This window comes from Neopelma chrysocephalum, unplaced genomic scaffold (genome assembly GCF_003984885.1).
Source record: "Neopelma chrysocephalum unplaced genomic scaffold, ASM398488v2 Primary Assembly neopelma1_44, whole genome shotgun sequence".
NCBI lineage: Eukaryota > Metazoa > Chordata > Aves > Passeriformes > Pipridae > Neopelma > Neopelma chrysocephalum.
In genome coordinates this window covers 22,814,670-23,103,027 of record NW_020897703.1, presented here as the reverse complement: position 1 = coordinate 23,103,027, position 288,358 = coordinate 22,814,670, and the positions used below count along the sequence as shown (strand labels likewise).

Here is a 288,358-nt window from a genome sequence, read left to right as displayed (position 1 = left end):
TGCTGGTGAAGCAGGGGCATTCCTGCAGCCTCATTTCAGGCAGGCTTCTTGTTTAGCTTGATGTTACCTGTTTCTTAATGTGCTTGAAAATCCGCATTTCCTTTGGTCTCAGATTCTGCCATTCCAGGCATTTTTATTTTCAGTTTTCTGTTACACAAAATGTTTGCAGGTTTTAATGTGGTTGACATGTACCTTGACAGGGCTAAACACGCATCAGTGAAAATCCTTTCGGGAGTCAGTTTATTATTTTAAAAATGTTTTAAAGTGGCTTGCTGGGTTGCTAGCAGTGAGGTTAAGCAGTTATTTGTCAAAACAACACCTTAAGGTTTTTAAAAACCAACAGAACTATAACCTATGTGACTGCCATCCCTATGGCAGATGAACTGTGTCCAGCAAAAATATACCTGACATGAAATAGTTGCTTTGGCTGTGTTATCTCCAGCTCAAAGAAGTGAGAATAAAAATACAGATTACTTTCTCACTAAATTCAAAGAACTGCACATTCATTGCTCTAGGAAGGAAAACATTTCTTATTCTACCAGCATGAAGCTTTTGTCTGTGCTGCAAACATTACTAATGTTGCCCATGTCACTGCTCGTTTAAGGGTAATCAAAAGGGTTTGGGTCTTTTTATGTAATTCTTAATTCTCAAATAACATTTGTAGATTCTTTCACCAATATTTTTCTGTAATGTTATTGAGCCCCTTGTTGATCCTTTTGAACAAAACCCTGCCTGTTACTGCAACCTTCACCTTGAACTGATGGGAAAATGCCATCATGACCTGACTGTGCTTTAATTAGTGTCTAATTCTCAGCAGTAACCCTGGCAAGCATGGTCACCATTTGTCCTGGGATCAGACAAGTTTTTTCTTGATAGAACTGTTATACACAATCTCTATGGCCTCTGCTCCTCTCTGCTTTTGTCAAACCTGTTCTTCAGTTCCCCACATTTGTCCCACAGTCTGCAGAGCGCGTAATCTCTGTCAAACTGCAGGCAATATTTGGCGATATAGATCAATAGGGCATTTTATAGTTCATGAGGCTGCAATAGTTTTTACCTGTAAGCCAAAGCTGCTTTCCCTGTTGCAGCATGTTGACATTGCTACTATTATAACACAGAAGCCACTTGTCTCCACTTTTGCTGCTGCTCAAAGGGGACTGAACCAATGGGTCTCATTTTTCTGTGTCTGGATAAATCTTAGTTTTATGTTCCTGTGTGGTACTGGATGGCTGATGCTTTGTGAGCTGTCTTCAACTCTTTCTCAAGATTTGCCTACTCAGACTGCTGGACACTTTTGCAGACTAGATTTCAGTTTCCTTTCTGGATGCACAATTTCCCCGCATCACTCGTCACCTCAAGACGCTTCATGTTTTTCTTTGTCTCTTGCAGTGGGCATGTTATGCAGATGATAACATGTAGATTATCCTGGTTGCAATCAAACTGTGTCCCATCCCTGTGAACCATGAACTGCATCAATGGCTTATTATGATAGGTCCTCTGTATTTTGTTACAACCCTGTAGGACCCTTTGCTGCTGAAAATGGCTGGTAGCATAATCAGCAACTGTGTAGGGCTGTGGGCACCACGCTCTGGGACAAATTCAGCACCTATTTGCAGAAGATTGGGGACCTTCATAGTGGGGATGCAGGACCCAGGGAACACACCACCTCTGAGGAACACTTATTCCTATGCTTTGTAAATACAGTAGAGTTAGGTTTCTCTTCCTTTTTCTGAGACATGCTAAATATACACACTTCTGGCTGTTGTTTTGCTCAGCTGGTGTGCAGCAATTCCTCTGTAGTTCTGGTATACATCTCTGGTGGCTTTCAATTAAAGAAAATTAACTAAAACCAGGAGAGGCAGAGAAGCATGCCTGGGACAATCAGAACAACAAAAGGGTACAAGGAAGGTGAAGGAGCATGACTTATTTGTACATTGTGGCTGTGTTGAACAAAGTAAATTTGGAAGGGATGGGGATGGACGTGACTGTCCATCCCCTTAGTTTAACCTCTGAAAGAGACTTTCCTACAGTTGACAGAAATAGTGGGGGCCTGGACTGAATGATCCAGTGGGCCCCTAATTTCTAACTTCAGTTATTGATGTTCTTGTAAACATGCATGCAGATAAGAGTCTTCCTTGAAAAAAGTCCTGGTAGCAGGACTTCTGCCAGGCTTTGGATTAGTTTCTGGAGATTAGGGTTTCTGGAAATGCCTGGCATGACATTTCAGTTGAGTCACTACCCCTGGAGGTATTTAAAAGCCATGCAGATGTGGCGATTAGGGACATGGTTTAGTGGTGGACTTGGCAGTGCTGGTAAATGGTTGGACTCGACGACCTTAAAGGTCTTTTCCAACCTAAATGACTACGATTCTGATTCAGCACGTCAGTGCTGTTTCCTGCCTGCTGCATGGTGCAGCCAACCCCGCCGTGTGGCTGCGAGAGGGTACTGCTGTGTCCCCTAAACCAGCATGTTGTCACTCCTGCATCTTCCTCATCTTCACTGGTGTGTGGCTACTTGTCGGAAGCTGTCTAAAGTAACAAGTGACTGAAGATTTTGCGTGTCCAACTAGAGATATGTCATTGGGCAACCTCATTTTTATCTTATGGGTATTTTAAAGTAGCAATATACAAATCCACGTGTCACCTGTGGAAAAGTCCCTGCGACTTAGCAGTAGGAGAGACCACATGCACTTAAGTGCAACATGAGGGGAAGCTGCATCGCTGTGCTGCCTGATCCCCTCAACTGGCACTTCCCTCCACCTCCAGCTTTTTGTGGGAGGTAGTTAATGCCAAGGTGAACTGAGGACACATTTCAACCGCTCATACTTTTATATGTGGGTTATCTGAGATGCAGTTTATATGTGTGAAGGTATAGTAAGCCCAGACTGATGGCAATCAGTGTTATTGGCAAATAGTATCTACTTATTGTCACTGTCAGGATTAGTGTACAATTAGAAGGACTTTTATAGCCACCCAGAGTAGTGTGTCAAGGATCATTTCCCCTTGAGTTTCCTTGCAAGAGACTGATTGCTGATAGAAAGGACATAAATTTCAACCTGTTTGAGCTGGTTGTAGCTAGTTTTCCATAAAACACATTACAGTTTTGAAACCAAGGAATGCTTTTTAGAATGGATGGTGAGAAGGGAATGGCATCCATTCAAACCAACATAGCTGAAGAAATTCTATTTTTCATTACAAACATAATGCACACATATGTGCAAATCCATACATACAGGTAGTACTTTCATTTACATAACTCTGTAAATAATCTTGACTCATTTTTCAACAGTCAAATACTTACACAAATATCAATCACATTTTAGAGCTGTTTTGATAATTTGTTCAGTTTTATATCAATTTCTGCTCTTTTAGTGACAAGATAGAAATTATTCACGCAGAGATATGGTAACTGAGAGTTTATTGCTGTAATTATTCTGTCTTGCTTTTTGAAGATAAGGCATGCAGTGTGCAGATGAGGACACTGTCTAGAAAATATTATCTTCTATCCTTTATCGCAGTGCCTGTTTTACAATAGGCTGCCAATCATTTTTTAAAAAGTTCTATCTATATTTGAAAATCAATATATTCAACAATATACAATCCCTATTAGAGCATTGAATTCCTCTGTGAAACATAGATTTCCTCTGTCCTAGTTTTAAGTTTTTAAACACCCATGAACAGAATTTCATATGTGCCCCATTTAAAGAGATTCTAAGTTGTTCTGAGAAAACATAAATTGGCTATAGAGCTGGCCAGTCATTTTTTCAGACAACTCCACGATTTACACACATGTGCTCACACTCATACAGGCTTCTCCTTACATGGGCTGCATAAGACGACATAAGTTTCCCCAGCAAAGTGGTTTGAAGTTTGAGTTCTCAGCTTTGCCCTATCATTTCTGCATGCTGACAGTAATTTTTACACTGAGGGACAATTACAAATCTAGCTGAAGGTTGGTGTTTCTACGGAGTGTCTGAAATAGCAATGAACTCCCTTGTTCTTGCAGGAGCTTCCAGAAAAACCTCCCCTGTAATATGATCAGATCATCTTGTTTGGATTAGCAAGTTGTCAGTCGGGTTGTTGCTCCTGCTTGTCTTTAATTTCTGATCTAGCTACAAGCTGTGAGTTACTTGATTTGGTTCTTATGGCAGACTCACGGAAAAACTGCAATGCCTTTAGGATCACATACTGTGTGGCTGATAGTGAAAAAGCATGTCCAGTTTAGAAGTCTGCTTTTTATGAACTCCTCAGTGATGATACAAAGCAAAAACTTGAAATCCCTGCCAGGGCAGTCTGAGAAATACAGATTTTATGAGATACTTAAGGAATTTGCAAACATTTTTGAGGGCAGAAACAACAGTTGTTTCAAATATATTTATCTCTGACCTAGAAAAATTGTTCTTGTGGTTTTGTGATCTAATGTGGCTTGTGCTATAGACATCCAGAGTGATTTTAATAACCAATTCGTTACCAGTAGTCCAATTCTACTGACCAAAGACATCTTTAACAGGCATGTGAGCTCTCAGAATGCACTTCAATTACATTACACAAACAAGATACTACCATGTATGAAAGATCCACACGACTTGTATTTTTACCTTAGTTAAAATTTAACCAAAACATAATCTCTTGTGCATGGCTGTGTGAGAGACTGAATCATGTGCAGCAGCACAGATATAGTGGCAGTATAATAAAATTAAGTGGTTGTAAAGGATTGAAGATTGAAAAAGGCACTTTTTATAAATGTGGGGATATTAACCTCTGCAGTACTAGTAATTATATTTTATTATGCTGTGTTATATTTTATTTTATCTTACTGTGCTCTTTGTAGTGCTTTTGTCATGGCCAAAGCAATAGGTGTGTATTTGAAGTGTAGTTTTAAAGCATCAATAGGGCTTTTGGAAGTTGGCTGCATTTCAGTGGTGGTGAAGTGTTGAGTATCTGACTGAAATTTCAGTAGAGTTGTAGCTTTTAGTTCTCTCATTCATTTGTCTGTTCTGCTGTATTTCATCAGGTATAGGTGAGACTGACACTGGCATAGTTCCTTCACCTCTAAAGCTTTTTAAAGAAATTTAAAAAAAATATGAATGGGCACAGAAAAGTGCCCCAAAAGGGATACTGGAAGAAGCCTCTTTTTACAGTAAGAGATGTAAGAAACTCTCTCTGTCTTTTGAACTCACATCAGGGCAGGCTGACTTTATCACCCTGAGCAGCAGCAGAAGCGAGAGCAGCATGCCATTTCTCTGGAAAGAGCAGCAACATGAAGAGTTGCTGAAGAGGGATGCTGGAACTTAAAAATAAAGGAAAACTTTTAATGGGAAGGTGAATAACCAAACTACTATGGGATGGCATTGTTTATCTGCCTCTTGATAACTGCTGAAAGGTGTTTTAGTCATACCAAGGGACTGATTTAAGCAGAAGAAACCATTTCAATAAATAGAAAGAGAACTGGCAAGCAACATGGTTCCTTTGGTTTTAATTCCTCTGAATTATCAGTGTAGTAGTGTTTGCAGCCATGCCATTTGTGAAGTTCATTATACCTCACCCCAGTGTTTGCTGCAAAAAGATCCAAGTACATACTAGGACAGATACTTGAAGTTTGATGCTTGATGATGCTTGGTGATAATTCCTTTCTGCTACATTCAGCAGGTTTTATGCGACTTTATTCTTCATAATATCTGAGCATTTCCCTCCATGGTGGTCTCTTTAATCCCTTCTGGGACAGTAGATGCACATGTGTGTTTTATGATATTTTCCCTTCTTTTGGAGAGGGATGTGCCTTGCAGTGCAGATGGGGATTCATGACAGAGAGATCCACGCTGAACTTTCTATGAGACATCAGCCCAGCACAAATGTTGGGCTGAATCCTTATCAAAATCTGAGTCTTTGGGTAATAGTGTTACAGATGGACAGTATTTTGTGCTCCACCTCTTGGCAAACACACTCACTCATCTATTTGGTAAAATATCCACTTATGTGCTGGCTGGAAAAAGTTATAGTGGAAAACCTTTTGCTTAATACCCAGAACATGGGGAGGAAACAAGAACATGTAAAAAGTATTTTGGAAGCATTTGGATGAGTGGTGTATGAGTGGACATTAATTAATTCATTATAATGGGGAGTGTGTATTATTCCAAAGTGTTGCAAGTGGAAACAAAATCCAAGTTTACATCATTCTTGGGTATGCCTGGGATGACAAGATAATTTCTTGTTGTATAGAAATGGCACATGCTACTCACTTTCCCAGGCATGCCAAGCAAGATTGTCTGAAACTGAACTTGAGGTGAGGAAGTGAAACAGCTCAGTCCTGAGGTGGAATATAGGGAATGTGTACTACTGATGTTCTCAGTGGACATTAACACCTACCAACACAGATCTGTGCTAACACAGGTTTCACCCCTGTGAATACACATGGATATGGATGAGGTGTGCAGTATTGGGGTCTGCCCTCTGCAAGAGGCTAAGAGCTGCAAAGCTATGTTTTTTCCAAGGTCCTGCCTCTCTGCTCTGATTTCCAAACCCTTCACTGGACTCTTGGGTAGAAGAAAGTTTCACTGACAATGGATCAGGCTCAGAAAATCAGAAAACTAAATACTTGATGAACTGTATTTAGAGAAGCATTTGCAGAAAAGGTGTAAATAATTAATTTATATTGGTAGATAAAACCCATGGAAGGCAAGTAGATATGCCCAGAGCACTCAGAGTGCTCAGATAACTGCCAGTGCTGAATCTGCAGGCCACATGGATGAATATAGCCATCCTGCTGGAAAGCAGTGAGAGCACAGGGCTGGGAAACACAGTGAGGAACGTGTGCACCCCTAATGCCATCTGTCCCTGAGAACACTGTCATGTCTGGTCTCCTCACTCCCTTCCTCCCTCCCAGCAACTGCTGTGTGCATACAGAACCCATCTCTCCCTGTGACAAACTGTAGAAAACCCCAGCACTCCTTTGGTCTTCAATAAATGCTTCTCTTAAACCCTTGAAACTATCTCACATAACTCTGGGCATCCCAGCCCATGAACTTGAGGAGCAGGGTTTCCTTATAAAAATTACATCAGCTTCCTTTCTGGAACTTTGGGATTTATATAGGATGCCTCCATGGCTACAAGGGTCTTGTGTTCTCAGCTGACTGTAGCACAAGTTGGTGAGGAGCACTAATGTCAGCAAATGTAGCAATGTTCACCAGCGCGTGATTCCCTTTGCAGCGTGTCTGCCCTCTCCTCTTCATGCTCTGTTCTCTGTGCCCGTGTTCTCACGAATGTTTCTGGTTCCTATCATGGGGTGGAAAACCTTCCCTTGGCAAAAAGGTCCTCCCTTGACCATTTTCCTTCATCTCAGTTGTTTGTTCCCAGATGAATTATTGATCTGGTGCTGGTAGCCTTGAGCATTGTTTCCAAACACCAGAGACAGAAGCTGCTTGGAAAAGCAATGATGAAACCAGAATGATAATTGCTGTTAGTTATGAAGCATTCTTGCAGTCTCAACCAGGCAGGGACCAGTGGGTGGCCAAGGCATGGCTGAGGAACAGAACTGGTCTCAAAACTGAGAAGTTTGCTCGTTTAAAGGTGAGTCAGGCATCTGTGTGGTTCAGATAAATTATTGGCAACAGATATCAGTCCATAGACCTGTGTTTTCTTCAGCATGAGAGAAATAGGGTGGTTTCTGAGCTTGGAGGTTGGAGCCTGCCTGAAAATGGTCCCTCTTGACCATTCCAAGAGGGACCACATCAGTCACTCCATCCCTCCTTCCCTCGCTCCCCCTGTTTTGGCTCTCTGTGACCCTGCTTTTCAGCAGCCTCTGCAGCAATTCCCCTTCTGAAATTTATTAGAGGAACAAATTGCTAATACTGGAAATGACCTGTTCACCTCCAGATGCCTTCAAGCAGGCTGTTTCAGGGAATTTCATGTATTTTTTTCAATAATGATGTAAGTTGGCAATGGAGAGCTTTCTTTGCAGGACATATCATTAAATAGCCCACGCGCTGTGCTGGCCGTTACACGTGTGCCCTTATGCCCTCCATTGGAACCAGTAAAAGGTGTGTCATGAGGCACATTATTCCTTCAGATGAATCAATTCACTAACCTATTTTTTAACAGCAGCATTAGGTTTCTCTGTTCCTTGTAACCCTGAAGCGCTGGGTGGATGCTGTCTGTGGCTGGGTGATGTCTCTGAAGCTGAAATGACCCAATGACCAGCTAAATAGATTTTTGTCTCCAAAAAATGTGTGCAAGAAGCTGCCTTCCCAGCATGCACATGGACTGCTCCCATGGACTGCTCGGAAGGTGTTGCATTAGAGTCTTTCCCTAATGACCTGTGGGATCTGTGAGTTGTGCATTAGGCTAATCTTTCCAGGAATTTGACTTGAAAGCTTACCACATTTCTGAGTACAGGACATGACCATGCAAACGAACAGTTGGGTGTCTGAGCTCCTATTTGACTGTATTTATTCTAGATATTTATTGGTTCTTGCTCTTGAGGGGCTTTTCAAAGTCCCGTGTAACGTCAGATGTGCCAAACACTGTGAAAAAACCAACTCATCAATCTTGATGGATTTTTGTTTGTCACTTATAGGTTAGGGCTGGAGACTTCATCCCTTTTATAAGCATACTGTGTTCTTTTAAACACATATGCAAGGACATTGAGGCATAAGGATTGCATTTGCTTTGCATTGACCCATGCCTGCAAGTGAACCAGTTGTATAAAACACAGAACGATTCTTTATTTTCCTGCTTCCCATGATGGTAGGACTCCCACAACCTGCTGAGCCTGGCTGGCACTAAATCCCTGAAGCTTGGGGCTGACGTGCTAACAGGGGGAACAGCCTTCTGCTGCAGAAGGACAGCCCATCTCCTGCTGAGTCTTGCTGTGGCTGCTGCATCACCTGGACCCCATCGTCTCCTCTCCGTCTGTTTCTGCCATTCCAGCCCATCAGTCTACTGCAGCCATCAACATAGACATTCCAGGGGAAGTTGCGCAACTGTCCCTGCTTAATAATTTACTGGGACATTCTGGCAGCTAAATTTCTTAATTTATTTCTAGATTTTGAGAGGGGAGACACTTGTTGGACAGGGCAGGCTGAAACGCACGCAGAGATCTGGCGCTCAGGCATGCTCTGCCCTGTGTACATAAACTGAGCAGTGCAACGCTGGCCAGAATTGAAAACAGGGTTTCCAGTGGTGAAGTGAGCAAACCAGCTGTTACTTATAAGGAGCTCTGGCTTTGCTGTCTGAAGGTCCTGGCTGGGAGCTGCTCCGTGCAGGGTGTTGGATGCGTCATCACGAGGAGATTGGCCTTCCAATGGGCACAGCAAAGGCAGTGGGGGTGACTCACAGCCAGAGTCAGGATTTGGACATGTGGAGAGTCAGATTGTCACTGCAAGAACCAAATCCCTGTCACAGTGGAAGGATTTCTGGAGGAACACCAGGGCTGGGGTGGTGTAGGGAGATGTGCAGTCACAGAGTTGGGGGTGCAGATGGGGTTGTCTCCCTCTAACGTGGATTTGTGGGTCTTGCACTGCGCTCAGAGCTCTCTTTTTGGCAAGTGCTAAGCTGGTCTCAGCTCTCTCCTGGCTGGAGGTGGCTGATGGGGAGATGACCCTTCTCCTGCTTTCATCCCCCACCTGGGGCTGCATCTTACTTTTCAGCCAGGGCATGTCTTGGTTTGGGTCAGTGTTTCAGCCACACTGATTGATTTCAGAGATTTTCGTATTTGAAGCACTGAAACAGGGTGACTTGATCAGCAGAGAGGCAGTCTGAGTCCCTACCCCTTTTGCATGGGGCCTCCTATGTCCTCCCTAAGCTCCCCTGTCTGATTCACTATCACCCTTTGAAGGGGATATTTTGGAAGGCGTGAGTGATAGCAGCTATGATAGACAGGTTTTCAGATGTCTTTCATCTCCAGCTTGCAAGGTCCTGCAAAGCCACAAGAATGTCAGAGCAGAGGAGAGGGGAATCTGTGTTCCCATCTCTTCCATCCTGTGCTCTTACCCAGGGGAGCAGGAGAGGTGCAGCAAGGTTTATTTTCACCCAAAATATACCAAGTAAGGAATTAGTCTAGCAAACAATCTCATGCTTCACAGAGAAATACTTGAGCTGGTTTTGCTGTTGGCTACAGCCGTGCTGCACCATGGCTTCCCAGTGAAGTCACTGAGCCCAGCTGGGTGTGACTGAGGGTGGTGCTCACATTGTCTGGGTTAAATGTCAGCAAGGAACAGCAACAGTTGAACAAGATGGATTTCTAAGCATTTCCCCTATTCTGGTCACACACAGCCCTCATTCTTGGACAGTTGAGTCAAAAAGACAAGAGCAAAGTTATTTTAGATGGAAAAGTACCTAAATGTTTTGTTCTTTGTGTATAGAAATAAACAGAAGTGAATTCCAGGTCTTGTAAATGTCAACACCCAGTTTTCTGTGTATATAGCCCAGCTGCTAGGAAAACCTAATGAGTTCCTACTCTGCTTTGAGTTTAGGGGATAAACAGGATCCATTGCTCATCCCACAGGGTTCCTGACCATGCTTCTCAGATGTCCAGTCAAGTTTTGGGTGTTACCTGTGCCTGGCTGACCCAAAGGTCTGCCGGGAGTGGACTCCATTGGCCCACCAGACCCTGGACCTTGTGGGACTCCTTGGTCACTTTGGTGCAGAGTTGGCTCTCTTTGTTGGGGACAGATATCTCCTTCTCTGGTCACCACCAGCCTATCACCATTTGTTGCATTGCTATTTTCTTCCACCTTGGCAGCAGATGTGATTCTGCCTTCCTTCATGTTGGGCAAAATCAGCTGGGCCAGCTCAGAGCTGCTGCTGAACCTGTTTGATCCAAGCCAGTGGTCACAGTGTTCTCTAGCAGATGGACCATAACATGCTCTGGGAAGCGTAAGCCACTCCTCTCTGAAGGGATCATCTATCTGTTTAATCTGGTGGAAATGGTGTGCCCTGAGCTGGCTGGTCTTGCACTGGAACAGCTTAAGGAGCACCCATGTGCTCCAGGTAAACTCTGGCAGCACTAACAGTGAGCTAGGCAGTGAAGATGGGCAGATGGACAGCAAATGTTCATGGCTGCTCCTGCTGGACTCAATGGGGATGTTTCCTCTCGGATTTGAGAGGGAACATGCATGCAGGTTAGCTACTTCTGCTTAACTCCGTAATCGGCTACAGTTAATGAGAAAATGCTATTCAAACTCAGGTCTTGAACCTGCAGGTGTAGTCAGACTGTGCAACAAAACTCCTGTGTTGGGTGTCCAAAGTTTCTCACCTACCATGTCCACTAGTGTGATTACAATAGGTGATAGGAGAATTTTGAGAAAAATCCATGGTTCTAAGCCTTCCCAGGGACTGTGACTCTGACATTGGGACAGATGTGAAATATCAGACCTTTCTTTCCTCTGATACCAGTTTGTCAAGGTCACGTGTAAGGCACTGACTCTCCAGTGGTGGTGTAGAGAGACCCAACCCGTGCTCCGAGGGGAGCTGCAGTCAGAGAAAGGTCTGCTGTAAGAGCAGGCCTCTAAGCAGTTAAAGACTGGCATTGAATGTTTTGTTAATGTTGGTCTTCCAAGAACCCTATTACAAAACCTGCCACAGGACTGCTTCTGCAACTGTGTGCCAGACAGCAACTTGTGTCCAGGACAGGGCCTCGTGAACTGCTGTCTAGGAAACTCTTCTGCACAAGGCAAAACCTTGGTTTTCTGTGCCTACTCTTCTGTTTTATTTGTGAAACCTGTTCTGAAATATTGTTCTTAACTATATACTAATTTGAATTAGCCTCTTCCTTGCTATCCTTTTCATGGTGGTCAGTTAAGACTTGATTTTTCAATCCTTCACTGAAAATTTGTTACTGGGACCAATATATCCAAGTCAGTAGCAAAGGGGAGATTTCTATTTTGGTCTTAACCTGTCCTATTAGTAAGCATAGATACAGTTCCATTTTTAGAAAAGTATGTGAAACTGGACTTGGTTAATGTTCTTTCTACATAAAGTTGAACTCTTCTGTGTACCTGTATTTATAAACTGGAAGTATATCAGCAGTGGGAAAGGAAATGGACAACTTTTGCTGTCGCCATGGCCTGGCGTGGTTATAGGCACACAACTTGCACATATAGAGAAAACTGCAAAGCTACAATTTCCCAAGGTGTGAGGTGATGTTGGTAAGCTTGCTTAATCTTGCAGCTGTCATATCTGTTGGCTACCATGCACGGACAGCAAAGCCAGCTCTGTGCAGGACGACACTGTGCCCAGTACATGCATTGCTTGGAGCTCTTCTGCTCCCTTCTGGCGAAGTCTTGAAATCCAAACCAGAGAAGATTTTCTCCACATCTTAGTTGAATATTAGGATTCCTCTCAGCAGCTCTGTGGTCAACACAATCCTTGATGTTGGTGGAATAGGAAACAGGAGGTGGAGATGAATGTGCCCCATCATCAAGTAAGCAGAAACATTCATGGGTACCATTTCTCTTCCCTTTTCAGGGGGGAACCCACAGAACTTCATGGTAACCAGTTTCTTCAAAAGACTTTTGAGGTCCTCAGAGAACATGTGCTCAAGAGTCACAGTTACTACAGTAACTTACTGATTTCTTTTCCTCTGCTTGGGGCTTACTTTTCTGCTGCTTCCTTTTCCTGCTTACTGTATTCCTAATGTTGAAACTCAGGGACTTCCTTACCAATCTACAGCCCAGACCTCACAGCAAGGGCACAGAACTCTCCTGTTTTCTTCAGTGTAGCTGATTTTGGTATAGAGACAGGTTCTGTCTCACAAGAGTGAAGAACTTTTCAAGCAGCAAAGTACTGCCCACTGCACCTCAGCACCTTGATGCTTGTCTGAAAGTCAGTGTGCTTATTCTGAACCAAAATTAAATATACCGTTGAATTAAATGAAAGAGAATTTATAACCATGACTGAATTGAATTAGAATCCTCTAATCTTTGGCAAAGCGTGGCTTACCACAATCAGATTCAGGGTCACTTCCTTGTGTGGCCAATGCCATTGTCTCACTGGTGTCTGGACCTCGAGGTGTGGCTTGCCAAGCAGACTGTAGCTGGTGCCACGGGTTCACATTGCAATGTTGCTCTGGGGATACAATGAGCTAATCCTACACACCTGGCTCTGGCTGCAGTTCCCAGGGTGAAAAAAATCAGCTTTATTTGTAATCACAGTTCTAACACACACAACTGACAATGCTAAACACAAGGCAGTTAAAAAAGAAGCACAGTGTTTATTACCTAACATGTTTTTAAACCCCCATAATGTCTAACCCGAACATACTGCTCTTAGAGGGTGTAACTCATGTCTTTAACCACTGAGATTTGACAATAGCAGGTAAATTAGCAGGTTGCAATACAGGAAACCTCTCTTAGAATGTCACTCTGCCAATCCTGTTGCAGGGTTGAACCTGAGATAGGTGTATTTTCTAAGAACTTACATACACTGTGGACCAGCAATAGTTAGATATGTTCAAATCCAGTGGAGCTTTGCTGGCTAAGCAAAGTGTTCCTGTGTAAAAAGCAAGAGGGTAAAAAAGCCTTTTGTTTGGATGAGTTGTATTACTCAGGCTAAACTGTCCCAGCATGAGGGCTTTTGTAAGCTGTCTGCACTTGTTTCTTCATGCTGATATAGTTACATTGGAGAAATTTTTAGAATAGACTAGTCTTATCTTACTACAGACAGTCATCTCTCCAGGTGTCCATGGTATGGAATATAAATGGGTTATTAATCATCACCAACCAGCTACTGTTAAATTTTTCTCAAAATTAAAATACCATCCTATTGGTTTTCTACCATTTTCCTGGCTATCAAATGGCTACTGCTTGGCTTAAGTGACTCTTTTCTACCAAAACATATAACCCATGTCAACATTTTAATTATTTTTATTATGTTGAAAGTGCTCTCCCATCTTTTTCTCCTCTTTGTCTTCCTTCTCAGCCTTCTGCTAGCATTCCTTTTTTTATCTAACCTCCCACAGACTACTACTTTTAAAGGTATGGAAGCTGGATCACCACTAGGAAAAGCTGCTGAGTTTTAATGCTGTTGTTATAGCCATTTGCACTTCTTTTCCATTATTACTTTTCTCTGTCTACCTGTACCAGGTGTGGGAGTCTCAGGCTTGCCTTTCAGACCTTGTTTGCTTTTTTTCCCCCCCTTCAATACATAGCCTTCTATGTCCTACTCACCTGTGTCCTATCAAATACTTATAAGTATTCTCAGTGTCCTCCAGCTGTGCTCATGCACTTATAGGGAGCCTGTGTCCAGCAGAGCTCAATGGCAGACTTTCAAAGGAGACCATAAGAAACAGAGAACAAAACCACTTTTTTTCTCTCCAAGGTCTACATCTGTAATAAATACTAATGTAAAGAACCGGTAGACTAGTAACAGCCAAGGGGGAAGGTGTGTGTGCGCACAGAAGGAGTTAATTCATAAGTACTAGTTAGTATACCTATAGGTTTTCAATTCATAGGTACTTGTTAGTATACCTATAGATTTTCACACTTCAAAGTGATATTGAATTATAAAAATCTCTGTTTATGTCCTTGCCTAGTTTCTCCTTTTTTTTGCTATTCATCTTTATAGATTGTAAACTCTGAGGAAGAGAATTCATACTTTTGCATAACACCTAGCAATCTTGATGAGGTACTAGGACACAGGTATTTAATAATGGTGTTATTATTAAATAAAAGTGAGTGTGCTGCTTGTGACTCCAGGGTCTCATTTATCCACAGCTCCATGCAATTTCTTGATAAAATCTCTTTGGAAGCTGAGGAAACTGGAGCGTCTTGGACTTGGAGCATGACATGAAGAACGTGCAAACCTTAGAGGCTCTACTGACAGTAAGTTAAGAAATAAACTATGATTTTGATTTTTTGGGCTTCATACTGTGCAGCTGGGTTCTTGTAAGAACTGGCACTCTTATTCACATGACATGCCTCAAGCCTTATGAATTCTGGCTAAGGTAGCACAGCATAGATTATCTTGTGGTATAGATCCATGGGCTTCCACAGTCAGAACTGGAAGCTGACAGTCTTAAGGTTTATCTTTCCCTCATACTATGGAATTGCTAAACTTTGGCAACTCTAATTCTAAGTGTGGTTCATCACTGACTTTGTTAATTTTATTCCTGGTTTTCCTATTGTCTTTAACTAAGAGGCGACAGGTGGAGATATGGGTGACTTGGTCTGACCCAGGGAGGTTCAGCAGCTGACTTGCCAGGAGCACACAGCAATTAGCAATCCCTCAGAATTAATGAGCCCAGATCCCTGCAGGATCTTGAGTCTTGCTGAAGGTCTGGGCAGAGATGTCTCACTGTAGGGACTCATTACATTCAGGTAAGGTTTGTAGCCAATTGTCTTCTTTATGCATTGGACTATGCTGTCTTTTAGTCCTGAGAAAGAACAAGAAGGGAGTTAATGTACAAGGGTTTTTCCATGTTGTCTAGATTCTGGTGCATCCTATCCAAAATTTTAATGGAAAGCTTTCTTCTCCATTCCTATGGGCCAGATACTCAGCTGGTGTGAACGCAAATGCCGTGGCTGCTGTGTTCTTTGACGCAAGGTTAGGGCTTAGCTCATGGTGGTGTTGTGTCTGGAAATATTTTTATCCTTTAGAGATATTTGCCCCCTCTCCCCCTCTGTCTCCTCAAGGATTCTGTCTTCTCAACTAATGTACTCCTCTGTCTGGAACATATGGGGAAAGTATTTTCTTCCATTCCTTCACCACTCAAAAATGGTCAAATCAATTTGGCTAAAATTAAAACCTTTTGGATTGAATCTTAGCCTAGAAAACTTCATCTCTCAAAGGAATCCTTAAAGAAAGTTGTGAGCAATTTCCAAAAAAGATGGAGTTGGCTTGGAAAACAAAGCTGGGGCAGAAACCAATTGGAAAAGCCCTTTGGTAGCCATTACACCCATTTCTTCTAGTGTGCAAATCTCACTTTGATTGTCACATGAGCAGAAATGGTGGCTGTTGACTTCTGCAGCTCTATACAGTCAGCAGGATAATCAATTCCAGTGACCAATGTATGCCCTTCACCACCTTGTTTTTCATCTGTGTAGGTCTTTGTGTTTCTGCTTTTGGCTGGAAATTTAAATGACCAAGTATTTGGTATCAGACCTTGCAGACTTTAGAAGGTCAAATAGCTTTTCAAGTTTTGGATTGTTTAACCCAATCCCTTGAGATTCACCCAAAATTATATAAAAAGCTGCGTCTTTGTGGATGAAATAGTAACGGGCCCACTGGTGAAGGAACAAGAAGACTAATTTCTTCCAGTAAAACTTAGGTAGTTTTGTTCTAATTAAGTGAATACTGTCCTGATTACTGTCCTTCCAAATTAGGAATAATTTTCTTCTTTGATTTTCTTGGATATTAAATTGAATCAGAGAAAGCTCTGTACTTGGATGTGTACCAGTTACAGTAGTGAGTGAATCACTGGTAGTTTGATGATTCCAGTATGGGAAAGTGCTAGCATGTGGTTGCAACCAGGTGAAGAACATTATCTGATTTAGGGTGGATGATTATGACTTCTTATTCAGAGTGATTCATCCCACGAGAGAACCCGTCCAAGGAATAAGTTGTTCACACCAAACGAACTTTCAAGCCCTGTAGCACATCTGGCATCAGTGTTATTATACACATATTTCTAGCACTTTACATCAAGAAAACAGGACTTACAACTTGCATGAAATGTGTGCTTTACCATAGCATTAGTTTCTTAGTGGCACTGGTACCTTTGCTCTAGCACTATGCACTAGCACAGGTAGGACTGAAGTCTGGTTGAGTCTGATTTCTTATGTGCCTTCAAAGCCTGTACAACAAATCCACAGTCATTATGATTAGAACAATTCTTTGTAGCATATCCAGCAGACACTTATCATCTTTGCCCTTTCTAGCACTTGGAACATGTTAATTTATACTATGGCCCAATTTTTACCATCATATCCTGTAGCACATAATGCAGTGTTAGGCATGGTATCATTAGAAAACAAGAAATAGAAAAAGAGCTTTTAGGTAAATCCTGGTTGTTCCTCTAAATCCCATTGTTACACAATACACATATCTTGAGGGTTGGCTTTTACAGAGAAAAAGAGACTCTCTGTATACTTACCCGTTTAGCACCCATCCCCTGCTTTGCACTCTGTATGTCACTTGGTGTATTGGTGAAAATGTCACTATCACAGCTGCTGGATACTCTGAATCATGTTTTTGCTGCTGAAGAACCACTGTCCTTACACTGAATATCAGTGTCTTGAAAATAAAACCCCTCTAGCTGAACTGGGGGATATTTTGAATGCCTGTAGAAGACTGAAGGATATAGACAAAACAGGACCTGGAATCTGTAGTCCCTCTCTCATCTCTGAGAAGTGCCCTGGGGGATGTCTGAGCTCTCTGCTTGGCAGTGTGTGCCTTAAGGCCATCCTCATTTGCTGCATAACCAGCCAGTGACCCATGCCTCAGGCATCATCCAGGACATGCATGATCTCATCCACCCAGGCACACACAGCAGCTGACTGTGCCCCCAGGCAAAGCCAACTGGGCTTTCTAAAGACAAGCACAGGCGAGCAAGTGGGAGCCTGTACTGCTCAAACCTGCTCTTTCAAACCAGGATAGGCACAACCTCTCTTTCTCAGATTTTCCCAGGATAGGCACAACCTCTCTTTCTCAGATTTTCTCGTCTGTCAATCAGGAACTGTGATACTGACCTTCTTTACTAGATACTTTGGCATATACTGAAAGGCTTTTTTCCTTTTGTCATGCTTCCTAGCCATGCAGAAAAATCCCTTTGCTTCCTCTCCTGAGCTGCCAGCAAAGAAAATACTGTCGGGGAGGACAAAGTTGATCTCTGTCTATCCAAAAGCTTGCAATCTTAGTAGAAAGTAGTCATTATGGATAGATAAATATTTTGGGGTCAACATGGGATAGCTGTTGTAGATGAAGTAATGCACCTCCGAAGCATATGGCCATACACTTCCTGACCCAGTGTCACCCAAGAACATTGCTAAGTGCTGTATATGAAGACTTATATATTCATGCACATTTAAATATTTACGCTAAAATTGAAAAAGAAATTCTTCCTTATAGTAAGCCTTAGTGATTCTTGGATATTTGTTCTCATAATGCCTGTTAATACTGAATTTCTGTTACAAACATTACACAAAAAGCAATGCTACAAGAAGTTTAGCACAGCAGACTGATAAGGACAAAAGCTCCTAACTTCAATGTAAACACACTACAGAGCAACACAAAGATGTCCCTGAGGACACAGACCTGAACAGAAGCTGGATGCCAAAAGGATTAATAAAGGTCTGGTGCTTATGTTGTAGTTGCCTTGTGTCCATGCTTGTGTTAAATAATCCTTGATTGTGCTTGTTGGTATTAAGTTCCTCTAGCTGTCTTGCATTTAAAACAATTCCTAAAATTCCGTCAAAACCTTCCAGCAGATTTTTTTCTGTTATCAACCATTTCCTGAACTTTTGAACTTGCTTCCCTAGTTTAGCTTTTCATTGGCTGACACTTTTAATTCTGGGGAAGAAAGTGCAGAACCTGGGTTAGCTTTTTATTTACAAGAAAGCCAAAAAAAATGTTATTGGTTTATCGTAATTTAGGAAAAAGGCAGGACATTTTTAGGAAGCTGGAGCTAAAGGAGAGAAAACTGCATCACCAAGGAGTGATGTAGGTGACATAACATCAACTTGAGTTGAACTGGAGGAGCTGACCATGATCCAAAATGGGACTGGTTCAAGCCACTGTGTCAACTGCTGTTGGACCTGGTGGGGTTCAGGAAGAGAGGGAGCAGAATTAGGCTGTCAGCTCTCTGGAGTGTGTCAGAGTTGTCTCTTACATGAAAGTTGAGGAACAGTTCCTGCTAAGGATCATGGAATGGGAACGTTGTCCTGAAATGTCCATTGAGTTGAATCCTGGTTGCTCTAAGACCAAACCCCGCCCGGACCCAGTCCATGAACTTGAGCACCGGGTGGAGATGGGAGGAGACAGCTCTGTGTTCAGGGTCCTCACTGGGTTTGCTGTGTGCAAAGGTGGGGGAAAAAGCAAAATACTGCCAGTCCTCTCCTTTGCTTAATGCAAAATGCCAGGAGCAAGAGATGGACTTCTATCCTTAAGCTGGCAGATGGGTATGGAAGGTACAGCAGGCTTGTTCTTCAGCTCAGTTTGCACGGCACTTGGATGACAACATACTTCCAGGGAAAACCCAAACTAAGTTTCCTGCAGGTGAGGACTTTTCTTTGTGCATGAATCCCAGACGTGGGAACACGAGATGATCTGCCTGGATTTTCCCTGATCTGCCTGGATTTTCCCTGCGTGACCCATTGAAGCTAGATGGATGCCTCATGATTGAGGGTTAAGCTATCTGCATGTAGGCTTAAAGGGGTATTTAGTTCCATGTTTGGCTCAGCAAATCTGAAAATAAGTAGTTACTTGGGATTTAATTTCAGAATGATATTTAGGTTCCTAAATAGGAATTAGGATACACTGTTAAGAGTTAGGACCTTGAACAGTTTCAAGATCACATTGTGAATCTGTGATGCAACTGTGTAATGAAAATAGGAAGTTTCTCTACCCCATTGAGCAATTTGATAGGATCAACCATATTAAGAATTTAAATACATTGAGGGAAAGAGATAACACAGTAGAAGACTTCTCCTGACTCAACCAAAAGCATCCAATCAGTTTCTCCCTCCCAACCTCTCTTTACTTGGTGTACCCAGATGGCCACATAGTATGTGCACTGTGAAAGGCTGAGCCACAGCCTCCCTTTGCTGATCTCGGCAAGGTCTGGCTTGATTGCTCTGTTTGTTCTGGATTTCCTCAGGCACAGCCAGTGTGCACAGCTCTGCTTTTGACCACAGCCGTGAATTGAAATCATGTGGAATGTTTCACTTGCTGAGCCACCTCCAAATCCCAAACTTCAGACAATGCTCTGGCTGGAAATCTCATCTTTGTACACGGGTTGTGCTAGTTGAGAGCACATATAGGACAGGGAGGCTATTGCCAAGCATGATGCAGTCCCAAGGAATATACTGAACTTGGTTAGATAAATGGATAGTATTACTTGACCTCACTAGTTAACACCAGTTGAGGACTTGGTCTTTGTGCTTCAATGAAACTGCAGTCAGCTTAGAATGTGGAGCCTTCCCTTGACAATTTGGTGTTTTCCTAGTTTTTCACAGGTTTCCTTCCAACACTGGATACTTTTTACAATACCCTGAGGAGTAGCAGCTCTACACTGCAACATGATTTTCCTGTCCCCATATTTCACTGGAGGGAGTGGTTTTCCTCAGTCCCTCCAACACAAAATAGTCTGTACTATTCACAGAGGTGCTAAACCAGGAGGGACAAGGGAATTGGGGGATTCTCGTGACCCGTTCCTAGCCTGTGAGCTAAGGCCATTGCCCCCTCAGCAGCACTCCACCCAAACCCTCATCCCTGTCCTCCACAGGAGTCATATGGAAAGTCACAGAGAAAAGCAGAAGGGATGCATTAGAAACATTATTTTAGGGGAACAAGGGACATAGCAAACTGTCCCCACACCAGTACTCCTCATGTGATGTCAGTGTTGGAACATGCAGTTATGGGAAGGCCAGCAGCTAATGTGCCAGCTGGGGGCAGAGCAGTGCCAGGCAATGGCAAGGCCCTGCTCCCCTGATTGTTTATTTAGTTCATGGGAGCTGCTTAGAAAGACAGAGGTTGTCTCCTACTCCGCATTTGCTCTGTGCCTACTGCAGGGCTTAGTGTGGGGTGGCTATTTTGGAGATACCATTCAGTGGACTAAAATTAGGGATTAGGAGTGGGAGTCCACATCCAAGGTTACTTGCCATTTTACAGCTGTAAGATTGACTTCAATAAACAGGTCAGTACTGTGCCAACAGGTCCTCATAGACAAGGTTATGGGTTGTTTCTTATGGGAATCATAGGGGGGGGGGAAAGCAACTTGCCTACCGTACACTAACAAAGATTTTATGTTGAGTCTGAAGCCATCTTCTTCTTGTCCATCTTTTTAACTTTTAGATAAATTGACTGAGGTATTCATGTAAACTTTAAAAACTTCAGGGCTTTTATACTGCATGTGGCTGGCTGAGTCAACAGAATGTCTCTTCTCTTTGAAGGTGTGTGGGAACAAGATCAGTCTGTGATCTGCAGGGTTTTTGGAGGTAGCCGAGCTAGCCTGGAGCAGATGGGTACATCCACGTCTCTTAGAAAAACATCTTGCAGAGATCTTGCTCAGGTGCCCGGAGTGGCATGAGAAGCATAGTTAATTATATGGGGTTCAATTAAGGATGTCCTATCTGCGTAACATGTCAATTAGGGATGTGTGGTGTTCCCAGACTGGGAAAGACTCACTGCTCTACTGACAACAGTTCTTGCATGAAAACGGGTTTGGCATATACTGACAGCTGTGTGTGTTTATTAGTCCTGAGAGAGATCTCCTGAGTGTTTGGGATTCAGAGCTGGAATTTGCTAAGGCCTGGAGTTGTTTAGCTACAATGAAGGGGTGGAAAGGAAATTTGCACCTTTTGGCCCTAATTATTGCAATGTTCTTTGCAAACTTCCTAATGAATTTCAGTGAAAACTCTCATACTCAGAATGAGCAGATCATTCATACTCTGATGATACTCTGCTTCCTTGGGCTTTTGGACCAGGCATTTGAGTCAAGGAAGGCTCCTGCTGTCTTTATGTGCTTTGTTTAAAACTCAGATCCTCTGAAAACAGCAAGCTTAACGTTGAACCTTTGACTGCTAAACGTGGTATTTACATTTGCTCACATCCACAGAAAACTGCACATGCCTGCACTTACTCAGACAAAGAAAGACCTGAAAATCCCCATTCCATTCAAAGGACAGATTTGCCTTCCATTCCTCTGCCAGGAATTCTTAGTCAAATCCTATGGAAAATAGTCCTATCTGAGTAGTAAATCTCAGATGTTTCTGCATGTTTATTCTCTATTTCCATCTCATTGGCCCAAGTTCATTTTTAACCTTTGATTAGGGCAGCTATGCAGTGGAGGCAGGCTGGGTGGGGTATGGGTTTTTTTCCCCTTCCTAACTATTCTTTTTTTTTTTTTTTTTAAGCAAAAGAGAAGGGCAGGTGGTGATAGAAAGATTGGCTTTGCCTAACAGTGCAAACAAGTGATCCCTCCTTCTTCCTCTCCCCTATGAAAGGTTAGACTGGAACCAACTGACCTGGTGCTGCCTCAGCCAGCTCCAGAGGGATGATAACAGCCAGGGGTAAAAACAAATGAAATACTTGCATGGTTGTAGTTTTCAACAAAGCTCTACAACTGTTTGTGTCAAATCAAGACCAGCCTGTTCCCCATGCAGTACTTGCTCTTTGAGCTCTTCAGTGCATAGGTTGAATATCTGGCACACATTCAACTCTAGGTGGGCTCCTGAAATGCGACCCGAATTGAATTCAGTGCAGTAACTAGACCTAGGTAACTGCCATGGAATGATGCCTTTAAAATTCCTGCAGTTTGCAATTTGGGCCATGGGCTGGGGGCCTGAATCTGCCTTTAAATCGGCTCCTTAGTGCCTCTGGGTATGAAGAATTTAAATTATTCCCTACCTAGAACATAGTGGTCTTGGCAAAATATAGGATCAACAGACATAAAGATGGTCAGTGCCACTTGTCTGCACTATCCAACCTTAGGAGTTTATAGGGACTCTTTATAAACAACAATAATCTTTCTGTAAGATCTACAGGAATGAAGTACTTTCCTATTCTGTGACCACAGCTGCACGAAGAAAAAACTTTTTACTGTAAATCAATCACTTTGATGTTGTGCATTTTCCAGTGAAAGTCTGCACAGGGCATGTCTGCTCTCCATTCTGATTCAGAGACAGCATTTGAGGAGCAGGATCTGGTTTCTAATTCCAAATTTGCATGCCATCACTTCAGTCAGATTTATGACTCCAATACCCTAAAAGCCATTGATACATAACTTGAACCCCAAACTATATTTAGTCAGAAGACAAATGCCCTAGAATCAACCTGGTTCTCACTCCAAGGTGCACAAGTCCATGAGACCTGATTAGACACATCTGCAGATTCTGAGGAAATTGGTGGATGAAGTGGCTAAGACAATCTTCATCCTATTTGAGATGTCATGGCAGTCTTGTGAAGTTCCCACTGACTCAAAAACGGAATATATAACCCCCATTTTTAAAAAGGAAAACAAGGAAGACCCAGCGAACTACAGGCAAGTCAGTCTCACCTCTGTTTCTGGAAAGATCATGGAGCAGATACACCAGGAAACTAGGCACATGGAAATTAAGGAGGCAATTGGTGACAACCAACATGGCTTCACTAAGGGCAAATCAGCCCTGAAGATTTGGTGGTCTCAAACAACAGAGTTATTGAGTTGCTGGATAAGGAAAGAGCAACTGACACCATCTACCTGGACTCGTGCAAAGTATCTGACACTGTCCCACACAACATCCTTGTCTCTAAACTGAAGAGACATGGATCTGATAGATGGACCACTCAGTGGATAGGGAATTGACTGAATGGTTGCACTCAAAAAATTGCAGTCAATGGCTCAGTGTCCAAGCAGAAAGCAGGGATGAGTGGCATCTTAAATTAAAACAGGGCAGGTTTAGGTTAGATATTAGGAAGAAATTCTTCACTATGAGGGTGGTGAGGCACTGGAACAGGTTGCCCAGAGAAGCGGTAGATGCCCTATCCCTTGGAAGTGTTCAGGACCAGGTTGGATGGGGCTTTGAGCCACCTGATCAAGTGGAAGGGGTCCCTGTCCATGGCAGAGGAGTTGGACTAGGTGATCATTCAGGTCCCTTCCAACCCAAAACATTCTATAATTCTTTCTAGGAGGAAATTTATTACTTCCTCATGTAGGTCCTGTCCCCTTTTTAACTTAGACCAGGAAAGAAGGAGCTGGGAGCTGCCACCAGCACAGCTAATGTTTCTGGGAGACTCCTTGGGAACATGAGAGGGCAGGTAACAGGCATAGGGATGGTGAAGCACACTGGATGCAATTTGTACTAAACCTGACTCTTGCCTCAAGTTTCGGCTTTGCACTACCTCCTGTAAGAGCTGTTGGAAGAGCTGATTTGGAGACAGGGTGTCAGGTAGAGTCTTCCAGTCCTAGGTGCAGGTTTTGACCTCTGCCAGGTTATAACTCTGTGCCACCTAACCACAGGCATTCACTTTCCTGGCAATGTATTTACATTAATCAATACTGCTACCTGCTGCAGAGGATCTGGGGGTCTTCACTACCTGCCTTACACCAGTGGGGATGTGACATACATAATGAGATCAGTATCTCCTGCCTTCACCCTGCCAACTGTCCTTGCCTGGAGCAGCCACACACTCCCTGGAGATGCTAGGGAACAGGGCAACGGCAAACGGCACATTTAGGAAAAAGCTGCAAAACTGCATTAGCAGACCAAGCATGTCTTTCAGAGGTTATCAGACAGAGTTTGGGAACAATGTTGCATTAAACTTCCCACCAGTTTAAGGTCAAAAAAGCAACAGTGTATTCTGATTTGTTGGATAGCTCCAAGGCGTTGACTTGCTATTTACAAATGTTTGGTGCATTCAAGAGATATTTCACCGATGCCATCTGTGCAATGAACTGCATATCATATGGTCAGGCAGAATTTATGAGCCCTTTTGGAGCATGCCAGCATCCTAGGCCTGGCAGCTGTGTTTAACACTGCTCTGGTGGCCTCCAAATGCAGACAATAGGACAAGCCCAGCAAGACTTCTTTGGTGATATAATATACATAACATCAAGTGAGAACTGCTGATAACAAGCAGTTATCCTGGTTGGTGCTAGTGTGGTGCATCACGATGAGGCTTAGGTTGGAGCTTGGTATGATGCTGAGCTGGAAAAAGAGGTAGCATGAAAATATGGAAATTCTGCCAGTCAGTAGACACTATGGAAGAAATGCCATGTACAAGCAGAGCTTTATTTGCAAGGCATGATGCTGTCACCAGGAACTTCAGTGCAGCCATGACTACTAAAGTGGTAAAGTCTTCCTGTGGAGTGGACCATTCTTTAACTCAGTTGATGAGCTAAAAATAAAGTTTAGGACTTATTACCTAACTAATTGTTTCTGACAGCATTTCTCTATATCTTCCTTAACCTCCTGGATGGAAATGTATGTATTGATTACTATGAATTTTCAGATTTCCTTCTAAATACAAATTAAAGTCAGGACCTTTGAAATGATGAAGGCAAGTGTACCTACGTTATCCTTTACTTGCACCTGCATTTCCCTGTTGGGCTCCATTTATCTCCCCTCATGATAATGCAGTGTCTGGGAGAGGGTTGGCCAGACACGTTCATTCTGTCCATAACTTGCTGGTGTCCAGCTCTCGTTTGCTTGGATTGTCAATATGACTTCCAGATGTTGCAACAGACCAAGTAAACTGCATTTCTTAGCCAGCTCATTCTGTAGGCAGACAAGACAAGATGGAGAGAGTTTTTGCAATAGGATTTTTTTCTAATGCTGACAGAGGAATCCTGTGGGCTGTAAAAATGTGTGGAAATCTCATTCCTAGTAAATTTTCTGAAGCTGCTGGAGGTCGGTTGCTAAAGGAAATATGCACAGGTTCTTCTTTTAGTTCACTCATTTCTGCTGCTTTGAATACAGGTATAGTTTCCTTGGCAGATGACAGAAGCTTTGCATGTGGCACTGCTGAAAAGGAGCCTTTTTTGCTTGCCACACATGTACAGGAAATACATAGCTTTCTGGGATTTATTAAAAGCACTGTTTTTAATAGCTTATCTAGTGTGACTGATGGGAAGGAAAACCTCTCTAGTCACACAGAAGAAGATTCCAAACTGTCTGTGTTTGAGGGAAATAGAAGATTTATATAGTAGTTAACGTGGAGCTGTTTCAGCAACCATTGTGAAAAACAGTGATGAACTGCAGTCAAGATTCAGAAGTCATCAAGCAAGTCTGCCCTAGTGTTCAAGGGATGGCCATCAAATAATGTAAGAAGCAATGAAAGTCAGGAGAAAAATCTTCTGGGGGAGAAGTTCACAGCTGGGGAAATAAAAATTCCCCAGATGCCCATATGACTGTGGGACAGAGGTGCTGCAGAAGACCATTAGAGCATGGATCTTGTCCTTAGAGCAACTGGGATATTACAGTGACACAAATATTTTAAATTCAATTTCATGTAACCTAAGTCTAAAGATAAATTTGTGGGGTAATCTCAGGGAGGTGAATACATTTCCATATATAGTTAAGTGGCCAGTTCACCCTCTGATGTAAATAAGCATATATCCATTATCTCAATGGTAATGGATGTATTCCAATATAGTGACCTGGCACATAAGATTTAGAAATGTATAAAGTCTGTTTTCAACTCAAGAATGGCACCCATGTAATTCAACTGGCCTTATTTGGCTCTGCTGGCATTAACCCCATTAAGTACTTTACATTTCATCTGTAAACAGCTTTTGGTCCTTCGTCAGTTCCTTTCCCATACATGGATTTTTTCATGTACCCTTCACATCATTAAAACAATGATGCAAACAAGAATCAGAAGAAACAGAGAAGCCAGGGACTGAATAAAGCATAACTGCTGCAACCATTTTACTTACCCATGTCTTTGGGGAATGCTGATCTGCACCAAAAATAATAAATATCACATAAATATTTGCACTCACATAAAAAGAGAATGTGTTTTTAATATTGAAGGAGCTATAACACATATGTGTCAGATTCTCAGCTGGAGTAACTGAGCACAGCTACACAGTTTTACACCAGCTGAAGATCTGCCCAGATGTTTGCAGATGGGTGGATGGAGAAATCTTCCAGCTACATGTTATTTAGATTGACAGCTACTTCCCAAGCTCAATAGTTCTTCAAAGATGCAGAAGTATCTTGTAAACAATCCAGATATAAATGTCAAATCCCCATTATTTTCCATGGATCCCAGGAAGTAGAAAGGATTGTAGGCTCATTCGGGAATCTTGCGGATGAAGGCCACATGAACACTGTGAACCTACTGAAATGTCTACACCCAAGTCTGAAAATTGGTTCTGAGGAGGATCCACAGGCAGGTATGGGTCAGGCATAGAGTTTTTCTGGAGACATGCATTTTTGTTGTGCCATAGTAAATGCTGGAAGGTAACATGCAGAGGGGTAGGGAGGCAGAGCAAGGTCAGAACGGAGACTGTCTGACTTGTCTAACTGGGCTGAGGGTTGGGAAGGGCAGGGCAGAACCATCACCATGGGGAAAAGGAAAGAGAGAAAAACATTCTGTGCTTGGCCGTATCCTCTGGGGAGCCTCCCCTAGGCTTAAAGGCAAGGCCTCCACAGCCTCCCTGAATGGGAAATTGCCTACAACCCTGGGAAATACAAAGGGCAAATGGAAAGAGTTAGAACATGCCATTGCTGCTCTGTGGAACTGTTTACTGAGAAAAGTTTGAGATTGTGCTAAGATACTGAGGTGACAGAAGTGTGAGATCAGATAAAAGATGAAGCCTCGACTCTCACAGCTTCAGCATTTTCAATGTCCCCTTGTCAGCTACAGCTGAATGAGGACAGCACATGTCCCTTGCTGGATGGTGTCCTGTGGAAGTACCACCACATCTCCACATCTGCTTGCCCTGCTTTTACCCAGGTCACTTGCATTGTAGTGAGTACTGTTTTCTCTGGACAGTGCCCTGCTTTAGGAAATGCCACTCATGGTGCCTTTCCCCTTTAACAAGATCACATTCGTGACATCAGGTGCCTCACTGCTTCAGCTCTTGCTTGTTGGATGTCTTCTGTGCTTTTCAGGGTGAATAATGTGTTCTGGGACCTGTGCGAAACGACAAGGTTTTCCTTGCTTGTAGAGAATAGGAAGAGGGATGTTGCAGTTTGTGAAGTTGTAGCTTGGATGCCTGAGAAGACTTTTAGTGTTCCAAAAGCCCTGACAGAGTGAAAACAAGTGATGTCTTTGAGCTGAGGGAGCACAGATCCTTGCAAGCTTTGACTTGCCACTTCAGCTTGTTTTGGGTCAAAATTTGGGGTGCCCAGTACCACATCTGGTGGGAGAAAGTACCTAATGAATACAACAAAAGTCATCACATTCTGATCCCATTTAACTGGTATTTCCAGGGAATATAGCTGTCCTCTATGGATTCCAAAGGCTTCTGCACATGATGAATCATAAGGTTATGCATAGAGATGGCATAGCTGATTTTATGTGGTGCACCCAATAACCATGCGCTTGCTGGAGGACTTCTCCTTGGCTTGTAATCTTCACCTCTTGACCTCTTTTCAAGCAGCAGTTAAACTATAACTGAATTGCTTTGCAGGTTGGTACAAATGGAGCCTGAGGCACTCTTTGCATTTTTGTCAATTAAAACAGAGAGTAGAAGCACTTTGGACAGTGGACCAAATCTCGGAGAGACGTGGTGTGATCAGAAAAGCAGCTCTACTGGCTTGACATATGTACTCCACCTGTGGATCTCATGTATTAGAGATAAGGAATACAGTTTATTTCTGACTTTGCTCCATAGGAACTGGGGTGGCATTCCAGAGCTTTTCACATTGAATAGCTTTTGCCTCAAAAGTGGTCAGGTACTGGTTTGTACTTCCACATTTCCACAGCAGTGATCCCAGTGAGGACACTGCCTGTGATGGAGGACTCCTAGGTTCTAGCACAATATGTAGAATAAAAACATGAATATTTGCATTAAGATGCTGCACATACGGCCTGACCGAGCAGTTGAAAAAGAGAAGGATAGAAAAACACAGGAAGAGTGATTTCCAGCTGCAGTGTGTAGCTCTGGGTTCCCTATGTTACTCTCCCACAAATCCAGCCAATCTCCATTTTTTGTTTGTTTGTAAGACAGACTTAATTACAAAAAAAGAAAGAAACAAAAGGCTTTATTGTGCACTGACTCCCTATGATGTCTTTTTCTTAGTTGGAAAGAAGCTGTGGTAATGTGACAATATAGGTTTGCACTGCTTAACGTAATTTCTTCTTCTTGTAATTTTTTTTCCATGGGTACAATCGCAGAGCTTCTGAAAATACTGTGGCACTGAGGTATACTTTGGCTTTCACTTTTTAATTACACCTCTTCATGCAAAGAGCTAAGCCCATTAGTATCTGCCCCTCCTTGTTCTGCACACCTCTTGAAATAAACTTGTTCAAACGATGTGGCAAAACATTGTGCATTCCTCTGAATGCTGAAGACCTGTTCGAGAGGGGCCACTTTTGTCCTCATATATTGTGTGGCTGGAGGGAAGTTTTTTGAGGTCTTGGCTCATTTCAATTAACACACTCATCTTGGCAAGCCTTTGTCTTTGTGATGGAGAGGCAGTGTGAGAAAACAATATTAGCATTTGCAGAATGGCTTTGCTGCTTGTGAACCATGTGACTATAATGCAAGTGCAAGAGGTTCCCCTCCCTGGGCTTCCCAGCTGGATCCTGACTCCAGCACCCCCACCGCTCTCTGTGGTGGAGGGCCCACCGAGGACTATGAACTTCCCACTACAGATGGAGTGACTGCAGTCACACAGGTAGGCCTGGGTGCAAGAAGCACCTAAGCCTGCCCTTTCTTTTTCTTTTCTTTTCTTTTCTCTTCCTTTTTTTAATGTGAATATTGTGACTAGCAAAAATCACATGGATAAATAACTTCATATATGTTAAGAGAGATGGTAGAAAATTCAAGCAGCTTATGAAGAATTGGTGGGGAAGGATTCTGCTCTGCTCAGAAATAGCATCTGCTTTTGTGCTCCTTATTGAAATAACATTTCTTGCTGGAATGCTGGCAGCTCAGCTCAGGCCCCAGCTTTTCCCTTACTTCTGCATTACTGTCTGCTGTGATGTTACCATGGGAAAGACTGCCCAGCTGTTGGTAACAGTCAGAATGTCCTGAAGGGTTTTGGAAAACATCTGTGCTTTTCTTTGCTCAAACTTCTAAAATGGTTGTGCAGCACTGGCACGAGTGTTACACAGATGTCGTTCTGCAGCCAGCCTGGATCAGTGGTTGATGTATAGACAGAGATGTATGCATCTAATGTGCTGTATGCATTCGTTTACCCTGCTGGTGTGCAGTCACCTCCAGGGATCTGGGATTGCAACTGTTAAATGCTGCACAGCGGCGTTAGGTAGTGTGCAGAACAGGAGAAGTAAATAGAGCCCTCCTGAAGTTTGTATGAGCACACAGTAAACAACTGCTGTCAGTCACAGAATATCCTGATTTGGAAAGGACCAACAAGGATCATCAAGTCCTGTCACTTAGATCCTGCTCTGTGATTCTTGCTGAATCTCTTTGAATTTACTGGTGGGTCCTTCCTCTTGGAAGCAGTCTCTAATCCCTTTTTCGGTTGGAGCAGGATTGTTTGTCTCTGTCTGACTGTTTGTTCTCCTTTAGACTCTGAGGAGAAAAAGCACTTTATTACTCAGCCCCTTAGGCCATCTCCTTTCTTCTTCTGGGTATTTTCAGTGCTTGAGTTTTTCCTGCATTCCCAGGCCTGTCCCACCACCCTACATTTCCAATAGGTGATTTTTGGCCTGTGTGTGCTCCTCCCCCCTTTCTGACATTTGTATCTGGGTGAAGAACCATCTGATCCGATGTGCCAGATGCAGCTGATGGGAGACTCGAACTTCAGCAGTGTGTGATGACCAGGGAGAGGAGAGGAGGTGCAGAGCCTTACTGGCATATGGCTCTGTGTCCTTTTATCTTTGCAGTCACTCCAAGCTACAAGCTGAACATGCATTTGGGAGCAGGGACATGTTTGGGCCAAACTTCTCCTGTAGTTTAAAATACCCTGAACTCTTAAGGGCGGGTAAAAGAACAACGTTATTGGCAGCTTGGTCTTAGGCAGTAGGCACTGTAAGTCTGGTTGGGCTTGTTTGGAAGTGGGAATTATGTCTGGCTTTGGGAATATTCATGAAAGTTTGCAATACTTAGTGTGATTTTAGTGATCTGGAAGTCTGCTGATTATGCTGATTAATTGAGTTGATTAAGGAGTTAGAGACCACTGACTCATATGGGCTCCTTCTATCACTCAATACTGGTTACATATATTTGTATGACAGTTTTTCCTTACATGGATTTTTCCTGAACAAACACTGAAATCAGTGAACACATCCAGCTCAGTGTATCAAAAGTGAAGTGAAGATTCTTGATTTCTCTGTCTCTCACTTTTTCCATCTGTAAAGCGGTTGCAAAGGTGCTTCCTTTGAGATTCCAATTTTCCAGCTTAAAATGGAGAAGGAAAGACATTCCTGAAAGAGCTCTCCAACAGTGTTTTTTGAGCAGCTGAGCATGCATGATGGGCCAGGGGGAATATGGATACTGCTTTCTATCTGGGAGCATCTACTGCAAGTGGGTGCATTAGAGTAAGCGTGGATGATTACAGGAGAGTTCCATTCTTACACTCAGAGGGGTATAGAAGTCATGGCTCATTGCTGGGCACGTGACCTCATTTTAGTGTTTATTGTGATGAATGCTTTACACTCAGATAGTATTTGTGGCAGATCATCTCCAGCCTCAACCTCTTCCTGCAGGTGGAAGTTGGAGGTGCATTATGAGCTTAGCCTGCAGCCCTCAAAACTTGAGGCACCTCCTGAGAAGTGACAGAGGGAAATTTTAGTCTTTGCTTATAAAAAGGTTTCTTATATTGCCTTACGTATTTCCTGTCTTATATTTATAATTCTCTATACTAGGCTTGCTTTCCTTCTTGTGTTAGGCTCTCTTTCATTATATTGTATTATTCAACCATCCACATCAGGCCCTGCTTTTGCCTAAAGCCTTCCCGGATGTAAACCATCACTAGGCTAGCCATTATTTCAGTTATACATTAATTCAAAGCTATAGTAGGACTCCATTACTTGCCTGTAACAGATTACTTATAAATAGTAAAATATTTAGTGGTTTTGATTTTGTTACTGCAAAAAAGCTCCAATGACTTGAAGTCAGACTGTACTAACAATCCAGGACTGGGGACCAAAAGAAGTTAAAAAACAGTTAAAAGGAACTGATTTATCCTCATCCCTGAGGATGTGGACCTATCTTAAATACAATTCTATCTTCAGTGAAAGAGTTTAAGTGGCAAATTCTGCTTTCTTCTGTTTGTGCTGATTTCAGGTCAACTACGCAAACATCAAGGATGAATTAAAATAGGAAACCCTGCCAACTTCTCTGGGGATCAGCCACATGCTTTTGTGAAAAAGAATAAGCCTTTTGCAGTTTTTCATGAAAAAAGCAGCATAGTACCACCACTGGGAGTTTGTCACACCTTGAGACCCCTTGTGAAACTGCAGTTTACCTTAGCAAGTCACAGCTCCCAACTAGTAAAACTGTCATATTGTTCCCATTTCCCAGTTCCTTATTTATAATGTAAACACACATCCTTTTGGGAACCTGACCTTTTTCAGTGTTTGTGCTTGATTATAATTGAACTATTTGCATAGGAGACCAATTTTCATTCTCTACTCTTGTGGCGAGTACACCATGTTTTCTATTAAAGGAGTCAGTTTTCTGATTACTAAGGAAACTAAGAAGGTTTACAGACAATAATGTCATAAAACATGCAAAGTTCTTAAAAGTACAGCCTATTCTTTCATTCTATGGCCAGACCAGGATGTTAGAGGAGTCTTTCTCCAGTCTCCCAATCCCTGCTTGCTTGTTTGCCAAAGAGATCAAAGTTCCCAGGCTCAAAGTTCTCCTTTGCCTCTTGAAGCTGCAGTATGAAAGGTCTTGATGTCCCTCAGGCTCCAGTCTTGCAAACTTAACAGGGGTTCAGGAGTTAAGCACTGGACTTTTTGCATCATCTTGGTCAATTGTAGCAAAATGTTGCTGGGACGTGTGGGTTTGTTCTGCTGGTTTGACACAAATGGAGAAATCATGCGAAGGCTGCGCTTGAGTCAGCAGTGATGCATGGGCTCTTCCAGATCTTGTGCCAGCTCTGGGGGTGATCTGTACCAGCTGAGTTGGCAAAAGGGATAAGCTAAATATCAGGAGAAACCTGCCTGCAGAGCCTCTGTGTCAAGGTTTGCAGCACTGGGTGATTTAGCCTCTATGACAAGGGCATAGGAAGAGGTAGTGGTGGCCTGGGATGACCTCCCATGGCACACAGAGTAAATTAGGCTGGAAAGTCTCCGGTCCAACTCCCTGCTCTAATCAAGGCTCACTTTGATCTTATGTCAGGTTGCTTGGGGCCTTGCAGGGTTTGTAGGGCTTGTAGGTGGGCACAGTGCAGCAGGCCGGGCAGGTGGGTTTGCAAGGATAGGTGGGAGCACCCCGTTCCTCTACTGACCCCATGCCATATGTGCCCTGCCTCATAAGGCTGAGAGGCTGCTTGGTTACTGTGCACTGCTCCTACAGGGGCTGGATGCCTACAGCTTGTGTAGGTGGGCAAGGCACCATGAGACACCCACTCTGACAGCCCAGAAGCTTCTGGGTTGTTTTCCTTCAAGAATTATTTTTTTTAATCTATATTTCTTGGGGAGTGGGATCTGACCTGGGGTGTGAAGGGACTGCATGTCCCAGAGCAGATGATACTGGCATACAACAGGGTAGAAGTCTCAAAGGATGGGCTTTGTAGGACATTGTGCTGCCCTTACCCAGGACACAGATGTCTCATCCACCAAACCCTGTGGAGGGCTCAGGTGCCTCTACCCACCTCATCCTACTACTCAGCCTCATGGTGGGGCAGCCAGCTCTGAGCTGCTCGTGCATCTTGCCTTGTTAAAGTCTGTTTTGCAGCCTACAATGTCGCATGCCACCAAGTCATCTGGGGACAATGTCACCCAGGCCAGAACTCAGAGGGTGTTGTGCTTTGATCTTCTTTTCCCCCCAAATGCAAGAAACCACAAAGACTTCAACTCCCTCAGAAATTGCCACGAGATGAAAATTCTGTGGAAGAACAATAGCTGCAACATGGTTAGAACATGCTTTTATTTTTGTTCCTACGTGTTTCATGCACTGTTAGGCTGTGGTTACGCTTGTGGAGAAAACAGCTAGTTTCCTAGTGTTACTGTGTGGCAGAAGCACTCCAGAGATGTGAAAGCGAGAAGGAGCCCTTGCAGTCATATGTTGGCTCCCATGTGCCCTGAGCCAAAAACTCCTCCTGATTCGGCTGCCCTGAGCCCATAAATTAGATGATAATTGGAATAGACTGGACCCTGCCTGCAGAACAGCTTCATCCAAACTTCCCAGGGTATGTAGGGCTGCTGATAGTTCAGGGTGGGATCCAGCCCTCCGCTGAGACTCTTAGGATGGTGTGATAGCTCAGCTTAGTGTACATGTAACTGCATTGCAGTTTTTGCAGAAGCAGTGAGTTAAATCTAAGGGCATGCATACAGCTTATCTTTAAATGGGTTTCTTTTAAAAATCTTTGAACTATGCCCGTGTCAGATGTTGGGGTGTCAGCCAGGCCTGCTCCAGGAAGAGAGTTTGCCACCCCTGAAAAATCCCACAGGAGGACACAAATCTGATCCGTTGAGGATGTCAAATCCACCTGTTCCCTGTAGATATTTTGTTCTGTTGGTTGATTGTCACTCTCACAGTTAAAAATTAAGCTAAGGAGGGTTATGAGTGAGCTTATTACACTTAAATTATTGCTTTATTTCTTCTATAAAATTCCTCCCAACCTGGGGCACTGGTGTGTTGAGCATGTGGTAAGGGGATGAATGAATCCGTTACAAGGTCAACCTGGCCTTGCTGACCCTGGCACACTTCCATCAGCCTCTTTCTTCACTCCTTTCTGTGACCCAACACCATCAAAGAGTACTTTACATCTATAAAACTTAGGTTAATTGTAATCACTTATTTTGCCAGGGAGTTTTATAATCTAGCAAGGCAACAAAAAAAGCACCTCTGGAGCACCCACTAGGCCTGGCACCAGAGCTCTTTGTTCAGGGGGCTCAGAGTTGGCAAACCCCAACTATGCCCTGGGAGGGAGCCCCAGGAGACCCCAAATTCCCTAGGTAAACTGTGGGTCTACCTTTTTGTTACAAGCAGAAGGGCATTGTTAGCTATCTCGGAAAGCTTTTGCAGGAGGTATTAGAATGACAGGTATCCTGGGGGGCTGCAAGGGGAAGGGAGGGAGTAGGGACTGAGATTCTTCAGAGTCCATTTGCTTGGCAATTGCCTAAGTTGCCTGGAAAACGGTGTCTCCATGAGTGATGTAGGCAAGGCTGCACATGAAGCCTGTAGTGGTAGTGGGGCCAGGAGCTGGACATCACATCCCAACCTCAGAGCATCTGTCTCCTCTGCAAAAACCAGCAGGCTCTGACCCCTCTCAGCCTGCATTTGAAACAAACATTTCCCTTTCTTGATTTGTTACAAGGAGGGGGAGCTACAAAAGGCCACACTGACCTGAGACTTCCCAGCTCCTCTTAAGAAAGCGAATATTTCTCCCCGCTAGCAGCAGCCGGAGCTGTAGCAGGTCCTACTCGCGATCGAGCAGCTCCACCTGCTGTCGGTGGGCTCATCCCGGAGCGGGGCTGCGGGCGCTGACGGCGGTTTTCCTCACTGGAACAAGGATTAGTCTTAGATTTGCTTGCTTACCACAAGGGGCTTAAGGATTTGTGGATAAAGATTCCTATTTTTGTTCCGCGTTAGGCAAAAAAGTTTGAACTCTGATCTAGCTGAAGGAAAAACCCAACTCTTACTTCCACCCCACCCAGATCCCTCCCAGGCCCATGGTAGCTTTTGGTGTCATCAGCAGTTTGGTGGCTCTGAGGTATACTGGAGGTGAGGAGGTCCAGGGCACCCTTAGAGCCCACAGAGACCTGGTTGCTGCTCTGGGAATTTGCCTGGGATCCAGGGATGCAGCGGTTGGTCCGTCCTGGCTAGGAAGCCCACCTGACTTTAGTGGGTCAGCCCACCTGACCCCTTTTCTTCATGTATGGCCTCAAAAGGGGGCAGCTGGTGGCAGGGAGTGGTGTAGAGGCTGAAATCAGACCTTCTTTTCTCCCATTCTTGTAGTTTTTAGTTAAATAAGCAAATCCCATGATTTTCAGGGTGATTGGAGTTATAATTTGGGAATAACACGAGATCACTATTTTCTTCTGGGAAAAGGCCAAAAGTCTTTGTTGCAAGTGGAAAATGTTGTGGATTTACTTTTTTCTTAAATTTCATCTTCTTTCAAGCCCTTCTCCCCCCAGATTTTCAGATAAGTTCCCCTCTGGACAGTAGAAAAATTTCAGTAGTCTGTTTAATTCCCAATCTTTATGTTTCATAACTTGAAAAGGTAATGTTGTAAAGATTACAAAAATATCTTTAAAAAATTAAACCACTCCATGCTCAGATCCAGATTTTGCAGTTATTATAACTTCTTAAAATACAGAGGGGTGTCCATGCACCCTTTTAACTGATGCTGAATAACTTCCTCTACACCAGTGATAAGAAACCTTTAGACATCTGGACTCTTTTTGTTTCTATTTCCTGTCACTAAAATGGGGTTAATACGCTCTAATCTCAAGAAAGTTTTGTCAGGATAAAAAAAAAAAAGAGAAGCCCAAAAACTATGTGGAGCTGCTGAGTTACCTCAGTAAAGGTACCCAGACCATTTGTTTTTGCAAGCAGTTAAAAAGCAGTATGCTGAACAGCTATCACAATTTTCTTTGGACAACTAATGAAAAGTACTTTGCTGCTTTGTTGAGAGCAACCTGAGCAGAAGATATGCATACCAATGGGTAGCCTGCCACTCCCCTAGCTAATGTTTTTCCCTGCACCTCAAAAGCTTGCCTTCCTCCCCAGCTGTGTTTTTATCTCGGCTGCTCCAGATGTTGAGCGTAACATCTATACACTACTCCTCTCCACTCTCTGCAGGCTGCTACTAAGGAGCACCCCCACCAACTCTCTGGCTGGGAGGTGACATGAATATAAAGGTCCTGGCCTCTGCTGAGAGACCAAGGCAAGGACAAAGCTCTAAAATCTTTCCAGCACCCAAAGCATCTGTCAGTTCTGCCAGAGGTTAAGCCAAGTGCTAATCCTGTAGGAGCTTTGAAGGTGTAAAAAAAGCCCCCAAACATAAAGCTGCTCAGAAACTTGAGGAACGTGGGAGTTGTCTTTTGGGCAATTGGGCATTGAGGAGCAGCACTGCACTGGAGTCTGCTGAGTATTCCGACTTGGCTTCATCTACTCATGTTGAACAAATGCCAAAACTCTTCAGCCAGAGAGTCAGGGAGAGGAAAGGCCCTTACAGCTCTGTTCTGCACACAGACTTAATGACCAGGCTTTCCTCCATCCTATCCATCAGACACATCAGGGCAATTAGCTAGTTGGTTACTTATACGGCCAAACAGCAGACCTTGTCTCCTGAGTAATTCCAGGCTAATCTCCACCACTATGGAAGAAGTCTCTAGAGGTTCTGTATAGCTCTTTCACCTTTTGAGGACCTTGATATGTGATATTGTTCTATTTTTCTTGTTGTAAAGTTAGTTGTCTTGCGGATAGTAACACCAGGTAATACAGGTACCAAAAAGGGAGCTTTTTCTAGAGCTCTTGCTACCCATGAAGAGTTCCTCATCTCTCTTGATGGGAAGCTGAGCAACAAGTCTTCTCAGCAACCCACCTGCTGAGACTGAGGAGCATCACAGATCTTAGTCCCTGAAAACCTCTTCTCTGCTCGTTCACCTGCCTCTTAATCTCTGTCTCTATTTAGTCTGATGCTCTGTTATTTGTGGAGGCAAAAAAGCTGTAAAATATGAAATCAGAGGTCCAGTCAGAAAATGAAATACTGCTTTAACTCCAGAGTGATTTGGTGCAAAAGTCTGAAAAGTAAGAGGGGTTCTAGTTGTGCCCCAGCCTCTGTGAGTCACAGAGAGCAAGTTATTTAGGGTGGGTTTAGGTGGCTCTAGCCTAGCTGGGTGTTCAGAGGTGCTGAGTGTGCCCGGAATGGGGGTGTTGAGATGTGCCTGGGTTTCCACCGAATCCTGCCTGTGTTTTTTTGGGGTGACTACATCTGCAGAGATGGGGACAAACTCACCAGTCAGGTTTGGGTTCATCACTGCAGCCTTACCAGCATGACAGTGATAGTGGGAAAAACAGGGCTGGAAGGAGTTGTTTTTGTCATTGTTCCAAACTTACCAGTTAATTTTTTTAAGCTCTGAAATCAAACTGAAAGCTTAAGAGTTTCCTCAAAGCTGTGTGTCTGTGGAAATGCCACTGGGCAGCCCCTTGGAGCCACTTTGCACGGCACCATTCTCTGGCCTTGCACCCTCGGCAGGTCCTTGGTGTTTTGTGTCAAGAAATGATTTGATTAATGAAGTAATACCTCCGCAGAAATCTGTTCAAAGGCAACCTTTCTGCTGGCAAATGTCTCCAAAGACCATGGAAAGGAGCTGATTTTGGTAGCCGGAAAAACAGCAACATCTGCCCTGACATCTGCAGCAGGAATGATGTTGGGACTGGGTGCTCCTCACAGCTACAGTTACTGAGTGGTGGTGTAGCATCAATCCCTGTGGTCTTGCTGCTGTTTACCCAGCGTGGTGGGCACAGAGGGAGCTGAGCACCATGTTTTGGCAGGAATGGGCAGTTTTAACAGCTGCTGAAGGCTCCAGCCTAGTACAACCCACACGGAGGAAACCCTCCTCATTTTAGATTGTGAGGGGGGTCAGGTGCCAGATGGGCATCCATGAGATCCATGAGGCTACGGTGCCCATGAAGGCATCCAGCTCTGCCCATCACTGGCGGGCAGGGCATGAAGTTCACATTCACACACCAGTGAGGAAGAGTTAAAAACTTCTTAACAGGAATACCAGCATGAAATGACAAGTGCTGCAGATTCATCGTGATGGGTCAGAGCATCAGGTAAGCATGCACAAACACAACAGGGATGAAGCAAGCTGGGTACCTCTGGAGCCATATCTCTGCAGTTTGGTGATACAGATCTAAGGCTAAGGCAGCTTTTTTTTTTTTTTTGCAGCCAGACAACTTGCCTTCTCAGCTCATCAGCTGAAGGATTTTGTGGGTCACCATGGACTCTCTGCATGGCCCACACCATGAGGTCCTGGGTCACAGTAGCACAGGTGTGCTGGTCCCAGGGACAGGAGGATGTGGTGGGTAACATCGCTGGGACCTGCTCCCTGAAACTAGGTCACCTCCTGTGACAGCAGAAGTAACTCTCAGCACAGATGGCAGGTGGGGCCTAGGAATGACCTTGCCTTTTGGTCATTTTCTCATGCACAGGCTTAGCTGGTGTATTGCACTGCAGGCAGTTGTTTGATGACGTGCAGCCGGTACCTCTACAGCCATGGAGATGGCTGGAACAGCCACTTTTGCAGGGTTGGGCAGAGGATATGGAACTAACAGGGGTGGTCTATGATTCTCCTTGCTCTCTTGGGCTTTTGGGGTGTGTTCAGACATTGTCACCTCCTGTGGTAGAGGTGCCAGCCTTGTGTCATAGTGTCACCCTCTCTGGAGCAAAGAGGTGTCCTGCCACAGCTCACCCCAGAAAGATAGCAGGTCCCTTTCCCTTCTCCTGCTCCTCTCTCTCTTCCTGTCATGCATCCTGTTCTTGAGAAGGGCATCCCTTAGGAAATGATGGGTTGATACAGTCTGCTCCACCTCTCAGTCATCAAGTTCAGACCAGCACTCTGAAGGAAAGAAAAAGCAAACCATCACTTATTGCACAGAGGCAGCTGGAAATGCTGCAAAGGCTGTTTAAAACTCATGTGTAGTTATTGCTGGGAAAAGCTCAGATAATAGAGGTAATGTAGGTAGCTTATCTCATCTGGCTTTAGTGAACTGTTTAAAATGCCTTAACTGAGCTTAAAAGTAGTGCTGTTTTCTCTCCTTTGAAAGTGCACTTAATATATGTTACAGTTGTTTGAGGACTTTGCTGATTGACTTTAGGTAAATATAAGCACTGCCTTGTATTACACTGTTATGCCACATAAGCACCTTGCATAATTATCTTAGCCCCAACATAATTTTAATTATGTTAGAATTAGTGCAAAGAATTTTATCTGAGACTCATGCAAATATTTTGTGCTCTCAATACTTTGATGTGCCTAGAAAGAGATTAATGTTTGCTTTGATAATTAGTCTGTTGCATGTGGCCAAAAATTCATTACAAATACAGTTAATTAAGTTGTCAACAAACCTTTGGTCTCCAGCTGGTGAGAATAATTCAATAATTTTGTTCAGCTTGACAGGGGATTTTTGTTTTATTGCTATCAACCCCAGCTGTCCTTAGGGGCCCATGGCATAGTGGCATTTTCCAGAAGGCCATACAGAGCCAGACATGGTGCACGTGGTGCTGTCCCAGGGCTGTAGTACAAAGGAAAGAAAATGAAACTCCACCTGAACATGAGGAAGAACTTCTTCACTCTGTGGGTGACTGAGCACTGGAACAGGTTGCCCAGAGAGGTTGCAGGGTCTCCCTTACTGGAGATATTTGAGAACCATCTGGACGCAAACCTGTGCCACGTGCTCTAGGATGAGCTTGCTTTAGCAGGGAGGTTGGCCCAGATGACCCACCGCAGTCCCTTCCAACCTTACCCATTTTGTGATTCTGTGGGGTGCCACTCCAAGATATGGCTTCATGGGTCTGTGCAGCAGAGGACAGAGGGGAACAGGGGCTCCCATCCTGGGACTGGGGAAGGAAAACACACTAACACTTAACCCCGAGAAGTTGTCTTGGGGTCCTGCTGGGAGAAGAGGAGCCCTAGAGTCAGTCCTGCTACTCAGAGCTTGTAAAAATGGTGTGGAAAGCCCGCCTGGTGTCTGGAGGGGTGATGTGGAGCACACCTACTGACTGTTCATATTGTGGGTCCAGATAGGGGCCAAATGCCTACATATCCTCTGTGGATACAGCTTGTGTCATAGGAAATCAAGATCTTTCCCCCAGATCTCCTTCCTCTGTTGCAGGAACTCCTCAGGTGCACTGTAGCCTGGCAGGATCTCTCTGCACCCCTGGAGCCCCCTGCCCCGGTGCCGTGACCATGCTACAGTGGGAGTACAGACCTCTCTGGTAACAAAGACCTCTTAGTACTGTGATCACACTTCAGGCTGGTGCGTCAGCCCCCATCCTTTGTGTCTGAAAGCTGCAGCTGCCAGACTTGTACTCAGGTAGGTGACAGAGAGCCCAAGGAGGAGTGTGGGTTTGGGGCATCACTCAAGGACCAAACACTGAGTACCTCCAAGTGACTCATTTCCATTTCAAAGAGCCCATTTGTTTTATCTGGCAATTAGCTTGCACCCTCTGTAGAAAATGACTCCATAAATACCACCAAGCTCCTAGCCAATCTCTCCTTTTAAATATATTTTAAGTGCATGATTAATACACTTTCCCAGCCCCTGTCTGGGACTGTGCGGGGAGGTCAAGGAGCAGGTAAATGAAAGAAAATGGCTTCACTCGGCATTGACTGGGCTATTAATCACTGCCCATTTTCTATAAATCATGGCAGATGGCAGGAACAGGCAGGTACTCATGGGAAATGACACACTGTGCATGACGGGAATCATGGATCGCAGCAGACACCGGGAACAGAAGAGGTTGTTCCTCGCCCTGCTGTCCCCAGCAGAGGGAGGCCAGCAGCACTGCACCTGTGACTCACCTCCATGTGACAGATCTGCCCTGTAAGAATGGATGTAGAAGTTTGCAGGAGCCCTAGAAAATTCCCTGCATTGCAGCTGGGCTGGTTGGGCCCGTCTGGGGATGGTTCTGTTTCTCATCACGCAGAGAGGCAGCAGAGGGGAGGGTTTGCAGCATGTGGGGAGTGAGCGTTGGGGAGGATGAGCCCCGAGTACTAGCATCCTTTAGCCACCGTGGTGAGGGATACTTTTAATCACAGCCACAATTAAAAATTATACTCCTGCCACTGAATGCTCAATGGTTGCTTTGCCTCAAAGCAGATGCTGATGGGAAACATGTGGGAGGAACTTTGATAAAATGAAGAGGACAGATACATCACAAAATGACAGTGTATTTGGCAGCAGCATTCTTCTAGCCATTTTCTATGGTGTAGCATTGGTGGATCCCCTTTGCATGCCTGGGAAATGTGAACTCTTCACCTCTGGAGGGGGTGACCTTTTTCTAATACTGCCCCACAATGCTGTGGGAGTTGTGGTCCCAAACACTGTGTTTGAGGTGAGTCTATAGCAACAGCTTTGGGTGGTGGAGAGCAGCTACTTTTTTTAGGACACACAACACTGTATATATAGATGAATGAAAAGAATATTTTAATGGAGGCTGTATGAAAAATAAGGCAAATACAATTTATGGGCTCCCTTCTCCTGCATGTTCCCAGTCCCAGTGGAAGCAGTTGGAATAATCTACTGTTGCACTTAGTATTTCTTTCACAGGGAATGGAATTTTTCCTGTTACCTCTCTTTTCCATCAGAGAGGCAGAGGGATGTATTTCTCCCTCCTTTGATGCAAGGAGAGCTTATGTTGAGCTAGTCAGTTTTGCTTTCCCATACCCTTGCATTCCCCTGCTGACCCCAGCCAGACCTGCAGCTGGACACTGTTCATGTTGCTTGGCAAGGAGAGCAGCATCGCTGCCCACAGCACCTTCTGCACAGCTCTCACCTCCAGCCCTCATACACAGCAGCAACATCTCCTTTTTTTGCTGGCAAAATAGTTGGAAGAGCAAACTAGGCCAGTGCAGCGCAGCTCTAACTGGGACTCCCATTTAAGCCACCACCAGCAGGGAGAAAATGGTCCAGAGCAGGGAAAAACAGGATCATCTGTGCCAGGTCAGAGTCTATTCTGTCAGCAGGGAAAAGGATGGACAAAGCTAGGGGATGGACATTGTAAAGGGGTTTAAGACTTGTGAAGGACAGCTTCATGTGTGTCCATTCATATGAAGGTTAATACGGAGAAAAACTGCACGGTGGGTAGTTGAGCGTGCTAAGGTGAGTGTGTGCTGGTGGGCTCGCAGTTTGGGCATGGGGGTGAGGGAGCGTGGGTGTCACAGGGACCTGCAGGTTGGCAGATACAGAAAGTGAGCTGGGAAGAAGACAATCCTGAAAGCATGTGACCAGCAAAGGAAGAAACAGCCTCAAAGAAGCCAAAAGGACCCATAAAGAGAGGGATTTGGAGATGTGAAGTGGAAAACATGAGAGTTCTGGAGAGGAGAGATTAATGTGTCATAGTCAAGAAAGCTTCGCATTATAAAGCTCAGGAAGGGTGTTGGAGAGGATGGCATGGGAACTTCAAACACCAGCTGGGTGGCCTTGGTGCTTGCTGAAGTCATCTTCCCCAGCCCAGGAGCTGCTTAGGGATGTCGTGTGGCTCCTTCTGCTCCCACCAGCACAGCTGGATTGGGTGAGGAGGAGGGCTGATTGCCTCCACAGACAGCTGCATGCAGATGTTTTCCACTGAGGGAAGAGCAGCAAGGAGGGCACACTTTGAAAGGAAAGGGAAAAATTGTAGCAGGACCTAGAGAAAAACTGTTGCTGAAGGAAACCTTGCTCTCAGGGGCTGTCTGCAGCAACGCAGGGTGAAACCCCTCTTTTTGGCATTGGGGTTCTTTCTTCCACTCAATTTTATTTAAACCGGATGTTTCTTACCCCAAACAAGCCCTGTTCAGCTGCACCAGGCTCCCCAGCCACTCCTCATCCCCGCTGCCCTGGCTGTGACTGGGCTGGAAAATCTGTGAGGAGACTTGGGGGAGGGCTGGGTCCCCCACCCCTTCCTGATCCCCTCCCCAGCTCCCCCGCAGGCCTCACGGGAGCCTAATATTTGTGCATGTGTGTTTTAACACGGCATATGGTCTTCATTACATGCAGACTTCTCGCTTCCATAATTATACCATGATGGGAGTTCCTGTCAAAGCCATAAAGCAAATTCTCTTCCCCTGCCGTGTCCCTCCACCCCCATCAGCCCTCCCCATAAAACTTGCAAGGGTCTCCAGTTTGCAAGGAGAACCCTCCCTTGGCGGCTGCACCATTAACCCTTTGCCTCCTCCCATTCGGCAGCTGTTGGAGGAAAGCCGAGCTTTCCCCGTTGGCGCTCGCTTACCAGAAAAGGGGAAGGTCGTATCCAGATTTTGGCAATGTGAGAAAGAGCATAGAGAGCCAGCAATGCCTAAACCATGCTGGGGAAGTGGGGAGGAAAGCAGCAGCCTAACCCAGTGCCCTTCTTGCCTGTTTCCTCACCATCCATGAAGTGTGCCAAACCCAACCACCATCGAAATACAAGTCCCTCTGGGTAGCGCATGGCAGCTGTTTAACAACACACTGCAACACTACCCTACAGTTTAGGACAGGAAATGAAGGCGGCTGTATCTGCAGGGGGAATTTAAGTGCACAGACTGCAATTACCTGCACCAGAGTTTGGCCAGAGCCCCGCTCCTTCGAGCATTGCCACAGAGCCGGATGCTGATGGCTGGTGCTCAGGTGCTGTGGGGTCAGCACAGCTCTGGAGGCTGTGGACAGCTTGGGACCTTGTAGGTCATGCCCAAACCTTGTCTGGGGTGGATGGAGGAAGGGATACATGAAGAATTTGTGCACAAGTGGAAAATTCAGTTTTATTTGTGCGTATGTGGGTGCTGCATTGAGAGGAATTGAGATGCTGCAAATTTAGGTGCCCTTTTTCTTGGTGATTGACTGGAAAATTGGCTTGGATAGTCCCTAATTGCGGTAGAAAAAGTTAATACTGGAGGGGGTAAATTTCACAAACATGCCTTTCTGACCCCTAAGCCATGATGCTGCTAAGTGTGAGGAAGGGATCCACTACCCCAGTGCCGCTCTGGTCCTTGGGGCTGTTGGGATGTCCCCAGTGTGTATGGGCTGCAAAGGGCTTGCTCAGGATCACATCAGAGATCCTGCTCAGCACTGTGCTCACCATGGCGGGAAAAATTTGGTTTCCCACTAGGTGGTAGAGAAGAGCTTGGCTGAAAGTCCTCCCGCTTCTCACAGCTAAGCCCGAGGGAAGGGGGGGTCTTATAAAGCCGAAGACCTCTTTTAAAGCCAAAACCTAGCAGATCCAAATGCAGGAGTGAGGCTGCTGCAGAGGGCTGGGGGAGAGCTGGGGAGCAGACAGGGTGCTGAGCAGGGTATGGGTGCCAGCCACCCAGCAAGCACTGAGTCCTGCTCATCACCAGCCGCTGTCACTGCTGCACCAGGCACTGGTGGCACATTTGTTTTGACATCTGTGGGTATTTTATGATCCTTTACTGATCGGTCTTAGAAAATATGGTTTGAAATGGACTGAGTCTAATAAAAAGAAAGAGGGGCGGGGGAAGTGCTCATATTGATTGCAAGGGATCACCCATCATGGAGCTGGTGAGCTTCACCCACGAGTCTGCACTGCCTGCATACTTGTGATAGCACTTCTAGTGTTTTCCACTGATGTTAACTCCCTGTATCTCCCCTTTTTGTCCCTGCCACAAGTCAAATGTGTCTGCATTAATAGCATTTCTAGCCAGGCACATGAGTTATTCCAAGGTAGGATTCGTATCCAGTCTGGACAGAGAGATGGACAGGTTTGCAGGAGGAGCCTTGCCACCTCAAGGAAGTGGTTTCCAATTGAGACCTCCAGCATTCCCAGTGACAGCCCAGGGCTGGGATTCATAGCAGCCCCAGGTGACTGGTGTGCCTGGGCTCCTTCAACACACTCTGGAAGATCAGAGGAGTGGCAGAGGCTTGAAGAGGTCATGCTTGAAGGCAGGATCAAATACACGTGGCTCCTGCTAGACAGGTATTTATTCATCTGACCAGTTCTTAAAGGGCTCTAATGGGGAAGGTTATGCAGCTTCTCCACAGTCTGCATTTCCATTATCCTTACAGAGATTTTCTTGCTGTCTAACCTGAGTCTTTTTTTTTTCTGCACTCGATGCCCCTGACTTCTTGTGCAATATACCCTGTGCAGGAAAAGTGTTTTTCCTTTGGACTACAGTTTATTGCAGATCTGAAGCCCACTCCTACACCTGTACTCAGATATTAGTGTTTCCTGATCTGTCCTCTATCCCTTGCACTCATTTTCTCTGTGCCCTTCCCCATTATCCAAATCTTCCTTCGGACTCAGCGGGTCCAGGCAAAGTGGCAGATGCAATAATGGGTCAGCACCCAGGACCCTTGACTCCTGCTAGACCAAAGACTGGCTTGAATTTTCAGTACCTGCTTGCTTTAGTTTGAGCTTTCCAGGCTCCTTTGTGGGAGTTCAGAGCTGGACCCCCAGGGAGAAGCTGAGGCAGGGAGCAACACACCAGCCTCAGCATCCCACGCTCTCCCCTGCCTCTGGTGTATCACATTTCACCTCAGGAATTTTTTGCCCTATCTAAAATAATAGTTCAAAGGAGGAACAGTGACAGGTGCTGCAGACTTGGGGTGTGTCAGGATCCCATCTCTCAAATGTCCTGCCTGGATTTATACTTGCACACTTCTTTAATTCAGAGGAGGGTGGAAGCAGTGACTCTGTTTCTTTGAAATATCTGAAGTCTAAATGGACAAGCTACCTTGATGGCATTTAAGTGGGGGCTCTCTAGCTCTTCTGGGCAAACTGGATGAATGGAAGCTGTGCAGCTGAGCAGTGGGGGCTGTTCTCATCTTGGAATGCACACTAGTCTTGATTGGGATGGGGTGTGATGAAAGATCTAACCCAGCTGAGAGAAAGTACCAGTGATGCATTTGAATCTAAAGGTACCTGCAAAAACTTTACAAGGTTCCTGCAGCCTTGAGGTGTTTTCATGGCATGAGGATGCAGAGGCAGTGTGTCTTGAGCTGAGATGTCCAGGATGAGTGCTTAAATAGAAATATTTCAGTTTTCTTCAGATAGGTTCATGATAATGGTAGACATTTAGAGCCCAGGAGATGGTGGACTTGAATTTTAGGCTTTTATTCTTTTGTCAGTTGAAGGAAGCCTGAATACACAGTATTAACTTCCCTGGAGAGAAAGGTCCCCTTTCATGAATATGATTCTCATGGGTCCAGAAGGAAAATAAACACGCAGCAAGATGCTGCAGACTGAACTGAAGGGCATTCAGTTCCCAACTGGCTCCACGCTTCTTGAATAGTGGCTGCCTCGTGTGAAAAGGAAAGGTTCTGGAAGCCCCACTGTCCTGTGAGACCACAGTTCCCATGTGATGTGACCTTGGCCAGCGCATACTGTGCCAAAACACACTGTTAGAGTGAGAATTCCTTCAGGACAGATAGAGCTACAAGTCTTCAGGTTTGAAGCATGATGAAGTGAAAGGAAGGAGGGTTGTGTTCTTCAGGAACAGGACTACATAGCAAAGGGGTCTCTAACCCTGCAGATTTGTGCCAAGGTTTTTATGAGGTGCCTGCTGGGTTTTGGGGTCTCAATGTGAGCTATCCTGGAGCCACAAGAGACAGGCAGAGGAGGGATAGATTTGACACTTGGTAGCTGAGCCCTTTTAGACTATGTGGCTCCAGGCTTTGCATTTGGGTCAAAGAGCAGGGAAGTCTGCATCCACCAGCCTCTGCCCATGAGGAGATCACTGAGTGATTGGCAGTAAAGGGTCCTCGGAGAATTCAGTAGGTTTTACTTCTTCTTCACCACAGTTTTCACATTAGTGTTCAAACCTCCTATTCCTGAGAGCATTCCTATATGGTCACACACTGAGCAGTCCCCTCTGGAGCACAGAGAGAGTTGCACTTATTCTGCTTTAATTTGAACCTCCAAATCTGTCCTGGACAGGAACAACATGGAATAAACAAACCTTGCGTTGAAACACACTCCTCCACAATGCTACACTGACCTAACTGGCTTTTCCTTTGGAGAATCTTGACGTACTTTGTTCTTTAATATATTAATCTCCACAAGGTCCCAGGGAAGCCAGGAAATGCTGTTACTTCTCTCTCCCTCATTTTTATGGATAGGGAACTGGGATCCTAAGTATCCCACGATCAAATAAATGCCTTCCAAACTGCTTGTTTTGTACCTTTTCAGAAAACCCAGAAGCCAAGCACAGAGAAATATGTGTGTTATGGAGGTGGATTAGGCCAGAATTGATTGGAGTGAAAGGCTTGTGTTGGACCGAGGGTTTTTTCCCTGCAAGAGGTCTGAGGCTCTCACTGGGCATTGCTCACCTCCCAGCATGGACCAGAGCCAGTGTCCCCCGAAAATGGAAATTAGCAGTTGGGTGATTTTACGGTGTCCCTCTCCTCTTGGTGTGTTACCAGCTAGAGCAGCGGTTTTGAGATGCCTGCTATATGGCCCCGAAGCAGTCAGGCAGACTTCTAACCCTGCCTGCTCTGACACAGCAGGACTTCTTTTCCCTCTTTTAAATTTTTTGAAGTGACGAGCTTTCCAGGCAGTGTCCATGTTGGTGGGAAGGAGGTGAGATGGGACCCTATATCACTGTGAGTGCTACTGGACCCCCCAAAGGGCCGAGAGCTTGGAAAGCATCCACACAGTCACACACTTCCCTGAACTATCTGTGTTTCATGAGCCTCCAGCTCATGAATCTTGGAAGGAAAGACCTTCTCATGAGATTTGTGGTGCTTCCAGTCCCAGCTAGAAATACCACAAGAAAAGCGTCTCTTGGGGGGATCCCGGCTCTAACCAGGAATTGCAGAGTGATGTGAGAGTGAGAAAAAATCCAGATGTGGCCGCTATCTGCTTTATTTTACTCTGGGAAACCAAGTTCTCCTTTGTGGAGTACGGTTTTGTCAGGCATCATTCTCAAGCATATCTGGCCTTTGTGTTTGCCAGCTATAATTAAGTTAGACCCACATATCAGAGCTCTGTGTGTGTGCGTGTCTCTGTGTCCGCGTGCCTGTGTCTGTGGAGACAGCTTCCAAGAGATCACTTTCAGTTATTTTTCTGCTAACAGACCGAATGGAGCTTCTCACTCCCACATGCAGAGAGAGCTCTGGCTCAGAAAGCTGCCTTGGGAGAAGCACTGGCTTTTCCACTGCTGGGCCAGCATTACATTTTTGAATTACTTTACCAAGAAGTGCTTAAACATTTGAGTTTTTCAAAGTGAAGCAGTTTCTCCATCACCAAACCTTTGTTCCCTTGCACAGTTCAGGAGATTTCTTTGCAGTGTTACCTTGTTTGCAGTCCTAGGCCAGCCTGGGAAACACAGCATAGTTCAATGCTGAGGAAGTATCTCTTTCCTTTTAAAAGAGACTAGCTGGTGCGAGTGACAGCTACCCAGGGGGTAGGGGATATCTGCTGGATTTTGGAGGAGTTGTTTATGGCATCAGGCTCTGGAGGAGTATTTTCAGGGAAGGAAAACATTCTGAACTTACCAGGTTAAGTGGAAGCCTGAAGAAGAGTTTGGGAAGTGTGTTGTGACCTCAAGTGGTGTTGGTGTTTGTAGTGCTCCTCTGTGAGCGTTACTCTTCTTGGTTGCTGGTCTGCAGGATAACTGTGACGTGCAGGCTCTTGTGGTGCCAGGGAGCAGGAGGACATTATACCCATGAGCAGCCAAATCTTTATTAAACCTCAAAAAAACCATTAATCTCACCCAAATATTTGCTATTTGTAATGTTTAGGTACGGGGTAGATACCTGCAGGTGTTTGGCAACTCACACTTACAATTAAAACTAATAATAACAGGAACAACAAAGTGGAGCTGCTGAACATAGCTCCCCCACCCCTCACACACTATTTTTGAGGGCATCCAGTTGCCCCCAAATCAAAAGTACTATTCCCCAGCAGAAGTTTTACAGCATTTGTTCATCACATACAGAGCTGACAAGTACCTCTAATTCTCTCGTTACCAATGCACTAATGAACATCTGCTAGTCTTTCTTGCAGGTTCAAGGACTTGGGCAGGGGGTAGACTAGGGACTGAATTTCTCTGTGTCTGAGTAAGGTTAAAAATGGATTTTACATGATGGCAGTGCTTTAGTCTGGGGTTCCTCATGCTTCTCAGATAATGGCTTCCAAAGTCCAAACCCTTTGGTTTACAGCTGTTTCTGCTAAGTGGGGCTTTGAATGAAGAAGTGAATGTGTCTTGAACTATCAGAAAAACAAGAGTTGAAAATAATTTTTAATTTATAAGTTAGTTAAGCTATTCAAAGTAGTCTTTGCTGTTGCTGGAGAGCTGGAAAGCTTCTGGCAACCATGCAAGATCTTGCTTTGCTACCTCTTGCTAGTGGAAATGTAAAAATTGCCCAGTAATATATACCATCAAACCAACCATTAGGTTCCACAATGAATATCTCTGAGAGACAGCTAATTATCTCTCCAAAACCTAGGAATATTTGCTATGGAGAAGTCTCAAATAGCAAGATCTCTCCTGTACAACAACAATTGCTCTAGAGTCTCTGCAATGTCACTTTAGTCCTACCACTATTGTGTTGCTGGATATTATGCACAAGGAGAAAAGTCAGCTTTGACTTAACCCCTTAGATTAACAGCAGGTACGGATTGGGGTGGCATTTAACTTACCTCAGTCTTCTAGAAAGTGATTGTGTGTGTTTAATGATTTCTGTTTTCCTTTACACCACACTTTTTAATTCTCTCATTCTGTGCATTGTCACCCATTACCACCCAGCATGTTGTTTCCCAGTGTGAAGCTGGGATGTGGAAATGTCTGGAAATAAGAAATCCAGCTCAAAGGATCGTGTGCTACATGGTAGCTATTGCTCAGCCACGCAAGGAAACCTAAGAGCTCTGAAAAATAAGAAAGATATACATGAAAGCTGATGCATTTAGCCACTGGGGCATCTCCTTTAGGAGGTCACCATCAGCACTTTTCTTGGAGACTGGAGCCGTCTGTAGGTGGTTGGTTACAGGTGCCTGTGTGCTGCAGGGCACTGGTGTCAGTACAAACTGCTGTGCAGCACACAAATCACTTATGATGAAAATTAAATACCCAAAAAAGAAATTCCACTACCAATGGTGTGAGCAAATCATGCACAAATGACTAATAAATAGCACCGCAATTTCTCCTTAAGCTGTGATTTATCTGTCTGGAGACTTATTAAAGAAATGTTCCTGCTGTTCACACAGTTTTTTATCATAGCACTGCCTTTTGACGCTCTCAAGTGTCAGAAACCTCTTTCCTTGCTGTTGCAGTCCCAGCAAAAGCCCCACATATGACCCCTCCACTGTGCAATGCCTCTGAGCAACTGCACCATAACCCAGCACCCTGGCCTTGCTCTCCCCCAGCCTCACACTGTTGCTCTGTGCAGGGCCAGGAGTTGGACTTGATGATCCTCATGGATCCTTTCCAACTCAATATATTCTATGATTCTTTGATTCCCTTTTCCAGGGTCATTGCATCGCTGCTGGCAGAGCAGCTTATCCAAATGCCCCCTTCTTCCCCCAGGCAAAACCCACCCAAGTCTCTTTGGATCAGCAACATATGGAACGTAAGTGGGTCAGGCTGTTTTGGGCAGAGCTGTGGGAGCAATGGCTGCTGCTGCCCCCATGTCCATCAAGGGCTTTCTCTGCAATCTGCAATGCACTCGGAATCACTGAGCTAAGGCCAGACAGAGGAAAATCTCAAATATTTTGAAAAAAAATATTTTTTCTTTCTTTTAGCTAAAATGTGCACTTTGCACAGCTGGCTCATGAATTCTAGTGTATTTGGGGTCAGCAAATACTTTGAGGTGCCAGTGTCTTGCTGACATTATCAGATGATGGGACGACAAACATCTACGTGTCTTTTTGATGTGTGCGAGATGACAGAAGCAGCTAAAACTGTTCGGAGTCCCCAAGCACTTCTGCCATCAAAATGTAGACACAGGCAGTGCAGGACAGTCAGGGGTTTGTGCTGGATCTTTTCTTGCTGCTGTCTAGGAAAAAAAAATCTTTATCTGCAAGTGAAGTTGATCTTCACTCTGAAAATAGTTCAACCTGGAGAATATATAGTGTTATGTGATGTGTAAAATTGGGGTATGATGTAATTTAGAGGTTCCTGCACTCTTTATGAGATGCACATCCATTGCACGTAACCCACTTTTAATAACTAAAACAGTGGAATATTCAGAAAATCTCAGTGTTCAGAGTAGGAAATGGGAGGGAGAGAAAGGACTTGGGGTAGCAGCTTTCATTCGCTTTCCAGTAGCAGGACAGGGGATATTTGCACTCGTGTATGTGTCATCCCCTATTGGTCAGAACTGCTTCCAACTTTGAGACCCCTGCACAGCACCAGTTGAATGAACAAGTCCAGCTACTCATCTCCCTCCTCTCTCCCTATGGCTGAAGGACCATCTCAGGAACCTGCCACATCAGTTGGCTTCCCACCAGATGTTCCCAGGTCTGCACACAGGAACTGCTCTGCACATTGAACTGTCACATTTCTGACTACTGTGACCTTGTAATGGCAATGCTAGGAACAGACAGATCCAGCTGAAATGAAGTTTATTTAATGAAAAAATTCATGCAGGGGATACTCTTAAATAAAGCCAGCAAACCCTCTAGATCAGCTCTATTTATTTTTTTTTATATTGCTTCAAAATCATGACTCCCTCTGTTAGGATCTTCAGGAGTATCATCACCCTTCCAGCATCAGTTGGGCAGGAGGAAACTGTCGTCTGGGCTGTGATCAGTGCTCTGGCTGCCCAGCCATGGTCATCAGCTCCCAGTCCCTGTGGGGTCCTGCCCTGTGGCACAGCACACACACTCATACACAGACAAATACACACAACTGAGAAAGGTTGAAAGTTTCCTGCTTAGTGTTTGCTGTCAGAAAGCACTGCTCTGCTAAAATTGAGCTACCCCATGGGAGTGTGTCAATTTGGACAAACTTATGTTTAGGGAAAAAAAATCAGAGTAACTCATTTCAATAAACTCACAGCAGTCAGCAGTCAGCTGTCAGAATGGGACATTTCAAATTTTCAGTCTAAAATGACTTCTCTTTGGCACCACTGTGCATTAATGTATACCAGAGTACAAATTCTTACATGAAATAATGGCAAATGAATTATAAAACAGAATAGTACTATACAAATCTGGACTGGAATAAAAACATGGAATACTCAAAATATGAAATATACGCTAAATATATACATAGTCAATGGAAAACCTATAAAAGAAATAATCCAAAAATGCAAACAAATATTTCAATTGACCTGAAAGGAAGTGTTTCCACAATACCGTTTTGTAAGAGATTTTTAATGAACTCCAATTTTACCTTTCCTATTCAGCTTTTAGTCCTGTGTCAGAAATCCTAGTTGGAGGTAAACACAGGGCAATAGATGCATGAATGCTTGTATAAACATACACAGATATAACTTCTCACTCTTTTGTTCTATTTGTCTCTTTCCTTCTTTTTCCCCCAGCATCTGTCCCCTTCTGAAAACTGAAGATGTGTTTACTTCCTATGACAGAGTTAATTACAAAGCAATCAATTGATCCAGTTATTCATGAGGGATTTGGTCATCTCATGGATGAATGGACTTCAAGTTCCTTTTTTATTTTTTTTATGGCTTCATGTCACAGCCAGGGCAATCACAGTGGTAGCATCCACTCAGCAAAACTCGCAGATAAAGCTAAGATATATTATGGGCTTTCTGGAGCCCATATTTTATTAAAATGTCCTTCTCTGCAAAACTAAAGATCAAGGCAAAGAGAGCTCTGTCCTCCAAGGCTACCTCAGTCATTTGTCTTTGCTGGAGATGGGGAGGGTGTCTCCTGTCCATGTCTGGGCCAGAGTCTGGTCTGGCTGCACAAGGGACATGGGTGTTTGATCGAGTCATCTGACACACTTTTACAATTTTTCTCCACAGCTCTGGATCGCATCAAGCCCTGCCCATTGCAGGACACTGCTGTTTGCCCAGAGAGGTGGGGAAGTTTAACCTCTTTCCATTTTTTTGCATTGAGGGGGCTCTGGCAATCCACAGTTCTTGTGTTGGTCCTTGTGGATGTTGGTTTAATTTGACCTGCATTTGACCAACATCGCTGCATGTGGGTGCTTGGGAAGTATGCGTGTGTGGAGGAGGCATATGCAGCTGTGAGGTTTTGAAACTTTTTTGCAAGGCTTGAGAGACACAAGTTGCTTCTTTTTTTGGCCTGAGAAGAGGAAACATTACCTTACTGTAAACAAAGGTTAAGTAAGGATGACCAGATCCTGCATCCAGCAGTGACTCCCCTGCATTCCCACAGGTCAAGGGCAGGGTGTCTATTTGAAGGTGGATGTTTCCTAATGCACAGTCGTTGGTAACCTAAAACAGGTTTATGACAGAGCCAAGATCAGGCATTAATGCAATAGACTGGTAATTCAATCACTTTATAGAAGTTGATCTGTCCTTTTTATTACAATTATTGTCAGCCCGGGTGTTTCGTTCCATCACTGAAAATAAACATCATTTATCATACTTGTAAAGATTAGCCCCTGACAGCTCCAGCTCTGCTTTGCATAAATGTGTATTAATGTCGGCTCTGTCTGAAGTGGAGAAAGAAGTCTATATTTCACAAGAATGATTAGACAGTGTCACCCCTGCTTTAACTAATGTCTTATCATGACGGATAATCAAACTGTGGAAAAAACAACAAAAAAAGGCAATTTATTGCATATGCATTTTTTGCTTTATTGGGCTGAGAAATAGCAATAGTTTTGCTACTGCAATATTGAGGATCGTAATATCCAGGCTCTGGGCTGGTGATGCCTCTCTGGGTTTCAAGAGGCAGGTGGTGTCGCAGCTCATCAGCAGAGCTGGGACCTCCAACCTCTCTGCAAGGCTGCCTTGAGTCTTTCTGTTTGAAGACCCAGCAGTCTACAACTTTGCCAGACTTTCAACAGTCTGTGCCTTGGGCTGAATTAGGCTTGGAAAGTTTCAAGCTAAAATGATAATGACATTTCTAAAAGTGAGGTTAAGGGAAAATATGATGTCCAGGCTAAAATATTCTCACAGACATTTTCCAGAGAGTCTCTAGGGCTCCTGGGCTTTGGAGCAAGACCTCAACAGTTGGCATGCGCCTACCCTTAGGTCAGGGCTGGGTTTTTGCAGGTCCCATCAAAATGCACCTACATTAATTGCAGAAGAAAAATAAATTTGTTTGTCAGTGTGTACTTTGCAGATGTTAGAGCTCAATAGCCAAACTCTGCGTCTCCATGAGGTCAGTGAGTGCTCAAGCCCCCAGCCAAATGTGCATGTACCAACTCCCCAGCCAGACTGAGACTGCATCCCTGGGCTGAGGGGGTAAATAGAACTTGTAGTTCTGCTGGTGGCAGTGTGTTTGGGGTCTCAGCTGAGAGCATGGAAGGAACCCTGTTCCAGGGACTGTGTGTCCTCGCAGTCACCATGGAGTACACCTCTCTGGCATCCAGAAGAATGAAGAACAGCTAAAGACATGAGCTGAAGTCTTGCTCTTTGCCATTTAAGCCAGGATAATGCCAAGAATGTTGCCGTGTCTCCTATCTCTGTGAGAGAAATGCACATGGGCATCGATCTCTGTCACACACTGACTGCAAGTGCAGAAAAAAACCTCTGCAACTTCTGTGCAAGAACATCAGAGCTGAAGCAAAGTCCTTCTCATCAGTATCAGGGTTGAACGCAGCCAAACCAAATCCCATGTGCATTTTTCAGGTGCCATGTTTGATGAGCTGAAGTTTGGGTAGTGCACTGAAAAGTTCATGATTTCTGGGCATTACACAGGTTTTGTGTATGCCCCAGGCTGTGGAGTAAGGGTGTTTGTGTGAGAGTATCTGCTTTCATTCTTGCTGGTTTTAAAAAGCTATTTCCAAAGTTTATGCCTTCATGAGGTGAAAAAAAAAAGCACCCAACAACTTGGAGACATGGATCCCCAAAAGAAAATGTCAAATTAAACCTTTGATTTATAATCTTATAATTTTTAATATTATAAGGCCATCTTATTTTGGAAGGCCTGTGCTTGAGATCAGTGTTAATTGAAGATGACACCTTAAAATAAGCCCACTGTGGAGATATCTCATTAAATCAGATCCTAAAGGAGCAATAATACATTAAGTATCATACATGAAAATAAATAAACCTCTTCCCTGCATAACTAACAGCTACCTCTGCTATTAAAGTTAAAGCACTTAAAACACTGGAACTATACTGAGTGCTTATAATGCTATTTCCTCCTCTTTTTTTTTTTTTTTTTCTAATGGCAGCCCTAGTTTATTCCCTTTCAGACTATAGTTACCTTCAGTTTCACCTCCTCTCTTCTGATTTGGTGCTGATGGTGATCTTTACTCTGGAATAAAATTGAAAAAAAAAAAAAAAAGCAAAAGTAGGTGAAGGAGCCAGTTGGTGGTGGTGGAGGGAAGGAGTGGGTAAGGATGACATTGGGACCATTAGTGATTGAAGCAACACTGATTTTAGCCAGTGGTATTAGCAACTGGCACTTTTTAAAGTGCTAAAAGCTTTGGACACAGATTACCATGCACATATTTCAATTTCCTTTAAATCCAGGGAGATTTCCTCTTAGACCACATCCTCTCTCTCTGACTCTCCTTTTTTTTTTTTTTTTTTTAATTCAGCTAGATTGTGCTTGATGGGGACTGTTAACTCAATGCAGCATATTATATATTACTTCAATAAATCACCGACAGCCGAAGCATTCAATATCATGCAGAGCAGTAATCAGGGCAAGTCTTAATCACACTTTAAATGGTTTGGATTTATGCTCTGTTTTCCACGGGCTACTGCCACTGCTGGAAAGGCATAGAGACACAGCTCCATGGTGGCCTGCCAGGACCAGGTCCAGCCAGTGCCAAGAGCTGGGAGCACAGCAAGGGTGCAGGGTTTATGCCAGGGGTGCAGTGCATGGGCCAACGAGGATGAACAGCCTTGGGGTTATTCCTGGAGCTATTTGTACCTATGCAATGGTCTCTTTAGATTGTCTGGGGATTTGGGGGTAAAAAGGCATCACTATGACAATGTAAACAGCTGCTTTAATTGCATCAGGGTTGTACAGATATGTGGCAAGTCCTGTTTTTTTTCAACAAAAAAAATGTATATTAACATAGAATTTATTTTAAAAGAAATCATCAGATAAGAGAAAAACCAGCTGCTGTACTCCTTTGCCTTTTGCATTTTATCCAGGAGATTAGAATCGACTTCTGGATTTTTGTCAGGGAGTGGGAGAAGTAAAGAGGAAAGGCGGCTTAAAAAAACCTAAACAAACCACAAAACCCCTAAATATAATTTTTAAACACATTGATTTATGATCGGTGACCCACCAAGACTTTCTATGACAGCAAAACTTTCCAGCCAGGGGCTGTGGGTGCGAGGTGCATGTGTGGGTCTCACGGAGGCAGGTGCCAAGTGTCAGCCCACTGGCAGCCGCCGGCAGAGGATGAGAACCTTCCTTCGCAGCGCTGTCACACACCTGACCTTCACCTTCACCCTTGCAATGATATACAGATGTGCAGTGATGTCATCTGCCTTGACCACAGGGAGAAAAACAGGAGAAACCATAGTAGAGAACAATATCCCTTTTTGAGGGGAAGTTAATCATTTGGGTTAACTCCATGGCCTGGAGCACAGCAGCAGACGTGAGCGCACTGACTGGGTATCGGCACTCGCCAGGGATGGGGACAACATGCTGGCAGGCAGGAGGTTAACATGCTTGTGAACCACATCTGGTGGGAGAGCCCTGGGCACTGTGTCTGGCTTTCCCAGCTCAGAATTACTTTGCGGGCCCCTTCAGCTGGAGAGAATGAGTCTCCCTTCCACCCCGGCGTTAAAAGTAGTCACACTGCCTGCACCATAAATTACTGTTCTAGCAGTGGAAATTTGAACAAGACCCAAGCGGAGCTGAGACACAGCAGCTGAGATGGTTAAACAATAGTCCTACACACAGGAAACTCTCCCATAATGTTGGATTTAAGTTCCAAGGAGCTTTGGTATCTGACTGTTGGGTTCATCCCCTCCACCCCTTGTTTTGTTTTTCATTCAGTTCCATGTTGTTCATGTCTCTTAATAGGGCATCCTTCATTATCATTATCCCTAATAGTGGTTTATTGTATTAGTTACAGTTAATTTAAATGTTACCGAAGCATTGAAAACAGATTGCAGATGTTTTGAAACAGATGTTATTTTAATGTTAAAACAAAATCATGAATATTTATGGGTCATTATTGCCTGGGTTGAATTAAGCTCTTTAAATAGTAATGTATGGGCTTAACATCTCTTGAAGGAAATGCTCCAAAAAAGGTGAATGGAAAAACACTGTCATATAAAGATTTATAAATCATTTTTTCTGGCAATACTGAGTTTTTCCTTTATGAACAGTCAGAATCAATTACGGTTATATTACTAAACCAGGTCCTGTTCTTTAGCTCAAAAACACCTTTTCAGGTCTCTATTTCCTAGAGAAGGGGCCCACCAGCTCCCTGCAAGCAGACCTAAAGTTGTAGGAATATTTTGAGCTGGAGTCATCAGTTTTATAGGAAAATAAGGTGAAGATGATGCAAGCACACTAGTTACTGGTGTCCATCTTTCTTACAGAAACACAAAGAGGGTTTGTTAATGCCACATGCAGGCTGTCTCTTCTTAAGTCATATTTCTTTCTTTATGGAGATGGAGTTAGTCTTCAAGGCAGCAGCTCAAAATGGCCTTTCATTCATTACAAAGTTATTTAGTTACGGGTAGGTAACTCTGAATGACATTTCTACATCTTGCACTTTATTAGTTGATCCTTGCTGCTAAATGACATGGAGAGATAGCAGACTATGGTAGGGGAGTTCAGTGTGTTTTGGCCAATTTTAGGGTCCAACCTTCTGGAGTTGAAAATTTGCCTTTGAGATGATGAACTCAAGGGGAGTTGATGACGATCAACTCAAGGGGAGGGGGGATAAGAAAATACAGAAATTTAAAAATAATAAGACTGTAAACACGGGGATGATTCCCTGCTCAACAGAGAGACAAGCAAACACTTCTGCCTTAAATGAATCATGTCCTATTTAGAAGAGGAACAGTCCAAGCGTTAGTTTGTCAGCACTGACTCTGAGGATGATGCTGGGATTGGAATGGTGTAGGCAAGGGGACATACAGCCACCACCCCTCTTACTGCACTTTGCTTGTATCCACTGGGACAATGTGCTCTAACCTGCAGCATTAAGCCTTTGTCCTTTTTTTTTTTTTTTTTCCTCCAAATTTATCCTTGGAGGAAAGCCTGAGTTCCCCTGAAGCTGGCAGAACTCCTTGTCTACAGGCACAAAACCCCAGAGCAGATGGGCACATATTTTGGCTAACCACAGTGGCAGTTGTTGAGCATTAAGGTCTGTAATCTCATCCAGGAACATCTGAACAGTCCCCTTGTCCCTCAGCCGAGGGGAGCCAGCATCACCTGCACTGCTTGGGCTGACACCCATGAGTGACACAGCACTGCTGCCACAGCGCATGGCAGGCTTTTGCCCCATTGTTTTGATCTCCAGGAATCGGCCAAGAAAGTTTTCTGTTGTGGTCTTATCGCTTGATTTTAAAAGCCATAGTGAGAAATTACATGCGTCCAAGTGAAAAGGTGTTCCTTCAACAGCTTGCACTTGCACTTCCACTTCTTTCATGTCCTGAGGATCATGAAAAGTCTGGTACAGTACATTATATTCGGTAGACTGCCAGAAAGGAGTTCATTTAGTTTGATGACAGATTAATACTGATTCACAAATTAATTTTGTCTCTTTGTATATCAAGGGTGTCCGCAACTTATTTAATTTGTAATAAATATAATTATAGAAATGAATGAGCTATCAAGATTTTTAAAGTATGATCCATCAATGTTGGCATGACTTGTAATCCTGGTCATTATAAATAAAATGGGTCTTTTGCAATATGGAATGCAATTTTCCCTGTAGTTTGTCTCATTATTTTCTGACATGTGGGTTAATATTAAATTACAATGCCTTAATTTTCAAATCAGGGCTCAATTTGTAAATAAGAGGTTAATAAATAACCTTTCCAGCTGGAGGCCTTATTGTGACTTCATTAAAATAAACTTTTAAATGAGATTAAGCCTCAACGGTACCCACATTGTCTCATCCCGTACATTGCAAAACAAAAAAAGAATCTCCTACGGCTGCCAAAAAACCCTATCCAAAGAGTCATTGTGCCTGCAATATATTCATATGATCTTTTAAATGTCCCATATTACTGGGGTACACCCTGACTTGCTTCATCTCCTGCTTCCTGACACATGGAGCACATACCAAGCTGTCCTTCATTGTTTGTGACCTTGAGCACACTGTGAAGGCTTTCCCTTGCAGGTGGATGGAGCCTGTTGTCATGAGTTGTGCTGTATGTCTTAGTGGTCCTTCAGTAGATGCAACTTGTCATTTCTAAGGCACTAAGTTCAGACCTGCTCCTGCTTCTTTGACTGCTTTCTGTTGCACTTCATGTGAGGTTTAGATAGGATATTAGGAAAAAATTTCTTCACTGAAAGGGTGGTCAAGCATTGGAATAGGCTTCCCGGGGAAGTGGTGGAATCGCCATCCCTGGAAGTATTCAAATAATATGTAGATGTCGTGCTTAGGGACATGGTTTAGTGGTGGACTTGGCCATGTTAGTTTAATGTTTGGACTTTATGATCTTCGAGGTCTTCTCCAATATAGATGAAGCTATGATTTTATGGTGATCATGACTGTCTCTCTCATCACAACTTCCAGTGAAAAAGAGAAGACTTTTCTCAATAGCTGCCACATTCTTCACAAGAATTTCATGTTCTGACCTGGACTTCTGCAGTCATAGAGACGGAAGGAAAGCTCTGACTTCTCCATTGAAAGCACTCACCTCTAACTGGTGTTGTTTTAGCCCTGAACCTAAATTAAGTTGGTTTGTTGTTTTCTCACTGCTGGTTGTCCAGCTTGGACAAAGGCTATTTCCCTTGTCAAGGGGAAGTTTCCCCGGAAAGAAAAGTAACATTATATGTTACTTTTGTTTATATGTTTATACAAAACAAACACTCAACATCAAAACAAGGGAAAACCCAAAAAAACCCAGGCCACTCTTGAAGGAAGCAGCAGTTTTTTTTATGAGGCAGAGGTTGAACTAAGGCTGCTTCTAAGAGCAAACAGGTTATTTTGAACAGAAAATTTCCAGACTTGAGCACTGAGAAATTATTTTCAACAGAGATCAGTGTCTTTGTGTCGCTTTGACCAGACAAGACCCACATCTTTCACCACTGGTCCATAATGAGTAGCTTCCCTCCTCCCTTGCAGGGTGTCACAAATATCAGCCCTACCAGTGCAGTGAGAGCAGCCCATGCCAGTGTCGTTGGTACTGGGCCAGGGCAAGTTTCCTTCTAAAAAGTGGCATGTACTGCCCAGAGAAAAAGCCCTGAAGCCCCAGGAATATGGGGCAATAGAGATCAAAGGGGCCACATTTTGGTCTCCTCTCTCTATGCCAGATCAGCATCCCTGTGCCTTCCTCATCCTGCTGCCTGTCTACAGGAGCATTCTGGACCATATACAACTGGGCACACCTAGGTAAGGAGCAACATGGACCCATCTTGCTGCTCCACTAAGCTACTGTGTTCATCTGTCTCCAGCAAAAACTGCTCAGAGAGCAGAAGGAGATAAATCCTTCCTTGAGATATTTCTCAGCCAAGGTTTCAGCCTTTGGCTTGGTTCTGACCATGAGTGCTATTGTTTTGTGATTTCTTTAGCTGTGAGAAATGGTAGGCTCAAAATTTGATGTCTCAAGGAAAAACAAACCACCACCAAAAAAACCTTACCATTCAGGTCTGCCCTCAAGACCTTCTCTGGCTTAATTCTATGGGCCAGGTGCAATAAATGCTCCTAGCAGAACACTATGTAATGGCAAACCCCCTGGAGGGGAGCTGGTGCTGCTGACAGGGCAGATGTTTTGTCAGATGAAAGGGATGCAGCAGCACAAGGAGCAGAGGTGAAAGGCACAGGGAGAGTGAGCAGAACCCCTCTGCAGATGTAGCCACAAAATGCAGGAGGAGCTTGACTGGCCACCCTGGAGAAGATGGGAAGGGATGACTGTTTGCCAAGGGAGGACCCCAGGGTAACATTCCTGTTGGTAGAATGTCTCAGAGGTTGGACCTCTATTCCCATCCTTCTACTCACTTTTCTCCTTCGTAACATCGTTAAAATATGATTTTTCTGCATGTCATCTATTTTTCCATTCTTCGCACAGCCCAAGCATCCTCCTTGGGTCCTCACATGTGACAGAATAGCCCTGCGGTAATATAGCTAATAAAGCAAATAATTCTGCCTCACTGGCACTATCTATGCCGGAGAAGAATCTTCTTTGGGTTTCGTCATGATACCCAGTTTTGTTCATTTGAGGCTTTTTTTTTTCAAATTTGAGTAGTTTTCATTTAATGTAATAGAGAACACTGATGCATGTGCACAAGACCAACTTCACTATTGTAATCCCCTGATGGTTATACAGTTATTTTTCTTCAAAAAATGGTAATGTCTTTTCTCAGTAGTAGTAAAGGTGTTTGAAATATCTTAAAATAAATAAACTTTCTCCTCTCTATCGATGGGGTTTATTCTGAGGGGAGAAAATACCCTCTTTGTTCACCAGTTGTGCTCCCAAATGAGCCATTTGTATGCCTTGCTGAATCTGTTGAAACATCTGTGGACCAGTGCTTTGCCTGAAGGACCTTGTGTCAGCACTGAAATAAGGGCTGGGAAAGATGTTTTACCTCAGCTAATCTAATTGCAACACAGTACAATGCTTGGTGTGTTACCCAGAATAATTTTAAACATCACTAACAATGTGGGTTTTCCTGTTATAAGCAGAGACAATGCTAAACTAAAAGGCTCTCAACCCCTTACTTTATTTTACACCTTTGTCTTTTGTGAGATTTGCCCAATTCCAAAGTCTTACAAGTGGAACAACTTTGCAGAAAGAGCAGGGGTGGAAAACAGCTCCTTGTGGCTCCTTGGAGACTTAACCTTCCTGATACTGATTCATCCATGATGAAACCAGCCCAGCTCTTTGCATACTAAATTTTTCTTTTTTTTTTTTTTTAAAATGTAAATGACAGTTAAAACATTTTTAAAGAAATGCACAGATAATAGTTTAACTGAAAATCCTTTTGATGTCACTTTTTACAAGACTACTTGAGAAGTCATGTCTCAGCCCCATGCTCTTGTAAATTCAAGGTTTAGATTTGGAAGGTTTTTAGGATAAAGTTGTTGATGTACTATAAGTATGTGTTAAATTTTGGAAAAGCTTTTGAATGGGCTCAGATTTTAAATTTCCCTTGTAATTTGGGGAATTACAGACCATTTTTTTGTAAGTGTCCAATGACCACAAAGCTGGCTCTCGTCTCTAAGAAAAGCCTTCTCAAATACTTTGGTGTCATTGGTGCTTTCAACACATAGACCACTGCTCATCTGTTAAAAATGCTCCCACTTATTTCCAGTTAATGATGGAAATGCTGGGATTTATTTTTTTTTTCCAATTAAGTAGAAACCTTCACCTGGCTCAGCCCCAGTTTTTATTCCCTGAAAACATTTTTCATATTCTCTGACAAATCTCCTGACATTGCTAAGACTAGCAATCATTTCCTGAGAGCTCCTCAAGCAAGGTGAGACCTGTTTGTTTCTTGGATGGCTGCTTACGAAAGAAATTCACTGGCCTGCAGGAATTGATTAGGATCACCATTTGGAGCACCCTTCTCAGCCAGTGCTGGTGCTACAGGGGGTTCAGCCTCTTGGACTGCAGAGCAAAACCCATTTTCTCACCCCTCCCTAAGATCTCCCAGATACGGCAACACCGCCCACTTTCAGTGTGCCTGGAGTGATGTTTAATCCTCTGTGCATTTCATCGAATTTCACTTATCGTCATTATTGATGAGTGACACAGAGGTTAAATGATTCACATCAAGACATTCTGCTCAAAAAAAAAAAAAAATCCGTCAGTTTTCAGTCAGTGGAGACACTGCTCAGATGCCAATCAGATGGGGAGGTGCAGCAGCCAGGTACCTTCTCAGAGGGCTGCTTTGCCAGTTGGGAAATGGGCCCAATAAAGCCACCTGGAGATTACCAAGTTCTTGCTGTACAGTAACAGTGGGCAGAAAGGGAGAAGCACGTTTGTTTCTTGCAGCTTGGCTGAGCCACAGAGCCTGGGAGTGCCTTTGCTCCCAGGTCTGCAGCCAAGGGCAGGATGCTGGTGCTGCCAAAGGGTGGGGCAGCCCACCTACAGACTCTAGGCCCCGGGCTGCTTCGCCTTTCCAAGCTTTCTGCGAATCCGTCCCAGCTGTGTTCCTCGGTTGCTGTCACTGCCACGGTCGTTTCCATCTGAGCAGGTGGCTGAAGCCCCCCAAGTGCTGCGTGACTGCTGTGCCACCATCACACTGCTCTTTCAGGTGATGGTTGCTTGCACGACTGCTCAACCAAGCAGCGGGCAAAAGAGGTAACAAAGTTAAAAATGCTGCATTTGTTCCAGAAGCTGTGAAGCTCTACAGATCTACTCTTCAAAAACAGATCTCTCTTATACCCTCATAAGCTTCACTTCGTTTTGTTTTTGTCATGGCCAGTAACTGTCGAGGACCAAGAATGGGAATGGGAACGATTCCGGAAATGGAAAAATATGTACAGCGATTGAACGGACTTTATGATTCGGACTTTATAGTTGTTGTGCATGTACACATTGTGTGTTTCCCCAGAATTTGTATCTTCTGGGCACGTCCCAGCCCGCTCACCTCCCTGCTCCTCGGTCTTCTCTGACGATTGGCTGGAGAAGCTGCAGCAGGAGACAGTCCCCATTCGCCCTTTCCTCCCCTGGTCCCTCCTGCGCTCCTCCCCCTTTTGCCCGTGGCCCTATCCTGGTTTGTCCCCCCGCCTGTCTGTCTCCTGCTCCGCCCTATGTTCTGGCCCTTTCCCTCCGGATAAAAACCCCGCGTGCGCGCTGGAATAAACATTCTACCTGCACCCCACCTTTGTGTCTCAGATCTGTGCTGTGTCGCGGCCCCGTTCCCCTCCCCCCTTTCGGACGGCGGCAAGTAACTCCTCACGGCCCCTGGAACTCCCAGATGGGAGACACGCTGGGAGACATAAAGCCGTGAAGAAAATTAGCCCTGCTCTGTCCAAAGTTTTGCTTCCTTCCCTGCTACTCTCCTCATTTCATTTGATCTATTTTAACCACTACTACCACACTGTAGCACGAACATTGGTGCTTTGGCCAACATCCAGCTGTGAAATGTGTGCTCTTCTGCATGATTCACTCTGCAGGTGTCAGGAAAGCTGTTCCTCATGCTCCTGAGTCAAAAAATGCAACTGTCTGTCTGTAAAAGCCTGGCAGAGAGGACGTTTGTATGGGCAGAGCACTCTGGGGTCCTTCTCAAAGAGGAACAGAAAAGATACAGTGACAGGGGAGAGAGAAGGCACTTGTGAAGGTCGTCTTTATCTATATGATTTCTGTACAGTGAATGAAGAGAGAAAGGGAGAGAGTCCTTTAGAAGATGCTCAGAGGATCAGACCAAGCTGCTTCTTCAAAGTCCTTCCTTAAACATCCTTTCTCTACGAAGACTAGCTTGGGCTGTACTTAATAAGAGTTAAGGCTAGACAGAGCAATATAGACCAAAGACTTAATGTAGCCCCATTCCCTGTTTCTTGGTGTAAGAGCTGCCTTTCATGCTGTGTTGTCATGCCTGTTGCTCCTTGCTGATACCACCCTACAAATCATGGTAAAGGCGTGATGCCAAAACAGCCTCTGACAGACGGAATAGCCACAGAATTTGCTTTTTGGTAAGCAACTGATACATGGAGGGATGTTTCCAGCAAGTCCACTGTACCTGAATGCAGCAGCTCTTTCAAAGTTGACAGCAGGCATGCCACCATGCCCCCTACATATCTGCCTGACAGGTCAGTGCAGGAAAAATGGAAATAGGGAGGGAAAAGGACCTGTGTAATGAATCAGAGGTGCTGGTACAATTGGAGGAAGCTACAGTAGTCACAAACCTTCAGCATATGTGAAAACATTGCTTTGTTCTTTTTTTAATTTTATTTTTACACCAAACATATTTAATATAGCCATTTCAAGTTTTACATGAAGCATAAATCAAATAGAAATAAGTGTATTGGCCACAACATAGGTTGTTTTGTAGCTTCTAAATTTCTTAAGTGTTAGGTCATTTTACTTACAAGTTAAATAGCTGTCTGCAAGAGGCCTTGCTTGGTCATAAATTGTCCTTCCAATATTATAAAACACACCATTTATTTACAACACGTAGGCTCTTCCAAGTAGATCCAACAGCTCGTAAAGAACAAGAGCTCCTATGTCATCCCTACTGAGACCACTGCAATAAAGAGCTGTCGGAATGACTCCGTATTCAGTAAGTGCAATCAGATCCAGCAACAGTAGCTTTTATGGGCTTTTTCTCCCCTCCAGGAAAACCTGAGATATTAGTGCAATATTAAAGAGCTGTGATGGCTTTACCCAGACTGGGATCTTACTCCTCCTATGCTCCCACTGGTTTTGGGAGTGGAGTGAAGTTAACACCCACCAAAGAAGGTCAGAATCAGACCTGGTAGGACGGTTTGCTTTCATAAGGGATATGATTGATTAAAAAGAAGGTTAATTGAATATTACGCAGCTGCCACAGAAGTATAAACTCCAAGCTCTGGCTTCTAAACATTTGTTGCAGAAGGGTTATTACCTGCTTACAATTGGAGCAATGAGCCTTTCGATCCTTGTTTATTCCAGAATGGTGAAGCAGCAAAAATGCACATGCTGGTACATGACCTCAGGTCGGCTCCTCGGAAATCTTAGCCCAGTTTAAGTAATAAATATGTTCTCACAAAGGCAGAGGTGTGCCCTGATTGAACTCTAAAGTGAAACACCAGCTAAAAGCAGCATTTGATTTAGATTAGAAAACCCACTTAAAGTGTTTGAAGTAGAAAAGCAGTAGGAGCTGATCTGAGTCTCCAAAGCCTTTTGCCAACAGAAAAGCTCAGAACAATTTCCTTTTAATAATATTAATGCATTTTTTTATTGTGATTTCTGTAATTTTTGGACAGTACAGAGGGGCGTGGTATTTATCCAGTGAATTTACAGACTAACAGGATCACTAACACATTCAATGACTCGACCTCAGATCATGCTGAGGGTGACTAGATCTGCATAAGAGATTCACAGCAGCATGGGATTCACCTCACCCACCGGAGAAGGTAAATAAGCTGGCTACTGGGGGTCTCTCTGTAATCAATGAGGAGAGTGACACGTCTTCCAAAGGAAAGTCACCGTATCCTACATGTCTAAACCAGAAAAGATTAATTTCCCAAGAGGGATATGCCAATCTCTTGCTGTGGACCATGAAGGAACCCTCATAATAGGGTAAGGATTCGTCCCAAATGTACCTGATTCTTGCATCCAGCTCAGCAGGGATCCTGCACAGAGGAAAAGGAGTGCATCCCTTTCAGTTGCTTCTGCATGAAACTGCTTGTTCATTTGCATCAAGTGTGATTCACTGCACAGCTGCTTTGCCCAACAACTGACTTCCATTCCAAAGTGACTGCTGTGCCCATAAGGATCACCTGTGAACAGTCTCCTCAACCTCCCTTTAAGCTCTAGCCCAGTCCACACCAACCCACCCGTACAAAATCAAGTTGCAAATCAGTCTCTTGAGCAGCTGAGCTAGCTCTTGCTGCAGCCAAATTAAATCTTTCTCATCAGTGCGCTGGATGAGGCTCTAACTGGATCCCGACTGATGTATCTGTTGCTCACCATATCACTGCTTCCCATCACATACATAATGCACAGATTAATTTCTCCTTTCTCCAAACCCAGTATTCAATTTGTCACTGTCATGGCCCATCACAGTTCTGCTGATCTGTCCTATTTCTGTCTCCTTTTGGACACTGACCAAGACAGTCAACAAGCCATTTTTACTGTAAATCTTCTAGTTGCCAAATTTCTGCAGTCCTTGCTCTGAACTCCTCTCCTGTGCTGTCCCTGCTACACTGATATTTTCCTTCAAATCACCTCTACCAAGAGGCCAGTGAAAAGCACCTGGGCAGCAGGAATGTGCTGGCAACACACCCTGGCCTTGCTGCCTCTCTTCCTGCCACCTCAATCTCATTGTTGACTGGAAGCTCTTCAAGGCAAGACCATTGCACATCTGTGCTGTGACACACCAGGCCTGTCCAGTTGCTCACCAGCTGTTTCTAAGCAACCACCAGAGTCCAACTGACTGTGTTGGTGTGGCAATGACAGATCAAGACCAACCACCATTACCAATAAAAAGAAATAACAGCAGACACAATGAATTATGAAAAAAAATTACTTTTTAATGTACAAAAGGTTTATATACAGGTTCAGCATGTTACCTCCATTCTTATGATGTAGAAAACAGCTAAAAATGTTCTTAAGATATAAATTTGACAGAACAATTCACCTACAGTACTTTTAGTAATGATGTCTTCTATACATAATATATACAGTGCTGGAATGGTTATTATAATACTTTTTCTGTAAATGAAGGAAGACCACCACTGGAAAGTCCAAAAAATCTCAAGTCATTGGAGATTTGGTTTTACTTTTGTATTTGAACTTTTGCTAATGAGATATCTGTGAGGAGGGACTCAGTAGCCACCGTTGCCCTATACAGCTGTTAAAAAAATCAAATTAGCAGTTGAAGGACACACGAAAGCCTGATCCATCTCAGCATAAGGGATGCCCAGTTGTACTCCAAGCATCCAGGACAACACACAGTGTCCTAAAACATTTACTGCCCTCTTTCCATAAATGCAAAGGCAAGGGCAAGGTCAGTAACTGCAGGAGAATATATACAGCAGACTATAAAATAATCCCTTTAAACACAACTTTCATAGGAGACACAAATAAACAGCCAGGCACCTTGCTTTGCTTCCCTGTCCTCATGCACCCTGGACATCAGCAGCAGTCACTGAGGGGTGAAGGGCGGTGGTGAGAGCATCCTGTGTGTACCCTCTGCATTTGGGTTGAGGAGGGGTGAGAATGCAGGATGCTGAGAAGTATCTCCCTGCACCAGCCATACCCAGGGCTACCAATCCACCACTGCCAAGCATGGCTGCCAGATACACTGCTGTGTATCTGATAACGCAAAGTTTGCCTGGAGGTGGCACGTGGCATTGTCATGTCAGCCCCTGGTCACGGTGGGAAGAGTGATCCTGACATCCATTTGTGCAAAAGAAAAGACACCAGAAAGCACCTTTATGTGGCTGTCCTGGTCCTGTGCAGGGGACGGAATCAGATGCAAGTGAGAACATCACACTGATGTGATGGGGAGATGGGAAAGAAAGAGTGAAGCTCTGCAGCTGCTCGCCCAGTCAAACTGTAAGAACCTTGGGGGGATGTTACAATTGTTCCCTGCCCTTCAACATATGGGATACAAAGTATTTGAGGCTATGAGAGCAGGAAGAGAAACGTTGTCCTTGTCCAATGCAGTCAGAAGTTAAACAAGGCCTCCTCCCAAGTACATGCACCCCATTGCTTCTACCCTTTTGTCTAATGACAGTAAAAATAAATAATGCAACTAAGATTAACTTCAGTGCCAGGTGAGACCATCCTGGAAACAGCTGATGATTATTACAAGCAGTTATATTTTGGTGGAGGATTTGGCTTTAGGAGGCCTTGCTCCTCCCATCTCTTCCCCAAGGACACTTCCAAGAGATTCTCACTGACCAAGCTACTATTCTGACTCAAAGACCTGTTTTGAGACTATCCAGATGTATGTCTACACTGTAGGCTGCAGGTGCAGTCTACTAGTCAAATGAACAACCCAGGTTGACCATGGTGTATTTTTTGGATACAGCAGCTCTTTTCATGCTGTAGAACATGTTAATATAGCACTGGGTGCATGCCAACAAGCCTGCTTGTGGGGAAGGGTGTATTAGCTCATGCTTGGCTCCACATCAGTGCAGCCACGTGCCTGTTGTGTGCATGGAGCCCAGGTAGAGCCCTGCACTGAGTACATCACACAGACGAACCCTGACCAGATAAATCAGCTCCCCCAGTGCCGCCACATTGGGCTGACACAATCACAAAATTCTCTCCATCACCATCACTTGTTTATGTGAGCGCCTCAGCATGCAAAACCCAACAGAGAACGAAGCTGTTGCAAAGCTGCACAGGGATACAGTGATGTGTGCTCCAGGACATTAAAGATGCATGTGGGGCCCTCGCAGAAAGTCACTGTGCTCAGAAGGTGTAAAAGTTATGCATGTGTGTCAGTCCGCATGCCAGAGCCTTCCTGCCACGGGGGATTATTTCCCAGTGATTGCTGTTCCCAGGCCTTTGCTCCACTCTGCACATGATATAAACCACGTTGTAAACACATCTGATCAAAGTGTGCATTCACCTTTTATGTGTCTCATCAATGTGTCTTTCCAATGTTTTCTCAGAAACACCACTATGTTTTTATAAATGTACATTTTATATACGCTTCTGGCAATACACTATATTTGATTTTTAAAGGAAGAGAGGCCTTGGCTACTTAACAAGAAAGCATGGTAAGGCACTTTGCTGAGAAGCCGTTTGGAATCGTCGCTCTTTGCAAGGTACAAAGGCATTTATGGTATAAAACAATACTGCTGGCAGAGGGCTTGTTTGGAGACGTAACTAAACCCTACTCTCATCAGAGCAGAATACATAGTATGGCTTTTATTCTAATCAAAACTGCAATCTCCCATTTCTTTCTGGGGCAGGTTGAAAATGGAATTTTTTTGCAAATGTAACTAATGGAAAACGATGGGGAGAGCTATTTACAGGGCTTCTGGGAAGGGAGGGTTTCATTTCTAACCATCCTCATGCTGTTTCCTAGCTTGGTGGTGATACCATTCAGTGCTCTGGGAAACCAAGTCAAAAAAATATACTAGAGGTGCACCCCTGTGGTGCTGAACTGCCTAGATATAGTTTACATAATTCTGTACAAAGACTTTTTAAAATTTTTGTTTTGAATCCCTTTAATGCATTTAGTACTTATAAAAAAACCCTACTCTATTGAAACAGATTATTTTTGAAAAGCACATTCATAAAACTGTTTCACGCAGAGCTCCTTGGATAGCACTAAGGCCTTGTGCTTCACTGTTATGACATCATGTTTAGAAATTTACTCTCTTCCGCCAGCGTGGTTAGCATGGAGCTCATATCACCTATTGCCATATTGCTTATCCCTGCAGGTATGCTGGGCAGTGTCAGAGAGTTTCGTGGAGTCGTCAGGCGAGAGGAGTTCTGGGAGAGGTTCTGCAGGATGCTGGGGCTCAGGGTTCCCGACATCAGGCTCGAATGGTCCCCATCATCCATGATGGCATCAAAATCTATCTGGGGCGGCTCAAGACCTTGAGAGTCCACTGTGCTGGACACCTGGTTTGCACCCGGGGAAGGCAGAGCAGCTGGCTTGCTGTTCAGTGTGCACTGCTGCTGCCTGACCCGGCAGTCTGCGTGATTATCGAAGCTGCTGTTCTGTTCATACATGTGGATTTGACCGTAATAGTACATCAAATTGTTCTCCCTCGTGCCCTCAGCGCACTGCTGGGCAGGTGCTAGCAACATGTCACTGGTTCTCTTATGCATGGCCTCTGTTGTCTCCTGGCCTGGGCTGGTGGTGTTTGTAGGATGGGGAGTTCTCATGTACCCCAGCTGCTGGACAGTGCGGAGGCCTCGGGGTCTGCTGCCTGGGTTCGGCTCGGGTGGAGGACGAGGCTGCATCATACCAGGTGGATACGCCTGAGCAGCTGAACCCATCATGCTCTGCTGAGGCTCAAAGTTGGGCTGATTGGAGGCCATGATGGGCTGATGGAAGGTCTCTTGAGCCATGGGGAAGTTCAGGTGGCTTGGCTGAGATGAGTAATTCTGCTGACTTGGTTCATGCATGACCTGTCCCAGCACTGGGCGCTCACTGTTGCTCCTGACCATCAAAGAAGGGTCGGTCGTCATGTCCATTTGCTGAGGGTGAAGGTGGGGTCCAGACTTTGCTGCCATGTTGCTACAATTAGGAGAGATCTGATTTGGGTTGCCACTGATTGCACTGGGACTCAGCATCTGATGAGGTTGGTTATACCCTGTGTGCAAGCCCATATCAGGGTTCATACCGGGGCCTAGGCTCATCGGCTGCTGCCGCAGCTGCATACAGTTTAGCCTCTGCCCATCCATGCTCACATTTCTTTGCATAAAGCTCTGCTGTGTTACATTCATACCGTTGTCTGGCAGCTGCATTTGCTGCTGGTTGTAGTTCTGGTACTGACCAAAGTTCTGCTTCTGCTGCACCACTGCTAAGTTCCCTTGTGAAAACTGCTGCTTCGACTGATTGGACATGATATCAACAGTACCTGAGCTGACTTCATTCCACTGGACAGGCATGTTATTTTTATTCATGTCTGAGGAAGTATCAAAACTCATGGAACACTCTCCCATCATGGGTCCCAAGTGGCTCATGCTTGCCTCAGCCACTGCCATCCTGCGCTGGCTGGGCAAAGCTGGAGGCTGCAGCTTCCCACTTCCCTGGAAGTTCTGCATCTCATTGCTGTACCCCATGGAAGTGCTCTCGGCCGCTGTCCCATTGCTCTGGGATTTGATGTACTGTACCACATCATCCGGCAGCACAATGTCATCATCTCCAATGGGTGCCTCTGTCTCTCCGGACATGGCTTCCATGGCGATGTTTTCACTGATGCTCAGTGGTCGGGGTGAGTAGGTGTGCCGGGGTAGGCTCCCATCTGAGCGCCCGTAGCTCTGGAGACCAAAATTCCTCCTGTCTGTGGGGTGTGGAGGATGGAAGGGGTTCACGCTGTTGGTGCTGTTGAAGCGGTGAACTCGCGGGAGGGCCTGGGGGTCTCCGGCAGGTCTCCTCACTGGGTCGCTTGCCCGTCTCATGCAGTTGCCCTGCACCTCGTGGGGAAATGCTGGAGCTGATGGGTAGCCATAGGTGTTACCATCACTGCAATGCCTGGGGCCTGGTGGGAGGCGGATGGAGGGCAAGGTGGGGTCTGGTCCATCCATAAGTGAGATCCTGTTCTTCAGTGTCATCCTCTCCATGTTCGGCAGGGGGGTCGGAGGAGGGCCCCCTGTGGCAGCAGCATACTTGGCTTTCAGCCTGTAGTGCTGAGCTGGTGTGAGGTTCAGCAGACCTGGCATCCCGCTGCACTGGCTCGCCTCGCTCGACCGGCGGGAGGCGTCTGTCGAAATCGGGTCATAGGAGTCGGCAGAGCTGGTGTTATTGGGACGGTGCCCGAGGTGCGAAGCCTCACTGGAACGGCGGCTGGAGAAGTACGGGGAGATCCCTGATGACCTGCGGCTGACAGTGTAGGCAGAGCTGACGGTGCTTGTTGTACTGTCACGGCGCTCGTTGAGCTGGTTCAGCATTGTAACCTCATTGACAGACAGCTCCATTATTCTGGGATTAGGCAGCGTAGCAGAAGAACCACCACTGTTTTCTAGAACAGAGCCTGAGAGAAAGGTTGCAGGGAAGGAAAAGGTTTAGTTAGCTGAGAAGTTTCACTTGGTAGTGTTCCTGGTGACAGAAAACAGACCCACAAAGCCACCCCCAAATATTTCATGGGAGTGATAGTGAATTTCATTGCTGCTAGTGAATTCAAAGCTTCATCTTCAGCTCTATGTCCATGCAAAAAGAGCAAGAAGGCTGTGGAGAGAAGTTAAGAAGTCCCTGCTGGACAGTCTTTGTAACGTGTATGCCCCAATACTCAGTTGTTGAGGGAATGTCTCCACATGGGCTTCTCTCAGTATGAAAAAAGTAGGACTGCTGTGAACAGTGCCACAGGGACAGCATGTAGCCACAACCACAGCTGCTCTCTGGGACAGATGCACAGCCAGGGATAGGAGGCCGAGAGCCCAAAAGTTCACATTCAAAGTCTCTTCCAAGAGGAACCCGAAAAGCTCCAATATACTAAGCTGTGAGGTCTATTATAACCCAGACACTATGACTTGGGACTTCCTGGCAAAGTTAAGAGGAGGACTGTAGGGATCATAGAGATACTTTTACCAGGAATTGTCAGCCAGTGGGAAACTGGCATATGAAGATGGAGGCAATAGCCAGGATTTCTCGAAGTCACAAAAGGCCTGTCAGAGCAAGATTAGGGAAGGAGGTCTTCTCTGGATTGCTGCTGTGCTCCACTGGTCTCCCAGGAGGCACATTAGCCCTTGGGGGACTGTTATTGCTGACAGAAATGCAAGCAGTCTTGCGGCTGTCACTGGGACAATGAGAACAGCTGTGTCTGGGTCCTGGGCAAGCCCACAAACAAGGACACCAACACCTCTGCCTCCCTTCACAGCTCTGTAGAACTGAGCATCTGGGTTTCTGTTGCACATGACCAGATGGCTGTGTTTACACTCAAGCTGTCCATTTTACCTGACATCTTTATCTAGCAAGGGCTGACTCAGAGGCAACAAAATATGATCCTCATTCCTCCAGGGCAGACTCTTGGTTATGAAACCAGAGTCAAACTCTCGAGTGTTCCTAAAGGACATGTTCCAGGCACAGGGCTTACCGTTTCCTGAGATGGGAGGCAGCTTGGTGTTTCTGGCTTGTGGAGCTGGGCTCACCCATGAGCAGGAATCCTTAACTGTCTTGAGTTTCTCTTTCTTGAGCTGTTCAAGTCGTTGCATTGTCGTCATGTGTTTCCTTAGCTGCAGGCTGACTGCTGAATTACCAGAAGAGACCGTTGAGTCCACAACAGGAGCGTTGTCATCCAACGCCGTCAGATCTCCCAGACTTCCCCCGCTGTGTATGTTCATTTCTACTCCACTGTCATTGTTGTTGGTGCTGTCAAGGGGTGACGGCTCACTGCTGCATGACGACTGGCCACCAGGACTGGACTGACACATCTTGGGGAAGGAAAAGAGGAGAAAAAGTTGGGTAGGTGAAAACATGGATGGAAAGAAATCAGGAGCCCAACATTCCCAGTGTTAGTCCTGGGGCCTAGGAAAGCTCCTGTCCCAGGCTCTCCCCTCTCTTGTTACCCTTCCCTGCTGTAGGATCTCAGCTCTACAAGAAGGCAGGCACCCCTTCCCTGTGAGAGGAGGTCAGGACAGCACCCCACAGCTGGAAAAACTATGGTGGGTTCAACTGGAAGGTGAAGAGAAACCAAATGCTCTTCCTCCAAAAGAGTAAGGATGGATGTTTCTCGAAGAAAAGCAGCATGTTACCTGGTTGTGTAAGGTATATTGCAGCAAACCCTGGCTTATCTAACATGGGAACAAGGCCTAGGTATTTCAGACACCACGTATTTCTGTCTTTAAAACACCCTAACATATAATCAGGTTAGCTGACAAACTTCCCAGCCAGATAAAAACCTGGTTCACTGTTTGCAAACTCCCACTTGCAGATAAGGCAGATAAGCACCATAAATATTTATTTTATTTACATTAGGAATTGCTTTCACATTGAGTAGTTTCTTTGCAGCAGACACTATACAGTCTGAACTTGCTCTGAGGTAGCTACTGCTCCTACCAAACAGGATGCCTGGCTCTCTGCTCCAGGCCCATGCTCCAGCAAAAAATGGGAGTGCTGAAAAGGCAATGTACTCTGCCCTAGGCCAAGGTGGGAATGCAGGGTGCTGCAGTGTTGTACTTTGCTCCATAGCAGACCCCACAGGCAGGTTGACTGGCTCTGATTGCCCATCAATCCAGATGGTAGATTGCAATCCCAGGATTTAATGGCAAGTTGTGATGATCGGAAAAGGCTGGCAAAGGGGATTGTTGGGCACCATGTCCTCCCCCTTTCTGTACTAAAACAAATATCAGCTATCCCTCCCCATTGCCCTGCATGCCTCCACCTCCACCCTGGAGGGGTTAAACGGAGACAGGAGATCTACAGGAGACCATGCTTTATACAGCTATTTTAATACAAAGGATATCTTTGCTCACCTTAGTATCGACTGTCCTTAGGAAGGTAGAGTAAGGAAGGGTAAGTGGGAATAAAGAACAGGTTGTTAGGACAAAGACATCATTAACAAAAAAGGCCATGTTAGTAAAAGGAGGAAGATGGAAATGCAGAATACAGTACAAATGGCCAACATTTCCCCCACTCCGATACCCCATCTTCCCTGCCTTCCCTCTTTGGGGGCCCAGATAAAAATCCCTAGAAGAGACTTTTCACCTGTTTCCATGGGTTTGGGGTGAGACCCAAAGATGGGTCAAAACAAGGGGCCTGGGAGTGATGGGAACCAGTGAGGCATCTCACCCCTCCCACCACCCCGACCTTAACCAGGAAACAGGAGTTGGATGTGGGCCCACCAGATCAGACACCACCTGTTAGATGTGCACAAGTGAAGTATCCAGTGCTGGGTAGGGACAGTGAAAAGAAACATCTGACCCATAGCCCTGCTGCCAGCAAGATGGCTTGGCTGGAACCCTGGGAGCACAGAGCATTAGGAAAACAACCCCATACTTTCAGGAGAAACAGGGTGGGGACCTGTCATTGTGTTCGTGTTTTCATAGGAGAAAACCATCAAAACATACAGAAGAAGAGTATTGGAGAGAGGTCATTCTGTCCAGTGGTTCTCACACTCAGCTTTTGTAATGTAATAGAGTCTCATCACAGTAAACTGTTTCTTTAGTCAATTAGAGACACTTTGGATGTGAAAATACTCAATTTTTTCCTAACTGAAAAAATGCTGCTCATTAGTAATTTGTTCAACAACACATCCCCTAACTCTTTTGAGAAAATCTTTGTGGCTCCAGGGCATGTTTTTTTTCATAGCAATAACAATCTTTTAGCCTGGATTCAAATCAAGAAAAAATATATTTTGGAGCTCAAAGTCTTTTCAGCTCTAGTGAGAAGTCTGGAGAATATAGGAACACTCCTCTGCAGGTGAAGGTCTTTTCTGCTGTATCCAGCCCATACCCTGTCCCACTCTGAGCTGGTGCAGCAGATCAGAACTTTGGGTTCAAAGGTGAAAAGAAACATCAAAAGTGGTTTCTGTGTTGCAACACTCCATCTCCTTCACCAGGTTTGGGCTACCTGTATGGGATGGAAGAGGCTTGAATGTGTTTGAACTCAACACTTTACACAGTAGTGGAGCTGCTGTAATGGCCAGAAGGCTGATAAATGGTCTTTGGTTCAGCTGGTGGCCACTCTTGGGGCTGTAAAGCATGATTACAGTTGGCTGAAAGCCTGTACTATGTGGGCCACAGTGTTGCTCCCATGTCTATTCCTACTTTATCTCCCCTGCCCCATCATCCCACTACAATCTTCTGTGGCAGCTGGGAGCCATGTACTGACCTTGTGTACTCCTGAGCAATCTGCTCTAGCCAACCCTGACTGATCAGGAAGGTTGGACCACATGATCTCAAGATCCCTGCCAACTCCAGCGATTTTGTGCTTCTGTGTATAGTGGACAGAACCAAGGAATTGAACTTGCTTTAAGATACCCAACAAAAACAAAACAACTACTTTTATCCCTACTGGCTTCTCAAGACAGCCTACAACAGAGTTGAGCCAGCAAAACTGCTGTGCAGCAGCAGCAGCCTGGAAAGAAAAACAGTGAAGGGTATAGGGAGGAGGAGAAAAGAGACTGCTTAAACCAGGACCTCTGCTTCAAGAAGTGTTCAGATAGATGATCAATCTGTGCCCTAATGGCTGTTGCTCAATTTAAACTGGTGAGGTAGGTAGAGCTCATTTGACCACAACACTTGAGTTTTATCCACTTTCACAGCACAGGAAGGCCAAGCTCAGCACTGGGCATCATACGGCCCCCATGACTACGAGGGCAGGAATTTGTGACGCTGGGTAGGAAGGTGCAAAATGTACTGGACTGTGCCCTGACCTGCAGCTTCATTTCTGGACTTGAACAGGAATGGTGAAGGGCACCTACCCAGAGACATAAATGGCATACAAATGCTTCATGCCCCCATTGCACCAGAGAGATTTGGGACCATGTCATTTCTGCCAAGAGCAACTGCTCTTACCACAGAATTCTCCGTTTTTATTGTTTTGACTTGTAAGCAATCCTCCATGCTCCTCGTGGTGCTGTTGGCCTCAGGGCTCTCCTCTGACACCTTGCTGCTCTGCTTGGCGCTCGCCTCATTGTCCCCATTTTCCTTGAGCGGAGGTGGCCTTGGGTGAACATCGTTGCGTTGCTTCTTTGTGACATGAGCGTCAGGTCCGTGCACTGTCTTGACGTGTTTCCTGAGGGAACTGGGGTCCGTGTACCGCTTCGTGCAGCCAGGGATCTTACAGACGTAGGGTTTCTGTCAATACAAGCAAATCTTGGGTTATATTTAGAATAAGCCCAAATATTCCAGGTACAGTGTATGGGCCAAGAAAATACAATGAGCATAGCAGCAGGCAGCAGCAAAATGTGGAGCATCTGCTCCACAGGATTCTCTAAGACTGCGATATTGAAGATGTGATATATGGGCTGCTGCTGATCCACACAGACTTGGCCAGCTATTTCATGTTGGCTAAACTTCTTGTTTTCATGTTCTGGATTAAAGGACAGCTAAGAAATCATGAAATATTTTCCCTAATATTACTTTCCTATGTATGTATTTGCTTGGGTGGCCACAGGAATGTTTCCTGATTAAGGATGGGAGGGAGGTGATGTAGGGGAGTAGGTATAACACATTCTCTCTGCTAAGGTGGGGTCTACACCAAGAAAATGTCTGAAACCTTTTTTTCTGGCTGATGGAATTCCAGTGAATCCAAGCCAGACTGGATTCATCCTACTCAATCTATCATACCACTCCAGCACCTGTCACCTTGAAATCTGTTATTGTGCAAAACAAACCACAGGCATGCAATGTTTTTTTCAGACGATAGCACTCTAGTCCTGAATTCATGAATCATTGATTGCCACAGGAAAACAAGGATGAAGCCATCCTTCTGAAAACAGAAGTCAGCAAACAGATACTTTTCTTCTTTTAACTTTTTTCATTTTATTGAATTTCCAATTCCGAAGTGTATTAGCGCTGCAGTTGTTTGAGCTGGTGCTGCTGCGCTGGAAGCTCTGAATTCATCACAAGTTCTGCTTTCAGCCTCACAACTACTCTACGTATTTTTCTGCCAATGCACTGGGATAGGTCCATGAGAAAAACCAAACAGATGTTGTTTGAAGGCTACTCAAAATGACCATTCCTATTCTTTTTTTTAAAATCTGTTTTGTAATTTTGTCCAGGAACTTCAGTGAAAAAATACAAAGGAGCATATATTCTTTGCAGAAAACCAGTGCAATCACTTGAAAAACACTAAAAACCTGTTTTTTATTCAAAAGCATGCGTCCTGACTGATCTTGGCACATCTCTCAAACCAGCTAAATCTTCATCACACCCCACTGAGGTAAATATTTATTATATTTTAAAGCTGGATAAGCCAAAGCACAAAAAGTAAAGTAGTTTGCTTAAAAATCTCATGCAACCTTTTAGACAAGCAGTATAGAAATATTATTGCTGCTATTAAACTATATTCCAAAGAACACAACCCCCACTACACGCGCTAAAAATAATCCCTGTACATAAACAGCTCAAAAATCTTTTAGGCTCAATAGTTCTGATTTTTCAGACCCCAAAAATTAGGGTAATGTAATCACTATTGCTTGGACAGCAGACACTCCACCTAAGGGGATTCAATCATGCTCTTCGTCAGGCCATACATCCTGCAACTGAACTGAGCACAACTGCTGTTTCGTTGGCATGTCTTCATCTGTCCCCTGGGTTATCCAGATTCTGACACCTAATGCAGTGTATGCCCTAGTGAAGTCAACAGTTTAGACCTCTCAGATGCCTCCCTCCTACTCCCATGCACATACAAGGTAATACTCATTAGGGTGGGAGAACTGGAGAATTCCCCAAGCACTAGGTAGAACTGAATTTCTGCATTTTACCCCTGTTCAGCTTGAGTTGCAGAAAATGTCATTCTGAGCCTTTGGCTGGCCATAAACTCATGCCACTCTTTCGTGTATGCACTGGAGAGTGGTCATGGGATGAAAGCCCTTTTCTCAAGAGTAACTTTGAAGGTATCCCCTGAAGGAACTCAAATAGTGACTGAAAATTTAAAATTAAATAGTGTCTATGACATTTCAACAATCAAACAAAAGCCAGTGTGGTAATATATCCCCAGCCTTGAACTTCAGGATGTTTGGACTACACACCTACATCCTGTCACACAATGACAGTGACAAATACAGGGAATGTGGAACTTCCCCCTTAGAGGAGACTTCGATGACTAATCTGAAACTGTGGTGTATTCCAAGTAAACACTGCAAGCAAAGGAAAATATTTAGAAGGTAGCTAGCTAGGAACCACAATAGAGTTACCAATGGGTAATGGGAAATAGTCACAGCCACAAACTTCTGCTTTGCGTTTGTGTGGTTTTGTGAGCCAAGGTCTCAGTGCAGTTTGCTAACCCAGTGGTCATGGCCACAGCTGGATGCAGGACACTCGCCTGGGCCTGCTGCCCAATGTGATGAGCTTTGCCATGAGGGATTCCATCTGTTGCAAAGGATCATGTTATATGTTCCTCAAAAAGAGGGTGTCAAATATATGGCTCAGAGAGCTATTATATGCAGCCTACAGATCTCCCACAAGTCTTGGGGCATGTCTGTACTGCATCAAGGAGGGCTGAACAGCAGTTCAGGAGGGAGCATGATCGCAAAATGTAAGATCGTGCAGTGACATGTAGTTCCCGTGGTAAGGTCAGCTGGTCTGGTACAAATCCTCCACTAGTGGCTGTGCTGTTTCTGCACCTGAGAAGGCTATGGCATCCTCCAGGGGAAGCAACAGCAGAGGATAAAATCCCTATCTGTTACCTGAGTCTTAAATTTGTGTTGTTGAAAGCAACAACACTTGTTGTGCCAAGTGTCAGCATATTAGATCAGGGTCCGCAATAGACATGAAGTTGGATACTCCTGCCCTATGGCCTCCCCTTCTTGCACAAGGGGAACCCAAAAGAACAGACTTTTAAGCATGTCCAAGCTCTGCTCAGATGCAGTGAGGAGTCATCCCAGATCCAGTGCAGCTCCTAATCTGGATCACTTGGAAACTGAACCCACTGGAGAAATTACATTTAATAACACAGCCAAAATGAAAATTCATTATCAGGCTCAACAGACAGGAAACTCTGCCCTGCCTAGGAAGGATCCTGGTAAAGCTCTAGGGACCTGAGCTCAAGTGATCTATGGCCTCACATATCGCTTCGGTGTGCACAAACTGGGCTGTATGAGTCTGTACCCAGCACTCTTGATCCATTCACATGAGAATCTTTAGGAATTGAAGAGAGATGCTAATCTCTTTTAAGGGCAGGAAAAAATGCTGCAGAAATGTGAATCTTCAGGGGCTTGATTCAGTTTATGGGCAAGAATACGAAGAACAGCTTAACACTGTAGAGTTCAGAGCTACAATGAAAGCAACAATGAAAGGGACACTGGATCCAGCACTGGAGAAAGGCAGAGAAAGCATCCAGGACTGGAGAATGAGCAACTTCCAATACTTGAAATGTGAGATTAAACCACAGCTGCCTACCTTTCCAGGGAAGAATTCTTAACATAGAGCAAATGATGTTGTAGTCAAACACCATTTACTGGGAATGCAGGTTGCTGAGCAGACGAAAGGTTGCATGTCTTTTGGTCCCTCCTGGCCTCAAGGTCAGTGTAGCCTTAAAACAACGCCAACTACACAGTGTAAGTGTGGATATGGGTTAATTTTAACCTGTGTCCTGCTGGGGAAGTGGCTTACTGGTGGAGGACAATCCTGATGGTTCATACCCAAACCAATTCAAACAACACCGGGACCCTGGTCATTCACTGGGTCTATCTCAGCATCACACAGCATGGAAGAGCATTCTAGACTTTTGAGTCCTTATTCTGATGCCAACAGAATCTCTGAAACCCACAGCACTTTGGTTATCACTGACTGATAAGCCAGAGATAAAAATACTCCCAACAAGCCCTTTGTAGACACAGCATCACTTCAAAAAGCTGTCAACCGTGGCAACTGCATTCCATTCTCCAATAGTCTATATTTAACTGTTGCAAATTAGGCTATAGACTGAATTCTTCATGGCTGAAAACACTATTAGAACTTTAGAGTGTTGTTTTTTCTTCCCCTGTCAGCTAATTAGTGGTAATATAAATTTCAGTCGTCGGCTGTGGTTGATTGCAACAGACCATCACATGCGTTACAATAAAGGCAATTTCCTCTGCTCCGCAACTACTAATAGTGGGTCTTAATTATCCAAGGTTAACAAAGCATTGCATTGTGCTCTATCATTGTACATCAAACAATGGAGGGAGTATTATTTCCAGAGCATCAGGATCCAAGGTAGCTGTTATATTACTACAAGTCTGCTCCACAGTAATATTAAACACCACATGCACAACTGTACAATACTATCTATGCTATTAAAAATTATAGATTTGGAAAATGCTTGTTTTAATATCCAAAGTCGATTAAAAAGTTTGCATACTTCGACATCTGTTTATGATTTCAAACATGGTTTCATAAATATAAAGCTAATGTGGTCTGGCTCTCCAGCAAAATAAATCCCATTAAAAAATAAGAAAAACCTCTCATTACAGTAGGTTTCTTTTTACATGAGTCCAGTGTGTAAAGTGTATGTTTATTGTCAGCAAAATTTAAAAAAAGCCCTCCGTTGAGCTGCGGTGAGCCCAGGCTTACCTCATTGGAATGCGTCCTGTTCTGGTGCTTGGCTCTGTCTGAGGCATTGGAAAAGGCTTTATTGCAGCCTTCATGTTCACAGACATAGGGTTTTTCTCCAGTGTGGGACCTCAGGTGTGTCTTTAAGTTCTCCAGGCGGGAATAGGCTTTGGAGCAGCCCTCAAACTAAAATAAAAAAAACACAAGAGGAGTGATTAATTAACCAGAAAAATTTGATTTTCCCCCTGCCTAAACCCTTCTCATCTGTTTCTCATTCTTTCTTTTTTTCCTTCCCTTTAAAGGGCTTGTGTTTTAGGGAACAACATCCACTTTGTTGGGAGAATTTGCTTCCCTAGGCAGGCTGAGAGTTTCAGCAGTGAGTCATATTTAAGGTGCTGCTCCTTGTTGGGTACCCACCTGACATTTCAACAAGAGACTCTTTTTTCCAGCAGGGTTAAACACCCCTCCACTCCTCCCAGAGCTCTCTTAGCCCCTCCTGCCACCCCTCTGCAGCTAACATACTGAGAAACAGAGGCCCCCTCCTTCCCACCTAGGGAACTGACAGCTACTCGACAGTTTGACCAGCCTTGCAACTTCACTAGCACCAGCACTGGAAAGGGCAGACCGTTCCCTAACACAAAAGCAGAAATCTAGCAAGCTTTGAAGTTTCCCAAATTACAGCTTGGGTCTACTCTTGGAGGATGCTGTGGTCAGGCTGTCTGACATTACCAGTTTAAAAAACAAGACTCAGTCTTGAAGACAGATGGATTTTTGGATGACAAAACAGGCCAGGAACCTTCCTCCTGGAAGGAAACCAGCTGCCCACACAACGAGAAAGAGCAGCTTGGGAGACGTGGTGAGGTTACGGGTGATGTAAGTCCTGCCACCCTCCACTCTGGCTGGGTTGGAGGCTCCTCCCTCCCTCCCTGCACCTGCCCTGTCCCAGAACGGGAGGATTTCACCTCAAACCAAGTTCAATCCAGATGTGACAGAACTTCACATTGCTCTGAGTCTTGGCCAGTGAAGAAACTGGTGCTATACCAGGACAGGTCATGCTCAGTGTCTGATTTCCCATGGGCAACTGAGTGGTCCTACATGTTCGGAGGTCTGGAAAATGGCAACTGCATGCAATAGCAACAGTACCTGTCTCCTTGTGCTCCACATGTACAGGACTTGCCTGCACTGCAGGGAGTGAGGCAAACATGCAGCCCATGACACCCAGGAAGCATGTGGCCACAGGCTGATCCCATATAACTTTGTTGTGCTGGAACATAAGTATTATTACTTAACCTTCCCTTTAAGGTCTAGCATAGGGACAGTGGACATAAGGCAAACTTGCTCTGCTCTTGAGATATCCAGACCTCTTCAAGGACAGTAGGAACATCCTGCAAGAGCTGATTCCTTCCACAGCTTTGTCAGGGTAGGATGATCCAGTTCCTCTTCCCTAGACAACTTTCATTAGCCCATTTGTCCCATAGAACGTGCCACAACTTTGAGGTAGCACAGTATATCCCTTTCTTCTCTTGCCCTGTGCAAACAATCCTTTGTAACTCAAGTCGCTTACAGTTATTGAAATATATCATTCCTCTTGCTGGAAAACAAAGGGAACTCAGCATGAAGCAACTCATGTGTCCATTCTGGTTTTGCTGGATACTGACACAAAAATGCAGTTATAAAGAGCAAAAGTTCTAAGGCCACATTTTCAAATAAGAGTTTCTCAGCAAAGCAGCCTGTGCATGTTCAAAGCAGTTGTTCCCACTCTTACGTGTGGATTTGATTATGTCAGTGGGAGTTCTGGCTGTCATCTGTTGAAATAATCCTTGACCAAATCCCAGGCTGCAATTGGGCTCATCTGTAGCTTTATGTACACCACAAACTTCTTGTCTGGAACAAACGACACTTTGAAAAATCACTGCCAGACTTGGATAAGGAATGCTCTGCCACAGAGGGGCACCGTCTGCAGAGCTGCCATGTATCCCAGGCATTTGGAAAGAGGTGGTACTCCAGGGAGAGTTGCTGCGACATATTGCACATGGAGGGACTGTAGTTCTTCAGGAGGCAGAGGATGACTTGAGACCCAAATACACACAGCCTTGCCACTGTTTCAGTGTGACACAACTGAAGCTTGAAAGAAGGATTGTGCAGCAGTGTTTTTTCCTGCTCCATCACAGCACTGAAGAGGATGCAGGTCACTGATGCTGTTTGTCTTCCAAGTCCCTCTACCTGCAAGGACGGGGCTAGATTCTCCCTTAGTCCTCACTCTGTAGTGCACTAACAATCAATACTTCTTGATACTTTTAAGGAAGATTGGTAAAGCACTAGACTGGGCAAAGTGCTTTAGAAGATTAAAACAAAGGACATGGCCCTGTGCCCCAGGGGAGCTTATGCTCTAAATTAAATGAACACAGGGCTGGGAGATTGATAAAGGAGTCATGCAGCAAGCAAATCATACATATCCTGATATTTGTAGCAGGAGCTGGGGCACAGCCAGGGAGGGAACAGGGCTGGAAGTAGCTAATGGAGCAGAAGAGCAGGAAGATACAGGAGGAGAGCTTAGACATCTGGTGAGCAGAAAGAGACTCATCCCTGAGACTCTGGGGAGAGGAACAGTGTAATGTTGACAGCAGAGGAGGTATGAAAAGCTGGCAGGAGGAGAAGGCAGAGAGCAGAGGATATCAAAAGACATGGATCACCTTCAGGAGGAAAATGGTCTCAAACATATGAGGAGGAAGATTGTAAACACCTCTCCTTTCCCACCAGCTGACCGCAGCCACTAAACTTCATACCTTGCTTCCCTCTTGTGCCCCCCATCAGGCATCCTGGGCTGCCCTACTTCAGCCAGCAGTGGGGTGGGAGGCTCCAGCTGTGAGGGCAGATATGGGCTTTAATGTCTTGAGGTTGAGCAGGACTAGAGCCCAGCTCTCCCATGTATCCACAGGGCTGAGATACAAAATAGTACCCCAGGCTCTTCCTCAGGCAGTGTTTAACACTAGACAGTGCTGCTGGTATGCAGAAAATCTGGGGACTGGGCTCCTCCTGGGATTTAAGCACAGAGAGTTGACTTCACCTCTGGATTAAGAGAGAAGAAGCAGGAGGTGTTGGCCTAGATCCCCAGGCTGGAAGGAGGCTTGTGTGTATGCCTGGGTATGTGGGTGAGGGAAACTCGCAGTCCCAGAAGCAGTAGTGGGTGATATCAAGTTAGATATGACCAAGGCTAGGTGGTTCCCCACAGTGTGGCATTACTGGATTTTTTTCCTTGATGTAGGCAACTAAGTTGTCTGGATTTCCACCTTAAGTGACTTGTCCTGAGTTGCTTTAGATCTCTCTGGTAGGTCTGAAACCATTTTTTCCAAGGAAATGCAGTTTTGCCCATTAGCATCTCGACCATACTCCTTGACCTCTTGTCCTGTCCCGAGGGCCTAACCTGCAAGTAGCTGTAACCCAGGACTGGCTCTGAGCCGGGTGCCAGTGGGTACCCTGCTAGAGCCCTACTTGAAGCCATGCCTGTGTCTGCACACACATTTCTGTGACCACCAAAGTCCCGCATCCCATTTGCCAAGTGAGATGCACCATATGTCCCTGCCAGCTCACCGTGCACTTGTGTGGCTTCTCTCCTGTGTGCCTTCGCATGTGCACCACCAACATATACTGAGCCTTGAAGGGCTTCTGCTCCCGTGTGCAGTCCTGCCAGCGGCAGACAAACTCCTTCTTCTCCCCATGGATGTGATCATTGTTGATATGCTGGTAGGAGAGAAAAGAAAAGCAGGTCACGCCTGGAAGAGCTGATGCCAGCGAAGCACACACAGTGCTCCAAAAGCCAGATGTTCCCTACCCAGTGCTTGTGGTCAGGCATTGCACCTGGGTGCCAGGTGCACAGATAACACCAGGGACACAGGATCCAACACCGTGGTCTGGTGTGTCCTGCAGAAGGTGCATAGCACTCAGCACACTGGTTCCAAAGCAGCTATAAATGGGAGGTTTGCAAATGCAATGGGGACCCACAGTGCCAGGGAAAGAGGAGCCCTCTCAGTGTCCCCCTCAGCTGCTTGATGTCACCGTTGAGGGAGATGACAGAGTAAGTTTTGTCTCTGCTGAACCCTGCTGTGCTGCATTTATGCAGCTGGGACACTTTCCTAGGGAGCTGCTGGAGGGTGGTGGACAGGAGGAGACAACCCTCGCTTGGGTTTAGTGATCTTAAAGGTCTTTTCCAACCTGAATGATTCTATGTTTCTAAGCCTACTTGCACACTAGCCCATACGCCGGCCCCAAGACATCCACCTGCTGTCCAGCGCTGGTGGCTGGCAGGAAATGACAGCATCTGCGAGCTATGTGCCAGCAAAAGCTCGGCTGCATCAATTACTGCTAATTACTCTGGTCCATGAAATCCTGTGCTGGGGTGTTGAAAAGCCAGACCCAGAATGGTGCCTTCGTCCACCCTGGGAGGAAGAGTCGCTTTTTCCCAGCTCAGGGCAGATGAAGCTCTGCTGAAAATAAGCAGAGCCAGAGACCAGTCTGTCGGCAGCGCTGTTCCCGCGGCGGCCTTGTCTCTCTGAATGGGGTCTCACTGCCAAAAATAATGCCTGTCCTCGCTCCTGTGTTTTCAGTAGACATTCACTGACAGGAAATCCTAAAATAAACCACTTTGGGTTTGGGTTTTGGCTTTTTTTGTGCTGAGATTTTTTCCAGCCCCCGCCTTTGTCCCCCCGGCCAAGGCCAGGCACACATTTTGCAGCTTGGGATGAGATTTTCTCGGGGTGGTGAGGCAATGTGAGGACACAAAAGTACATTAAAACAGAATCATCAGCCTTCTCAGTCCCAGCCAAATCCAGCCTCAGCGTTCTGTGTGTTGTGATCCAATCCTGGGGTCAGGGACCTTCTGCTTGGGGTCCCAGTTCTACTCAGGGACAAGAGGAGGTGTGTGGGGCTCAGCTGGTCTCTCGGGCACTACTGGTAAAAACTGAGAGCCAAAACTGCATGCTGGGAGAGTCGGGGGAGGCTGCATTTGGGAGAGGTTTCGTATGAGTTTGGAGTTCTGCTGCCTATGGTTCTGGTTTTATTACATAGCATCGGTGTGAGATTTTAGCCTCAGATTGTGGAAAACTGGTGAACCTCCCAGGAGACCCATGGACATGCTAAACCATGCCCAGACTAGACTGGGAAGATATGTCTCCAGGCTCTGTTTGTGTGGGAGTCTGACTTGCAACTAAGACTACACAAGGCAGTGCTAGTAGTGAGAGAGAGCACAAGCTTGCCCATTTGGACTTGCTTGGGCCAGACGAAGAACATTTATGGAAAGGGAACTGTAGCCCCCATTCAGGACTATTCACTCACTGTCTGGGCAACATCTGCTTCCCATCACGTGGTGGAGGAGCAGTTGCACAACTCAACCCACTTCAGCTACAGCTCCATGGTCCCCACCTGGCTGGAGGTTTGCCTGGGCTTCTCTCAAACTTCTCTCAAATTGAGTGTGACCTTTGAGGTTGGGAGCAGCAGTAGTGCTTGCAAAAATATATCCTCACTCCTGCAGCTCCCTGTTGACACTCACTTCTCCCACAAGCACACTGTGCTCTGTCTGTGGGCAACAGACCCTGCTCGGCCAGGTACTTTGCTCTGCACACAAACTAGAGTTTTTCCATGCATGATGAGATGCCACCTTCTCAGAAGTTGGCCCACAACATCTGTATTTCATTTCCATGTGTATTTTGGGCATCCCAAATCCACAACCCCACATTGCTAGTAATCATAGTACAGAAGCCTCCATTTTTATAACTGTCCAAATTTAGGATCTTGGATATTTCACTGAATGTTTTTCTTTGGTTTGTTTTCTGGAAACAAATTTTTGCTGAGCTGCCTGGTGCTCTGCACTTTGCTCTGGGCAGAGTCAGTTCTTCTTACAAAAACTGCTGGACAAATGTGAGCTCAGCCCATCTGACAGGGCTGCTGTGGTTTAACCCCAGAAAAGCAACACCCCATGGCATGCAATGTGCAACCCATTAAGCACCTTATCACTCATTTGGCCTTGAAAACCATTTCCAAATCTTCCTATACTCAAGGACTTGTTGCACTGAACCAGTGACTTCTGGTAGAGGTGGGCAGGCACTAGTCTTAGATGGAAGAAGAGCACGTGCCCAAAATTATAATTTAGAGTGTGGTCCTTCTGGGCTAAGATAATGTTTGTCTGCAGAACTTGGGCAAATGGTACTGATGCCTACTTGGTGGCATCTAAACATACGTAAAAAGAAGATATATAAAAAAGGGTGAGAGCAGACACAAGCCCTCAGGAAGAGGGCTACATGTGAGTTGCACATCGGTGGCCCCTGGCAGACTGGGAGCCTGGCTAAGACAAGCAGCAAAAGGCTGAAGGAAAAGGAGAAGGTAGCAGCTCCTGTTGCAAAATTTGCCCAATCCAACACTTAGCTGCAAGCAACAGGCCTAGGGTTGCTAGGTTGGTGAATTCCCTGCAGATATGGGCTGGCTTCATAAAAAGGGCTCACACCAGAGAGCCAAAATAACGACTGGCAGGGTGCTGAGCTGAGGGCAGGATGGGGCTTAGACGAAGGTAATGTCTGATTTCACAGGCACGTGCTCTGAGTATGAGGGATTTGTTGACCCCAGAAGCCAAAGAAAACTGAACGGTGGATTCCCAGATGAAGCAAAGCATACAAAAGGTTCTTGGAATTAATTAGAACTGAAAATCTGATTAATGATTTGGTTTGGGGATCCTTCAGAGAGCAGTTTTGACACTGGTTTGGGGACACCACTGTGATTATGGAAGCACTCTTTCCCAAGTTTTAGAAAATCAACCCACTTTCTGTATTTCAGACTCTGATGGAGACATTGAAACCTGTCTCCAAACTCTAGAGTGCTCTATTTTTGTGTGAGGGATGAGCTGAGTAGGTCAACAGCCTTTAAATGATATGGCCCCACAGGTCATGTCACAGCAGCATAAAAGCCTTTCATGGTCTGGACTAGGACTGGGAACAGCACAGACAATCCCTGACCCAGTGCTGGAGTAGCTACATGGGAAAGCTCAGTGAATATGGCCAGTGAAGAGGGAAAGGCTCAGCCCCCTTCCCCATTTTCTGATCAGGCCCTTCTGCACAGAGCCTTCTGTCGTTGGGCCATACACAAGGGAGACTGAAACTGCAGCCTCAGCAGCTGAGAAGGGAGCAATATCACATAATCTATGAGAGGCTTCTTTCAGCTGAACTCTTCGGGGAGCAGCGACCTGCTTTGGCAGTGTTTACACACCGTATCTCTGATTTGCACCTTTAGTAGCTCCCAGGGTGAGCTCTGGCTGTACAGCAGCTAGTGATAAAATATGAGGACAAGTGCACAGAAACCCAAATTTATCGCTGGGGTTTCCTCCCAACCATTACTCACATGGACGAGCTGCTCTTGAGTGTCATATTCCTTCGTGCACCCTTCCCAGTGACAGTTAGTCTCATAAATCACCTCAGGCTCCTGTTTACATTCATCCTTATCTAGATCTTCTTTCAGGTCTGTCAGATGCTCCTGCAACACACAACAGTGCATTGTATAAGTGAACTTCTTTCATCTTAATTCCTCCATTACTCATAGATTACAGGGCAGGTATCAACTGATCACAAAACCATGCTCATTTTGGCTACATAACATCCATGATTACCGTGAAATAAAGAGTTACAGAGTTTTGGTAGAAGTGGATCGGAGTTAATGACATGACATGAAACATCCCGAAGCCATCACCACAGCAATGCCTGGCTTCAGCCACGTTGTGGGTAGTCTCAGGAAAGGCTGGAGAAAGGAAAAAGCTGGCTCTTGACCTTTGGTTGTGTTCTTTGCTGGAGCAAAACTTCTGATCTGGGCAAAGTGGAGAAACATGAGCATGAAGAAACCACAGAGGACTCAGAGCCTAGTGGTTACCACACTCACCTGACATGGGCTGGGGAGAGGGTTTCTGTTTTCTGCATCTTTTAGTAGATGAGAAAATGATACCTAATCCTTACCCAAAGATTTATGCCTGCAGGATGCTCCACAGGGACAAAGTGATGAGCTCTCAAAGCACTTCTCTGAGAGTGAAATTTGGGAAGCTTGAGCAAAATCCAGTGAAGGCTGGGGTTGCAGAACAGAGCTCCAGGAACTCTGGACTCATAAATGAGTTTCTTTAATGCTGAGCACGCTGTGAGCTCTCTCCTTAACTTCTCTGTCTAGCCAGCTCCTCAGTGCTAAATGAAGCACAGAAGATTTTTGTTATGGCCGCTTTGAGGATTAAAGCATGGGCAACTACACAACAGTGTAACACACAACATAATTAGTACAATTCAGAGTAAGGACAACTGTCAGCTCTGCATGCATCAGACACTTGCACTAGAGACAAGGGAATCAGCAGCCAATATTGGGTTGGAATTTAGCAAGACAAAACCCTGCATGTTTTGTCCTCCTTCATTCTCTTTCCTACTTCCCAATTACTACTATTGCCTAGAACAAAACATTCCACCTGCAGGACAGATTTACACAGGAGCATCTGGGATGACGGACCACAGCAGACACTGTTCCTCATGATCTGATTCTCCAGTTGGACCCATACGTGTGCAGACACAGCCAGACCCATCTCAAACTGTCTCTGGACTGCCCAAACAAATCTATCTGGCTGCCATCTCCTTCCCCACCAACACCTTCCAAATGCCTCCTGGGGAGCTGCAGTGATTAATGACTTAATGGCATTATATGGTTTGGAAAGTGAGACATACTGTACCAAAGTTCAACAATTTTCATTAACTAGCTCATGACTTACATGCCAGCTATGACTTTTCAATTCAAAAGTTTAGATACAGAGAGGAAGAGATTTGTTTTAATTAGCTCTTAATTTAAAAAAAGAAGTATTGCAAGGTGGCTTTTGGGACAGGAAACTGTAGTAATTTACAGACAGACTTCTGGAGATTCAAACTATATGAGAGCCCATAGTAACAGTTTGAGAAAGTTCAAATAGCAGCTTCTTTTTCCTGCAATTCCTATTTGGTTGAGTTGTGAGCATTATTTTTGTTGAAACATTTGTCTTCATGCAAAGCGTGGTCCCTAGAAAACTGTAATTTTCTACTAAAAATCTTATTTTGCCAAAATTTTATACTTTCTGTTGGAAAAATGGAATTGAAACAATTTTATTTGTTGAAGAGGACTGACTTGTTTTATTTCTGGCTAGTTCAATGCTAATCTGAATCTTGTACTGGAGTTCTTGCGGCATTGTAAGAGCTCAGTAACTCAGGTCACTCATGCCTGGTGCTCTACTGTGTCCCACAAATCTTGTCTGGATTGCATTTTTTTAGAGCACAAGCCATTATTGGAGATACTGTCTGGCCAAGGATTTTGAACACCCAAACCACAACTCACATGAGGCGTTTCCAATGCAGCATTTCCAAAACAAAACATACACATACATGCTTTTTTTTAGGAAGGATGAGCTTTATAGTTGGCAAAAAATGAATCAGTCAATACCTAATTGACTGTTAAACAACTTTTCAGCACAGTCTCCTGCAGAAAAGGAATTCCCAAATTTAATGAATTGCTGTTGCTTAGACCAAAGAGGAGACACCCACTACATTCAGCTTTTTAACCTGTCCTCCTTGCCAAGAATGGGCTGTCTCTTACATGGTACTTTCTAGTGATTTCCCAGTCAATACTGAAATGCTGCAAGACGTGGAGCCTACATTTCCCCTGGGGTATTACTTTACATATTGCCTCATTAGGAACTATTAGATGATCAGCATGCATTTTCCTACTCTTAATTTCACCTTGCTATTCCAATCAAATCTCCTTTCACCACTTTAAACTCTCCCACTTCTTTCAGTGCTAATTTCAGTGCCTATAAGACCCAGTGGATTAAACTCTGGGGCAGGGCTGCAGGGGTGAGCCAGGCTGCCACTATCCAAGCACTCCCTGAGGCTGGGTGCACATCGCTTTGCACTGGAGCAGAGAACAGAGGATGACAGCCATTGAGCCAGCAGATGTCTGTCCCACAGCTCCTCTGCTACACATGCTTTGACAAAGCAGGTAATAGCTTTCAAACACTTTTTCATTTGCTGCAAGAAATAAACACGTTGCCCTAGTAGCCCGGGTGGTGGCCAGATTGGTTTTTTGGGGCTTGTGATTTTGCAGCAGTGTGTAGATGCACTCCTAAACTCAAAGCTCCAGAGAGGTGCCTCTTCGCCCTAATCGTGCTGACTACAGCATGTTTATCTTTCCCTGATATGCTATCTTCATCAATTTTACCAGCCCCCTGATGACTGCACACGTTGCTGTCCCCATGCATCATGCTGAGACCTGCTCCTGAACCAGGGCAGAAGGAGAAATTTGTCATCAACTCTTCCACTCGCTTGACAATAACACGGTCTAATATTTCATGAAAATGAAGTGCCCAGAGCACTCCTGATAGTTTACAGTTGTGATAAAGAACGGTCAGATGGATACTGTCAGCCATTAAACAGTTTGCAATCACAGAGCTCCAGAAAGAAAGCAAAGGCCTTTGGGCCCTTCTTGGTGTCAAATGTTGTGTCACCAGTGTAAAGGATGTTTCTAGGAGCAATTCCTTGTTGAATCAAGAAGTTGTCCTTTTTTTGCAAGCCTTCTACCTACATGCAAGCTTCCCTCATAATCTGTGTTTGCTCTGAGACACTAACACTGCTTGCTTTGCAGCACAGAAAACTCAAGATGTGATTTTTAAATTATCACACTTGGTATATTTCCTCTCTTCTTTTTTTTTCTATCCAAGTACAGCAACAGCAAGCTGAGTCCCAGGCACCCATCGAATATTTACTCAATCACTGCAGCTCTGCCCTGTACCTTTCTGGGCTTCACGATCCAGGAGACACTCGCTTGCCTGGCAGGCTTTGCTGCCTTGCTTCCAGCTGCAGCATAAGGTGCCAAGAGTATCATTCCCAAAGACAAGACCCAGCTGTCTCAGCCACACAACATGTCTCGCACCAGGGAGGTTACCTGTGTGTTTGGGGACACTGGGGGCAAGCCCTCGACTTCAGTCTTGACTTTGCTGCGCTTGTTAATTACTGGATTGACGGTGCTGCTCACGGCTGACTCGCTGCTTTGCTTGCTCTAGGAAAGAAAACCAGGCAAGATATGGCACTGGGGTTTGGGATGAGAGACAGGCAGCAGCATGAACTTCAGGAGTGGCAGGGCACAACAGGGTATTGGCCTGTTGCCCTGGGTTTCATATGAAAACCAGCCTGTGTGCATTTGTGCAAGGCAGAGGGATGGAAGAGAGGGAAGAAGAGTCAAGGGCAGCCCCATTTTCTGCTCACCAGTGAGCTTGGCCTCACCACTGCTGCACTGTTTCAGAACAATCCAATCCATGTGAAAGCCACCCAAGCCTTATACAACCTCCACCCAAGCCACAATTTTATTTCTCAGTGTGATGAAATGATTTGTTGAGAAAATGAATTCCGGGGGGGAGCAGGGGGCTCTGGTTATGTATGAGGGCTCTGGCATGCTGAGTGCATGAAAGACTATGTGTGTATTTTGCTAAGCTCTTAAAAAATGAGAACAACTTCAGGAGAAAAAACATCCCATTGTATGTGCATAAAATTGGAACATTAATATTTTCAATACTCTTGCTAATTGCTCAAGATTGGTCCTGCAAATTATTAAACAGAGGCAGAACTCCTGCCAGCCATATTATTTTGGTAGCCAGTTTGTAAGAAGAAAACAAAACCAATCAATCAAATAACCTGCAATAACAAACAGAATTTGCAGTGCAGGAACCATGAGAAACCCTAAAACAATAAACCAGTCTGAAAAGTTCAGAATGATACAACTAAAACAACAATTTGAAATGGGTGTGAAATAAGGTGAAATAAGTCTCTGGGGAGAAAAGCGACTGCAATTTAAACTTTGAAGGAATGTAAGTGGAAAAGAAAAATCATTAAGAATGTGTTAGACATATTCACTAATCCAGTGCATGTGGAGGGCTTGTGTACACATATATGTGCCTGGGTAAGCTCACAGGTATTTGTAAGGATGCATTTGAGGTGTGGGATTTCACACACATCATGGCATTCCTAGTTTTCAAAATCTGGCCCCCTGGTTTTGCAAAATTTAACAGTAAAAATCAACAGCAGGGATACACTGAGACAGAAGCTACCGAAAAAAAAGGAACAATAAGTAAAATGTGAAGAAGTTCTATGTAGGATGCACTTATTTGTTAAAGATAAAGACCACTGGCATAGTTCACATCAGTACAAAAAAGGGAGGAGGAGTTGGTGAAGGTACTGATGAAGTTTGATTCACAGTGCTCAGGTACTTATCTTGGAAAACACTACAGCATGTGCTGAATTCTCTCGATTTCAATAGGACATGGCACATGTTCAAGGAGATTTCCTGCCTGAGATGACTTTGCATATCGTGTTCAACACTTTGATGGATCAAGGCCTTTGGTTTCTGCATGGGTAGGTATGTGTTTGTGCAAGGAAGGGATGTGGATGCAAAATTTGGCAAGTTCAGAAACAGTAGCCAGGAAAAAGAAAAAGCAACGTAAAGGGCTAGTGCGAGTAAAAAGAGAATGGGTAAAACTCCCACAGCCACCATGAAGGGCAGTGTTCATTTGGAGGACCAGGATAGCTGTTCCTACCTGGCTGGAGTCAGAGATGCAGTTGCTGTTGTTGCTGATCTGTGTTGGTGGTGGGTTGACCGAGATCACTGCCATGTGCTGCCGTGGGGGGAAGGTCGGGGACGGCTGGATCAGGGGAGGAGTGTGTCCGAAGGCTGAGCTCAGGCCTCTTTGTTGGGTCAGGATCTGCTGGTACGTCACAGGGTTAAGGGGGTGGGGGAAGCTGAATGCCGGACTGCAGCAATAAGAGAAAGAAAAATGATGAGCAGTTATTTTAAACAATATTTGTCACATTAGCTAGTGCCTGATTCAAGTTTGGCTTCCTGAAGACTCCAGGAGACAGGCTGCGATGCCCCAGCTAGATGCCTTCAATATCACGATAAGCCTGACAGCCTCCTTTACTGCAAAGGCGGGATTTGTCTCGCGTGTACCTCAACAAACTGGTGAATCATTTTGACCCAACACAACTGAGACTTTGTAATTTCTTTGCTTCTTATGTGAAAAAAACAACAAAAGCCCTTGTCAGGGAGTGTAGAAGAGGATGGGACTTGGACACATCTGGCTTTGCAGCCCCTGAGGCTCCTGGGTTTTCCCAGACAGACCTATTTTGCAGACTCGCAACCTTGGGGTTATGCTAACCTGGATATGAAAAACCAGCATCACCTGGCTCACTTGGCACAGATTACAGCAGGGATGAATAAGTATCCACTTAACATAGTCAAAAACCCTGCAATTTACTCTGCATTCAGGTGAGGGGAGTGCTGGCTCAGGGGACTGCTGAAGTATGTCACCCTTCCTATGTAGGTCACTGGTTCATCTCCAATCTAGGTCAGTGGTGACCAGGAACACCACTAGCCCCTGGCTGCTTGGGAGATAAGTGGGGCAACAGGTGTGAGACAAACAAAGCTCTGCTTTTGGAAAAAAGGGGTTCACCCCCAGGGCCAAGTCCCCTGGGCAGAGCCAGAGAAGCACAGGAGATGCTCTGTGGGTACTCTAAGCGAGTGATTCATGAACCATGGATTCTCTGCCCTGAACCTTTACCCTCATAGTATTTTCTCTCACACCACTAAAACTGCCCAAGGTGTGAATGCTCAGAAAATGGGGCCATAATTAGCAACATGCTTCATTGCCAATTTTGCTTTTACAGAGAGGATTTCATTCCAGCCTCTAACACATTGGTAAAATAATAACAAAAAAGTCTTTTCACCCCAAATTTCTAGCAGTTATCCTGTTATATATGGAACCCACTTTAAAATTCCTGACATTTAGGATATACTTTTAAAACACCAATAACAGTATCAAATTCTTTATTACTATTAGTTGATTATTCCCTCGGAGGCCAACAATTGACTATTGGGTCAGTCTTTGCACTCTACTGGTTTGTTGAAAATACCAGACATTACCCTTAAAATCTGAGTATAAGCTGAGATGCTTAGAGGTATGTCCAGCTGATGACAACAGGTAAAAAGACTAGAAAAAAATTGATTACCAGACAAGGAGTTGCAATTTGTTTAAATCAGCATTATGTTTGGTTTTACAGTCAAACATTACAGTTTGATTTTAAATGATGCTGCTGGATAAAGTAACTTACAAAATCATTGTTAGAATTACTAATAGCAATATCTCTGTTTTCCCCCACAAGTTTTAGGAGTGCATAGTCTTTATAATCCTTGCTTTGCAACATCAGTGTTAATTAAATCTAACATTTTTAACAGTTAAGTAATAAAAAGAATAATAACATTGTGAAACTTGGGTGAAGCAATCATAGCAGAAATTGACAACAGTCAGCAGCCTAATGTAAGGGCTTTTTAATTAGGATCTGAAGAAAACTTTACTCGAGGGTTTAGATTTGTTTTAAATATGTTTTTAGAATTATGCTCTTCAATCCACCCAGACAACATTTTTTCTGAGAATGTGGGCCAATAATTTGGCGAATACTTCAGGGCAATCTCTTAAATCAGTGTTTCTTAACCAGTCCAACTGCTCACAATGAGCATTTAGATTAATTTATTATCTGTTTCTGCTTGCAGGGAGGCATGATCATACTGTAATTGCTGGAAACATGGTAACCAATAATCCCAATTCAGCCAAAAAAACCCACCCCATATGTCACAAAATACCCTTCCACATGCAAAACCAGATGGGGGCTTTGATTTACTACACTACACAGCCCTGACGTACAAAAGCAGAGGTTGCAAGGAAGGGAAGGTCTCCCTTGCTGGAGGATCATCCCTTTTTTTGTAGGGATGGTTCCTCGGCTGAACAAAGCCATTCCCAAAGCTTTACCTGATTGTCCCAGCAGATAAATGGCCGTAGGAGCCACTCGCCGCTGAACTGCTTCTGGAGTTGTTGATATATGCCACAAGAGAGTTTGGGGAGGTCCTGATCATTGTCTGGAGATCAATGCTGGCATCAGACAGTGGGGAGATAGACAGGGCTCGTTTTCGGCTTAACCTTGGAGTCACCCGCGGGCTCGAAAACCGGGACACTGCAGGAAAGAGAGATTTTGTCAGACAAAACCAGTGGGCTGCTCCCTTCCTGCAGGTGGGCTGGAAGTCCTGAGAACTGCTGCACTCATGACTGCTGTGGGATGTTCAGGAGCCAGGAGCAGTGCAGGGATCAGCTGCACTTTGATGGGATGTTTCCTCTCCTCTGAGTGCTGAGTGACAGGGGTCAGGCAGTGCCATGAATGCCTCCTTGCTTTGCTGTCTCTGGAGGATACAGAAGCCTGTCCATTGCTCCCTTTCACAGGCACTAAATTAACCTAAAATTAAAAGGGAAACGTCCCTGCAAGGTTTCCATGAGCGCAGCCGTCCCTGTTGACTCGGTGTCAGGAGCAGCGGGCCAGAAGAGCCGCACATCCAAGCTGGGGCAACCATTGCAAATGGTGTGTGTGCTTGTGTGCAGAGGGAATGGAAACCAAACAAGCACCAGCACAATGCTGACCATCCAATTAATGAAGGAGGCAAGGCTCCAGAAACCCCAAAAGTAAATTAAGAGTTTTAAGAAAACCAATTTGGCAGCTCAGGCACAAAGTTCAAACTCTCCCCCTCTGAGGGGACCTGCCAGTGCCTGGGCCCTATTAGCCATTGTCAGTCATTCAGGCATGAAGTAATTTCCAACCCTGCCAGTCCCGTTTGTGGATCTGCAATACATGACGAGTTACTACTGTAAAAGTTTGGCATCTCTCAGTGCATCAGCACTTCTAACTGGAATGACTGACTTCATCCAGAGGAAACTCTGCCCAGGCCTGACCCACCTTCAAATCTCTGGGGTGGCATGGATGGGAGTTGCAGATGGGCCAATACCACAACATTCCCCAGTACTAGGGTACCAGATCCAAAGCCTGCCTGAACCCTAGCCCTGCCTGGAATGAGTCATCCCTCCAAAGTGAGCAGAGTTTAGGTTGTCTATTTTAAAAAAAAAGTTTCTCAGGGTAAAACACAGCACTTGATCATGGGACCTGGCTGGTAATTCCTCCCATCCACCCAAGGGTGCAGGAGAGCTCAGCTTCTCCATCTCCTTCCCTTAATGAGCACAGCGCTGCATCACCACCTGACTTTTCCAGTGGTGGTCTCCCCAGAGAGCTTCCTATGGGTTTATTCTATTAAACACTGTGAATAAAACACTAAATTGCCCAGCCAGGCAATATGAGCTATTTTCCTCTAGCTGTTTGGAGGCACCAATTTTGGTTGCATATCACCAAATAAAAGCCTGGCACTTTGCAGGAGCATAAACTTTCCATCCTGATGACAGTCCTGGTATGTGAGAGGGTGAATGAGGGTGAAGGAGGGAAAATATATCCTGCCAGCTTGATTTGTGTTGGCTCACAGAAGTTTGTGTCAACATTTCCCTGAGACCGGTGGCTGGGTTGCAGTCTCCCAGTCTCCACATGACTCACCCGTGCACCTAAGTGGCTCTGTCATTAACATGCCTGGGTGATGTGTAATCAATGGGGTTTAGTACCACCATCCTCTTACTACCCATAATGTCCCTCATTGCACAAGATAAACGGTCCCAATGTCCCACTGGAAGTCCAAGGCTAAGTTGGTACTTGAACCAAGCACTCTTGTGACTTTTGTCCTACACCACCAAGAGTTGCTACATCCAATACCTTTACTGAAATACTGCCACTATTGGGAATGTCTCCTAAAAATCAAATTGTTGCATATATATTGAACACACTCTTTTTATAATACTTTGTATAACTACATTCTGCAGCCTCACGGGCAGGGAGATGAGAGAAAACATGACTCAAGGATCAGGTAGCAAACAGAAAGAGCAGCAGCCTATAAAAACCACCTCTTGAATGTTAAAGATGTTACATGATTTGGAGGGACTAGGTTCAAACCTTCCTAGTGCTTGCAGCTGGAAGACTTCAGCCCCATGTGCCATGATGAGTGGCACTTCCATGGAAGCTGGAAAAGATGCAGACACTTTGCAGAAGCACTATGGACACAAAACCAAAATGAGCAAATGACCTTCCCTCAGCAAAGGCTGGAGTGCAGAATTCTCAACCTTCACATCTGATCTATGAAATCTGAGCCCTCCTAGAGCCCTAGAACAAGCAACATGAAGGTTGCTTGGGTCTAGATCATAATGGTCAAAACTGTCCTCTATCTGCAATATATTAATGCATTAATGTAACTGGTTTGAACTAATTAAACTTTCTGTTTTTCCCTCCTCTGGCCATAAGGCATCTTGATTTCGATACAAGCCACAACCTGGAAAGACCTGGGTGCTGTTTTCTCCCCAGTCATACCTCCTTAGGCAAATTGCTGCTTCTTTCAGTGTCCCTATTTCTCAGTGTCATCTATGTAGATGAGTTCCTCTAGAGAGAGAGGGTTTGTGCTTTATTCTGTACATACTGCACCAGGTGCAATGAGGCCCCATCTCAGATGAGTTGCCAGTGTTTCTGTCCTACAAATAATATGCGTCTTTCCAGATATAGATATTGTTTCCTACATTTGCATTCCCACAGTCTCCTCCTTCTCTAACAGAAGGAAGCAGGCCAGATTTGACAGTCATATTTATCTCTGTTACTCCCACACCTCAAGGGAGATCTGTTTATTAATGTGCCACTTCCCTTGATAAATTACTAAATAGAAAGAAAAGCCTTGTACTCATTTCTCGCTGTTCCTTCACATGATTTATGTCCACAGTGCTGGTTCAGCCATTGGTTGCCATTAATTTGCAGAGGGAAGAAGTCCTGATATCCAACAGAAACCTAGGTTTTGGCAGTGCAGCCAACGTGGGCACCCCTCCCAACTGCTCACAGGTACATCTTTTTTTCCCCATGTAAAGCTCTGCAGGAAACTGTCAGATTTTCAAGCTGGCCTGGGAATTCTCCAGCCCAAATCCAGTAATATGCATTGCATTAGTGTCCACTCTAATTCAGATCTTGCAAGTACCGTGTGCTATCTAAAATGTTTGATAGTAGATCCAATAGGTTAGGCTCATCCTTTACACAAAAGCCTCTTAGGTCTTGCAGGCTTCCAGGGAAAGCTGTGACCTAAAATCGTGCTATGGATGAACAATTTCTCTCTTCTTAATGACAGCCTGCCCAAGGTGCCTGGGAAGGGAAGCATCTGGGAAACAGAAAAGCAGTTTAAACACACGAAGAAATGCACACTAGTGCATTTAGGAAGAGAAAATATTTTCAAAATTATTATTCTAAATCAGACTAGCAGCATTGGGATCGTTCTTAATAATAAAATTAGCCTGACCTAATCTCCTGATCTGAGGACACTGAGCATGAGTGTCAAATGATACCAGGCAGCACGAGCAAACATTACTGCAGCTGTACACATAGGCAAGGTGTTCAGTATGGGCTGACCGACACCCACTTGGGCACATAAGCAAAATCCTCTGTTGCCTGAGGTCCAGTGATGTTTCAAAGGAAAAATCACACACGACTTCTTCAGCAGGGACTGTGCCCAGAGAAGTAAGTGAAGGTGGGGTCCATTTTTCAGACACAGAGATGGAGAGCTTCGCAAACATTTACCACTAACACTCCCTCTCTCTTCTCCCCTTCAAAAATGCTGGCTTCTCAAAATGAACAGGGGCAGTTTCAAGAATTTGTTGATGTTTGGAAAATATGTTGGGGGAAGTTCCCAAACTGTCAGAGTACCCCCATCAACACTCTTGAAAGGAAAAAAAAAAAGTATTTTTTCTGGTTTTTTTAAAAGGTGTTTTGTTCAAAAATCTAAAATCTTTATAGGTTAACATGAATTTTAAACAGTCACACATTGAAAAAAAAGTAGGACATAATTTCAAAATTAAGTCCACTCCTCTACCAATGTTTCAGTTTTTAAAATTAATTTCTCTGTGCCTCTCTACCTCAGATATAGATGTTTCTTACCTTCAGTTTCTTTCCCTCAGTTACTGAGAGATGGGAAAACGTCTTTTTTCTCACCCAGGTCCACAAAAAAGCGATGAGCCAAAGCCCACACAGCAAAACAGGAAAAAAGATAACTCCATGAGATCTCTGTATCGCTGCCTCCTTTGGTGTTGGATAGTATTTCCAGCCAAACACATTTACAACATCTCCAGGGTGGGTGGTGGCTGTTACTGTAGCAATTTGCTCTGCTACTTCTAACTCTCATCTTGAAAGAACATTTATTAAAACTAGCAGATGCTTTCATGGACTTTAGAAGACGGAATGAGTTTACTAAGCTGACCTACAGACACACCTGTTTGAGATATTTCATCTTACTTTCAAACTAATTCTTTCCCACTTTGAAAACTTGGGATGTTGATGCACTCATTTTTTGGACATACTAGCATCTTGGTTTTTATTTATTAGGGTGTATATCAAACAAATTAGCTCTGAATGGAAAACATCTGATTTTGTTTTTGCAAAAGGTAAAGATACCTTCTTAGAATTCAAACTGTTTTCAGATTTCAAGCAACAACAAAAATATCCTATGGCCTGAAGTAAGACACAGGAACTTTGAAGCCAAAAGACTGTCCCCTTCTCTCTCAGAGTCAGGAGGAGAAGAGAATTGGTGAATGGAAGGGTGCAGTAAAGGTTGAGTCCAAAGCTCCTGGCATTGGTGGCAGCATTGTGGATGGCAGCTCATGAAGGACAATAAAAAATTTACCATAGGCTTTTGACCCTGCTGCCTTGCCTTACAAAAAGTCAATGCCAGATACATTTTACAGTGTTTTAACTGTTTTACACTGGCCTTTCCTTACTATTTCATATACAGACCCAGACACATTGACTGTCACAGGCTCAGGTCTATCTGCTAAAGAATAAATACAATCCACATACTTCAAGAAATCTTTTAAAACTGCCTAAAATAACTTTTCAGTAGAAAAAACTTGACTTTATAGCAGCACTATCTTTGCAGGGTAAATGTAAATGCCACAGCTCACAACCAAAAGCCATTTCTCTCCTGGGGTATGCGTGTTTAAATAGCTCATTTCTAAATTAGCAAGAATTCAAGGCTGAATTTTCAAGTGATGCTGGCTGTGTCTGTCAAATGTCCCAGTCCAGTCCTCCAGCCAGCCTAGAGCTCAGAGGAAAATCCAGATTTCTTAGTTAGAAGGTAAAAGTATCCTTGGCAGTTTCCTATGGTGTCTATGAATTATCACATCCACAAGTTGCTCAGAAACTGGAATACTCTTCTCAAATTTAGATTAATCCACAACAGGTCAATGATGACCAAATGGTCAGCTTTTACACATGCAGCAGCTTGTGGACCGAGTCCTGTGGATGATGCCAGTGCTGTTTTGCACAGGGGCAGAATGAGATCCTTACTCATCTGGGAGGTGGGAGCAGAGGTTCCCACTCTGACCACTTGCTGTAACTGTGGGCCATGAGAGGGATACTACAAGAGACAATTTTTCTGGAAGGAGATTTCAGACCTCATGACACACTAGATATAGTGGTAGCAAAGCCCTCCTGAGAGGAAACACCAGGCACTCAGTGGGAGCTCCTTCAAGGCTCCTTCAGGGTAAGGAAATCTCTGGCAAGTCTCTACAGATAAGCATGTTGCTGTGATCTCGACTGCAGAGGGTCATCGGGGGAATCTGCTCCCAAAGGGATGAGCCTGTAAGGCACATGGGCTGCAGATGGCTCACCATCACCCCCCACCCCACAGAAACCCAGCCAGAGCCACTGCTCCCCCTGCATCCCTTGGCCAAGCTCCAGGATAAATACAGTGTTATCAAAATGGTCCCTCTTCCTGACCACTGACCAACAAAACTCCATCCTAAGTGTACAGAAATATACCCCTCCTCCCATCATCAAATTAAATCCAAGAGCAGTATAAAAACACAGAATGGTCCCTTAATCAATAAGTCGCAGCAACAAACTACAAACACTCTTTGCGTAACCAGTTCCTTATTCCCCTCTCTCTTTCTGCAGAGGCAACACACCTCTTTTTCAGACTGCAGCAGATGCTGGACATTTGTTCTGGCACCAGACGCTGTCCTGGGACCCTTCTTTCTTCCCTCCCCAGGCCAATCAACTTTGCAGTTCAAGGAATACTAATGCTTCCCTCAAATCCTTGCTGAAAGACAAGGCTGCATTCTTCTACTCCCAATCCACAAGGTAACTGTTTAGTCGACCCAACTTGCATATGTAAATTGAATTCTTTAGAAACCAGAGTGCAGCAGGATTCCAGACACAGCACTTATGGGATGCTCTGGGACTTCTTCTCTCTTCTGTACATATTTTTCTGGGGAGAAAAATAGCATTGCTGGCTAGAAATGGGTGGGAAATTGTTTCCCATTCTCTGAACCTTTTCTGAGATTTCAGCAAGTTTCCATTCTATGCTGGAACAAAGAAAACAACAAAAAAAAATAGGTCTTTGAGAGTTTTTTAAGGAAGTGACTACAGGGCGCGCCGTCTGCCCAGAGTAGCCAACAGCTGGCTTGTTTGGGAAGTCATCTGCAGTCTGGCACATCCAGCCTGCAAACCCAGAGCTGCTGGTCCCTCCAGCCTCAGGCAAGGCACTTCCTTCCTAGGTCACCATGAAGCTGGGCTCTCTCCATTCGTCCTGATGGAACAGTCACTTCACATGGACCTGCCAAAGGGAGTCCTGAGCTCACCTCTCACAGACATGTGCCCGTTGACTGCAGTCACCACCGGGCTGCACCGCCAGCCCTGCTTCTTACCCTGCTGACTACTAAATCATTGCCTTCAAGTAGAAAGGCTCCAACAACACTGACTGAAAGAGGCTGGTGAAGCTGAATCACTGTTTGATTTGGGGAAATAAAGTCCTGCTTGATGATTTGCCCACATTTGGCTGCTGGCTGTGCTGGGCTGAACAAAGCCTTTTCCCAGTCACAGTTACAGCTGATTGTGAATCAAGACATTTGTGACTGCCTGGCAGCAGGCAGTGAGAAACAGGGCAGGGATCCTCCCTCTAGCTCCAGGAACTGGACAAAATTCAGTGACAGCACTGCAGGGTCATCCCTGCTATTGCTAACTGTAAAGGTTTACAAACACATCTATGCAGCCTTCCTGACCTGGAGGGACTACCTCTGTGCAGCATTACCTGGATATAAGTCAGACTCAAGATATTTGTTCCCCATTCCCTGATTCTGCATGAACAACCCAATCACACTTTCAATGCTGTGCAAAGTGATGGATTTAAAGATGATCTCTACTTCCCACCCTGGCCATAGAGTCTTATTCCAAAGATCAGGATCTTTTTACTAAAGCTGCCACTGTCCTGCTCACTGATCATTTAATCTTCTTTCTCTTTGGGGTCTCCAGTGATGTCATGGCTTTGCTTTGTACAGCATTTTGAAATCTTTTGGTGTACAGGGCTATAACAGTACCAGCATAGAGTCACTCTGGATAGAATCCTCTTGAGAGAAAATGGCACCTCCTGAAGGGCAGAGGGTAATCACTGGAACCCCTCTGCTTAGGGGCAAAAAACAGCTGGATGTACGAAACATGATTAGAAAGTTGTAGTCATCTCCAGGGTCATCTGTGCTCCCCACCAGTCTTTACTGCCTCAGGGATGCTCTTGTGCAATCACTCCATCACCTGGAATAATCCACCATGTAGCAGCACTTCTAGAATAGAAATGCAAAAGATTGTTTTGATCTGGTGAACAGAACCTGTAAGTTTGTCTCAAACTTATCCCATCAGCAATGCTGTGACACTGGAAAGTGATTAACTTTTGATTTTAGTGTAGGCTTTCCAAAAAATGGGTTTAAGCTTGGATTCAAACTCCACTCTTGGATTTTGAGTCCCCTTTGGGTGAGGAAATGAAATGGGAGAAATAACTGAAGGGTTGTTTAGTCTCCACTGGAAGTGGCCTCAATATCCTGGTAGTCTGGTGTGTAAAACTTAACTCTGGTCTATTTTAGGGGTGTAACTACTTCTAGCTGCACACTGAAAACCCTACAAAAGATGCAGCTCTGGGCACTCTAGCTCAGTCAGCATTTGAACACTCAGAAGACGTGGCACAGGGTTGGCACCAACAAGCTCCAGACGACATTTATGTCCTATTACTTTTCTTGACCCTAGACATGTGATGGGATGAAAAATACAAGACAAAAACCATAAGGGCATTGAGAAATTCTCCAAGAAATGCAACTACAGCAACCAGAAAGACTGTGTCTGTGGAAGAACTACCATACCCAGTGTCTAGGCCTCCCACAGACCTGCAGATGTTTGGAGGTGATGTGACACTGAATAGGCCAGGTTTAAAATATGCTTATCTGCTGCTTTTTCTTTCACAGGTGCCAGTGTTATCACAGGTGTGTGACAGTGCTGCAAACAAATTCTTGTAAGGTTTCAATGTTCTGGGGCTCCCTGAGAAGAAAAGGGCTCTCTGAATGACAGACTCAGTGATGTGGTGACTCACTGGGGTTTTATGCATGCTACTGATATTCCTGTCTCAGAAAAACACCATAAGAGGCTGCTTTATTAAATTATCTGTTCAACTATTTACTTAGGCCCTGCTGATTTAAATTTTTTAAATAACTTTCTAAAAAGAGGAGATGCTGGTTCCTCAGCCAGCTTTTCAGAGCCATCCATTTTACTTTCTGTCTTAATAATGCACAGTTCTCTCTTTTCTCCGGCTGATGGATAAACCCAAACACATAGACCAGAGACTGGCACTGGGCTGCTGCTCTTTTACACATTCTTAAAAAGTAGCCTTCTAGTGTCTCATGTCACATTCTCACGGTGTTTGAAAGTTTTCATCTCAGGCAGAACATGAGAAGGCCCAGAAAATGCTTTCCAGTTACTCATCAGCAAAGCTTTACCAAAGGATCATCATAAATGCTTGGTGAGCCCTGGCTCTGCAGTGAATCACAGTTATGAGCTCGGCTGCATGAAACTGAGAATCTTTGATACACGATTCACTCTAGAGTTGTTTTCAGGAGAAGGCAAACAGTACGAGAGTCTTCTGCCAAGGGGAGCATCTCAGTACCTCAGATAAAGACTGATCTTCAGCAAACCAGAGGATGAACATCTTGGTGCGCTGAGAGCCAGCCTACGCTACCACAAAAACAGTTGTGATTGCTTCCCTTCCTGGTTGTTTATCTGGCACTTCAGTGAGGCACTGCTGGTCAGAGATGGACTAATAAGGAGGCAAGGAGGAAGGAGTCTTCTTCATAAGCCCGAGGAGAACTTGGCAGGACTGGTTTGCACCCATCTGCTATAACCACAGGCATTAACCCTTTGGAAGGAAGACAGAGCAGTTTTACTGACCAGCTGCTTTGTAGTAGAGAAGCCCAGGATATATTGTGGGTGTTAGAGGGCAGGATGGTACCAAGGAGCACATGTCCTCCCTTTCAGAGTGGGATTCAAATTGCCGATTAATCTAAGAATTGGCAGCAGAAAATGAGTGTTCAGGTAAAACTTCCACAGCAGCTGCAGACAAGAAACTGTTTTTTCATTAGAAATATCTGTAAGCCCCCATCACTGAACAGCCAGAACAGCTTTTATCATTCTAAACCAGTCACTTTATGAAGCAGCAAGACCACAAAGTCTTTCATCTTAAAAACTCAACAACAGAAACTTTGAAGCGGTAATGAAACGATGCAGATCTCCACTCCAAAAATTATAATGGTCCACAGGCAAATCCAAAGGCATCCCAGGAAACAGAAGCTGGATCTGAAAGTTGAGCTGAGACTTCTCTTTCTTGCAGCAGAAATAATCCCCAAACTGCCCTCTGTAGTATCTGTACAACCCCAGTTCTCACAAGATGCAGCATAAAGTGAAAGTAAAGACATTTCTAACAGCTCTAAAAATCATTTGAACCTCAGATAAGCTTCCAGATAGATTTTATGCATCTCGCCAGGGCAGCAGTCAGGCCACAGGGGTGACTTAGCACCACAGTGCCTAACATGATTCTATTTCTTCTTCATTTAGCCAGGAGCAAGAGCTTTCTGGGTTTATAACACTCAATACTAGCACAAATACCACATTCCCGCATTTTTTCCTCCCACGAAGTACTAACATATTCTCTCCACCACAGCTCCCTGTTAACATATTTTTTCTCCCTGGGGACCTGGGAGGTCCCAACAAAGGTGACAGGTCCGCTGTGCCTAGCATGACTATGCATGGAAATGGCCCTCCTTTTCCCCAGACATCAACCAGGCTAAACATTGGGTGGGACGGGGAACTGGAGCTTGCCCCCAAGGGTCACCCGGACAGCAGCAATGCCCTCCTCACTGGACCAGCAGCCATGCAGCAAACATGCCACCGTCTGTAAGAGACCATGATGTACGTATTCTAAATTATGTATATTTTGGAAACAGGTGACCTTTCAAGCCCAAAATTATAGTGCAGCACCCATGGGTTTCAGCAGGGCAGAGTGACGTATAGCAACCTCCACCTGGAGGGCAGCCCCATCCATCTATCCCAAAATTTCAGTCATGCCAGGGAGGACCCAAACTGCTACTCACCATCAACGGGGCTGAGGTAATCGTGGAGGTGTGCTGTGCTGGCTGCTCCCCCACCCTGCATGAGGAGGTCCCCGTAGGGGTTTGGGTGGCCGGCCATCAGCGTCATTTGGTGGTAGTAGTCAGCAGGGTTGGCTCCCGGTGGTGGTGGGGGCAGCCCGAAGAGACCTCGTTCCTTCAGGTGCTCATGAGCCACTGTTGGAGCCGCAGGCGAGGAGAAAAACATGGGGAGAAGGTTCCCACTGCTATGTTAGACCTTGGTGCTGACGTTGGAGGCCCTGTCTCCCCCCGTGCCCCCCGCCAGCCCCAGCCACACGGCTCTGTGTAGGGCTCTCGTGACGTGTGCTTGGGCGTGCTTCTGCGGACAAAAGAGACTAAGCTGGGGCCTCTGCATTCCTCTATTTCCGCAAATTTATAAACAATCTCTCATTCCCCCTTCTAATAATCCTCCCGTTCGGACGCAGCCAGCACCCCTGGGAGGGGGGAGAGGGCCCAGCTTGCCGGCAGCAGTAACCCTGTCAGCATTAACATCCCTGCCTATTAGAAAGGAAAGACAAATGCAGCCCAGTTCCCGATAGCAGCGTGAGGAAATTAAAGCCAAGGTCTAATGCATAGAACTAGGTTTAGTGTCTGGCAGCATAAAACCATTTTGGCTGCCAAAGCCAATTACACTCACTTTCTCCCAGCTGTAATTTTTCAAACCTGCCTCCCCACCCGCTTGCCCCATTAACTTATTTACCACCGCCTTAAACAAAAAAAAAAAAAAAAAAAAAAGAGGAAAAGAAAAGCAACCCCAAACACAATGCCTTTATTCCACAGCAAACAATGAAACTGGCTTTGGAAGGAGAGGACGAGGCAGAGCACACGCACACCAGCCATCAGACCTCTCTGGGGCGGGAGGCTGAGAGTTCGGATGACGTTTTAGGGGAGGGAAGAAGACACATGCATGTCCCCATCACTCTAGAGATGTTTTTTTAGCCACAGAAGATGGTTTTATGCTGCCAGGCACTAATCCAGGGGCCTTGTTGCTCTCTGGTGCACTTTGCTTTGCAGCGGCAAAGGGCTGCCTGCCGCTGCAGCATCTCAGGAGCCAGGAGATGTTGGAGTTTGCTGGGTGCACAGAGACCAGGTCCCCAAACCTCAGCTGACACCTGCAACAATGTAATGAAGCTCTTCTGATGAAGCAGGGCATGACGTATACCTTGCCAAGTGCAAGCAGTGTTGTGCATTTTCCCCTTTCCTGGCCTGGACATTTTTGTCCCCAGCTCCCCATCACGAGGTCTGATGGGGCTCAGAGAGCATGATCATCTCTGCCTGCACCCAGTGCCAGCTCCCCACACACCCCTGCCTTCCCCAAAAGCTGCTTCAGGGCAGCTTAAGAGTCAGAAGGAAAAAAGTACGGCCCTTCTCCTTCACTCTAGAGCCACCCTGACCGCAGATATAACGCCCACAGGGGATAACCCAGCTGGCGTTGCCTCCTCTGCAATGTCAGTCCCAGACAGACCAGGCAGCCAGAGCAAATGTGACCCTCTTTGGGGGAGGCAGGGCTCCCAGTAGAGATGTAAGATCAGGGAAGCTCATAAGAGAGACGAGAGTGCTGCAGAAAGGAACGTACTTTAAGCAAAATATTTATAATATGATCCAGCAGTAATAGCTATTCTCACGCTCTGCTTTCTCAGTGCGATGATGCAAAACAAATGTGTAGTTAAAGGGGGAAAAAAAAACAAAAAGAAAAAGAGACAGCTCTCCCACTTCAGAGAGCAGCTGCGGAGCCTTTGCAGCTGTAAATCCCCCAGTTTTAGGGAATTTCAGTGCTGATGAGCTACAAAATCGATGCAGTACCAGTAGCACAGTGTCTTACCGTCGGCGGGGCTGAGGCCCCTGGCAGCAGAGATGACGGAGAGCGTGGGGCTGCCGTGGACAGAGCGGAGGTAATGCTCCATGTGGGGTGCCACGTACGGGTGTGGTGGGCTGAAGGGCGACTCGCCAGGCCCAGCTGGGTGTGGAGACAGGCGGATGAGGGAGATGTCGGAGATGACGGGACTGCCGCTCAAAGGAGGAGGCCTGGGAAGAAAACAGAGACACGCTGTCACTCACAGCCACCCGGGGCGGGCACAGCTGCCTGCCACCCTTCTTTGTCCTGCCCCACTGCCTTTGCCCATGAGAGAGGAGTTCGAGCACATAGCGGTAAGAACATCCCCTCTTGGCATACACAGAGCCTGAAGTCCCAAAGTTTCCCACAGACAAGCACCTGTATTGCACTAAACATATATGTACGCAAGGTGGCTCACCCCAAATGGGCTGCTGTGAAAACGAGCATGAGCTGCTTTAGGCAGTGCCTGCACACACAGGCGGCACGGAACACACCCCATGCTAGAGGTCCCACCCCTCTCCTTGCATGGGGATGCTGGCTACACAAAGATATTCGAGGCAAACTGGGGGTTTGCAAGCTACACACTGTCCCTGGGTATCCAGCTGTTTAGTGCCGCCATGTGCAGACAAAGCCCCGAACGGGGCTGCCTGTGCAAGGATGCAAATGGTGCAAGGAGAATTTATGTGATCTTGAGCTGTGCTTTGCTCGGCCCAGCACGTGCAGCTTGGCCAGTGCCAACAAAGCAGCCCTCCCCTCCTGCGTCCATCATGGCTAGCACAAACCTCCTTGACAGGCTGGCGGTAAGGTTCAGAGGGCAAAAGTTCATGAGAGGTTTTACTGCATGCTTTCTGGGGCCCAACTCTCTTAAATCCCTCAGATCTTCCTTGGGCCAAGTGCTACCTGAGAAAGAAGTCAATGCATGCTGAGGGATTCAGCAGGTAACAAAAAAAAGTCACATGCATGTTTCAGTGCTTAAGCAGTTTTTTGAAGGGTGAACCAGGATGGAAAAGAAAGTCAGCGGACTTCTCTCAGCCACGTGTCCTACTGTACCTTCCAGCCTCTTAGACAAAGTACAGAGGGTGCAAGGACAGGAGAAAAAGTTACTCGCCCTGACCGGAGAAGCAGAAAATCTGAGCTAGACACCAAAAGAGGCAGAGCTGTCATTAGGCAAAACAAAAGAGCAAAATCTGCTTTGTATTAGCTCTCTCTGTACTCACAGACTGCTGGAAGCAGAGCTGTTGTTGACACACAGGTCACAGCAGGGACGGGATTTGTCCCTGGCTGGGTGCTCTAGCAAAGCAGAGAGATGGATGTGCACCCCAAGGGCTGCACCCTAGGCACAGGAGACAACAGGGATTTGGAGGTCAGGGATCTGGAACGTGGGCTGATCTAAGGGAGGTTATTACAGAGGTCCTTCCCTAAGACTATCCAAATATGCCATTGTATGCATATTATATTATGCATGTAAGATCTGTCTCTCCATGCACAGACAACCACAAACACGATGATCTGAGCTGTTTAGACATGCCTCCTGCACCTCAGGATCACAGTCCCACCCTGTCTTATCAACAGTTCAGGTGCATTTTAATTTATTTGTAATTCTTGCATATCAACAAAACCACACAGAAATGTAATACAGGCTTTGCAGACTTATTCAGCAGTTTAATGAGCATGTTTGCCTTTGTTTGATCTTCCGTGTGTTTCTCTGTCTTTCTGATAAATTAGTAAACCTTGTGGCTTTTTGAACACTTTCTGCTGATGGGTAGTAAATTAAATGCCTTCTGAAATATTTATAGTTCAAAGTACTTTCCTGTAGCAATACACTCTTGTGGCTCGCTGGTGTGAAATACCAGGCAGTGAAAACCTATCAGATATAAAGGACTTGCCGAAACACACAGCCACCGACACAGGCACTCATCGGACCCAGGCCAGGGTTTAGCTAGAGGAAAACCCACCAGCATCGACCCTGTTTTCTTTTATGACACTGAAAGACAAACTGATGATGGCATGGCTGTTTCAGACCTCATAACCTCCCCACCTGCGTTGCCATGGCCTTCTGCTACCAAAATTATAGGGTGACCAAAGTCACTCTCCGGTGCCTCTCGCCATGATGTCAGCTGTGGCGGCGGCAAGCTCGGAAAGCTGCAGCCGAGGCCGCTGGGGCTGGTTTCTGTCGAGGCTGCTAATAAAGGCGGCCGAGCACGGAGCCGACCAATTTATTTCTACCAGGGAGGAGGGAGAAGTGAATCAAAGTCTCTGTTCCAGATTTAGTTTCAATTCATTTCTAATAATCTCTACCGCCTCATCTGGAAAAAATGAAACGGGATTAAAAAAAATGATGTCATTAAGAAAACATCTGACTAATTTTTCTTCTGACGAAGACTTAATATAAGTGAGGGGCGATGTAAATTAAAAGCAGCCCCAATCTTCCCTGGGCCACAGAGCCTGCCTTAATACATAAGCCATGAAAGAAGTTTTCTTACATATACAATAAGTTCCCTCTTTCATCAGTACTCACAGCTTCTCCCAAAAGGGTTGTGAACTTCTTTGATGCAGTCTTGGAACTATGTATTACCAGGTTTACGAGCCTTCGGAGCCTCTGCTGATCAAACTGTGAGGCCGACATCTAAAATGCGTATAACAATATGAAGGGTTTGCTGTTCATTTTCTCTGTGCTAAATTGGGCAGAAATGCTGGAGTCCCTCAGAACAGGAAAACCCCACCCTGTCCAAAGAGGTAACACTGGGAAAAAGATCAAGAATTCCCCCAAAATGCATGCAGCTGGTGTTTGAACATGAGGTTGGCCCTGTGCACAAAGACTGGGCTGGAGAGCAGGCTGCTCCTTGTAGCTCTGCTTAAAGCCCGTCCTTGCTCATTGTTCCATCTGTGGACTATGACAGCCATACTCTCATCCAGGTCTGGCTCCTGTGAGGCCTCTGAGGCAGGGATCAGTTTTGTACACCTACAATTCTAGCAAAACACCATCCCATGGTACAGCACGTCCCAAAATAACGTGGCTTCCAGAAGCTGCCTACCAGGAACAACTCACTCAGCCAGAGGGATCCTCTGCTCCTAACTCCCCAAAAGTTCGATTTTTTCTTGCTTTTTTCCCAGCTGCATTATTTCTTATCTAAATCCTAAGTCCCACATTGAGCCATTGCATTGGCATTGCAACTACATGGTGAAAGGCAGCTGTAGCCTCACAGGTCTGCTTCTGGCAGAGAACCATCAGATCCTGCTCTTTAGAGGCAGTGGATGAGAGATGAAGCAGTGCTGGGAGAAGGCAACTCTGTTCCCATGCCTAGCTCACATCCAGGGCAAGTGGGACATGCCCCAGACCCTGTAGCAGGACAATTTTCAGCTTGGTGTTATGAACCAGCCCATGCAATGAAGCCATGGTGCCAGAACTGCACTTCTCAGCCTGTCCATAGAGCTCCCTGCCCAGACCTCTGCTATCCATATCACTCCCATCTTTCTTCCTGGATCCCACGGATGATGGCATGAGAAAAACACCCCAGCACCTGGGGGAGAGCTCCTGGCTTTGCTGAAGACAATGCTGTAAAAACGTTGCCATCTGCAGTAGGATGAAGGATTTCACCTGACCACATATATTTCTCTAGAAAGTGGGATTCTGGTTTTCAAATAGGCTAAGGGAATTGGGTGTCCAAACGCCATTAAATTTAACGTGAGCCAGGGGCCTGTTTTCCCCGTGGCTCCAGCAAGAAGCCTAGGCTCTATAATTAATGCCCAGGACTTGTAGAGCAATTTGCATCTCTGACGAAGCACGTGAGCCTGGATTCATTTCCTTCCCCACCCAGGAGAGGCTTTTCCTTCGCTGCTCTCTAACAGAAGGAGACACTGAGGTGTGGGAGACATTACCTGATCCCATCTAAGAGCTGCAGAGCCTCATGGTGATGCTGGATGCATGCAAGCTGATGAAGGCTTTACAGAGCAGGTCTGTAGGTCCACCTGGGCGGTGGATGACTCCCCTTGGAGAGCAAAAATCCTTGCACTATTTACCTGGCTCCAGCTGCCTGCAGAGCAGAACTGTGGGGCAGGGGTAACATGTGGCAGTGGAGAAGCACAACCAGCAAAAGGAGAGATACCAGCATCTGAGACATGACACATACTGATGGTGGGACACTTTGGTGGTTTCCCAGGACCTGGTCGTTCCTTAATGGTTCTTCCACCGGGGAAAAGAGATCTGCTTAATTTTTCTGCCACTTGGGTTTTTCTGAAAGGAGTGACAGCTCATCTGAAGCTCTGCAGTCTCATCCCAAAGTCTGGGGGAAGGACCTGGCAGTTTTCCTTTGAAAACCAAGGCAAAAAGACATCAGGCTGTGGTTTTAGTGAGGCAGACCACTGTGCCCCTGTGTGTGCCCTTAGGGCTTGGCAGTTGCTTGTCTTTGATGCCACTGCTCACAGGAGGTGTGTGTGTGCTGTGTGCCATGCATCACAGCCGGATGCAGTGCTGAGAAAGAATACTCGTGGTCCCATCATGGAGGAGCAGCCTTGTCTCTGAGGAACTGGGGCTCCTGGGAAGGCAAAACCTCAGGGACTGGCAAAAACAGTGTGGGCTGCTACAAACAGGGCCTTGGGGTGAGTTTTTCTCATCCCGCTCTCCCTCTGTGGACATGCACCAGCAATCCCAAAATCTTGCACGGTGGAGATGTGGCAACATCTCGCCGCTGCTGCATGTGAGTCTAGAACCTCTGCAAGGGGCACTCAGCAATGAATGTAACAGTTAAAGAAGTTGCACATTTCTGAAATAACCTCCATCAGTTAAATAAACCCCAGAAAAATGGGGACAATTAACCAGCACTAATGTCCCATGACTAGTCTAAATTAATACTTAAGTGACAAATAAATTTATTCAGCTGAAAACAAAGGGCTGAATACTTTTCCATATGCTTAATGGAATATGGACACTTGAAGGCAATTGTTTTGTTATACAATAAAAAAATGCATAGCTGCTAAACAGACATGGAAGTGAAAAACACAGCTACTCATGGAGCGGGGTATCATAGCCTGATAGAGTTTTTCCAAGAGAAAAAGCTTTTAAAGCCAACAATCCTGTCTAAACCCCACATAAAAACTTTTGCTTTTATTTTGTTTTAAATAGAACTTCCTGGTCTAGTTTTCCAAGTACTGTGTACCCAGAATACCACCTAATCTTTGAAGGAGATGGAGGAGAGCCATATAGATGCCCCAAAAATGGACTGCTCTCATGGCAGACACTGTATGTATGGGATGCCAAAGCTGTATTCAACAGGAAACCTTAAGTGCCTCAGGATTCATGCTAAATGATTCAGTCTAAACAGCTCTCACCAGCCCCTCAACTTCACATCTGTTTATTTCTGATTTAAAGTCCCTCACAACAGGAAGGGCGAGAGGTCGCAACAGTTGTGCGGTACCCTCAGGATCAAACCCCACGAGGTCCCTCAAAACAAGGTACCTTTCAGAGGTCAAACCTGGGCCACAACTATCAAATTCACATGGCATTTGATCACTCACAAAGATTTCCCTCCCTCCCATTTTTTCAGCTCTGAGAGCAGAGGATGTACGGAAGGAGCAGCACAGAGCTGCCGTGCAGCCGCCTCTCTCCCCCCAGCCACTGCCAGGGAGCGCAGGGCAGCCTGGTAATGAGGCGATGGGGAATCACTCGTGCTTCCCAGCTCTCCCAGCACTGCAACAAGCTGATAATTATCCAGTAAAGTGACCTGCTGCTTGAATATAAGGCTGTCGAATTGAAGACGCCAGCTTACATGTCCCACTACAAAGAGATGAGGATGGGGACTCAAGAGAAATCACTGATAACTCCCAGCCCCTGCCCCTGCCGGGATGCTCAGCACAAGTAATTTTATTTTTTTTCCCTGTATCTTCTCGGCTCTAAAATAAGGATAATAATTTTTTTCTCATACTCATAAAGGTGAATATATAGCAAATCAGACCTATCTTTGCTAATTCAGCAATTAATGCTCTCCCTTATAAGAAGCTGTTATGGAGACTGTGACACTGGACAAAAATTCTTACAGCTTGCCTGCAGAAATTTAATGGGCATGGTTCATGCAGTTTCTATTTTCTCTTTTTCCCTCAAACATGTCTTTGAGGCACAGGAAGCATAAAAAATAATTTTAAAAAAGATTTTTAACAATAAAAAAATCTATTTAAAAAGATATTTTTTAACAGCAAGGGCAAGTTCCCATTGGATGGGTTTATGAACGAAACTGGTAAATTCAGCAAGACTGTATGACAAAAATGGATGTTTTTCTAAAAGTGCTCCAAGTTCACTGCAAGGTTTGAAGTTTTAATAGTATGAAATAGTAATTTCTCCCACTGTAGAAATTAAAGAGGTGAATCCTATGGCCAGCGTTGCCAGTGTCAGATCACATAACTGTGGTAATTCCATTGGACCTTAACAGACACAGATCCCTGAATACGAAATGCCTTATTTGTGAATTTATGGTTTGGGCAGTGCTTTGAAAAGGATTTAGGTACAAAAAATCCCACTCTGAATCCATTGGCAATAGTAGTTGTCATGACATAAACTCTAATCTTGCACCAGTGAAGCCAAAGGAAACTGCCTCTGATGACAGGAGCAACAAGAACAGGTCTCCAGTATGACTCCTCTGTTTTTCATCTACACAGTATCATAACCTAAGGCAGGTACAATTTCTTAGCATAATTTTTTTCCATCCCTTCGAAAGACATATTCAAGACTTAATGTAACTTCTAGTGTAGGAGGTAAATTTAAAATATTTGTTCCAGGCAAGAATAAGAATTTTTTTGTTTCAAAAGTGAAAAAAAAAAAGGTAAATGCCTTTTATTTTTCCTTTTGAAAGGCCATTCCATTTTCAAACATACCTGACTTCAATCCTCGGTCTAAAATATCTAAACACAAGAACCAATCAAACAAAAGATTTGATTTCACCTGGTATGTATTATTTTTTAATCAATGAAATCAAAAGTGTTTTGGTTTAGAGCTTGAAACTTTTTTTCATCTAAGTTCCACCATAAGTTAACAAAGTTTTTGAGCTCACCGGTTGTTGGCAGCCTCAGGGGACAAGGGCAACTTCTGGAGGGAGCAAAGTTGGCAGCGTGAGTACAGGAATTAGTTCTCAGATTAAAAGCTCTCCTAACCACATATGGTTTCTTATTGCATTTATGCTGCATTTACCACAACACAGGTCTAGTTTTGGCTGACATTTGTAGCCACAACTGCAACACAACAACAATATCAATATTTGCTTTTAAAATGGAAAAAAAATGCAAATTTTTATAAGTAAGGTTGACCTCCACTATACAACATACAAAGAAGCAAGACATCAAAGGTAGAAATTAGGGTTGATACGGGACCTTCAAACCCAAATCAAATTAGTGTCTTGGGGAGAGATCTTTAATTTAAGCTTAATAGTGGTGATTTTTTCTCAGATTGTTTTATACTTAATCAGCCACACAACCCACCGTGCAGACATATGTTCCCAAAGCACATCAAAGCAAGTAAACATTCTGTTTCAGATCCTAATATCCTTTTTTATCCAATTATCTTACTTACATGATCTTTTAATTTAAGTTCTGAAAGCCCACCTTTTCACACAAGCAATGGAGGTAGAAGGATGACCAGCTCAGTTCTTGTGAGATACTCGCCAAAAAAACCACACAACGAATAAATCAAAGCACAGCACATGAGTCTCTAAGATAGTTTCTTGAGAGATTAATGATGAAAGCCTTCAGAGAAGCAGGATATTTTAAGAAGGGGAACTTCAAGGAATGTAGCTGAGGGGGAGAGAGGGAAGGAAAGTGAGAGAAAAGGCATAAAGGAAAGCATGGATAGAAGTGCAGGAGCCAGTAAAAGGAGTTCAGTGGCAAAGCTAAGGAGCAGTGCAAACCTGGAGGCATGTGAGCTTCAGGTTGAAACCAACAGGCATGAGAATTTGATTCCAGTAGTCACTAAATTCAAGAGCTGGGATATCAAAACACTGCAGGCTCAGGGCTGGGAGGGGATGAAAGCTGGGCAGTGGCATGGTAAGCTTGAGGAGCAAGCAAGGTGGGAAGCAGTGGGGAAAGAGATGCAGAGAGGTGCAGACATGGACCAGATCCTGAGGGCAGAGCTGAGGGAGATCTGAGAAGATTGAACATTGGTGTGGGAATGTGGGAAATGGGTGTTGGAGAGATGTGTCGGATGTGACACAGCCATTTCTCTGCATCTGATTGTCTTCCCTTGGGACACATGTTGAGGATATTAGCACTTTCAAGTGAATAGTTTGCTTGCAGCTGTGAAGACACTGGGCTTGGGAAAACAAATGGGAAGTGCATGTTTATGGGGAAGAAATCTGAATTTTTGATCCCTGCCCCGTGTCTTCTTCCTATGATACTTTTGGGTGGCAGCTTCTCTCCCTTAAAAGGTAATAACATGCAAGTGCTACAGAAGGATTTAACATTTAAAAGACTATTCCTGTAGTGCTCCTGAAAAGTCTCTTTTCATGTTATGCCAGTACTAACCCATTGAGGAGAGAGCAAGTCAGTGGCAGCAACACCACAGCAATGGAGCTCATGGAAGAGTCAGGCAAACCATAGAAAATGCTTATTCATTCATTACACTTTAAGTCTGCCTTGGCTCCATACCTGTCATATCCCAGAAAAGCAAAAAAAGACCATTCCTCTTCATCATGACTGTAATACAATCAACTGGCTGCAGCATTACTCTAACCAATGTTAACTAACAGAGTCTGTGTCTGACATCTATAATTTCATGTTAACAAATTAGGTAGACTCCTGCATTTCCTGGTACCTTGAATGCCCAAGAAGCTCATAACTTTTCTTTATATGCAAAATGTCAGGGAAAGGGCAAACAATGTTATGCCAGAAGACCATAGCCAAATCACTTGGTTGGAATGTGCTGTAAATCACGGGGCGAACGGAAAATGAATCGTTGTTCCAGGACGGTGACTTCCAGCATTAATGCTTCTGCTAATATGCTTCTTTTCTATTGGGAATGCCCTCTTTCCATAATCCAAGGTCCTATAACTTAAATCCTATAGCTAAACAAGACACCAAGGAACAAAAACCTACATCCAATTAATTACAAAAACCTGCAATGTCCTGCTTCTCTTTTCTAAAGTACAGGGGAAAACTGCTGGTGTTCAGGCTTTGGACAGATGACGTGCTTGCTCTAAGCAGCAGCAAGCTGCCATAACTAACTGTAAGTAACCAAAAAGCCATGGTTTACAAAGGGGAATAAAACAAAATGGGAACAGGTACAGCACAGATCTCTACAAAGCCTTTCCAGACACAGCAGTCAGAGGAGCTCTGTCTGTATATAGAGGTGATTGTGATAGCTGCACAGAAATACATCTCACACACACACACATGCCAGGTATCTGCCTCTAGTGCATCACAGCACAAAGGAGGAAAAGACGTGCATTCCCATAATAACAAAGCTTTTGGTTGGGGCTCCCTGGGTTTTCTGCAGGAATTAATTTCGCTGGCATTTGACACATTTTAAACAGCAACAGCACTCACGGTAACCTCCAAAGGGAAATATTCCTGAACAATATATAATAAATACATTGATTTCTAATAATAACCATCTGCCCTAAATCTTCTTGCTGACAGGTTTAGTTGGACCAAAGGCCCTTTTCACATCTACTTCATGACAGTTCCCATCACTACATAAAGACTTTGAAGTGCCCTAACGTGCAGTAAAATGCGAGATAACCTACGAAACTGTCAATATTTCTTCACTTCTAAAAGGGAATGCTAATGGCACTCAAAGAGCTCAAGATGTAATGTAAGATCTGATCCAGCAGCCTGGCTGATCTAACCAGCCTTTCCTTTGCTACAAGTATGCTGAAAAGCAAGCAATTATACGGTGAAGAGCAGAACTAGGTAAAAGTTTTTCACTGATGCGATTGCAGGGAATAAACCCTTTTTATTCCAAACAAGCTTTTTGCTTGGAAGTGTCTGGAGTTTTCTGTACAAAATAAGAAAATTAACAATAAATCAGCACTTCAGCTTTAATTTCTTCTAATTTTAACCTATCATTTTTTTTCTATTTTTTTTTTATCATTAGAAAGAAAGTGAATCTGAATGAAATGCAAATGTTTTAAAAATCTGGGCAACATCCAGCTAGGATTTAATTTTCCATAGGGAAAAGATGAATAGAATTGAGAGAAAGCAGAGTCTCTCTCCAAGTGACTGCAATAACTCACTGGCATTTCTCTACCAGCTCTAGCCTGAAATGTAAGACTGAGAAAGCCTCTATAGCAGGAGAAAGTAAACGCAATAAACAGAAGCCCAGCCTTATGGCAAAACCCCAGCACTGCTCACTGCACTGTACAACTTCAACATGCTTCAAATGAGCCAGGATGCTTCCCCCACCACCCAAATCATCATCTCATGTTAAAAAAGATGGGGTGTTTTATATCTCATCTGCCATGTAACCACCCGAAAAGCCTTCCTTCCAATGCTCTTTTGCTCCCAGGTCTGTTGGTGTCACTGACTACAGCTGCTCTCCTATTCTTCCATTTTTTCAATGGCACAGGAAAATAGAACACATTTATCAAGGAAGGAATAGGGATCTGATGTTCCCCAGCTGTTTACTGCTGAAAGTTTACACTAGTGCTTTTCAACCTGTGGTTTGCAAAACCCTTGGGAATCACTAAAACTCCTTCAAGGGGCTGTGAAAGACAGCAAAAAACCCCTGCAAGCCTCTTTTTATGAGCCAAATTCACTATACCACATTTAACAACTCAGCTAGAAAATTTTTAGAGAGGCCATAGACTGTAACAGCTTGAAAACCCCTCATCGACCCATGCTTCTCAAAATCAATAAAAATTACATACAAAACATTCTTAGAGTAATCCCTGACCACTGCCCCAATCCATCCAACACTCACTGACGTCAGCTAGTGCTGGATGCATGTGTGTTTTAGGCAACTCCTCTACGTCGGTGCAGAGGTAACCCCATCTCCCATGTCAGCAGCCCTGTGTACCTACAGCAATACCTCCTTCCCAACACCCTGGAATGGGAGACCTGCGGGCCTCATCTTTCATTCTCTTATCTCATGCAGCTATTCCTTATGCAGACACATTTCTGTATACAAATCCCATTATACTTGACCCTCAGTTCACCCTGTTTCCATTACAACGCTGTAGACTCAACCAGACTTGCTCCAGTGCCAACTCCATGCTGTCATTCCTTGCGCAGAGTGGTAATAAAGAAATCACTGTTTTAAGCTGACAAAGAACAGATTTCTTACTAAGTAAACACTGATGTTTTGGTAGGGAAATTAAGTTATAAAATTGTGTCTACAAAGGGAGACCATACAGATGGAGTTTGTTAAGAGACAGCAATACAGTCAACAGTGGTTAATTCAATTGCCTGCTACTTATCAGATTTTTTTAAAAAAAGGCTTATCCAGCTTTTGTAAATGCAAATGCAGAAAAGCATTTCAAAGAGCCGTTGTCATCGTAGCTGGAGAGTGATGTACACACACACACGGCCTTTCTAGGTCAAAGAAGCCACCCTTGCGCATCCGCCGTGGCTGTGCTGGTGTCCAGTGGGTCTGGTGCTCTCCAGCCTGGCAGGAGAGGAGGTCTGAGAACAGACAGCTCATCACCACACCACCCACCTGCAGTAGCTTCTGCCCTTAGGGCTGTGCCGTGGCTTCATTTGCCCTGGCCACTGCTCTCTGCTGCCTCTCTGCCTGCTTGGGGCCTCACATCAATATTAGATACAGCAGACCTTCCTTCAACTCAGGTTAAAACTGGGCACTAGGCTCAGCTGGGTAAAAGTAGGAAATTCAGTATCTCCAGTCCTTAGCTGATCCTTAAATTATCCCAAACTGACCTTAAATGTTGCATCTGTTGCACAGCCATTCTTTACCCTCCCCTTTCCAGGGAATTGCAGCTGGATTTGGGGTGCTGCCTGAAAAGCAGGATTTTTTTTACAGCATCGGTGCTGGCAAAGGCCCCCAGACATCCTACTGACGCTCACAGTTCTGGTGATTGTCCATACTGCTGACCCAGAAGGAGAAACAGGAAGATCCTCATCACTCCGCAACCTCAAAAATCACCCTTCTTGCATCTCACCAAACACCACTTTATGCTCCTCTTGTGGCATTTAAGTGATGAGAGCGATGAGACCTCCAGCCCCATTTCTGCACACTCTCAAACTATGTAGAGCCAAGGAAGAGACAGCTGCTGTCTTTGAATGGTCAACTGCAGGTACTCAACTCATAGGTTACAGCCATTGCTTTCCACAACAGCAGCCAAAGTCTGTTTGAGATGGTACTCTAGTAGTGGTTTGAGCCAGGTTTTCCCCTGAAACTAGGAAAAGTGGTAACCCCCAGGGGGTGGTGACCCTTGGGGCTTAACCCAATCAGTGCTCCTGCAAAATATAAACATATCTCTGGAGACCGGAAGAGAAGCAGTAGTACTTGTTGTGGGAAGAAGAGGTGGCCATGTTGTAGAGGCCACGAGGAGAAGGGGCTCCGGCCCCTTAGGGGGCTCTGCCCCCCCCAGCCCCTGGTTGGGGGGCTGCAGGGACTCAGAACAGTGTCAGACTGGACTGAGTGCCTGTGGCTGAGAAGCTGGGGGAGTTTCTCCCCGGTAGGAGCAGTGGGAGACGCTGGGAGCAGCAGCAGAGACAGCAGCGTACCGGAGCAGTGGCAGAAGGCCAAGCAGATAAGAAGCAGCAGAAGCCGGTATGCAGCCAAGGCAGACACAGACCTGTCTGAAGAAAAGGAAAAGCAGCAGCAGAAAGAGAATCGAGACCACGGCACAGACAGAGTTCCGGGGGTAAGAACTGGATAACCAAACCCCCCAAACTCGCTAGAGACCCCTCCGAGAAAGAGGAGGGGGTGGTGGACTGAGAGGAGTCCTAAAGTGCAGTATGCACTGCTGAGAGGAGCTAGGAAGCTCATGGCCTCCTGAGAGATAAGCCAGGACGGCCGAAGGAATGTGTGTGTGTGGGGTGACCTTGCCCCCCCCCCACTGCTGCCAGGCTTCAGAGAAGCTGGCAGCCATCTTTGAGTCAGAGCATGGGAGCTCTGCACAGGGGCTTGATTTCCCCTGAGGATACCAGACCGTCATGAAGACCCCGGTGCTTCGTGATATGACCATGGTGTAGCGGCCGTGTCTGGGGTTACGCAGCCCGTGGAAAGACCCCTTGTTTGGAGACAGGGGCCGAGAGAGACTTGGAAACCTCCCTCGTGTGTGCTGGCAGAGAGCCAGCAACTGTTTCTGGTGGAAGAGAAGAAGAGAGCCTGCTGCCTAGAGAGGAAGACCTGCTGCTCAGAGACTGGAAGGGGTCTTTTCTTCTTCTTCTCTCCTGGACTTTTATTTGGAGGGAGAAGAGATTTGGCCCATTGTAAATATTACTGTCATGGTAGAGATAGATATAGAGTTAAGATTGTATACAGTGTATTATAGTATTTATTTATGTGTATAGTCTTTGTAATATATTCCTTCCCCCATATTGAGTCTCGTGTTTTTGTCTGGAAAACCCATCTCACATGGGGTTGAGATGTGGGTGGGGGGCTAGGAATCAGAATTGGATTTTGGGCCTGCTCAAACCATGACAGTAGTCTGGATGAAACCTCAATGCAATGGGGATAGTTTAAAATTACTAGAGAGTTGTGGGTTTTTTCTGAACATTTTATAAGGAAGGATAGAGAAAGTGATTTATTTTTTGCTTAGGATAAAGTTCATTATGGGATTCAGCACGTTGCATGATGTAAAGGCTCAGGTGAGCCAAAAGGTGTTAACATTGTGTGCCCTTTAAATGATGCACTTATTCAGTAAAACAAGATGTGCTTAGGTTGGAACTATGTAAATACACTCATTTTATTAATATAAGACAAAAAACTAAAAAAAGAGATATTGCTGGATAATTAAGTCACCAAGTATTGGTTCTATTTAAAATTCAAGAGAAGGGATATTAAACACACTCAAATTTTAATGAAAACATTTGCAGCAATTTTAATAATTTAGCACAAAATATTATTTAAACATTTCTCTCTGGTTTTTGAAAAGGCAAGCACAGGGCCATTGTACTGTGGTCTGGAAATGAGAAACTAGAACTGCTCAGTTGCAGTGGATTGCTTTACCTGTTTTAGACAACACAGCGGCAAACAAACCAAGCCTGGAAATCAAAGCTAAGCTGAAATCCCAGCAGTGAGGTTTCCATGTAGTAGCAGCTTTTGAAAGACCCATCAGTCATCTTTTTGCACCTTCAAGTATCTTTTGCAGCCCAAGGTGACTTCAGTGGGGTGTAAGCTCCCACACAGTTGTAGGAGTAGGCTGCTGATGGGATTTTGATATCAAATACTTCTGTCTCAGAGTTTACTTTGAAAATAGGACTTAAGGTCCTGTACTTTGCATGTTTTGGGGTTTTTTTGTTTAGTTGTATCTGCTGCTTGATTTGTTAAAATAAGCACAGGATGTAATAGGTGAAAATAATGTGAATTTTTAAAATATTTTACAGTTTAAATAATCTGTAGTGTTATTAGTAACCAAGGAAATCCAACTATCCAGATCTGAACTGCTAAGATTCACAATTCCCTTTGTGCACATCACATTACAGTACAAGTTTTAAAGCTGTTAATAATCTAATAGGAAAATAATTTCTCTTACCCAGCATGCAGTACACATTTGGCACTCATGAAAGCTGTAAGGATTAATCAACCATTCATGCCTGCTATAAAAGAGCTTCTAGCCAATAAAAAAAAGGTACAAGAATGCACAGGTCATTTTCTAAGGTCAGTCATAGAGCATCTGAGGGACACAGCAAGTGCAAGAAGAGTTATAAGGACCTATTGGTACGAGATAAACTTTTAATTACAAAAGTCCCACTTGAAAGCTCTCATTCTGCTGTTCAGTGATACAGGAGGAAAGTTTCATGAGCCAAAAATTAACATCAATTGCAGTCCATGCTATTGTACCCATGGATTTTTACCAGATTCCCTGGCTACACCATCTTCTGCCTTCAGACTTCAAGAACAACTTCTAAAAGTCTACAGTTTCATTTTAATCAAAGATTTGTTCCTGGATGCCAGTGGCTCTTTCAAATGAAACTCAAATTTGATCAGGGGAGTGCAGACCATGATGCACTGTAGGCAAGGAGATTAACTTTCAGCCCAGCTTTCACCCAGTGAGGATGATAACAGGAGGAGGAGATTAGACTGAGACCTTGCACTGGTAAGTAAGGAAGACTACACACACACAACACATGTACACACAAACCCTCACTGCTCTGAAAATTCACAGATTGCAGCAATTTCACTGGTGAGCATGCGAACCACAGAATTGCCCTACCTGGGAGAAAAGCCATCAATGAACATGGGGCTGGAAGGGTTGGGGATGGGTTTATGAAACACAAAGCAATTAAGTCAATCACAGCAACCAGGTCCTGGAAAAAGGCCAGTTTGGCAATGTAGTCAAAAACCAAATGAAGGGATAGGAAACCACTGCACCTAGTGCAAGATCTTAGGAGGAAGCACAATCTACTCTTCAGTGCAAGGCACCTCAAGGAATTTTCTATCCCTCAGTTTGTGCCATTTACTCACTGAGTCACCCTGGGAACGGTCATTCACCCAGTATGCTGCACCAGAGTGACATACCTGAAACAATGTGACATGTGTGCAGAAAAGCCCAAGTCTGCTCACCATCCATACTTATCAGAAACTGTCACACCATTCACCAGAAGTGTGAATCCTGCTCTGCAAGCAAGGAGAAACCAGGATGATAGGATCCTGTGGTCCATCAGCACATCAGGACTTGAAGGGAAAGAAGTTACAGCTCACAGAGCTCCTACTTCACATTTGGCAGAAGCTTGCTTGTAAAAAAACAAACAAACAAACAACTCTTTGAAGAGTTTCTTATTCTTGTGGTAACACTCGTCTGGGCACTGACAGGATTCAAACCAGATGCGGTCGAGGGAAGTCTGGAGTCATACCAGGTTTAGATCTCACATGCCAAGAGAGGTCAAGACCTAGCCAAGCCTTGAATTGATGACTTGCAAAGAAAATCCCAGGACACAGAGGAAGTGGTGTTGGTGGGAGAGTGCCTTTCCCTCTGACTCATTAGGAAACACCACGTGATGATGCTCTGGTGAGGAATATGAAGTGGTTGTCATTCCTATCTGCTATAGCCCAAAAGGCCAGTGTATTTGTCCTCTGTAAAGGTCCTGTGGAACTCTTAAAAGACGTGGTTTTAAAACTGGCTAAATTCCATTTTAGTCTCTTACATTCTGATCATCATATCCCCTGAGGGAGGGCTTGAATTTCTCTAACTTAGCCTAAAAAATGGTTTGGTTATGTGTGCACGTACAATACCTTTTCCAAAGATGGACAGAAATCTATTTGGACTTCGGAACTTTACTATTTTTTCAAGTGAATAAAGTGGTTTGGGGTCTGCTGACACTGACTTCATTATGACTACTTCTCTGTTTAGAGACTTCTACTGGAAACAATATACAAAAAATAATAACTAAGCATTAACATGTACTGGATAAAACTTTGCAGATACCCCAGTGTTCCTCAGTTCCTACCAATACTTCTTACAGAGATATCAGTTGGGCTGGAGAACTAGGAAAAAAGGGAAAACTAGAAATAACTTTTATATAATTTCTCCCCTGGGAACGAACTGCAAAATCTTTCTCACTGGTCTACAGATTATAGAATTATTCACCCTGACCTAGCTCCTACAACAAACTAATTCTCATGCTGTACTGTGATCCCCAAGAGATGCCATCACAAAATGCGTGCCTTGTGATCAGGGTAATACAGCAGCAAAGACCTCATTTCAGTTACTCCCAAAGAACTAAAAACATGATTGACTCCTTGAGGGTCTTTTCAAACAAGCAGGACCAACACAGTCTGACCTGACCAATGGAGCACCTCAAACACTGCTAATTCCTTGAAAATTTGCTCTTCCTAGGAAGTAAACACTGGGACGTTTTGTCCCAGTAACTTGGTGATTAGGCTCCTCCAAATTGGCCTGTTTGACTCCAGTTTTGGGATCTCTGTGATGATGCTGGACTCTCAGCAATACTATGGGGAAGTAACCACCACAGCTCTAGAGTCCCTCTTCATTGGACCTTGACTTCTACTTTGCAAAAATTATCTAAAGAAACACAACTGAAGTGAAGCCTTTCATGAGAATGCCAGCAAATAATCCATTACTGTAACAGGTCCGAAGTCAACAGCCAGGTTCAGATTGGCACAAGAAAAATTGCTAATATGAACTACTTTTACAGCAGAAATACACAAGCAGGATTTAGTACCATTTCTATTCTATGGTATCTTCAGAAGAACACCTCTCTTCAGGACAGTATGTGAACATAAAGTTAACAGACCTAAACAGGCATTTCTAATTAAGCATATACTTACATGTTTTCCTAAATAGGAAGAGGCTTTAAAATGGTTCTCTAGCCTAGACTACTTTCTGTGTGACCCTCTGCATAATCAGCTCATGCCATAGCTCCTACCATGCTCTAAGGTGTCCCCCCCAAGTATCAGCTTAAAAAAATCATCAGAAGGCTCACATTCTCCTGATTCACTATCAGCTACCACGATCAGTTCTATCAAAAACCGACCCTACATACACCAACAAAGTGAGTGCAGGGAATGCAGTAAACTTGCTCTTGAAGTGGAGCCAGGCCAGCTGATATCATCTAAACCTTGAATATGCTTTTTTTCCATAGCACATCCTCCCACAAGATTTGCCATGTGCATGCTCCAACAAAAGAGAGGAGACAAGGCAGAAAACATACCCATTGGTCCTACAGGAGCTGCACAACCTGGACATGTTCGCAGGATTCCAAGCATGCACAAGCCATCTCATTAACATGTTTGTGTTCACTCCATCCATTCTATTAATTTTTAGGTACTTAACTCCTTTACTAGAGTTGGCTTTAGTGCCCTGAGTTTCAACGGACGTTGAAGGAGTTTGACATAAACTGTGATGTTTGAAAAACCCACTGATGCTTTGCATTACCAGCACTTGACAATCCAGCTCTAAGAGTCAACAGTATTTGGAAACCTACAACACCCACTCTCAAATATTGTTAGCCAGACCAAATACAATGAGATTTATGATCTAAAATAACACAGACACCTTTAAAAATTTGACCCTTGAGAAATACTCTAAATTTTATCTGTTAGTTGTCTATTTAATATCACTGGTGAAACATAAAAGAATGGGAAAGAAAAGCCTCCAAGGCAGAAAATTGTGTAAAATCACAAATTCTCAAAATGGTCTGGCACACAGAAGAAAAACATACATACGTGGTTTAGTGTCAAAGCCAGGGATCTAGAAAGCCCACTTAAATGCACGCACTCCCACAGGAGTGCTGTGCAGATCTGAGATTTGCCAGAGTAACAGCACCCAGTTCTGCCTTTTGGTTTGTGCAGATGTGTCTGTATGGCGTCAGCTCCATGCAGGGTATGCAAAGTCAGAGTTCTGCCAAATAGGGTCCTTTTTTTTATTAGTATTATTTTTTTTAACTTTCCCCCAGCCATCTGGGTGGTCTGAGAATCAGACCCAAAATACCTAGGATCCCTCGAACCACATGTTCTAATCCCAGTAGAGTTGACTCAGTCCTTCATCCATCCAGGGTAAATTGACTTCTCTGCTCTTTGTTGCGTGGGGGGAACTTTTGGATGAGATTTGAAAATTTCCGCTCTGTATGGACATTAAAAATCCTACATTTTTTCTGCCAGTATCACAAGCCAGCATTCCTACCATTAGTTTTTATCTCTCAGCACCTTGTGCGATTTGTTCCCCTTGGCCACTGATAGCTGGGAATCCAGATTAACTAGCACCTGAAAAGGGATGTGCCACAGGCTTCATTCCACAAGCCAATGGGATGGATAAGGTTTGGCCATTTATCTTCACACACACTGGAAGGATTTCAGAGAAACACAGTGAAAATGAGGAGGCTGAGCAGATTGATATTTGACTATATGCTGCAGGCTGCAGCCTGGCCAGAGAAGGGAGGAAGGATATGACAACATGCAGCAAACATCTGGTGGGACATGTTACACAAGGAGGTGTGCTAGGAGCAGGAGGGTGAAATTCAGCGAGAGAAAAAATGGAGGGTGGACCAGAGAGGTGAACTGTACGGAGAGTTTTATATACTGAGAAAGGATTTGCTACAGGATAGAGTAAAAGTTCAACCAAGAGATACAAGATCAGAAAGGGCGAACCCACACACCCCCGTGCTGTACAAGAGAAAGTGCTACAGAGAAGCAAAACACCGCAACAGGTCCCATCATCTCGTCTTCATGACTGTAAGAAGCTGGTGAGAGGTGAAATGTCATCTAGAGAGGGGATTTATTTAGGATTAAGAAAAAGAAGAGGCCAGGAGGGGTAGTGCTCTCCGTTTAGCTGAGAGAAAACTTGAGAAACAAATTCAGAACACCGGAGTTTAAAAGGGCAGGGGAGTTGGCACTGAACATTTATCCATTTTCACAGATGCTGAAAGCAATGGAGAATGGGCAATCCTATTGAGATAGCTTCTGAAAGACACACGCTCTCTGTTTAGAAACTCTTTAGAAAGCAGCAGGAGAAGCAAGTTCAAATAATTTTTTTTCTAAAGCACAAGCTTAACAGCGGATAAGGTGGAAGCATGAAGTCACTTTTAATCTACTATAAAGTGAGGTAAGCAAAGGGATTATCACTTAAGACTCGCTGACATGAAGCTCTGAGAATGACATTTAAAAGCAATGGTGGATTACAGAGTGACATCATATTAAATGAACACATGCCAGAGGTTTACATAAAAGACCTCAAAGATCATGCTTTTGTTCTCAATACTAAAACCTCTTAGCCATTTTTACACTTCTGGTGGTGATGAGGCTAAATTAGAGCTGCAGTTTTTCACAGCACCAGCAACTTGGTGGCCCAGATCTTCACTAAGTACTATTGGGCATGACTCCATCTGAGCTCACCGAGGCCCTTCACTCCAGCGCAATGTCACCAGCGTTCAGCAACTGAAGATCCAGCCCAAATGTTTTTAAGTCCAATCTGTGTTTCATTGCACAGTTTAGTGACTCTGAACCCTGAAGTCACTCTGGACTTCAGGTTTGAGTCATTCAAAGTATTCTGAAGGCTGTTTACCTAAACACACATGACGAAAATACCCTGAATTTAAAAAACGGCATAGATGTGCAGATTTCTCCCATAATGGAATATGCTTGAAAACTGTTAACAGGGTTCAAAAGAGAAAGCTGTGTGGTTTTGTGTTTGGTTGGTTTGGTTTTGGGTGGTTTTTTTTTCTTGTTTTGGTTTTTGGTTGTTTTTTTTTTCTTTTTTTTTTTTTTCTGTAGAATAGTTTATCAGATTGGAAAAGCCTATAGAAACATTCTATCCCTGATGAGTGTTTTGGATTATGTCTGCCCCATTTTCAAAAGACCTGATCAGCCTGTCCTCCCAGTGAGGCCAGAACATGCTAAGTGTGTACCTTCTCAGTTTCTGCACAGGTAGGCAGCGCTGTGGACTTCCTTCCTGATGTCTGAAAACATGCTACAAGCCCAATCTGGGAAGCCAAAGGAGTCGCAGACTACCTGACTTTGCTTAGCTCTCAAGACATCAGAAGGGCAAGTACTGCCGTGATGGCATTTTAGAGATGAGAAAAATAAAGCACAGACGGAAATAAAGTAATTTTTCCAGCTCCCAAAGCATGACAGCAGCAGCCCAGTATTTAATCTGTGGTCTCCTGGAGATGGATCAAGTGACCATCAAGTATTAATCCTGGTATTGACAATCCCTCAAATCACCTCATGTATGTTACCAAAGAGCCACCTAAAAGCAACACACTCCTGCTAATTACAGACCAAGGAGAGGTTTGAACCAGCCTTCTGGGGGGGAACAGCCTCTGCAAACTATTGAAAACTCACACATTCTTATTTTCTTAAATAAAGAAAATAAGCATGTGGGAAAGAAGGGGACAAAATAAATTGGATGTGGGAGCCCCCAAACCTGTTTCCCAAATGAGCAATGTATCTATTTGGTGAAAGTCGTAAAACTTTGCAAAACACATAAGAAGGCCTCTCTGAGCAGCTGTTTGCTTTGACTCCGAGGGGAGCTCGCTCTGTCTCCTAAGCAGCACAGAACCATCAATCACAGCCTGCCAAAGATTTTCTACTCCAGTAGCAAAGTAAATATGAAAACACACAGGTTTTATTGGTGTGTACATTCTGTGGCTCAGACAAGCGGCATCCTTGCTGTAGGAACAACCACTACCAGGGGTCCCATCCCAAACTGCCTGACAGGATCCCAGCTGCTCCCTCGTGGGAGCTGTGTCCCATGGAGGTTAACTGAAGGCACTTTACGCATCCCCAATAATATACAAAAGCGGCTCCAGGAGTGGTGCAGAAAGCTCCTCTCTGCCATGGAGCCATGAATCCCCCTGTGTGGAGGGGATGACAAAGAGGCCCCAACAGAAAATGAGGAGCATCGTCAGGTAAGCCCTGGCAAAGCTCATCTAAAGAGTGGTCAGGGCCAGAGGGCACTCGGAAAATTTCACTGCAAAACTCCAACACGCCTTCACTGCGTGCATTGGAAGGGAGATTTTTCAAAGGATTTCTATCTGGCAAAATTGATGGGGGTTTGTGTGTGTTTTTGTAGAATGAGAAGAGCAAAAGGCACATCTGTGACAATAACAAATTCCAACTTTAAAGTAAGAGACACTGGTGTTTCTAAAAGCAGTTATAAGATGATGATGATTATTTTTTGTATGGCTAAACAACATATTTTCCCTTAACCCCACTTGGCCTCCCTTGGCTGAATCTCACAAAAAACAACAAAGGAAAGAGAAAACCAGCCTGAAACAGATATTCAACATGGAAAATCTTGGGCTCGACATTAAATTTGGCAAATTTGTAAACACTTGAGACATGGTCTTGTTATGATGAAAAGTTCAACAGTCACCTTGCCTGCCTGTGAATTACTCTGCCTAAACAGCTCAGGAGCATTGGAACTGGTCCTAAAAAGGTATTCTGTAATTTTTAACACAGTAAAAACAAAGCAAACTTCAACAAGGAGGGGTAATAGGATCAGATAAAGAAAAAAAGTGTAGGCTGGATATCAGGAAAAATCTGTAATATAATAAGATCTCAGGGAAATGGAAGAAGATCCCTGATTAAATGAGATAAAATCCCTACCAGAGGGAAATTAAGGGCAACTCCACGTTATCATGGAGATGGAATCTTCTCTATGTTTAGGTCTTTGGGACAATTCAGTCCTCATGAAAGCCATGGAATTTGTGATTATCAGCTATGGGGGTTTTTTTACTATTTTTATTTGTGGACAGAAGAGCAACAATAATATTTTGTTAATAAATAATGTCAGAACTGTATCCTAAAACCAGGATGTTGGTAGAAAAACAAGGTTGCTTTTGTTTGTTACACTGCATAATGCCTGATGGGTTTTAACCACAGTTTAGGAGCTACTGTTAAAAAGCTGCTTGCTGAGTCAAGCCTAGGCATGCTGTTTACAAGGGTTAGCCCCGAAGGCTCTTGCATTGGCAGGGACTTTTAAGCTGAGCTAAGTAGTTTTTAGCTATTTTTGTTGTGCTTTAAAAAAAAAGTTGAGTGTAGCTGAGCACACCAAATAGTGGGGAGTGGAAGGGAGCTATCAGTAATCACCTCCGATATCTGCCAGCAGCTTTCCTCTGGAGTCAAGGGCTTGGTCTTGCAAAGCTGACACTGAGTCCCTTTAGTTTAAAGTAGATGGGAGTTATTGCAGAGACCGCTCCCCAGTGGAATAGGGTTTTTCTGAAGAAGTTCACTAAAATACAAAGTATCCTTTTTGTTGGAAAAGAACCTGTTCAATCTTATAAAGTGAATTTCTCTGGTTCAGCTCTGGACCTGTAGACACATCCTGGCTGATGACATTTCCCTCCAATAGCGCTGACCTATGTTCTACCTAAACCAGTGGTAAAGAGTGAAATTGTGACAAATCAATAAAAGCTGCATGCAGAAAACAAATGTAACACCCACCACTGCACTTCCACAGAGCCTACGGAGAACTCAAGGATCATTTGAATGAGTACTTTATTTTTCTAGACGAGTCAAGCAAGCATTATGATTCTGTCAAACTATTACTGATGCCAAAAAAAAAAGTCCAAAAATGAAAGATGTCCAAAAATGCACCACCAAATAAGTGAAAACGACAGAGGTTGTACAGAAAAGTAGGTTGTCCTAAGGACTGCAGAAACACTGGAACACCCTGAAAAAAAATCTCAAAAGTATTCTTCAAAGAAACACCAACAAAATCTGCTTCTGGATGTACATAATAAATCCTCAGTGATTTGGAAGAAGACTCAAATCCCGAAAATTATTTGTCATGCTACTTAACAGCGATATCACTGAGACAGAAGGAATGACAACACTGAAGAGAAATGCAGCAAGTCTTTCAGGCCCATCTTGGCACACGGGTCTTTTATTACTTGAGTTTTCCACATTCCTATCTGCGTTCCCAAGAAAAGGGTCCCACAGGTGGTCCTGCTCAAGAGAGCCTTGCAACTGGAGTTCCCTCCAGTGAAGATAAAATAATGTATGTTCTCATTAGGCCAAATGCAAACAGTGATGAAGGGGAATGCACTGACATGTCACATCGAGCAATCAGGAAGCAAACCTTTGACATAATGCAGCAGGCAGATAATAAGACCCCATAGTTAGCAACAAATGAGACTGCACTTAATTTGCTGTGCAATGTTCACATAATTAGATAAATTTCGTACCGTCAAGACAGCAGACGGCTAGAATATGGACTTGATGAATTGGGGACTCTCTGTCAGGCACCGATCACATTAATCATAAAGCCAAAACGCAGTGACACAATTTTTCTTCCAAACATTTGCCACAATTTTCTAGAGTGAAAATATGTATGTGCTCTTTTTTCTTTTTTTTTTTTACGTGTTGTTTACTTTTAAAACAAGAAGGATTGATTTCTACACCATCAGATGGAGTACAATTTCTAGAGGCTCAACTGTCTCCGCAAAGTCCACCCACTCTACTAAATACGAGCCACGTAACCACTAAGTATGTTCTAGCCTAGCTCTACCACCATGTTCTGGATGATTTCACATTGAAGATCCTCCAGCAAGGAGGGTGAGTGCTATGTTATGACCTCCAGAGACTGCATTAGAGAGAAGAAAGACAAAAGAAAAGCAGAGTAAAAACTAGAGCAGTAAAGGGCAGGACATGAGGTTAAGATAGTTGCACACAAAATTTAAAGAGGAAAAATGATTGAGAGACTAACTCCACAGCTGCTGAGAATTTTCCCAGTGTGGTTGTGCCATAGTGCAGGGCATTTGGAAAACAGCCAAACACAAGTGGCGTTCCCTTGACCCTAAAAAACAATCACAGCCACGAAGTACTTGGCTGCTCAGCTTTGGTGCTTCACCAGCCGCAAAGGCACCTTTGTAGTTCTTTGCCCAGGTAGTTGCGAAGAAGATTATGTTTCCTCTTCTAAGACGCACAACCAAGTTTTCTCTCCAGTACCTTGCAAGTTGGTTTTGTGAGAGGAGCTGCTGGGAAGGTGAGGAATCACAAAGAAGAAAGGCAATAGTTGTTTGCAAATAGTTATTTGCCAACAACTGTACCCAAACACTAAGGAGGACACTCGGTCCACTGACAGACAAATGTGATCACTGCTAACACAACAGATTATTAATATTGGTGCAGATGAACTAAAGCCTGATCTGCCAGTGCTATACACTGGCCAGGGTTGAGAGCTGAACAACTTCAAAAAGATAAAATAAAATACTGGCTCCCATTACTGGGAATATGATTCACAGGTACATAGCATCAGCTGGCAACCTCTTAGTTGCATTTTGGAGAAGACCTTTCTTCATGACCACACCAAAAAAACTGCTGTGGAGCCCCAGCATAAAGTGCATCCAGTGCTTCTCGTGAGGAGTGAAGGGGAGCACTGAGCACACAAATAACATGTGACAAACATGAGAACATCTGCTACCCTCTCTTTTAACCACTGATTTTAATATTACCCCTTTCAGAAGTCAGTATGTACTTTATTAGCCAGAGCTCTGGTTTATTAACTATCTCCCATTATGTTTTCTACAATTTTTGCAGGTACTTGCATGCAAGATCAGAACTATTTCATTCAGCTCCCTTATCCCCCTCAATTCCCATGTTACCAACCTGCTTTGTCATTTCTCTTTTGCACTCTGTATGTAAGGAGCTGCTCTGCCCCTTTAAACATCCAGTCAAACTGACTGACAGCCAAAAAGACAATGATTTGTCTTCTGCTAGGATCCAGGGGAGTGCCCTATCATTTATTTCCTGCAGTATTTTGGAAGTGGAATAAAGCCCTGGTAGCTGTGGGACTCCACAGATCTCCTGGCTGCTGCTGTCTGCATTACTTGCTGCCGAGGGACTGTTCCCCTGCTCACACCTATCCAGAAAAAGTACAAGTAGCCGTGGGAAAGCTGGGTGAGCACTGACCCTGGCCAGACAGTGAAGCCACAATAGACCTCCAGAGGATTAAAGGAGAGTTTTGTAAGTGATGAGTCCTAGTTGTTCTTCCCTTGCTCTACTTACAAAGGGTTTCCAGCCCTTACTGGTTCCCCTATACCAAGTGCTCTGGGACCTGTCCCTCACCAGATGTCTGGGCCCTGCGTTACAGCTGCGGGTTGAAGGACTTTGGGACGGCTGTGGGACCACCAACCCCATTACACTGCTCCTCATCTCCCATGGGGATGGTGCATTTCAGAGACAAGAAGAAACCCTTCTGGCCACATGGTCATTACAACCTCTGCTCACATCTCTGCTGGCTCCATTTTCCTTGCCCTGCTCAAAGCTCACAGGAGGTGAACCCAGATCTCTCTATAAACATCTCCTTCAAGACATCAAGGACTATTGACCTGTCATGTCCTGGATGAGGAGATTAACCATGAATCACCCTCTAAGGGTACAGGCCCTGACTGGCACCTGTGCTTGTTGCCCATCAGGTGCCCTGGGGAGGCGAGGCTTTCATGAGAAGGCCACCACCAAAACCCAGAGTCCTGCCCCTCCAGAGTGGACACAACACCCACATGAGAACCCGGCTTCTTACCACATTTTAGAAAACACTGCCCAGCCCATTCGGGATGTTGTCCAGTGAAATCAAACTGAATTATGGCATTCCTGGCAGCCTTTTGCCACTGTCCTCACAGCTGGCAGACAGGGAGGAATGGTACACAAGGTCTCCAAAGGGAGGGACCAGTGCCTGGGTCTTTGCCAAGATGGTGACAGAAATGACCCAGGCAAGGCATGATGTGAGAAACACGGCGGGTGCAAAAACACAAGTCAAGCCTGTTCCTGGGACCTGAGCTGGATAACAACAAAGAAGCCCTGTACTCCCATCCTGCTGCTGTAGGGCACTTCTATAGGCTTAACAGAGCTGTAAAGCATTCCTGCCAGGGAGGTCAGTATTGTCACTGGATGGGGACAATGAGGTGGAGGGTGGCCAGTAGGGCCAGCTTGCCAGAAGGGCAATAAGTCCCTGGGACTTTAGCAGTGGGATTCAGCACACTGCACGTGGCTGACACTTTAGCAAGGCATGGGAGTGGAGGTGCAAGACTTACCCGTGGATAGCGTGGATAGAGTGAGGTTCGTAATGGTATCGTCCTTCCTGGTGGCGCATGTCAATTGGCAAAGGAGCGTGGAAGGCCGGAAAAATGTGCTGCGGCACTGTTAAGGGGAATAGAAGAAAAAAAAAAGGGACTTCAAAAACTTTTCCTTCCCTTTTAAAACAATTTCAAAGGCACTAAATCTCCATGAATTTCAGAGCAATAGCAGTGCAAGACAAGGGGTCTTCATGATATCAGCGCTATCATACACCAGAGAAGTGGAATGAATAAATAATCAAAGTCATGCGGAGAAATCCTACATCTTCGACATAAAAGATCTCCAACAGGGTTTTTGACAAAGACAAGCAGCTAAGCGCTCTTTGAACTTGAGGAGATTATAGCAAGCACCAAGGAAAACTAGACTTGCAACGCAAATCAGACTCAACAGAGCCTGGTGGGATCCAGACCTGCATCGTCCCTCAAGCCTGGAGTGGCAGCAAACACTGTTCCTGAAGGTCTGTACACACAAGTTGAAAATATTTACCTAAAAATATAACAGCAAGAGCAGTGCTAATGCAGAACATCTAGGCAGTCAGAAGAGGCTCAAAAGCGCCTACTGCCAGGTTCTGAGAGAGGAGTCCAAATTGCTCTCACTTGTAATCACTTGAGGCCCTATTTTTTATTCATTTGAGAAGCTTGTTTCATCTTTGATGGAAAGATAAAGTGGTCTCAAAAGGCACCGAACACCTACATTGACTTATTAAATCTACAGGTTTTAATATTTATTATTGACCCCAAAAGTTAACAGCGAGAATATTTGAGTGAGTTGAGTTGATGGAAAATTCATCAGGTTATTTCTCCTCGCCACCCCCAACAACGCTGCCTGGCTGCCTGGGCCCTTCCTGCTAAAATTACAGAAGCTAAAGAAATACAATTAGCAGAGCCTCAACAGCAATACCATACGACCGCAATAGCGATACCATACAACCCTCTGATAGGGCTCAGCGCATCTGTAAAGATGCCCCTTTCTAGATTTGTGGCGGCAATTGGCTTAAAGATAAAATGCTGGTCTTGCTCTGCCTTTACAAACAGAGAGAAGTTCTTCGCTAAACATAACTTAATATCGTTGCAGGTTTTCCATTCCTTCTCTGGTTTCTTGGCCTTTCTGTCTAACTGGAGACTAAAAGCAAAACAAAACCAACCTCCTAAGTGAGCATTTCAAAACCCGGTCTGTGCTCCATATTTCACTGTGACTTGCCTCCACGACAGGTACCATCTCTCTGTAGAGTGGGGAAGCACCATCCAAAACCAAAGTGTCAAGGCTTGGGCCAAATCTCTCGCTGATGCTCAGCAAACTCCAGTAAGCGCCAAACTCTTTTTCTATAAAAGACTTAAAAGCCAGCCTTTTGCATCTGTGACTCCAGCTGCAACAGAGCTACGCTGACTCCGTCCGGTGGGGATGTGCTCCTCTCGGGTCCGTCGCGCAAAGCCTGCGTGTAATCCTCATATACGCCTTTCCCAGCATATCGGCAAGAGGATCTGAGGCTCCTACTCCCATTGCAATGTACAATCCCTGAGCACAGTGCAGCACAGGCGCCGTCAGCCAGGCTGCCGGGAGAGGTGAGAGACTACACAAAAACAACCTTCCTGCCAACTCTGCTGAAAGGCGTTAAGCGAAGGTAGTCGGGATGGAAAGTATTTAAGGCTCTGCAGCAGACTTGCTCTCTGTGCTCCAGCAAAGGGCTGGCACTTCACACTACCTGATACACTGGGAGCATTTTTGCAGCTCGTCTAATGTCAGGACACAGTAGAGTAACTGTTAACCACCTCCTCCACCTCTGCTCCCCTCCCCTCCTCTTCCAAAAGCAGCTCAGGGAGAGAACGAACTCGCATCCTTTAGGATTTGCTTTGGCAGCAGGAAGATTCACCCTTTAACCATCCTGAGTAGGGATGATCTGTTACATAAGGACACTTGTAAGGAGTCTTCATTTTAAGAGGTAACCAATGTTTTTCCAGGTCAAAAATACATCACAGTTGAGCTGTCACACACCATCCCCTGCTCCCACAGCACAGTAAAGCCTCCGGTCTCCCCGAATCATGCTCAGCTGAAACTGCTGCCCAGGCTGGCAGACAACATAAAGCTACTGTCCTCTTCCCTGGGGACACTGCTGTCCCCAGGAGCTTTTACATCATCACATACAAAGCACGGTCACAAAATCAACTGGCCCTGCACAGACATCCAATGGCAGATAACATCTCTTCCAGCCTGAGCCCCTAGGCTGGGCTTCCTGCAGCACTCACCCCATATTTATGCTGTACAAATAAACCCAAAGGAGCAGGATCACTTCTGCGGTCCCGGGATCAACTCACAGCCCTGCTGGTGGCATCCCTATAGGTGAAGTTTAGCAACCTCCCAAAACAGGGTGGCCACTCTGCCAGTAATGGACAGGTCCAGGGTTGAGTTAACCCCCACAGTGCAGGAAATTGTGAACTGACATGGGTTGAAACTGTATTTGCCATTGTAGTTGACTTTTAATGATACGGAGAATCATATCCTAATCCTATGGCCCATTCCCTAGAGCAGTTTAATTTATTAATAATAATAAAACTACTAAAACCAGGTCAAACTGAATATCTTAAGAGCCAGGCCAGTTATGTTTTACTTTGTAACTGTGCATTTGTACATGATTGATTGCTGAGATAATATTGGAAATTTTTGTGCTAAAAGAGTCTTTCCCTGTCACTCAGGAGAGCTGGGAAATAAAAAACACAGACTGTTTGCTGCCTGGCCTCCTTTCCTAGCTATCTATTGATATAAAAATGACATCTCCCCCTCACACCTCTGCTTATTAATGGGAGAAAAATTTCCATGAACTTCCTCCCTCCCACTGACACTGCGGGTTTGTTTTTAGCATTTCAACCTATTTGGTCTATGGGAGGGTCAGTAATACCTCTGCCTTGGGCATCTGTTTCACACTTCCCTTTCCAACCCCACCATGTGCCCTGTGCTCGGCTGCCACTAATGGTGAGGGGAAGGGTCGTTTTTTGTGACGTCCCTTTGCAACGTTCCAGTTCACAACTTCCCTTCTGCTTCCCTGCCTGGGAGCATCAGCCAAGCCTATGGGATCCAGTGGCTGGTGCTGTTCCTTTTTATTCTCTTCCAGGTGCTTGGTCAGAAATAATGAATGGTTTTATAGGCAATCAACTACCAATTCATAAACGTCAGCCTGGCTCTGCTTCTTGTTCCCACCCCTCCAGAAGAGGACTGAGAGCTGGCAGCAGGACAGGAACACATGCCGTTAACAAAGATGGATGTTTTACACATAGGAGTTAAAAAGACAATTATATTCAATTACTTCAAGTAAGTTACGGTGATGTATTCCTGAATAGCCACAGGAAGGGTAATATGATGATTAGGGCAATGAATTTGCCAACTTTAATCTAATCAAGACAATCTTTTGTTTAGCATTATCTACTTTGCAGTGGCAGAGGATTTACCAAACCCAAGCAATCTTTGCAGATTTAACCCCAAAGCTGCCCAATTAGCATTAATGATGATTGTTTTACACAAGAGGGAGGAAGGTTTTAGCAGGAGGCCTGGGGAAAGCTTTCCCCCAGGAAAAAGTTGGGCCACACTAAACCATGCAGTATGATACACTGAGGCGCGAAGGCACAACAAGGCATTCCCTAGAAGTCCCAAGCACTGGAACCATGGATAAACACTTCCTCTGGTTCCTTCTGAAGGAAGAGAAACTGAAGAACACATCAAAACCAGCACCCAAGGGGAAGGGACAATGAGAAAACAGGGTGTTTTCTTTAGAAATAACACAGTTCTACAACAAGTCGGAGGCACGCAGCTCTCAGGGTGAAGCACAGCGGCAGAGAGGCGAGGCACAGTCAGGAGGCCCCACCTTCCACCCCGCCGCAGATCCTGCAGGAATGTGTCTGCTCCACTGTGCCATTTGATAAGGGGAAAGACGCTGCTACCTGTCCCCACTTGTCGGAGCTGATTTTCTGGCCAAGGTTTATGAGCAAGACACAGACCTCCCACTGCTGTATTCTCATCCTCGTCTATTCAAAGGCCAGCCAACCCTCTGGCTTCAAAGAGAAAAGATATGAGGCAGAAGCACAGGTTTAAAGGGGATGTCCCTTTGCCGAAAATCCCAGGAATCAGGGTGGGAGGCATCAGAAACAGGCATTTTTTGAGGATGATGCAGGCTTTTGATTATCTCCACAGATAAACCTGTGCTTCAAGAGAAACACAGGCTGCACATATGGGTTTGTACAGCAAGCAAAGGAACCATTTTGACATCACTCACAGAAGAACCTCTGTTTTAGCTGCCCAAAAAAGAAAATTAGGAAGGTTCAAGTAAGCTTTTTCTACTCCAAATACTTCAGCTTACACATGTGATTATGTATAAAATAAAATAAAATTATGGAAAAAGAAAAGAAATCAGACACACATCACTCCATCCCCCCACCCCCCCCGGCGCTGAATTGGATTCCATTTGAAGTTTGCTTTTACAAAAAAAATTCAGAAAGGCCTTGAAAAAGGACTTAAAGAATGTCCACTGTTGGCTCTTGCAACTGTGGTGCTGCAGCAAGACTGTTTGGGAAGAGACCCCGAGAAGTCCCCCCCACACACAACCTTGGTACCACCAAATATGTTCTGGGCTCCCCTTGCTTTATCTGAAGTACATGAAAGTTGCACAGGACACCATGTGGGCAAAACAAATATGGTTTTCTTATCAATGTCCAACAGTCTTCTGTGGGAACAAGCAGTCAAGGCTCTAAGTGGGTTTCTCTGCCACCAGAAATAGTGCATAAGCATTTTTACAATCAATAAGGAAAGTAATTTGTTGAGGAAAAAAGTAAAAGATCATTGTCTAGATAATTCAGTACCTGTAGTGCTTTTCTCAACAAATTTGCAGCAACACCCCTAAAAAATTAACATCTTATAGAAGAGGAAACACAAATACTGACTTCTTGAGATGCGTTTTGGCTTTATTTCCTATGGGGTTAGTGATGCATGGGACACACCTTTCATAAAGGGATCACAAGCTACCTTGCAAAGACTAACAGAGCTTTGCTTCTCCTTAGGAAGGGAAGTAAACATGCATTTGAAACATAGCCCTGTTTTTTTACTCGACAGGGGCTGAAACAGGGTAATGCAGAATAACTTGCGCAAGTCTACACAGCCAAACAAGAGCAGGTTACCCAGTGAACCTCAATCACAGCAGGCAGAAGTTGCAACTTTATCTCTAAAAGGCTTCAGAGCCCCAGGGTACTGGATGGATTCGTGTTAGTGGGAGAAAAACTTTTCCAGACAACAGTTCACACACTCCTGTCACTGCGATGTCATTAGCAACTGTGCACAAGTAGCTGACACAGAAAAAAAAAGGGAAAGGAATGTCCCAGAAGATGCTGGTGAGAGTTCACCAGTGGTTCCACAGCAGCAGCGCTGCGCTGTCACAGGGCACAGCCCTCTTATTGGGGAAGGTGGGATGCTGCTGGTGAAACACAGCAGCTTACAATAACTTTTACTTCTTTTATTTTTTTCTCCCAGGTCCAGCTTCTTTGAAAATGATAATAGGGAAGTAACTGCTGTCTGCACTACAGGGAAACCTTTAACATGGGAGGAGGCTTTTCCTAGTTTTCCCAATCTCCAGAGCAAAGGCCCTTCTTGCTGCCTACACTTTCTCCTGGATATCCAAATCTCACTCTCTTCTCAAGAACAAGGTTAAGGTACAACAAAGATGAAGTGTTCTTCACTCAGTCATCCCCCAGAGAAGCCCAAAGCATCAAGTGAGAAAGAAATTTTAAACAGCATTTGTTTTTCTTATTACACTTTTTAAAGTCTCAATTTTACTCATCCGCAGCATACATTTAAAGGGATGTATTTTGGCATCCTATGAGTATAGTGGTTGCGAAACAGCAAAGACAGGCTCATGCTTTGCTCCCCAGCTTTTCTGTGGTGATTTTCCTCACATCAGAGCTCTCCTGGGGTTGTTGGGTTCTGAGCATCCCTGGACAGCCTCAGCATGTGAGTAGTGGAGGCAAATCCAGCCTCCAGCGACTGAGTGTGTGTGTGGCTACTTGACTCCCTTTGATAGTCCATCCTGGGCGTTTCAGTGTTGTATTTGGATGGCCGCCCCTCTGGCAAAGTGCTGCAGGACTGTAGGTGTCGGCAAGGGAGATGTTTTTGTGTTTGTGTGACGTCCCCAGAATAATGATCTAGCTGTTTAAGTGAGCTGAGCGAATGAATGAGCACAAGAAAAACATCTTCACTGAAAGCGCAGCCAAAGTTAATGCACCATTAATAATGGTCTGGGTGAATTATTGGAAGGGATAATAGGCCTGGGGTCAGGGAAGGTCTGAGACAAAGAACAGGGAAAATTGGGTCACAGAAACATGACAGAGCAGATCACGCTGATGCGTCTGTGGGATTCTCCTCGGATGAAGTCATATACCACCACACAGAATATTAAGGGCTTTGCAAGGACAGCCATTCCCAGAACCACCACTCAGATCGATACAGGGAGGAGGGGGAGCAGCAGACACACAAGGCTACAGTAGCTGCCTCTTAGTCCCCCACGAGTCCCCCTTTGAAAGACTCACTTTAATGTTGTTTAAATACTTTGCAAAATACACCAACTGCGCGCTTTCCTCAAAAAAGGATATTTATGTGGTTGCCAATTACACCAATCTGAGAATTTTCTAAGCAGAGAGATGTGTCTGGGGGAGTATCTGCCTTCCCTGAATGGCAGCACCGTGCATTTCTCAAAAACCCATCTGAGGTGCTCCAGCAGCTCTGCTTTTCTCTCTCCAAAATTGCAGCAGACTGGTCAGGGAGCCGCAACCTCTTCTCCTGCCCCATCACCTGCCTGTCTTCACAACATTAAATTACCGAGTAATCTCGCTTTGTCAGAACTTCCCTTCTTTAAAACAGAGATAATAATACCTCCCTACCTCAGAGGTTTGGTTAATGTTTATACAGCACTTTAAAAATGATGTGGTAATTAAGTGCTCAGTATTATTATATCAACGTGTATAATGATTCCAGCAGACAGCACTATAAACAGGGCTGTACTATGCCTGCTTTCCTTTTGTTTGGCTTGTTAGCATTTGGTTTGGTTTTCATACAGTATACTTCAATTATTATTGGTTAATTGTTCTGTTGTTTTACTACCTGCTCAGTGGCTTTGACAAAAATAAAAGAGGAACCACACAGGTAGAATAATAGGAAACACTCATTTTGGCCCACTGTGAACATTATACCAAGGAAAAACGGAGGCAGGCTCCCACCAGCTCACCTACAGGAGCCTCTCCTGCCCCAAGCACTACAGACCATCTTGAAAAGCCGTTTCCATCCAGAGGGATGGAGAACCAGCTTTCTCTTCTTCTAACAAAACTAATGCAGAAAGATGGTGGTAGCCTGATTTACAAAACTATTTTTTCAGACAACGTGTGCAGAATGTTGGAGAAGGCAACGTGCTTAATTTAACTGTGGTTGGGTATAACAAACCAAGCTTCCCATCCAGGTAAGAAATAAAGATCAAACAACTAACTTCTGTGGCACAAACAGGTCAAGTAATGGTAAATACCTTGTAGGAGAGTTGGAAGAAGAAGGGGCCTTGCTGGGATGCAGATTTGTGAAAATTAAACAAAAAATAATAAAAATACATTGCTCTTCAGCTATAAAATCACCCCCAAAAAAGCCTTGAAAAAGGATTATTTTACTGACATCTCAAAGCACCTGCATGACAGAGACAGTGTGAATTCACATTCAGAGAAATTGAGGCACAGTGAGGAGCAGAGGACAACACTGAGAATGCTTGCCTCTCCACTCCAGTACTGCTGGAGCCCCCTGCATGCACCTCACTACCACAGAATGACCCAGGAGCTGTTGATTTCTCTGCTCAGATCCCTGCAGGCACACACACTTTGAATGCCCATGTGGATGCAGTACTTACTTTATGCAGAATAAAGCCCATTCCCAGGGTTACCTGCATAATAAATGCCATTATAAAATCCATGAGACACAGCAAACATCTCTATCAGACACCGCAAATGGAAGGCTGCCCCTCTGGCATCCCAGAGGAAACCTCCTTGAATGTGATCACAACAACCATCCATCCTCTTGGGGACGGCCCAGAGGAGTTTATTCACTTACAAAGTTTATTCTACTGCTTTAGCTCAGGTGGAAGAACAAACACATGCCTTTTGAAAATGTTGAGGGCTGCCCTTATGCAGCCCCTGCCTAGGACACAGGCAGTGTTGGCACACGGCAGGCAGAAACATGGTCTTGGTGGCCATGCAGACAGGGAACAAGTTTCAGCCTGGCCACTGTTTCTGCATTTAGGCAGCACTGCTGAGCTGCAGGCTGTGTCCAAAAGCAGGGAAGGCAGGCAGGCATCTGCGGAGCGAGCTGGCTCTTGCAGCTGGGATGGGGCGAGATTAGATCAGTGAGCTCCCCCCGCAGCCCCATGGCCAACTCCAGACAACACTGAAGGAATTTGCCCATAAAGTTCCTCCCCACCCCTAGAAGGAGGCAGTGCACTTAAATGAACTCAGGCCCTAATGGAAGAAGGATATTCTTGTTCACCTCAATGTCTAACCCATCCTGAAGCTCCTGGCATCTCCACTCAGCTCTCTCCTGTGTACTGCCTGACCTTTGGTAAGGACATTAAACCTGTCAGTCTTTTCCTGGGCAAAAGAGATGGAACAATTACAGCGAGGCTAAAAATGGCCTTTACCCCTACATGGAAAGTTAGATTAAAAATTTAAGAGTTCATTGACATTTTCTATAATAACATAGAACTGTCGTTAAGAAATCAAACCCTGATATTCCTCAGTTGCCATCTACCATCTCCAAAACATGGCATGAGGGGCTTTTTGCCTCATCCACCAAAGGCACAGGGACAGTTGCTGCTGGCAGAGACACAAGGACACCAGGAAATTCTTCAACATGCTCCCATACAGCAGCTGGCTTTATAGCACCCTTCATGTGTGACCAAAAATGGGACACTTCGCATCTCAATGAGAAAACAGAAACTTTCTGAAGCCTGCTGACAACCCACATGGAAAGTCCTGGATTTGCTCTTGTAAAACAGGTTGTATCCAAAACTTTCAAAAACTTCAAAATGGTGGTGGTGGGGGGGGGCAACGAATATATTCAGGTCTATAGAAGTATTTTCAAACATTCAGATGGGCATCTGTGAATGAATGCATTATCTATTATTCTACAAGAATTCCTGGGGGCTTCAGGTTATTGATATGCGGCAGCCTTAGGGAGACAAACCATTAATTCTTTGTACCTCTGGGAAGGGTAAATAACATGAAAGCAGAGCTCTCCTACAGCCAGGGGGAACCACACAAGCAGGAGGAAGTCTCGCAGTGGGGTGTCCAAACACCAAAGCTCTGATGGCTTTCCAAAGAGCAGTAATTAGAAAAGTCTCTTGATCAGCCTCACTGTCACCAGCCATCTTCTTCAATCCCAAATAGTCGGAGTTTGGGGGAAAGTTTAAGGCAGAACAGTTTTCCATCAGAAAACATTTTCCAGGTATCTGCACCTGCTGTCAGAAGCAGTACAGAAGAGATTAAGATGGTTAAAGATCTATTATAGACTACAAGAAGAACATGGAAGTGATGAACTTGAAATGCCTTGACTTTATTGCAACAATATCTGCCAACATAGGAAGTTTCTGAAAGAGATTGCTGAGAGTTTTTGCTTCCATTTTCTGTTAAATAAGCATTGAACTCTTTGTGCCACAATAAAATCTGAAACATCAGCAGCTCAATGGCACATGGAAACCTGCTCCACTCACATGTTACTGCTGGAGAAGTTGCAGGATGCCAATCCCACCTGGGGCGTACCAGTCTACCCCACCATACCTGATCAGGAGTTACTATCTCCATGCTAAGCATTTCCAGAGCGAGACTTTTCCACCAGCGCTAGATTTTTATTAGCTGGACAAGAAGATATGACCACTGAATGGCAGAAAAGAAACCCAAAAGGCCTAATGCAGCTTATTAATTCCACAGGTGAGCTGTAAATATTGAGTCTAGAAAATCACTTAATTGCCAGGCTGTCAGGCCAAGATTTGTTTTGAGGATGCTGCCAATCTGACAGTTATTAACAAACAAAGAGGCCACAAGCCCTGACTGCACTGAGATCCTTGTTATTTCTACTCATGTGCCACCTCCCAACAGGAAGTACTTAATAAGAATAATAATATCCCGAAAGGCCAACCTACGGCAGTGCAATTAAAAAGCTTTTCTGTCTCACTTTGAGGGGAGAAAAAAAAAAGAGGGGGAAATTAAAATCAGACAGGAAATTCCACCAGAACAAGCTAACTTATTCTAGTTATGTCCTAATAACACAGAATTGTGCCAACTCCTCCAGAAAGCAGAGGAGGGAAAGAAAAAACAAAAAGAGGGGGGGAAAAAAAAGAAAGGAAAGAGTAAAGAAGCCCTCTAGACTGCCTCAGATCTGAGGCTACATTGTGGTTTGGCTGTGGCTGCAATTCTAAAGGGAGAAAGGCAGTACAAGCAAATAAAAGGCAGTTTGCTTTTCAAGCAAGTTGCTGCTATATGATGTAACTCCTGTAAAAAAGCGTGGCCACTGTTGCTTTGTTGAGAAAAGATACAGCCCAATAAGCTCGAAGGACCCGATGAATCTTGGGGATTGCTCTCCCTACAGCTGCTGACAGAGAATGGAAAGAAATAAAAAAAAGAAAAAAAAATCCCAACCAGCAAGGAAGAAATCCCGGCACGCAAGGGGCAGGCAGGGAGGTGGGGCAGACCAGATGGTGGTTCAGCTTGTGCCTGCTTGGACAGGCAGTAGGAGAAAAATCAGTTTGTCAAAGACTTCTATGAAAAATTATGGATCCCCTAAGAAAGCCATGTGCACAGAATAAAAGGAGAGAGAAGTTTAAGGAGAGAAGTTTTTTACAAGTTGTTATCATCCTGCTTCCTGAGAACCCAGCAGCATCCTGGATTCAGCAACCGCTTGCACCTCCAGCTGATTCAGCAATTTCCAAAACAAATGGGCCAAGAGGATTTGCCCCGACTGCTCTGGGGCCAGGTCAATGAATGGCAAACTCTGCCTATTTCACAGTAAAGCTCATTTCATAGTGGAAGCCACATCACTTTAAAACAGCTGGTGAAACATGATTGTGTGAACCTCATCTGACTGCTGAGTGCCTGGAGTATTCCCTAATATACCCTGAATTTCTCCCTCGGTCCCCAGTACCTGGCTGTGAGAGATGCTCCATGTGTTTTTTTTTTTGGGTACCCAAAAGAAAGAGAAATGCATTCAATGCACATGCAGACATGGTCCTGACAGTAGTCCCACCTCCCGCAGTAGAGACTCTGGGAGCAGAGAACCAGAGCATGAATTCATAGGCAGCTGAACATGTTGCTCAATACAGCTCAGGTGCTCCTGGAGTTTATTTTACATCTGAGCAGTTTTCCTTCCAAACTTCCAAAGGAATTTCCCTTGGTTCTCAAAAGTGCAACTGTTTCAGATCACCTAAAATACAAGGCTAATTTGTATATTGCACCATTAGATTGAGGCTTTATGGGAGAAAGTACTAACTGGCATTTATGACCTGAAGGCAGCGGGAGCATCAGACAACACTGCTGACTTCAGTTGCATCTGACCTGACCAAGTCCAGGATCTGTGTTGGTGGGACATGGAGGGACAGTGCAGAAGCCTCAGCTGGGAAATGAGACTGGAGTACCAAAGGGCAAAGCATTGAGTGAAGGAAGGAGAGCACATGAGCTATCACACAGTGCTCTCTGGATGACAATTCTCATCTGACAGCAAATCTAGCAGAGCCCTGACCATGCACCTTCCATTCATGCAAATAAAACCTCATTGAGAAGCATCATCCCAAGCCGCATCCCAAGGATCAAGTCTACAGATGGAAATGTCTTTTAGCATTCACGCCCCCAGCCACACATTCACACCCCTCCCTGGAGGTGGCACTGGCACTCATGAATCACACTCTGAGCCAGCTCAGGGAGTTCATCCAGTTGAAAAACTAATCACCTAAAATTTTATTGCACAGGGTTTTGGCTGGATCAACTCCCTGAACCAGTTTACCATGAGATCGCTGGTGAAGAAAAAGCAAAATGCTGCTGTTCAGTGACCCAGCCCAAGCTGCCACTGAAAACATTAGTTTTGACCTCCCTCAGCCACTTGTCCCCACGACACAGCACTCTCCATTATGGTAGCCAGGATGTTTTTGTGTGACTGCAGGGCTGACTGGATGGAGAAGTGCATCTCACTGAAAGATAGCTTACCTCTTCCCAAGGGCTGATACTCACAGCCCAACTTCCCAGGTGCTGGTCCTGGGGGGCATGGCTGCTTCTACATGTATGGAGGAGCTGGGATGACTGGCCATTGCAAACTAAACACATTTCCCCAAATCCATCAGGTAGCACTCCATGAGCTGTCTGCTCAACCAGCCAGTGCAACTTGCAGGAGTTGGAAAGCTGCCTTGGAGAACAAAAACTCCCAAGCAGATGGCTAAATCCTGTGAAAGCTCAGGTGCCAATGCCAACAAGAAAGGGCACGCCAGCCCGCCCTGATCACAGACCTACCTGAACGGTCTCTCCCATTGCAGGGCTGCCTGCTGCCATCACGGGGACACCTGTACTGCCTCGTGATAAAGACTTGCTCAATCTTTCAGGACAAGGCTGTGCTTCAAACTCAGTGCTGGCATTTCCAGCCTCTCCAATCCAAACCACAGGAGTGAGTTTGCTTTCTTTACACATATGCTCCTCCAGGCACTAAAACAAACTGAAATCAAACTGTTCCTATAGGCAATGGCTTGAAAAATTCCCCCTTCGTATGAAAGATCTACTTCTTTATTTATAAAATTGAACAAATCGAGTCTGGAAAAAACCCATGCAGTCTGCTGTGCACTTTGACCAAATTTCTTTCCAGAAATGGAAGAAAATGTGTCTGTTCTCTACTAGCTGTGATAAAATTGCAGTGCTGGATGTTTTTTTTCTGGCACTTATACCCAGGTGATAAGCATCTTGATAGCTTTCAATGAAGAGTTTTGGGAGCTTTTATGCTTCAGGACACCAGTGCCCAAAGCACTCTCAGTCGATAAAGACTGAGAGAATACTGCACGAGCTTCTTTTAACCAGGCATAAGGCAGCCTGCTGCTCTTAACCAAGCAGAAGGTCTGATGACGAGAGGGGTGAGGAAGTTATCTGTTTTACCCAGCTGTGGTTTTGGTGCAGGCTAATAACTCCCATGTATCATCCTGCCTTGGTATGAAAATTTTCCGACTGGTATTAAAAATGGTCCCAGTGCAGTTTGCAGCAGATTTTCCGGGCAGCTCATGCAAAGTGCTGGTTGTTAGCATGCTGCTTGTGTAATGAGGGTGCTTAAGACTGTAAGGGGTCTCTGGAAGGTCCTGAAGAGTGATTGCAGTTCAGGAGACTCACCCACCTGGCAACACGCTGATTTATGGCCTGCTCAGTTAATAGCCCTGCTTAACACAGGAGTTTGTCGAGATTAAGTAATTGCCTGAAACAAAAAGTTTATTATCTTTAAGTCTCTGCTGATGTATGACTGGGTGTTGGAAGAATCATGTGAAAGATCATCTGTGATTCCCTCCCACTTTAAGGGGAGTAAAAAAAACCAACAAAAATAATAAGGTTTTAAAAGACAAGCTCTTCCAAAAAGATTTTGGAAGCACGCAATGTACACTGAAACATGGTTGCAATTACAAGGACGGGGTTTCGCACCTAGGGTGCCATCTAATAAATAGCTCAAGTAATAAGACAGTTCTATGATGCATTTTTCCCCAAGAACTGCAAATGTTTTGTAAACATTAATTAATACCACCCCTTAAGAGATAACTGATCCTGTCACACAGTAATAAGATTGGGAATAAATCAAGATGCAAAGTCTGTTTAGTTTCCATGCATCACATAGAGGCCTTTCCCATCCAAAAAAAAAAAACAAAACCCTGGAAATTTTCCAATCTAGGAAAGACTGCAGATAGCTGTAAAGTTAAAAGATGTTGAATGCTAAATTCTACTACAATTATTTCCCATCTTCATTTCCAGATGCTTCAGCAGGGTTAATCGGTTTGATTAAGGTCACACACACTTACACTGCCTCATGAAACCGAGATGCAAAGAGTACCAGAGCACAAGGCTTTGCGACTTGCCTTGTTCCACCCCCACCTTGAGATGAGCCACCCGCCTGCTGAGCATCTCTCACAGAGGGGCTTGTGCTAGAAGATCACACGATCCAAACCTCTCCTTCTTCATCCCCCGCTTCCTTCCCACCCCCAAATTTGCTCAGAGTTGGCACAAGAGCACAAGAGTTTGGACATGGGGGGAACAGGACTGACAAGAAAGCCCCATCTCTATTTTAACTGCTAAGTAACATTCCCACAGCCCCAGATGTCAGACACACTGTCCCTTCTCACATCACTTAGAGGCCTTCCTGCAATAAAATGGGAATTGGCTCCAGCTTTTCCTAGCACTTCTCATATTACCTTTTAATCCAAATACATATGGTTCAGGGAACACTGAGAGACTTGCATGAAAGGATGTACACCAAGAGAATGCAAACCCTTGGAAAAAAGGGGATTAGATCTGCAAGACTCCCTTGGCCCCAAACATGTGCCCCCCAACTCCCCAGCATATTAATCAACAGTCTGATGAGATTCCTTTTGAAATCCCCCAAAAGATTTCTGTAGACTTCAGTGGCTTTTGGATCAGACTACAAACTCAGAATAAATCATAAACTGGCTGTATCTGCCAAGTTTATTTCTTTCTTTTCCAGGTTTCAGAACAAATCCATTTTACTGCTGGGAAAAAGCAGAATAAAATGACTGACAAGAGTTTAAATATCCCATATCACTCCTCATATTAATTCAGCCAGTCAATCTATCTCACAACTTTGGGAAATGAAGCAGATTACTTTGGCCAGATCAAACCACAAAACCTGTGTTGCTTCATTTATGTGCGGTTTATTATTTAAGACAACCTGTGCAAACCCTTTCTCTTGGGTTAGAAGTGACAATGTGGGAGACTAAAGTTATTCACAGTCTTAAGCTAAGCCTCAATTAACCAAATTACATCTGCACTGAAAATATCTAATGATCACCACAACCCCTCCCCCACCCAATCAATTTTGAAGATGCTCTCATTAAAAAACATCTAATCTTAAAGGATGCACAAAAAGAAAGGAACTCAAAATGTGACACAAGTCCCTGGAAGCTCATGTTTTCTATAAATTTGGATAGTTTTATTAATTTGTAGTTAATGCATTCCTTTTTTTTTTTTTTTAATTCTTTTAAGCACTGATAGCAAATTCACCCTGTGTAAAAGATCTCATTACACTTCCAAGTTGGGTGATTCTGCAGCATGTCCCTCTATCAGCACCTGTCCTCAGTGAGCAGAAAGCAGAGCTGTTTCCCCACCCTCAATTCAGAGCCCGGCTGATGTGTGCTGATAACTTCAAGCTACCTTGGGAGAACTTCCTATGGCAAACAACTTCAGATATCATTTAGAGTTTAATTTATTCATTCATCATCTGCTGAAAGCAACATTAGCACTGGCTTTGAGTTGAAAAGCCACTGCACAATGGATATAGCATCATATTGGACTTCTCTCTCATTTTCAGTGCTTTCAGAAAAAGCGGTCAGACATCCTGGTAAGAGAGGCTTGGTGAAGACCCTTGAATTTGCTTTGACCCACTGCTTGGAGCTCCATGTGCGATTTCAGGATCGGATCTACACAACCACTTGTGTGCTGGACCCCCAAACTAGGGCAACAGCAGAAATGGGAATATTAACTTCTTCAAAAATGCAGTACTGGCAGATCAAAACATCTGTGAACACTGTGTTTTACTGACAACACACTTCTAACTTTGAAACAGGTACTGCTATCAGGCTATTAGTACAAGCACTTTACTTTGAAGTATGTACTGTAATTCTTGCAATTTTACTCCCAGCTCTGGTATTCATTTGGCTCAGGTTACTTCTATAATTTATCTTCCCACTGCAAAATTCAGACTGTAATACACCCATCCAGAGTGGTATAGGTATAAGCACCCTCTTTCTGTGCCCCTCTTTTATCATGCATGATATTTTCAATGAGAAACTTTAAAGGAAAAAAAAAAAGAAGAGGTTTTCAATTCCATTGATGCTAGATCTCAGTTTTTCCCACGAGAAAATCACTTAGCACTTCTCTGACTTCAGGTGACTCACTGCTGTTACCCTGCTGAGGCTCCACGCTCCCGTCGCAGTGTTTAACCCAGGCACGTAACTCGCCCCAGTGTGGTAGGCGTGCTGGCATTTGCTAATAGGCTTCCTGGGCTGTCACCTGAATGTGATGGCTGAGACAAAAGATTATGCGATGATTTCTGTTTACAGAGCAGTTATGATAAGCTGACATTTGCCTCTAGCTGTTGGGTTTGATAACTCAAGTATGGCCTACATGAGCGCTCCTCTGAGCTGGCGACTCTTCTGTTGAGAGCCGTTTTAGAGGAACTTTTCCACTTATCCTCCTGAAAATTACAAGCAAATTCCTAATGCATGTGAACGAGGCTGGATCGACAGCTGAGGAAGCTGCAGCGCCTTAATCTCCATGCTCATGTCATCACACGTCACGTCACCTGCGCCACCTCACTGGCAGTGGTCAGCACTCTCCCTGAGGCTCGTTTTCCCAGCTCCTAGTCCGAGGATGATTTTCTTCACCCAGCCCCCCCAAGAACTAGACATGTCCCTCAGATGGGGCACCCACTGCCAGGGAGCATCATCAGCATCCTCCTTTGTGCAGCAAAGCTCCAGCAGCAGATGCCTTTGAACACCTAAACGAGCATTTTCCCATCACCAACCCTGATTTCACAACTCTTCACTCGTAAGCAACACCTGTGCGTGCTCAAAAGGAGAAGAGATCTGGGTCATGGACTGGGGAGACAAAGAAACCACACTGCAAGAAGACTGACTTTGTTCCTCAGGGAACAACAGTGCCAGGTAGGCACCAGCACCTTGAAACATCACTGGGGCTGCTGAGGAAGAGGAAGGAAAGAAAGTACCCAGATAAACCCGTATTGGCATCGTTTGGGTTGTCAAAGCCACAACTGGTGGAGGTGATGGCACACCTAACCATGCTGGTGGGTTCACAGGGACTTATTATCCTTCTCCAGGAATCAGCTGGTACTGATTCTGACATGTTCACTTAGTTAAGAATAGAGAAGAAGAGGAAGAAGAAACAGAGCAGGGGATGCTACAATGTGAAGGAAGGGGACAACAGGTTATTGCAGCCACCTTTCTAAACTATTACTTGAATGCCAAAGGCCACAAATGCCTATGGCATGTTTAATTATTCACACTTATCCCTATAAGGTTTTCAGTGAATTGGTTGGCCAGCAAATGAGTTTGTGGGCACAACAATTTTCCGGATTACTTTTTTTTTTCCATTTCTCAGGATGCATTCTTCTCTTATCTTCTCTTGACTTTGTCTCATCTAGTATCAGTGAAAGCCACATCCACAGCCCAAAAGAATTGCCAAACACAGTTTTGAAAGTACATACAAGTGCTAATTATTATTACTGAACTGTTGTAACCACAGCTGCCCTATCAACTCTCCTGGCAAACACCATGTGGTTGCATACAACTGGGAAACGCAGGCAGACTGGTTAATATATTTTCCTCTGACTCAAAAGACATAAAAAGAAATCTGTTAGTAGTTGGGCAAATCAGGGACATTAATTGTTGATCATCTTCAACCACGTGATGTTTCTTTTTTTATCAGTGTCTAGTCATAAAATACTTTTAATTTATTAGTTGTAAGTCAAGTTTTGCTACATTTACTTATGCCCAGTAACACCACAGTGAGCAAACAGTTCCACTGACTAAACTGAGCTGCAGTTGGGGCTGGATGGCAGATTCGGGCTTTGGAAAACAGCTCTCAATTCAGGAAAGCAATGGTGTGTGTTCTCATCTTCATCACTGTGCAGTTATCTCTCTTTTCATAGCCTGAACTTTTAAGCAAAACAACATCAGCATCTCAGCCCAGTCATGCAGAGGTGGTGAGAAAGGCAGGGCCAGGTCTCCATCCATCCATGTCAGGCACATCCTCTGTGCTCCAACCCTGCACGAGGAAAAGGCAGCTCTGATGCCCAAACCGGGACACTTGAGACTGAACCCATCATAGCTGGGAGCATATTTGGTCTGTCAAGGAGGGAAAAGAGCAGAGATGATCTGCATTGAGAAACATCAGGACTGCTCCCTCAGCATCCTAAGTAAAGTTCTGTGACTCTGGCTCCCAGTGGAAACAAAATGCCCATTTTTATCACCTCACCTCATCCTGGGTCTATAGAGAAATGAAAGGCAAACACAGTGACTGCTAATATCTTTAGCCACATTTACTGAAACCTTTTGACACCAAGGCTATTTTTATTAGCTAAGTGCACTATGCCTCTATCAGAATGCAAGTTTCATTGCTTACAGTTCAGCCTTGCAAAAAGCCTTTTCCAATCACTGTCTGTGGCAAAGATAAGCCTTAACGACACAGGGAGAGGTTGCAGTACCTCCTAGCACAGCCTGGCACTTAGAGCAGCCCTAGACATCCCACGCATTGCTAACCTCTCGCAGCCTTCACTCCCCTGCAGAGCTCTCCGTGCACCAGGGCTGTGCCCACAAACACCTGGCTTGGCCAGTCAACTGGACGTGTCAAAAGTGTACACAAAAAGCAGGAATGAAACACAGGCCTAGGATTTTTGTTTGGCTTTCCAAAACAGTACAATAAACAGATTTTACTACTTAGAAGAGGATGGTACATTCGGTCTCCTACTCCTCCTCCCAACCACCTGTCAAGAAGCTGCAACACCAAGCACTACCCAAGGACCTCCAAGTTGCCCCACCAGGTCAGACAAGGCTCATGGTGTCCCATCTCCCAGAGAAGACCCCAAGGCCAGAAGATGTATACCACAATACTCCAGAGCCAGAGATGTGTCTTCTTAATTTAATAACTTTGAGAGGTTTCCCTTCCAAGCTGTGCCTCAGTTTTCCCAGCAGCAGAATAGGAAAAAAAAAAAGGTTGTCTTAATTTTACAAAAATCTTTTAACGACTATACCACTGCTTGCAAATGGCTTCAAAAAACATCAGACAGAAATCTATGCATATGTTAAGCCCTTAATTTTTAATTATATGGGATTCCCTACCTGTCTATTTTTTTTTTCTCGGGCTGCTGACTCTTTCAAAACAGTAAACTGTATCCCAAGCAAATAAAAGCAGTTTAGAGTGATACAATCTTAGTGTCTAACGCCCTCAGAGCATCCCATGCAACACGAATATTGAGAAATCAGGAACTTGAACAGATGCAGTCAGACTGCTCGTGGTGGGAGTTCAGAGACAAATAATTCAACCTTTCATCACTCTCTAATCCCAGGAAAGATATCAAGGTTAAACTACTGAGAAAAATACAGTGAGTGTTAAGCAACATGGATCTCTTTCTGGAAAGGCATAATTAGCCTGCTAGCCATGGTCATCCAGCTCAAGAACTTGAACCTGCAGTAATTTCTCCCATCACAGGATGCAAATCCAAGTAGGTGCACTCACCGTCTGCAGCCACAGCGTGGGTTTGGTGTCAGCCGCTTGCTCTATAATTGGCTCTTTATTGTGAGTTACCACGGAAGGCTCCAGGCAGTCCCCATAGACCTTGCCCTTGATCTGGGTTAAGATACTTTGACCTATGATCCTTTATAATAAATGATATCCCCCCGTTAAAGAATGCTGCCTTCAACAATATGGGCCTGCCCTCAGGAAATGGGAAAGGAATTTTCCTATAAAGGCAGATTAAGGAAATTCCACGCAAATTTCATGCATTTTGAATAATCATCTGAACCATGACAAACCAGCTTCCCCTTGCCGGGATCCTGCTCCAAATCTCTGCAGTTTGAAGACAAATTTAGGTGTCTCTTTCTTGGCAGCAGAGTGTGCTGTTTTTCTTGGATTTGGCATGTCAGCATGAGCGTGGCGCTCAGTGCAGCTTGACCCTCAGGCTTGTCTGCCCACCAGACAGAAAACACCACCCAGGCACCTGTACATTCATGTGCAAGGATAGCTGTAGTTTAAAGTTTATACATAGCCCAGTATTGCCTGTTGAGTTGGGAAGAGCTCCAGCGCAGGGGTCAAAGAGGGATCATTGTGCCTGTACCTCCTCCTCCTTGGCCCAGCAGGTAACAGAGGCAATGAAACCTTCCCACCTGGTACTGACTTTCTTACTTTGTTTTTGATAGCTCATGAAAATCTGGGTTTGGGACAGGACTGTGCTCAGCAGCTGCACAACCTGCACTGATGCTAACCCACTGGTTGTTCTCTGCCAGGCACCCTCCTCTGGGACAGCTCTGAATGTCCTTCTCTCAGTATTTCTTTTTGCCTAATTTCTGGTCTCTCTATCATCACCCTAAACAGCATGACAACAGGTGTCCCACTTTTCCATCTCTAGGCTTCTCTGCAGTTGCTTCCTTAGGGGTTTCCCAGCTCTGAGGGTGTAAGCACTTGCCAGTTCCCCCATCAAACCACTTCTCTATCTCTTAGGCACATCACCACTGCTCTTGGGCACGTCTGCACCACCCTCAGATACCCCAAAGCACTCTCCCTACTAGATGTGCACCATTCCTCCCAACATCTTCTCCCTGATGGTCAAGGTTCCATCTGCCTCAGCGCTTCTGAGGTTCACTCCCTGTGCTTTGAGCCTTCAGCCAAGCCATGGTATATCATATCCTCTTGCTAACCAGAGTCAAAAGAAAAAGCAGCAAGGAAACATCATCTACTTTTAAAATTTCAGTCTCCTGAAGAAAATGGGCCATTTTAAGGGACATGGTTGTGTTAATTGGACACAAGCATTTTTTCCTAGAGCAGTGTGTGGTGATGGAAGACCACTGGACCATAAGAATTTTAAACCATTACATGTTTTTAAAAATATGTATGTAATACAAATTATAACAATTTTCACTGTTTCTCCACCAGTTTATATCAAAATATTTTCCCGATACTCATGAAAAAACTCTTAGTTTACAAAAAGAGTCTTAGGAGTCTTTTACATGCAGCAATGTTAATGAGACTGAAGCCACAAGGAGCGAAAGCACAGGAGAACAGTGTTGTAGTGTATATGTCAGCCCTCGTGTGTGCTTTCAGAGGAGGAAGCAAATAAAATGTTTTGCCAGGCTCCTGAAATGGTATGATGTTAGGACAAACTCCTGCACAGCTTTACTTACTGGAAAATACAAAAACGCAAGCAATTAGCAGTTGTCATTGCTACAGTTAAACTAGGTGATATTTAAAAGCAATGTTATTTTCTAGCAATTGGCATCACAATAAAAGATAGAGGGAGGGTCACTCTGAAAAGGATGGCACTTCTTTGCTCTGAGTAAATAATTTACGAAATTGAGATCTTTCAAATGAAAAAATCTGGGAAAAGAGTATTGCAGTTAACAGCAAAGCAGACAACTGCATGCTAACAGCCTAACTTAAAGTCTATTGAAATCAATGGGAGTCTTTCCACCAACTTCATTGGGGTTTGGATCAAATCCTCCAAGAGAATAAGCTATTCTGAAATATCTATTATTACGCACTGTTTTGTCCTGGTAATTAGATGCCGGGAGAGCATAGTGCAATTGTTTAAGGCACTGATCACTCACCCATGGAGACCTGTGTTCAGAGCCTGGGTAGGTCAAACTCAAAGAGGGGCTGCAGATTCCCACTGGCGCCTGTGTGCGTTCCCAGCCTCGCTGCCGCCGCCAGGTAGACAGGACGGGCAACGGCGAGAGAAGGCAAAAGATGGGGCTGAGCTGGCAGAGATGTGGTGAGCCCCTGCCCAAATATACCTGGCTCCTGCCCTTCCTCCAACTCCTCCATTTTCCCCATGCACCGTCACTCATGCAAAATATTTTCAAAGTAAAAGTGGACAGCCAGCAGGTCTCAGGTCTGCACAAAGCAGCTCTGTATGGCCCCAGGCATTTTGCACAGTGCACTGAGCATCATCAGCGTTACTAACTACGCAGGGAACACGACCCTGTGTTTGCATCTTGTTTCTAAGGTAAAACATACTGCTCCTTGGAGGATAGATCTGAGGGAAGGACTGCAAGTTCCCTGCAATGAAAACACAAACAGAAAGGGTAAACCATGCAGAAAGGACTCCCACCATGAAGGTATACATTTGGCTCACTATGAATACAGGACTCCATACCATTAGCAGCCAACAGAAAAGACAGTAGAGCCTGAATTCTCCTCAGAGATCTTAGAGGAGATCAGGATCACAAAGCTCTGCCACTGCGATGAGGCTCAATGCAGAGAGTGAGCAGACCTATGCTCATCAGTTTGCAAAAAAAAAAAAAAAGAAAACCCCAATTAAAGGAAGTTCATCAGGAAGTTGTGGCTGGGATGAAGACAGTGCTACAGGTTTGCTAGTTCACAATGTCTTTTCATGGAAAACCTGTGAGCCACCAAATAACATGGAGAGGATGCTGGCTACAGTGATCAAATGCACAGTTCCAAGCCTGTCTGTGGCACTTCTCGTTGTCGGATGGTGCTCGCAGTAAATGGATATATCATTTCAGAAAATGACTATAAATTCACAGAAGAAAAATCCTGTGATGCCACCTGCAAATCAGCCAGTCCTTGAACTGCCAGGTTTGTGAGGCTGTGAGAACACCACTGGGAAGCTGCTTGCACACCTGCGCTGCAACTGAGAGCTCCCCCCTCCCAAAGCTGGAGTTGGAGGTAGACACACCTTGACCTAGGCTGCTGCTGCTGCTCCTGTGCTAAAGTTTCATGGAGACCCCTCCCTGCCACAGCCTGGCAGCATGTGGAAGCAGGGGGGAGGCTGGAATCAACCAGCCCAGCATTAATGGCAATGCTTGCTTGAGTCAGGTCTTCTTTACCTGCAATGTCTTTTGTGCAGCTAAATGTAACAGCTAACCTATGGCTGCCTGTCTTTCCATCAGTAGGGGAATAAGAAACATGAGGAATAATCCCAGATGCCTGCAGCAGCCGGGGGTCCTTCTCTTTTGCTATTTCGCTTGTTAAAGGGTAGCCTCTTGCTCACACAGTGTGCTGCAAATCCCCAACTCCTGGTCCCAAACCAGCTCTTGATCTGGGAGCTGGCTCTTTTGTACCAAGAGCAAGAGGCTCCACTTCAGTCCCTGATACTTTGGCAGAACCGACAGCCTCAGATGCGCCACTAGCTCAGATGCAGAGCAGTAATCATGCACCATGCTCCATCTATGATGCCTGGCTATCTCTCTGCCCCTGCTGAGCCTCAACATCCCAGTATACAAACTATTGCTTCCACCGCTCCCCATCTCTGATATCACAGGACTTACAAAGAAAGGGTGCAAGCTGCCTACAAGAAAAATTAAATGAACAGAATTAATGGAATGTGTTTGGATAAGCTTTGGTCACGTCAGAGTGAAAATCCCCCTAGCAGCAGAACACTAGGATGGATCTGAGGGGGGGGAACATGGAAGCTGGTGTAGAGCAGTGCTGTGGAAGTAAGCCCCACACAGCCAAAAGCGTAGCCTCCCTCCCTGGGCTGCTCCGACATCTTAGAGATCTGCAAAAGCTATTTGCAGTAAGAGGCTTTCTTGTAAAACATAAATGAATACCAGCTGTCTGGACAGGCTCAGAGCCCAGCCTCCCTCCTTGGATGGCTTGTGGTCTCCAGAGAAGCCTGCTGGGCTGGCGGGACGTGCCTGGTCTGTCCATCCCAGGGAGACACACAGGCAGTGGCACGGTGAAAGGGCACCAGTGTTTTCCTCTTGAGGTGTCACTTGGTAAGCAAAATAAGTGTTTTTTTCCCTCAGAGGGGAAAAAGTAGTTTATTATCATCCCTGATTTTTTTAAAAATACATCTTTTTTTAACCTTGAAAACAAATCCCATTTTATGTTACCCAAGAAGGAAGTCTGAGTCTTCCTCACTGTCCCCAGAGACATGCTTTGGATGCACTCATCCACTGCTCCCCTTCAAGCACATTCCCGTCCCAGCGCCGGGCTCTGGTGGGGTTTGCCTCTGCATATCCCAAGGGCTCCAGCTGGGTTGCTCTGCCCATTTAGTTTTTTAAAATTTACCTTGGAAATAATATTTCCTGGCAACATATTAATGCCCTTTTCAAGGCTCAAAAGAAAATCCAAACAGCAGCACAGACCAGAAGCCAAGTGCCTGAGCAACGAGAGCGGTACCTGCTTTGTACCTAAATATTTATAATTTGCTAATACTGTCATTAATACTTAGTTTTATTTTACTTACGTGTTTTATCTGTTTAAATAGTTACTTGGCCTTCTCCATCATAAAACATCAGGGCCTGTGGCCAATGTTTCACTCTTCTTGCACTGACACAACAGACCTGAGTTTGATTTGTGGGTTTTTTCACTCCATATGAACAAATGCAAACACACAAGAGATAGCCCTGTTTGTTCTTGCTGCTCCTCAAGGCTTTCACAATTACAGTACAGAGGGACACCAGGCTTTTCCAGCTTCCTAATGGGGCAGAGAAAGGCCTATCCATGTCAGGAACAGCATCCCAGATCCCAGCAGCTCTGGGCACTGGGGTGACACATACAAGTACATCCTGATGACCATTCAAGGGCAACGTTCAGGTGAGGGCTTTAAGCATTTGTCTGCTGGGAGTTTTAACCTCCAAAATTATTTGCAGGTGTGAATGGTGGTATGCAACCCTCTACCACCCGTGTTGTGTGAGAGCTGAATCCTGGCAGCACCTGAAGGTTTTTGCATGCACAGGACTGAAGCAGCTCTGAATGGCTGGCTGGGATCAGCAGCCACAAGCTCACCTGAGCAAGTGGTGTTCTGGGACAGAGCATGGCAGTGTGTACTTTGGAGCTGGTTAGGATTGGTTTGGTGCAGCTAATAGCTGAGCCAGTGGCCTTGGGGGAGGCAGGAGGTGGGCAGTGAGTGCCTGGCCGTGGTGGCAGGCTGCCAGCCCCAGAGGAGCTGCAGGGCTGGGTGCCACTTCCATCCCCTCACAGCAGAGACCTCAACAACTCGTCTCACTTGTGTCCTCACACCATGGTGAACCTGAGGTATCAGGAATGCTAATCGCTGCTCAGCTGAACATTTCCCCTTAATAACCTTTAATGACTCTGTAATTACTCTGTAAACCATTGACTTTGCAATCATTTTTTAATTCCCCTTTGCCACATCTCTCCCTGTGCTACCAAGCTGGCAGGCTGAACTGTAAGTGAATATTAGCCTGCTAAGTTGAGGGTTGTACTATTGCAACCGTGCTTAATGCAAGGGCTTTGAAAGAGTTGGGAGGGCAGGGGGAGGGGAGGAAGGAAACAAAAAGCACAGCAAGATTTTCCCCAAATTGGTTTCCCTCAAAACAAAGCCCTACCACTTTGCTAAGCTGCTTTAGGGAACGTTTGGAAAAAGCAGGGATCCCTTAGTGACTTGCTCTGCTAACTCTGCAAATAGACTCCTGTGCTGTGAGCACCAATTTTAAGCTGAAACAAATATTAGAAAATATATAGCGATAATTCAGGGGGAAAGCAAGTCCCTCGGTGAATGAACTCGACTGAATCTGCCCCATTGAAAACCAGTATTTAGTCAGAGGGGGGATACAGAAGCAGTAAAAGAAACTTGAGTGTCCAAGACTCAGCATGAAGCCAGCACAAAGCAGGCAGGGACGGGCAGTTTCTTTTCAAGCCTTCGCCCCCAGAAACAATGGCCCTATTGCAACCACCCTTTCCTTTTCTTCCCGTGATTAACATGCAGCCCATGTGGGAAGAATGGGAATTTATTCTGCAGTTGAGATTCCAGAGGTGCTATCGGGTCAGGTGGCTAATCGTTAAATCAAACTGCTGTCATCTTCATTCAGGTCCTGTCACCCAGGGCCACATTATTACTTGGGTTTATGCAAAATAAACAGCTTTGCTAAACATTCCTCTAAAAGAGGGTCAAATAAAGAAGGGAAGGAGGATATACACCACTGACATCAAGTAAATCCCACGTTCGGTCCTACCCCTGCTCAGGCTCTGTCCTGGACTGATTAGATGGGCATGAGGGAAGGAAAGGTTTCTTCGAGTTTTTAGGCCTTTGTTTTTATCAGCAGGCTATTTTTCTCTTTTCTAATTCCACTCAAGGTTCCTTAGTGAGTACTGTTAACTTATTCTTGTCTGGGTCTGGCTAATTCAGTTTCTTTCTTGAACTACATAGACTTACAATTCTGTATTTTCTATAGGTGAACTCAGCCATAAGAAATCTCTTATAACTCCTCCATAAAAGACAATCTCTCAGAGGTTTCCTTCAAGACACATATAGAGATGCTTAATGCAAGGCACTTGGAATGTTAATTGTGGTACTGCACACGCACATTTTTGGATCGATGGGTTATTTGGAAATCCTAGGCTTGCTGCTCTAACAGGTAGCTGAGAAGAGAAGGTCTGCTGAAGTGTTCCCAGTTATTAATAGGCCAAGGACTTATGAGGGAGCAGATTACTGACTAGCATCTTGTGTTAGAGGGAAAAGAGTGTGGTATTTTGCAGCAAGAAGAGAAACAGCATCTCAACCTCTCTTGCATCATTCTACTTGCCGTTTGGCTTCAAATAGTCCACTTTCAAGGATACACAAATACTGGCTCATCCCAGTCCCTCCCACCACAGAGTACTACAGTTAATGACCCTTCACAAAGACCTACCTAGCACCATACTCATTTGATACAAAGAACTGGCCATCCTGCACAGCAGCCTGATGTCCCAAAAACAGCCAGACAGAACGTATGACTGTGAGCGCTGAAGAGCAGCAATACTGTCCTAGATAAAGGAGCCCAATGATATCCATTAAAAGTGAGGCACTCCGCTGTTCCACCTCCTTCAGACTGGAAGCAGTCAAAAAACCCCCAAAACCCAAAAACAACGAACCAAAAATCCCACCCTCATGATTAACATTCATCTGCCTTGAAAGAAACTTTCAAAATATGTTTTTGTTCTCTGTGGCTTGTCGATCCCAGGCAAAAAGTCAAAACTGGGATTAAAACTGAAGGGCTGTAGCCAGGAGACTGTCACTTCTGGTTTCTCTTCCCTCAAGGATTAAAAAGTTACTTTTAATTAATGTTGTTTCAAGATGTCAAACCTGGCACAGCCGCTCCCAGCACTCTTTCCAAAGGCTGGTAAAGCGAGTGCACTCAGACTCTTCCCACACCTCTCACAATCTGCCTTTTGTGGCACATGCTCCCCTGAACCAGCGTACATGAGCTGTCCTGGGGCGTGATGTGTGTGTGGAGCCGGGGCAGTGTGCCCTCGTGGTGGGTCTGGCTTGGGTGGGTAAAGGCAGGTAAACTTCAGCTTTGAAATGCACTCATGCAGCCCGAGACGCCTGTGTGCAGGTTGAGCTCCGGCATCTATTACAAAAATATTTTCATTGCTTGAGCTCCCTGGGGGGAGGTATTGATCCTACCGAGTGCTGAAAACCTGTTTCATGTATGAAGAAGTCCCCTCCTAGCCCAAACATCAAAACATCTAAGCGTGAGTCCAGCTTTGCAGAATTATGACGGGTTATTCCTGGACTGTACACAAATTGGATGCTAAACACACACCAGGGCGTATGACTAACACATGTCGCTTCCTTCCTGCATGCTCTGGCAGTGAGTTCAATTGAAACGGGACTGTCTGAAAAATCCTGCCCCAAAAGGTCAGACACAGAGAGTGTCTCCGTCCTTCTGGAGTTTCACAGAGAATCTGGTATGAGGGAAAATTACGGCAAGCAAAAACTGAAGCAGAAATGTGACCACAGCCCTGACCTCTGATTGAAAATGCCTCATTGCTAGTTCAACCACAGGCAGACAGACATGATTTAATCCAACTTTTTCACTCCCCTTACTGCATGGAGCTCACTCACACTTTCGCTGCTCCTCGGGGGTATAAAACATTTTTTATCCACCCACGGTAGCCAAGGTACATATGCCACAACCACCAACTATGAATTTATTCAAGGTGTGCTCAGAACTTGGCAGGGTTAATAAAATGCGAAACAGTTTAAGATGCCCTGGAACATTTTTTAAATCACATGTCCAAGGAATCATATATCTGTTCAGGCATTTGGGGAAGGGGACGGTGCCAAAAGTGCTGGGTAGCTCTCTAAACAAAGACTCGAGTGAAGTGGGAGGATCCCACTCCCCAAAAGGATGGCATAACCCAAATCTTGAATTGCACTTTCCACTGAAAACTCAGTGCATAGTGGATGGAGAGGCCCCACTGCCCGCAGCCATGGTAAGTGCTGGGAGTTCTGCCCTGCCACAGCTGGGCCAGCATTTCCCTGGCATGCAGGACCACAGAGCTTTGAGGGGAAGGGGAACACCTGGTGCATCTGGGCCCAGACTGCCTCAATGTCTCCCGTACATGACACAAGGAGCACCACTAGTGCTTCATAGATAAAAACGTGAATAATCTGGTCACCTTTCACCTCCACATCACCTCCCCAGCTGAGGGGATCGACAGCAAGAGCTATCAGAGCAGCCAATTTCCCATCCTTCACCTGGGAAGCAAAAGGACTGAATCTCACCAAGTGCTCAGGTGAGAGGTAGGAATTAAAGCCAGCTGTTAATGCGAAGGCTGAGAAGCACCAGCATGAGATTCTGGCAGTCCAAGAACAACGGATTTAAGTGCTCTGTGAGTATAGGCTAGTACAAAGTTTTTGCCACTAAAAACTTTTGCAATATTACATTTTTGTTCTATTTTGCAGGGATTGTAGATCACAGGAAATAAGCTGTATAAATTGTCTATCATAAAGCCCATCCATTTGCAAGCAACTGACAGTAAGCAGTCAGAAAGCAAATGACTACAATTAAAGGAAGCAAACAAGCAAATCCCTCATTGCTTTGAGACAGGTGGCACAAGAGGACTTACCTCTGTGCATAGTATGGAAAGAAATGTTCATCAGCTTGGGATCATCTCACTCCACTGAACAGGAGGATTGGAGCCATGTGACCACTGTTTAAAAAAAGGGATGGGGAGGGGGAAACCGAGAGAGAAATCCCATTCATCTATAGATTGTTGAGGGTCGACATAATGAGTTCTGCAAACTGGACCAAGCAGCTCTGCAAGGCATTATTGCTAGTAAATAAATCACTTAGCAGGAGAAGAAAATGCATGTATAAATCTTCTGTGCTGGTAGCAGACATGTTTCACTAGCAACTACCTCCTGAATAACATGCCAAGAAAGCCAATAGAGAGAGTTTGTGAATGCATGTCCAAAGCTTCTTAGCAAACTGTCATATTGATCTAGCACAGCCTAAGGAAGCCTAAGAAGACTCAAGGAGTTTGGGCAAATGCTTGTATTAGTGTTCCTTTCCTCTTAAGAGTTTGCTGAGACGGCACTTCAGCGTTTCCCAAGTAGTGCACCTCCGACCCTGGCAATCCATCAAGTGAATGCAAATTGTGGACCAGACAAAACCAGGCAAACAGCAATGCTGCTTAATAATAATGTACTCCCAAAGAGAAGGACTTCCTCTACAATGATTGCTGTGTACACATTTAAACTAAACACCCAAACTTCTTATTAGCCTCATCATGATTTGTGTTTTTGTTCCCTTTGAAATGCTCCAAAGTAAATGGTACAAGTTTACTCAAGGCTAACCTCAAACAGTAGGCTTTCTGAACTGTGCAAACGAACAAAAGTTGGGCTATATATAGATGGCCCACATTTATTATAAGGCCCTTTTGAAAACCAACACCCAGCAAAGTAGAGCTAAGGAGCAAGTTTAAAAAGAAAATAATCTCGGTAATCACCACTCTCTTTGCATTTGGCCTGACCAGCCCTAATTTGATGGGGATTGTCCAGAACAATGCCAGGGGGCAGATTCCCTAAAGGTCCATCTCCAGCCATGTAATTAGTGGGAGTCAGCTCAAGTCAGAAGAGTGGTTTTTCTTCTCATCTGCACAAGGTGTTCCTGCTGCCAATATTGTTTCTCAGAGCCTTTCACACTTGAGGGAAGAAAAAACAAAGAAAATGAGAAACAGGGTTCCAGAGTGCTTATTTATTCATTGCATATTAAACACTGAAAGTGGTCCCAAGAGCATGGGGTAGCCCAAAATATCACAGATCCAGGGCTGACCTTCTGCCAAAGCACTTCTGATGCAGCTCTTAAGAAATGTGGTTGTCAGAGAGTGTTTGTTTTAAATTCCTGCTAATGGATCAGGCAGACCTACACTGAGAAACTCACTAAATTATATTTAACCTTGTTAATTTAGCTCAAGAATTAATGATTATATTCTAATGAGCTTTCTATTAGTTGCTTTTCACTTGGATTTGCAAAATCCCTTCTGTGCAATGGAAGTTTTCCTACCTGTTATAATGGGAACATTCCCAGAGTATCTAAGTGCCTAGGTTTGGCTTGACTTGGACCATCGCTACTGCATTTTTTAGCTTAGAAAAGAAAAACACTGCCACACACATGCTCAGATTTGTCATGGGTTCACGGGATATATGAATACAGAAGGAGAAAAGAGCATGTGCTGGCTGACACAGACTGGCTGCGGTGCCCCTTGTTGGAAGGAATCAAAATCACTTTTCCATGGAGTCAGGCCAAACCCACTTGTGAGTCATTGCCTTCAAAGACCCATTGCAAAATGTGTGTAAAAGTCCTCTAAGGCCACTAAGACTGGAGCTGCAATAGCAAGTTGCCTCTTGTAAAAAACCCACACATACCCTCAAAATGCACTAAAAATCAATCATTAGATTAACTAATAAGCACACAGAGTCTGATTTCAATCCCTGTATGCTCAGCCAATTGGAGCTTATTCTGGAGCACTCTGGAAATCTTCAGTGGTGAGCACTGATACTACAATAAAGTGCCTGTAAAGTGGTGCCTGCTGGCACTTACACGAGAGTACAGAAATATTGACTCCTATACAAAGCAAGACTGCTATGATGCAGACATAGAACTAACACTGTCAGCCAAAAGCACTGTGAGGTACTCTACTGAAGTGTGTATTTAAGGACAGTCTAGGTATGATTGCTCCTCCCTGAGCACTCGGTCATACAACTCATGTAAGCATCACTGGAGCCAGACATCATAATATTACTGCAGGAGCAATGCCAGAACCAAGAAAAAACCAGAAATTTGGCTTTGTAAGATGATTAGAGCCAATTCCTAAGCAGCTGGGCCAAAAGCATCAGAGCTAATTATGAAATAATAGGCCCGAGCAGATCCTGATGGTGGGTTTCAACATATTTCTGCTCACATTTCCATCGTGAACAGTGAAACTGGCAACCCAATGGTTAGTTTGGGAAATAAACATTATGCCAGGAATAAACTATGACCAAAACGTCCATCATCCCTCAAACATACAACAGGGCAGAAGAAAGAAGAAAACAGCAATGGCCTTGCAATTGGCCCAAGCTTCAGACAACTCCAACATCAGGGATCTTCCTTGGGATGCAACCACCAGTCTGGGATACTCCAGAAACCACCTCAGTACATGAGCTGAACCTAGTGAGCATGTTATGCTAGTGCTAGTGAGCAAGTTATTATATTCTTAGTGGGGATGGACCAACATTCTTCTGGCCTTGCCTTAACGAGTGTAAATGTGTTTACATCTCTTTGCTGCTTAAGTGTCCGAATACCACAGTTCCCAAGCAGGAAGCCATGGATGACTGGGTGTGTGCAAAATATAAGATAGCCTGTTTATGGCACACCATTCACTATTACCAGGAGCACAGCATCCAAATTGTCTGGGAGAGTGCCTTTAGGGTAAGCCACACTCCAAATCTGTATCTTCTTAGGAGTGGGTTGAAGAGGGTGTAATAGAGCCTCAGCACACTCACAGAGAGCTTTTTAAGAGATTTTCAAAGGCCAGCTTGAGACCCTGTACTGTTTTCAGACAGCTTGTGTCTCATGCTGCTGAAACATTCAGCATACCTGCTTCAAGCCAGACAACCTATAATCACAGAACTATAGAATGGTTTGTGTTAGAAGGAACCTTCAAAAATCTGCTAATCCAACACACCTGCCATCTTTACTAGACCAGGTTGCACAAAGCCCCATCCAACCTGGCCTTGAACACTTCCAGTGATGGGGCATCCACAGCTGCACCGGGTAACCTGTTCCAGTGCCTCACCCCCTTCATCATAAAATATTTCTTCCTCAGGTTCATTATAAACATACTGCCTTCCAGTTTAAAACCACTACATCCTGTACTTGATAGAAAGTCCTTCTCCCATCTTTCTTGTAGGTCCCCTGTAGGTATTGAATGCCTGTTGAACTAATTAATTTCTTCCTTCACATTCTAGGACCCAATGATAATGCTGGCTCCCTGATTGTATTTATAATACCTTCACTTTATTAAAAGTCATTTATAGATGAGATAGGCAGGGATGCACATTCATGCCTCCTTCAGAAGCCACAGCTGACATCGCTTATAGACCACACAGGACCCACCACAGCACTTTTGTTTGGTAGCTCTTGTGATGGAGGTGGAAAGTGCAGGTTTGGTCAAAAAACAGAGGCCAAGGATGTGATTTTCATTTGCAAGTTTGTCCCTGCTTACCTTGGACCCATTAAAAAAGCTGTCTGAACAATTAAACATTCTGGGCGTGAAGAGGTTTGACAAATCTTCTGTGAGAGGGAGATTAAAATGTTTGCACAAATTAAAAACTAAATTCTATCTCTTCCCACATCTCAAAGCTTTAGTTTTTGCAAACACACGCATGGCTGCACTTAAGCCTCACACAAATTAGATCTACAATACAAATTACAGTGCATTCTTTAAGAGTTAGTCTCTTTTTCAATACAAACTAGCTGTTCTGTAACTAAGAGACAATATCCTCCCTTTTCTCTCTCCCTCTTGTTTTGTTTTAGGTCGCTGACTAGAAGTAATGTCTGTGCAGGACTACCATATAGTAGTAGTATATGTATATGTATACCTATACCTCAGAGAAACCGAAGTCATAAACTGAATTCAAAATAAGGAAACAAACAAACAAAAATGAACCACCAAAGGGAAATGAAACAAAATTAATGTTACTCATTTTAATTTGGGTTTCAGAAGAGGCACTGAGTGAGGGAAAGAAAGGACCTTAGTATGGCTTACTGAGCTTAGTAAAAGAAGCTGGGACATGAGAGCTAACACAGAGCAACAAGGTCATAAAAACCCAGGTAAGTGCAAAAATCCTTCTGCTGAGTGACTCACGTCTTCACGAGGGCAATTACGCACCAGCACCAACCTGCAACACCTTTCAGGTGAGCCACCAACTGAACCCAATTGGGTGTACACAGACATAAGCAAAGCCATAGGCAAATTAATATCCTCACTGCTACCATATGTTCATATCTACTAAGTTGCTCCTTCAGTTGACCCCAATGGAACCACCACTGCACCTATGCTTTGCCATTTCTACAGCAGATCTCATTGAGCAGAGCCTGGACTGGGTAGACCCTTTTCCAGGTACTTTGGGGGCTGAAGTTACCCAGCCACTGACAGAGTGGAAGTCATCTGGCTTCCCAGACCTCCCAGAGAAGTGCCCAGGACTGTGAGCAATGGTCTGGTGGCTTAACAAGCAAAGAACTGGGTAGCTGCTCCAAGGGACACCTCCCCATCCCTGAAATTCACCATCCTGACTCTGGAGCAGGAGGTGACAAGTAAAACTGCAGTGCTGAGCACTGGAGATTTGCCCCAGAGACCGAATCCCACAGTGGTGTAGGAAATGCAATAGTCTTTGAAAACTCAACTAATGCAAAAGTTCATTTATACTATGAATATAGGAACAATGACAGAGCATCAGGAGTTACAGCTGAGTAAGGATTTCTGGGCTTGTCTCAGAGGAGCTAATCACTATAGAAAAAAAAAATCCCATCTCACTTCACATATGCAAATTGTAGCTTACAAGAGCACATAACTCTCATTATACCTTTCAACACACATGCTGTGTATTTCTGCCAGCACCTGATGCTATGTTAAAGCACATTCAGTTTCAAACTATCACTCTTTGGACCCCTACTACATGGCATGAATAGACAAAGCATGTGATTAGGGTCAAATTTCTATCTGATGGCCACTGAAGATATTTTGTTTGTTTTGGAGGGGGGGGCAGGTAGGAGGGAAGAGTTTGGTTCAAAAACAATGTTTATTTTGAGCAGCCTGGGTAGAACTGCAAAGCATTTCAAGAGTAAAGAATATTTTCTTTGTTAAAATCTTTAAGCAAGCCTCATAGCAGTGAACTGATGAGAGGGTAACATTCCTCACTGCTAATTTTAAGCAATGTATTAAATTTCATTCAATAGTAAAGTAGCATAGAAACACAATGAAAAAGCTACTGCACAGCTAAAATACCCCAAGTTGTTAATTAAAAGTAGCTGAAATAACATACTGGTTTGGCCAAATCTGTGAACATAAAAGATGCATTTATATCAGAGTGGTGCATGGGGAAAAAAAAAAGATGACGACAATACTATTTCTGTGGAATACTAAATGATTAAAGGCAATAAAGATTTCTGTACAGCTGGGAGAAACTTCTTATGGTCTCAGCTCCTTCAAAGTATACTGCATGATTTCTGATAAAGAGTCTCTCCACAAGTGAAAAAAGGTCCCTGACAGCAAAGATTCTCCTAAGAATGTCTATAGCAAACTCTTGTGAATCAGAAAGCCTCTAAATATACACCACTAGTTCAGTTAAACCAAACAACTGGCTCAATCTCTGGGCTAAAAGTTACCTTTATTGTCATTTAAAAAGCACAGCAATTTGTAATGAGAAAATACTGATCTTTGAGAGGTGAATGCAAACAGAGATTAAGAGGCAGCCCTGGCCTCTGGAAACCCAGGAGCTCTGAGGGATGTTAGGGGGATAAGTATTTCAGAGCAAACTACAAAGGCACCGCCGCTCATCTCATCCACAAATCAGTCTCTGAATAAATGTTGCTGGGCTGTCTTGGAGACATGCTGATTTCTAGCTACTGCTTAATGAAACGACTTGTTACTACTCAACAGGAATACTTATAACAGAGTTTTGCCTCTTGAGACTTGAACTTTTCAAGTTTAGATAGATTTCAAGATGTAGTTTTTCGTGTTCTTTGTCCTTAAGATGCCACTCCAGATTGGTATCCATAATCCATTAATACACAAGGCAATAAAATGCAAATAAAATAATTTCTGCCAAACTGAGACTGAGCTTTTAGGATGATTGTATATTAATAAGAAAAAGTTGCATTCATGTGCAGTGATAGAACTGTACTCCACAATTACTTAACCATCACAAATTCTCAGTATGGAAATTCTTTTTCTTCTCCTTGTCTGATGGAGAATTAGCAATAATGTTTTTTCCTTCCCAAATTTGTCTGAAAGGTCTTTCCAGCTTGCCTTGGTAACTGGGAACACAATCCAAATTGTTCCCAATGCTCCTGTGGATCTAATATCATGTTGCAAATAGGTCCTAGTCCAATGCTTACTGAAGTCAATGGCTATAAACCGGTATACTAGCAGCTTTCCAAGGCACTGCTAAAGCATGCACACATGAAGCAGTAACCTGGGGCCAAATAAAGAGCTAAATTTGGGACTCCCGGCACTTCCCAGTAATTCCATTCTCACCACCAAACAACTCCAGATCTTACACAGGAAAATAGTAAAAAGAGACCCCTTTTTGTAATAAGGAAGAGCAAAGATGCCACTGCAGCAGATCACAAATATCAGAACTAGTGAGCAACCAGCACACAGGGAGCTGCCGCCGCAGAGGGCCCGGCTGGGTACTGCCAAAAACTGGCTGCTCATGCTCAACGGGAGAGCATGGGACAAACAGGGAGGTTTCCAAGCAAGAGGAACAGACGGCTTGCATGGGCCATCTCACATGCACCAAAGGCTAGTGTGACTCTCCAGCTGCAGCAGCAACACAGGCACCAGCTTCCCAGGCTGTCCCATCATGCTGCCAGCATCCTTGGTTTCTCTCACCAAACATACCCATCCTTGACTCTTCAACATGAACCACTGTGAGCATGAAACCCTGGTGCTAGTTTGTAGCACTGCTGTGCCTTTTCACGCTGTCAGCTACACCAGCTGCAGTCCACTCCCAGCATAGAGGGAAGAGGAGTACTGGTACAGGCACATCAGAAGTGGATGTGCATTTAATTGTAAAATGATAGCTACTTCACTGGAGCTTGGATTAGGGAGGTTACAATGTGCCTAATTACACAGTTAGCTCCAGCATGTGTAAACATGGCTCACAAAAGTTTAACGTCAGATTTTCTTAGTTTCTTGTGTGAATTTGGGATGCTTTTTTCTCTGCAGCTGCCAAAATGCTAGCTGTTGACAAACTAGTTGAAGTGCTACCAAAGCATCTTTCATGAGCTGACTGCGTACATCTGAACAGATACATACCTCATTAATGTGCTATATTTCAAGCTAGAGAAAACAATGCATGTCGAGAGACTATAAACCACCAGTACAAATGATCCAGGTCACCTATGATGAATATAAGCAGTGCTACACGAAACATGACACATTGGGCTCTCTCTCCTTGGGGAAAAAAAAAAAGAAAAATTAGAAGAGAAAAGATGCAGAAGGGCTCCTCGTTCTTATCAATTCCTCTCTTTTGAAAGCTGTTGGAGCCAAGGAGATTTTCAGAATTTTTTTCCTTACTGTTTTGCACACAGGGTGCTTTCACCTCCCACCAGACACCACCCGTCCTGCAGAAACATCAAAAGAAACTGAGTTTGAATCCAGATTAGTCTCTAAATCCAGGATTAGGCTGATGGCTAAACTAGAAAAAAGGGCTCAATTTGGGAAGCAGAGGATCTGAACATGGGTCTCTTGCCTGGTTGTCCATTTCTGCATCCTTGTGAGATGAAATTACATGAAAAGAGATTTTTCTAGTGAGAGTCTGTTTTCCCCCAAACCAGAAACTCAGAAACTTGACCTGGGGCAAAACTCTCTTCTCTCCATCCCCACCACAGAGACTCCAGCTTTGGCGAGCTGCTGAAACCAAAACATTGCACTAATTCTGCTGATTTGAAGTTCAGCAATTAATTTAAGCCCCTTGTTGAAGCAGAGGTCAGGTAGAATTTGATTCTGTGTGCTTTGCTCAATTCTGTACACTTTTCTGAATAAAGGAGTAATTTATAATTTTGATAAGTTTCCAGCTCACAAGTACATCCAGAAAGGTGCAAGTGAAAAAAACCTCCAGTTAATAAATTACTACTATAGAAGGAATATATGACAAGCAATGCTCTCTGTATATTCATTAGCCCATACCTACTTTTGAAACTAAATCTTGAGAGATTTTATAATTCATGCCTTCATGCTCATCAAAACGTTTTTTATAGCAATCACTTTTGTGACAGATTCCCCCCTCCCTTCATTTCAACTAAGCAGAGTTATGGAACAGTCACACTACAAAAATACCTGCAAAGTAGCAGCTGCCCAGGAAAAGGCCTAGATATAATACGACTGCTGATTTTTGAACTGCTATGCATGCTGTGTATGCCTGGAAACATAACAAATGTGCATGGCTTGGCTTGTAGCACCTAATTTGCAATAATATTGAAGTCCCCCACAATAACTCATTTACTCTTATAATAAATATATAAAAAAAGACAAATTGCTACATCGAACATGCATTTTCTTCACTGCAAGTAGCTGCTACCCCAGGGAGAAAGCCCTGTGCTGCTAACTAATAGTAAATCCTTTGGAAAATCATGTGTCATAATGATGGACAACCAGGGAAAGGGTATTAAATAGATTTAGAGGTTAGATACTCTAACAAGAACAAAAGAGGCCTTTTGCAAGCTAGTACCAATCAGAGCTGGCTCATTGGTATGATTAGCACCAAGTCCAAAGAAAGTTTCCATTACGAGACAAGACAACACGGAGAATTCAACACGAAACCTTTCTCGGAAGATCTGTTTGGGATAGATCAAGTTCCCAAGAGACTGGGTAACTTTTTGGTTCTCAGGAGACATCATGGTCTCCTCAAACTACATTTAGGCAGGAGTGATTTTGCTCCATCTGTTATTTTATCTATTGGCACATCATTAGATAAAGCACATCTGAGTCAGAACGTATAACGATTATATGATGCCAACAAAAAAAATACAGACTGTCTGAACACATCTGATGGACAGAAAAAAGGTGCATTATGTGGAAGCTTAGGCAATACAAGACAGCAATTACTTTGCTTTATCTTTAGAAAAGTGCTCATACGCATAAATTTATCCATAAGGGTCATTTTTGTTTTTGGCAGGAGTGAGATCTAAATACCAATGTTCTGCAGAATAGCACAAAATGGAATGATCATGTCCAGATCTCAACTTCAGATCCAGCCAGGATTTTGGCCTAAATTGATTTCCACCAGCACTTTCTAATTAGATTTGATACACTGGGGGTGTGGGAACCTTAATTCATCATAAATGTCTGGAGCTCATTTCATACAGAAGCAAGGAACAGCCCAATCTTGACAGAAACAAAGGGAGAGAGCATTTTAATTTGTATTTTTGTGGATTCCCTGGTATCTTTCATATCTGCAGAACACCCAGCTCTTCCCAACCGGCTCAAAGTTTCTTCCTCCAGAACATTTTCTGTTGTTTCTGATATATCATCCCATAGTGATTTATCACTATTTTGCAATCATTATCAGCTTACTATTTTGACCAATACACCATAAATCAAGAAGAAGAATGTTAGGTGGGACTTCATAGTGTAGCTTTCATTCATTACCTACAAAGATTATAGCCATTTCATAAAAACCAATATCAGAGAAAGAAGCTTATTGGCAAGGACCAGTGAAATTCATTTCATGCTTCAAAAGTTTGTGATTGGTCTGGTAAGAAAAGAACCCTCAATTGTTGGAAATTGTTTTTTCTTTTAAACCAGCAAATGCCCAAGACTGAGCTATGTCAATTGTATGCTGCGCTTCTACTCAAATGCAATGGAGACTATTCCATATCTGTCCTTGTAAAACCCACTGTGCTTACTATTCATGAACTGCTGGAGAGGGAGATACATAAAATGCAGGTCTCCAATACATTACGCTTGCTGTTCCAGAGAGCTGTGGCACCCTGAAAGGAGGCTCTGGGAAAGTCAGCTGCACATTTGGCACAACGTTTCATGCTCATGCAGGGGACAGTCGTTAAGAGGAATGAGATGAAGACTGTTTGGAAGTCAACTCAAGATCAAAACCAAAAATGTCCCCCACATAATTTTGTGAAGAAAACTCAATGAACTGTGACAAATTCCCTTCATTAGTATTTGTCATTCCTAGATGTCTGCTGTCCTGACTAATTCTAGGTTCCTCTCATAACTTATGAGAAACTTCTCAGGCTAGTCCAAAACTGCTTTTCAATACCTCCTCTTTCCACTCATTTCTCCTTGGATCTCAGAACACGAGTGTTATACGTTACTGTCCAGTGCCCTGCAATAATGGTCTGTTAGTACCAGCCACTCTTTAATTGGGTCAAACCTCACACCTACTTTGTTTCTCCCAATGAGACAACTCTTCAAATTTTTTTTTTTTAATCTTGCATGAGTCCTACTGCTTGGACAAATTTATCTTTAGTAATCACAGGGTCTCAAAATCGTGCGGTTACCCTCTCAGCCATCTCCCTAGGAGAAGTACCAGTGGGGTTGTAGTCCCACCAGGGAACTATTGGGGTCCTGTGTTTGACTGACAGCAACCACCCTCCCTTGTTGTGCCCAGGAGGCAGTGCCCAGGGCACATCTGGGAGGGAAACACTGGCTTGGGGCTGTTTCCGGGATGTGGTACAGACAAGAACACTTTGCTTTGGGAGGAAGGCAATGTAGCTGCGTGGACATGAGCAGTGTTGTCAAACTGGCCTACAGGGCCAGAGAAAATGTCCTGCACTGATCTCTTCACCTGCATAAATGCAACCAGGAAGAGTAAAGATAGGATTCATCTCTTGTATGTGTAACTTCCTGTTATTTCCCTTCCATCTGTGGAAAGAGTCCTCCAAAAGCAATTTTCCTGACCATTTCACAAATCCATCCTCCAGATCAGATGAAGAACCCTCTGGATGTGCATCTATAAATAACTGTGAGTAGCTTAGCTGATTTTAGCACCGACCATGTGCTTTTGGTCAGGTCAAATTAACACATCTAACATGCCATATCAAGAGACATAACTAACTGTCAAATTACTAACCCAGCAGGGCAAACTACAGAGGTGATGGGGACTGAACCTTGGCTTTCCAAAACCCAGAGTTGAGAAGCCATTTGGGTCAGCCACCTTCTCCTAGAAGGAGGAGCCTGGGTCCATAGCTGCATATGGGCATGGAAGGTCTGAGAGAAGCCCAGACTCTTAGTCATTTAACAGCAAGAGCAGAAGGCCAGGGAGTGGGAGACCTGCTCTCCAGCACAGCTTTGAATGTCATCTGATTTGGAGCATCTCCGCAAGGGGGTCTTGCAGCACATATGTACTGGGAGGTCTCATTAGATGCATGTTGAGGATGTGCTTGAAGAACTGACACGCAGAACTTTTAAAGTTCCCTTCCTATCTTCCTCTTTTCCAAAGAGAATAGACTCAGCCGCCTCCTCCTTAGCCTCTCTCCACATCCAGACTCTCAGGAGCATGCATCAAACTTAGGTTGCACAGAAAGCACAAACAAACACTGCTAATTTACACTTTAAGAGGCAGAAGAGAAACCTTTCCCTTCGACTTACCATTTGTTACTCAAATGCCTTTCCCCCTGTCACAGTTACTGGGAGAAAGCTGCTGAACTGCAGCCGTGGAGCTCCTGCACAAGGCTTCTTGAAGTTGCATATGGACTGAACATCAAGTGGACGGCTGTGCACAAAGGTGTGGTTACCATGAATCATTTATTACCCCAGCTAAAGCTTTAGGAACAACATTCACTAATGTAAAAGATAACTTGACTCTGGGAATACTGCTGTCACTACAGCTGCATATTTTACAAGGGGAAAAGATTCCTTTAGGCCTGTTTGTTGCATTAACCCTTTCAAGACTGCACTTTTACTGCAAGGACAGTTTGATCTTTTATTTTTCTTGCAAACAGAGAATAACAAACAGCATGTTGAGTTTATATTTAAGTTTCTATATAGTACACCCAACCATTTCAAAATACTTGTGGGTCCCGAAAAAATGTTGGAAAAGAAAGCTCTCACCAAAGACAGGAGCAGCATATCTTTATTTCCATGTGTACCCAGTTGTGCAGCTACCTCTAAAATATTTGAACCATACTGCATGATTATAAATAACAAGATGGGAAAAACAGTGTGTTCTGTCCTCTGCAGATCACCAGAACATAACCTCAGCCAGAATTTATCTAAGGGCAAGTGTAAATGCAAAGCAGGAAAAATTTCCCTTATTCAACAAGAGCTATTAAATTAATGATCCTCTAAGACACTCAAGAATATTTTCTTATCCGCTCTCAGTTGGTGGTTTGACACAGAGAAGAAACTCTTGCGCCAGCCAGTGCAGCAGCATGGCACAGGGGTACACACCACACCTGCCCAGTAGTAGACCACTGCCAAACACACAGAATTTATGTTTTTCTGTATACAAAGAGCAGCCAGATAACTTCCATCTGCATGACCTTTGCTTTAGATTAAGAAGAGACAACTGCAACTGCATGGCTCTCTCTGACAGTCTGCACCAAGATTAATGCTGAATGGTTACCTATCCCTGAAAAGAGCACAGAGCTTACAAATTTAAAGACATAATAAACACAATGCAACAGGCAAGCTAAATGATGCCCATTCTGCCTCTAGTTACAATTTTATGACTCTTGAAAAGGCCAGATTATTGTCACAGACACTTCCAAAAGCTGGGATATTTACTTGCACTTCTATGGTCCATAGAAATAACACAAAAAGTGTGAGAGAAGAGCCCCTCTTGCAGCTTTTAAGGGTTTCTTCTAGCAAAAGGCAGAAATACAGAAGCACCAGAAACAGAATTCATTAAGGTTGTGCAAGAAGGGCCTGTGCTGGGCTTTTTAAGCTGGTTTAAACACTTTTTAAACTGGGCTTAAATACTCTTTAAGTATTTAATCCTGTTTTCTAACATTCAATAGCTCTTGCTACCCAAATTCCTTCTCCCCCCTAGGAAGCATCTCACGGAGGCATGTGTGGTCAGGGACACCATGGGCACAGCCTGCGGATGCAGCCGCTGGAGCCGGGAGCTGCCAGTGAAGGGGCAACAGCTGCAGGGGATAATGCTACCTCTGCCTGTGCCTGCCAAGAGGGGTTTCCTCTGGTGGCATGGCTCGGAGGAGGGAGGGTCCTCAAAGTGTCAGTGACCACTTCTACTCAAGGGACTTCGGAATTGCCAAGGGCAAGAGTGTCACCTGCCCTCAATCTTCCCAGCACTCAACATACCTCCTTCTGAACACAAACGTTTTTTTTTCCTGACCACATGGCTTTTGATAAAAATATATACATAATTTTTTAACATATATATTTATATATACAGATATCACACAATACATATGACTCGTCATCAGCATTCAAGGAAGGACTGAAGGACACACAGCTATTTGCTTCCATTGGCGAGAACACGATTTAATCCACCATGCCAATCTGCACCCTCAAACAGAAACTTTGGAAGACTTTCCAGCCACCAACCTGCCAGAAAGCCAGACCCTGAGGGACAGTGCCTTAGAAACTTCTTAGTAATGTCTAACTGTTGAGCATCGCTAAATACTTGTTTCTCCTTTGCGGCTACTTGTTATATGCTGAAATGTGGTCTTGGGCAGTGGGAAACTGGAGCCAGACAATAACTCAGCTGCCCTGCAACACAATGGCAAGCAGCACTGGTAAGCCAGTTTGCTTAAGACTAAGCAGGAGAAGACCCACGTTGAGGGTATCTCTTCATTGGCAGAATCCCTCCCCTCCCCCTGCAGCCACACCGAGCTCATTCCACACATCTATAATGAATCAGGCTCCAACTCATTAATAAAAAATGACAAGCCATCATCTCATTGATTCTTCAACACTGGAACGGCATGCAGATAAAACCCCCAACTCTCTCTCCTCAATTCCTCTGTGGCCCAGCAGCTAATGAGACTACAAGATGGACAGGACAAAGTGAGCTGCAATTGCACAGAACTTAACTTGCAAGAGAAGGGGAAATAACCTTTTCATTACAGTCATGAGACTTTAATTTTAATGCCTTTTTTTTCTTTTTTCTTTTTCTGTCTATACTAACAAAAAGGTAGGATCAGAGGCCTTGCTGGGGCCACCACCCAGGTCACTGAGCTGTTGAAGTGTCACGAGACACAAAGGAGTTGAGCTTTGCTATAGTAATGAGCTGTTTGGTGCTTTAGGTCCCAAGCCAACAAGATTCGGAAGTGCAAGATTTCTAAGTGTTAGCAATAACCCAACACTAGGAAGGTAAAATAAAATAAACAGACTAATGAGATTCACAGACAGTAAACTTTCCCCAGGGAGTTTGCTGGTCACTTCGAGTCACAAACACTCAAATCACACCTGCTAACCTTCTCTCCAACTCCCTCATCTCTGACCCACTGTTATTATGCTCAAAAAATGTTCTGTGCCTTCATGTGAGATGAGAAGTAATAAAGAGGGATAAACGAAAGGAAATGGTAAAAACAAATTGCATTGTCTACTTGATATTAAGAACTACATTCAGTCACATCCTTATTTAATAAACTTGAGTATTCAGTGGAGAAAATACAAATTTCAGATCACAATTTCATCTCTACAGCACCAATTTTATTCTGCATAGCATCCTCCACAGAAACTACAGTCCAAAACATTTTACACAATTAGGGGAATAAATAACAGCAGAGAGAGAGAAGGAGAAAGCCAGTCCCACAGCACTGGGAAAGGAAAGCTTCCAGCTGAGACTTTGAAGGGAACAGGCGACAAATGGGGAAGGTCAGTGACAGTATGATCAGCTGGGGATTGCTGTGGTAGGGATGTGATGTGTCCCTGCCTCAAACCCCCTTTTTAACACCTGGCCTCAAGCTGCTGCTTTCCCCTTCTGTCTAACTTTGGTTTTAATTCTTTTAATTAGCACACGATAGATAGAGACCTCTGTTACAGTGCTGTAGGTCTGTGGTTCAAATCCCAAGGGTGGTTGCAAAGGAAACAGAAAAATCATTTTTGGGAATACTGGAACTGGCATTTTCTATTAAAAAAACAAAGAAATTTCACTTTGGGAAATGATGAAAAAAAGTTTTTCCTACTAGACAAATAAGAAGATTGATTCAAGAACTCCAGAAGAAATGTAAAAGTTTCGGCTGCTCAGACTACCTTGCATAAATTAATACAGGCTTTAATTACATAATCACACATAATTTTTTTCCCCAGTGCCTTTGTCTTAGCCTTAAGGGAATCGCTTCAGACTAGGGTAGGCATCTCAGAAGGTAAATAAGGGAAGACAGTCATTAGAGTGATACAAGCAGGAGGTGCAGCACTGCACAAGCCATCAGAAGTAAAATATAGCTAAGTACTGGTGGGCAGCTGGGATTTTTAGCTCAAGGGTGATATATAACATTAGATCACAGTTATTTGTAATGTGATAGTGCTATGTAAAGCTCCAGTAAAAAACATCTCCGCTCTACTCTTTGCATGCGCTGCGAGGAGATGACCCTGGTCCAAAAACATTTGTAGTCTCAGCAGATGTCAAAATAAAATGGAGCGACAGGGTGGAGTAAAACCATGATAATGCTGAGATAATGAGAACTCATGCTAAAAAGCTATGGTTAAAACATGCTGGCTGCTCCCTGATTCCCAAGACCCTGGATCTGAGCTTAGAGACACTACTACTCCTTCAGTCCAGGCCAAATAAACGGATGATTCAACAGGAAGGCCAGAAACTGTCAGCATCCCAAACATCTTCGTCCAGCCCACCCCTACAGCAGGAATAATGAAGTCAGTTTTACAAACAAAAGTTGTGCATCTGCCAGTTCTGATTGCAGATTGCACATTCCTGCACCACAACCAGACAACGGAAAAAAAGAGCATCGTATTGTCCTGGGGTCAAGTAATCATTTATCTCTTTCCCTTGTGTGCAGTAGACAGAGTGAAATTATGTTTGCTTTCTGGAAAATATTTATTTGTTTGAATAAAAAAAATAAATCTCAGACCCTTCATATTTAAATTAAAAAAATTGCTAAGAATTAAGATCATTTCTTCAGGGGCTCTTTTTTTTTCTTTCTTTTTTTTTTTTTGACTGTGAAGACTTATGTTTTTTGAGTATGCAAAAACGCTGAGTTGACAGTCTGAACTGTCCACAAAACTCCCTGTGGACTTCTCCCCCCACCAGTGAAAAATACAATTTAAGGAGTATGAGCTTTCCCACAAAACAGAAGGATGTCTTCAAAATGGAGAAGTTAGGCACTTAAAATGCAGTCTGAATAACAATCCCATTTTAATTTCACACACACATACACACAACAGGGTGTCCTTGCACAGACATTTAAAAAACAGAGGCTATAAGTCTGTAAGTATCTCACATCACACAAAGGCCAGTCTGGCTTCTACCTAGCTTTGCTAGTTCGGTGGTTTTTTTCATCTGCAATTACTATTTGCAGCCAAAAGTAATAACAATCAATAAATGTCTCCTGAATTATGCCTTAAGGAATGACTGACTACCTGTGGGCAAGCAGCTGCAGATGAATTCCTAACCTCAGAGCACAGGACAAGCATCTGCCTCCCCAAATGCAGGGGACAAACCAAGGAGTAACATCAAAAGATAGGGCATAGGGTTGTTGGTGTCCAGGACCCAAAACACAAGGGCAATCTAGGTTACCAGCAACTCATATTAAAATATTACATACACTCTTGTGCATATAAAAATATACTCAATTTTTGATATATCGAAATAAGTTATTTGTTTCCACAGGGTTGCAAAGACACTGCAGCTATGGATGGTTTACATTTCAGGGCTCTGCGCTGTAAGAAAACGTCACACAGGGATGAAAATAGGAACATGAAGGGTAGGGGCGTTCAGAAGTATTCAGTGCCAATTTAACTTGCTCTCCACTTCTTTCCTCCCCACCCCTTGATGTTCTTCATGACTTACTGTCATTCTTTTCAAATAGCAGAAAAGCTGAACCACTGCCGCCTACTTTAAGGAAATCCCAGCCCTAATGACACATTCAAAACAACTGGAGTAGTTTGTGACAGAACATAACTCTTGAGGTCTAAGTCCAGTGTTCTAACACATAACAGGTAAATAAATAAACAGATAAATCACTGTTCTCTAAGCCTGAGCAGTCTGTACCATTCCTGCAGCTGACCAGGGCAGTGAGGGAAGCCCACGCTGCTGTGAGCACAGGGATGCAGGAGGGGCTGTTCCACCACTGCTGGAGCAAGATGGCCATCCCCCAGAGCTGCGCTGTACCCCTCACATACTTATTGGAATAGTTTTGCCTAGACAATTACAAACAATGGTACATATCAAAGTGCCAAAATTTTACATAAGGACTGGGAAGGCACAGGAACGAGCTTTCCACGCATGCAGCAGCAGTCCTGCAGGGTGGAAGAGAGAAAGGAGGCATGTGTTCATGGCCAGCTAATCTTTTTCAGGCAATTTCCACCTCACATCAAATCCCACATTAGTGACACGAGAAGCGGGGGGAAAAAAAAGAAAGAAAAAAACCCAGCTGCATTTCGTACACAGACTTCCTGTGTTTCAGCTTCTTAGACTCACTTATTTTACAAAATCAAGTTATCTGAATCTTAATGTGTAGTATGGCAGGAATTCAAAGCCTCTTCTTTACCCACTAAACTTGATCTGAGGCTCAACTTGACAATGTCGATAAATATGTTGTGCTGCATTATTCATGCCCCTTCCCTTGCCTTTCTCCTGCCTCTACCTGGCAAGCAGCAGCCGCCACTGGTGCAAAGTTGTGAGCTGGGAGCAGAGAGACCTGTCCTGTATAAGCACCTGCAATAAATAAAAGATAAACAAGATATGTTGCATGGTGACATCAACCTCCTCTCCTCCTCTCCACACTGGGCTCTCAGCGTGGCAGCCCCTCAAAGGGAGGCCTGGGAAGGGGAATCATAGGCTCTGCAGCTGGAAGCCACCATGCTGGGGGTTTGTCTGCAGCTGTATTAAATAAGCCACTTGGATAAGGATAGAAAACACCCCAGCACTGAAATATCTGAGAGCTGAAATTCTGCTGATGAGTGTCAGGAGATCAGTGGTTTACAATGTGAGCAACATTCCTTCAGCTACTCATCATCATCGTAATCATCATTATAAATCTTGGCAACCAGCAAAAAACATCCATTGTTTCTATCTCTCACTTCTTTCCCCTCCAGATCTGCAGACTTAGTGACGAGGATATTTTGTTGTGGTTTAATCCTCAGTGGTTTACCCAGGCAACATAGGGGACCACCTCCGATGAAGACACTTTGCTGCAGCAGTACATGAGCGGCTGTGCTTAGGGGCCAAATCAGGAGAACCAGTAACTTTGATTTCTTCTCTTCCAAGCTGTCAAATGGGCTGAAACTTGCAGTTTTCAGGTTCTTCCTCTAATGCCATGATCTTAACCTCTCCAACCTTAAGTTTGCTCATTTGTACACCACCACCAGTGTGCCCCAAACAGATTTTATGTGGTTTCAGTAAAGCTTCTCTGCTCAGCTGCACAGAAATAGTACTTCATCCAAGGCCCTTCTGCTGCAACATATACCTTGCTCCAACAGGCAAAGCCATTAAGTCCCAAAGAAAATCAGAACTGAGTCACATCTACACTTTCCCTTCAACTAGTCAGGGATCCACAAAGATTTCAGGCTGCTTAAACAGTAAAACATGAAAATATATGTGTGCACACACACACACACTCAAAGACTTTCTGCAGGAACAAACTTCCATAATGGTGAGCAGTACTGTTCCTGCTGAAACTGAGTCATCACAACATCTGACCCTTGAGGCTGTGAAGCTGAGATGATGCCACATTACTGTTAAATGAGGCAATATTGCAAGAGTCGCACAAAAAACACACTGTGCTGAAAGGTCACAACACTCAGGATATATTCAGACATGGAAAGAGTCTACAGAAGCACAGATATCAAAAGCTGCAGCAAAGCACACCCCTTAATGCAATCTAGGAAGTGGTGAAAGCCTCAAGAGCAGCACTATAAGGGTATTCACATGTTCACCTCCTTGGAATTACACATTTCTGCTGCATGACTGTTTGGAAGAAGGCAAAGGAAAAAGACTCTAGGACTGACAGGATATCCCTGTAGTCACTCTTAGCAGCTTAAAGATTCACTGTACCGTGTCTATTATGTTCTTTCAACTAATATTCCACGCAGCTGCCAATTCCATCCTTATTAAAATGAACTGTGTGTGTTCATTTCTTGTAGGAACACTGGTGTCTGAATTCTGGGAACCGACTGAGATTTGGGAGGCTCTGTGGCTTGGGGCAAAGAGCTCTTTTTAAAGAGCTTTGCCAAGTCAGGACTGTGAATGGTTTTCCCCACTTATACCCTCCAGACCTTTATTATGCTTGGGCTGCAACATATACCCAGCTCCACCTCTGCCAGACCAAAGCTGCTACTTTGCTTCTGAGTCATAGCAGGCAGAAATGTGTATCCTTCACTTCATACCTGGCCTGAGATAAACTCTCCTTCATTTCAGAGGCTGGTGATAGAAGAAGGATGAGATACAAGTTGGGTAGAGAAGGTGGTCTTCTTGCTTTTCAGTCTGGACTGTGATCTGGAGCACTGCAAGCCAGGAAACAGGGGATGTTCAAGGCTAACAGCCCACTCTTTACACCACTGACTGGTGTTTGCTCTCCAGCCCCTTGGAGCAAGTGTATGGCTTTTGTCCTTTACTAGGAGAAGCTGCTCATCTGTACCAATAGCCACAAGGTGGTTGTGACAAGCTGCCTTTTGTCTGGGCAGCAAGCTAAAGCATGGCAGTTTGGCTTCGGGACAGGGTAATTCTGCACAGTGTTGGTGTGGATTTTGCAGTCTGGGCCACTAAAGCTCAACTGCTGCTATCTGAATAATAGGTTTAAATGCTAAACTCAGGGATCCACTGAACTTCACGGTTGTTTAGTCATTAGATTTTTCTTTTCAGCTCATGTTCGTCTGGTCTAGTTTTTGCCCAAAACCCTGGTTTCTCTGGTCAGAAAATAAAGCTGGAGCTGTCGTACCTGTCACCCAGAGTGGGTACCAGAGCCCTAGCCAGGATGGAGTACAGGGAAAGGATGTGTCTGCACCGCAGAGCCCTGACCGAGACCTGCTTCCTTCTCAAACTCAGCAGGGCTGAGATCTCCGGGTGCTTGGCTCCAAGCCGTATCCTTATTAAATACAATTACAAAGTGGTGCTTTTACAACCAATTAAAGTTTGTACTTGTTAGATCAGGAAAAAAACAAACCATACTGAAACACGTTTCTCCTGATCTGACATGTATAAACATTATCTATGCACCCAAACACACGCACTCAAAAATATATTAGCCTACAGTAGATACTGCCTTCCCCAATGTTCAGACCCTGAAACGTGGGGTCTTCCCCCTCAAGCCACGTTTTATTTGGTCTAACAAACCATGGAGATAATAGTTGCGATAAATGCATCCTGCAGAGCCTGGAGAAGGTAAGGTGACATATTTAAATATCAGGCATTTGTCAATATACTTGTCAGAGCTGGCTGGGTAATCAGGAGCATGTCATCCCAAGGCATTTCTGGCCAGACACAGATGCTCTTCTCCCCACAAAGCATCATCCCATCCTGGGAGCACTCCTGCTATAAATCAATACAGGTATTCAGAGAGTAATTAGTCAGAGTAACAGGATCTGAGTGTCCTCCTTTATAAACACTAGCTAATTAATTTTCACAGTGTCTCTAAGGAGACAAGAAAATATGATGACCATTATCTAAAATATATGAGAAGAACATTACTATTATTAAACCCAGAGCCTGAAAAAGCATGGGAAAAGCCCCACCAAGGAGATATATATCAACACTGGACTACCCCTACAGTTTAAATATTCTGTTAACAAAACTCAGAGAAGAACATCCATTTTACCAGTCTCAAAAATAACCTTAAACTCTTTACCAAAAAATCTCACACTGTTAAGGTACATGAATTTTCTTTGCAGTCCTCAGCAGCCTTCTGTTCTCACCTTTCCCCTTGAGCACTTCTTGTGGAAGGGGACTGGTAGGATATGGCCCTTGGAAGACTCTGAAAGCCTGTTGTGGTGTTCTTGGGGCTCCCTCTATACCGTGTAAAAGCCACATAAAACAGAGCAGCAGTACCTCTGCGGCAAGGCTTGGCATATCTCTGTGTTCTGAATCAACATAATTATTTAGAATCCATCTCTCCCCATGTAATTTCTTTATCCTGCTATCGTGTTGCAAAGAACGAAAACCATGAAGAGTTGATCATCCACGCACCCTCCTCCCAAGTTTTTTTTGAAATTAAAAAATTTCTAGTTGTGTCAGAGGCAATCTCAAAACCAGAAACTGTATGCCTCAGAAAAAACAGTCAGAAGCAAAGGCGGTTGTTCAGATGCAACACTGTCTGAAGTCTCCACTGGAAATCGAGATGGTCAGCTGTAACACTCCACTCACTACTGCTAGCAAACTAAGGGATTTTAACAAGTGGTTCCTCAGGAGAACCTTTTGTCATAAGAAATTAGTGTGGACAAGACTTCAGGAGAAGTCATAAAAGACCTGAGTGCATCTGAACGGATAACACCATTGACAGTAAATAACAAAGTTAAAGGATGAATCTGGGAAAGGGAGAAGTTTAAATACTCCACTGCCTCTCAGGCAAGGTCTTGTGCATCTCTTTTTTTAAGGAGATAGCTCAATATAGCAGGTTGAACTGCTGAACCATAGTTTCCTAAGCTTTAGAAGAACCAGGAAAAGCAGGAAATTACAATCTGTGAAAAGTGAGTTTTATCATGGGGAGAAGTCTAAGAGGAAATGACTGTTCAAAACAGATAAATAAATAAATAAAGAGAAGCAGCGATCTCACACTGGCAACTGCAAAAGTTCCTTCACAGCTGATCTTCTCCAACCATTCTCTCATAATCAGTCAACAGAGGACCAGCTCTTATCAAAACAAATTTGTTATTCATTAAGAAACGTACCTGAATAGAGTAATTGGTAAGTTGCATGCTTGTAATTACAATGAAAATCTCATGAGGCAACGCCTCCAGGGCAAGCCAACTGGATTTCTCATTGTACAAATACTAGCTCTAAGTGTGTAAATGCCAACCATCTCACTACCTTCTGCCTTATCAAGAGCCATGTACATAAACAGTGAACTCTTTGCAAGACAAATTTCTATGCAGCCATTAAACACAAATGGTTACTGTGCAATCTCCCATGGAAATCAAATTAATATAATAAAAATAGTTTCACATGTGCATAATATGGCACACAGATGCTCCTTATACAACACGAAGAGCCGTTACAGTATAACTCATCCATGATCATAATCGCTTCTTTCTTAAGTCCTGGAATCCCAAGCAGAAGTGCACATGTAATTGCACGCCTGCTTTTGCATATACAACTGCTGTCGCTGCAAGCATAAATTAAATATGTATATTGCTACATGAAAACCTACTCTGTTACAGATGTGAATTTTTCTCAAACTCTTTCCAATTTCTTGTCAACTATATGACCGGGCTTCTGGCTTGGTGCTAACAGAGCTCCCTTTTATGCTCTTCAGTTTTTTACTGCATTCCCAGCATGTGAGAAGAAGGAAATACCCATTCTTAACTGGAAGCAACTCCACAAAATTGCAATGGTGAAGAGCAAAATCAGTCACAACTTTAGAGTGTTTATTTTTTACACTGACTTCCCCATTCAGCCCAACTTTTGCACTCAAATGCAACTTCAAGGACACGCTTAAATATCATTGAACTCTGCAGGGACCACAGCAAAGTGCACTGAAAGCAGAGCATTGATGCTTACAGGAGTAGGGATGCTATTTGGTGACGAAGGGGCTTGGAGCCCTGCAGATGAGAAGCAAGGGGGGTCAGGCCCCCTGCAGTCCAGCCCCCACCCTAAACCAGATCAGGCTTTACCCTGCTCATCCCTGCTGGGCACTGGGAATGGGTCTGCAAATGACTCCTCAAGCCATCATGCAAAACAGAAAGCACCAGTTTCAGCTGAAATGTGTGGTGTCTGGGCAGCCTCCAAGGGGTGAAATGGGGCAACCTTCGGAGAAGGCTGGTAAAGAGGAAAACAAACCTGACCTCGAGGAAATCCACCAATGAGAGAAACACTCCCCCATGATAAAGTGACAAACTTTCTGTCCCAATTTTAAAGCTGAAAGGGACTTTCAGAGAAGTGGTGGCTACCCCATCCCTTGAAGTGTTCAAGGCCAGGTTGGACAGGGTTTTGAGCAACCTGGTCTAGTGGAAGGTATCTCTGCACATGGCAGAGGGCTTGGAACTAGATCATCTTTAAGGTCCCTTTCAACCCAAACCATTCCTTGATTGGTTATTGATTCTAAGATTCTATTATTCTTGTTTGTTAGCTCCTACTGGTCCTAGCAAGAGACAACCTTTATGCCTACAGCACACGCGCGCGCACACACACACACACACACACACACACAGAGGGTTTTAGTGAAATATTTCCAATAGAGAAAAAAAAGCAGAATCAATCCCTTTATCCTTGACATAGTCTAAAAGAGGTGCACGATACTGCATATTTAATCACATTTTTAAAAATCACCCAGTGGACAGGCTGTCTAAAAAGGAAGAGAGAAGAACGGAATTGTCCATGCCTTTTAAGTAATGGAATGCTGAGGAATGGTGTTAAACAAAATTTGCTGATAAATTCTTGGCAAAACTGCAATAATGATAAATCCCCTATAATGAATAAAATGTCTATTTGCAGGGAAGAAATGGAGGGGTCTGTGCTCCAAATTCCACTGGAAGCTTTTGAAATCCCACCCTTAAACAGCACAGCCTGGTGCCAAACTTTATAAATCTGCTAGTAACTACTTCCAAAATTACCCAAGAATCAAACCAGCAACAAGTTCTGCTACCCATGGGTGTTGATTGTAACCGCATGCAATGAATATAAGAAAAACAACAAAGATTACATTGCTGTTTAGTTATTATTTTCTTACAACCCTCCCTTAACCAGTGTTACAGGAGAATAAAGACCTCAACACCATCTAAGGTTCATTTTCTGCAAGGCCAGGATGTTCTTCCAGCCTTCACCAAGTCTGAAATCTTAGGGAAGAAAGTTCCCTGGAGGACATTTTCTTAACAACTGTATCACTAAATGGACTTGCGAGTCCTTGGTTTTCTTCATGGATTTGCCAAAATAAGCTTTAACAAAGAGCAGCTTTTCTGCTTCCCCCTTCTATTTATGTGCAGAACATGAATACTTTTCTACCTCAAAGGACTTGATTTTCTAAATCACTTTGAAATCCTCAAAAGCTGCTATAAAACCAGTTATCTTGACTGAGATTGGGACAGGAAAAAGGGTATAGAAGGAACCCCACTGCGTGAGTTTGATAGGACCATGTGTGTGACCTCCGCAGTGCTGCACGGGATTTAGTGTCTCAGGACATCACTGTCACAGAAGTCAGTGTGGCTGCCTGTCAGCAGCACTAAATTGTTTGGGTTTGATTTTTTAAAGTAACAATGGAAAGTTAAAAAAATTAATTGCAGCAAAGCAATCAGATTAAAAATCATTTGCAATTACAGAAATAATATTTTAACAACTGGGGAATAACGGAAACCCACTTTGTAGCTTAACCGGATCAGTTCCATCTGTTATTTTAAGGGGTGAAGCCTGAACTGAGAAATCTGTGTCACACAGAGGCCGGCAGGTTTGTGAACTCTATCGGGAGCTGCTTAACAGTTGGTCTTAATCGTTTTCCAAGGCACAAAGCCGAGATCAAGATGAATCTGTTTCCCACATTGTTTCCTCCCAACAGGGTTGGATTTCAGATTTGCCTGGATTAGAGTAAAGCCACCGGAATTCCCCACCTGGACATTAAGAAGGTTGGAGGCCTTGATTTCAAAGACAAGTGGTATGCAGTAATTCCAACCTGGCCCCATGGGACTACAACTTTCATTTCTAATCAGTGAATTGTCTTTGTGCAAAACATTTTTTTAAGAGGAGGAGGAGGGAGATTTTATTACAGCTTCCCCTCTACTTTATAATTTTCTTTCAGAGCCAACATATTCTTAGCCTAAATACTAATGAATTAAAAGTAGAATCATTAATTCACCTTTTCCAGAGAAATTAATAACAGGGCTGAGATTTTTAAATCCCATACTGTTCTTCTGCCTCACCCTGAATTTGCTCATGTGTTACTTTTTCGCATAATCGGCTTGAGCTCAGTGGCTGTGCCAAGCTGTGCTTTAGTCTCACAGCACGTTGCAACAGCAGTGACTAGGACCTGAACCATCTGCACCTTTATCCTACAAGTGCACTTACCCAAAGGAATAGCCCTACTTCAGCTCAGGATTTGGAGAGGAAGAAGGCCGGAGCTTTTCAAAAGCCTTCTATGCTAAACGGAAGAATGGGGCCCCTTCTCTTGCAAAGCCAAAAATGTCGTACCATGCACAGATCTCTGTGCAGATACCTCTGTGTGCTTTTTCCCTCTAAGATGATGGGCTGGACTGGCCACTCAGCATCAAATTTGCAAAGCACTGCAGGTGTCTTCAGCTCCCTTGCAGGGGGATGGGTCCTAGTACCTTTCCTCCATACCCTGCTCTACCCTCCTGAAGTCCTGAGCACAGACAGATGCACTGGCCTAAAACAAAACAAAAGCCAAACCAACCAAAAAAAAACAACAAACCAAACCGCAAACAACCCCCCCAAAAAAGTTTAAAAAAAAAAAATTGAGGGAGCAGGAAAATATAATTTTCCTGTGTAGTCTGTGCTGGGTTGCGGAAAGGGTTTGAGCTGGACGAGACCTTCTGCTGGTATAAACTGTGCTCTCCACTGGAGTACTTTGTTGACGCAGATGATGTTGGAGAGGCCTCTTTGAGATAACACAAGTGCCAACACAAAATAACACAAAATCTTCTGACTAACAGAAGATTTTCTTTGAACAGTCCTCCCGCAAGAGGAAAGGGGTCACACCAAACCAACAACACCAAAAACGTGCTTCTGCCACTACACACAGGGACCATCAACATCTGATATGAGTATATCCCATGGGAGGCAAGTACATGGTCTGAAAAAGTCCAAGTGCTTCTCTTGGCCAACTCCAGCCCATCTTAATGTTTTATCTGTTGAGTTCCAGCTTCCATTAGCTCCCCCAGACAGTTTACCCTGCCAAAGATTTCTCTGTTTGAGGCAGTCAGGTTCAATTCATTTTAATAGACTCTATAGGAAGAGCTTTGATTTTGACCCCCGGAAAGACCTACTTCTGATAAGAGAACTAGAAATAATGGAAACTACAGAGTTTCCATCACCTGTGTGGCTGGGAGGACTTTTCAAACTGACTTGAATCTGGAGGATGGAGATGGTTATACAAGTCATCTCAGACGAACCCTGATAAAATCTTTTGAATTCCCTCTGCCAAAGGCCAGGTGTCACTGGCTCTCTGGCAGGCAGAGGCAGCAGGGCTTGGGATGGCTGACGGAATTACTATTTCCACAGCTGCCCCTGCTTTGCCTTGAATCAAGTTATCTGTTATCAATCCACTCCTGGGACTCGACAATTTACAACAGGCATTTAAGCCATCACCCAGTTCCATCTGCCTTAACCATCACTCTCTCAAGTACAGCACTTGAGAATGCTGATGACAGACAAGCCATGGTCCACTCATCAGCTGCCCCAAGCCACCCTAACCAAAGCTTTCATTTACCTTAACCACTGTGAAGGATGAAGGGAGAAAAAGTGTAAAAATGTGGGCAATTCTCCCACATCTTGTCTCCATTTGGGATGTTCCAATGTAAAGTTGGCCACGTGCAGCTCAAGAAGCAATTCCTGAAGTTACCATGAGGAAATGTCCATTTCGCTCATTTGGCTACAATATAGCTGTCCTGTTTCATATTCATGGGGGCAACCAGACTTCAAACAAAATGCAGGACTGGATATTGTTACATACCAGTGGAGTATTGCAATTTGGACAAAATCTCACATTCACAAGAAAAAGAAGAACCATATTTCTGGATTTAGAACAATAACCGGAAACAAAAGCCACCGACTGCTCTTTCAGAGAAGTCTGGTGTTTGCCTCGTTAGACTCAACCCTATGTGAAGTGCCACACAACAGGCTAGAGAATCAAAGTGCTAAATATACAATTAAAAAAAAACAAAACAACCTTTTCAGCCTCCACGTGATGATGATGTCTGAAGGTTTTGTAAGAACACATTTTTATCTGACAGCATGTGTTTTCAATACAGACGTATTTGGGCCTGCACGTTGCTATTTTAGTGCTAACATTTACAAGCTTATTTGCTGAAGGCAATTTTAAAAGACATTTTGTCAGTGGCCAAGTCCAACTTCTATTGAAGTTGAGTGGAAGACTCCCACTGATCTCAATAGGAAACAGCTCAGACAGTCAGGGCAGGATTTGGAGCTGCTAAAACTCACTGAAATGCTGCAAGTTGAGGGCATGTCTCTTAGAGAAAAATGGGTAAGCCCAGGAGGAGAACACCACCATAAGAAATAACAGGAGAATATCCATTAATAAATACATTGGGACATGGTACCATGTAATTTCTTCCCTGGCTGTGCCAATGTAACAGATTTACAGCCCATGCCACAGCTCACCACCAGCTGTTGCCAATGGGATGGTTTGTGGGGCTGTGCACTAGTGCTTGTGCTCACTGAACCTGAATGTGGGGAAATAATTAAAGCAAAAAAAAAACCAAACTGTAGAAAGAAGGATGTTTTCAGCAATCTACAGTGATGTTGCTGAAATTATAACAATTATTCAGACTCCTGAAGTCAGGCATAGACAAAAGCATCTGGAGAATCCCAGCTTTACTCTCTAATTTCAGATAATTATTTTCCCCTAGTTCATCACAACTAAGAAAACTTTGTTTAATAGCTTCTAATATTGCTACCATGACTGTAACTGTACTTCCTTCATTTGACTGGAGAAAGAACTTGAAAAAATTCCTTGCAGACAGCTTTTTTCCCCCCCTTTTTCTTGTTATAAAGTCTACACTTGCTACAAGGGCACAAGGGATGGAAAAAGTATTTAATTAGTATTTCCAGAAATATCCTCGCCTAACCCATAATGAGGTCATGCCAGATCATAATCCTCCTCAAATGCAAGAGACAAAGTGATTTCCTTTTCATACAACATCCTTTTTTGGGTGCAGCATCGACAGCTTTTCTGTGGTTTCACAGGAAAAATAAAAATTGAGTCAGCTTGAGCCAGGGAAGTCCAGAAACACCTAATACATCTTCCTGTGAGATGAATTCAGCAGACCATACCTCAGTGAAGACATGGGCGGGATTTAATACAACCAGTAAGCTTTCTTTGAAAGAAAATAGAAGAAAAAAAAAAACAGACCAAAACCACAGCTCCAATCTCTATGAGCCCAACTGAACTCCTTTAACTGTCTGCTCAAATAATATTTTTCTTAAATCAAGCAGGGGTGTGTCTGGGCTACCTGTGTCTATTTGCCATTCCTCCCATCGGCCAGAACCAAACCTGACTCCTGGGTGGACCTTTGAAAACATGGAGCACTGTGGATCCTGGTGGTTTGGAGGCCCAAGGACAGGCTACATTAGCTGTGGTGTTGCCAGGGCTTGGCTTGAAACAAAGAGCTGCTGGCAGCAGGTGTAAATGTCCTCAGACCAACCTTCTCTTTGCAAGGTCATACCTCCTCCCTTAGTATTTCCAGCAGCCAGAGCACTGCTGAGTTTTGAACACTCTCCAGAAGATAAAAACCATCCCTTGTGTGGTCCTTCCTGGACAGAGAAGCTCAGGAAACATGCCACATTGCCCATTCTCCTTACAAGACAATTCATGGGCTTACATTAACTTCTCCCAGCAATAAGCAAAATGGTTTATACATGGCAAAAATGCTAACTTGGAGAAAAGCTTCCAGTCTCATCTTGATGAAGACATTAAGAGCTTGAAACCCCACCAGCTCCCTTAGTGGCTCATCCCAATAATTATTCAACTCCAGCTGACACATTCAGGCAGGGAGCAAAGCTCAGGTAGATGCCTAGGTTTACCTTGTAGCTGGCGATGGTTCATCAGCTTTTCCCCACTGGAATAAGGGGCCAGAGAGCACAAAGCATTTTCTCTCCTTCAATACTCTGGAATTAAAATAAATCAGAAAGAGGACATTATCTGCTGTATTTGCCCTCTTCTGCAAACACACCATGTGTTATTTCACTACAGAAATCACCGGACAAAGCTGATTTACTGACCAGCCTCACTAAGCCAGTAATTCTCCAATCGTCTCTCCCAACCCCCAAAGTTTATTATTGAGTTCTTGGAACATCTCAAGTATAGAGTGTGAAATAATTTAATGGTGGTGGAATTTTTCATCCTCCTTCTCTATCCCAATATGACTAAATTTATTGATTTTGGATTGCTGTAAATTATAATGTAATTATCCTGCTGCACAAGCAGCTTCCCATTCCAGAAATTAAAAAGCAATTCAGGTAAATGATCTTTAGTTATCATGGTGCATCCCTGCAGAACTCATTAAGTTGGGGGATTAGACAGCACACCAAAACTCTTACAGGGCGGGTGACATTGAAAACTATCATGCCTGAAAATGCAGAACTTCCTTGGGATGGTAACAGGGCCAAAGGTGCTGGTGTGGCTTTCTTTTTTTCTTTCATGACAACTTTGAAATGCTATCACCTTGTGCATCTCCCAGGATCTCTAGTTCTCACTTATTGACCCTTTTTAAAAATAAACACCCTTCCTTTGAGACAAGAATGCCATTAAGTGGAAAAATTTAAGAAATGGACGACATCACAATGCCATCCATAGAGCTTTGTTATTTGATCCCATTGGACCTCAGGTGGAAAAGCAGCTCACGTGAGTCAGAGTCAGCAAGTACTTTTTGAGGTGGGAGACTGCCAAGTGGCACTAAAGAAAGCCAGTACCAGATCTCCAGACAGCTAAGGTGGATTTTCCAGCTTTCCCTAAAGAGAGCTCTATCTGTTGGGATCTCTAAGAGATTAATCACTGACTGACTGTACCCACAGAAGATATTGCCATCCATGCACTTTACCAGCGCAACTGTTCTCCATCCCTTTGTCTTGCCCAAAGGTTAAGTTTTGCCTCCCTAAATCTGCCTGCACTTCTTGCATTTTCCACTTGCTTGCCTACACTGCTGTGATGGCAAAGCAGTCATCATCAGCTTCACACTGAAGGCAGCTACAGTGGTTGGCAGATGAAAGGATACGTGTGCGCATAGTTTGCACATCATTAAGTTCACTAAATGCTTTGAGGATGAAATGTGCCACATAAATATAACAGGTTATCAAATTTCTTGGTGCCATTTCCTTTATCTAAGCCTGCAGTGGTCTTCAATGGATTGTGCCTAAACCTGCTACTGCTTTTAGTTTACCAGCTTTCTCCCCCGCCTTGTCCCAGGAGATTTAATGTTTCTCTCCCCAAGTCAATGAGTCCTTCACACCTACTGGTGGCCCCGTACAGCTGCTGTGTAGTCGTGGGAAGTCCTGCTGGCTATCAGGCTGCGCGTGTACAGTCTCTGCTCATTTCCTCCAAAAGCAGTGGCTGCTGGACTTGAAAGACCCCTCTGGCTCCCTCTGCTCTTCCCTAATACAGTCCTTAATTAATACTGAAGGCAGCTACCACTTTTGAGTAGGACAGTGCAGATCCCTGGGATACTAGTCAAACACCACAGAGATTTATAAACTTGTCAGCGTGACCAGGGTACTCAGAAAAGAAGCCAAAGCCTTCAGTTTAAAAATCTCCTACACTATCAGAAATTTCAACTTCATCTGCAAGTTATTCATAATGTGAAAGCTCACTAGCTCTGTTATTTCACTTCTAGTAAGTACCATGTCCTAATATGGACATTTTTGCAGCATTCAGCTGAATTCAGAAGATATATGACATACCCTGGTATCCTTTTCTCTCATTAAAAATAATCTATTAACTCAGAGTCTCATGAAAGCCCAAATCATAATATCTCGTCTCTGTTTCCAGCAGAGAGGGCTCAGCAATATCTCTCTCTACCCACCTCAACAACACACAGTGCCACAATTACACAAGGCATTGTGGCAGGAGCATGGGACATCAGAGCAAATCTCTGTTCTTTTTTGAGATGCACACATACTTTTCAAATTTCCTAAAAGGAGAGATTATTTGGTTTTGGCCAAGTATCTGAAACCACTCATAGGCCACACACAAGTTACTGAGTAAGCAGATGACATCCTTTTCTTAAACCCTTATGGACACAAACAGATTCTGAAAACACGTACTTCAACCACCTCAGCAAATTGTTTCCCTGGTGTGTTGGTGTTGGGAGCCCAGCGCCTGCCCTCCGTCTTCCTCCTCACCCCTGTTCACTGTTTACAGCAAGAAGGACATTAGTGCTGGACTGAACCTGCTCCAGTTCTTTTATATAGATTTAGACCGTATAATTTGATCGTGACCACAGGCAGTTTTATTGCCCTGATTTATATGGAGCCTCACAGGGGTTTTGGGTTTTTTTCTTCCCTTTATTTGGTAAGAAAGCAAAACACTTAGGAGTTCTTTTCCTGCTTCAGCCTGAGGACAAGCTGCGGGATCTCCACAGGGTTGCCACCCCGCCTCTCCCCTTGCTTTGGAGGGGAATGCACACACTGCAGGAGCCGGTTGAAGCTTCTCCTCAAGCACAAACCTTGCCCATGGCACTTGCTGTGTCACAGCACTTGGCTTGTCCTGCCCAAGAGAATGGTCCAAGTGACATCCAGTGCAATCCATGTTATTGCTCCCTTATCCACCAGTGTGATACCCTGACCAAAACCCCAGCATTGTTCCCTCTCTTGTCTGCCAACCCTCCTCCCAAGGAAGTCAGTAAAAGGCTTCTTTGACCAAGCCATCACTTTTACAATCCAAATAGCATGGGATGAAAATCCAGGCAGCTTTGCCATGGAGCTAAGGGAGATGTGGCTGTCGGGCCAGGTATGTTGCTACCAACCATCTGCATTCCCAGGGCACGCTAAATCTGGGATCTGTATTAGTATTCTCCAGCAGGCATCTGGCAGATATTAAATACCAGCCTCCCCGGAGAACTTGTTACCTCCTCATGCTTGACTGGATGAATATAAGTGAGAGCAGTGCTTGTATCTCCTACCTGAAGAGGCTAGATGAAGCCTATCTGAAACATGCCAAGACCCCAATATCTGTCATTACCATACCAATTTCCTGAATGAAAATCCTGTCTGTCTTTCATTTAATCTCTCTTCTGTCTCATTACGTGACCAGAACATGCTGTACTAACTACAAACAGGTCAGTATGTGGCTCAAAATCTAATTTCTGTTACTTACCTAAAGGATTACTGCCTGGATGAGCATCATGTTTTGGAATAAGAATAACAAAGCCCACCAACAGTTCTGCCCTTCACTGGCATGTAAAGAGCTAATGAAGAGCTAATTTTGCACTGGGCCATGGGCTTAGAGAAAAGGTTCATCAGAAATCCAGTTGTCTCACCTTGATAACCTTATCTTCACAACAACATGTACTTTTTTCTGGCTTCTCTACCTTGTCTTTTTCTGCACCAGGCCAGGGTTTTTTTATGCTTCTAGAAGTGCATAACACTTCCTAACTTTTCCCTTTGCTACCAAGTTCTCCTCTTGAAGATCCCGCAAAATGATGTCTTTTGGTTCAAACCCTGCTGTTACATTCCTGTACCTCATGTCTCTGGACAGTAGCAGGGCAAAGGCCTTCCAATCCCTCCACATAACCCAGACTTCCTCCTGCCCAAATGATCCAGGCTACTTCTGCTGCTCTGTGAACTGTCGTATCTGAGTAAAGTGTTTTGACCATAATCTGACACAGTTTCCGTAAAGGACTCTCAGCTTCTCTCTTCTACTCTGAGACCACTGGTACCTTGCATCCTACCCCACCAAGAAATAATTTTGCAAAACTTTGAAGCAGAAATCACATCCTCCCTAGTTATGGGTTCACACTGATCAAATACTGTTGATATGCTCTTGCCTCACTCAGGAGCATAATAATTGCCTAGAAAAAGAATTTCAAAATTACTTGCAGAACTGTTACCAGAAAACTCAGAGGTGACATGAGCCATCACCCACTTCATCTACACTCATAGGCAGATTTGGAATGCTGGGCACACTTGCACCCTTTGTAAACGTCTGGAGAAACATCATTCCTTCTTTGTGGCATCTATAAACGTGGCATTCAAAGGCCAATTCCCTGTACCTTAATCAGCTGATATTGCCCTCAAATGCCCACTGTACCTGAGCATGGTTTGGGCCGTCAGCCCCACACCTCACAAAACAAGGTTAAGTGAAGCAAATTCAAGAGGACATTTCTATTCTGCCCTCAGGACTTAACTGTTGGAAGGTTTTGAAGTTGGAAAAGAACAGTTTTTCATTTGGGTCACAGAAAGAAAGAATAAACTAAAACCTTCTTTACAAGAGACACTGCAGATATAGGCAGGAAAGGCCCTTCGGGTTGATACTTAGAGAAGCTCATTTCTATCCTCTCTCAAGTGCTACAGAGGTTAAAGACCTGCTACAACCTGCCATAAAAGGCAAAATCCACATTAATAGGAAATGTGTTCCCCTCCCCCATTCCAAATGTATTTTTTATGAGTAAACATTTCTGTATTAAGACTTACTGTCTTCAAAGATCCCTTTTATGTCCCAAAGGTAACCATTTAAGTGTCCTTATAACAGCTGTTACTTATCTTTACAATGTCCAATGCACATGAACTCAGTGTCTGAGACTTTAATTTTGCTATATATTTTTTAGTAACTACATATAAATCCAGTCTGTTTCAAGCGTCAGTGATTATGTGACCAAAAGATTGCCTTGGATCTTATTTCATCTGCTAAGGCATTGTTCTGAGCAGAATTAAAAGCAGCACAAAAATTTGCAAAACTCTCAACCCTTTTAGCTTTCTTGCAGAAGTGATGCAGAACGCACAGAGCACAGAAAAAGAGATGCAAATGTTTTTCACACTTTCAGTCATCTCATACTTATTTTAAGAGTCACTGCTGCAGCAGTTGAAATACAGGACCCTGCAGTAAAGATGTTTTAAGGATGTCTCTGTAACAGCACACAAAGGTTCCTCTGGAGTTTTCAAAGCGAAAAAACTGCACCACAGTACTGGCAGCTCCTCTGCAGCTGATTACAGCTTTAGAGAGTGCATGTGCACAGCAGGCTAATGGGAAGGAAAGAGGAAACTAAGTTTCTCTCTGAAGCTGTCACCCCATGACAGTGATTTTATTCTCCTTACATCACCTGGCACCCAGAATAACACCTTTCCTGAGAGCCTAATTACATAGGACTTTGCTAAGACCACTGTCTGTTGCTTGTCTGTGTGAATATAAGTGTCTATGACTGTCTATTGGGTATCTATTGCTTGGATCAGGGTGAAACCATGAATCTCGCCATGTTTTCTGCAAATTCATCCAGGCGTGTCCAAAACTCCATCCAGGTACTTGGAGATCACCCATAGATTATGTATGCAGGAAACTGTTTTAAACTGAGAAAATTAATTTTCTCTTGTTTTGATACAAAATATTTGCACAGCTATTAACATGACGTTCTCCAGCTGAGTTGCAGGTAACTGGACCTGGAAAAACTTTATTACTCCAGAGCGCAGCATGGCCATTTGGAATACAGTCAATCTCTTTATCCCCAAACAGTCTCTCCATTATAGGTATTGAAAATACCTTCACCATAAGAACTTAACCTTATCTTAGCCAACCCTGCAAATCTGCTTTATTGTCCCACCCTTGACAACAGCAGGTTGACACCTAAGACATATGAACATGGTCACCCTTGTAAGACAGGGCCCAGGGCAGCAGCACCCTCTTGCAGGCAGTGGGGAGTGGGGAATGGCAACCTCCACACATTCTGACCCCTTAAGTGTTTCAGTGTGACCGATGCCATAAACATGCTAACCAGATGCTGATGGATGGGCCTGGAGGCCCAAAGAACAACCCAGGTTCATTATATAAATGAGGGAGTGAAGGGAAGTCAAACAGCTTTCCCAAAATCATGAAGGAAGTTTGGGACTTCATCAGGAACTGAAACTAATTTTCTCCAGGCTCAGTGCTGTTCCCTCACTGTAGGGAGCCACCAAAAAATTGGGTATCTTCACACAAGCAGCCTCTGGGAGTCGGATCAGCTTCCCACAACACATAATAATTCTTCTCGTTAAAATGGGACGTGCAAACCAAAGCCTAAAGTCCTCACCTCAGTGTTTCTCTGTTTTTACTTTATAGTGTAGCTGTAAATGCCTCAGAAAGAACATCACCAGCTGTACCTGCAAAACGACATGAACAGGTTTAGCTTACCCTCTAGCCTGACAAAGAAGGCACTTTGCATGCATTCACACAGGACACGGATATTCATGCCAGCCAGGACATAGGAGAGGATGCTGCTTAGTTCCCCCATCACAAAGAGCAGCCACAAACCAAGGTGAGCCTCAGGCAGAAAAACTGGGCAAAAAAGATAATTTTTCCACCTCACAAATGGAACAAAAATTTCACTTGGAAAAAATCTAAACATTACCCAACACTCTGGCCCCAGGGTCAAGGGTGCTGAGCCCTTACCACTCTCTCTAGGCTCAGAGCATCTCATTAGGTGCATAAATATCTCCACCTTCTTTAAACGACTAAGCTATTGTTGAAGTGGCACACACAGGGCCAGGGGCTTACAGGAAGATACCTCCTCTATTGTATAGTTTTCAGGAATGTCAGACACTGATCTTTTATATCAGTACAACTGAAGTCATCAAAATATCTACTTTAACTGTTTACTTAAGGATGCATCTGTTGCAAGCTGTGATTTTTTTTTTTTAAATCTGTCAGAGTCAGGAGTTGATCACTGTAAGAGAACAGAAGAGAACAGCTTTCTGGCCAAAATGGCACCATTCAATCCCTGCAAATGTTGCTGTATTTTAAAAATCGGATATTGGTGGCAGTAAATATAAATATTTTGCTTAAAATTCTCCCGTTCTTATTTATAATTTACTTACAATTGGAAGCATTTTCAATGGAATAGTCTTAAAAAGATGTGGGATTCCAGGAGAAGGAAGGAGGTGTAGAAAAAAAGAGGAGAAAACCCCCACTGAGCTCTCTAACAAACTATAGAAAAGGCAGAATTAATTTCAGACAAGTTTGTGTGGAACCTTTCTTGTGTTCATGTGGGATCCCACTCGATGTTTTTTTATTTATTTTCATTTTGGACTCAGTCAGCCTATGTGACCAAAGCTTCACTCAGTTCTTTCCAGCAAGGTTTCCATGATTTCAACCCATCACCATAATGGGAGTTGTATAACACCCAGTATAGGTCATTTTCCAACACATGTAAAATCAAGTTTATCATAGTCCTAAAGAAGTTTGCAAGAAAATACTGTATCCTCTTCATTTCTTCAAAACTTACAGTTTTGGCTGAGGTTTTATTCTCTGTTTTTACAATTAAGATCCTGTCAAAGATAGTCCCCACGCAGAATTCACAGGATATTGATTTATTTCAGAATGTAAGGTTTCTGCAATTTATGTCCCACTTGGTTCTGCAAAAAACTGTAGCCCCTAATTATGAGCCCACTGTGCTAGGTTCTGGACAAAGGCACTGCTACACTAGTTTAAATTCAGTAATATCCTGTTTGTGCTACTGATCATTTTCATACCCTTATGTAATCAAAAGGAATGAAACTGACTGCTGCATCGTGATGTTCTCAAAAGCTCTGTATGATGCATAGACAACTTGTGTTCAGCTCTCCTCTAGGGAAAGAAACAACGCCTCCGTTTGGCAGATGGGCATGAGAATTTCAGTCATTTGACCATGATTACATGGCGTATCATTGAGAGAGGAAGGACTTGATAGTGGATACGGTGAACCAAGGAACCTGAGCTAAGACCTCTGTACTACCTCAGATGTCCGATGTACACCACACATGAACTTCCAAAGTTGGAGAGATCACCAGTTCTTGACATCCCTCTGAAACAGCTCAACCCATTTAAGCCCCTTTGCCTTGGAAAAAAATCCTCTGTGCTCCCTGTCTGCAGAACGGGGGCAATGACATCTCCCTGTCTTGCCAGGATGTTCATGTGCAGAGAGAGGCTGAAATGTTCCAGCAGTGTTGGGGCTGACCAAAGCAAGAGAACCCCCCACAGGACCTAGGCTCCCAGAAGTCACCAGACAGCTCAATTCATCTTCTATAATTAAAAAAAATAATAAATGCAGTGGAACAGGCTGTGTTCTCCCAGGCCTCTGCACCTCACTCATCACCACATGAAACCATGAAAACAGACCACCTGGTTTCATGAGGGGCAGCTTAACGAGGTGACGAACAATGCCAAGTCCTCCTTTCACTACACGGTATATGGATGTCTTCTCAAGGCCATGCAGAGAGTGCTGGGAGTATATGCCCTGTTTCTTGGTGCTGGTATTGGATGCACAGCATTTCTAGGAACATTTTTCTCTGCCACTCGTCTGACCTCGGGAGCAGTCCCATTGCTCTGTGTAGGCAGCCATGGAACGCTCTGCCAAACCCTATCAATTATTTAGCATCAAAAGGTAGACTTAATCTGTGTGATAAAAGAATAGATTTTATCTAAGGCTTGTTCCCCTTAAAGTGATTTACACAACTGGCCTCTCTAGTTGCTTCCCCTAACACAATTATTTACTTTTGCATTAATAGCCTTCCTCCACTTGGGTTATTTTTAGGAGCTTTTGGTAGCCTTTAGAATTTACTAGGTTTTTCCCCTTGTCTTTTTAGTGGGGATTTTAAATTTCCCATCTCTCTGAACAGGCTGTTAAACACCAGTTTTGTCAGTGCTGGTGTAAAGCTGGAGCAGCTCCGGGAAGCAGCTCCCCTGGCTGTGTTCACACTTGGGTGTTGAGGTTGCCTCCGACCTGAGAAGCCATGGGGTGAGATTTAAGTTCAGAGCTGATAGTCAGGGCTCTCAGACTGCTCATCAGTCTATGGACTGACAAACATGAATGAAAGGCTTTAAAGCACTAGTCTAGTCTCACCTTGGTTCCTTGCTTTAATCCCACTCTGCAATTTTTGGCAAGTTTGGGAAGGCTGCGATTTTTCCACCTAACATTAAATCAGGCATGAAGCCCTCAAGGGAATAAAGCAGGCACCTCCACAATGTGATTTACTCCACCCTAATGCAAATGGATCCCAAACTCAACACCTGACATTTAGGCAGCCAACTTCAGACGAAACAAGTCCCATTCGTGGTCCTCCATGAATATGGTAGACTCAAATGTCACGGTAATGGATGGTGTTGGGAGAATTAATTTACAAAACCTGCGCAAATTCACAGATGTTCAGGCAAAAAGCTGCCAAAGGTACTAAAAATTCAAACTATGGGGACATGCTGGCAGAGGAGAGAGTCTAGGAGATAATCCATTATCATTACTGGATTTTCTTACTTGACTATAAATGACCAACCCACAATATGTAAGTTTAGCATCAGTTAAAAAGGTTATATTTAGGTACCCTCAGAGAGGCACTATAGTGAAGTCTAAGCTGGGTCCATGGAAAAGACGACATATCAGTACTTGCCAGAATAAACTTTTGGAGCTTACAAAACAGAAAAGTGGAAGCTATTATTTTTACAGCTATTATTAATGGTAATATTAATACACTCACAAAATACGAAGGCCTTTCCTGTGGTACTTAATGGTTGGGATCACTGGTGCCAGAACCAGCCTGTGAAGAATAACTTTTTCTACTTTAAAATCATAAAAGCTTTCCAACTTGGCATGCAAGCCTGCAGTGTGGTTAGGGATGAGATAAAACTACTCTGTCTTCAAAGTACCTCTGCATCTGTAATGGGCTAAAATTATAGGAACTCTTGGTATGACAGTTTGGGGGAGCTGTACACAATCAGGGAATACTGGTTGATGCTATAAATCATAGAATCATTTAGGTTCAAAAAGACCATTAAGATCATCGAGTCCAACCATAAAGCTGCTCCATTATCTAATCCTTTGGGGATATGGACATATACAATGTCATCCAAAAAGTATGTAAACATTAATGGTCATCCATCTGACGCAGCACCTTTATCCACAGGGTTGGCTATCACAGAGAAACCCACTATACAGGCTCAGGAAAGGGGTCTCCCCATGAGTTAAAAACCCCCAAGTGGCCAAGAAGTCAGACTTCAAGTCAAACTTTCACTTGTTTAAGCAAAGCAAGGGGTTACCTGGCAAAGATGTATTGCTGACTATTTTAAAGGAGGGACTAGAGAGACTTAGCATTGCAAACCATGGATAGAGGAGAAAGGGCAGGCAGAAGAAAAGGTGCTTTTGTGGCAGTTTGTGCCAATCTTAATTATCAAAATTCTGCCACATGTAGATGAAAAAATAAACCTGCTGCTCCCAGAGTGCTCTCTGCAATGTCCGCACGCCAAATACTGCCGGTAGCATGACTTTAACTTCATCCATCTCTACAGGGATCCTTCTACATGATCCCAAAGTGCAGGTGTCAGGTGACCAGTATGATTCAAAGCTGGCAACTAGTCAGTCCTTGATATCCTGCGACTGAGGAACAGCCTCAGCATTGCACCAGTCTAAGCATCTGAGACTTCCAATTGCCCAAAGGAACACGAGTGAGTATGTAAGAGAGACCTGTAGGCAATCTGTCCATTCTGAAGGGCTATGGTAGCAAAGAAATACACTTTAAAACCCAACAGAATTAGTTTTAGGACAGGAAAAGTCAGAGAAGAAATACAATTCCTGATTGCTGTTGCTCTTGTGGCACCGTCGCACTGAAGCCCTACCCAAGGTGCAGGCCACTGAACTATATGCAGTAGACACACGAGAAGAGACAGTGGCTGTCAAGAGAATTTTGTAGTCTAAATTACAGAATTTTCCCATTATTCAATTTTAACCACTTGCCCCCTTCCCTCCTGAAGCCAATCCCAGCTTTTCTGTTAAACACATTTTTCAGCATTTTAAGTTGCATACAGCAAAGCAATGCAAGGCAGGGAAGCTAAGAATGTGCTTGTACTGGTTATGTTCCTCCTGGAAAACGTGAACTGAATGAAAAACATTCCTTGGAGAAGATCCCTGCCCTTACAGGGTGGACAGAGAAGATTACTTCATAGGGGCTGTTCTCATTCTAATTCGTCTGAGTCTCAGGCCACACAAACTATAAATTTTTTCAGTGCACTGAGGTCTGCTGGGATGCTGGCATTTCCTCCTCCTCATTTACATGGTCTTCCCATAATCTAGCACTGAGATAAGCTGAACTGCATAAGGACTCCCTGCCAATGCCACTTGGGGCTTGCTTACGGAAGACCTCTGGAGAGTGATGGGAGGTGCTCCCTGCCCTTCTCCTCTGCCTATGAAAGGGCTGAGTGTGCTACTTCTGCAGAACTGAGCATTCCTGCCAGCCCATAAATCAAGTGACCAAACTCCATCCCAATCTCTGAATCCACTGCAAAAAAGCTCCATACTCTGCCTTTGCAGCGCACACAGGGCAAAGAGCTGTATTTCATCAACTGAAGCCCTAATATAAGAGGAGAGTCGTTACCTCCTGAAAAAAAAACCACCAACAACCTTACTAGTTCTGAAGCTTGGCTTCCCCATGTTTACACCAAATGACTTGTTGAACTTCATTATATACAAAGTATTTCCATAGATCAGAGGCAGGGAGACCTGTGCAGCAAACATAAAATAAATTACCACCCCGTGATAAATGGTTCTATTAGCAATCCAGATTGTTAAACTCAGATACAACAGGATGAAGGGAGCACTGCCCCATTCATTCTCCCTGCGGCAGATACTGAGTTGTAAATAGGTTATTTTGTGTGTAAATAACACATTAAAACTCAGCATTAGCCGTGTCTTTTGATAGAGAGGAAATTGTTCCAAATAAATAATTTCGGACAGGAATGTAAAATAAGCCAGATTTAATAGTGCATGCCTGCTGTAGCCGTGTTAAACATGACTAAAATGATAAACCCCAGAATATACTAATAGTAAACTATGCTCTGACATCAAAGTAATGAGGCTGTATTTTTACCCAGCTTTAGAAATGCTAAAATTAGTCTTGACAGAGCCAGACATCAGAAAAATGTTTCAAACATAAACACCATCAATTTGGGAACTTGGTGTTTGTGTCATACAGAGGGTGGGGTGGAGAGGGAAAGGTGCATTCTGGGCCTTGTTAAAGTCAGGCAGTTAGCATTTAGGGGAATTTGTATTTAATTTTTATTACAAGATGAGAAACCCATCTTCCTAAATATCTCTGCCTTTGAAAGAGTGGCTCATTTAAATTCCCCTTCCAGCCACGTGTCTGGGGCTTCCTTGTGCATGCAGGTATGGAGGATGTTGCAGTGCCAGCCTGGAGGACACAACCCAGTCTCTCTCACTCATGCGGTGCTCTGTTCCAAAGCCGCCTCCCCTACACAGCAATGTGCACTTTTGCATTCAGCAAAAGGGTTCTCTAAACTTAAAGTGTTATGAGTTGTCCTTCTAGAAGTGGACACACCAAAACTGAGAGCCTCTTCTGCAGATTTGACTTGTCTATAGCTCCTAAATACTGTCATTTATAAACAGTTTCCATCTCAGTCACACATACACATGTGCCCCTACTGAAACAGAAAAGAGGAGCTTTGATTCCTTGGCCAACATGATTTATGGAAAAATAGAAAATTAGGAGACACTTCCCTGATGTCATTTCTGTGAGGCCAATTTCTGAACATCTGATGAACGAGTTACTATAAAAAACTGTCACAGAAGATCTCTAAAACAGCAGCTTCAGAAGAACAGAAATATGGGATGCAGATTGTTTGTACAAAAGGACTCTTCTCCACTGCCAGCATCAACAATATCGATCTCTTTTCCTACAGCCATACCTTAATTTGTTAGAGGCTGGAAACATTTGGGACAAATATCCAAAGCAGGGGAACTAGAAATGGAGACGGAACATATTACCTTATGATAATGTAGTCTAAATAATAATATAACTAAATAGTATTCTTCAGTTATTTAGCTAATATTCAGTTTGTTGCTTCAATTACCTAAATTATAAATAAAACCTTATGAATCTATTCATTTCTACAACTGAAAAAAAAAGCCTTACTATCTGAGAAACATGCAAAACATGCTGTGTTGGCACTCCATCTGTGTGACTCAGTAGAATAAAGGAGAAGAAATGTGTTGTGAATTACATTTGTTTGGCTCTTGAGACCAGCTTGGCGATCTGCAGCGCTAGCTGAGTCTCACTGCCACTTTCTCATATGCTAGTACAAAGAGTAAAACTTCTGCAATAAATGAAATCAAGAGTTTGTCTTGGATGAGAATGAACACTTGTTTATATGGCCCCAAAGCAGGGTGGGGAGCTCAGAGGCCCACCCTTTAAAACTGATCCCCTCCTTAAGCTGAACTTCCTAATTAATCTCCAAGCCTCGTTTGCTTTCTTCTGTAAAAATATGAGCATAAATATGTGTATTTCTGGCCTGTTATGAGTAATTGCTCTAGTTTAGGGAATCAAACGTTATATTAGCATGAATACGACATAAGTACAGTCTCATCTCTACCCAGACTTTTTGTTATCACCTGCTAAATCATACCTTGCAGTTAACTCATGTTAGAAGAAAAAACTTTGTATTATTTTTTCTACTTACAAGCACATGCACAAGCATGCTGCCCCCTTTCAGGAGCCTGTATTATGTCTCAAATCAGAGTTCAAAGGAAAGCCTGCTGAACCACAAAAGCATGTGCATTACCTGCAGAGTCCTGGGGCCAGTGTCCAATCACACATTGCTTCACTGCTGGCCATTTTGGGTCATTTATGAGCACTTCTCTTCACAGCATGACATAGATTTCACTCTTTACATCTCATTACACAATGCTTTCATCACAATTCTCCTGACATCTTCAAACAATCCTCAATTTACTTCTCCACTTCCTCGTAATAAAAGCAGAAATACTGAGCCCGTAAATAATTTTTTTTCTAAAGGTGAGAGGACACTGCTAACAGGACATTTTATACTGAACGTTTAAAAACCAATTAGGTGTCCAGGGATGCCACATGAGCTGATTGGGACACCACCTCGGGGCATCCTCATTTCCACTGGATCTCTGGAAATGTGGTGACTGCTTCCTTGGTGGAGGCACTCCCAAGGCAAGTGGCAAGTGAGGAGAAAGCATTTATGAATAGACAGCACATCTATGGGTTGTGAGTTTGAGCACATGCTTGGACTGTGTTGGTGCCAATCAAGCCTTCAGGTCTGCCAGTCACTGAGATGATACCTCAAGTGTGCTGCATCAATAGTTCCTACAGCCTGTGCTTCTTCGACAGGGATCTGCTGGGGGATGGCACACTTCTGCATGCTGCTGTCTCTGCCTTTTCCCTATTTCTGCTTCCTGGCAAGCTTTCCTTTCTGCCACTTTGTGCAGTGCTCGTGATGAAGGTGCCTCAGAGCCTTCCAGCGGCATGAAACTGTCTTTCCCTTCAAACAACTCTGTAAAACATTTTCTGTTTCTTTTTAAGAAAAACTTTCTTTTTGCTAACAAAACCTAACAAAGTTCATCAAACACACGAACTAATCTGATAGATTATAATCTAGCCACTACTACCTTATTCTGTGCATCTGAATTTTCACACATCAATGGGGAAATGAAAACTGAGTCACAAAGATTATGAAAAAGGAGGAGAGATAAAGCAGATTTAAGCAATTTGGGTTGGAAAGTATCTTCAAAACTCAGCCAACAGAAAACTCAAACTCTCCAGCCGAGCTGGGTAAGAAACAGAAGAGCTCTCAGAAGAGTCATTCTGTTCTCCTGGGGTGATGAAAAACCACCCTGCAGTGAAGGAAGGGGAAGGGAAAGGTTCATTTTGAGGTAGACTCAGGCTAGCAATAATGTATATTTTAAAGAGGAAAAAAAAAGAGTTGCCTGCAAAGTTTACACAGCTGGGATGTCTCTTGTCACATCCAAACTGGTGCAGCCCCTTCTAAGTTTGTCCCCTTATACCCTGTCCACAGAGGACACCCAGTCCTCAGTAAGAGCAGCTGTAGTGCCTTGCCAGCAGGCACAGCCTTGCCCACAGGTGTGCCACCGTGATGGGCCCTGGCACCAATCTGGAGATCCACCAGCGTACATGTGCCAAAGAGGGATGTGTGTTTTTCCTGCCACAGTGAGCAACAGGAGGCAGGAGCAACATCCCTACACGTCCCCCTGCACACCCACCAGTAATGGCTCCATGCCTATAGGTGTCCACAACAGCTTCCCAATTGACTCCAACAGCAGCAAGACCAAAATCTTGCTTAAAACATTGATGAAAAAAGAAATCAGGACCTGAGCTGTTTCTGACACTAACAGGAATGACACAAGTGGGGGCTTTTCTTTGTGAACATTCTTGCATTAGGTCTGGACATTCCCAAATTCCTCCCCAGTCATGAAATCCCAGCAGCAATTACTAAAGACTGTGCAGTTTGTTTAGCTCATTAGCAGGATCACAGCTGGCACACGACACTCCTTCCTGACCACCGTAACAGGGCGCTCTCCATCACCAGCCAGCCTCACCAGTCATTCTTTACCTCCACCGTGGAGAGGTGGAGGGCACTGTGCTGCCTCCACCACACAGCACCAGTCAGATGGTGGCAAGCATTGATGGGATGCCCCAACTCCCTGACAGCCATCTCTCACCACCCATCCTGTCCCTCACCCTGGCCCAGGTCTCTGGGACTGGCGGTGACTGGTCTCGGTGCAGTGACGTTTGAATGCCGCACGGTGACACAGCTTCCCGTTCCTCTGACCCCTGACGGCCAAGAACCCCAATAAACTCAGTGTGTTCACAGGAAGACAGATGCCACTATACTTATTAAATTCTTACAGTCTAATGAAAAACACCCCTGCTGCTTTCAAATTGTGGAAAACATAAAGTACCTCCTTGTGCCACTGCCGCTCCCGCAGCTGCTAAAGGAGTGGGTTTCTTCCCCGTCTCTGTAAAGCCATTCCCCTCCAGAATGGCACCTTTCCCTTCTTTTTTCCCAGCAGCCGTTGAAGCAGAGGTTTCCATCTTAGATGGGCATCTTCCAGCTCAGGAACCCTAGAGGACATAAAACAAAACCGGATTCTGGTCACCACTCACAAAACAGGCAAAATCAGCTCCACGAGGAAGCGGCAGAAGGTTTGGCAGAGCTCAGAAGTAAATGGCGAGCAACAAAGAATTCCCGGGTTTCTAACTCTAGCGGCACAGCCACTACAGTAGTCAGAGGCACAAAGGGCACAACTATGTGAAGGGATGGGTGTTCTCACAGACCTAAAAAGATCAGGATCAAAAAGCAATTTTTCCCCACATAAACTTGGGCTGTACAGTAAAGCTTATGAGTCCAAAGCGCTTTCCAGGATTACAGGATAGATCAGATGCAAAAATTTAGCAGGTATAAATCCCATTTGTCCATCCTATACATGACCTAGCCCATCATAAGAAAAAACTCAGTCAGCTAAAAATTTCCAATATAATACAAATAAACATACACTTTAGGTGTTTTTTTTTACTTTCCCACAGCTGGCCCTTACACTATGTGCTGGTTTGGAACCAGTGTCCTGACCAGAACTTTTCCACAATGGTCACAGATAAGCCACAGCAGGTCTGCCAGAGCCCATTCAGTTCTCACTGGTGAGGGGTAACAGCCATGATTCCTCTCTCTCCCAAAAAAGTTCTTCTCTTCTGACCAGTTGCATCTGAAAATCAGCTACAGCTTTACCTCCATTAAAAATGGTGAAATAAGTTCTGTGAAAGATATACAAAACAAGATGCCAAAGCACAAATAACCTGGTTTTCTAAACTTAGGTCAATGAAACATAGCAGCTCCTGAAGTTTGTTAGCTTGACCATTTGTTCTGCATGATTCAGACTTAGCTGGTCTCCCAAAAGCAAACATATGAGTATCCCAAGAGGCACACTTTGTTTCTGAATGCAAATACTTTTGTTCTCCCCGTTTTAACTAGTTTTGTTTCACATGTCTCCACCTGACTCCTGCTTTCACAGAACCCGCACAGTCACCTGGCACTGGCCTCAGGCTAGTCTTGGGAAAACCCACTGCTAATTCCTCCTTTCCTTTCTAATTTTAATGCAGATCTGCAATTTTTCACATGCAAATTTTCAAATGCAAATTTTTCAGCTCCTGAGATACTCTGGAGCACACTGGTTGTTTACCTCACCAGAATTAATGGCATCAGGTAAAAAATGTCTGGGAAACCAGAAAACTTCTTTGTGTGTGCAGGTAGTTTTATTGCCGCTGTTCCAGCTCAAACTTCTCTCCCTTCGCTCTAGAGGACTGACTCCTGAACATCTTGGATTAAAAAGTTAACTCTTCTAAAAACTTTAAAGCACAAAGATTTCAGGAACTCCCAGCCTCGCTGGCACCCTAGAGGGACCTGGTGAGTGGTGGATGTGGCAGCTCTGGCAGAATGGTGTCCCACCAAGGCTGTGTGCTGTGACCCGAGCAGCTCATCCTAGGAGCCCCCAGGCATGGCTCGCATTAATGGGACAACTAAGTGATGGATCTGCAGTCACAGTTTGCAGTTGTAAACTGTGAGGCTTCCATTGGAAATGACAGGACCCACAATTACAGGCTTTACTGATGACACAAGGCTCCAATGAATACCAAGGTGGCCCCTCAAGGTCCTGCCCCGGCATGTGCTGGGCTTGATGGCAAACACGGGATGGGCTCCTGGGGGCCAGGACTTTACAGTGGTTTAATCCAGGAATCAGGTTGGGTTACAGACCACGTATGAAATAAATACACCCGAACAGGAGGAGTATTTGACCTAGGTCTGACAGCCTGGGCTTCTGTTCGTTAAGCAAATAAACTTCAGAGGCTCTATTACTAGCCCCCCACCTGTTTCTTCTTAGTCCCTCCTTTCAAGGCTTTGCACTTTTGTTTGAAACCAGACGCTGTCCCTCGCACCCCCATCCCCCCCTTCCCTGGTTACCCTGACCCTGGGGGCAGCCCCAGGGGTGAGGGATCTTCCTTGGGGCACTGCAGAGCTCAGCAGCCAGCACGGGGAAGGAAGGAACTAGTAACAGAAATTGTTCTGTGAAAAATGCAGGTTAGAGCCATGCTTTCTTCCAGAGAGGTGCCTGAAGCAAAATCTCTAAATCCCTGCCACAGACACCTCAGTAGAGACCCAGTTTTTTCGATGTCATTTATCCAACTGGAATGTGACAGGAGATCAGGCCCGTATTTGAAAATCTGGTCTTTACAGGTGTATTACTTATGAATTTAAAAAATATTCAAGTGTTTTTAATAAGTGGTTGTATTAAACACGTAAATCCTCAAATACTGGATTAGAAAAAAATAAATAATGCAACTTCTCTAATCTCACAGGATTTAGGGTAATAAGTCTATAATTATTTTTGCTTCGTAAAGGTGCCTGGGGCAGACCAGGCTGACTATGAGGTTCCAAACTTTTCCCCGAGTCAGCAGCAACCAAAATTCATTCTCCTTCCACAGTGCCCCACAACCAGAGGTGATCATCCCAGCCTAGGAGGACATGAGCATCCTTCCCACCAGATCCTGCTCTGCTCAGCACCTTTACCCACAGACTGGAACAGAGATGAGTGAGCAAAGGAGCACCAACACTGATTTCATATCCCACCTTCTGCAATTTCACAGACAATGGCTGAGAGCTGGTGACCAGCAGACTTCCCAGCAGTGCTTTGGTGTAATGTGTGATCAGGACACAGTGCTAGAACTCTGGAGATTTAGGTTCCCATCATGGATCTGCTACAGTCTTCTCTGTGTCCCTGGGTAAAAAGCTTAACTCCTCTCTTGCAGCTACTTTCCACAGCCATAAAACAGGAAATAGTACTTTGCCCTATTTGCAAAGTGCTTTAAGATCCTTGGAGGCACAAGGCTATGGAAGTGCTTTTATTACCAGTATAAGAAGATATATTGGTGGAGGCAGTCAATCCACACTATCCAAGAGAACAACATCCATTTTTTAAGCAATACATACTTTGCTTTCTGTTCGATGCTAAACTTTTTCTGCTGCTCTGTGCCACACAGAATTTATAAATTCAATGACAGATTAATCTTAGCAGCGAGCCATTTGGCATGAAAAAGGGTTTCACAGGGAGCCTGCTTTTTCCTGTAAAGAGCATGCATTTAGGAGTGACTATACGGAGAAAGACCCTATGCACTTATTCAAGCACAACTCTCTGCCCTCCGTCATTACTCAGAATTAGAAACCAGAATGGATTACTCAGATTGTTCCTAAGGTTTGTAGCTTTCTCTGCAGGAGGAGGGTTGGGTAATTGATTTTGACACTAATACCAGCACTATTCATATGCCCTGTAATATAATTCTGCAGCGACACTAAAAAGGCAGCCATCTGAGATCTGAACAAGGAAAGTGCTATATGATTTGCCCTAGACAACCCCAGCTATTTTAACAGCTGTGTTGTATATTAAAAGGGAGAAATCCCAACAGAATTAAAAACAACAAAGTCACATTTGCCTTTGAGGGAAAACAAGAAGCTGTAAACTTTCCTAATAAAACAATCCCTCCCGCTAAGTGCTTGAGGAATGGTCAAAAGTGCTGTCCCAAAATGCTTGTCTCTTTTGGAGGACTTTGGAGGACTGCTAGCAAGCATAGAAATAAACAGACGCCCATCAGCCATAGGCCCTACACATCCTTTTATAGAAAAGGCATTATTTCCTTCTTCAGGATTGTTCTTTCATCAGGAAACCTCCTTCTCTTTCCCTAGACAGGGTAGGAAACATTTTTTTTTTTCTGTGAAAAATGAATGACCAATTTTGGCCATCTCTGCTCAAAGCTAAGTAGCATCATGGGAGTGAGCCTCTCTGGCAGAGGGCAGGTACTGCCAGTAGCATTGTGACACAGGTCAAATCCTGAATGCCACCTTCAAGCTTGGCAGCCCCATGGAAGGAGCAGAAAGGGGTTTCCAAAGTATGCTTCCAGAAGCCATCTTGACAGGATACAGCTTCAATGTTGCTGGCTCCTGGCAAGACCAGTGGGAGCTGGGATAACCAAGGGCAGCCTCTGCACAGCTCTCACCAGGTTTGTTCTCACACAACCACAGGGAGATAGTTGATCAATTCTGCCACATCACTCCCCCATGTAGGTACAATCCCAGGCTTGATATCTATATCTGGCATGCTGCTTTAGTTAAGATAAACAAAGAGATACTCCCACCATCTCTTCTTTAGCAGTGGACTGTGCCACACATTTAAAGCCTTCTGAATACATGATCTACTTATGAAATTCAGTGTGAGCCAACTGTTCTGAACACTGGCTTAATACAGTGGCTGCTGTGATCCTTTTCAGTCTCCCAGGGTTTGAGCCAAATTATGTTCTCAATTACAGGGAAGTAGCAGCAGTTAACCCGGTGAAGTCATGGGCTCTATACCACAGCAAAACTTGACCCCTCTATTTTCTTTTATATCAGCAACAGCTTCAAATTACTAAAGAAAGTTTTCTCTGTCCACATGCCACTACTAAATGTTAGGACTATCCAAACATGCTGTCTGTTGCTGAAGGACCTACAAGTGTTTACAGAATATCAATCTCAGGTAAAAGCAGCATAAATACTAATTCAGAACTAATCACTTTCGGGGTCCTCTTGACACAAGGTTTCCCATCTTGACAGCTCTTAGGAATGGTCTGCTTGGGCCAATCCTACAGGGTTGATTACACATGGAAATTAGAGCTGTATGCTGGGGCATGCATGAATAGAGCAGTCACTGTCTGCCTCAGGGCCCCTCCTGCCCCTTCCCCTTGAGAAACTTTCTGTGGTGGGTCCTTACCAGCTTCTGGGAGACATCATGGGGAGGGAGGAAAGGAAGCAGAGACAAACCTGTGCTGACAGGAGCAGTGTTAGCAGGGCACAGAGCTGCTCAGGGCTTATTCTGCTTTTCTACCTCCTTCCCCAACTCCTGCTTAGAGAAGAGTGATACCAGGCTGCCAAAGGGAGGGAGGAGGGAGCTGTGCTGACTTTCAGCAAAGAGGATAGAAACACACACAAGTTCTTCCCACTCAACCCCAAATGTAAGGATAAAATTGCTAAGAAAACTGGGTGTTAACAAGGCTTCACCAAACAGTTCCAGCCCATGGCAAAAGTTCCATCACTCAAAAAAATGAAAAGAAAAAAAGAAAAGAAAAAAAAGAGAGAGAGAGACAAAAAAACCCAGTAGAGTTGGCAACACTGCAATAGTTATACAGGTTCTGGAATGTACAAAGGCTGAAATCAGAGACTTACAATCTCTTTTGAACTTCAAAAACAACAAGTCTCTTCAAATCACTCTGTTAATTGGCTTTAAATTAGACTTCTAAGTTTAATGAACAAATCTTTTGCGTACGGCATGAAACGGATACGCTTCTAGATTAACTTCCTGATCAACACCATCTGCCATTTCCATATGGCAACAGCAAACCAAAAGCATAAGGAAGAAGCCACTCTGCATTACTGTGAGGGGTCAAAGGGCACCCAGGACTGCCTGGTACTTGGCAGTGTTTCTCTGTTCTGTAATAACATCACCTCCAACCAGCTCCAGAGGTTCCAGGGATATTCCAGGCATAACTCTGTCTAGGGAGGTAAAGAAAGGAAAAATGCAGGGTGGGAAGGAGGGATGTTTGCAAGGATGACTGGGTGGATGTGGAAAGAGCAGGACGTCCCTCAAGATGGAGAAGAGCCTGGAAGACAAGAAATAAGGGGATAGAGGGATAACCTTACAAACTTACTGAAGAGTATGAGTGAATGGAAGTACAGGCACAAGGCAGGCAATGGCAAATCATGTGGAAAGAGAGAAGAGAAGCATGGGAAAGAGGAAGAAACAGACTGCAGACAGAGCTGGTACCATGGGAGATGGAGATCCATGCTCTACTGGGGCAGGGGAAGGTGCAGCATGACGTCTAACATGGCAGGGACAGGACAGGGCATAGAGGGAAGAGAGAAAAAACATTAAGGGAACTCACAGGGGAAAAAAAAAAAAAAGAGATGTAAGGGTCTCTGGTGGAAGAAATATGCCCTGAAAACAGCTTCAAAGAATGCAGCCCTGCAGCATGGTCTATCACTCTTTGTAGATGGAGTACCTAGACTTTGTGGCCAGGCTCACAAAGAATCTACTGCTTCACATGGTGCCAGGCAAAAGGAAATATGTGCAAGGAAACAATGTCAGATATACCTCAGAGTCACAAGTGCTGTGCCCCCTTACACTGACACGACCACAGCAGCCTTTCACTTCCTTCAGCCTTCCTTCAAACAAGGACAGCGGTGTTAGTGGTGGCAATCAGAAATTATCACCATATGGAAGGTCTTTAAGTATTCAGCTACTTGCTCCACAACTAGAATTCAGCAACTGGATGCTCCTTGGAGACCTTCCAGCAGGGGCCAGTCACTGATGTGTCCTGGACAGCAAGACAGCAATGCTGGTGTCTGCACTGGGGCACCCAGCCCTCTGGGACCCCTGGTCCTGGGCAGGGCTGACAGATGTGGCAAAGGACTTGTGGGAGACATGCGTCCTTCAGAAATGTCAACCACAGGTCAGGCTATCCCGGGACATTCTGTGGCACCAGATGACAACACTGAGGCCACTCTATAGTAACATACACAGGTTTTCCCTTTCTAAAGCCATTTACTTTCTGGGCTGCATTTATTGGAAAGGAAAAAGCGTTGAATAAAGAAACTCATATTTCACCCATTCTTCAGGTTTAGCCTGCTCTTCTTATTTTGCACAAACACTAATGTCACTTTAATATTACTGCTTCATTACAAATGAGACCAATCTATAAAATACCAGATAAATTTGAATCGTTTCCCCACTTGGAGTATATTTTCAAGTTGCCAACCTTAAAGCCTTGAACAGAAATTATCTTTCAGGTGCTGGATTATAAACAATTACAATACATCATCAAAACATACAAACAGACATAAAAGCTCAAAGCCAGACACACAATCGGCATTGGTCCATGCCGAGACATGCAGGCTGGGGTACCTGACTTTCCCTCCTTACCCTCAGAAGTTATCTTTGTTTCTTACTTTGGAAGAACTGAGAAGATGGAGGAGTGGGGGCTGGAGGGAAAGCTTTTTGTGGTAGAACAGGAAAACAAAGTCATGCTTGTACTTTTACAAAGCCAATCCTACGTGTCTTATCATGAGAAAATTTCTACTAAGCGAATTCCAACATGTGAAAAACCGTCAAAGAAGATAATCAAGACACTCCTGCATTCAGAGTCTGCATTAACATGCTGCAAAAATATGGGAGGATGCCACCAGGTAAACAAAAATTGCTCAAAAGTGATGCGTCACCATTATAACTGGTCCCTGAATCTTCAACCTGGGTTTTGTTTATTTGTTTGGTTTTGTTGCAAGTGAGAGAATTGTGGCAAAGTGTTGTCTAAGTTTGGTTTTTTGATGTAAGTCCAAAGAAGTTTTCAATTTCCTGTTATGGAATTTAATGGTTTTTTCCAAAAACAAAACCAAAAAGAGAAATGTTACCTATGTGTGCACACATGTATCTAATGAAGAAGTATTGTGTTCATTTTAGGAAACCTTCGCCCAACAGAATAGGAAAAGAAAAAAAAAAAGAAATTGAAGAAACCAAAAAAAACCCCTTCATCAAGTCTTCATGCTCCAACAAGAGCAGAAACTGCTAATAACTCACATGTCAGATAAAATATCTGTGGCGCTTGGCAGCTATACCAGGGTGGGTTACAGCTAAACAGGGTGGGTAAAAGACTGTATTAAGACCAGGGCGGAGGACCATTAAACTGTTTACAACAAAATTAGACTCTAATTGCAAACCAGTAATAATCTATTGACTTTTCATCAGGTTTACGAGTAAAACCTTCTAAGTAAGTAAACTGCACATACTATGAGAGGGGCAGAAACTCTGATTCTGAACAGAGATGTTCATGCAGATTCCACAGAACAGATAAGGGTTAATGTGTGAGATTTGACTAGTAGGAAAAGAGCTGCCTTGAAATCAGATTTGAGGGAGGTTTTCAGAAGGGAATGTTTTGTTGGATGGTGGTGACTGAAGGAGAATCCTCTCAGGGTTTCACTTCCGTGCTGCAGTAGTTTGGGCACTTTCAACTCTCATGAATGAAACCCCAAATACAAACCACATGCGCTGAAGTTTAAGGGGTTTGCTTTATGTAGGGATGGGATGAGTAATATTGTCTTGTAGTGACTAGTCTATCCAGATGACATCGAACATGCTCCAAAGCTTGGATAAGAACCCCCTCATTTGGCTCAAGAAATAAAAACCTTTACTTTGACCATTGAAAGACAAAGGACTGCATCCTTGCAAAAATCCCTATGGCAACTAGGTTCTTTCAGAACATGTTTCATTACAAAATTTTGGTTTATTTTTAAACATTCCAGCTCTGTTCATCAGCCTATTGAATCCTCCCTCCAGAGGCACATGTGTAAGTATGCAGAAGAGAGAAGCCTGGGAAGGAAACAAGAATGTAATTAAAAACAAAAAAGCAACACTTCAGTTGGCTCATTTTCCTCTGCAGAACACATACACCACACAAGCTGCTATTCCACACTTTATTCCATTCCACATATTGTCTTTATAAGACTACAGTTCCCAGCTGAAAGCAGGATGCAGACCACATAAAATGGTTGGCAGTTCATAAACAAGAGAATGGAGAAAAATTCATCCAGATGAGAATGGGAGAAGAGTTTCTGAGAGGAACATAGAGTATTTAGGGTTGGAAGGGACCTATGGAGGTCATCCAGTTCAGCCTTATGCTCACAACTGAAATGAGCATCTGAAAACCCCAAACCTGCTGAAATATCTGACAGTTGCTGTAATAGGAGGGGTGAGAACGATATGGAGTCAGAACTCATGAAACACAACACAGCCTAGTCTGCAAGGACACAACCAAGCTCGTGAAGAAAAATTCAAGACCAAGAATCCTTGCAAGGAATTTTATATGTGGGAGAATGAAATCAATGCTTTGAACAGTACTCATTTCTGTGATCTGCGACTCAAGTTACAAGGCTATATATTTTTCCAAAATTTAACAAGTAAGAGGTGAACGGCAGAGCCCTGAAGTTTTCAGCAGTGCAGGTCCATCTTCTACAGAGAAAAGAGACTGTATGATGTGGCTGACTGTCATTTCAGTGGAAGGGAATAAGTCTTTCAGGAGACAGGCTAAAGTATTCAGGAGGGTATTAAGCTAATGACAAAAGACAAGGGTGAAAATGAGCACTCATTTAGCCAGAAATCAAGATGTCAAGACTAAAATTAATCAAGGTACCAAGGGACTCAAAGAGAAGAGATTCCTTAATTGTGTAGACTCTAATGCTACGAACACGAGTAATAAACAAGAAGTGGAATAGCTCATTTAATACACAAATTAATCCTGACCAGTATTACTGAATCTGGTGGAAACATTCATATGGTTGGAGAGAGCTACAATCATTTTGTGTATCAGTAACTGGAAACAAATACAGAGTCATGAAGTCTGTCAGTGACAAATGACTGTTGACATGGTAAATAAAGATGATTGCTTTGTACCAGTGACATGCTCTCCATCCTTAGATGGGCTTTTATACAAAGATTATAGGTTCTAAAGCAACCACATACGAGGCCACACATCTGGAAAATAACTGATTAAAATGAAGACTGTGTTTTGAGAAACACTGACTGGAGACAACTTCAAGTTTTACAGTGGGCAAACAGTGGCTGACAAGCTCCAAGAAAGTTGCCAGTATTAAAACAATTAAAGCAATGTGTGTTTGTCTACACAGAATTTGGGAGGTTATAAGGCCTCTCTGCCTAACCCTGAATTGACTGTTAATGGAATAGTCCAAGCAGAGAGATGAAAATTGCAAAAGCTCCAGTGCCATACATGAGAAAAATGAAAGAGAGCTCAAAAAATGAAAGAGAGGCACTTGCAGGATGACTTGATCAGTAATATTAATACACATACAATCAGCAAAAATTTGGTAACACATGCCTTTTGATAGAGGTAAGGGACATGAAAAGAATCTATGGCTAAACCAATTACAGTTACCTAATAACAACTGCAAAGACTAAGAGCTAGAAGTTAAACTAGAGAAATTCAGATCAGAAACAAGGCTCCCAGTTACAACAGAAAAGAGCACTAGTCTCACGCTGGTGCCAGCCTCTCTAGAATGGCAGAGCTAACCTTTTGTTCAGATATTTTTCCAGAAGATTTGTTACAGTCTAAAACTTGTCACAGGATGTGGATGGGTTTCAGTACAGGAAAGTACTTGATGGTGTTCTAGAGAAACACCTCTGGTGGTGTCTAGATCAGCACCTTGATCCTCTGTGCACCTATGAATCGGTATGTTATTAATGGTTGATGTGCCATACCTTCACAGATCAAAACAGTTGCATTTATAAAGATTAAATTTTACCACGTCTGCCTCTACTGACAAGCAAACTAACTTCTACCTTCCAACTTCTCTATTTTTTTCTTTTCTGATAAGGACTTAGTCAGACTCAAATAATAAACATCTCCCAGAACACTGATAAACTCTCAGGTGTTTATGTCCTGCCAATGATGCCGAGTATACATTCCTTCACTATGCAGTTATGTCTACTCTGCTACAAGTATTTTGATGACTGAGAGATTATAAAACCATTCACCAACAGAATATCATGCAATTTTCACTTTGTAGCCTACAAGAATTAACTTGGTTTCTTGGTGTCATGGTTTGAGCAGGCCCAAAATCCAATTCTGATTCCTAGCCCCCCACCCACATCTCAACCCCATGTGAGATGGGTTTTCCAGACAAAAACACGAGACTCAATATGGGGGAAGGAATATATTACAAAGACTATACACATAAATAAATACTATAATACACTGCATACAATTTTAACTCTATATCTATCTCTACCATGACAATAATATTTACAATGGGCCTAATCTCTTCTTCTTCTAAATAAAAGTCCAGGAGAGAAGAAGAAGAAAAGACCCCTTCCAGTCTCTGAGCAACAGGTCTCTCTCTAGGCAGCAGGCTTTCTTCTTCTCTTTCAGGCAGCAGAAGCAGTTGCTGGCTCTCTGCCAGCACACACGAGGGGGTCTCCAGGGGTCTCTAGCGAGTTTGGTTTGAAAAGGCCCAAAATTGGTTTTGGTTTATCCAGTTCTTACCCCGCGAAACTCTGTTCCTGCTGCTGGCTTGGTTCTCTTGTCCTGTTGCTGCTTTTCCTTCTCCTCAGACACCTCTGTGTCTGCTTCAGTTGCATACCAGCATCTGCTGCTTCTCTTGGTTCTTATCAGTTGGCTCTTTGCCACTGCTCTTCGGACACTGCTGTTCTGCTGCTGCTCCGTCGCTGCTCCCAGCGTCTCCCACTTCTGCTTACAGGGGAGAAAACTCCCCCAGCTCCTAGCCACAAGCACTCAGTCCAGTCTGACACTGTTCTGAGTCCCTGCAGCCCCCAACCGGGGGCTGGGGGGGGGCAAAGGCCCCCAAGGGGCCGGAGCCCCTTCTCCTCGTGGCTCACCACAACATGGCCACCTCTTCTTCTCACAACAAGTATCACTGCTTCTTTTCCGGTCTCCAGAGATATGTTTATATTTTGCAGGAGCACTGATTGGGTCAGACCCCAAGGGTCACCACCCCCTGGGGGTTACCACTTTTCTTAGTTTCAGGGGGAAAACCTGGCTCAAACCACTACACTTGGTCTGGCAAGAAGCTGCCATCATCAAAAAAGGAAAGAAATAACATGGTAATCTATTTCATTCTCTTGTTATAAAAGATAAGGGGAAAACCTCCCTTCTCAACCCCAGCACTGGTGTCTCCACAGCCTACAGGAGACTGGAAAGACAAGGAGGTCTGGTCCTCTGCTGCCCTGCAGTGTCTGCTTCACATACAAAACAAGCTGGGTTTACACGTCAGGACATCTCAGGTCCACAAAACTTACTGGAACAAAACACAAGGCAGCAGTGAACCTTTAGCAAATGTCGGCAGGTTGCTATGGCTCAGAGGAAAAGTTCAGGAATCATGTTGTGCATATGCGGCTGCACAGTTGAAACAAGTGAAGCAGAAGAACCATGTTTGGTGGTAACCAGGCCAGGGGCTGAGCATTGGAAACTGCATGTGCTCCTGTTGGGTCCCCACAGCTTTCCAGGGGCTATATCAGACTTAGGGGCAGTGACTGATGTGGCCACCAGACAATACACCCCAAAAAGATTCTTTTTACTATTTAATTACATAAGATTCAAATCATTAAGGCTAGTCTGAGAAGACCCTGTAAATACTTCCTCCTTATTTGCTTTTGTTCCTCGATACTATCTAATTTAAGACAAAACACAAAGTATTAATATAAATTCTTTAGGACAGATTTTATAGGAGTATGTGTGTATACACACATACACATATACTTTTAGTACTGCTAATTATAGTTATTATTTACCTTGCAGTTACTGTACATTATTTCTGTTGCCTATTAATGCACATAATTATATTCTCTGTATCTTTTTTTCTGCATGCAAGCTTGTTGAGTTCTTCCTAGAGAAAACAGTCAGAACAACATAAGTCTTTTACCTCCTATCTACAACTCCCTCTCTGATCCTAAAGTTTAATCTCCTCTTTCCCTCTAATCACCTCACTCCTCCACAACCATCTTTTAAACCATGTCACAGCCACTTTTCTTACTCTCCTTGCCCCTTCTCTCTTTTTTCTGGTCTGCCTCAGTCTGCCTCTCTCTAAAAACAAAATCCCACTTGTGTCTGTAACTCTCATTCCATCTTCCTCCTCATTCACAGCTAAGCTGTATCCAATCTTCTGTACTCAGGTGCCTCTGGGATTTCTCTCCACTAAATCATACCTACATTTTACTCTCATATTGAGATAGTTCAGACCAAATTCCCTCCAATAACACAAGAAATTCAGTCTGTCTCTCAAATCTCTCTCATAGCAGTCTGGACACAGTTAGGTGGTAGCAATGCTGTAGAGGTGGATAGCATACCATCTTCTTTGTTATTCAAGTTTGAAACCTGGGGTGGTCCTCAGGTTCCTCCAACCTCACTGTAAGATTTTGCCACTAGGCCACCTCTGACTCCTGCTTCTTCCTTCTGCACAATGTCTCAGAGTTTGGCACTTCCTTGAGCTTCCTGCCACTCACCTACACAGCTGAACTCAAAACACCAGCTCCTAAGCCATTCATTTTCATTTACAGCAAGTTCCTTTACATTGGCTCTAATGAGTACAAAGCTGATTTCACAGCCATTCAGAATGTGGGAGCAAAGAGCATTTTCCTAGCTTGTCACTTCGGTCCTGTCACTTTGCTTTACATCCTTTGATGGCATGCTCTTTTGTTTAGCCTCAACCATTGTCTCCTCTTTCAAAGCCTATCAAAGCCTACCACACTATGCTTTCAATCTCATTGGCTTTAGGAAGACTTCAGCAAATGCATATGCACTTGGTTCCATCAGGGCCTAAATATGTTTTCTTTGAGTGGGTTTGGTCATACAGACCAGAGAAATTTGTCCACTCCCAGTCTCATTCAGAACTAGTTTTCACCAGTGAAACTACTGACTTGGGCTGCCTTCTGTTTTATTACAGGTCTGCAAGATGAGAAGCAGATCCCCTTGGAAAATCAGGAACCAGCAAACACATCTGTTCTGGTTTTAGAAGTACTGGGGTTCTACAGTTAACTGTAGTTTTCCTCCTGTAAGGGAATAATTACTTGCATAACTCATTTATCATAACTCATTTGTCCCTCACTAAAAGAAAGATCATACTTCCTATATACCCTTCCTCTGCATAACACATTGTGTCAGGGCACCTTGACATTCAGAATTATACACCAGAAATACTGAAACATCTCTTCAAGTATTTGTTCTAATTGCTGTCGCAACCTAGCACTGAAAAGCCCGTTAGCTTTTTCTCTACTGAAGGAATTAAACATATGTTCTTTCCCATCTTTACAGTCATTCGTTTGAGCCCAGACTTCCATAGAACTGAAGGCACAGGGATGGTGGACTTGTCATCAGCTATAGATGACCGCACAATTTCTTGTCTCTAAAACTACGTCCATAGCTACCCAACATTTGGTACCACTTTGTCCTCTTGTGCTTTTCCCAGCCTTTCATGCATTGTAAGTGAAACAGCTCAACACACTTTCTGTTTTGGATCCCCACTGCAAACTCGGAGTTTCATAGGTTTATTGCTAATTCATAAAATGTTAATTAAAAACAACAGAGAAAAATGTATCTTTTGAAAACAAAAATTGTTGGACATCCCCAAATCATTAGTGGCATACTGAGAAAACAGTAGATGTCTTCCCTCAGCACTCTCGTAGCCAAATACTGGTCTTTATTTAATGAATATAACCAGGAAGATGCCTTCAGAGAAACAGACCTGAAGCTCGTGGTGGGTTGGCTTTTCATCACTGCACCCCGCTGAGGTTTTTAGAGCAGAGGACTGGTAGCTGTGAACATTCATTAATGTTTAGGCCTTCCTTTTGCTGCTCAGTGTAATGATATGACATTGACCCAAAGCCACATGGCTTCTGCCCTGCCTTTAGGTTGGGACCTGGACACAACCACTCATATTGTGTGTTATGCAGAAAACTCTCCCAGCTTTTACCAGACCTATAGCCTTTTGGGTTCCAGCCCCCAGAGCTACTCAGCTGCACTGGCAGCTAAAGGCATTTTTCAGGACCGTGAGAATTGGCAATCAAAGCAACAAACCGTCAGCAACTCCAGCACCACATGCAAATTATAGAGCATGCGAGACCTCAAAGCAAACAACATGGTGTGTAAATAACTTCAGGGAAAACATAGAGAGGAAGAGATCTATTTGTTAGAGGAATAAATGATTCCTGTCTCTTCAGGTGCAATGGAGCAGACCTTGGCTCCCATGACAGGCCCACTGTGGAGAAAGCGGGCAGCATGCACTCTTGTCCTACCCTGCTGCGCTACCAAGACCCACGTCTTTGCCAAGAATTGTGACTCTTGGTCACAATAAGAACAAAAACCTGTATATAATAACTGCGGTACCTGCTTAGGAAGAGAATAGTAATCTACGACCTCCTGAGAGATGCAAAAAAATAAAGGTACAAAAAGTTTCTGTTGCTTCTAAAAAATCCAAGATACAGTTCCCTGGCATATCTAATCCTGCCACTGTGCAACACTGCACAGGAAACCAGACACAGACACCAAAATAGCACTAATTATTGCCCAGTCTCTTCTGCTGTTGTCAAAGTTGAGGAGAAAGTGACAATGAAAAAATTTTTTGTAATAAAATTTTGCTGCTGTGAAAGTACATGAGAATAGACAGATGACCAGACAGACAGCTTGTCATTCAAATTCATTTTAACACAGATCTAAAGGTTCTGGAGGTACTTTTTTTGCTACATATTCACTACAAAAGGAATTGAAATGACTGCCTTCAAGAAGACACTGAAATTTATGTGAGGTAAACAGTATATGATAGACCTGTATGTCCAACACGAGAGTTTTACTATATACACATTTAACACATTTAATCAAATTTCCTTTGACTGAGACACCCCAAACGTCCTGTTGATCAGCCCTCTACATCAACATCATCTTTACCTCCTCTGATCACAGCAGCACAAAGTACAATTGCTTTCCATGCCATTCTTGGAAAATTTCTCTGTTGTGTCTCCCTGGAATAGGGTTGCACCATCCAACTCCTTCTGCTCTGCAGTATCAGTACTAATTCCCAACACCCTTAATAAATGCAAACACACTTTCCTAGAGCTCTGTTCCCATAGCAGCTTTACTTTGCTAGTGATAACAGGAAAGGTGTGGAGATTTCTAAAGAGTTACTCTATGCTAGCAGAGAAAATATGCACACCCAGGCACTTGCAGTCACTTCTCACATCTAGTTTTGACTTTTATTGGTCTTGGGTCCTCCGAGAGATCAAAGTCTTACCTGTCCTGCCCTCTCAGGTTTATTTCTCTGACCCACAAAATCCCTCTGCTGTAGCTTCCAGCTTAAACTTTCACCTTAGACAGGACCCTCACTGAGAAAAAAAAAAAAAAAAGGCTCTCCAACACTCCAGTCATTCCCAAAGTTTCCTGATTTGTCAGTAAAACCCCAGGGCTGATGCATCTCACCTTCCACAGTCAGCTCCTTTGTTCTGCAGAGGGAGCATCACCATTCTACATCCCTGCAGGAGAGGCTGGAATAATTCTCCTCACAGCTGTCCCAAGATATTTCTACTGGTTTGGTGAATGTTTGAAGTTTGGAGGTTGGTGACGCACCTCTCCACAAACATCAAAGTCATACCATGAAGCAGCAATGATGTATCAAAAGCACATACAGAATCCCCAGATTGTCACAGCACTGCCTCAGGACTGTCACGCCGCCACAGACAAATGGTCCCACTCATCCAACACCCTGTCTGTCAGCAACCAGTGATGGATTCTTCAGACTAAAATACAAAAAGGTTATTTTCTTTGCCTGGTATTAGAGCAAGGTAGCAGACGGCAAGGACTTTGCAAGCTGGGGCAGTAGATGATCTCTTTGTGCTCTGTCAGGTGAAGTGAGAAACTGGGAAGGAATCTTTGCAGAAGGTGTGAGCTTATCACAGGCAGAAAGTACTTAGAGATCCTCGGATCAAAGACGATACAGGAGCACAAATTATTATCATTAGGGCTTCCCTAGATTTGAATACTGTAACCAGAAACACTATTACCTTATTGTAGAAATACCTCAATCTCTAATAGAAATACCTCTACTGCAACTTGCAGAACTACATGTTATTTTACTAAATGCACTATAAACATACTTCCACTTCTGAAGTTAATCACAATTGCCTTACAGGAGATTAACACCATAAAGCACTTTCACAGCTGACGTGTCTTTAAAAAAATTCCCAGAGTTAAACTTGTATAAATAATGTAAGTGACAAGGAATATAATTATTAAATGTTGTCATTTTGGAAGAAAATTAATTAGCGATAGCTGTAGCTGTCTTGTGTCTATTTAAGCAGTGTGCATCTCAATTAAAATTTAATTGCAACAGATTCAGTCACAGCAGGGAAAAGTGATGGAAATGAAAAGCAGTCTGATCCTATACTGCCGTCTACAAGAGAAAATGTAGTAGAAACTGTGGGGGAAGGGGAGAAGAGAGGCATGAAGGTAAGAAAGCAAATCGACAGAGCCACGCTGCTGCTCAGCCAGAACGCACAGCTCCAGTAGTGGGTGCTGTCTATTTCAAAAGCAGGTGACTGGTATCAGACACCAGCACCAACAGAAGCAAAACCAGCTGCTGTTGTAAGAGCTATTGCTTCGTGCCACAGTAGATGAGTTCACATACCCACTGGGGTATGAGAGATGGCATCGTTATCCACGTCACTGTGCCCTTTGCTTTCATCACCTCCTTGAAGACATCCTGAAGAACCCCTAAAACCCTGAGTAGGACCAAGTGAGGCCTTCCTTAAGGAAGAACCAGAAAGAGCTTGCAGACAAAGCCCTTCTGAAGCTCTAAGTCACTGGCAGTAGAAAGATTTGGTTTGAAGAGGAATAGTTCCCTCCAGGTAACTTAGAGAAGCAGCCAGGGTCTTGTATGGCTTTGGACATCTTCTCTAACACAGACAAACTATGACTCAGGTATTGCCATCATTCACATGTGGAGCACTTTGGATGCCCATGACAAGACATTTTAAAGATATTATGAAACCAGAAGGAGTTAGATACCTGGTCCTTCTCTGCACATACAAGGTATTCCAGAGTGTCTCTATGAAGTTCAGCAGTCAATTCACTATACTCTTTTAAAAATACTATCCTATGTCTTAACCAAAGTATAGAAAACAGCTTTTCCTCCAACATTCATTTCTCAAGATTCAAGTTATCTACAACCTGCTTACTTAAATGAATAATTCACATCTCAGAGAAAAGGGAGTATTGCTGCAAATGATATTGAAATGAAAAAAAGGTGCAGAGTCCCGAGTTCATTTATGACAAGTAAATAAAACAGGAAACAAAATGAGATGTTCTGGCCTTAAAACCTGAGCTAATTATAAAATACTTGCTGAGTATAACATCACAGAACTACATATATATTCTTGAAATACTTCTGTTAGGATTTATTCAGCTTCCAAATGAGAGGAATATATTCCCTCCAAAATCCCAGAGCACATTCTCAGTCAACCTGAAAACCAAGTTATATTGTTCCTGACTGACATCATAATTATAATGTAAATTTACAGTACTTGATCATTTTGTTGATGATGCTGAAGTCATAACAGAATTCAACTAATTTTCCTACCAGTATCTAACTCTGCCCAGTCATAAAAAATGCTGCTTCCTGCTATCAAAAATAAGGATAGCAACCTGAAATGGTATGTTCATATTAAGAACAGAGATAGTTATGATAATGATGACAATCGCAGTCAGAATAACAATACTGTCACAGTCTTATAATGCTACTAAGGTATAGGCATGATATAGCCATAATGAAATTAAGATTTCATTAAAATTCTGTAATAATGATGTGGTTTTAGCTCAAATACAGATAGTCTAACTACAATTTCATTATCAAAGTCTTAGATTAAAAGTGAAAATATATGACAGTCTACAGTTATAACTCTGACAGAGCCAAATCCTTCCTGGTAGTGGCAAAAAAACCCCAAAAACAAACACAAAAGAAACAAAACCAACCCAAAACAACATCAAAACAAACAAAACCCAACCCAAAACCATACACACAAAAAAACACTACAAAAAACCCCAAAACCCAAAAACACAGCTTAGGAAGTTCAGGTTGGGTGTTCAGAAAAGTTTTCTCTAAGAAAGTCATGCTGGACCACGTCACCCCTAAGAGGCTGACACACCTTGGAGGTTTGCAAGACTCCACTAGACAAGCCACATCCAACTTGACCTGGTGTTGACAACAGTCCCCATTGGGGCTGGAGGCTGGACTAGAATGCCCCTCAGGTCTCTCTCACCTGAAATTTCTAGGATTCTGTGATTCTACACAAGTGGAGTTGAGAAATCTCGGTGCTCTGGAAGATCATCCAGTTAGCTAAGGATTCACTGCTGCTGCTGCTTGAAATGTTCAGCATCAACCAATTTCATAGTGCCTATTCAAAAGGTCACAGTCACCAAACCACAGGGAAGCTGCCACATTTACTGTCTTTTTGCTAAAACCAATCCCAGTTACACTTGAAGTAATGTGAGAGAACCTGCATCAAAGGTGCAACTGATGATGAACAAGCTGAAACATGAATTCAAAATATTACTTCCTTCTTTAAAAATAAACAAAAAAATAACCCCCAAACTTTTCACTGGAGGAACATTTAACTTTCAAACAAGATGATCAACAACTCCTTTCCTTCTCCAAAACAATCCAAATCTGGGAAAAAAACCCAAACCAACCAACCAACAAAAAAACCCCTCAGCTTAATTTACAAAAGTCTACAGTATTTTTTTAAAAGTTATCAGATGTTTAGCTAAGGCCCAAAGAAAAGACAGCCTGTTCACTGGAACATATCCTGATCTCACAGATCAAACGCAGAAAGCACGTGCCTCTCTGTGTACAGCAATTGCACTTTATGTGTAAGTTTCCCAAATGTTTTCAAATACACTGAATAACAGGGAGCAATTTTTTTAATCCCTGTTAAGTTTTCTGCATATTAATATATAATTACATGCAGGTTTTCCTCTGCTTTTGTCTGCTACTAACTGGGACTTGAGGCAATTCTTTTTTCAAACACTTTTCAGCTCACCATAAAGCTAAATGCATATAACTTCAGATCCTGAATCTGACTGCTGTGCATACCTTTCATCACATTGCATTATTTGGTCTTCATTTAGCTGTCACAAAACCATTTCCTTTCGTCTACAGATTAATTACAGCCTGGTGAGGTTTCAGCACAAATACCTTCGCCCATTGGAGCCTCTGCAAAGACACAGTGATTCATGCAGTATCTATGCCTCTGGAAGGGAAAATAAAGCTGAGGCAGGACATGCAAGCTGTGAGTGGATCCGATATCAAAAGAGCTGGAGCCTCCAGTGAACACCCAGCCGTACCAACACAAATAAGTTTCTGCACGACTTGTACAAGAGCCACAGCTAAACATGAACCACCGCTTTAGTTCGGCGCTAAGCTGATTTAGCTACACCATTCATTCATCCAGGACTAAAGATGACAAGGCAGGAAGCGTCACTCAGTCATGAATTACATGTGACACAAAAAAGCCACAGGTGTGGTTTGAGAGACTATGCGTGCAGCCGCCGCAGCCCTGGATTCCAGTTAATTGCTGTAAGTAACTATGGAAAATGGACAGTGGGAAACTCCGTAGAAATGCGGAGAGCAAAGCAGTCCAAGAACACTTTCCCACTTGTTCAAAGCAGCGAGATACACCATTTAAACATGTGTCAACTGTATCTGATGACGACCATGTCAGTGTATTAGGTCTGGATGGTTAGATACAAAGGGCTTGATTCTTTGCGGTGCCAGAGCCATGCTGTCAGCGGGCTGGCCGCCGCTGCCGGCCTCGCAGCTGCCTGCTGGCCGCAGGCACAGCTCCATTCCCGTTCCCGCTCCCTCCACAAGCTTGCACACCGGTGCGGTCTGGCAGCACAGCACGGGAGAGCCCCGGCCATCACCTCGCTCCCAGGGGCACCGATATCTGCGAGTCTCCTCTGCCAGCTCAGGATGGAGTGGTTTACCCTGAATCACGGTCAACCCTCTGCTTTCTGCCCCTCTCTTATTTGGGGCACGCTGAGAAGTTCCACCCCTTTTAAAGCAATTGGGATTGGAGAAATGAATGCAAGGATTTTCACGTATTAAAAACTCAGATACACATGCTACATAAACCAGAGTTTCTAATACCTGAAATGAGGCAGAGCAGGTCCTGACTTCTGACTGGGTCTGGACCAACTCTTTTGTGGTCTTGACAAAGTCACCTCTCTGCCATGAAATCCTGGCAAAACCTTCCTGACAGTCCTCTCCTGCCAACTTCTTCCATTATGCAAGTGGAGCTGTTTTACCAGCTGGTATGGGTGTGCATAAGGCCACTTGTGTGGCCCATTTGGGAAATAAGAGAGAGCTAAGCAAGGGATCGTGGATCCAGTTGAACTCATCCTATGAGCTAAATATATCAGTGAGGATGGTGTTTGCTCACCTTTTCTCTTCAAGACCAAAATATGCTTATTCTGATGGCAAGTCAGCTCAGCCTCCATTCCTACATGGGAAACCTCTCTAAGTGCTGACTTTGGAACAAAAATTTCTCTGTAAGAGCCCTGAAAATGAATGCAACCTTACCCCACACTCTGACATGTCTAGCTATTCTCTAAAAGATGGTCTATCAGATCCCCTGAAAAATCTCACACACATCTGATCAGACATACAGAGCACAGAGATCTCAAGACCAATGTTTGCTGCTTCCTCAGTGATATTCAGTATATTTTTTTCATTCTTGGGGGGAGAAGAGCTTTATTCTTTGGTGCCAAACTATTCTTTCCCCACCAAGAGAGGTCCATCTGCTATGTGGTGACACTGTTGCTCTCTCAGGCAGGTACCCAGCGAGCTCCACCCAGCCACCAGGGACAGTCCCAGCAGTATTTTGGCCTCAAAACCACAAAGAACAGCTAGTCCTTTCCAGTGTGATGTCCTTGCCAACAATAATCAACTGGTGTTTTGGAGAAATCACCAAAAGAGAGGGGGATTTTTGTCTGGCTTTAAATGGTATTAAATATCTGCAGCCCTCTTCAGCAACAAAGGACACAAAGAAAGGGGGGAAAAAAGTCCAGCTTCTTTGGTATTTTTTTGCTGAATTTGGAAAGGTTCCTGGATCAAAGCTTAAAAAGCTGCAAGTTTGTGGAAGGCACATTAGCAATGCTTAGTGAGGAAAAATTAGTGAACCGTGTAAGAAAGACAACCAACCCAATCCAGAGGATGTATGGGCAGATCAATGGGCAAACTTCAGGAAGAACAATTCAGTAGGAAGGCTGAGAGCCTTCAGACAATTCAACAGGAGCCACCCCGAACTCAAACCCATGGCAGGTCACAGCGTGAAAAAGCACTAAGAAGAGGAGATATATTTTAATTCATTAGATCGTATTTTACAAGAGATGGAGCCTCTAGGGAAGCCATTATGCTCATATAGATGTACTCCTGTGAAACAGATGAAAAAATACCTAGACTCCCTAATGCGAGAGGTCAAACAATTACAATTTCCTTAATTTCATATCCAGTTGGGAAATTAAACAACAGAACTATGAAAGCTTTACACTTCATTTTGAGGAAAGTGGCAATTTAAATTAATTTTTTTAATGTTATAAGAATTGATGAGTGAGTAGAGGAGGGGGCTTTTCCCCAGTGACTTTCCCCACCACCTTTTTTAAACAATCTTGCTCATTCAATGGAAAAATAAATAAATAAATCAGCGGAACACAAAGTCTTTCATAAAAGACTGATTCCTTCACAGATAAAGCACTAAGTGTTGATTCTCATGAAGCTGTTTTATTTCGTTAATAGTCTTCTCTGTACAACTCAGCAAGCTTTGTCCACAAAGTGCTTCCCAGAGTTGGGAGTATCCAGTAGTCTGGAAAGAAGCAGCATCCTTTCCTGATGCTGCAACATACAGAAATAATTTATAGGAAAGACAAAGGAAACAGAACACCTGTGGTCCATCCAGGCTTGGGCTACATCTTTTCTCCACAACCACATGAGCTGAATCATGGTTATGCTTTTCTAGTTCCTAAAAAGCTGGAAAAAGTACTCAAGGGTTTTATTTGTAAAGAACTCACTCAAAGTCCTGCTCTTTGACATGGCTCCTTCTAAGCCTGGAGCAAGATAGGTTCCCATAACACAGGATGGACGTGGAAGAGAGATTTGGAGGGTACACCAAGAAACCTACATGGTTTCTGCACTGGCTGCAGTCAGAGCATTCCCATAGAGCCCTCTCATCAGAAAGAGGTTGTAGTTTGGTGTCACATACTGCTCTCTCAGTGCTACCCAGCACACAATATACAAAACTTGGTGGCAGCAGCCAGACAGCAAAAGCTACAGCCAGGAAGAGCATGTCATTAGTAGAAAAACAAGCTAATGCTTGACACAGAGAAAAAAAGGCTCAGGATACCTGACTACAGGACAAAAACAGAAAAAAAAAAAAACCACACCAACAAAAAGCACATTAGCACTTGTACAGAGACAGTGAAAATAAATAGTCTGCACATACAGACGGCCATTGGGGATAAATATGAGAAAATTAATTGAAAACCCTTTTCAGTGTTTCACTGGGGGAAAAAATATGAATGGGGGGGAGGAAGGGTGTTGGCCAGAATTAGCCTGTGGAACATCTGCTAGCAGGGTTCAATGGATACTGTTATCCTGAGGCTAAAGACATTATTTTTTTAAACCTTTATGCCTAAAACCAGCAAGGCAACAGAACTTACATTACAGAGCTACAAACTCTGGCACCCACATGTGACTTCGCAGACATTAAAGATTTTCTAATTAAAGACAAGACCATTTGCAAGACAGATGATTCCAGTTTACTGTCAAGCCCATTGGGACACATGACTGAACCACAGTAAGAAGCATGCAGGGAGCAGCTCGAAGACAGACTAGGCCAGGACAGTCAGTCAGTGTCCCAGGATGCTTGTGCAAACAGTAGGGAGAAAAATTACCCAGCCAACCACTTTGGTCACTGAAAACCAAAGTAATTTTTGTCTTGATGCTGTAGGTAATTGAAGAAAAGGCAACTCTACCTACAGTTATGAGAACATAGAAACATCCAGTCAGAAAAGGAAAAAACATCAGCCTGACGTTTGCAGGCTGCAAAACTCTTGGTCTACATCTGCTCAGACCAGTCCCTGGGGACCAGCTCTTCTCCTGAAGCAGATCCAGCTGCAGAATAAGCCCAGTTACTGATAAGCAGTATCACTCTGCAGAAGCAAGACTGAGCATAGATGACGTAAATTGAAACCACTGCAAAACCAACTGATTAAAAACAAATAAAATAAATAAAATCTAGGCTCTGTAGTAGCTGACATACAGGCCTGGGATGTCAATCAATGGATTTTTTTGCTGTACTCTTCTGGATAAGTTATCTTCAAATTTATATCTCACCAGCCATCACAAATGCAGCCTGTTCTAGCAACCAAGGAGACAGTCTACACCAAACTGAGCCTGGGATGCTGTGATCCCATTGTTCTGCCTTCCCCCATCTTCCCTCCCATTCTCCTGTGCTCACATTAATGCAATTACCATGTCAATCAGTTCAGGGAACTGATCCAGCCCAAAACATTATTCTGAGACAAAAAAAAAGAAAAAAAAAATCAGTTTTCAGCATCTAAATGTGTATATTGTATGATCACACGAGTGCCAGAGGAGTAAAGATGGAAACAGGATTGTAACAGCTGGATCAGCTTAAGTTGCCTTTGACCAACACCTTGCAGAGGAAAAATCCTAAATACATCCTCTCACATGAGTAGCAGAGACTAGGAAATCCTGGTGGCAGTGGAGGGGCCAGAAAGGCCCATGAATGTGCCTCCATGAAACACCTGGGACAACTTTTCAGCCTGTCAAAGGCTGGCATTTGCACTGTGGGGCTCATGATGGTTTCCAGACAGGACATGTGGGCTCCAAGTCCCATCCTGACAACATTCCTGAAAAGCTTCCATTGGCCACGAGCATTGCCCCAAGTACAGTGAGTCTGAAAGTCGCCTGTCTCCCAAGAGAGGCCACCAGGCAGCAGCTGGAGAAAAGCACAGTCAGGAAAAAATGTGCAAAGTTCTAACTACTCTGCATTAACCTCTTCTCACAAGCTTTATTGTAACTATTTTTAAACCACTAATCATTGGTTTTAACAAAACTGAGAACCAGATAGTGCCAGGGCCAGCAAGGAACTCCTCCATGCCAGCTGCTCCTTTGGGGACCTTCTCCCCCTTGGCCCAACAGCCCCACTTCCTTCATTTCAGACGGCACTGCTGAAGTTCCCAAAGAAACTTCTGATCTTCCAGAACCACAAAATTTAAATTTCTGTTTAAAATACAAAGTTCCCTAATACAAAATATTGCAGCATCTGGCAGGGGCAGTTGAGGTTCTGGGTTGTTTTTACACCCCACTGATAGAACTCCATCTAAACACATCCCCAACATGCCATGTGCACAAGCAGCAAAGTCTAATGACTAAACTACCTCTTCCGTAGTCACTTTAAAATACCATCTCACTCCAATTACCATGCCATATGGACGTGATGGCCCTTCAAGTTAAGCCTCACCCTTTTTAACCCTGACCAGACCCTGTAACAACAAATAAGTTTTCCAGAGCTTTGTTTCTTCACCTGTGAAATGAGGAAATCTATGCTTACTCGTCTTTGTTAATATTCTTTTGTTCGTGTTTTGTAAATGATCTTAGAGAACATTTATCCCACTAAGGAGCACTGTGCAAATTATTTTTAAAGTTCCTGCAAAGTACACTGCGTAGGATCCATAAAACAACACTGCTTTTATCTCCCTCTCTGCATGCCGCTCTATCTCCCGCTTTAGCATAACAAAGAAGACGATGTTTCGGGCATCAAAACAGATTTTGCGAGGGTAAAAGAACAACAGCCAGTGGCTAAGTAAATGTATATGGAAGGAGAATAATCAAAGCAGAGGAAACAGATTGGTGATGTTTCAAGTAAATCTCAAAGTTTTCCAAACGAAACATTCTTAGAAACTGATATTGTCACCCTCCTAAATCACTGCTCATGGCTGGAAATCCTGCTTCCAGAAAAACATTAGGCTCCCCTTTTTGTGCAGTGAGGAATGCAAAGAATAAAACATCCTGCAGCCCCGTGTTTTTATTGTGGTTTCTAAAAAGCTGCACTGCTGGAAAAACTCAATGGAAAGTGCAGCTTTCTGTGGATGGTGAAGAATTATTTTTTCCAGGCACACATGCAGAGGGTTTTGCTCGCAGGGCCGGGGCGGAGCGGCTCTCCCCCCGGAACGCGGGCAGGGTGTGAATGCGGAGTCAGCCACTCACCCACGCGCCGCTCGATTTCCTGGATTTAGTGAGTGGTCTTTGTTGGAGCTGAAAGGCTGCAGCTGGGGTGGAGGATACAAGTTCACCAGGGGTTATTCAGCTCCAGACAGTCTTCATAAAAGCACAAGTAAGTCAGAGCAAATTTTCTTAATTTTTTTTTTTTGCCTCCCCCAAGCAATGAACTTCTGAACTCTGCTATTGCAAGTCGAGATATGACAGGACACTAGAGGACTGCTAATTTGCACTTTGCTGATCTGCACAGCCCATAATTCACACAAACACACACAGAGCAAACACGTTTTTCCATACTTCTCAGAAAAGATTTAATAGTGGAGCGCATGGCTGAGGTCTCCTATTACTTAGACATTTAGGTTTTCCAAAACACACAACAGTATGTCTACTATATCTGAAAACAACCAATACTTTAAAGTGCTCCATATGCATCAAGTCCAGGAACAAAATACAGTAGGTGATGTATTATCCTTTCATTTTTACTATGTACTTTTGCTTCATCACTAATGAGTGGAACTAAATCGCTCTTACAGCTGTGAGTAAATTCACACAGGGATGAGTTTCATAAAGGGGAAAGCTCTAAAATACTGAGGTCGCAAAACAGAAAGGGAATAACTCAGACATTTCTGGTTTATTGATCCCCTGCTGACAACTGCTTGGGTACCACCATTTAGCTCCTATCCAAAAAGTGACCTTCCAAGCAACTTCCACGACTGACCTCTACTCCAGCAAGACTCTGAATCTTAATAGCTCTATACAACCTTATCAGCAATATGCTAAACATTGTATATACACCAATACATACTTAACAAAGGTCAGGAGCCTCTTGTCACAAGAGGCTTCCTGTGGAAAACATCAGGTTGTCTACACTGAAAACGTCTGTGGCTGTGCATCAGTTTCAGGTAACTGCTCGTGGGGTTGGTCAGAACACTGCTTTTTGCCCTCACCAGCTGTCCAGGGAGACAAACTCCCCATCTTCTGTCATTCCCAGGCAGCCCCACCTCACAGAGTTCCTTCTGCACCTGGGAGCCCAAAAGCCCAACCCAGTCTGCTGGCAGGAGCAGAAAGCTTGTGAGCTCCATGAGTTCAAGCTCTATATGAAGCTTAAGCAGCTTTAAGCCCTCTTCTCTGGGAGTCAGGGCAGACAGCTGTTCTCTTTCAATTCGGAATAATCAGCTAAAACCAGTTCTTTTTTTTTTTTTCTGCTTCCAGAGCAAAAAAACGTATGGAATTTCCTTTCTGTGAGACACTTTTAAGAGCTCTGTTGGGAAACAGAGTGAATTTTCCCAAAATATTTCCCCCAAAAGCAGAAATATCGGTTAGCACTAGCTCCAATTATATGACAATTCAGTTCTTGTCAGACAACCAGATTTGAGATCCATCTTATCCTTGGGCAAGTCCCTTTACAACCTTTTTTGCTCCTCTTAGTCAAACACACAAGCTTCCAAAGACTGAAGAATTCTGTATGTGAACTGCCTGGTGAGAAGGTGGTGAGTCATAACACAAGGGAAAATGTGTGATAAAGCAGAGGAGCTTATCCCAGCTGTTGAAAGGGATGTGTAGAAATCCATGCACGATTAAAATGCCAGGTTTCCATTTTCTTCGGATATTCAAAGGGAGAGATGAAGTCCTTGCATCCTGCCAAATTGTAGCCCAACAGGAATGTGTGCCGTTGTATTGACAAACTGCAGCTTACTAGAGGAAACTTAATTTTCACATCATAAACTTTCCTTAAGCTGGCTTCAGGCTTCATACTTGCAAAACCTCAGTTACAAAAATGTTATTCAAAACCAGGAAAGTTTCAGGACACCAGCACAATTCTGTGTCTGAACCACATCTCCAAAATCTAAAGCTTGGTTCAGCAGCTCTCAATCATCCCAAGCAGCACTTAGACATATGGTCTACCCAAGTCCTCTGTTGCTTTTTGCTGCATGTTACATATATATAATTAGGACCTTCTGGCTCAACACAAACCAGAGTTTAAGATCCAGTTTGATCAATACCAGCAGTTTTCTCCTCCTCTCCCCACTCCCATACATACACGTCCCTACAACAGCTATCAGGATTTATGAGTGTAAACCATAACAAAAGTAGACTGATTCAGGGGACCAGCACTGGTTGGTTGCTAATTAGTTCACCTTTATTTCTACATTTCTAAGGGAGTTTTAGCCTAGTCAAAGTCCCCAGCCTGCAAGCTGTGGAAGTCATTTGCAGACACAGCTGTGCTGTGAATAGAAAACATTGGACACCTCTGGGCTGGGCTGTCCAGTCCAAGGCAATCCAGTGCTAGGCTGCATGACCTCATCAGTGAGCTGCCAGGACACTGCTAAACCTGCCTTATCACTTTCTTATCTGATACTGACTTAAAGGTGCTGGAGCTGCACCTCACCTCTCAGCACACACCAACAGAGTCCAGCTCCAGCACTGCCCTTTTCTCCTGGCCCTCACGAGGGACAGCTCAGAGTTACGGCCATTCAGTTTCTCATCTTGTCAGAGAAAAGTGACAAGAAATGATTCATCCAGAGTGGACGTACTGCAAAGACAGCTGATTTTCTGGACATCCCAATAAATCCTGGGAAATTTGTTCTGCATTAGAATACAGTATCCTGAAATGCTGGCAGGGGGCCAAGACCTTAAGCAACATGTATCTCCGACTTCTGCAGGATGCAGTGGGACACAGGTGGGGACCGTGAAGCAGTGGTCCAATTCCCAGGACAGAGTGCCAAGGGTTCAGACACTATTATCCAGTGTCCTGATACCCCCGACTGTTCATCTGTGATTCAGCTTCCTAACATGAGCATCTGGTATATAATTCTCAAGCATTTCTTTAAAGCACTTTGAGATGTATGGGCGGAAAACCCTTGTAGGGGTATTGATGGAAAGAACAAACAGCCTTTCAGTCACTGCAGGATTTGTTGTGAAATAAGGCAGCAGCAAGGGAAAAGCTTCCATCGTAGCTGGTGCTATCTCCTCAATTTTTTTAATTAATGTGCAAAGTGAGTGAGTGAACTATGTAGCTCTAAGCATAAGCTAGTTCACCTGTAGCCTATGGCAGCTAACAATAAATAAAATGCTAAGTTTTGCCAAGGAAAATAACTGTAAAAAGAAGCTGATATGATGCTTTTCTTGGGAAAACAGAACACAAAAGTCACTGAGAACCATGTTAGCACCCAACAAGACAGAAAGCAACAACAAATGCTAACAAGTCAGAGCACTTCCTATTCCAAGAGGTAAATAAAATAAACTTCTGTTGACACAATGCACCTTATAACAGAATTACTGTTCCATTGCTTATTTATTCCTTTTAAAACCCCAAACTTGGCTTCCAACAGATCTTGCGGAGAGGCATCTTATTTATATGTAAACAAAAATAAGGTACTGTTACTATATGCTGCGAGTATAGAAGGCCTAAATTCACTCTTGTGGAGTGCTTAAACTCAAAATCAGAGGTAGCACACAGTTTTTACATTGAGTTACATGGATACTGAACTATAGCACATCAGCAGCACTTGGAATCCTGAAGTCATTAGTTGAACATATGGAATTTCTCCTATTGAAAGTTTACATCCATGCAGACCAAACTAAAGAGCTTTCTTTGAAAGCTGGAAGCGATTTCACTGAAAGCTAAATGAACATTATAAACAATTATTCTCAGAGGCCTGCAGTGCTAGGCCAAGGAGCAGGACTTGCAGGAGATAAAGGCAGGGCACTAGTATGAGAATAATGAAGAATAAAAGCCCTGGAAAAGACACAAGACAGTGGAGAAATTGTGCAACTACCCAGTACAATTACCTAAAAACTCTCCAGCCTTTAAACGCTGCTAAAGTCAAAATAATCTAATTCCATTGCCTGGCTTTCATGCACACATGCTTATGTGTTTTCTCATACAGCAGAAGAAGAAGAGAAGTGTGTTCCTTGCACTTGGGCTGACTCCCTCCATTTTGGCTTCTCCTCAAGTCCTGCCAAAAGGAGGATTTGGGTGCTGATCTGTCCTTTTGAGTGGTAGTCAGCGAGACATCCATTTCACAGTAGGAGGAGAGCAGGAAAGGCCACGCACACCTGAAACTCTTTTGCCATTACTAGGGGGAAATGTAAGGAGATAAAGTACTGCTTTATTAATCAAACATCCACAGCAAATTAATCCTCTCACTGCATAAGGTGGCTCAAGATTTTTCATTGCCCTCGACAGATAAGGAGGGACCGCAACATTTTTTCTTTCTTGCACTGATAAGAGTGTGCTTACTGTGCCTTACAGTCTGCCATACTGCACAGGTTGGCTCTTGCAAGCCAGGGCTTCTGGGAGCTGAACTTCTGCAGCTCCTGCTGGGACTTCTTGGCTTCCATCTCCCTGGCTCTTCAGCTGCAGGTTATCAACCCAGACCAACAAGGTGGGAATACTCCAAATGCTCCATGTCATAATACAGCCCTTTCATGAAGGATTACCTCTAAAATACCAGCCTGGAAACTGGGTGGTACAGACACACCTATAAGGGGATAGAGGAGGAACAGGAAGTTGCAAGCACATATCAACGGTTTGTGAGGATGCTCCAAGACCTCCATCAGTACAGAAAGTGGCCTGGACTGCTATGGTGACCCCAAAACTTGCTGTGGTTTATACTGAGGTACCCTTTCCCCCAAACACTTCCCTCGGTGTGGTCCAGGCTTGGCTTTGCAAATATGTATTTCACTAGTGTGGTTCAGAGAAGTTTGAAACAACAATTAAAAGAAACCTGACTACGTTTGTGCTGTTGTCTTGAGGAGCACCTGGCCGGAAAGTCTGCCTTGTAAATGAGTAAGGCCTAAGTCTACTAACAGAGGTGCAAAAGTATCATCAATCAATCGCCAGGAAAAAAAACCCCAATGATGTCTCCTGCAAATGCTATTAGCGACCCCCAGCTGCATAATTAAAATTCCTTTTTAAAGTGGCCTCAGAAATAAGGTAGGGAGGATAATTGATACTCCTGCACAGTATTGAAACCAAACAATTTTTAAAAATAATTCTGGAGTCATACTGACATAAATGATTTATTTCTGCTGAATAAAAACCACTTAGATTAAGGTGGCAAACTTGAGGTAGCTTAGTGGTTATGCTGCTCTCCTGAGACGACGGGGCCTGAGCACACATCCACTCTTGGTCTGGATATGAAAAGTGGTTCAAAGCAAAGCTCTCCTCTCAGAAGTGTGCTCTCACCACAGCCCTCAGTGACGGGAAGGGCTGCAATGAAGACACAATTGTTTTGACATTTCCCCACATATGAAATTCCCCATGAAAAGCATCCACCAAATTAATCCAGTTCTGAGGAGACCAAAACTGCATTTTTTAGCAAGGAAAATATTCATCCCCATGCAGAGGAGAATGAAACCTTTCAGCAGTTCATTCTTCCCACAGACTGAGAGAGGATATAACTCAGAAATTTCCCTGAAGCATATGGACACAGACCTCTTCAGGGACAGCACAAGCAGTATGAAACACATTTACAAACAATTATAAAAGACACTTTCTGCTCTTGTCTCATTTATGCTCCAAGAATGCCAGTTCTTTAAAGTTTTCTGTCCTCTCGCTCTTCAACAGAATAGCCAAGTTGCCAGCTAAGTGCTACAGCTGCATTTGTTTCTCTAATTACATGAATCTGCCATCTTCCCCATGCTGAAGATAAACTACCATTTTAGTTGAGATACTCTAACTTGATTTACGTAGCTAGTTTACCTAATTTTCTAATTTGCCCTTCTAGATAAGGAAAAATAAAATGCATTCAAGATAGTTACTCTTAAGGATAAAGAGTAGAAAAATGAACCTTTCCTCAGTTACTGTGGAGGACATTTTAAAATGACAGACAATGCAGTGTGTCCTGCCAGTAGGAAAGTGATCCTCTGACCTTAGTTTGCATTTCAAGTGAAGTGAAAAGCAGGAGAAGAAATGGGAGTTTCTAAAGAAAAAGCTAAGGTACAGTATTGTAGATTTATAAAAGACCATAGACCATGTGCATCAAGGGGATCTTGTTTGTCCTGATTTCTTTGAAGCAAAGTGGGAGATTTCTTGGTTTTTTACACAGAGCTGCAGCATAACTTTGATACCTATTCCAGAGATCATAACTGAACTAACCCCCAAATGGTAATACTACAACATCCAGATGGGGAGAAGTGTGGGAGGTAAAAGAAAGTCCTGATCAAAGAGCAGACACTACCGACCCGGCTGAACTTTCCATACTGGCAAGGCCATCCAGGATGAGCTGTGGCTCAAGGAGCTGCTCACAGCCCTGCCCTCACTTCCACTGCCACAATACCAGGAGCCGCTACACACACCCAGATGTGGTGCACATGTGGAGAGGCACAGCAATTTTGATGTACGGTTTGCATGCCTCTGCATCAAATACATAAAATACCAAAGGCATGATTTGAAACTGTCCTTAATAAAGACTCTGGAAAACTCTGGCTTCTTAGCAAACAGGGTTGTGCCCTAAGTAGTGAGCAATAGGACTACTGCTGGAAGAGCAACCCATGGTCTAATACATCATACTGTCAAAAAGCTTCTCCCATTACTCAACTGAAATTTGCCTTCCCTTAAATTTCATCCCATTACTTCTAGTTACACCCCATTGTACCACTCTAAATAATTCTTCATAGCCTTGGTGTTTACACCCTTCAGATATTTGTAGATTTATATCTCAACCACCCCATTTGTCATCCTTTAGCCAAGTTATCTATATTCAGCTCTTTCAGTCTTCTCTTGTAAGTCAATCCCTCAAGCTCTCTTGTTACTTCTTTTTTTCTCCTGAACTCTCTCCAATTTGTCAATCTCTATTGTAATGGAGTGAAGCAGACCTGAATGCATTACACTTCCTGCAGTTACCAGCGTATGTCCTCAGTCCCAGCTGCCGCCTCAGCACAGGATGAGCAACCAAACTTTCTTTTTTTTTGTGGTCTTTTTAGGTTACCAAAAGCAGCACATTTGCAAGATCTTCAGGCTCAGCTTTTGATTCTGGCGGATCCTGGTATCCCAACAGTTGCTGCATCCGAAATGTTATTCCTCTGGGTTTTTTTCCCCAGATAGTCTAGATGTTCCTCCTACTTGTATCACATTTTGAAGTGATGTGCTGCTGGTTGCAAGCACAAATCACCTTCGCCAAACACTGAGTCCACCAGCCATGTTGCTTCCAGATTTGATGGTTTTATTACTCCATCCAGGATGTCATGATGGAGCACTCCTTCACCGTCATTTCCACTAGTTTACCAGGTGCCATCACAGAGCATTTCTATGAATCCACCAGAGACCTTCAACCCAGCAGGAAAGGGGACACCGCACCATCACCTTCCCACCTATGCACTGACTGGCGTTACATACGTCTGTGCTAAACCAAATAGTCCGCCTTTTAAAACAGCCTGGATGGTCACAGAAAACACCCTGAAATGCGTAAAATGAAGCATAAACAGATTACATTCCTCTAACACCTGTGTTTTCATAAAGCCAGCGTTGTTCTTCCCCGTCCTGTGAACACGTCCTGCTGCACAGCTCTTCCAGCAAAACTGTCTGGACAAAGAAGGACTTCTGAAAATAGCTAATGGGGTAAACCCACAACGAAATGGGTTCTCAGTTGTGCAAGCACAAGCCATGCAGCAGGACAAAGGCCCTGGAGAATCATCCTGGGCAGCAGAACTTATGGCTGGGGCAGGAAATGAAGCCCTCTCCCGTGACAAGGGCAGACCCCATGGAGGGAACTGAACAAAGGCACAGAAGACTTCAAACAGAAGAGCTGCCTTTCAGCTTTCCTGGCTACTGCTGGTCTACCTGGAAGGAGATTGAGTGCTTTTCCAGACTGTGCTCTGATCTAAGTGAACATCCCCAGTTCGAGAAGATGTCCCATAAATCTACAGTTTGGGCTTACAGCAGACGGACATTCACTTATCTTCACCACATTCACTCTGTCTCATACTAACACCATGTCTTCCCCACATGACTTTTGAAGAGAAAAGCTATTTTGTATACCTATTAAAAATTGTCATTTCCCTCCCTAATTGTAACTTCCACTTAGTATCTAAAATCAAGTCACAGTGCTGCAGACAACCATCTAATAAGACCTTAAACACACTCTACTATAGGCATGAATGATTCCTTCTGCTTTTAGGATTACATATACATTCAAGTTATTATAAAGCCCAGCTCTGTACAGACATCAGCAAAGCAAAAGTCTTCCAAAACTGTGAAAGACACTGAGGTCCTGAAGCCGTCAGAGATGCAGTCAAAGCCAGGTGGGACTGATCAGCTCCAGTTTAAGGCCTCTCTCCCCACAGCAGAAAGCATGATGGGGAAGGACAAAAGCTGACCCCTCAGGGAACAGCTAAAGAAAGCATCCAAAAACACACAGCAAGCTCTGGCAAGAAGTTTGCATTTGCCATCACTTAAATTAACAGCAAAGGAATCCCCAGGAGGGAGGAAATTTGGACTCTGTCCAATATGCAAGTGTGCTGCGTGAGGAGCTGTGGGGGGAAAAAGAGCCACACACAAGCATGAGGATTCAGAGGAAGCCAACACACAAACTGCCAGCAACCCTGAACCCTTATAAAGTGCAGGAGCTTGGAGTTTGGCTTGACTTGATGACTTTGACAGGTATCAGGAGAGAAGTTTATTGCAGATGATCTCAAGCAGAATTGCCACTGTCAGTCATCAGTTTGCCATGAGCTGTCTTTAGAAAACAAAGACTTTTATGTGTTAAAAAAACCATATCAAGTGTCTCAAAAGTTTATGAAAACTGAAATAATCAAAAATATCACAGTTGGCAATATAACTAACATAACACTGGGAATAGTTCCCTTGCTATCTTATGTGCTGGAGCTGCTATCAATTCCTACGCAAACTGCAGGTCACACTGACTTCCAGAAGACTCAAATCCCAGTCAGCACTCGTTTATCTTATAACAAAAAGGATAGCTGCTCTACTCTTCCATAATGGCCTAAAGAGTTATGATGTATTCTGGATTAAGTCCTTCTAAAACACCTAAACAGAAGTTTTTTTCCCCACAAAACTCATTACTAAGTTAAGAAGTAATTCAGTCATGTAAATTTAACTTAAGCTAGTAAATCTAATAACATCTTTCTAAAAGCAATAAAATGTTCAGACCTTAATCCTTTTAATTCACTGTTTATCCCCTTGGCACCTACACTATTTCTATTCTAGTCACTTTTGCTGTAATAAAAAGTTAATAAAAGCACACAAGTTGTCAGACGAGTTGCAGAACTAATGAAGACTGGTTTCCTACGGGTTTGGTGCCTTACATCCCTTCTTTCCCCAACAGTATTTACCCCAGCTGCCACCAGGTTGTCTGGGCATCTGTCTCTTTGTGACTCCTTCATGTCCCTTAACTACACATGAGCCAAGAGGCAGCACATGCTGTGGCTGGCTGCGAGCTAAAAGTGGTTTTGCACTAGCCCACAGGTCTAGCAGCGGAGAGCTAATAACTTCACATGCCAGCCTTCTCTTTTATTGGGGCACTGCCTCTTCTGTTAAAGATAATGAATTTAAGGCCAAGATCTCCCTTAAAAAAGCAGACTGCAAAAGGTCTATGAACTTCCTACATAGTAATGCAATAGTTCTTCTAAGATAATCCACGCAGGCATTGCTACCAACCAGAACTGTAACACATACATGTCCCACAAATCCCCCAAAAGTAAGGTGATCTTTGCAGACCACAAGAAGGGCTCTCTCAGATAAGGAAAAGGCAGGGAAAGCATTGCTTTCTCAGAAGCCCCATGGGAAATAAGCAAACTTACAACCAGTTCTTTCATAAATGAAGGGGATCAGGTTCAGGTAGCTTCTCATGTGCTACCATGACAATGTTACAAAGGAGAGGTCTGTCCCAGCAACGCAAGTCCCAAACCTGGTGGCCGGTCTTTGCGAACGAAGATTTTGGGAAAGGTCTTTTTACCTTTCCAGCCTGCGCAATGGATTTTTTTAGGTGAGACACAGCATGCGCTGAACTGAGCCCACCCTTTAATCCTAAGGTTCATCTGCCGGGGCCAAGCGAGCTTGGACAATGGCAGTGAGGTCCTCAGGACGTAGGTTTGTTTAGAGTGACCTTCTCATAGATGGATGGCCTCACAGGGCTAACGAGCTCCATCTGCCCGGGGGACTGGGATTCGAACCTGGGTCGCAGCGGTGAGAGTCCTGCATGCTAACCACTAGGCCGGTGGACCTTTCCAGTTTATAGCAGATACCTCAAAGGGCCCCTGCATACTTGTATGCTGACAAAGCACAGTACATGTGTGTTACTGGCTGTCTATGGACGGCTGCAGGGTAAGTTGCTGTTCTGTTCTAATGCAAGCTCTGGACGGTTTCAAGGCATAGCTCCATGTCTATGTCCATGTCTATGTTTATATATATATAAATTTATATATATAAATACCAGTATTTCCAAGGAACTAAGCCATGAGTCCTGAGGGAGCTGGCGGATGAAGTGGCTAAGCCACTGTCTATCATATTTGTGAAGTTGTGGCAGTCTGATGAAGTTCCCACTGACTGGAAAAGGGAAAACATAACCCCCATTTTTAAAAAGGAAGATCCAGGCAACTACAGGCCAGTTAGTTTCATCTCTGTTTCTGGCAAGATCTTGCAGCAGATCCTCCTGAAAAACAGGCTAAGGCATATGGAAACTCAGGAGTGATTGGTGACAGCCAACATGGCTTCACCAAGGACAAATCAACCCTGACAAATTTGGTGTTCTCCTACAATGGGGTTACAGCACTGATGGGTAAGAAAGGAGCGACTGACACCATCTACCTGGACATGTGCAGAGCATTTGACACTGTCCTGCACAACATCTTTGTCCCTAAATTTGAGAGACAGATTTGACAGATGGACCACTCAGGTGATAAGGAATTGGCTGGATGGTCACACTCAAAGAGTTGCATTCAACAGCTCCATGCCCAAGTGGAATCCAATGATGACTGGCATTCCTCTGGGGCTGGCACTGGCATCAGCACTGTTTAACATCTTTGTTGGCAACATGGCCAGAGGCATTGAGTGCATCTTCAGCAAGTTTTCCAACAACACCAAGCTGTGTGGTGCGGTCAACATGCTGGAGGGAAGGGATGCCATCCAGAGGGACCTTGACAGGCTTGAGGGATGGGCCTATGTGAACCTCATAAAGTTTAACAAGGCCAACAATAAGATCCTGAACCTCAGTCATGGCAATCCCAAGCACAGGCTGGACAGAGAATGGACTGAAATGAATGGATTCGCCTCAGCCCTGAGGAGGAACACTTGGAGGTGTTGGTTCATGAGAAGCTCAACATGACCTGGCAATTTTTGTTTGCAGCCCAGAAAATCAACCACATTGGAACAAAAGAAGCGTGACCAGCAGGTTGAGGGAGGTGATTCTCCCCCTCTACTCCAATATCTTTCTACCTCAATTCCATATGATCCCCCCACCCCACTGCAGCCTAATCCACCCCTGTTCTCCAGCAGTCTCCCCTCTGATACCCCTGGTGGGAGATGAGCATCTTCTTCCTCTCCATAGACACAAGGTATACACTTCAACTGGTCAGGACACAGGAGTCACTCTCCCTTAGGCTGGTGGGCCCAGCACGGGCACTTACATGTCCCAGCCATATTTCTGCCAGTACAATACAACTGGTTGCTGAGCCCAGTTTGAGCACTGCAGTTCCCCAGTAAACATGAGGAACTGGTGAGGAAGGAGGGCCCAGGCACAGCAGGAGTTGTCTAACCTATCTGTCAGAGACACAGCCTGGTGGAAACCCTGCACTTGCATGGTTTTTATCTGAACACAGAACATCTCATCGTTCAAGCATCACACTCATAATTACACGTAAATGAGAAATAAAAACTTTCTATTATTGTTTTCATAGAAAACCAGTAAATCTTTCATTTTTACTGGAGGGAGAACTACAAGGCCAACACTCAAGACGCAGGCTGTGATTCAGCATTTCAACATGGATTCAAATCTAAGCTTTTGAGTAGGGTAAGTATGCAGACTCATTCAGTTGTCAGTATGGTTGCAAACTGGGACATCAGATGGCACACCCAGCACCTAAGGTCCCAGGCTGGTGGAAACACCACCTACAATTACAAGGTGCAGCTGGATGCAGGCATTGCATAAATCCCGCTCATGGCAGTGTTTAAAAAAAAAAAAAAAAAGGAAAACTAGAAAGAATACAAATGAAATATGATGAATTTTCAGCAGAGGTCTAGCTAGCACGCATAGGTGTGATGCACATATGATCCCTCACACCAGCTGCTCTGCTCTTCCCAGCCCTCACCATCTACCCTTTATCCAAATGTAACTCCCTAGCAGTTTCTTGCTTATCAGAGATGTGGTCCGAAGTTCTACCACTAGACCAACTCAGCGCTCTTCTCTGCAGAAACCCAAGCACCAGGCTTTCCCAAGTAGCCTTTTTTTTTTGTGCAGTGAACTTAATAGAGATGTTGAGCAAAAGTGCTGGCTGCTTCCCACCCCTGCTGAAATCAGGAGCAGACCTCCTGCAGAAGGCAGCCCCGGGAAGCAGATCTAATGCGAAGCAGCCTTCGCCATTCACGAGAGCTGCAGCGCTGGGCTGCTGTTGCCACCTCTTCTGCCACATTCATCCTGGCACCGTAGATCAGGAGGAGGAGTGACATCCCGTGGCCACGCTGCCAGAGTGACACACAGTACCTGACAGGTGGCTGGACCCTGACCTCCCATCTGTAGGCAAGTTGGCCGTAAGTGGAAAAGCTCCATTGCTGCAGGTTGGGGGCACAGGCAGGGTGGAGGGGGACAGTTCAAAGGAACGTTTTACAGGCAAATGTCCTGGGAGCCGCTCTCATCACTGGACGAACCCAAGAGATCTGGATTAATTTGCCTGTTTGTTTTCAGTTTACTTCTAGTGACCTCGCAGTAAACCGCTTAACCTTGTAGGCAATAAAGTGAGATGCCAGCATTTTCAGCTCATACTATTCACACTATGCTCTAATCTAGTTTGCATGTCCAGTCCTGTCATTAGCTGGAGGAAACATTAATCCAAGACAGTAGAAAAGAAAGAGTAAAAAATTGTTTCTGGAAATGCACTGATTCCAATGGTAAGCTGTGGTGGTTCGTTATCTAGACCCACAGCCAAGTTAAACTGAAACATATTATATTTCACGAAAAAAAAAAAGTTTTAACCATATGTTTAGTCATTTGTGAGCTCTTGATCCTAACGCACAACATAAGCTGCAATATCAGTGTCAAAAGTGCCTGATTTAAAGCATAAGAGGCAGAGTTACATGAAGTCAAATTAAAATCACTTCTGTACAGTTGTGGGCAGAGACCCTCAGGTGGAGTGACAGGTACAGGGGAACACATCCTGGGGTCTGCACCGGATGGGGGGAAGAAGAAAATTTATTTCATTAGAAGTTTTTCTGTGAGATTGGCTAAGGAGAAGATGATATAGCTGTGGGGGAAGACTGAGACAGCTAAAGAATAACACATGGTATGCTTTCAAAACATACAGCAACATGTGACATTCGTCTGCAAGTCTGGCGCTGAGGAGCCTGTGGTCTGGCAGCAGGGAGAATTTCTGCTTTTTATTTCTTAAATCATCGCAGGCATTTGAACTAAACCCCCCACCTAACAGTCTGAGGGGAAGAACATAAAATCAGATTTTACGTACTGTACTTTCAGTCAGCCATTTTCTCAGCGGATTTTTATTCTCCAACTCAATTCCCACATCATTAAAGTGATGCTGTCTCTTTAAAACACAACGTGGTGCCGTGCCAAAGCCTGCAATAAGAATCACTGGCACCAAAACAGTCAAAGCACAGAGCTTAATTCTCTACTTAATAAGACAATTAAAGAAGAGTATTTGGATACAGCAGTCTGCAAGTACCAACACAGAGCACTGATGTCTCCAAAGGCATGTTGATCTGAAGGCTTTATCAGAAAGCATCTGTCACAACCAGATGCCATCAACACCTGAGAAAAGTGGGAAATAAAGTGGGTTAATGTGGCTGTGATACACACAGAGGTTTGCACTGCCCAAGTTCCTATTTGTGAGCATTTGAGAGGGTGCAGGATAAAGTGCCCTGATGTAAAAACACTTGTACATTAAAATAAACTAAAATATATGTACACTCTGTTAAAAATACAGTCTTGTAGAAATTACCCAAATTACTATGGAATTAAAAGTGCTGCGTATTTTGTGTCTTCACTGCCATAATCATAGAAAGGCTTATAGGAAGGCTGTTTTTAAATACCGTGCTTTAACAGATGCTTTAATATACATGGATGAATTGAGGTACACAGACTAACACAGGCACCAATGATTGCTCATATGGAGTCTCTTGACCATATCTGCCTCTAAGTTTCCAATCAAGTAATTCTCAGATGTCATCTTGCAGGCTTCATCCTGCAGAGCTGAACCAAAGCTGGAGAAAAAGATAACAGCAGCGATATAAGAACTAATTAGTCACTTGATTAGCTGGCAAGAAGACAAGGTCTTGCAGTTCTGTGACCTAAAAATGCCACCGATGACCTTAAAACTCCATCTCAAGGGTATCTGGAAATCTGTAACCTCCAGGGAGAGAGAGAAACGGGTGATGCCTAAATTCCATTAGCTCACATGAGATGTTGAAATAGCGCAGACGTTAAACTGAGGATAGGTGTGACATTTGAAGCAATCAGGCAGCAAAAGAGCACCTGCAGCACTGCACTTTGTTTGAACTGCTACACCAAGGACTCCCGGTCCAGCCTACATGGGAGGTTCGTGGGGCAAGTGGTTTAGCACACCCAGAAGGCACGCCAGGAGCACACACCTCATCCTAGCAACTAACAACACATGGCAAGAGAGGGGGAAAAAAAACAAATCAGCAAAAAAACCCCTCAACTGCTCTCCTTCCTAACAGCCGAGCTAACATGCAGCCAGCCCCAGGTGGCAGCACCTAGGTTGTGTCACGCCTGGAGAAAAGGATGTCTGAAGAAAGAAGAGTCACTTTGAAGAGGACATCCTGAGTGGTTGCTTTCTTCACTTCCACCAGAGGTTCCTACACTTCGCTGAAGATCTGATTGTGGTGAACCCCATGAATGCACTGGTTATTTCAATGCAGTGACAGGAGGAGGGAACAGAGTGATACCAGGAGGTTGCCTTAGACTGCAGAGTTGCCTCTTCAACAGCAAAGGAGGAATACACCAAGATGACCAGGGTTAGGGGTCCCAAATTGTTTTGTGCTCCTTTCCTTCAGCCTGAAAGCTGGAGCACATTGTCATCTGACTGCACCCAATGCACTAGAAGTTTCCAGCCTAATCTGAGGCAGAGCCTCCCTGGCAAGCCACAGATGGTGCAGAGGAACCCAAGGTGACCTAAAATGGGCCAGCCCAGAATGGGCAGCAGAGAGCAACACCACCTCACAGTCAGTGAGTTCCCCTCTACCAAGTAAGCCCTGCTCATTTCCCACCTTCAACAGCTTGGATGGAGTCTGGCTCCGGGGTGTCTCTCTACCCTGAGAAGAGATAAAAGGAAACAAAAGCCTTGGCAAAGATCCTGCCATCTGCACCTTGGAAATGCCCTCTGGAAAGCAGAAAAGGAGGATCCCTCATCCTGCACACTCCTGGGGGAATGGTGCAACCTCCAGCAGCTGCCAGCACTGCCCTGTTTCATCCCCATCCCCTTGACACAGATCCAGACCTGGCTTTCACCGCCCACTTCCCCCTGTTTGCTTTGTCCCAGAGAGATGAACTCACCTGCAGCACCAGTCAATTTCTCAGAAGAAGTCTAAAGCATAGTTTAAATTTTAGCAAGCCCTACCAGAGGCCTTGGAATAAAATGCAGAAGTAAGAACATTTTCTCAAATAGAAAATGGAGATTATGCTGTAGCAGGGTCTGTAATTAGGTGCTTTGCTGAGATAATGCAACCCCAATATGTACAATGTTTTCCCTTTAGTTCCCTTTTCTCTAAAGAAAATGGGGAAAAGACCCCAACAACACACACAATAAATCAAAGATGAAAAAATTAGCCATGGACATGGTTCAGTAACATAAGTACTATGCTTGGCCCCACATTCCCTTATAGTTCTCAGAAGCAAAGAGCAAAGTTACGAATACAGTTACTGCAGTTTACAAAGAAACTTAAGATTTCCAGATCTGACTTACTGTAATTGAAATAAAACCTCAAAATGCCGAAATTCTCCACAAAAGGAATTCTAAAACAATCACTTGGAGTCCACTGGAAAAATCAATTGTATTGCTACTGTATTTCCTACAATGGAATTATACTTTAAAATTCTAAACAGAAACTTTTTTCAACTAAAAGCCTGTAAAACAATGAATTGTTAACACTCTCAGAAAAATCCTCTGGCTACTTTTTTTACAAAAATGACCTGATTTAGTAAAAGATTTTAGTGTTGATGACGCTAGATATTGGAATATGACTCCATCAACGAATCCTAGTCAGGAAATACCAAAGCTGAGGTTGCCAAAGCAACATAATTAACTTGATCACGGTACATACAGTATGTGCCACTTCCCAAGTGGCCCTTTAACACCCAGCTAAATCCTTGGCTTGAATGGTGCATCCGAATGAATTTCTCTCCTCTGAGTTCCTCAAGAACACAGAGCAAAAGAAGTTGTCGGAATTACTAAAAGCCAAGTACCACTCTGCTCCCTGGCCAGTGGTCCCCTGGGATTGAAGAGGTCAAGGACCAATTCTTGAGCCTACTCCCACAACTAATGGCTGTAGCAATCACAGAAACACATGGTGAAAATACATTTTGGAAAGATTCACTTTTAATTCACTAAGTTACCTAATTTAAGAGCTTTGATTCTTGTGTGGCATTATCAGTAAAATTCTTACTATCTGGACAGGCGGTGTTGGTGCTAACTAAACCTTGACCCTGGGGCCACAAACTTCAAAACCGGAATATGCTGTCACTAAACATGTACAATGTATCAAAAATAAGATTCTGTCTGTTCATTTGGGGACGAAGGAAAAGAAAAAAGAGAGAAACGTAAGAAACAGAAAAAAAATTGAGTGATGGGCTTTCAGCCTGTCATCAGACCACAGTGACCTCAATTTTTGAGAAATAAAATCAAAATCTATTCTTATCTGCAGAGATTCAAGATGTATTTACGTGTCAAACTTTCTCCCCTTTGTCCTTAGCCTTTGGGAAGCACACTAAAAATTATATCAAAGCCTGAAAACCCAGCGATCACATTCGCATTCACCTTTGACCCAGGATGTCTATAGCTCTCACCAGCTCTTCAGCTTATCCTCACCATACGGCAAAGGTGGCAAGTCTGGGAGCACTTCGTAGCAAACTGCTCAGGATGAAATTAAGAACACTTTGCATAGCAAAATTGTGCTACCCTGCTCAAATTCAAAAGGCCAAAAAACTTTGCTTCGGCAGTTTTCTGCTTCTTTGTGTCCATAAAGGATGTTTTACCACCATCTTCCTCTCCTTACACACAAATATTTGATTATTCTCTTTGAAATGTCTCTGTAACATCTACAGGCATAGGATGCTGAATGCAAACACTGATTGATTCTTTTTTAGCCATCAAATGTGCTTACACAGCAACTACACACAGCAAATGCACACAAATCTCACATTTCATGTTTTAAAATATGAACATGCTGTGGTGGTGGTTTTTTTTTTTACTCAAACATAATGAATGAGCTTAAATATTAGAACTTGAAATTATTAAGTAAATCATGGCACCTGTAAAGCTTCTATTTGCATAACATTAATTCATGATGGCATGTAAAACAAATTCATCACTCTCGCTATATTGTAGTCTGATTTATGTTGGAATTGGAAAAAATAAAAATCTTGAACACAAAATTATGTTGACAAGATGTACGTGCTCTTCGAAGCCCAAGATTTTTTTTCCGAAGCATCAAAACAACTAAATTATGGGAAAGAGGGCTGGGAGAAAGCATCTTTAAAAATGAATAACATACTAGCATCACACATACACACTCTCCAGTTATTAATGTCAAGCATGGTGAAGATACTCTAGAAAATCATTACCATTCATAGCTACTAACAGCCATTAAATTTCAATCAATTCAACTTAACACAAGTGTACTTCAACAGCCCTTACAGTTCCTTATAGAGGTGGCTCAGAAAGTCCTGTCTGACTTATTGCATTGTCTACTGCACAAAGAGGCATTGCTGAGGATTGCTCTGAAAAGGAGCGATCTTGGTGTTGGGAACTGATGCTCTTTTAACACTGCTGCAATCAACAGACCTTGCTCTTAAAGACAGTGTGATAAAAGGACTCTAATAGAGCTCCACAGGTCAGCACGGAGGAGAGCAATATACTGATTCTAGCCAGGGATGCCACTTTCCAAGCTGAAAAAAAAAAAAAATGGTGGGATGTTTTCAAGGAGTTTTCAACGAATTTTAGCAACAGAATCAAACTGCTTAACACAGTGTGAGACAATTTCCAGTTGAACCACTTGCTTGAAGAGAATATAATCACTAAACACACAGGACATTTAAACAAAAAAAGGATTTAACTTCCAAAGATGGATATTTAAAGCTCCCAATAATGAATATAAGCCACAGCACTGTGATATTACAGCATCTCCTACTCATCTGAATTGCATTTGTTACACTGGAAATTTTTCCACTGCTACTGCAGGAATTAAGCTGTGCAGCTGATCATCCCTTGCAGATCCTGGGAAGGATCCCTTGCAGGACCTGGTGGTCCTCTGTTGGGGGGTACTTGCCACCTCACGGCAGGGGTGAGGGACCCACAGGGGTCCATCTCTGAGGGGCTGGACCCACACTGGCTTCCACCGTGCAGCAGAGCATCCCAGAGAAGGAATCTTCCTCTGGAGAGATTTCCTTAGTTTCATCTGAAGAAAGTATCTACACTAAAATCCCACATTTCACAGGGGATGGAAAACTTTCATTACCTTTTTTTCTCCCCCAAACAGAAGCCCAGATTCTCCCAGCAGGGTTGATTGTGCTGGGCACAAAGTCCTTTCTCTAGTTTACAGACAGTTTAAGATTGCAGGTGTGTACTGCTACAGAACAGAGAGTCACTCCACGCACAGAAAAACAGATGCAGTCACAGATGTGCCATTACTGTAGCTGAAATTACAAGCTCAAGTACAGATTCCCTTTTGCAGCTTTTAGCTCACCCCCTAAAAGTATCAGCATTGATGCTACTATTCATTAGGAAAGTATTTGGGACTATTCTACAGAACTCTATGGTTTTCCTTCCCCTGGGATTTATACCTTAGCATTTAACATAGGGTAACAGCGAAGTTCTTTAGAATCAAGAAATACCCAAGAAATCTCTCAGGCAGATATACACTTCATTTTAACTCATTTTCCTACACTTACAAGCTGCACTAAATGAAATGAAATTAATGTTAAAAGGGGCGTTTATTGAAAAATCTTCTAGTGACAGGTTCAGAAAGTGCCAGAGTTCAAGTAAATCGTTCCATGGAAAATGTTAGCAAAGCTTAATCATACTGGAAGCCAAATTTAATTACAGCTTTTTAAGTCCATCTGGGAAAAAAGAAGAGACTTAAATATGTCACCTGAGATGATCTAGATACTGAAACTATTTGTAAGTTAACAAAAGCATTTGCATCACAAAGCGCTCTGGGGCAGCACTACGGCAAAGCAGATGTGTAATGAACAAGGATCACAGCACCAAAACAATCAGGACTGTAAATAACTACTACTAATCTGCAATCATTTAAATTTGGGTTTAATTGCTAGGCAGCAAATACATTTCATTCTTGAAGAGGTAAATGCTCTGCGGAATACACACTTAAAGGTATTTAGTGACAGAAGCATCACAGTCAAGAATCTGAATGTCAGGAGGACAGAGAAGAGCCAAGCAGCAGAGCTGGGGCTGCCATGAGTTCACAACATTAAACAAACTTTTCTCTGGAAGAGAATTAATAATGCAGCCATCCCCACTGTACGTACTGTAACTGCTGCAGAAGTGACACAATGAGGCACATGGGAGGCAAGAGGGTAGTGACTATAGAACAAAATTCAATCTAGTGGCTAATGAATAAAAAGTTCCTTTTATTTCTCAGTTGTTTTTGGTTCATTAAATTTTCCACAGATTTGCAGAGAAGAAAACGTGATCAATAAACCTTGACAAAAGTGAACATGTGAAAAAGGCGAGAGAAAGGCACAGGAAGATAAAAGTGATATCCCGATCACAGATTTCAGAGGCAGATGACCAGAGCTCTGGGCTGCTGAATAATCTGAATAGACCATCATTTCTTTACAGCCTTTTACTTTCTTTTCCCTGACTGTTGGAACTCTTCATTCAATACAATAGTAAATGCACTAAAACTTTTTTTCTTATGCTAATGGTCGAAATCGGGCGCTCACAGTTAAAACACACTTCCCACCAACTTGTTTTCTTTAAAAAAAAAAAAATTAACCTATTCAAGTTAAACTAAAATGTCAAAGACAGCTTAAGGCTTACTCTCACCATTCCTTAAAATTAATGGTTTTCTCCCCAGTAGATACAAAAAGAAAAGACTTGAATAAGGATAAAGCTGCTAGACTCTTTTCATATGAAAAAGAACACTTAGAAAGTAAAAAGAAATACATCCAGTACAAAGATCCTGGTACCTACAATTCTAATTTGTATTGTTTCCTCTTAGAATATTTATAATTGCAGAAAGGTGACAGCCAATCGCAAATAATTGTGAAACGATGAGAAAAGATTCACCACTGACTAATGTATTTGGGCACTCATGCCCATGACAGTATCAGAAACGCTTCCACTCATTACAATGGGAGCTCAAGGGAGCCTATTTTCAATTTTTTTCTAATTTGGGTGTCCACTTCCAGGCACCAAGGCCTCTTTTTTCTGTGGTACTCAATATTCACAAATCCCAAACAATTTTCACAGCTCTGAACTTCTGAATTAAAGGACAACTTTCCTGCTCCCTTCATGCAACACATTTCAGCTTTAGTGTATTTGGGTTTATTTTGTTTACAAGAAGTTAAAGGGTATGGGGTGTGGTTTTACAGTAGTGAAGCATGAATGAAGCAAAGTTCTGTGGCCTCTTCTGGACTACACACATCTAAGATGTACTCACTCCCAACTGGAACTGGTCTGTAGAAAATTAGATCTGATTACCCAGTATTTCCACTCCACTCACTTGTTCACAAGGGAAACCTGCAATTTTGCCTCTTGAACTATCAAGTTTACCATGAAAGATCCAATGGGAATTACTTCTACATCAAACACCAGTTAGTCTCTAGATGGTGCACATATATGGCATCTGCTGTAAACACAGGTCAAGAATTGGGCATATTGCATGTATACACACAAATGTATGTACATATGCATAGATATGCACAGGTAATCATGTATTGCCTACATGCTAACACAACATCTTCTTGCCATCACTCATACTAGGATTCATTCTTTGTTATTTTTATTTAGTGTTGTTTTAATTAATTCCCAAATACCTCCTGTTGTTTTGGTTTTCTTTAAAAGGGTCCTGGCAACAGAGCTGAAGCAAACCCTAAATACCACTTAATGCTTTGTGGCAAGTTGTCCAAATGTGCTACTGTTTAAAACATTTACCTAGGTATAGAAGGGGGTTGTGCAGCTCTCGAACAATGCCCTGGAATCTTTCCCATCAGTAAGAAAGCGGACAAAAAGCAGAGACCGCTTAACCTCAATGCCTTAGGAGCAAGTGAGAAGTGCAAATATCGCATTTCTATAAAGCCCTGGAAGCTTCATAGAAACAGAGTGGCAACTAATTAGTTTGATGCTATAGTCACATCTAATGTTCCTAAGTAGCTTCTTTGAAAAAACTCACTGCCTTGAAATCCTTGGCCAGATTATTAAGTGGAGGCTTTGTGATGGGGCAATAGATAGGTGTTTGCTGCACAAATACATACAGATTTTGGTGACTGCTTACTGAATCCACTGCCTTCACTAATCTGCACTGGAAACTTCACTATGAACAGAGCACTTCTCAGAGTACAAAAGCATGAAGTATCTGTGTACCTTTCAGACTACAGGGCAAACAACTGGCTTACAGTAGGTCACCGAAAACAGGGCGAGGCAGTTAACCAAGTGTCCTCCGTACTGAGAAGCAGAAAATGAGGATAATGCAATGGCTATTAGGTCAGATGCTCTACCATATCCTTAAATAAAAAAGATGGGGCCAGAGGACTGGAAAACTCACTAGAAAAATTTAAACTCTCTTGATAGTAATAAAGTATCAGGATCATGAAAAACGTATTTTCAAGTCATTCAGTGCTGTAGCGATCACATAACCCTTTCCATATACAGCTGATCACATAGTCCCAGAGCCTGTACAGTTTCTATACAACTGTGCCACTGAAAGGGAAGTTGTGGTATAAACCCGTAAGATCATCAGAATCACAGAAAGCATAGTCAAAAATGGTTCTTTGACATAAAAGTTTAAACTGGTTTTCAAAACAATGACAAAAAATCCTGGTAATTATATACAAGCAGCCAAAAGGCTGTCTTTTCTAAATGTGACTTCAGTGTTCAGTGTGACATTTGGGAATGCAGGTTGCTATGCATTGGATATCTGAGGTCAAGTTCTGCTCTCTTTTATCCAAGTATAACCTGGAGCAGCTTCAGTGAAATGATGCTAGATTTATACTGACATATGCATCTAGTTCAAATTCTTCTATGGCTCTAATTTTTCTTTAATTGAATGACCTAACACAAATAGTATTTGTCCGTCTGTATACATCCTCTTTGACACACTGAAAAAAAGAAAAAAAGAAAAGACATTGAAAGGAAGTTGGAAACAGTCCTCGATATCTGTTTTCCTTTGAAGAACAGCAGTTGCATTTCTGGGCACTTCAAAGTCACATACTTTAAGCAATAACAACATTCAAGATCAAGTGAATCTTACCTCACCTTGCTTTTAAGATCAGCTCTTTCACAAACACACACCAGAGAGTGGAGATACACATACTCATAGATTAACAAGTTCATCTTCAGTGAATCAGGCACTTTTCAGTGCTACAGATAGGTCACGCTTTCAATCAAATGACAAATTTCCAAGAGTTGTTTACAGTGGAAAAGCCATAATGAATTTCATTCACTTCTTAAAAGTTGTCAGTTTTGCAATAACATTCAATATGACATTTTCATTGCAATTCAAAGTTTGACAGGTGTCAACATTTCCTCAAGTTCCAGCCAAAATACAAATTACCATATCCGCCCATCAGAAAAGTTGAACCAAACCAATTCACCAACTGTAGTTCCTGTATGCAGCAATTCTGTATTTCAAATAGCCCAGAAACATAAATAATTGTTTAATTATTTAGCAGGGTCCTCTTTTCCAGGTGAATGTAGTTTCTTTTCTAGTGAAGTATATTAGGTTTAGAATAAAAAACAAAAAAATCAACCAAACAAACAAAAAAAAAACCCTCCCTCCCAAAAAAACCCTCGAAAACTCCAAAGCTTTTCTTAAAGCAAGGCAGCTAGAACAAACAGATCAAATCAGCGGGTCTTGTAACAAATCAGTCTATTCCACTTCTGTGTATTTTGAATTTCATGGCTTATTTGCTTTACTTTTTTGGCATCAACTCCACAGTGCAATGCCAATACAATATTTGTTTAAATGCCGTTTTATGCACATGCTAGTCAAATGCTTACTTTCAAACTCTTGTACACCCCAAGAGCCTCAGTTGAAAAAAGAAAAAAAAAATTTAAAAAAGAAAGAGTGAAGGGGATTGGCAGGGGGTGGGCAACTTTTTACAACTAGTCCCTCTACCTGTGGCTGTAAAAATATAAGCACGATGCGCCAATAAAATGCTAATTTCTATACGCACAAAGTTTTCCAGCACCTGAAGCAGTATGAGAAGCGAGGGTTCTGCTCTAGGCAGACACAAGTTTCGCTGGCTCAGCCAGCGGTGTTACTCCCCCCCCCCCAGGACATTTGCCCACCCGGGACATGCACCGGGAGGCCGAGCCCGGTGCCCTCCCGTGTCCCGGGCCCGCGCAGGGGACATCGCTGCGCGCACCGCACCCGCGACGGAGCCGAAGCCCCGGCCCGGGAAGTTTTGAAGCCCAGGTTAACTAAATGAATAAATAAATAAATAGCCCGTAAACATCGGAAAAGCCGGCAGCAGGACCACTGATAAATCATCCTAAACCCTCGCGCGGGAAAAGTCAGGTTTCCCAGGAAATGATGGCAATCACTTGAGGCAGAAAAGGCATCTAGATGAGCCCATCTCCCTCCCCTCCTCCCTGATTGTTTTAAAGCCACCGAGTCCAGAGGAAAAACTCTCAACTCTCTAAGTCCTTAATAGGATTGGAGTCCGGGTCTCTCCAAGCCGCTCCTCATCACACAGGGATCAAGTTGCAGCAAGGAATTTTTTAAATTCCTCAGCAAATATACTTGTCGAAAGATTGCCCCTCCCGGGGGGGAATGACAAGAAGGAGAGAGGGTAACTTAATTTTTCTTTTTTTAAAAATAAGGCAAACTCACTGCTGGCTTTGGGGAGCCCTGCTGTCCTCCGGGACCCAGAGCAAGGCGGTCCCGGCAGCGGCCCGCGGCTGGGACTGTCACCGCAGCCCCCGGGAAAAACAATGGCCATGGAGGCACAGTCCCAGAAGGTCTGGACGGGGAAGGGGGGGCGCACACCGGACACACGCGTGGCCGCGTCCTCCCCGTTCACCTGCGAGGTAGGGGGGGGAATACACGGGACGGGCCCCCCCTCGGGCACCCTCTGCGAGGAAAGACTCTCACCAAATTTGTAGCCCCCCTCACCGCTCCCCCACCGCCAACCCCCTCCCGCGCAGGGCAGCTCCGCCAAAAGCGGTAGAAGAGAGGAAAAAAAAAAGAATAAAAAGCACAATGAAAAGACACAATAAGCATCAACTTTACCCGAAAAGCGGAGCAGCAAGTTTTCAGCAGGCGAGCGGTTGCCGCGGAGCAGCGCTGCTCCTCCGGACCCCCATCATAAACTTGGGGGAGGGGGGCGTGGGAGGGACCTTCCCTCCGTCCTTCCCTTTTGTGCCTCTCCCCCCCCGTGCTCCGCTCTGCTCCTCGCCAAAAGCTGCCGCGGATGCCGGCGGCGGCGCGGCGTTTTCCCCGCTGCTGCCGCGGAGAAGCTCCGCGGAGGCGGGCGGGGAGGGAGGGCCGGGGAGGGCCGGAGGCGGCGTGGAGAGGTGCGGGGCGCTGCGGGGCGGCTCCTGCAGCCCATCAGCCCGGGCCGCCCGCGGGACACGGCGCGCACACGTATACGTACTTTATATACATATGTATATATATATACACATACATGCATACACACGGGATGAAGTTGAGCAGCCTGCAGGAAGACGCTGGAGCGCTTTCAAGCTCTGACATAAGAGGACAACTGGCTGCAGGGTCTGTTTTCCCCCCTGCCCTTTAAGAAAAAAAGGGGAAATCTAAGCCTTCCCATCCTTTCGGCGCGGGAGCAGCTCACCGCTCCGGATTCTCTCTCTCTCCTCCCCCTAGCCTCTTTCATCCCGGATCGCCCCCTCGCCTCGGCGAACCGCACCATTTTGGGTGTGGGGCTTTCTGGCGGGCGCGGTGGGATCCGCTCCGCCGTCCCGGCCCCGCCGTGCCACCCGGGAGCGGGCCGGCAGTCGGCAGCCCCTCCGCTCTCCGCTCAGCTGGAGCGCATCTGCAGCGAACCCACACAAATCCCCCTTCCTCGGGGAAAGCCGCCCTCCTCCTCCTCCCCGAAAGCAGAAGTTCGGCCTGTGCAGATTCGCCCGCGCAGAGGCAGGGATGGAGCGGGGGGGGGGTTTTCCTCCAACTTTGGTGGTTATTTTGCTTTTTCCCCAGGAGTTTGCGCGACTTTTCAAGCCCCCGCCCCGGCAGGGCTGGGGGCAGCAGAGCTCCACGAAACATCCCCGTACCGCGGCCATATCCCTGCGGGAGCCAGCGCCCGCACACGGGCGGCTTTACCCGCCAGGAACATCTTGGGGGGAAAAGCATTCATTAAAGACTGTTCCCAAAACATGATAAGCAACCTCACCGGAGCACGATAATGTAGGTTAATCCTCGTGTTTTGGGACCGAGGCTACGAGAAGGGGAAGAAGAATCTCCAAGAAGTGCCCTGCTCCCACCCCAAGTAGTTTTGTTTTTGCACTGATCTGATGCATTAACAGTAGTACCAATGAGAAACGCAGCATTCCGAACTTGGGCTTCGGCCAGGCTGGGCTTGTTTTTCGATTTGTTTTGGTTTCTTTGGCTATGGAATTTAACAAAAGTTTAAAACACAACCAGATGCTGTTGGGGAGGGTCACCGCGCTGTACCCCAGAGCAAGCTCAAACTCGCCGTATCAGGGTATCTGACTCTGGCAGGATTATGGCCAGTACCATGGCAACCGCATGCCACATCAGCCCCCAGCTTCACTTTCAGTCCCTTGGGCAGTGTTAACATTTGCCAGTGGATTTGCCCGACACGCAGCCCAGGTCCGGGCAAGTAGAAAATGAGCATAAACCACTCAGAGGTGGTATCCTCTTCTAGCCTCTGCAAAGCAACCTGGCTGGACCACTCTATACTAAAATTTTAATCCTAAAACCTGCTACCAATTTGTCTGAAAATTTGCACACGTCCTTTTTTCCTTTTTTTTGGATGGCATTGGAAGGCTGGTATTTGAGGGTGACAACTAGCTCCTCACGCACCCTCAAATCCCATTTATTCCATTCAGACAGCTTGGGGAGGACTGCGACGCAACAAGTTGTTTTGCTGACCACCAACACTGGAATGGTTTTTTTGGTCAAAGTCTAGCATTAGTGTGCACCCACTCATCCAAAAAAAATCCCTTTCCCTCTGCATGGCACACATGCACTCTGTGCTGGCACAGCAGCACAACCTTACCCCATGCAAGTGGATAATTTTGTGCTGAGAGGAGTTTCACTGCACCTACTACTGATGAGCACCATGCAAAGGAAAGGGGGCTTTGGTTACCAAAAGTAGGAACAAAACAAGTCTTTGATCTCCAAAAAACAAAGCCTGCTTTTATTCCCAGGTTACTTTACTGGGGAAAGATGACCTGGCAGCTTGGGAGATGGGTTAGAATAAGAGGTCTTTGGGTCGATCAAAAAGAGAAGCTGGCAAAAAATTAACACTAGATATGTTCTAAATTCCTGCTGCACAGTTACAAACACATGTACAATCTAGACTGTTGGCTAACATATTTAAAATCAAAAGAAGGAAGCATTAAAGGATCAACTCAGAGTTAGGTAAAGAAGGACAGTTTTCCCTTCTAGAATTCACACATGTCAATCCTTTAGAAGATGGAGATTTTTAAGCCTGAATGGAAACTCCTCCTTTTTGTCTGAAGGATGACGGCTGGTGACGGCTGGAGTTTTTTGAGAACTTTGAGTTGGCTTTTACATTATCTGCCTGCTGTAGCTCATCTATCCTTCCCTCTCCTGCTCTGCTCATTGAACTGCCCTCTCTTAATCTTCCATAGGTGTCCGAGATTAAATAGACGACAGAATGACTGACATTTGGTATACATAAAAGAACCAAAATATGAACAAGGGGTCAAAGTGCAAATCTTCCCTCTGGTCTTCCCTCCTGCTCTTGTACAACTTGATAGGGATGAAACCAAGTAGGGATATAAAGATATATGACAACGTGAACTGACTATACCTTGTTGTAGCATGAGCATGTGGATATAGAATATACATTATAAAATGTGCAGGACTAAGGAAAGAGGGTTTTTTAATCACAATTTTAGAAAAAAAGCTCTCACAATGATAAAAGAGTGACATACCACCAGGTCCAGGATTGCTAGATCCAGGTCTGGGATCTGTCCCACTTCTGTTAGGTCAATGGAAAAAATCTGGAAGTTAGAGTAGCCTCAAAAGGCACAAATGTGGCTGTTAAAATGTTTTATACAGTTCTGAAAGAGAGCTGTAATTTTTTATTAAAGTACATCTTTAAAGAAAATTGTTGAAAAACCAATGGGGGATGCTCCATTCTGTTCTGTTCATGTTTATAGGACTTATTTCTATAAATCTTCATAGATCCTTACGATAAATTAAAGGCCCATTTGAATATTCCAAAGGATACTCATAGGTAAAAGCTACCAGAAAAAAGAAATCACATTTAAATATGTTTTTCTTTTTGAATGTAGAAAATAATTACATGTGGGATGATCACTAGGAGACAGAGGCCTAAAACCATGTTTCACGTGACTCATATCTTTATGATGTCTGGTTTAAGTCCAAGTGGGAAGTAGTACATGAGCAGTTCTGCCCTGATTTAAACAGCTGTACCAGCTCTGGGGTCAATGAAGTTGCACTGAACCTGAATGCAACTCGTATCTACTGAATATAATTAATCACAATGATATTTAATGAATTAATAATGTCATGTGCAATGCTGGCTCAGAATTTTACTAGGAGAATGGGAAAGATTTTTTGGCACAGTATGTTACCTTCTTTTTTTTAAAGTCGCCCTGTTACCTGAGGGAAATCGTAACTGTGGGTAGACAATGAGACAATACTCATGGGGATGATATGCAGCTCTGATTCCTATCTCCCTCCATGTATGTGTTGTTTCTTGTTTAAAGCTTCAGTGTTAAGTTTCTCAAGGCAGGTGCCATCTTCCTGCATTCTACATTTTGATTAAACCTTATTTTATTTTTCCTCTCTCCAAAGTATAACTTCAATGCTAATTTCCTGATAGTTGCTGCCTTTTTTTTGTTTGTTTGTTTTTTTGTCGTTGCACTGGAAGGATCCATTCTTGCCAGGTTTAATCTATATTGGATCATGAATATTTAGTTAATACCATAAACTCCTCAAAGGTTTTTCCATTATTACCAAATGATACTTCCATGCTACATCAGCAGAAGAGGCAGTACTCTTATTTACTGCAAAACTGGCCTGGAAGCCTGCCTTTCATTTCAGAGAGCATGCAAGATCTTATTCAACTTTAAACACAAATTGAAATGCCCTGCTAAAACAAGACCTTATACACATGACTACATACACTGAAATTACTGCTCGTAAAATGATAAGCAAACCATTTGAACGGGCATTCACCATGAACTAAGGATATACATGCCATCCATTACCTGTCTTAGGAGAAGGACAGAAGCTTCTTCAAAATGCGCAGAGCCCGTCATGTCTGCACAGTTTTCAAGAAGTGTTGCACTTGTGGCTACTCTTGCCAGACCCAGCCTGATGTTGGACGGTCAGAGGTCCCTTCTCCCACTCAGATCTGAAACAGAAAGCATAATTTGCTCTAAGAGTAGCAACTCCAACCTCAAACACCCAAATTACAGAAAGTTTAATGTGAAAAGCTCGGGGATGTGTTATGTCTCTTACAGTGTTTCCAGTTGTAGAAAAGCAGCAGTACATCATGCTTATGTGGGGAAAGGAAAACAAATGACACTGCAGAAGCATTGCTCTTTGGCATGGATGTGAAAACAAAATGTGCAGCTTCTGAGGGATGGTCTTTTCTCATGAGACTTTGCAGTTTCCAATTCTTTATTTTTCTTCTCCCTGCCCTTCTAACTGCAGCCCCCTCTGCCAGCTAGGAGATGGGCCACAAGGCTCTGCCTGCCTGGGAATTTGAAAAAGGAGGGCTCCTTCTGGCCTTCATCTGTCCCCAGCAAAATGCTTGATTTGATGAGGAGGCAGATAACAGTCTTCTTGCCCAGGTTTGATTTGGTTACTTGAAGTCTGTCGTCTCCTTAGAGGGAGGAGAAGAGAGCAGGGAGTGGGATGCACATAATAGTAACTGGGATACCTGTAAGTGGCATTGTGTGAAGAACTGCAAACAACTAGAGTTGGCAACATACAGAAAGCAAAACTCAGCCATTAATATGAAGTTAATGAGATTTGTTGGAAGCTATGTTTATATTTCATGAGGGAAAACTAAGGAGAAGACTTTTCATGCTACTCCGGGAAGAGAAAATTTGTTAGGTTTTGCAGAAAAATAGAAATCCCTGTCAGTACAAAATGTATAATCTGGTGCTGCACATATTATACTACATTGCATGTACACACTGTGTATCAGTGTATATATACTGATGAATTATTTGCACTGATTTGCCCTGATGTCAGACTGCTGAAACATTATCTATTGTGGCCAGTAACTTTAGTAAAAGTTTTTACTTTCCCCCAGCCAAAAAACTTTATGCATTTAGCCTTTATAATTCTATAAGTATTAATTAGGATTTCTAATGCTTATCTCATCCAACGCCAGATAAAGAATCCCTGGTAAAGCTGGAAAGGAAATCCCAATTCATAGACCCAGATTCAGTCTACTAGATAATGCTGTCTCATGAAGAAATCCTTTGTCAGAGCTTCTTTCTTCTGCCCTGATTTAAGGATATATAAATCATTCAAAACCATCTCACCTTATTTACTTTTGTAAATCACTTTTCTAAGTCTTTTGGAGGAATTACAAATCTTCTAGATCGCATTTCAGCAAAAGCATGAACTGTTGTGCTAGTCCTAGTTTTAGGAGGCTGTAAAGGAATAAAAGGATTAGAAATAGAATATGACCATATCATCCACATCTCAGAGTTGTTGTGTACCGAGGGCCCCTTTCTCAAGATAACATCTCCAAGGGTTGCAGAACAATAGTCGAAGTTGTATAAATCCTAAGAGTTTCAGAAAGGGCTCCTATTTTTCAGTATTCAAATTTTAAGAGATAGCCTGCCTTCTTTGAAAATGAGATGTCTGTGAGTTCTCTCGAATAAGGCATCCAAAATACACATCCTTTACTGTAAATCTTGACTTACATCTTATGGTGATGAGCAAAGAATGTGGACACAGGTGTATGAAACTGCTGCCTGAACAGCATGAAGTGTCTGAAAACTCTATCAAGCCAACGTGAATATCCATTACATTTGTTGAATAAATGAGTGACACCAACATCTGGCATCAGAAGGACCCCAAATCCCTAAATAACAGCCCTCCCATGTACTGCCCACAAAGGTCCAGCAGAGTTTTGCTGAAGAGACAAGTAACGTTTGCAATCATACCTAATATATTTCAAATTGGTTATATTGTTTATAGATTGCTTATGTCAAAACTGGTGAATTCTCCCGTGTGCTTTAGGATTTATGCATTCTAGTTCTTTGAAAGGTTTGTTCTTATTTGTTGCTACCTGCAAAAATATATATCTTGGCCCCAATTCACAGTGGAACAATGTTAGGTCATTATTCCTTGAATTGTTAGGCTGTAAAGAAGCAATTTCTCACTAACCTGTGACACAGGAAATTGTGATTCTGATATCAGGTCATTGCCGGAGTTCCTTTTACAACAATCTGTTTTTCTGTCAGCAAATGACATTTATGCATTATTTCTAGAAAGTGTAGGCTTCAGTATTTTTGTATGTATACATTCAATATTTCTCTTCTGCCTCTTATTCTGCATAGCCCAGAGTTTTAATATATGATTCAATGGATAAATAAATATATTTTGATTGATAGTGCAAATACCTGGCAGCTGAAACTAGTGCTACCTCAAAGTGCTTCTCAGAATAGTTGAGTTTCCTGCTTTTGTTTTCACTGAGATTTCTTTCATAAAGCATTGCAATGAATGATTAATGCTTGGATACCCCTTTTCTCTAGATTCGCTGCTGAACTTAATGTTTTACTTAGTGTTCTGCATGAAGGGAACACAAGCCAAACTGCCACCGTGGCAAGATTCTACACCCTGTTTAATTGGGTTTGGTGTTAGGAACCACCACAATCACTGGTGAGCTTCAGAACTTCCTCTTTTGAGAAGAGAATAAATATGTTTTACCAATATAATGCAGGCTAATGCATTTGTTTTATTCTACTCATTTGAAATTGGGTAACATGTAAAACATTTGACAGATGACAGTGTGCATATGTTTTACCAATAAATATGCATATTGACTACACAAGAAGTGGTTTACTAGCAGAATATGTTTTACATATACTTAGGGAACCGATGCTATAAAGTTACACATTCACAGAGACAAAAGTTATTTCCATTGAAATGCACACAGCATCAAACCTTTGCACATAACTAAAGCACTTCTCTCTCTCTCTGCTATTGGTTTTTAGGATAATATGCACAGATAGGTAGTTCTATAATACTGATATAATTTCTTTCTTCCAGAATGATCCCAAACATTTCCAAAAGAGAGCCTAAATCCTACTGGCTGTACACACAGGAGGTGATTTGTGCATGTCTCATGGACTAAGCAAATGTGATAGAGTCCTCAGTGGTAGGTAATATATGTACTAGGTCACATAGCCATGCACAGGATAAACATGCAACTTCTATACATTAGAATCACACTGCAATATTAAGTGTCTTTGTCTTATGTGCAGTAGCTATTTAATAATCCAAGACAATTTAGGTCTGTTAATAACTTTATCGAACAATGGCATCAACAGAAGGTGACTAGCAAGGACCATATAAACTTTCACCAAAAGTCTGAAATTAATTTCTACCACCTCCTAACCATTCACTCATTTCAATCCATTGTTTCTGATGCATGGATTCAAATAAAGTTTTCCAAAACAGAATGACGATTACAACATTTATACTAATAAACAAACCAAGACCAAATAAATTCCATCCTTAATGACTTCCAAAATTTGGAGTGAACAAATCCTACAAAATATACTGTAGTAGCAGTCTTACACGTGAGGAGAATAGAGGTTATGCTACTAATGTGTAGTTTATTAATCCTTGATTTCCTCAGAATCAGCAATTGAATAATTATTTAGCATCAAACATGGAGAAAAAAAATCTCATTATATTATGTTGATATAAAAATGAGAAGTAAATCTGGTTCTTTGGTAATATGACCCCTTAATAGGACAATTAATCTTCTATCATTGCTGCAAAATTCTCAATTCCAGCTGTCAGAGCTGATATGATACAACCTAAATACTAAATGTAACATGGTAAGAATGACAGAAAAATGTGGACACGAGGCTGAGAATCTAATCTACTGCTCTTGGTTTCTTATGTATCAATGCAGAGGGAGAGACTTGTGCACAAGCCATGTCAGAGCATGTAAGTCAGCCTGTTGTTGTGAATCCCTCTTTGGAGAGCTGTGCTTTCCCCCAGCCAGGTGTTTATGGTATGAACACCTCCATACTGACCATGCAGATTGTAATCAATGCAAAGAACAACATTCCTCTCTTCAAAGATCATCTGGAGATGTTAAGAACCACTCAATACAGCCCAGTAGTCCTGATTTATGAATACGTTCCAAATATCAGAAAGAATACTGTTTGAAGTCCTCCTTTGGAAGTCATTTGGTTGCAGCATCCCTAAGCAGCATTAGTGTCCCCCAGAACTGGGCTGGTAACTCATGGGATCCTGGTGCAGCTCAACAGTTTGCTGAATCTTGAGACTTCTCTCAACACTGCTCCCACAACTTGCCTGAAAACCACAGTGTTCTGAAATGAACATACTTAACCCAGCAAACGTTTTCTTACACCACTAAATTACATTTTCCCTTTCCGACCACACAAGAATAAACCATGGTAAAAGTAATCAGGTACACCCGGAAGAATTGTCCTTGCCCAGCCTTTTCCTAGGCTTTCACAGAGTGTCACAGTTGCAATCTGAAGTGTGTGACACCTTTGAAGACCATGACAAGAGAGTGAGTCTACAAAGTATTACAGCACAGCACTTCCCACCAGCCTGGGTTGGGTCCCTCACTCCCCCAGAGGTGTTATGCACAGACCACCTCTGGTTCTTTCCAAATGCTCTCTGGCCAATGCCCATTTTCTCCAGCTTTTCTTAAGAGTTAACTGCTCAGGACAAAGTGATTTAATTAGGTTCTGGATGAATCCAGAGAAAAATACAAAGCAAACACAGTAAAAAGCTAGAGCTAATGTAACCTGAGACAGTGCATACCCTATAGTCAAAAGGTAGAGAGAATAACTCAATCAAGGAGTGACGCAGGCAGAACCACTAGAAAGCCCACAATAAACAAAACTTGCAGTTCAGAAGACCACAGTGAGCCCTGGGTCTTGCAAGGGTACAGTCCCTGAGGAAATGGGCCATCCTAGATACAACACTTTCCTGGGAGCGAAGAGCTCCAGCCACAAGTGTGGTTCAGGGATTGCACAATTTGCAACTGAACTGCTGAGCTGTGGTCTCCTTCCCACAACCACCTTTGAAAAGAGTTCCTGCAAGCTGCAAAACACTCAGCTGGAGACAGCTGAGCAGAAGGTACAGCAGAGGCTCAGAGCATTGATGTTTGATTTTCTCCGATGATTGTCACTGGAATCACTGAATAGTTAGTAGGAGACGGGCTCACAGGCTTCTAGCACAGGTGCCAACAATACAGTCACAGAAATCAAAGAGCAGCTTTGAACAACTCTAATTAACACTGTTAACAGTTCAGCAAGAGGAACTCAGCCTCATGAAGTACAGCCAGCAAAGTGGAACAGTTTAGTGACATTCAGGAGGTCTGCATGATGCTGTGTGGACTTTTACTGCAGAACATCTGGAAGAGGGGCTGGGAAGTAGTTACATATATTTTTTTAAATCCACTTCCCTAGATTTGATTAAGCAATCACATTTCTTTGATCGTTTCAGTCTCCTGAAAGGGTACATCAATTTTTGTTCCTACAAAAAAGGTTTGTAAGATCTTTTAGAAACAAAGCAGTCAGAGGCCCCTCCTTGCACTTCATCTAAAGGATGTCCAAGCAAACACTGCCTTCTCACGTCATACTGGGGCATCGTCTCAATGCTGAACCAGCAGGAGGATTGCCACCAGCTGAGTCACCAAGCCCGCTTTCTGCAGGTCCTCTGTGGTCCTTGAGGTATCCAGCTCCAGAGCAGCACTGACCTTGTCTCACCTCAGATGGTTTTTGAGAGCCCAGCACAAAGATATTTCCATGTGGGCTATTCTCTGAGGGGCTCCTTTATTCACGATAAGCTTCATGGTTCCATTGCAATGGGTAAAGGGTTATGAAGAGAAGGAAGCACAGCAGGTATTTCCCTGGTATGGAAATCACATGTATAAAGATGATTTTACAGCACCCAGCACAGACACAGTTAAACAGAAACTCAGTTGTGGTGCAGTGCATAGGAAGAGTACAAAACCCACGAGAGGCAGATCTGATGGAGTGAGCTATGGGGATGCTCTCAGATAAGCAGCAGGAAAATCCTCTGAAGCTTTCCATCCTGCGTTCTCTGTATATACTACATCTGCTCCAGAACGATGAAAAACTATTTTAGGCACATTTTATAGAGTTTTAAAAAATGTTATTGGGACTATATTTTGCATCCCTTTGCCAGTAAAGCCAGATGACTGCACCATGGGCTAGATCTCCAGATGGTTTAAATCACGGGTCTTGCTCTAATTTGCTCCAGCAAAGGATCTGGCCCCATGAGTCTAACTACACGAGGTAGATGGAGCTATAAAGAATGTGCCAAATGAGCTAAAATAGCTTTTCTAAAAATAAATACCACAACAGAACTTCCAGTGCTACACATAGGCATTAGTTCTGTCAAAATAGGGTTGCCAATCCCAGGCATTCAAAAATCATGAGTTGGACGTAAGATTGGCTTTAAACAAACCCACAAGATTAAAAAGAAAAAAAGCAAACAGTAATATCTATGTATCTCTTTTGGTTTGCATTCTTGGGCTTTTTGAGTCTTCAGGACAAACAGTGGTCATCTTTTAAAGCTTGCTTTGTTTTTCTTTTTCTTCTTTACTCTTTTCCCCCCTTGGAAGCAGCAGGGTTAGAAACTTGCTGCTAAGAAAAGAATGTTAAAAAAAAAGAGAGAGAGAAAGATTCTCATGTAATTGCCTGACTCCAGAAACTAAGCTTTTAAGAAGAATATCATGAGACTCATGATAAAATCATGAGAGTTGGCAACACTATTAGTGAGCTGGAAATGATATAAAGCTCCCACTTCTGCAGTCTATGAAGTATTGGACTTTTAGTCACAGGCTTTTTATGCACAGAAAACCTGTCACTGCCATATAACTGGGCTTTTCATTGCCACAGGTCTTCAGATTTCCATTAGATCAATTCACATAGTTTCTAGGGACCTTCTGTTTGCGTGTAGTCAAAAAATATTTGGCAACAAAAGACCTGCAGCAAATTGCAGATGGACACAAATGGGAATGGGCTTTAAGTAGGCTGGGAGCCTGAAGGAATGGCTACATCTGGGGGAAATGAAGTATTTCCACACGGCTGTATTTGCTGGACTTGTACAGCTCTCTGAAGAGCCAAACCTTCCCCCAGGGATGGATCAGCAAATCCACTTTTTACATTGACAAACTAGTAGAATCCCGAGGCAGGGAAAGAACAAACAAACCCAGAGAATTGCTTTGGCAACTTGACATCTACAAAATGCGTGGAAAAGATTACCATGTAAGAGGTAAGAAAGCTCCCTGCAGCATGGGGCATGAGGATTGTCCTAATTATTGCATCCAATCAGCATCACAAGAGGAGTAATTCAAATTAGATGTGTGAAGAAGTGAGATCACCACCTTTCAGGATATGGCCAGTTCCAGGCATCATTCCTCCCCCAAAAAAGAAGTTGGGTGACCTTTTTGTGTCACAGTACAACAGGTCAGTCCAGCTGTAACAGGCTCCAATTAACTCTGTGAGATGTCAAGGTCCTTACCTAGGTCGCAGGAAAGCGGGAGATTGCTCCATGCCTTTGAAAACCTATTAGGAAGCATTGATCCTCTCAAATGAAAGTTTGAAAGACTTGCACTAGAGTTAGGCAAACAGATACAGATAGGTGTGAGTATATCACACCTCTCTGGCACTGTTAGAAGGCCCCCACTGCTGAAGCAACAGCACATGACAAAGCTAACACATCCAGAAGAGTAATTTGCTATTAGCCTTTGTATGTAAAGCTCACACATGTTTCTTTAGAAGTGAAATTTCAGGTGCCAGTGGCTGCTTTGTGGCTAATGGAGCTCAGATCGCCATCAGTGTTTGAGCTGGGCATGAGAAATCTGTGCTGCGGTTTTAGATGGAGAGACCTTGACACTTAAACAGCTCATCCACTTCCTCAGCACAGACTGCAGAGCCAGGACAGCACTATAGCAGACTTAGTTACTGGTGAGAGGGAAGCCACCAGGGCAACTCTGATCAATCTTGCACCAAAGTAAAGCAGGAAAAAATCCATTAAACTCAGTGAATAACACTAGCACAAGCCCATCACCTGTAGAATTTCTTAAGGTTATAAATCAACAAAGTCCAGAGGAGAAAACCTGGACCCAACTGAAGTGTCCTGTGACTCAAGGTCATCTTTCCAGGTGTCTGTAATAATTTATGGGTTTGAGTGAAACAAGAAAAATCTGGCAGTTATAGCATAGTTTGCTTTGACTTGTGAAGCCTGAACTGGAACTGGAGAACCTCATGCAAGCACAGGAGCATCAGGACTGCAGAATTTACTGCTTGGACTGTTTGAAGTCGTAGACCTGCTCTAGTGAAGGGAACTCTCCGCTTGCAAGGGAAAAGGGCACTAAAAAACTCTGGAATATGAAACCCGGAGAGCTACCAGCTCTTAGAAAGTAGGTTCAATTCCTTTAGCATTCAGAGAGAAAAAGTATTTTTTTTGTGCCATAGTGCTGGACTTTTTGAGATGCCCTGTGTCCAGAAATCCCAAAGAGCCAAAACACATATATCCTAGGTCTGTACGAGAATGGTTTGGCCAACACACTCCTTCCTGAGGAGCCCTGGATTAGCTGTGTAGGTCCTGAGGAGCTGCACAGTGCACGCATCTGTTGTATGCACATCATCTCTCAGGAACCATGCGTCCTACTGTAGGGATACTGAAATGTCAGACTGATGTCAGGTAGGAACTATAAATAAATAAACGAACTTGTTGAATTCTAAGCAAATTGTTGAAGAGTGCATCACCATATCTATTCTTCTTACAATGTTTTCTCCATACACGAAACAGTTCAACTGCAAAGCTGGCAAGTAGACGATGCTCAATTAACGGATCAGAATGAGGATTTCAACTATGACAATCTGCCATCTAGTGGGAAAGTTAAAATCGCGCCTTAACCGGGCACTGAGAGGGCTAAAAAAAAAAATCTTTCCAAACCTAGCGAGAGTGGATGGCCTATTTAGGAAAGAAGGAGATGCACAGGCAAGGCCCTCCATGGATAAATAACCCTCGGTTGGCATTTCAATCTCCCAAGGGCAGTGGATCTGGCCATAAAGGTATAACATGTATATATAACATGTATCACCTTATATGATGCTCATAACATTACTTATGAGTGTCTGCTCTTGTGTATTTACAATACAACTAGCCAGAACTTTGTTAGAAGTCACTGTGCAGTATGCCATTGATTTGATAACTGAGCACAGCCTACGTTAACTTCTAGCTACCCAACAACAAAATTTCACAGAACCAAGGGAGACTACACGTGTTTTCAGAGCAGTCCTAAGACGTATATGCAGAGCTAAGTTTCCTCACAGGATTCTGTATCATTCTGCTGCCAGCAGCTAAGTGATGCTGACCACTGCTTATAGAGACCCGGGCACATGTTGCTAACTTCTTTCCTAATAGTGATGTATCCCCACCGCTTCCACACACCCCCTACCATATTTTGGCATGCAGAATGGCAGGAACCTGGTGTACAACATGTTGGTGATTAGCATCTTGGGGAACGTACCACCATTTTGAAGCACAGGAAATCTAATTCCCAGGATACCCCTGAAGAGAGCAACTTTTTTGGGTGGGAGACACTACTGTAGCTGTGGAAGATACTACTTTTGGAGGGAGTTGCTTAGGAGGGACAATCCATAAGGGTCAGCACTTCCAAAGAAGTGTCCAGCTTTTTCTTTATGGTAAGCATATTTGTAGAAGTTTAATGGTAACACTGGTTGTTTGCAGTAGACCATCATGTGCATTTCTGGCATCTTTGGAATTGCCTTTCAGCTGCTGATGGCTGCTTTTTGCTTTGCCTGACTTTGGAAAAAAAAAGAGGTACCACTGAATCACTTCTCAGTTCTCTTCCACATCACCAACCAGGTAATTCCCTCCACTGTGGCCAGGGTATTCAGAAGGGAGCCCAGTGTCTGACTTTAGGCCTAGTCAGTTCTGGTTAGTTTGTTTGCTACTATTGGTTTTATACAGATGTGCAATCCCATGCCATGGGAAAATGTTTCTTTAATGTCTGGCTCTTGTTTATTTGTTCTCTCCAGGACACAAAAACACTTTTCTTAGAATGAAGCTTCAGTCATTAGTTTACATGAAAATATAATTGTTCTAGGTCCAACTCTGCCACCTCGTGGTAGATATTGAAAGGTACTGTTTAACCTTTCATAATTCTGGTGATAACTATATATACTGGACATAAAATATGTTTGGTAAAGAGCCATAAGCTTGTACCAGCCTTCCAGTAACTGAAGGAGGCCTACAAGAAAGATGTAGAGCAACTTTTTACAAGGTTGTGGAGCAACAGAACGAGGGGGAGTGGTGTTAAACTGAAACAGGAAATTTAATCTTATAGATTAAATATAGGAAAGGAATTATTCATGCTGAGGGCAGTGACACACCGGAACAGGTTGCCCAGAGAAGTTGTGGATGCCTATCCCTGGATATGTTCAAGGCCAGGTTGGATGGGGCCCTGAGCAACTGATCTAGTGGAAGGTGTCTCTGTCCATGGCATGGGAGCTGGAACTTCCATGCCAAATCATTCTATGATTCGACCATTGTAAAGTATTTATAGTAAATATTCTTTTCTGCATCACTAGGAATGCCTCCATGCTTCAATGAGATAGGTTAAAAAGTGAATTACCTCTGAAGCTGTTTGCTTTACATTTTGTCTTGGATAATGAAAGGCTGACATTTGTTTCACATTTGTGAGGATCTGGCTTGTAGTCAGATTCACTTCCCAGTTCTCATGCAAAAGTTCCATGCTGCAGTGTTTGGATTATAAACAGGGGAGCATTTAAACTCAGGCAATTACTTTTCCTCCTCACTGAGGTCTAGGTAGGAGCCAAGTTTTGAACAAAGCAATTCAGTAAATTATATGCAAAAATTATTATAAAGCAAAGAACCATTCTAACCTTTTGGAAAACAGATATTTGCACAGTGCCAAGAGTCAACTCAAAGTAGTATCCTCTATGAAACCCGTTACCTAGTCTGTCTCCCACACTGGGAACAGACACTTCAGAGGAAGGAGGAAGAAACCCCACTTTCAAAGACTGAGTCATCTTGGTCTTTTTCTCCTTCCCTGTACAGCCAGGAATTGGCAAGCCATGGAAAACAAACACCTTGTTTTCACTGTGAGTTGCAGTCACACCTAGTGTAGCAACGTGAACTTCTGTTCACCCTGTCTCACCATTCAGATCTCAAGTGAAATGAAACCTCTTGAAATGACATCTTGACTTATTCAGTATCTGAAGAAGCCTCAGCTTGGTCTCCCCCCCATCTGATAAAGGATTGAAGTGCTGATGCTCTGTGTGTCAAATGAAACCACTGTAGACTAGCAGGGAGCTGAGCTCCAGACATGGACCTGAACATCTCCATGCCATATTGAGCTTGGGTGAGTCTCCAATCACCACGTCCACAACATCCAGAGTGATTCAAGAGACCACCACCTTGTCAACCTTCATTTTCATCCTCTCTGCCCAGTGCTCAGATATCATTAATGCACTTGTCCCAGCTAATTTCGTTAGGACACCTTCAATATTGACGTGCACGTCCTTTTCAGATGTAGTGAGGCACTGGATTTGGAGCTTTGGTTTGAAGCCACATCAAATTGTATCAACCTTTTGACTATGCAAACATGAATGGAAAGTTCTAGTTCGACCCTTCCCATTCCTTTCCTTTCTCTCACCTTTCCATTCTTCTACTACAATAATTTATGCATCTAGAACTGCAAAGTCATGAACGAACCAGTAGACAATATAAGGTGTCACAAAGGTCTTGTAAATTAGTGCCTTACATCCAGCCAACCTCATCTCCTACTTCCCAGTCACATCAAATTGTGAACTTTGTCCTCCCGTTTTCCTACCTGCTGCAGCAACTTGTATCCTGCGGCACCTTGGAGGAGGCCAAACTTGGCAGCTGAAGAAGCCAGATGTCAGGATCTACAAAGACAGTTTTCAGCAGTGGCAGCTGCTTGTCAGATCACATTCCCCCGAAGGCTTGTGTTTGGCTCTGATGGTGTATCTGTTGGTGGCCATGGCTGGTCTTCCTGAAAGTCATATGTGGGATCAGCTCCCAGTGGGAAACTCAAGTTTCTTCTCCTGAAAGGCAGTCTCTACTGATTTGCAGTTCTGGGAAAATGTTCTTTCTTTTTTCTCATGTTCTCAGAAATAGTTTATATTCAGTTTGTATAAAACTGAATTATTAAGAAAGGCAATTTTCCATAAATTTTAAAGAACTTTCCTCTTAAAAGGAGAATGAAACCCCCTTTATATATGTATTTTCAAATGTTAATTTCCATAATAAAAGTATATACATTCTTATCTATAAAAGTTTTTATCCATGGTTAGGAATTGGCTTTGGGATATTTATGATGGGCATTGATTTCATTTGAAGCAGAGGAAACTGAGACAGATCCTTTTGAACCTAAACACTCCATAAGCACTTAAAAGAGTCTTTGGTTATGAGATTACCTTGCAAACACAATGATCAAACAAGGCTTCAGAATGACACATTAGAAAAGTCAGAATTTACCCACAGATTGAAAATATTTGAGACAATCTCTGTCACAAAGTAAACAGGAGACCTGTGTCATTAAATGAGACTTCACCTTGAACTGTGAGTCAAGCAAACACCATGTCTGTCTTCAACTACTCTTCCTCCTTTTCCTCTGGGCAGGTCTATCAGAAGATGGCATTTTCTACTGCTGCTGGCACTGCTCTTGCTGCGTGGGTATTGGCTTGGTGGCTGGTCACAAACCTGGGATTCAGGGTTTTGGCTGCTATTGCCTGTAAAAGGAGGATAGCACACTCACAAAGTGGGCATATAGTGTTGATGAAATCCTTAACCACAGTGGTGCTAAGGGCTCTGTAAATATCCAGTTTGATGGCTTATAAGAACAAATGCCATGAATTGAGAGGAACACTAACCGTATTCCTGTTCTATGTTCTACCAGGGAAGGATGCCAGGTCCTGCTCCCGATCCTTGTGGCTGTCACACCTCAAGGGAGCACTGTTACCAGCCTCAGCAATTCCTAAGGAATTGTATGCTACAGTGCACACCTGAATATCTAAGTAATTTTTCTGTCAATCATACCCTCTCTCTGTCTCAGACCCTTCTTTGAACGGTGAATTACATAAAAAATATGTGATGTAAAGACATTTAATTTCAGATTTGAAATTTATGCTGCTTGAAGCTTATTAAGTGTTCCTCTTCAGGATTTGAGGATACAAGGCACAGAGCATACCTTGCTAAATTTCCATTTGCTTAGGTCAGACCCTTCTTCTCCTGGGAAGTTTTGACTTCTCTTTCTGCTTCTCTCTGCCCTTGTCATAATTTTTGGATTTTCTGTCAGATCCCACTGCTCACTGAAAATACCACTGGTGCTGAATGTGAGGCAGCATACAGGCTTTTAATAAGGATCCTGTAGGTCAACTCAAATACATGCAGATTACTAAAGTTTAATCTGGATAATTTTGCTAGATTAAGAGAAATTTCACAATTGTTATGGTTACTTAAGGAGCCAATATCTGACCCATGAGGACCTGCCTCATTCAGTCCCCTGATAGCATAACTCCATGTACAGCCAAAAACTTTCTTTTTCACATTTTGACATCATTCTCTTGCCTTCCCTAAACACAAAGTTTTCTGAAATAGCTCAGTTGAGTTAGCTGTGATGATGTGAACTGTGCTGTACAGTTCAGACCAGCTGATCAAGACATCACTTTTGTGTATTAGCTTTACAGCTACTGTGAACAGCAGCTTAATGATCACCATGAAAGCTTTGTGAGTGAGTTATTGTAATTACATTAAACAAGAGATATGGAGAAGCCCTGGCATGCAAAGAGGAGTTTGAGAGGTGCCCTGCTGCTTGCTCATGATAACAGTCACAGTGGCTGCGGGGGGCTGGAGGCTATCCTCTAGCACCAGGCTCCTGGCATGGATCCCACATGAACCTTTGCTTTGACTCCAAAGAAGTCATACACCATCAGCATTGCAAAAGCTGCAGGCTCTTCTCCCCTGTCTCTCAGGGGTACTGTCTCACTGCTAGTGGTATCTGTATGGGATCAGATGAGACTTATTGATCCATAGCACATGGACATAGTTAAGGAATCCAGCTGATTCCTTCTTGTTTCCTCCAGGCCAAAGGGATGTTCACCCATGGTTTATGTCCTATCTGCAAGGCAAGTGAGCTGTATTGCTGGTTAACAGCTCTGTTCTCTTTAAATCAGTGCTGCTATCATCAGGAGAGATAGTTACAATTTTTCTTCTTATGTCAGGGCATCGGCATAGAATTGCAGGGTTTTTCCTACCTGTGTTGCACTTTCGCTACACATAACTGGTGACCGCCTTGGAGACCCAGGCGGGGACAGACCCAAACCAGGCAGTAGATGGCACCAATGTACAGCAGTTACAGCGTGCACAAAAACAGTCATAAGGAAAAAAAATTCACACTACTCTTTCTGTTTCCAGCCCTTCTGTTTGATCTTAGCTCAAAAATATCTTTTCTAATGAACATTTCTCCATAGTAAAACCCGGTTCTCTGCACCCTCAGGTGTAAGCACAATCAAGGCTCTCTCTGATCAGTTTTTCTCTTTTCTACTTTAATTAATCATTCTAAAAAATCAGCACAAGAGTTAGGAAGCAGGATCTCCTCATTTCTGCTTCATGCCTGTAGAGGATTACTAACATCCTATATTCCTCTCTTCCCAACTGCTAAATCTGGTTCATAGTCGGGATATCCATGCACAGACCAAAATTTCAAGCTGACAACCAGATTTGAATGTGGAGGGAACTTCTTTGGGAGGGGTGTTGTTGGATTCCACTCCCTCTCTGTACCCTGGTCTATAATCTGCTTCCCAGGAGCCATCAGTGAGTTCTCTCCAATGGAGGTATTTGGCTATCACACGGACCTTGGACGACAGCAAGAACATCTCTTTCTTGCTTTTATCCTGCAACATGTTATAGTTTCAACTTCACACCCTTTACTCCTGCTCTTTAGTTTCTTACAGTATTTTATGGCCTGTCATGTAGATTTCTATACAGGAGAAAGAGGGACATATAAACCTTTAAAACCTTGATGTATGTTAACATGGTTGCCTGGGATTTTTGAGGTCTGTCACGATCCAATTGCTTCTTTAGTCCTAATTTCTTGGTGCACTGGAGATTGCCTTGCACTTTGCTTACCTGTGCTCATAACTCAAGTCTAGATCTGCAACAGGATGAGGATATTCTTGTCTTCATGGCTTTGTTTACAAAGAGGAGCACAAGGCAATAGAGTCCACGGCACTGTCCTAAATACCTCTTGAGTAATTATGACAGTGCCATTTGCCATCTTTGCTCCCCCCCTGCCCCTCACCTTCTGTAGTCACTCAAGGTTCAAATCCAGGCTACCAAAACTAAGCATCTCCCAACTCTGTAATGCCCACATTAGGCAGACTCTTTGTATTTACAAATGGGTTTCACCTGAGACCTGCAGAATCACAGTTTCTCCAGAGAGAGAAAGAGCAAAACCTCTAGAGTTGCAAGAGGCTATTCTGACTACCATATATTTTAAAGTATTTCAAAGCATTATTTCTATAGAACAGATCATTTTTGTGAAACTTTAAAATAGTGATAAAAAACCCACAAGAAAACCTGGCAAGCTGTCACTGTCCTCCTACAGCTTTTAGCCAGCTCTTCTTTTTGATAAACTCATTATTGGACCTATATAATTCTCATATTCCCAGCAATTGTTCAGTTTTGTCTGCCCCCTTCTCTCCTACTCTAATTCCACTCACAAAAGAGTTTGTTTCAAGGAACTTAAAGTTTTAAGAATAAGTTTTAGCTATGGTGTTGTGTCCACCTGAGTTTATTAGAAGGTGAGATCCCTTTGCTTAACTGAGTCAGAATAACCTTATTCTGAATAACATTAAGGTACTTGAGGGGAATCTCTTTGGCTCAGGAAGACAAATCATAAAAGACTTAAATTCTCAGTGGCATCTCCAATAGTTCTGAAAATCCTGCTCTGTGGGGATTACCGATGGTCCAGTAGGCACTACAGAGAAATTTAGGAGACAGAGACTCTCTAGAAGCACTGATTTCTATTCTGTCCTTGTCAGAATTGCTTAAATCTCTGCAGTCTCCTTTCCTCATCTCCCCTTCCTTTCCTCGCCAGGGTGCAGTTACGAAACCAGAAGTAAACAGTCAGATATTTGCTCTGTGTTAATAAAATCACATATAGGTTCCTTCATCCCCAGTTCTAAAGACAATAAAGTAAAATTTGTGAAGAATTAAAATCCACTTTTTTCTGAAACAACCTTGAAACCCAAAGAAGGATTTCAGATCAGCATGTAGTTTTACACCAACAGGCACATTTAGAACATTATGACTCATATAAGTATTTCTGGGTCAGAGGAAAAAGGGTTATTTACCTTTTACTGAAGAACCACAGTCCTTCAAGGGAGAGGAAAAACAGAATTGGAACATTCTAGATGGGTCATCAGGACCAGGTTTCTACAGTCCCTGCCATGGTATATGAAAGGTGAATAAGGAAAGAAATACGTATTTCTCCTTTACCTTCCCCCCAGCCCTAGACATCTCTAATCACAAAACAGCTCTTAACACCCAATTTAAACTTTCAGCATCAAAGATCAAAAGCTTCAAGACTGGACTATGTAAAGGACAAATATAGGATAAATTAATGACACAGCCCATTGGGGGTGGGGGGTGGGACAGTGTGACTCATGGGCATTTGTAGGTGAAACTACGTGGGTGATCTTAGATTAGTAATGTTGATAACTGTTATTTGGCCATTTAATATAGGTGGATACAGTGGACAAGCTTTGGAACATACAGTCCCTGGGCAATGGACCGTGCACAATGCTGCAGAAAAGGATAAAACTATAGGAAGCAGAGACAGATGTTGGTACCTGCTGAAGAAATGCTCTTTCCTCAGCCCAAATCTCATGACTGATTTAAACCTGTCTGTGTGAAGAAAACATCATATAGTTACATTACTCACAGCACTACAGTGCCTTCATGTCCTTCAGCACTGTGTATCCCTGGGAAGTGTCCCCCTCTCTGAGTCACTCAGGTCCCAAACCAAAACTTTGCCATGCTGAGCTAGATCTGCCACTGTCCTGGTGTAAGAGTGATGGTCATCAGGACTTGGTATCATTAAGACTTTTTGTACACCAAGGAGCTCTGCTGCAGATCAGTGGAGAGCCAGCAATGCTAGCACATTTCAACAGACAGCAGGCTCTGCTTTAGTAGATACTGATGAATTTACACTTCTTTCTAGATGTACAGCCTAGACTGTCATAAGAATGCTGTTCTGTGCTTGTTCAAGGTCAGAAAGGCACATATATGAAGATAGCTAGGGATTATATATCTTGGTAATACATGATATCCATTGAGTCATATATGTGCAAGGATCTGCCCACCTGGGGTAATTCCTCTCCATCATCCCCACCCAGCAATCTAGAAGGGGTTATAATTTCTCTTTACAAGAGTTAGAAGTTGTTTGAAGAGGATGCAAAAAGGCCTGAACGATCGTGTTGGGTAGGGAGCATCAGCTAGTTTAGCTTTGTCAGAGGAGGAGGATGAAATAAAGGCAGGCAACTTCTATTCTGGCTCCTGCATATGCTCAGTAGCTAGACCTAGTTAGAAAAATCTACTCTGACGTTCAAGGCAATACAGTCTATTTGTCAGCTGATTGGTTTGATGAGGACAATCAAATCTGACAGCAATAGATACAGCAGAGTGAGTAACATCCTCCATAGCACAGCAATGCCATGGTAGCTCATAGAGAACATGGGACTTATGGTGTTCTACCAACATGGAAAGAATACCTAAATCAGAGTCTGTGACTGTGATAATTCTGTGTCACTAAGGTATCTCGGGGGATGATGAGAGAGAGATGAACATCTAGAGATGCTTTCCATAAGATTAAAAGAATAAAGCAGAGCACTACAGCTCTTCCCATGGGAAGACCAGGATTACTGGGAAGCCTAGCATGCTCGCTTGGACCACCACCATATGATCTCCTAAAGATGATATGACATCCATGTCCTAAAGATGACACAACATCATCCAGATTTGTAAGAAGGCAGCTAGGGAATACTGTATCAAATTTGTTTGTGTGCGTAGCAATAAAGTGTCTGCTGAAATGGATATCAAAGTTAGAAACTGAGCCTTCCTAACAAAGCAGTAGAGTGTCTAGTCCCCACCAGGTTTGGTTCCCTAACAAAAACTGTCAGGGTGAAGGAGTTCATGTGGAAGCAACATATTTAGGACATAGGAAGTCAGACTTACCATTAACTCAAGAGTCCTGGATCAAGCACATGGTGCATGGACTAAATTAGAACATAAGAATGGTTATAAGATCAGAGGTCAAACCAGATCCATGTAGTATTCAACTGTGAGACTTGCCATTCACATTTCTACTTATCCCTCTAGCAGCACACTGTGAGATTTGCCATTTACTCTCTATTTTACCCATTTTAAGCTATTTTAATTAATGCAATAGTCTATCCTCTTCTCCAACCATTACTCAGTTCCCACAAAAGCACTATAAATAGTTTTTAGACATCCGGGTAATAAATATGTATTGGCTTTCTCTTATCCACATGCTTGCTCACCCCTTCGAAGAACCCCAGTAAATTGTGATGTGTGAGCAAAAAAGGTTCATTTAGGTTCCCTGCCAATCAGACACTGGCCAGTTGTCTTATGATGATGTGTCTGAAGCAATAGGTACTTTTATTCTTGATGCCCTTGGCTAATGGTTTTTAGGGTGTTGGATCAAAGTACTCTGTGGTCACTATTACAGAGTAACTCCTTGATTACTCCATGATCTATTTCTTCAGCCATACCTCCAAGATATTTAAATTCCCAATAAATTTGCAGATGGTACTTTTTTCGCTTCCTTTTCTGAGGCAAATAAGATACTTATACTCATCAGTTGTGGGCAGACAACTTGACATAAAAGGTAGGGTTCAAAGCCTGAAATTTTCTGCATTCTAATTGCCAAATTGAAACAAAAATAAAAGATCTTATCTGAGATAAATTACTGTTACATAATTAACACAACTTACATGAAAATATGTTATGTTCTAAAAATGCTAGAGGGTAAAAAAAAATACAACAACAATGATGAGATGAAGGAAAAAAACAGTGTACTCCAATTTTCAGGCACGAGTGGGAAGGAACTGCAGAATGCTGGGACAAAGATGTGTAGGACAAATATATCGCCTGCTTGTGTACTGTTACCAAAATACTCACTGAAACACATGGGGCATAAACAACCCTATTTAGAATACAAGATTGCACATATAGTTAAAAAGCTGGGAAAATAACTTGAAAACCTAATGAGCATCAAATGGATACTGTGGAGGAAAATGCCAGAGAAATGGCAGGTGTGAAGGCTACGTAAGATCATCTTCGATGAACAAGTCAAGAGGGTTATGAGTACTTAAGATTTGTATCACTTCTTCAGATCATAGATGATAGCTCTTAACAGGAGGATGCTACTGACGAATTACATTGTCAAAATATTGTTGTTATATAGGCATGAAGGGTAAAATATGTTTAAACACACAGTTTTGGATATAGTGAGATATCTGTTCAGCTCAAAGGAAAAGATGCAGATATTGCTTAAAAAGTAGGATCCTTTCTGCAATCAGAAACGTGCATGCTGGGATAAAACCATTCATTTGAGCCGTAGGCATGACACTTCCAGAAGGATACAAAGAGAATAAAGCATGAAAGGTCATGAATTTATAGACCTCTGACCAAGAAAGTAATGTTGACATTACTGTATTTGGAAGAGGCTGGGGATACATAATGGTCTGCAAATATGCAAAAGATTGCTTTGCAGAGTAAAGTCAACATTTGTGTTTAACTGCTTTAAAATTGTGACAAAGATTAGATTGATATCAGAAAAAACTTACTGACTGTGGGGGTAGGGAAGCTGTAAGATCACCTAAAATGACTGAAGAATCCCCACAATGGGAGCTTCTCTGCAAGCATGTTAATTGCTGTTGGGGGAAACTCAGGTATGGTTGATCCTGTTCTGTACCAGAGGACCCCTCTAAGTCCCTCCAGTTCCATCAATGATGTCTGTATTTTTATGAAGTTATGTACAAGGTCAGGTGTTTATGAAAGGATGATGATGACTTAGCTCACCATATTTTTTCTAGATCAAATCTACATATTACAAATATTCATTTTAAAAAAGGTCAGAATTTAAAAGCAGATATTCCCCTGAAAATTATTTTTGTTTATAAAAAACTAAACCCCTTATCAAAATTTTTCAAATGAAAACAAATATTCTGATTGAAAAAAAATAAGCTCCAATTTAGGATTGTTTCCCTGGTAACCAGGAACACTGTCATTCTGTGGACTCGTTCTTCCCATTCTCCCCCGTGTGCCAGGCTTCCAGCTTGCCCAGCACTTCTGTGGCTGGGACTCCTGTTAGGGTTGCTCCCCCTTCTCCCAAAGGGTGGATCTTGAAATATCATGGTATGTGCAGATCAAGGCAGATGCATAGCTGCAAGAAAACAGGATCAAGAGGAACAACACAGTTTCAGTGAAGTCAAAATATGTAAAGAGAAATAGGTTTAGGAGAGATTTTTATTAAATGAACCTCTTTGGGTTTTTTTAGGGAACAAATAGCTGTCTCTTGTCCCCCATAGACAGCTGGAGGACAAATAAGCAATTTCTGAGGAGCTCTGGACAGCGACTTTCGTATTTCTAATACATCACAAGGAATTACCTGATTCCATTTTTTTTTTACTTTTTTGATTTCCCTCAGATGAAGAGATTGCTTTTGCCAGCATTCATTGCAGCCATTGGAAGTGTTAACACAGTGCACTTCCCCTAAAGTGAGATTCAGCCTCTGCCAGGCTATGCTCAGGGGCTCAGCACTCAGCTCAAAAAATGAGAAAACAAATCACCAATAAAATAGACATTCCTTCATCCCAATTCAATGGGAAGTCTATCACTCTTTATTAATAATGTCTGTTCCACATGACTGATCCATCAGGACAGCAATTTCACTGTCCTGTGTTCACATTTCAGAGGGGTACTCTAAAAGGAGCAGCTGGTCCACTTCATGGAATAGGCCAGCAACTCCAGCAGAGCCCAGAGGGGTATTTTAGGAAATATACTTCAATAACAACTTCACATAGTGCTCAGGTGAGTGGTGTTGCCCCACCTAAATATTTGACCTGAAGTTGCTCACTGAGCAGGCTCTCTGAGCTGACTTCTTTGATGGATCAATTTGGAATGTGTTAATGGCATTACTCAGCACAATAAATAAAATGCGACTCACCTTAACATTTCTTGGAAGGAGTCATGGAGTTTATGACACCCAGTGGGAACAGCAAGAGAGGGTCATCTGGAAGGAACAGGGAAACATGCCGAGTGTTCACAAGGGAAATTTCGAGAAACAGATGGAAAAAATATCAGAATTCTCAGTAGCCTCCAAGAAACAGATGAAAAAACTTTTGGGTCAATAAGCCAGAGAGTGAAAGGCTCAGAAACAAGGTTTGTGGTCAAATTATCTAATCCACATACTGGGAAATACCAATAATCCACTAGCTCCTCCAGTCTTCGTGGGTGCAAAATAGTGAAAAACTTCTGAGGTGAAGCAGTAGAAAAGATAATTCCCATGTTATTTATGGGAAATAATTTTTTTTGTTAAGTGGGAAGGAAGGCTTTTTATCTTCAGAAGGAATATGAATTTTCCTTTTTTTTGATGATAAAATCGGTAGGAGAGAAGGAATTTTCTATCCTGATCATCAGATCTGTTACTGAAGGCTCAATTGGTGCAGAAACACAACACAATAACAATTTTAGATGGAAGTACCATTTGTAGCTGTTAAATTACCCAAAGGATCTTTCACATGAATGCTCCAGACTGAATAGCATGTGCGTACACATTCCAGTCATGGATCCAAAACAAATTAGGAAGCTAATACGCACCCTCCACTGGGACTTAATTGACCATTAGTTTCCTAGGTTCTGAAAAATCATGTCATTATATCTAACTTATTTCAACATTGCTTTTTACCCCCATAGGATCCTAGTGCTATATACATTTTTTAAAAATGCATCCTCCACCACAAAAATACTATTGCCTTTTGAGGGTGAAAGCTTCTGCCCAGCAACACTTCACAACTGGTGTGGACATTTTTACTCAGGAATTGAAAGATACCATATCTCAGTACAATTACGCAGAAGAATGTAGGTCAGACAAACATAATTACCAATTACAGAGTTTAGACGGGGATGTGGCAGTAACAAGCTCACTGCTGGGAAACAGTATAGCTAGTTCTTAATAATAAATTTCCTTTAGACATCAGCCTCTCCCCAAAGATTCACACCAATAAAATGTAGCAGAAATATAACAAAATCCCTTCAAACGTCTGAAGGGAGTTTATCTTTTGGGAAGAAAAAAAAAAAGCAGATAAAAATTGAAAGTAATTATAATTTCAGGGCTAACTGTAGCCATTCCAAAACTAGACCTCTCATGAGCAAGTTCTGCGATTTTAGCAGTGCAGCCAGTTGCACAACAGGCAGCCCAGCTTCATGTTTGAGATGAGCAACAACCCCCTAGGAGTGTGACACCTCTAATAACACTGAACTGGAGACTCAGTTCGATACTGACTTGTGAAATGCCAGTACGGACTCAAGTGTGTAACTTCTGCAGAAATAACCCAAAATATTCTTGGCAGATCATCTCTACTTGCATGCTCTTTGATCTTCTGAAGCTATGCTGTGGGGTAAGGTTGAACTTGAAGGTGATAAGCCAAAGGAAGACCTGAGCTTTGTGGTTTGTTTGCGAGCTCTTAACCTCCCTGTATGCAGGACTCTGGAGCATGAGTCGGCAACATATTGCTTGGCTGGTTTCCTTTGAGCATACAGTTTGCCACCTTCTGTATTCTGGTGAGTGATGAGCCAGCCCCAACCACCCATAGCACACCCCTGATTTTATGGTCTCTTGTATTCCTCATGAAACAGTTAATCATGTGACTATCTGAGTCTGAAGATTTTGCAACTGTCACAAGGCTGCACCAGACAGGTACCTCGGTCAGGTATTTGGACTTTCTTTAAACTCCATAAAAATAACAAACAAAAGGGTTGACCTTGTACTGTACGTGCATGAA

General features: G+C 43.7%; 1 protein-coding gene across 1 annotated transcript; it reads right to left on the bottom strand.

The window, feature by feature from the left end:
- Positions 1-67,946: 67,946 nt before the first annotated feature.
- GLI2 (GLI family zinc finger 2) lies at positions 67,947-261,089 on the bottom strand. The gene is made up of 14 exons (XM_027678946.1): positions 261,009-261,089; positions 210,129-210,291; positions 136,209-136,314; positions 109,602-109,804; positions 107,744-107,935; positions 97,148-97,349; positions 94,883-95,096; positions 93,238-93,351; positions 89,650-89,781; positions 85,858-86,007; positions 82,288-82,452; positions 77,584-77,865; positions 74,163-74,499; positions 67,947-73,103 (listed from the first exon to the last, which is right to left on the bottom strand). The coding sequence occupies exons 2-14, from the start codon at positions 210,259-210,261 to the stop codon at positions 70,747-70,749; spliced, it is 4,587 nt and encodes a 1,528-aa protein (XP_027534747.1). The 5' UTR covers positions 210,262-210,291; positions 261,009-261,089; the 3' UTR covers positions 67,947-70,746.
- Between the last annotated feature and the right edge of the window lie 27,269 nt (positions 261,090-288,358).

Bases quoted from the DNA above. Each gene is read 5' to 3' on its own strand.
- GLI2 (XM_027678946.1), bottom strand. From the start codon at position 210,261: ATGGAAACCTCTGCTTCAACGGCTGCTGGGAAAAAAGAAGGGAAAGGT. The intron at 86,008-89,649 runs GTGAGTAATGGT...CTCTCCTACCAG, and splicing joins CTCAAGAGCAGCTCGTCCAT to CATATCAACAATGATCACAT. The intron at 73,104-74,162 runs GTAAGCCCTGTG...CCTTTCTCTCAG, and splicing joins GCCTCCCATCTCAGGAAACG to GCTCTGTTCTAGAAAACAGT.